Source organism: Anolis sagrei, chromosome 2, assembly GCF_037176765.1.
Source record: "Anolis sagrei isolate rAnoSag1 chromosome 2, rAnoSag1.mat, whole genome shotgun sequence".
Classification (NCBI taxonomy): Eukaryota; Metazoa; Chordata; class Lepidosauria; order Squamata; family Dactyloidae; genus Anolis; species Anolis sagrei.
The window spans coordinates 115,792,397-116,009,202 of NC_090022.1; the positions used below are offsets into that span (position 1 = coordinate 115,792,397).

At 41.9% G+C, this 216,806-nt stretch overlaps 7 protein-coding genes across 13 annotated transcripts; 3 read left to right on the forward strand and 4 right to left on the reverse strand.

Annotated features, from left to right (window-relative positions):
• Positions 1 to 427: 427 nt before the first annotated feature.
• ACSF2 (acyl-CoA synthetase family member 2) lies at positions 428 to 64,576 on the reverse strand. Of its 2 annotated transcripts, none has more exons than XM_060764767.2 (16): positions 64,251 to 64,576; positions 47,248 to 47,443; positions 45,544 to 45,672; positions 45,029 to 45,082; positions 43,811 to 43,929; positions 43,325 to 43,487; positions 42,824 to 42,919; positions 41,371 to 41,519; positions 40,281 to 40,372; positions 38,796 to 38,872; positions 5,570 to 5,677; positions 5,293 to 5,444; positions 3,305 to 3,446; positions 2,654 to 2,764; positions 2,350 to 2,418; positions 428 to 670 (listed from the first exon to the last, which is right to left on the reverse strand). In XM_060764767.2, exons 1-16 carry the CDS (start codon positions 64,352 to 64,354, stop codon positions 620 to 622), a joined length of 1,812 nt encoding a protein of 603 aa, XP_060620750.2. In that variant the 5' UTR covers positions 64,355 to 64,576; the 3' UTR covers positions 428 to 619. The 2 variants fall into 2 exon arrangements, with proteins under 2 accessions (XP_060620750.2, XP_060620751.1); XM_060764768.2 differs by lacking the exon at positions 64,251 to 64,576 and adding an exon at positions 45,858 to 45,898 and having other exon boundaries at positions 47,248 to 47,327.
• CHAD (chondroadherin) lies at positions 18,759 to 34,928 on the forward strand. The gene is made up of 4 exons (XM_060764771.2): positions 18,759 to 19,609; positions 31,026 to 31,189; positions 31,328 to 31,473; positions 32,018 to 34,928. The coding sequence occupies exons 1-3, from the start codon at positions 18,830 to 18,832 to the stop codon at positions 31,467 to 31,469; spliced, it is 1,086 nt and encodes a 361-aa protein (XP_060620754.1). The 5' UTR covers positions 18,759 to 18,829; the 3' UTR covers positions 31,470 to 31,473; positions 32,018 to 34,928.
• A 13,644-nt stretch (positions 64,577 to 78,220) lies between the features above and the next one.
• Positions 78,221 to 88,178, forward strand: LRRC59 (leucine rich repeat containing 59). 3 transcript variants are annotated; one of them, XM_060764747.2, is made up of 8 exons: positions 78,221 to 78,282; positions 79,414 to 79,579; positions 80,599 to 80,658; positions 81,470 to 81,628; positions 82,248 to 82,352; positions 83,241 to 83,313; positions 84,822 to 84,983; positions 86,660 to 88,178. In XM_060764747.2, exons 2-8 carry the CDS (start codon positions 79,475 to 79,477, stop codon positions 86,899 to 86,901), a joined length of 906 nt encoding a protein of 301 aa, XP_060620730.2. In that variant the 5' UTR covers positions 78,221 to 78,282; positions 79,414 to 79,474; the 3' UTR covers positions 86,902 to 88,178. The 3 variants fall into 3 exon arrangements, with proteins under 3 accessions (XP_060620730.2, XP_060620732.2, XP_067319878.1); XM_060764749.2 differs by lacking the exon at positions 78,221 to 78,282 and adding an exon at positions 78,322 to 78,610; XM_067463777.1 differs by lacking the exon at positions 78,221 to 78,282 and adding an exon at positions 78,960 to 79,024.
• Positions 87,581 to 100,558, reverse strand: EME1 (essential meiotic structure-specific endonuclease 1). Of its 2 annotated transcripts, none has more exons than XM_067463776.1 (9): positions 100,461 to 100,558; positions 97,320 to 98,283; positions 97,113 to 97,240; positions 95,894 to 95,983; positions 93,449 to 93,561; positions 92,318 to 92,456; positions 91,166 to 91,281; positions 90,066 to 90,255; positions 87,581 to 88,850 (listed from the first exon to the last, which is right to left on the reverse strand). In XM_067463776.1, the coding sequence occupies exons 2-9, from the start codon at positions 98,113 to 98,115 to the stop codon at positions 88,674 to 88,676; spliced, it is 1,749 nt and encodes a 582-aa protein (XP_067319877.1). In that variant the 5' UTR covers positions 98,116 to 98,283; positions 100,461 to 100,558; the 3' UTR covers positions 87,581 to 88,673. The 2 variants fall into 2 exon arrangements, with proteins under 2 accessions (XP_067319877.1, XP_060620729.2); XM_060764746.2 differs by having other exon boundaries at positions 97,320 to 98,144; positions 100,461 to 100,556.
• Positions 100,559 to 100,622: 64 nt separating this feature from the next.
• MRPL27 (mitochondrial ribosomal protein L27) lies at positions 100,623 to 107,277 on the forward strand. The gene is made up of 4 exons (XM_067463778.1): positions 100,623 to 100,735; positions 102,101 to 102,223; positions 103,947 to 104,014; positions 106,839 to 107,277. Exons 1-4 carry the CDS (start codon positions 100,672 to 100,674, stop codon positions 107,043 to 107,045), a joined length of 462 nt encoding a protein of 153 aa, XP_067319879.1. The 5' UTR covers positions 100,623 to 100,671; the 3' UTR covers positions 107,046 to 107,277.
• Positions 107,278 to 108,627: 1,350 nt separating this feature from the next.
• On the reverse strand, positions 108,628 to 144,357 carry LOC132768656 (uncharacterized). 2 transcript variants are annotated; one of them, XM_060764751.2, is made up of 5 exons: positions 143,562 to 144,357; positions 128,237 to 128,355; positions 121,958 to 122,059; positions 116,111 to 116,275; positions 108,628 to 112,119 (listed from the first exon to the last, which is right to left on the reverse strand). In XM_060764751.2, the coding sequence occupies exons 1-5, from the start codon at positions 143,647 to 143,649 to the stop codon at positions 111,973 to 111,975; spliced, it is 621 nt and encodes a 206-aa protein (XP_060620734.1). In that variant the 5' UTR covers positions 143,650 to 144,357; the 3' UTR covers positions 108,628 to 111,972. The 2 variants fall into 2 exon arrangements, with proteins under 2 accessions (XP_060620734.1, XP_060620733.1); XM_060764750.2 differs by having other exon boundaries at positions 128,237 to 128,358.
• Positions 144,358 to 151,795: 7,438 nt separating this feature from the next.
• XYLT2 (xylosyltransferase 2) lies at positions 151,796 to 204,419 on the reverse strand. Of its 2 annotated transcripts, none has more exons than XM_060764744.2 (11): positions 204,063 to 204,419; positions 173,141 to 173,612; positions 172,350 to 172,525; positions 171,510 to 171,712; positions 170,152 to 170,232; positions 168,229 to 168,445; positions 165,358 to 165,534; positions 162,296 to 162,558; positions 160,534 to 160,729; positions 157,060 to 157,393; positions 151,796 to 154,362 (listed from the first exon to the last, which is right to left on the reverse strand). In XM_060764744.2, the coding sequence occupies exons 1-11, from the start codon at positions 204,204 to 204,206 to the stop codon at positions 154,040 to 154,042; spliced, it is 2,586 nt and encodes an 861-aa protein (XP_060620727.2). In that variant the 5' UTR covers positions 204,207 to 204,419; the 3' UTR covers positions 151,796 to 154,039. The 2 variants fall into 2 exon arrangements, with proteins under 2 accessions (XP_060620727.2, XP_060620728.2); XM_060764745.2 differs by lacking the exon at positions 204,063 to 204,419 and adding an exon at positions 201,313 to 201,644.
• Positions 204,420 to 216,806: the final 12,387 nt, after the last annotated feature.

The window sequence follows — 216,806 nt, forward strand, 5'->3', positions numbered from 1 at the left end:
TCAAATATGGCAAACACTGGTCATGGATCTCCTACATCACATCTGGTTGTAGAATCATTGATATTCCCAAAAAATAAGATTATGTGGATTTGTTGCCCTATTTCAATTATTAAGAGATTAGCCAATGAAAAGCAAGTACCACCAGTGCCAGTGGCATACCATGATGAGGCTTTACTGATCCACCTTGCAATGGTCCCAAACGTGCTTTTCGCACATTCCATGAACTCCCAAATTTTAAAAAAAGATTATTTTAAGGTACACTTCAAAACCACTGCATGTAATATCATAGTTGCTCAGAATTACAAGGAAAGGAATTGGAATATTATTGCAATGAAAAATGTTCATGGTCAACCTTACTGAGAAGAAGCCACCTGGATACTCACAGAGATGTGTCACTTCCTTATTAAAAAATGTGTGAGACAGCAAGCAGAGCTTGTCACTAGTTTATTTGAACCGATCTCCCCTCCAAACCAACAGATATTATATGAAGTGCACTTGATTTGATGGATACATCTTAAGGCAGGCTAGTGGTAGCAGCAGCTTCCTGACAGCTTACAGTTCAAGTATAAAAGAAGAAAACATTCATTCCACATCCTCTTGTGCTGCCCTCCTGTTCAGTTCAAAGTTTAAGGTGTACCTCCATTTGTTCTCTCAGTTTGTATTTCTGAATCTAAGATTAGAATATAAAAGAGAAAAAATAGAGGTTAATGTTAAGCATTTGCATGCCTGTACATTGTTATGAATGTGTTAAAGAAAATGTATCTTCTCTTTGCAAGACTGCCTCTCCTTTATTAGTTAAATATTCAGCCTCAGCCCAAGGCAAGCATCTACTTGAGGCAGACAAAAAAATGGTCACATTCACAAATAAGGATTCCACACCTTCTTGCACTCTATCTGTGTGCTGGCCATGCTGGAAACACACCAGTGAAACGTGCCAGATCTGAGTGATGCTGACAGTAGCAGATGGTTTGCCTAGGAACCCAGCCATTTATATCAGGTTGTCACTAGTTACGTCCCTCCAAAAAATGCCGTGTGTTATCTTGGTCATTGCATTTTCCAGGATTTAAAATTATATTTGGTGCTTTGACCTGAGCAGGTGCTTTACTCCTGCTTTCAGCAGCTGCTAAGTGCCTGCAAATGGATATGTTCCGCTGAGTGGAGAAACAGAGTGCAAGTAGCTGGTGGTGATGGCAGCACCACCAAGCAAGAACCTGAGCCTGGCTTCATCTGCTGGGATTGCCACCACTTTCAGTCATTTGCACCTTTAATCTAAAGAAGTGGTTCTCAAAGTGTGCTCCGTGGAGCCTTTGGGACTCCATGAAGCATATTCCCTCACTCCCCTCCCTCTTACCTTCCAAGCTTTTCCTCCTCTTTCCTGCTGCTCCCCCTCCTCCCACCTTCCTCACCCTCAAAAGCCTTTTCCCCTCAGCCCCCTTGCTGTCAAAAGCCTTGTTTCCTCGCCTTCCTCACTGCCCAGATCCTTTCCCCCATGTCTTCCTTGCTTCCCAAACCCTATTTCCCTCCCACTACTCAGGGGGTGCTTTGATTGTGCCTTTTCCGTATGGCAGAAGGGCGTTGAACTGGATGACCCCTGAAGCTGCTCCTATTATTATTACAGAGACTGGGTGGCCATCTGTTAAGGGTACTTTGATTGTGCTTTCCACCTTGTGTCGCCTTCAAGCTTGAGAAAGGTGGGATAGAAATATCCTAAATGAATCGTAAATAAATATTATGTCTGTCTGTTCAGATGACACTTCTCCTTTCCACCCTTGGCACCAATAAAAGGTCCTTAGATGCAAAACTCTCCATGACCTTACTGCCCTTCTGTACTGAAATCCCAATGTTGTCTTTGATATCTGTTCTTTCAGCTTAACTACTCTTTGCTACTGAAAGGTCTTTAGGACCTTTGATGGACACTATCCTCTCTCCCATACTACTGTATGGGCCTGAACATGTCTTTTATACTGCCCATGTGATGCCATCTCCCTTCCTTCCTTCCTTCCTTCCCATCTCTCCTCAAATACCACCTTTTGCCAGTAAACATTTTGACCAATCTCTAATTACTGTGCACTACTGCAATTCTTGTTGCAAGCACGTGGAACTAAAAAGGATGTATTATTTCTCCATTTACATTTACATACTGCCTTTTCTCTGTTTTTATCCCTGTTTCAAATTTTAGACTGAAACTACTTCAGGTGCAAGGCCTGCCTGCCCTTGTTTCTTCTGGAAAGTTGCTCTCAATTTGATCCTGACATTGAACCAGTATTCTGTTGTCAAAATCACATTTTTGTCTCTCTCTCTCTCTCTAATGATAAACAAGTCAATACAAGCCTTTGTGCTGTCACTCACCTTGCCCGAGACAGTGAGTGGGAAAGCCTTCACAAACACAATGTACTTAGGGATCTTGAAATGTGCAATCTGTAACAGAAATGCCTATAGTTAGGACTGGGGCACTGTCCTACATGGCTTACTCTTAGTTCAAGGCAAGTAGCCCTCACATCTAGAATACATAGTGAAACCTGATCTCAAGTTGGAAAGGACAAATGTCGTACAGAAACTGATTCCAAAGAATCTCAGTCATGGCCAATTTTTGAGATCTCATTCCTCCATTTTTGGAAACAGCAGGGTGCAACTGTTCATTGGATGCTCTTACCTTCCCTTTGCAAAATGCCTTGACTTCTTCGGCCGTGCACTCCTCTCCAGCTTTCACTCGAATGGAAGCACAAATTTCCTCTCCCATTCGCTCATCTTTCACACCAACTACCTGTGTGAGAAAGGACAGAATGGATCTTTGGCAGGGCTGCGAAGTAGGCCTTTCCCCACCCTACAACTCAATGGCTTTTCTTGTTTCTCTGGGCACAAGATGTCTACCATTGATAAGATAGGTAAAGGTTTTCCCCTGACATTAAGTCCAGTCATGTCCGACTCTGGGGTGTGGTGCTTATCTCCATTTCTAAGCCAAAGAGCCGGCTTTGTCCATAGACAACTCCGAGGTCATGTGGCCGGCATGACTGCAAGGAGCGCCATTACCTTCCCGCCAGAGTGGTACCTATTGATCTACTCACATTTGCATGTTTTCAAACTGCTAGGTAGGCAGAAGCTGGAGCTAACAGCGGGTGCTTATGTCACTCCCCGGATTTGAACCTGCAACCTCTCAGTCAACAAGTTCAGCAGCTCAGTGCTTTAACCCACTGCACCACCAGGGGCTCCATTGATAAGATATCTTAAATCATATCATGCTAAGTGTTCATCCAAGAAGCCGAACTTGATGGCTCCCAAAATCCCACTTCACCATTCTTCTTACCTGTACCTCCTGAATCTTAGGGTGGGTGTGCAGAAACTTTTCAAGCTCTACAGGGTATATGTTCTCGCCTCCTCGGATAATCATGTCCTTGCAGCGACCTACAATCTTGCAGTAGCCGTGGTCATCAAGAACAGCAATGTCCCTGCAATGATATCACAGCCATCCCACTTCGATGCCATCAGATTTCCCACTTAGATGTTGAATATTTTCAAGTTATCATATCACAGCTAGTTCCCTGTACTTGCAAATGTGAGAAGGTCTGAGCAGAACCCTGTAAATTTGCCATGAAAAAATACTAGACTCTGCAATGTTGTAAGACATGACATGGTAACACATCACATGGGACATGCTAGAGGACAAACACTCCTTTCACATGCATCAAGCAGCCCTAATGAGCATGCCAAAAAGAAATTATGTAACAAGAAAGAAACAAGAAAAAAAACCAAATCTGCAAAAATAACACAAATTAAACCTAAGTCTTAAAATGGATCTATAAGAAATAAGATCTTCAGTTATACATTACATCCATTAAAAGTTAAGTAAACCAAAATGCTTTCATTGCCTAGCTAACTGTGATTAGGAATGTAGCAAGTCTTGTCTTTCAGGTCTTGTTACAGAAAAGACTTTGGTTAGATCCACACTGCCATATAATTCAGTTTCAAAATGCAGATTAACTACATGGAACTGGATCATATGAAGCTACAGTCATGTAATGCAGTTCAAGGCAGTTAATCTGCATTCTGAAACTGCATTAAATGGCAGTGTGGATCCATCCTGAATCTAATGAATCTCTGTCACGCTCTGCAAGATGATACTATACTTATATTGACAGGACTGAAAACTTAATTTTAGCTGACATCCAAGCCATTGCTATATTCAGGAAATGGATAACAATTTTTATAGTCTCCATAGTAATAAGAGAAAATTATCGTCAAACGAATGGGGCCAAAATGCTAGTGCCCCCCCCCCCAAGGCTTCTGAGAGATATTAAAGACTACAGGTGATAGAGCCCTGAACGCCCCACATTATGATAGCATTAAATCCTTATAAAATGATATCCACAACCTGAATGACCCAGAGGTATCCAGTGCTTCTGAAAGGGATGGCAGAACCAACAAAGACACATAACCTTTCTAGTTCTGGAATAGATCACTCACCATAGTGACCAAAGGCTGAACCCAAACTGGAAATCAATTTGTCTATATTGCTATTCTGGTGGGCAGGCATGTAGCCGGGGGGGAGGGGCTTGGGGGGCTTCAGCCCCCCCCCCTGAAATTCTCATGGTGGTTCGCGAAAAGGCCTTACTGGTGCATTATTTAAACTGTTATGTTTATTCGTATCATGATCTGATCACCATACTCAATATATCCCATATGCATGAGGGTATTGGGGTAATGATACAAAAGGTTTGCTAGGGTAGACCCTCTTTCACTCAGACTCAGCCTCCCCCGAAACTCAGCCCCCCCCCGAAACCCCCCCTGAAAAAAATTCAGCCCCTCCCGAAACGAAATCCTGGCTACGGGCCTGCTGGTGGGTATGAGTATAACTGAATCATGCAGAAGCACACCAGCAACCAGAAGGGGATCCTTGCACCCATCACCAGTTAACACTCTGGTAACAGCACTTTGTACCATGTAAAATTTCAAACACGAGTCAAAGGCAGCCCCATACAAGACTGAAATAACAATAAGCCAAACAGAATGTAATCAAGAGGTGTGTCACTATGGTGACACCAAGCATCTCAAGGTATAGCCCTATCATTCCCTATTTTTGAAGTAACTCAACTCAATCTCTCTATACACATTTTAATTTATAAAACATTTTCCTTGAATTTGTTTTCAGATAACTCTGAAGAGATTCCAATTTGTTAAAAAAAATACCCACTGAATGAATGAATGAATTGAATTTTACTTCAATTGTTCATGAACAGTCACTAGAATATTCCTAAAAACTAACCCAATGTGCTTATGGCTTATTTCCCCACTTACCCAGTCTTGTACCATTTCTCATCATCCAACACTTCATTGGTTCTTTCAGGATCTCCCCAGTATCCCAGCATAACACAGTAGCCCCGAATCTGAAGTTCTCCTGGTTTGTTGATTGGGATGATTTCCTCAGTTTCTGGATCCTCAATTTTTGCCTATAGCAAAAATGATAAGGATACTTTAAGGAGGGGGCTGACCTGGATTATGTCAATGTATGTGCGAGATGGGGAGGAGAGGGGGTAGATGCAAAAACATGCTAGCTACACATGTGACAAGTCACCTCTGTGTGAGGAATAGCACATCCAACAGTCTCTGTTTTTTTGATAATGTCGTCTTGAGGAAACCCCATAAAGGTAACAGGACTATTCTCTGTCGTTCCATAAGCAACCTGTGAAAACACAAATGGAGAATAGTTATCAAAGAAATGAAACTCAAAGGAAATTCCCAAAGTCTGAAATCAAAGTCAGTAGACAGATGTACATTGGGATAGCTACCAAATGGATGTGTGCAGTGTTTCCCCCCAGTATAGTTCATGTTACTGAGGTAAAATAAAAATACTGTATAGATAAATTTAGGCATGTTACTATAATTTGTATATTTCACCCTGCTGTCAACATTTGTAATGGTGCAGGATCAAGTTTCCTTGAATGAACTGATATGAAGGTTGGTTGTGTCATAGGAGGAAAAGCTCAAGGAACAGGGGGGGGGGGGGGGGGACTTTTGTTCTCCCTTGTCTTGCTTGTGGATAACCCCTAGACAGCTGGATTGATGCTGTGAGGAACACGATGCAGGGATAAACAGGCCTTTAGTCTGATTCACAATCTTTTTTTATATTCCTGCAAGTTATATTGGGCAACTTGTGCTCATCTAGATATTGGTCTGCTGCAATTCCAATGATTCCTCATCACTTTCTATGCTAGGTAGATATTTTTTTAGTTGTAGCCCAACATCAGGATGGTCATAGTAGCTCATCCCCCATACATGGCACAGAAGAATGATGAGGCTTGATGCAAAAGGATATGGAAGAACTGAGAGAGTTTCTGTCATCCAAAAGTCCAAAAAAGAGTTTGTTTATGGAGTGTTGGTAAAGGGCCAGCTACCCATGCACTGTGACAGGTGATGAAGAAACGCAACCTTTTGAACTTCCTTTTGCCAAACATAAAAATACCATGAAGAAATCATAGGACAGTATGCCAGTTTTCTCCATAGCTCTTACATCTAGTAATATGACTTCGACATTCATGGTTCACTAGATTTAGCTCAAGTATTTCCATTATGAGCAGACATCACAGTTGACATGCATTTTGTAAACACTAAGATAGTGCAATCTCTGTAGGTTTTGAACTTTCTGAAAATCTGCAGACACCTGCACTTCAAAATGCCATATTTAATTGGTATGGACTCTGTCTTGTATCATGAGCCTATAGGTTTGCAGACTCAAAAGAGCCTCAAAAGGTATCTCGAATTATACAACTTCGAATGCCCTGTTGCAAGCACAATTACAAATCGACTTGTGTACATTATATATTTTGCAAAGATTTCCAGAAAAGCATTACTTAAAATTAACATAGTCACTGAAAAATGTAGAGGATCAATTCAATGGACATACATTACAAGTTTAAGCTCAAAGATAGATGCATTTCCTTGGTTTCTAAAATTGTTTTTGCTTATCGTTTGCATGTTAGTGTGAAGTTTGGAGAAATCTATGGGTCTTCTTTGGTTTGAAGGAGGCCATAGAAAAGATAATCACATGACTGGTTGAAAATAATTTTCAACCACAACTATTTAACAAGTGGGTCACCTCATTCAGTGGACTGACCAAGGATCATTTTAAGTATTTCAGACTTGGGGTTTATTTTTGGGGACAAGTGTGTCTTTCTTGGTGAATTCTGAGCCTTTGGCTAAACTGGGAATAAGAAACTTCTTAGCAGGAGTGCTTGGTCCTGAATGCTGCACAAACCCTCCTCTTGCTAATATCAGCCAGTGTAAGCCTACAGTACAGAATGTCTCTAAAATAGGATGAAATAAACATGTCTGGAGTCTTTGCAAGTGGCAATTTTTTGGAGGCACTTTGATTTAGTGGGCAGAGATGCCAGAACTCTGTTTGTGCTAAGAGAAAATTCACTCCTGATGATGTTGGATGTTTGTCACATAGTAGCATTTCTCCGTGTGAAGGGACACTCTCTACCTATCAGTTTGTGGGGCAGGCCCATCAGAAAAAAAGTAGATTCACTTCAGAATTATTCTGTGATACAGTAGTGAGGCAAGTCGCTAGCTGTGAGAGGACCACTAACATTGCTATCTTATTTGAAAAAGAAATGTTCATTTTCCAAAAAGTCAGATTTTGCTTCCAAAATTCAAGGATTTCCTTCAGATTCCCGGCTTTTTAAATGCATACTCCAGGAAATACTGAAGGTATTTGCTGCATGAGGCAAAAGACAAGATGGCACACCCACCCATTCCATTCAAGCACAGCTGCGTAGACAAGCAGCAAAACAGTATTTTGAAATTGGTGATGGAAGAGCAGCCTTCACCATCCCTAAGTTCCATTGCACAGCTTCATCCTTCAGGTTCTCATAATCCCTTACTGTCCTCCAGCATCTTCCACCTGAAGCAACTGCTTCAACTTGCTAACGACTACTGGTGTTGATCCAAGAACATATATTTAAAGATGTGATGCACAAAATATATTAAGATAAAGTAAGGAGGAGGCCAAGGGGACAGGTCTCTGTGAGTACCTATGACTTATACAGAGATATACACACACCATTTAACTACCCCTAATGATGGAAAGCTACCCCTAATGATTCTAAAGCCTTTGACTGTGTGGATCATAATAAATTGTGGCAAGTTCTTGCTGGGATGGGCATACCAAGCCACCTTGTCTCTCTCCTGAGGAATCTGTACAAAGACCAAGTAGCAACAGTCAGAACTGACCACGGAACAACAGACTGGTTCAAGATTGGGAAAGGCGTACGGCAAGGCTGCATACTCTCACCCAACCTTTTTAACTTGTATGCAGAACACATCATGCGATGTGCGGGGCTGGATGAATGCAAAGCTGGGGTGAAAATTGCTGGAAGAAACATTAACAACCTCAGATATGCAGATGACACCACTCTGATGGCCGAAAGCGAGGAGGAGCTGAGGAGCCTTCTAATCAAGGTGAAAGAAGAAAGCGCAAAAGCCGGGTTGCAGCTAAACGTCAAAAAAACCAAGATTATGGCAACAAGAATGATTGACAACTGGAAAATAGAGGGAGATACCGTGGAGGCCTTGACAGACTTTGTATTTCTAGGTGCAAAGATTACTGCAGATGCAGACTGTGGCCAGGAAATCAGAAGACGCTTACTTCTTGGGAGGAGAGCAATGTCCAATCTCGATAAAATAGTGAAGAGTAGAGACATCAGACTGGCAACAAAGATCCGCCTAGTCAAAGCCATGGTATTCCCTGTAGTAACCTACGGATGTGAGAGCTGGACCTTAGGGAAGGCTGAGCGAAGGAAGATCGATGCTTTTGAGCTGTGGTGTTGGAGGAAAGTGCTGAGAGTGCCTTGGACTGCGAGAAGATCCAACCAGTCCATCCTCCAGGAAATAAAGCCCAACTGCTCACTGGAGGGAAAGATACTAGAGACAAAGTTGAAGTACTTTGGCCACATCATGAGGAGACAGGAAAGCCTAGAGAAGACAATTATGCTGGGGAAAGTGGAAGGCAAAAAGAAGAGGGGCCGACCAAGGGCAAGATGGATGGATGGCATCCTTGAAGTGACTGGACTGACCTTGAGGGAGCTGGGGGTGGTAACGGCCGACAGGGAGCTCTGGCGTAGGCTGGTCCATGAGGTCACGAAGAGTCGGAGACGACTGAACGAATGAACAACAATGATGGAAATTCGGTAGATCAATCAATGGGTCTGACTGCCTCTATACTAATAACCCAATAGTGGCAACACAGGCCTGCTTCCTGATACTGTACAATAGCATATGCCACATCATGGTATGAATTAAAGTCAGACAACAAGTATTATGGGCAAAGTGGCAATTTTGACATCTCTGTGCACAGAAAAACTTCTGTGAAGTTTAACAGTTCTTGACTCAAGAGAGAGTCTGCTTGATAGTAGACACTAATCAAAGATATAAATGAATTAACAAACTCCTTCAGATTGCTGTGGTTCTGTCTCTGTCACTCAATCAAGTATTCAGTCATCATCTATAATACAGAAAGTATATGAACTACTTCTCCCAAAGTCTATATTAGTATTGTATTCAATAACTTGTGCTCCCCTTCTTGCTATAAAACAGAAGTTAACCTTTACTACCAGACCTGTACTATGTTAGTCAGCCACAAATAACATTTATATTAAGAGTCCTCTTTAAAGTCCATTCAAAATACCAGGAAGAAAATCAAGCGATATTGGCTTAAGGGAAAAGGGTAAAACTGGCCAGAAAACAAGGGTAGTTTTTCAACTTCAAAGCAATGTCACAAACACTGGGGAATAAAATAATAAACCAAAGGAAGTACTTAGGAATGAAGGAGCCAGTTACCAATCCCTGTCCCTCTTTGCCCTGTGGGATGGATTTAATTATACTTCTAATAATATTGAGTATTTTGTCTAGACTTGAAATCAACACCAATGTTCTTTCCAAACCCTCCCTTGGCAACTTGCTCCCAGTTTCCCAGCACTTTTGTCCTCATGTGGTTGGAACTACCTGGCCCAGAACTGTGTCACTTTAAGGTGTGTGTGCAAGACCCCAGCATAAGGCCATTCTTGTCCTAAGCTGGAAAGGACTAATTTCCATTTCCGAATACAGATCTAGAGCTAGCAATACTCAACTTCTACAAAGACTAGGAGAACTCAAGTCTCCAATGACATTATGTCATCTGACCTGGAAGATGCTCCTCTTAATACCTGAAGGAGAAGACATGTTCTGGTCATCTGTGGCTGGGCTACTGAGCCAATAAGATTCCTTCATACTCTCAGACTATTCCCTGGGCTCAGCAAAGAGAGGGATAGGGAATAAAAGGCATCCGTAAGCCATGCTTTCCCTGTCTCTCCCGTAGAGATGATTTGGGATGCCTGTGTCTGCACAGGATGCAGCATAGCCTCTGGGAAATAGATAACCATTAAGACAGTAGACACTCCTAGCCAATGGTCTTTCTGGCACTGCTGTTTTTCAGATCCTCTGCAGACTACTGGTACTGTTGTGGTGCCTGGAAGAGTGTCTGCCTATTCAGTTTGGATTGCTATGTGGGGAAGACTTAAGACTCCTTCCTTTACTTAGGTTGCATGAGCAGCTGAAACACAGTGTACTCTCTCCCTTCTGGAAGCACTTCATACTTAATCAGTTAATTCCAATTTTTGTGCTCTTTTAGAAGAAAAACATATTTATTTTCTGGAGAAACTGTGACTTGTCTCCATAGCTTCACAAATAGCATATGAAGGCACTCCTCTAACCACACTGAACAACCTCAATGTTACCCAGACATGGCTACTTTGGACCAGGACCCAACAAGCTAAACTATGCTTTTACAAGGGGGTAGGGACAGGATGGGATTGAAGACATTCGTGGACCACAATATTTAAATCCTTGAGCAATGAGAAGGAGGGTGCAGATGTTTGTTCTGAGCAAAAGTATGCAAAATCTAATTGATTAATCAACAGGCTAAAACTAGAGGACAATACAAAGACATTTGTAACGAAAGCCCTAGAAATAATATATGATGTGGTTTGTCCAAACTGAATTTGCATCATCAGATTGTTTCAAGGAAAACAAACTTGATGGGTCTTTCAAGAGCAGGGACAATGGTCCTATCGTCTTATGTGCCATCATGTGGGAAATGCCAATGGATGCAATCTCGCCAGACCACAGAAGATCCGGAACTGTTTTTCCAAAGTGCTGAAAACCAACCTCTAGTTATTTTTCTGCTTCAATAGCTTGGAGCTAATCTTTTTTCCAGAATGATTAGCATTCTTGTGGTACATAAGTATTTCTCCAGCTTCACTTGTGTCTTAGAAGAAGTGCTGCTTGGCAGCCATGACAGAGAGGCATGTGGCATTAACTTGTGATTTTATCGATGCCTTCAGAAATATCTTCCCTGAGTAACTAATCCGATTCTCTGAAAGTAACAGAGAGGCCCTCATGTAGAGCCCAGAGGGACAAGAACCCCTTGCCAAATGGATAGCAAAAACTATAAGGGCAGGAGACGAAACTATGAAGCTGGGGTTACTTGAGGGTTGGTCTCTATTAATAAAGCAAAAGCAGAGCCAATAAGGGTAGAAATACCAGTTCTACCTCTCATCCTTTAATTAAGGCATGCATATAACATGTTTTGTATAACCAACACACAAATATACGTGATGGGTAGACCCCAAATGTGGGTTGTACAGCTCCTATACATCCACTATAAAGATTGTTATTGCTGTTTTCATGTAACCAATGTAGGAGCCATGTCGATCAGTATTTCTGGAAGAGCAATGACGTCAAAATAATCCATCATCTGGCCTTTCTGCTTCTGTGCAGCTCATAATTGTGTACAAGTAGCACTGCATATACGACGAATGGAAAAGGAATGAGGCCAAAGCTTTTGTCACATTGTATTGTCGAAGGTTTCATGGCCAGAATTACTGGGTTGTTGTAAGTTTTTTGGGCTATATGGTCATGTTCCAGAAGCATTCTCTCCTGATATTTTGCTTTCATCTCTGGCAGGCATCAGAGGTTGTGAGACCTCACAACCTTTGAGGATGCCTGCCATAGATGCAGGCAAAATGTTAGGAGGGAATGCTTCTGGAACATGGCTATACAGCCTGAAAAACTTACAACAACCTTTTTGTCACATTTTTACTACTATTAGTATTTCTTCTAGTATTGACAGATCAAACAGTATCTCTGCTTCTGTATGGTTGTAGATGACACAAAAGAAACTGTGACTTTCTCAAAGAAGCTGGCATTGCTGCTGATGGCAGTGTGAAAGCAGAGATACCCACTGGGGTATCTTTATTTGCTCACTGCACAAGGGCCTCTGTAGCGTAGCAGAGGGGAATCTGGCGTAGGTAAATAATTAGCCACTTGAGTCACACACTTTGTTCAGTAGCAAATGTTTGCTGAACTGTTAGTCAATTAAGAAAAGGGGATTGCAAGATAATCCTGCCTCTTTTGAGGTGTCCTACTGGCCTTCTCCCTAGGGCACCTCCCTGTTGAGGGACTGAATGGCAGCCCAGTAAACTGTGGGATCTCTTGCCCTGGAGTAGAAGAAGCATGGACACTGGAGCCATTGTCGCTTGCTGACCACATGCCACCCAGGAGACACTGGCATGAACTAGGCAAACTGTACAGACCTATGAGAATCACTGCTGGCTCTTTGCCCAGGTTTTACTTGTCCCCAGTACATGCCTGTGAAATGTAGTGTGCAAACACTAAACCCTGTCAGCACACCACAAAGACATTTAGATACAAACAGCAGAGAAGCCAAAGATCCTCTATTAGAAGCCGGATTATACTCAGATAGAGGAAATCTATTGGCTCCCAACCACTTTTATAAATCTGTCCCCTGAAGCAAATGAGAAGCTCAAACTTGTCAAAAGAAATAATTTTCCTTTTGTTAAAGTGAATGAGGACATGGAAGTGGGGTTGTGCAGGGAATACTGCCTCCAGCCCATGTGTATTAATAGATGGATGGCATATGGCTACTGGTAAACCACTGTATTGTCATGGAGTGACATTACACATAGCATAATAGATATACACATTTCTGTCTCGTTGTTGTTGTCACATGCCTTCAAGTTGCACTGAAGAATTGTAACACTATGATTCCATCATTGCTGTTCTGGCTGCATCCTACAAAATAATGAGCTTTGCAGTTTGTCAGAGGCATCATAGGAGCCTCCTGGCTGCGGATGCCAGGTAATTTAGTCACATGCTTGATCCCATAAGATTCATGCAAGCCTGTAATCAAACTGGTGTGTGTGTGTGTGTGTGTGAGTTTAACCCCCCCCCCCCCCACACACACACACACACCCCATTTTCAGGTTATAAAAAAACACCCTGGTTTACTCACAATTTTTAACTGGATAACCAAATCCCAAATCACCAAATTTGTTTTTTACCCCATATAATTATATTTAATAGTTTTCAAAATACTATTTTAAAATTCTGAAAGTAGTCAGAGAGTAATCTCTTATGCCCACCTTTTTGCTCCTCCCTCTGGGGTATAAAAGGAAGGCAGGAAAGCAGCTGTGGATCATTCCAAACGCAGCTGTCTTACTCTGTTAGCTTGAGATGCTGTTCTGAGACTAAAAGCCCTGTTAGTTGATGTTAGTGTTTCCTTTCATTCACCTGACTCCAGAAGATGGTTAAAGATCTATCAAAGCAACCGAACATTTTTTAGTTCATGGCAAAAAAAAAAGAAAAAGCTAAATATTGAAGACCAAGAAAGCAGCAAGTTGAGAGCCATTGCAGCAGCTGATATTAATGAAGACCCCAGAACATGCACACCTGGATTGCAGGTGAAAACTGAGGGATCTCCCACTGGTTCATCTAAACCAAGCCCTGCCTAAGAAACCATGGAACTGGATCAAAGACAGGAAGCTGTGTCATTATTAGACCTTGGACTTTATACAGGCAAGACTGTTTCTGATAACCAAGTGAAAACACAATTTGTGCAAAGACTTCAAAAAAAAATCGTCTGGCGCAGGCACTCTTGATTTCTGCATAAGCCTGAGCTCTAAATACCAGAATCATAGTGTGGGAGGTCTATGCAGGATCTGAACCAAAAGTAATTCCTCCTCAGTCTGGTTCTGCTAAAACAGGTCATGCCAATGGTAGGGATAAGGTAGATCCAAATAATATATTTCTAATTCTTAAAATATTATTTCAAATACTGCAAGTAATTTTTATGCAGCCCTCCTGCTAGTAGTTAAAACATTGGTTATAAGTACAACTTATAAGCCTGTAAACCCAGTGCTTTTTATACCAGAAGTCTGGAGCCCTTATTTGGCAACCATTTGTCAACCCAGAGAAAAAAAATCTCAAGACTTCCTGTTGCTTCTGCACCCTCCAGTGGCCAAAACCAAAATGCAACAAGAATGAAGATGGTGGTAACCTTAGACTGACTCATGCTGGAGTTGTGATGAATTTCATGCCAATGGAGAAAGGATGATGCTTGCACCTTGCTTATCTGAGCTTTGTAAAAGTTCACATAGCAATGTGTAGCTTGTGCATACATGATCCCACATGTGGAACTGTATAAAAATGTCACTAAATCTCATAGTATAAGTAAATGTGAGAACTGTTAGATAAACAATGATTCGGATTTTATTTATCATGTCAGGAGCAAGCCAAACAGTTGTATTGCATTTTTTAACAAACAAACAAAATACAAAGTTTGCAAGCTTGGTAGTTGATTAAATGTCCTTTGACCAGTAGCTAGCCACCTGGAGTGCCTGGAGTGACTCTCACTTGCTGAGGTGTTCCAGCGAGTGTCTCTGTAGATCTTAGAAAACTATTTCTTGATTTAAGTCGTTGACATGTTGGGATAGGATTCATCAGGTCTATATTTGATCAGGCACAAAGAGATGACAGCACAAGAACTCAGAAGAGAGAGGCCAGAAATTCAGAGTAGGCTGAGTATACATATAAGAGGTAGCAAAATGATGTATATAACTTCAAGCAGACAGAGCCCCAAAACGAATAACTCTAGTAAGAAAGAAGAAAAGAATACTCCAAGAAACTGAAAGTCTGGACAAGTAAAACAAAAAGAGGGCATGAGTGATCCTCCAAGTGTTTCTAGACTGAAACTCGCATCATCCCTTAACATTGATTGTGCTGGTTAGGCCTGACGGGAACTGCTGCTCAAGAACTTCTTGTGAGCCAGATGTCTCCTCCCACCACAACCCCACACACACACTGAAGGAAGAGAACAAGCAGCACACGTAGGGCTGAGCTGCATAGCATAGCCACTATAGGGTTGGACATCTCAGTAGTGGAACTTTCATATTCTGACAAGGGAAAAATTAAAAATATTACATAGTTCCTTTGCCAATAAAAGGACTGAAAATTTATACAACACATACACCATTTAAAAAAACCTCGCAACTCCAGTTCAAAGTCCCTTTGAAATATACCTCTGCAAAACAGAGGTTTGGTCACTGCTAGCCAGTTTGCATAACATCACACAGCGCATGCTCAGCAACACCTCCTCCCAACAATGGAAAAAACCAGGCATCTCTATGAATAATATTTCCTCTGTGTCCTAAGTCAGTCTTTGGATTTTCTCTCTTTCTTGAGACTGTCTCGCCTCCGTAAACACCTCAATCTGCTGAGCTTCGTAGCCAGCTTCAGCAGAGGAAGCCTCAATAGGCTCACAGTTTTATGTCCATAGCTCCCAGCTGTTTGTTGCCGCCAGCACCTGGCTAAAGACCAGCTCAAAATGTTCCATCTCCAGCCTCAGCCTCCTCCCTGCTCACTCTCTCCCATTAGCCTTCCACTTCAAATAATACAAAAGAGTGAGACTTGTAGTTCTTGATTTTTCTGTGCCATCATTCTTGACTTCTTCCTCTAGGGCAGTGGTTCTCAACCTGTGGGTCCCCAGGTGTTTTGGCCTACAACTCCCAGTTTATCAGCTGTTAGGACTTCTGGGAGTTGAAGGCCAAAAACATCTGGGGACCCCAGGCCGGGAACCACTGTTCTAGGGCTTCTTCTGAGGGAGGGGGATTCAACAGCTGTTCCTAGAATGCTTGATTAGGGGGTACCGTTGGTTGGGCATATTATAAACACACGGACTCCCTGATTTTTTAGTCTATAACCCAGTAAAATTCTGTTCTTTGAACTGATCTTTCAATACCAGAGATATAATGTGCTTTGGATTGTTGTAGGTTTTTCGGGCTATATGGCCATGTTCTAGAAGCATTCTCTCTTGACGTTTCGCCTGCATCTATGGCAGGCATCCTCAGAGGTTGTGAGGTCTGAGGTTGTGAGGTCAGCAGATATAAACATGGGTGATATAGTACTAAAGTGACCAACTTTCAGCCCTGACTATAAGGGAGCTTTTGTTGTGACACATTTTGCACATTTTAGCAGAAATGTTCATGGAATTGATAATATTAAACAATGAATTACTTTACATTGTATATAACACGCAGGACACAACATAGAATACAAATTTACATTTTTAAAATTCATATCATGGCTTATGTATTATATCCAATGTAAGCAGTGGGCCAGCGTACTGCACTCAACTAATAATTCCAGAAGGGAGAAAGGGCAAGGAAAGTTGGAGAGAGGCGGTGGTGGCGGTGGTGGCGGCGGTAGGGGGGCAGTAAACACACATCTATACCAGGATCAGAAGGTAAGAAGCCATGCATCCTGCTCAGGGGAGGGAGCATTTCCCAATTCCACCATCCTCACCCAGAACAAGGTACCATCCTCCCTGCTTTTCCTTCTCCCTGCCTCCTCTCTGCCCTCCTGGCTTGCAGCAGCCTTTACTCTGCTGTAATGTGTTTAAGATGGAAGGAGGAATAGTAGTTAGTAATACTACCATTATACCTCTGATTAATAGTTGCCATTCATATCTGTGCCCTGTTCACCCCACCAGCAAAATAGGTATCTTGAGTAATGATTAATTAATTTGCCTAAAGGAAATTGGAAATTATTGTTTGCATTCGATGTTTGATGTTTTGTCTTATGTCTGTTAGAACAGGCTGGGCTGTGTTTTTTATTTAATTTTAGTTGTTAAGTTATAATTCGTGTTTATATGTCGGGTTGTTTAAATTTTGTTAGTATGGATGTATTGTTGTTGTATTTGGGCATTGAATGTTTGCCTTTTATGTTTGGAATCCGCCCTGAGTCTCTTCGGGGAGATAGAGCGGAATATAAATAAAGTTGTTTATTATTATCATTATTATTATTATTATTATTATTATTATTATTAAAATCTTTGATGCTTGATTTGGTCCAAAATGCAGCCACCAGCAAATTAATGGAACAGACAAACTGGAATTTGCCATTCAAATATGAAATTTTCTGCACTAGTTACCAATTTCTTTCTGGGTTTAGTTTCTAGTGCTGATTGGGACTCATCTTCAAGGATATGAAACTGCTTACGTCCTTCTAACCCTAGAAGTCTTAAGAAACAGCTTTTCTGTGGAGACTCAAAATAATGGACCTACTCAGTGGTATTCACCTAGTCTCTTATTTCTCCTTCAAGTGGGAATTTTTAAGCAGTGCATCGATCTTTTACTCTTTTACTTCAGAACTATGGAAATGAATAGGATTATTTAGGAACCACTAAGACAAGTCTTACTGATTCCAATTGGTCTACTCTGGTTGAAACAAAACTGGATTAAGCACTGCAGTGACTTTAAACTGGACAGGACGTAAAGTTATCTATGTGTCCCCTTTGTTTATAATAAAGGACAACTCAAAATGTGTTAGGTTAACAAAGATCTCAATTATTATCATCTCACTCCAACATGTATATCATGGGTAACAATTTCTGCACATAGATATTCTAACAACATCACAATCTTCCTTGGAAGTAATCCTCTTATCTTCCAACGTCCCTCTTTTCTAGGAGCATGCTTCTTCTCCCTTGCTCTGAATAACAACAACAAAAACTTCATTCTTGTATCCTGCCTCCATCTCCTCAAAGGGACTCGGAACAGCTTACATATGGCACAAAGAGGCTAAGACAAAGCATAAAATAAACACACAGAACAATACAATAAAATAAAAACTATAGTATATAAAAACAACAATTTAAAACCCAGAATCCTCCAGGAGGGTCTTCTGATGACCAAGAAAAGACATTGAAAACATGGCAAGAGATGCAGAGGGTTGATGTTGGCTGGATATTATCCCATGTTATGTAACAGCTAAAATGAATGGAAGGCTTATCTAAAATTATTGTTATCTGATACAGTAGTACTTAAGTTTAATAACAAAATATTAGAAAGAATACACAGAGGTTGTACATCAACAAAATCCATGTAAGCCACACTGATCTGAGTGAGGGGGAGATGTGTTCTGTCTAGAGATTTTTTTAAGATATTAAAGAGATGTACAAAGATGCTCTGTGGAGATAGAATTATTATTAATGAAGCCACTATTAGATTGCATGAAGAAGAACGATTCATTTTACAACAGCTAAAGAAGTAGGGAGGCAGGAAACAATTTCATTTTCCTATGTGCACAATGTAGGACCTATGGAGAGACATGCAAGTGCTGTCCATTCATATGATGTGTTGGAGAGGAAAAGCATCTTGAAAAACATTAATGCTTCAAAGAGGGCGGGGCAAGAGAGAAGGAGGGAGGAATCATCTCTGCTTGATGCCAAGGGGTTAAAGCCACACCAGGTTCCTGAAACCCATTACTTCCAAGTCTGGCTGCTGCCTGTGGTTAGTGGGCAGGGATCTTGTTTTTAATAACATTATAAATAGAGCTGTGTTCAACTTGCTGCAGAGTCACTCTCTCTTTCACTCCACCTTCTCCCTTCCTCTCCTCCTCCTCCTCCTTCTCCTCCTTAAACACTCATCGTAGCTCTGTGGATATGAACCGGTCAGCCTTCCTATTCAAGCTGTTCTGCTTGCTGATATGCCTGCTGCCCATACTGCAGGCATGTCCCCAGAACTGTCACTGCCATGGTGGAGATCTCCATCATGTCATTTGTGACAACGTTGGGCTGAGAAAGATTCCCAAGGTAGCTGAACAGACACGGCTCCTCAATCTCCAGAGGAACAACTTCCCTGTCTTGCCAACCAATGGTTTCAGAGATTTGAGAAATCTTGTATCGCTCCACCTCCAACATTCCCACATCAAAGAGATCTCCAGTGGAGCCTTTCGGGGTCTGAAGCAATTGGTCTATCTTTATTTGTCTAATAATGACATTAATGTCATCAGGATGGGAGCCTTTGATGACCTGATAGAACTTACGTACCTCTACATAGACCATAACAAGATTGCTGACTTACCCAAGGGACTCCTCTCCCCAATGATTAATCTTTTCATCCTGCAACTAGGCAGCAACAAGCTCAGAGAGCTGAAATCAGGAGTCTTCCATGGCACCAAGGACCTTCGCTGGCTCTATCTGTCAAACAACTCAATCTCTTCTATCCAGCCAGGAGCACTGGATGATGTGGAAAACTTGGCTATATTCCACTTGGATAAGAACCAATTGACCAGCTACCCACTTTCTGCAATGAGCAAGCTGAGGGTGGTGGAGGACCTGAAGCTATCACACAACTCAATTAAAGTCATTCCAGACTTAGCCTTCCAGTCTTTTGGGCGCTACATGGAGACCCTCAGCTTGGACAACATGGGCCTAGAAAAGGTAAGAGTTCATGGAGCTCACTTTCTCCTAATCTATCTAAATACATAATCTGTAAATTCTGTCTCGATCTCCCTGAATTTCATCATTCTGGCACAAGATAGGGCAACATATATCCCCAACCCACAGCCTTTGTTGCAACCCTTCCAATAATCCCCACAGCTTCAGATATCGCTGCAAAATATTCTATGTTTCCCAGAAGAATAATACTACTGGCTGGTTATTGGGACCATGGTTTTATTGGGAATCCAGGTACACTCTCTCCATACTTATATTTGGAAATGCAACACTTGTGATTTAAATGGCAGTGGAGGTATGAAAATGTTGGGAGCAGGTGGTTTGTTGGCATCCAAGGTGGTATGGCTGTTGCATGACCAAGAAATAGTCTGTGGTTATGGAGAGAGGATCTCGTTTGAGACTCTGCTGCTAAATTACCCAGGGGGAAGGGGGAAGTTCGAAGCCCACCCAAATGAGGTTTTCTCACATGAAAGAATACTTGCCATTAATCTTAATGGCACTGTGAAAATATAATTTCACTGACAACCCGTACTTACAAGATACAGGGAACAGCCTCACTCAGAAACAACTTGTAGGAAAGGAAATACAGAAAACCTGAAAGTAAACTCATAGGAGGTGGAGGCAGATTTGATATTGGAAGACCATAACCTCTGTCAATATTCATGAAGTCTAAGGGGGAGGGAGGGGAATGCAGGAAGTATGAGACAGAAGACAATAGCATGACAGAGACAATCCATGTCTACTGGGAAGAGGCAGACCTGCACCTGATGCTGTCTGGCTGCTACGGCACAGCTGGGGAGAATCCCTGCACACTCCATGTGCAGTGGTTGAAAAAGTACTTAAGCTGATGGCACTTCCACAAAGATTCTGGCAACAATCTCCTCCTCCTCTTCCTCCTGAAGACGCTGAGCAGCAGTGGGCACAACTGATTTCAAAACAGGTTTAGGAAAGTTTAACTTCCTCACAAACAGCTACTGCAATAGGCTGAGAGAGCAAAGATATCCCTTCTCTTCAGCACCTTGCAACCATGTTCAATTAGCAGAGCAGGTGGCAGTGCCACATTATGAACAATGTGTTGAACATGCCCCTTGCAGGGTCAGAGGGGTGTTAGGAAGTAGGACATCAGGACTGGGGAAAGAGAGAAAAAAGGGCCAGGTCAAGAAGTGCTGGGGCCCTGTTAAGTTCTAGAGGCCCCACACAATTACCAAACAAAAGCAAAATATGTGTTATTTTGACAGAAGATGATTCCACTATGTAACATGATTTTGTCCCTGGGTTATAAATGTTATTTCCTAATTAGTTCTATCATAAAACATGGAAAAGGTTTTTAAAACTGCAAAAACTTTGTTTTTGTGGGACATCCTGCAGCACATTTTGATATAGTTTTGCAATGAATATCTCATAAAGTCTCAACCACTTCAACATAGTTTGTGGCAGCCACAAAACTACTTTAAAAGTAAGTACCACACAATTATACAGGAAATAAACCTTTCAAACCAGGACCAGATTTTTTTCAATTTTTGTTACATAGTATTATTTTTGGCTCTTTTTTTACTTTTTAATGGGAGGTCCTAAGTTGCTATTCAGTTGGCTTGTGTGTTAACTGTTTAGTGGGAGAGGAGAGAGAGTTCCTTGAACTCTCTCTCCCCTCCCACCAGATAGCTTTGATTCCTTATATCTTAGCACATTGTCTATAAATGCCATAAATTTTCATCTTGCTGAGAAGACCAATCCACTAATGCTAAGTAGGGAAGTGTATGCCTACAGAATGCTTGAGGACAATAGATAATCACAAAAAAAACCAAAAACTGTGAGGAGCCATTTTGGTAACTGCATCAATATAATTGGGGTAAAAATGACATAATTCCAAAGATGGGTATTTTCTGTACAATATAGTGCTGGTTTTTACCTTTAAAGCTCTAAATGGTTCAGGTACAGACTGTCTGACAAACAACACCTCCCACTATAGATCAACTTGGACACTGCGGTCATTAGAGGAGGCCCTGCTCTTGGTCTCACCCCCATCCCAAGTGAGGCTGGTGGAAATGAGAGAAAGGGTCTTCTCCATAGCTGTCGCCCACCTCTGGAACTCCCTTCCTAAGGAGTTAAAGATGGCCCCCTCCCTCCCCACCTTGAAGAAACAGCTGAAAATGTACTTTTGCTAACTGGCCTATGAGGAGTAGTAGTAGTAGACAATAATACTACCATTATACCTCTGATTAATATTAGCTACCATCCGTATCCATGCCCTGTTTGCCCCACCAGCTCAATAGACATCTTGAGCAATGATCAATCTATTTCCCTCCAAGGAACTGGGAAATTGATGCTTCTGCTCAATGTTTGATGTTTAGTCTTATGTTGGATATAACAGGTCGCATTTTTATTTAATTTTAGTTGTTAAGACATAATTCTATATGTTGGGTTGTCAATTTTCATTATTATGGGTGTATTATTGTTGTGTTCGGGCATTGAATGTTTGCCTTTTATGTTTGGAATCGGCCCTGAGGGAGATAGGGTGGAATATAAATGAAGTTGTTGTTGTTGTTATTGTTGTTGTTGTTGTTGTTGTTATATCACTGTTGAAAAATTGTGGTTCTTCCAAAGATCTGTAAAACCCAAGTTCTTGTTTTTGAAAGAAAAAAGAATCAAATATTTAATAGCACTTAAACTGTGTTTAAATGAGGCAAACTGTGTGACAAAAAAGAGTGAGAAATTTGATTTAGTATATTTTAAGTTCCAAGATCTAAAATAAGTAGTTCTTAAATAAATTTTCCACATCCACATCAGACTCCTTCCTCCTCCATCAAACTATGGAACCTTTCCTCTTGTAGGTTCCCTTTCAAGTTCTGCATCCAAACACTTCCACTGCTGCATCCCTCTCCTCACTTGAGTTACACATTTGTAATCTCAGCCCTCTGCCTTCATCTCATCATCAAATGATGTTCAAAAACTTCATTGTTCTACTCATAGTACTTATCATCCACTGAATTCAATAAAGGTGCAATGGTACTAAAATAATCATAGTGACTATATGAAATGAACAAAGTAAATGAAGTGTAAGAATATGAAAGTGTATGCTTGTGTTTTGCATGTCATGGGTCAGTGAGAGACAAAAAAAGGCAACCAGGTTGAGTTGAAAATGGAACAACCTACAAAACCTGAGAAAAGTGAAGTCCTATTCCTAAACAACAGAGTAATTGGCTGTTTTTGGAAAAACATTGGAATGACTGCGCAGGGATCTTTGCAGACAAGATGGCTAGTAGGCAGCCTGGCAAGTACACAGCAGTAGGGAGACTGAGTAAACATAAGGACTTCTTTTCTCCTCCACATCCCCATCTCAACTCTATACTTCATAAAGAAGGATTTGTTTATTGGCTATCTCTCAAGAGAAACCCTCACAGCATTTCACAAAGAAGCTCTATCCCTCTCCAAAGAGCCAGAGGGATGTTCAGGCAATGCAGCAAAATACTCTTCTTCATCTCAGCAAATGAGTCATGAACCAGGGGGGAAAGTGTCATGCATGAGGTGCTATTTGTAAACAGGAGGTGATATCATGCTAGAAGAGACCACTTCAAAGAGCAGCAGCAGGATGGAAGACTTCCAGGTGAACAAGGAGTGCAGTTTCTAGAGTGCTTTAGGACCACACCAAGGTTACCCAGGTGAATCAGCAGAGCACCTCCTACCAAACAGTAACCCTCCAAAAGATGAAAAGAAATGGAGAGTGGAAAAGAGAAGGAAATGAGCAACTTGAATCAATTTAAAGCCCAATGAGGTAGCATGTTGGCAAGCAAAATCAAATGCACACTATTTACTGAACAAATTCACCAAAGGACACAGGATACTAGGTAATTAAGTTGGTGGTGGTGATGTTTGGGAAGAGCAGTAATTTATTCCCAAGTAAAGAAATGTGAAACTTTTTAAGGACAGTAAAGAACTTTTCCCTCTTCATATTACATCATTTAGACTGCTCAGAATTATGGATAATTTTGTTTGGTCTTAAAAAAATATTGCCCGACTGTGGATTTTGGAATTATATAAGATGTTCAGCATTACTCAAATATGACTCAACCATGGTCATAAAGAAATCTTCCAGTGCAGACATATGAACAAATTCTTGAAGTAGTCATACATAAGCTGAAGAGGATATCACACAAACAAATAATGCAGGAAATGACGTGGTTCTAAATTAAAAGCCACTCAAGAACCAAGATTAAAGCAATGTTTATGAAATTATAAACATTCTTAACTGTAATGATTTCCCCTCATCCAGATATCTGGGTCATAGTCTGAACTTCACTTAGACCACAGGTGCCCGACTTTTAAAGCTAAGGGCCAGTTCACAGTCCCTCAGCCTGCTGGGGGGCCAGACTATAGTTTGAAAAGAAACATGAATGCATTCCTATGCATACTGCATATGTCTTATTTGTAGAGCAAAAAATATATGAAAGAACAACACAATATATAAAACAAGGAACATTTTTAACCAACATAAACGGAAGTGTGGCCCTGCTTTTGGATGATGAAAGAGTCAAGTTAATTAGGATTTTTATTGTTGTGTGCCTTCAAGTTGTTTCAGACAGTGGCATATATTGCCTCAGAGTCTGGTGGAGTCTCCTTTTCTGGAGGTTTTTCAGCAGAGGCAGCAGAGGCAGCACGTCCATCTGTTAGGTGGGCTTTGATTGTGGTGGGGGGAGGGCTTATAATTGCTGCCCAGATCTCCTCTTTTCTTCCCAAGGGAGGAGCCATGACAAACGGCAGCCTTCTTGGAAACTGCAGTGAGGCGAAGTGGGATGAATGCAGGGTGGAGACGGAAGGGAGGGAAGCCAGGCAGGCACTTGGCCTATGGGGACTGCTTTTCCCAGCCATGCAGCAGCAGCAGCAGCAAGTGCGTGGGGCAAGCAGACCAACTGAGGAATCTTCCTTTGTAAAGAAATAAAGGAAAAGTTGTGGGGGAAGAGAGAGAGAGGCAAGGGGCTACTGGGACGGGGTGCCTGAGGACAGAGCCATACAAGGAGAAGGCAATGCTTAATCAGGTGAACACAAGAGGCTGCCATCTCCCTTTCTCTCCTTGTGAGCAGTCCATCTTTTCAGGGGCCCTGATTCCCAAGAAGGAAGGAACAAATAAATGAACAAAGAGGGGAAGTAAGATAAGCAAAGAAGGGAGGAAGGAAGGAAGCCAAGGAGGGGAGGGAGGAAGCAAGGAAGAGAGGCCTGAAGAGAGGAGGGTGGTGGAAATTTGAACAGAGGACGCAATTGGGTCCCAGGCCAGACTTCAGATATGCCTGAGTTAGACCAATAACTGGATTACTATTTTAGAGCAGAAGCAATGGTTTTACAGCCCAGAAACAAAAGCCTATATAGGAGCTGTCCACAGCACCCCAACCACACTACATCTTTTACCATGGAGTTTATCAGAGGAGGATTTCTTGATAGACAGACTCCACAGTGAACAACAAATGCTACAGCAACAACAATCCCCACTCAGCTGTTGTACTGACTCTCTTCTGAATTCACAGTTGTCTCCACACTTTTTATTTCCCAGAATAATGACTCTATACATTTCAAAACATTATTTAATTGATAGTATTTCATGTTAACATTTGCTGTAGGCCATCAACTCTTGCTTCCTCAATGTAGCCATTTATATATGTCATTTAACCCCATTTATACACTTTCTAAAATTATGTAGGTTGAATGGGAACCATTGTGATGTGGCTTCTTCCATTTCCACTGGAGTAACTGGGCCACAACATAGCCCCTGTGTATACCAGCACTGTTGCTATCATAATAAAGAATATGCCCCCCCCCCTTATACACACGCATTTTCATTTCTTCTACTCTCTCATAGACTTAATCTCTGAACAATAAACTCAATTATCTGTTGGTTTATCCGTCCAGTATAGTATTCTAATTATTTTTACTGGTATACGTTATAATATTGGTCTACGTAATGCACTGTATTAGAAAAACTCTTCCTACTTACTACTTCATCATACTAGAGAATGAATCCATTTTAAATCCAGTTTCTGGCTCCTGCAGAATTCTGGGTTTTGTAGTTTAGTGAGGCTGTTAAAGGCTCCTCCCTAAACTACAAACCCCAGAATTCTGCAGGAGGCAGCAACTGGATTTAAAGTGGATTCATTATTTAATGTAATGAGGTCCTTAGTATCACAAAGTGCATCTATACTATAATTAACACAGTTTGACATTTCTTTAATTGCCATGGCTCAGTGCTATGGAAACATGTGAGTTGCAGTTTTACAAGGTCTTTGGCATTCTCTGCAAAAATAATAATAATAATAAAAAAATGCTGGTGTCTCACCAAAGTGCAATTGTCATAATTCTATAACATTGAGCCATGGCAATTAAAGAAATGTCAAATTATGTTAATTCTATAGTACAGATGCATCCTTACTTTCATTCTGGGGATAAAAGCTGCCACAACCTATTAGTGAAATGGTAATATGAAGTTAATCTATGAATCCTGGTATGATGAAGTACACTAATACGAATTCAGATGAGCTCTGCCCTTTTTTTCTAATACATGCAAGTTTGTTGTTTACAATCAGTGTTTCCTTTTAGTGTGCATAGCAATTAACTTTTATAATATTATAATATATATAGAACATATAAATTGAACTAATAATGAAAAATAATAAAGCAAAACCATTAAAGGATCTCACATGAATAAAGTGAAACGACTCCACTGAATCTTATAAAAATACTTGCTCGAAAATTACTATTTAATGGATGTAACAGAGCATCATAATATGCATCCAGGTAGATTTTCTTTCAGGATGAACAGTATTGGCAATTAAAAAGACATCGCAAATGTGTTAAACTTTTCATTGAACTTAGCAGATACAAATTTGAAGATGTATACAACAATAGGGAACCATTATGCCAAGATGCATATAATAAATTCACATTACATTACTTACATTTCATGCCATTTTTGACCTCGGCACATACTCAGGATACTAAGTTACACACAAGAAATATTGTGAAGATCCAATATACTGTATTCAACAAAAATCCACAGCAAGAAGGACCAGGGCTGCTTTCAACAGTTTCAATAAATCTTTGTTTCAAACAATCATACTTAATATTAACTATAGTTTGTTAGTTTAGACAAAATTAAAGAGCATGGTTAAGTGAAAATGTCAATGAATATTGTAGGATCCTCGGCTACGTCAGATACTCCTATGACAAGAACTCAGCATCAAGATGAACAATACTCAAGTGTGAATATGTACCAGAAAAAGGAAGATTAACAATAACTGTTAATGAAATGTAAAATAAAGCACACTGCCATGAAATGTCAACAACTGTATCAATGTCACAAATGGTTAGATGCTTGCCTACAAACCACATGTGAAAGAGAGCCCTGCAGACAACCCAAGCACAACCTGCTTGGATTCATTTAGTGATGGACCATAAGAGGATTGCTTACACAATGTATTTCTTTTGTCTATTCCTTATGGCCTTTCATTCAGCTATTATTTTATGCCAATATTGCTTAACAACCTAGTACTAACACAGCTATCAAGGTGCTAAGTACAGGAGACGTACAAGGGCATGTTCTGATGAGCAGCTGAATATGGGAGTACTGTGGTGGTTTTGGGATACCTTAGCACTTCACATTCCCTAAAAGGAATTATGAGAGCAGTGAAGATGGGCAAGAAACAAGTACTCTTGTAACCACACACTTTTAAGGAAGTTTGAGCTTATGGGGTTTTGCCTGTAAGAAACCCCATAACAAGGGGTTTCCAAAACAAGGGAACTGTTGCACCTCAGCAGGAGTTCACCTTGCTCACAGCACTCACCAGGAAACTACACGTGATAATAAACAGTTTATTGATAGAAACACATTTTAAAAAGGAAAACCACAATTAGCAAAAAGAAGGATAAACATCCAAAGATTAAAAAAGGAAGCAAGTCCCAAAGGCAATAATCCAAACAGATCAAAGCTGCTTCAGATAGCAGGAATCACCGGAGTCCAAACATGAGAATAAATCCAAGGAGCAAGGATTAAACCAGGAACATGACTCCCAAAAAAATCCATCCAACAAACAAGGAGCAAAACATGGGCAGGAATCCAAAGGTAACAAGGAGCAAAGGTAACAAGGAGCCTAAATCTTGGGTCTTGAACTAAGGCCTGAGCTAGGAAAGAGACAGGAGATCCTTCAGTGAATAGCAACATTGCTTAATCTAAACTCCCAGCAGAGCTCTCTCTAATTTAAGGACTGCAAGACATGAACACATTTCTTTGACCTTGAAGTGCCTGATTCAGCCTCTCTCTCTCAGAATCTTGTGCTGCAATCAGCTCCGTTTCCTCATCTACAGAATCAACAGGCTCTGAAACCCCAATTCCCTCATTGTCATCTGGCTGAACCACAAAGGAGCACTGGCAATGAAAATTGCCTGAGGAAAATTCACCAGGGGAAATGGCTGATTTAATGCTTTAATATTGATCACAGAATTGTACAGAGAACTCTACTTCTGACAGTAAACTTTTGGGGCATAAACATACTGATTTTGTAGGATCCTAGAGACCTGAGGATGAGGAGAGGAATCTGAGGATCTGGAAATGTGTCGTGCTCTTTCTACTGTGGTTGAATGCCAAGTGTAACTTTCCATTTAGAGTCCAATGGGCTCTGCCAAAGTCTACTAGCCATTGAGTCTCTGCAAATATTCTCTTCTATGAATGTAGAAGCTGGGTGCCAGAAATAAAAATAAAATCAGCTCTGAAAAGCTATTTGCTAGTTTAGACATGTAGAGATTTCTAGAAAGAAATAGGTCATAGTATACTTCTACTTTAATTTTTAAAGGAGGTTGAAATAAAACAGTTATTAATATCTCCATATTCAACAAGCAGCCTTATACTCTCCACATGTTTAAAGATATAAGTTTTATGATTATTTACCCTATTTATACCCTGTCTTTCTCTACCCCGAAGGGGACTCAAGGCAGCTTACAACAGAGGCAATTTTTCAATGTCATAAACACATTCAATTCCAAAATTAAAGATTAAAACTTGAGTTAAAATTAATACATATTAGACACCTAAAAACATTCCATTCCATAATATGGATGTGCTTTCATAGAATTTTATACTGAGCAACAGAGACATCCCTCACAAAATGCAAGATGATAGTATTCCCTTCTTGTCTTTCATCTTCTCAGAGGAAAAGGCACTTCACATTTAAACCAAAGTCTACGGAATTAAGTCATGCATATTGTATTTGCTCCTGGTTTGCTTTGTTCTTCTATAAAAATAATCAACATAGGTTAGGTTTAAACTGAAAGACTCCAATGTGTGACTCCAATACACAAATGTGCTCCCTCTTTTAATTCAAAATAACCGCATTGTCACTTCCATTTTTGGGAAAGGCCAGTGCATGCCTAAATCAGACAGGGAAAGCCTAAATATAGGTCAAAACTGACAATCAAACCCTGAAGGTTTTGAGGGAGGTTTTGGCCATTTTCAAGTAAAGACAGGAATTGGATAAAACTGGAAATAAATGTGTGACTCTATAAGTTCCTGTGGGGGGCCAATGAAGCAACACAACTACTAGTCAATTAGCAATCACCACTGCAAAACAAGGACTAAAGCCTTCTCCAAATCTTGCTTGCCCTGAAAATGTCAAAACTTCATTCATCCATTGCTTCTTTCATTGTCTCATTTTCCTTTTTACTGATCTCAGCTGTAATTTTAGGGAAAGAGAGCAATTCATACAGAATAAGGACAATGATGCTCTGTGCAAGTAGCTAGTAAGCTGTGGCCAAAACATACACGTTGCACTACACTGCTGTTTGTCACATACAGGTTGAATGTCCCTTATCTGAAATGCTTGGGGCCAGAAGTGTTTTGGATTTTCTTCAGATTTTGGAATATAGTTGGCCCTCCATATCCTTCAGATTTTGGAATATAGTTGGCCCTCCATATCCATATATTATCCATCCACAACTTGAGAAAAATTCCCCTTGAAAACTGCCTCAAGTCGCCAGAAGACTGAGAGGGGCAGTATAGAAATATACTAAATGAATAAAATAAATAAATTTCAAGAAATATAATATATATATAATATGTTTGTTTGTGGGATTAACATAACTCAAAAACCACTGGACAAATTGCCACCAAATATGGACACAAGACACCTACTAACCCAAGGAGTTGCCATCACTCAAAAAAATTGTCATTTTGGAGTTGTAGTTGCTGGGATTTATAGTTAACCTACTACAATCAAAGAGCATTCTGAACTCCACCAATGATGGAATTGAACGAATCTTGGCACACAGAACTCCAATGACAAATAGAGAATACTGGAAGGGTTTGGTGGGCATTGATCTTGAGTTTGGGAGTTGTAGTTCACCTACATCCAGAGAGCACTGTGGACTTAAACAATGATGGATCTGGACCAAACTTGGCACAAATACTCCATATGCCCAAATATGAACACAGATGGAGTTTGGGGGAAATAGACCCTGATATTTGGGAGTTGTAGTTACTGGGATTTATAGTTCACCTACAATCAAAGAGCATTCTGGACCCACCAACGACAGCATTGGGGCAAACTTACTACACAGAACCCCCATGACCAACAGAAAATACTTAAGGCCATCGAGTCCAATTCCCTTCACCAGGGAAAGAAAACGTAATCAAAGTCCTCCTGACAAAGAGGCATCCAGCCATAGATATAGATAGATATATATGATTCACACACACAAAGATATAGTATCATAGATTTGAAAGGGTCCCCTAAAGAAGGACAATTATATGTTGCATGTTCCAGAGTAGGCAAACCAGACAATCTCCACATCAACACTGACAAAGAAACAACAAGAAATACTGTTTACCCACAAGCATCAAGAAATTACATATATTAGAAACCAACACTTTCTCGTTACTTTATTTTTCAGCTCACAAGACTGGGCCACAACAACGTGTGCCAGGGAATAACTAGTTTTATATAAAGGACAGCATTCTACTGCGCAAATATACAAAATGGTGCCCACGAAAAATTCTGGAACCAAACCTCAGTAGATACCAAGGACTTGTTGATTTGAGGTGCTTCCAGACAGATACCTTTGAGAACTCTTAGTCAAAAAACATTTAACTGTTCTGTCTTTTCCTCCTTATTTACTTTGTGGTGAGATTATCATTATTATTTTTATGATCATGATTATCCACAAGAAGACTTAAAGTGACTATAAAAGGAATAGGAAAACCATGAAAGGATTATATATACCAAATGGTATCTTGCACCCTGTTAGATTCAGTTTGGGGCAGGTCAATCATGTAGAAAAGGCCTTATCTGGAAGCACACTAGAAATGTGGGGAAAGCTTGGGTTTAAAGGGCTGATATATAATAAGCGCTGTCTCATTTTTTTGCCTCAGTTTTCAGATAAAGCATTTGCTGGCACAACCACACTGAAGACTGTTCACATTGAGAATAACAAACTTTCCAGTCTTCCTGGAAGCTTTCCCTTCAACCGCCTTGAGACACTCACCTTGTCCAATAACCCATGGCACTGTTCCTGTCAGCTAGCACCTCTACGCAGGTAAGAGAGCACTTGCCCTCTTCTATCTCATGTTTGTGGGGATATGTTGATTAGTTAATGTGTCTGTGTAATACAAGGCACAAGAGTTGGCAAACAGGCTCCTGGTGACAGTGTAAATGCATTTTTTCTCTCCTTCAGGTGGCTGGAATCCACCCGCTCACGCCCTGATGCAGCCTGTGCCTCACCCTCTCAGGCTCGAGGACAGCAGATTCGAGACACAGCGGCACTCCGTGGCTGCAAACTCCCCACTAGGAGGTCTAAGAAGGGAAGTCGACATTAAACAGGCAATTTATTTTTCCCCATTTTCTGTTAGACATCACAGATTGGATTTAGTACTCCAAACTAAAACAGACCCATGGAATCAACTGCTAAATGGCAAGTCAGCCCAAGATTATCTCATTGCTTTACTCTAAATTGTAGAGTGTGAATTACCCAATGTTACTCAATGGGTGACGTTACTTGAGTGAGGATTTGAAACCTTATCTCTTAGGCGCCTTCTACATTGCCATATAAAATCCAGATAAGCTGCTTTAAATTGGATAATATGGTATTATAGACTCATATAATCCAGTTCAAAGCAGATAATGTAGATTATCTGCTTTGGCAATCTGGATTATATGGCAGTGTAGAAGGGGGCTTAGAATCCTAGTTCAACACTCAAACCAGCATACCACTCCAGCTGCGAGTCTTGCAGTTTCTCAAGTTGTTCCTGACACACACACACACACACACACACACACACACTCATGACTGCTCCTATGATTACAATTTTATCTGCTCAGAAGACTTTTCAGACAGATGTCTTTGTTTTTTGTGTTTTTTATGCAGGACCTGGGAAAGCCAGTCCAGGCGACTGGCCACTTCAACTAATCAGAAAACTACTGATTCCTTCCAAGCCTTTCATCTTAAAGCGTCTCCTTTCCATCAAGGAATATTTCATTTATCCAATCACATCTATGTTCTGCCAAGTGCGGATTGCAAGGTGGAATCCACCATTCCATTTGCCTCACCTCTGTTATTCCATGTATTATTTTAAAAGAGAAGGTTTTTTTTAATGTAAACTATGCATGACATTGCTAAAACAAGCTAATCTAGTTCCTGCTGGTAAAATACAGTCATCTCTCCTGATACCATTCAGTTTTTCACTTTGTTACCAGGATTTCCTTTCCTAAATGCTGAGAACTGACAAAGGAACATAAAACATTTATCTACAATCCTGGTCCCGCAGATCAATGACTCTTCTGTTGGAAGTATATATATGTACTCAAATTCAGTCTGCAGCCAAAAACCTATGCATTTTGAGCAGAATCTATAGGGTAAGAGATGTCATTATCTCTTGCAAGTACTGATCACAAAGTGGTATGTCCTCTTTCTATGATTATAAATCGCCAGGCAGAAAACTGCAATGGTTGTCAGTTAGCAGGAGGCAAGCAATGAGACAGTGATAGTAAACTTTTTAAAATGTGTAGCTAAAATTCAAAGTGATAAGATTGAAGGAAGAAGAAACTGCATCAAACATCCATTAAGTAATTTACAGATGCAAATTATCCTAAACCAGGAAGACCGGAGAGGGACACTGTGGATCTTTAGATGAGATTTTTCTCAGTCTGATCACCACAATGTCAGGGGTGCTTTGAATGGATTGGGGTTGGACTGGATGGCCCGCGAGGGCTCTTCCAACTCTATGATTTTATGGTTTTATATCTCAGTAAACTTGGAACTCAGTTAAAAGATGAAAATGCAGATGGAGAAAGTGCAGACTTAAAGTAATTTTATAGACTACCTACAATGCCTATGTTACCTCACTTCCACAACCCTCCCCCAAGACATCCATTCAAAATAACCAAATAACCACAACCAATAACCAATACACAAACAGAAAACATAACCCTTGAGAATGGGGGTTACTGGTGGTCCTTTGGCCGTACTTAGAAAACTTGGTTGACTTCTCACTTTTAAAGAATCGAGACAGGGTTTTTCCTCCTATTTCAAAATAGATCCCACCTGGAACTGGAAAAGATATGGATGAGTTAAGGTTCTCCCAAACAGTGAAATGGCCAGGAGTATCTCCATTCCTAGAGTCCTTAAGATGGTGGTGGTTGTGGTGGTGGAAAGCACACCAATTGTGGGTGACAGGCCTATCACATGTGGGTGGGCAGTGCTCATCCTTGGATTAAATCATGGATTCTGTAAGTATAGACATGCCCAAGGCTGCTATCTTTCTGAGCTCATTCTTAGACAGAGACCTGACAGAATCACACCTGAATGGAGGCTGTGTGATTGTGGGTCGGTGCTCTTTTGAAGCACCAGGCCTGACTAGTCTAAAAACAAATTAAAAACTAAATTAAGATTTGACCCTCTAGGGCAGAGGTTCTCAATCTGTGGGTTCCCAGATGCTTTAGCCTACAACTTCCAGAAATCCTGGCCATTTTACCAGCTGTTAGGATTTCTGGGAGTTGAAAGTCAAAACATATGGGAGCCCACAGGTTGAGAACCACTGCTCTAGGGCGCCTTCCACACAGCTGTATAAAATCCACATTGAACTGGATTATATGGCAGTGTGGATTTGGATAATCCAGTTCAAAGCAAATATTGTGGATTATCTGCCTCGATATTCTGGTTATACGGCTATGTGGAAGGATCCTAAGTGCTGTTAGATTGCAATTCCCATTTGCCCTAGCTAGCACAGCCAGAGCAGGAGTTGATGGATATTAGGCCCCACTCTCCGTATCTTTGAAGTTTAAGACTATCTGCCAAAATGGATTCCCCCTGGCAAGTAGCAGGTTTCAAGGTCTGGAATCAATTAGAATCTGAGGGTTGTGTGGAAACATTCTCCAAGTGATTGTAATCACACAAAAAGGACACTTTAAGATATTCTGATCTTTTACCAAAATGCCCAAAAATTCACAGCCTCAAAAGGTAGTTGTGTTATTTCTAGGCTGCATTGGCAAAGTCACGTGGGGTAAAATGTTTGGAGAGTCTGGCTGATGCCCCTTTTGTATTGAGAGTGCATCTTGAGCATCCTCTCAAAACATATGCAAAAATGGCAATCTGAGTTAGAATCCCAATATGTAGCCCATTACCCAAGACTGGGAAACCTATAACCTCCCAGAAGCTGATGTCCAATTAGCATTAGCCTAAGGGCCCTTCCACACAGCCATATCTTCCAGAATATCAAGGCAGAAAAATCCCACAATATCTGCTTTGAACTGGGTTATCTGAGTCTACACTGCCGTATATTCCAGTTCAAAGCAGATAATGTGGGATTTTGTTCAGCTGTGGAAGGGGCCTAAGACAGCCTGGCCAATAGTGAGAGACAAGCAGCAACCCATCAACATCTGGAGGACCAAAGGTTCCCCATCCCGGCATAGAAACTTTGAAGATCTTGGCCCTAGAAAGGAACAACGGAGATTAGAAGAAAGCAGGTAAGGCTCACTACCTGGCATCCTGGGAAATGACCCCATTACCATCTATGTGCCAGAAAATTTGGCTGTAGGCAGCAAGATGACTGTGGTTTATCATCGTGGATTTTACAATACCACAACTTCAATTTAACTGCATTTTTAATCCTAAGGTTTTATATAAATATATAATATTTATTCCTTTGTTACCAAATGTAAATGACTCCTAAGAGGATCGTTTTTCAAAATTAAAAATTCCTCTTACTCTTATGTAGAAAACAAATGGTATATTTTCTTATGTACAACTTCTGTATAAAGCTCTTGTTGCAAAGATGAAATGACCAGGTCTTCCTTTGTTCTTATCACTTTTTTCGATGAGGCAGAAATAAAAGTCTGTGTATCTGTAATTAATAGTTCAGTGAATATTGGACACTTTTCTAATCCTACTGAGTAGCCCCCAAACTTATCAAAAAACAATTTCTATTTGAAGAAGATATGTAACAATTATAGGCCACGGTTTCCAAGATCTACAGCATTTCCTATAATATTCTACTTGCACAGATATAGGTACAAAAGTGTAGTTTCACCATCCTTACATTTAGAACTGATTCAAACAGGCATGCTGGAAAGAGTATGGTCACAAAATATGGCATGATCAATAAATAAGAACACAGCCTGCCTGTTCTATTTTATGGCAAGGAATCACCTCAAGGTTGCAACCAAGAATGTCGTGATATTAGTTTATTGTATAAATTAGCATCACATAGAACTGTGAAATGTACTCAGACCTCTCAAAATACTTTCCCAAATACCATAGACAGATTGGCAGAAAAGCTCAATAGTAACCTAACATTGGGAAGCCCCCGGTGACACAGTGGGTTAAACTGCTGAGCTGCTGAACTTGCTGACTGAAAGGTCGCCAGTTTGAATCCAGGGAGTGGGGTGAGCTCCCACTGTTAGCCCCAGCTTCTGCCAACCTGCAAATGTGAGTAGATCAATAGGTACTGCTCTGGCAGGAAGGTAACACCACTCCACGCAGTCATGGTGGCCACATGACCTTGGAGGTGTTTATGGACAACGCCAGCTCTTCGGCTTAGAAATGGAGATGGGCACTAACCCTCAGAGTCGAACACAACTGGATGTAATGTCAGAGGAAAACCTTTACCTTTAACCTAACATTATTCTCTCCCTAGAGCCTCCGCTTCAGTGTCCCTGGCTCTATCAGCAAAAGATGAACTTATGTGTATGACACTGTGGTCTATAGCTAATTGGTGATCCATGGACTAGTACCAGTCCACAAGCCATCAGCTACCAGTCTCAATGAGGAGAAGTTAACACCTTTCCTTGGCATAAGGAGGGGAGGGGGACTGTTCAGTCATCTAAGAAAACTTTTCTATAGTACAGTATCCTCAGCAGCTCCAGCACCAAATCTGAGATTGCAGTGTAACAGATTTCCTGCAAAGTGAAATAAAGAACATGTTCAATATCTGCTGGTACCATTGGAGGTACCCTTTCCTTTTTTTAAAACCTTTGTGAGGAAGGGAAGTTGTTTCAGATAAGTACCAAGATTTAAATCTCTCTGCACATGCATACTGGTCCTGAACCAAACTGGGAGTGTATGCACTTACTCCAAAAACAACCCCCCAAAAAACAGAAAGTTCTGAGAGTGCTTTGGACTGCGAGAAGATCCAACCAGTCAATGTGCTCAGGTTTGTGTTTAATATATCCAGGGGCAAGGCTGGTGCATTTTAATGTGAAAGAATTCAACTATAAAAGCCAACAAACTGTTTGAATGGATATCACAACATGCAGAACCAAACATTCTTCTTGATAAGAGCCAGTTTTTCTTCATGCTTCTGGAAGGGCTAGCTCCTACATGTAAATCCCATTTTGAATGTCCAAGTAGCTGCTACACCAGAAGCCAAAAAAGGAGCCCTCGGTGGTGCAATGTGTCAAATCCTTGAACTAGTAGGACTGCTGACTGAAAGGTTGGCGGTTCAAATCCGGGGAGCGGGGTGAGCTCCCATTTGTCAGCTCCAGCTTCTCATGTGGAGACATGAGAGAAGACTCCCATACGATGGTAAAACATCCAGGCATCCCTGGGCAACACATTCTTGCAGACGGCCAATTCTCTCACACCAGAAACGACTTGCAGTTTCTTAAGTCACCCCTGAAATTGGGGGGGGGGGGACACGGGACGGGACGGGACCCAGAAACCAAACCTTTTAGGCCAAATGAAATGAAGAGGACTTTCCCCAGTAATTCTAGGAGATATTATAAAACCTTGCCTGGTGAAGCAACAAACTAACTTTATTGAGAAAAAAGGATCGCATTTTGACCTCCCACTGTGACAGAGTCAAATCTGAAGATAATGGGAGTCCTGTGTAATGAACTTATAAATCTGATATTGTTCATCAAGGTTCCTAAATCACTACTGCAAAGTCAATGTACTGGAAAAAAAATCTATGAAACTAACAAATGTGATGGAATTCAACATTTCTAGATCATGTACAGCCTCCTATAAAGAGAGCAGCCATTTCCCCATCCTTGCTACATAACCTATTTCTCCAGCCTTTTAGCATCCATTTATTCTTCTGGAGGAAGACCAAGACAATATAAAACCATTTTACAAAGTTAGCTCATGTGAGGTCATGTTTGCTTTATCTTCAAGTATATCTGTACTTTAAAAAAAAGGGAGTCAGTGGATTGGAGATTTTTAAAAAGCTGGCCTCAGACTACATTTTATTTTTAAAGTCATTATTGGGGCATATAAAAAAATTGAAAACATACTAATTTTAGTTCAGGCAAACTTTAGATACTGATGATATTTGTTTGTATCAGAAACAAAACTGAATTAATTCCTTCAACATTGTCAGCCTTAGCAAAACAAGCCTCATTTGCCTTTTTACTTCAAGTCAATCAAGTACCAAAATATGACATTGCTAACCATTCCCAACTCACCTTGCCTGCCGTTTATCTTTCCTTCAGTGATCCAAAAGTCTAACTGTTCTTAAGTTCCACCTTTGCCTTCAGATCCCAGATCAGGCATGTTAATAGTGAAATGGGGGATTAAAAAAACAAACGAGATCTCCAAATCATCATGCTATTTTTTGGGGGGAAAAGATGACCTTTGAGCTCATAACCTTTTGGAAAACCAGAATCTCCATAGCCTTTTGGAAGCGTGACCTTTTGGAGATTAATTGGCATATACACCATTTGGAATGATCACAATCCTTTTGTAACTTATGATCTTCCTGAGAAGAGCTAAAAACTTGTCTGAGTGACTCTCCTCTTTCATGGTATATATCCACTAGTATTCATGCAAGACAAAATTAGCTTTCTCAGTTGTTAGAGTGATATATCTGGTTATCTCTTTGAATTGTTGGGAACAAAGATTATGCCAATACATAAAATATATAGCAGATCTTCAGAAGTGTTATTTCAGTTGCCCCAAAACATCTACTCCTCCCATAAAATATATTTGGTTTTAAATCATGCTCTCAGGAGACAAAAATAAGGTAGTCTTCGTTAAAAATAACATAGTTGGTTTACTTACAAACTTCAGGTATTCACCATACAGGTGCATTGTTTATCAGTTGAAAGTTTAAACAGTAAGTACTCTAAGGCATTCTGTTGCAGTCTCTTCTCTGTGTTATGGCTAATGCATAACGAACACTGACTACACAATATTAAACACAACACTGACTTCTAAAATTATTATTATTATTATTAAACTTTATTTGTACCCCGCTAGCATCTCCCGAAGGACTCGATGCGGCTTACAAAGGCCAAGGCCTCAACACACAAAATAACAATACAAAACCTAAGGCAAATTAAAAACAATTAAAGCAATATAAACAACAAGCAATAAACAATATGCTAAGACACAATAAAACTGGGAGTCTCAGTATAAATAGTCCCAGATCTGATCACATGGTCTGCAGTCCCTCCCACAACCTCAAACAACATAGAGTTAAGGGGAAACTGCATACCAACACACACACACACACACAATCTAGTAAGCAATCTGAATCATATACATAACAAATAACTAGTATAGGAGGCTTGAAAAAGTTGGCTATTTCCAACAGCTATAATATGTGTGTTTGGTGTATGTATGAGAGTGTGCATGCATGCAGAGACAGGAGAACTGTTCCATGGACAACGATGGAAAATGTGTAGCCCAAAGATGGAAAGAGACTCACCACTAGCTCGTGCATATTCATTTTCTTGATCAATTTTTTCATGACTTCAGGAGGCACTGGTGAGCCTGCAATGATTCCTGAAAGATGAAGGGGGGATTTATTGGAGAATCCCATACTTTAGGGATTTCACTATTTGTTCTGAAAATCATTTGTCTTCAAATTTCTCAAAAGAATTGAGATTTTAGAACAGCTCATTGTGACAGCAAACTCAGTTGATTTCCATTATTAGAATCTGATGTTGATGACAATGGCTGTATTCATGGTGGCTGAACAAGCTTGGTTGAATGATTTATGCATTCGGAATAATATACTTTGGAAGGGATTCCATTCACTTCAAGACGGATGAGTATAGAATGCCTTGCATCTGCTGCCACCCTCTGGTAGAAGCAGGAATGAAACAAAAGAAGCACAAACTGTGGCCTGGCATGTAATTTCTCATCTTTTCAGAAAAAGGAAAATAATAACACTAGAAAGTCCTGCAGTAATAGAGCAACAAAAAAAAGGGGAAAATGTTTGATAAATACACACACACACACACACACACACACATATATACACACACAATGTATGTATGTATGTATGTATGTATATGTGTGTGTGTTTATATATATATATATATATATATATATATACACACACACACACGCATGTGTGTATGTATATATATATGTATATACACACACATTATATATATATGAGAAATATATGCATTTCTTATAGAAAGGGAAGTTATATTTGATATTTTGCTTCATCCCAATACCAGAATCAAAGTAGCCTCAAAACTAGTATGTACACTTTGTAGTTAACCCTGTTATTCTTCCCAATCCAAAGATGATTGTATTTCCAAATAATTGGCCGCAGCTAATTTTAGTAAAGGTCTTAATGATTAAAATGTTCAAAACTTGCAGTCCTTATTTCAGTTTTTTTTTTTGGGGGGGGGGGGGTTGGTTGTCATTCAGTCACAGTGTGTGAATGCAGTTCAACAGCCAAACTCTTTCTTGTTATTTTTTGTTATTGTCGAGAAAAACAAATTTGTGCTATACTCTCTTCTATACATGTTGTACAGCCATTGGCTGAGAAGCAAACTCCAAGAATTAAAAAAAAAACCCAATGTGAAATCTGGTCATGTTATGCTTCGGACCCACAAATTAACATTCACAACCAGTCTAATGGCAAAGCACAGTGAGCAGTGTGTGTTTGTATGCACTGGATCCAGTAAAGTATAGGAATCCCAAAAAAGGAGATAGATAGATAGATAGATAGATAGATAGATAGATAGATAGATAGATCGTATATGTATTGCCTCTTTGATTATGCTGTAAAACGTATTCAAATAGTTTTAAAAGCATCTGTATTAAGATTTCCATAATATGCATTTCACTGAAATCTAAAAGTTGTGGTAAAAAAGCATGAATTAGAAGGTAATTTCCCCAAAATCAGGTGATAAATCTAATGGAATCATAATTACATAATTTTTATACTCACCTCCCCGGAGACGCGAGAGGTTGTAGCTGGCAAAGTCAGGCTGTCCAAGTATGTCTATGAACATGGTTGGAGTCCCGTGAATGTGTGTGCATCTTCAGGACAAAACAGAATGGCAGCAAGTTATACGCTGCTGGTCTAAGTACATGAGTATGACAGCTGTGTTCTTTACCCATTTTGGATTATGAGTATAAGCCCTGAAGTTCAACTTTATCTTCATAGTTTCCACACAGCTGTATACAAGCCACATTGAACTGGATTATATCATAGAATCATAGAACTGTAGTTGGAAGAGACCTTATGGGCCATCCAGTCCAACCCCCTGCCAAAAAGCAGGAAAATCACATTCGAAGCACCCCGACAGATAGCCATCCAGCCTCTGCTTAAAAGCCTCCAAAGAAGGAGCCTCCACCACACTCAAGGGCAGAGAGTTCCACTGCTGAACAGCTCTCACAGTCAGGAAGTTCTTCCTAATGTTCAGGTGGAATCTTCTTTCCTGTAGTTTGAAGCCATTGTTCTGCATCCTACTCTCTAGGGCAGCAGAAAACAAGCTTGGCAGATAATTCGGTTCAGAGCAGATATCATGTATTATCTGTCTTGATATTTTGGGTTATATGACTGTGTGGAAGGGCCTTCAGTTCTTAGGAAAGAGAAAAGAGATGCTGCTATTTAAAGCTATACAATGGTTAGTCCTAGATAAATTGTTCTTGCCTCAAAAATTATAGGATTGGGAACAATTTAGAAGCTAGGACCACATGTCAGTAGGGACCCCATGAAGTAGACGTGACCCTAGACACTACTTATTTTAACAGACTATTTGGTACGAGAGGTGCATGGGGGAATAAAAGTATTTCAGCAGAACCTTTATTCAAGATTTGTAACATGAATATCTTAAAAGGCTAACCCTTGTAATCCAAACATTTTGAACCTTTTAAAAACTCTAAAGGTTATTCCAAAATCCTTTTCCAGCTCTCCTTTACCAGGAAGACAGGACTGGGGTATAAAAAAAAACATTCAGAAAAGTAGCTTCACTGTCAGAGGCTCTGCCTCTATTGATACACAGTTAAATCTTAATTTGAATCATAATTCTTACTTTTCTTGGTCCAGAGCCTTCAGTGTGGCTTTTGCATTGAAGCTTAAACTTGGGAAGACAAGAGAGACACCATGAATAGCCATCACCATGCAGCCTCCTACAGAACCCAGACAGTGGTAGAGAGGAACAGGGAGACAACAACGAGACTCCTACAGGAAAGACAAAAACATTTTATTCATTTATTGAAATAGGTATAACCCATTCTTTTATTGTGGCATCTCAGAACCACATGCAGATAAAATTATATGAACAATTAAAACCCTTTCTCGTGTCCTCAAAAATGATCTGGCCTCCACCGGTAGAACATAGAGGAGGACCTCACCAGTGGACTTCACACCTGTACTTTTCAAATAAGATGAGAGATGCCTTCAGGTATCAATATCTCAACTCACTTTCAGGCTTTAAATGACATCAACAGCACTCTGAATTCAGACTGTAAATTAATTGGCAGCCAATACAGCTCCTTTGAGATGTATGTTATGGATTATCTGTTTAGCAATCTTGCTGTTGCCACTTTTGCACTAGGGGTCCTTCCACACAGCCCTATATCCCAGAATATCAAGGCAGGAAATCCCACATTATCTGAGTGTGGACTCAGATAACCCAGTTCAAATCAGATATTGTGGGATTTTCTGCCTTGATATTCTGAGATATAGGACTGTGTGAAGGGCCCTCAGAATATCAAGGCAGAAAATCTCACACAATCTGAGTGTGGACTCAGATATCCCAGTTCAGATATCCCAGCACATATTCTGGGATTTTCTGTCTTGATATACTGGAATATAGGGCTGTGTGGAATATAGCTTCAGTGGGCCCTTCCACACAGCCATACAACCCAGAATATCAAGGCAGAAAATTCCACAATATCTGCTTTGAACTGGGTTATCTGAGTCCACACTACCAAACATTCCAGTTCAAAGCAGAAAATGTGATATTTTATTCAGCTGTGTGGAAAGGACCTGGGTTATCTCTGAAACCAACCCACACACAGAAGGTTAACAAGTTAAATAGGGCATTTCTGGATCATTCCTCACTATGACAACAAGGACCCTTCCACACAGCCCTATATCCCAGAATATCAAGGCAGAAAAATCCCACAATATCTGCTTTCAACTGGGTTATATGAGTCCACACTCAGATAATGTGGGATTTTCTGCCTTGATATTCTGGGATAAAGGGCTGCGTGGAAGGGCCCCAGAATTCTACCTCACCCTATAGGGCAGGCATGGGGAACCTTCGGCCCTCCAGGTGTGGTGGACTTCAACTCCCACAATTCCTTGAGGCCAAGGTAAGCCTTTGGGGCGAATGCCGAGCCTCAAGGAATTGTGGGAGTTGAAGTCCACCACACCTGGAGGGCCGAAGGTTCCTGACCCCTGCTATAGGGAATAAAATTTTCTCTTTACAAGCAGTTCTTCCTCTGGCCAACATTAACAAACACTTTAAAAAGACTTACCCCTTCACCGATTCGCATTCTTATAGCAATCAGGTTTGCATTGTTCACAATATTGTGGTGTGAAAGTGTGGCCCCTTTGGGGCTTCCTGTTGTTCCCTGGAAGAAGAAAAATAATTGCTTAATTCATGCTTCTTTGGAACTTTCTGCCGCTAGAAGCCTGCAGGCTAGAAATTGGGAAGATTAAATAGGCACCAAAACAGGCAGCAGTTGTCCTTGAGGAGCTCTCTTTTCCTCTCCCCAACTACTATTTCTTTTGATCCTAAAACAGCCATATAAATTGTGCCATTGCTTCAGCTATTTCTAAAACTGAATAGATTCTTCAGAAAGACAAATCTCCCAAATATTGGTGTTAAAAAAAAAAGAACTGGCAGAAAAATTAATTCACACAAATGCAGAGAAAAGGTTCAGTACAGTCAGTTTCTTCAACTGGCCAAGTATACACATTTCTTATCATTGTGAACTGCATTATACACTGAGAATGACAGCACATCTGGTACCTACTGAAGTGAACTGGATATTAATGGGCTCTTTGCAGTCCAGTGTCTTCCGGATGTCCTGCAACTGCTTCTTATGGCTGCTATCTCCAGCCTGCATCAGATCATCTATGGAGAATGTGCCAGGCAGCTTAGCATCCACACTAACTACAACAGAAAGTTCTGGAAGTCTGAAACAAAGGATAATTTAGTTAATTACAGCAGGCACATACACAGGAATTTAGTCTCTGGTACATAATCAATATCCATGTTGAGCTCCAGTTTGGCTTTCAGATTCAGGCAGATCCTTGAAATCTATGTTTGAGATTAATTAATATAAAGGTATGCTGACAAGTATCCGTAACACTTTAGTGCTAGTGATATTCTTAACACTTCTCAGTTATGGATTTTTTTTAGGTCTAATTTTCTATTCTCCTGTTCCAGAATTTTGCAAAATAGGATAACTGTGCCATAGCCTTAGAATAAGACAACAAACAGCATTGTTAGAACTCACGTCTTGCTTTTGAGTGCTCCAGGACTTGATTTTTCCAACTCAGGACAAACACTCTTCAAAATCTCATAGTAGTTTTGCGTTTTAAATTGTTTAGGAAACACCAGTGCTTTGCAGCCAACCTAGAGAGAAAAATATAACAATAAAGAAAATTAGTTGCAAGCCAACTTATGCAAACATCTCACAGAAGAAATAGGGAACTGAATTCTTTATTGATTGACCCATCTCATGATATCCTAGGTCACTTTTACTGTTCTTGGCAATGTAAGCCTAGTGTTTAAGGAAATGTTTGTGGCGGAGCAAACAAACTGGCTTATAATAAGGAGGACAGAAGGGACCTAAATACTTTAAAGCAGCAGCTCTCTACCTATGGGTTGCGACCCCTTCCGGGATCGAACAACCCTTTCACAGGGGTCGCCTAAGACCATTGGAAAACACATATTTCCGATGATCTTAGGAACTGAGACACCACTTCTCTATCCACCTCCAGGCCTCTTACAAGTCAGCATGGAGCAAACCAATGCCAAAGCAGATATTGTGGGATTTGTGTTGTTCTGTATTTTGCTGTTATGTATTTTCGGGCTTGACCTGATGTAAGCCGCCCCTAGTCCCCTTTAGGAAGATGGTGGCAGGGTATAAATAAAGATTATTATTATTATTATTATTATTATTATTATTATTATGAGCCCCCGGTGGCGCAGTGGGTTAAACCCCTGTGCCGGTAGGACTGAAGACCGACAGGTCGCAGGTTCAAATCCGGGGAGAGGTGGATGAGCTCCCTCTATCAGCTCCAGCTCCTCATGCGGGGACATGAGAGAAGCCTCCCACAAGGATGATAAAAACATCAAATCATCCAGGCGTCCCCTGGGCAACATCCTTGCAGATGGCCAATTCTCTTACACCAGGAGTCACTCCTGACATGACCAAAAAAAAAAAATATTATGATATTTTGGGTTATATAGCTGTGTAGAAGAGCACTCAGTCTATTACCACTTTGCACCATGTGAAGATCAGAGTGCTAAGAAAAAACAAGAGGGTATATATATAAAGCTCCATTTTTTCCCAAATTAATTTCACAATTTGCAAGCTAATTTTAAATCTTGTAACAGTAGTTATTCTTTTCCATGTTTTCCTATAATCCAAGAAGCTACTTGCGTAAAGATTTTTCAGAAATTGTTTGGATGCAATTAATCTGTGCTGACTATGTTAGGCCTCTCTTACCTTCTTCACTGCAAACTCCAGCTCCTGGGACTGATATGCTGGGTTCACAGATACCTGGAAATGAAAAGAAGCATTAGGGTGAACTTAGATTGGAAATTCCATACATGCAAGGTTATTTGTCTAGCTGTTTTATTTTCAAAGGTCCTTCCACACAGTCATATAACCCAGAATATCAAGGCAGATAATCCACAATATCTGTTCTGAACTGGATAATCAGAGTCCATACTGCCAGATAATCCAGTTCAATGTGGATTTTATACAGCTGTGTGGAAGGGACTACAGAAGCTACTATTATTCAGCAAAGTGGAAAAACAAATTATCTTCCCTGATCACTCTTATTTTCAGCTCAAATGCAAATACTATTGTACTAGACTTTTTACCAGATAAGTTTATGTTGTAACAAGTAGTGTTCCTTAGATATACAAAACTATTTCTATAGCATTGCACCTCTTCAGGAAGACTTGCTTTTACTTCTCACCAAACTACAAACCTGTTTATAATCAAGATAAACTTACCAGGATGATTCCCGCCTGGGCTGTGGCAAATTGCATCAGGACCCATTCATACATGTTGGGACCCCACATTCCTAGTCGATCTCCCTTTTTCAGACCAAATGCCAGAAGCCCAGCTGCTGCCTGCTTCACCTACAGTTTGCAAGAGAGAGAGTGTCAGCAAAACAGATAGGAAATGGCATTGGATATAGAATGGCTGGTCAGATGATGCTGAAGTATAATTAATTTAAACAAAAACAATTTACATGCCAAACATGCCCATGCTCCAAGTCAAGGTAGTCTAAGAATATAATGACAAACATTCACATCATATTTACATTTGCCAAGAAGGGGTGGTTCTCCCTCAGGTGGAACATTTCTATTGGGAAAGTGATACAAACAATGCATGAAATTAAAATGAATGCATTGGTGTGGTCATTCTTTAACTGATATAAAGACATGTATAAATACAGATGCCTATCTTTCACATACATATAAGAATGGGAGAAAAAAAACATATTAGGGCCTTTGTTTGTTTGCTAAGACAACTTAATTGGTGCCCCTAGTGGCACAATGGGTTAAACCCTTGTGCCAGCAGGACTGAAGACCGACAGGCCGCTGGTTTGAATCCGGGGAGAGCGCGGATGACCTTCCTCTGTCAGCTCCAGCTCTCTATTTGGGGACATGAGAGAAGCCTCCCACAAGGATAGTAAAACATCAAAACATCTGGGTGTACCCTGGGCAACATTCTTGCAGACGGCCGATTATCTCACACCAGAAGAGACTTGCAGTTTCTCAAGCTGCTCCTGACATGAAAAAAGGTGCCTGATTTAGAAAAAGGCTATGGTGCTGTGAGAATGAGGATCAAAATATGTAGGCATCTGTTTGGTGCCAGGATGTTTTCCCTTCCACAGTGAATAGGAACTCCAGAACATGGTTTGGATCTTTGTTACTGGACAGAGAAGGAAAAAAGTTTGACCTTTCCTTGGCCAGTACCATCATCATGCTTCAAACTGGAGCTGAATAAGCCTGCTTTTAGCAAAGCAGTATGTGATACATTCAAACACCTATGGAAATCTACTTAGCCTTGCTCTTTAAACAAATGTCAAATAAATAGCTGAAAATTATGCAATTGCCCTTAAAAATGTAACGTTCTTAATCTATGGCACCCTAAATAATCTTGGAGCCATATGTCTTAGCATGTAAGGCATACTTCTTTTGTAAAGAAAATCAGACTATACACAATGGGATTAACATTTGAGCAAAAAAGGATCACTTATATTTAAACAAGCTCTCACAACACTATTTTCATTGCTAAAACTCAGTTATAACAGATTGTAAAAATTATAATAAAATACTGCACCATTCTTTGAGCGTGTGCAGAATTAATTCTCGCCACAGGTAACCAGCCCTGATATATCCATAATTACAGAAAATACTTTTTGCACCATGTTTGTAATTACCAGGCAGGGGAATAACCTCTGCAGATTTCATTTCATAAATGTATCTGCATAGAAATATGTGGCCTTTTATCCTTGTATGTTTTAAAATAATATTAACTTATTTTTATTTTTAACATATCCTGTTGTTGTTATAAGCCTTCAAGTCATTCCGGCTTATGGAGACCCCCCTATCGTGGGGTTCGGTTGATACATAGTGCAATTATGGGCTGTGACAGAGTATCTACTTTATTAGGGTAGGTTGCATAACACATGAGTGATTGCCTACATCTTGTTGAAATTGAGCAAATGTCTTTCGAGTTCCTCCTGTGGAGAATATCAGGGCTTCTCGTTCAGGATACCGGTTGGTTGTATCTTCAAGGCACTGGTCCAGAGTTTTAGAGAGAAGCGGAATGTCCGATGAACCAGAGACATAGCTTTGGTTTATGGCAGGAGGAGCAGAAGGCACACCAGCTTGGAGAGCACTGCAAGAGAAGAGGCACAAATCTAAAATGATAGAACTGGCATAAGAGCAGGAATTACAAGCTATGAATTCTTTATCATAATCAAATGGAGATCAACAAAATCATCACAAATGATCACATATGACTCTCTATACATGCCGGCCACATGATTCTTTTTAATTTTTTTGAGAACACTTTCTCCAGGCAAAATGGGGCATAGCCCCACTCACCTTATGCACACAAATCTGAATATAGAAAGTGTTTTCTATAGCTATTCAGCCCACCGAACTCATTAACGTTTTCTTTATCAGCAAATAAGCCAACGCTGCCTTGGATTTAGTGGATTCAATGTATAGGAGTAGGCGGCTGTACCCAACAGAAAAAGAGAGCATAAGTTATTATAATTGCCTGCTTTCAAAATAGAGGAATTCATATGATTTTGCATTCTAGTTAGTTGCAAAGTGTTGGAACAGTGCCACTTGAATAGACTTTCTCTGCCACACAGTGCTGGTGCCTCACCAAACTGCAGCTCCCGTTATTCCATTGCATTCAACCAATGACGTTATCACACCAGAGCTTTAGAGCGGGCAGTCCCGCATTTCTGCCACCTGCAGAATTCTAGGAAATGTAATTTAGGGAACAGCCTTTTGAATGTTCAGCTAGAGAGGTCTTCACCTTCCTAATCTACATTTCTCAGAATTCTGTGGTAACATTGTCAAACTGCACTAATTCTACAGTACATATGCATCCCATGTGTTCATTCAAAATTCAAAAATGGAACAAAAGCTGCAAGCTACTTAGGTATTATTTTGTTCTGTCCAGAAAAAAAAACCATCCTGAAGAATGAGCTACCCACTGGTGGTTCAGCAGATATTTTTAGGGAGGCTTAGGTACTGGACACTGTGGCTACTACCATTTGGTTAAAATACAAGTTGGATAAGGAACATTAAGGCTTTGTTCTGGACTCTGAGTGCTCTTTGGGAAGGGGAGAGGAGGGAGCAAAGCTTTCTATTTCAGTATTCAGTACAGACAGATTTCCTTTGGCAAATGTGGCAAAAAAGGGTTCAACAGAAAAACAAGAATTCAAAGCTGCAGAGCTTGGCCTTTCCTCTTCAGTGCTACAAAACCCTTTCAAAACACTACTTCATGTTGTGATAGCACTGCCGCCAATTAAATTACAAGCAGTATTTAATGAAGTCACTTAACCATATAATAATTGGTTAAATATGACAACTGAGTGTCTAAGCTGGGTAAGAATTAAATGATTATTGCTGGCAAAATGACACTTTCCAGATAATGTGAAGAGAGTTACCACTGGAAATAGGAACTTTTATGGCTCTGGAATAGGCCCAATGATGGGTAGCTCACTCCTGTATGAGGTATACCACTACTCAAATATTGAACTATTCCCATGTTTACATACATTTTAACATTAATATGATAGAATTTGCATTTGGTTAAATAATTTTTTCTTTGTTTTATTATATAATGACAAATCTCATATACATATGTGATGCCACTGTCTTTTCTAAAAGCACATGGAATTATTTTAAAAGTAGATGAAAAGGTATGATGGTAGAAAGTGAATTGGCACTGTTCCCGACAAACCAGTAAAGAGTATGGAAAAGTTAGGGTTTTTATTACCCGTGTGACTGTAATTCCATGCAGATTCATTTATTTCTAACAAGTATGCGAACTGGCTTTGCTACCAAGATAACATTTATCTGAAGGAAATTACTTGTTTACTTTGTAAGTGTTCTCTGATATATTATGTGTACCAATTTTCTGCCTCGGTGGGGTGAGAGCCTAAAATAACAGCTAAAGGATTGCAAGGCCATTATGATTATCGTGTGCTAGAAGAAAATATTAGAAAACAAACAATAACAAAGTTTCTGAAATAATCAATTAAATCTCCTATCAACTAGAGTAGATGCATTTAATCAATCGCTGAATGGTACATCAAAATTTAAGTGAATATTGCTAATTCAATTCTGGTTGGGAGACAAAATTAGATTGAGTAAAAGAGTTTATATATTTGAAAGAATTAGCACTACTTTCTCTCCAGGCAATTTTATGTAATTATTTGAAAGGCAGAAACAAATCATACCATAATTCACCCATATTAATAACTAAATAACATTTTTCTATGGTATTGACCTCCCTGGACAAGGCCTCAGCAAAGCAGTGGGCATGTAATACAACGAAAGGGAAAACCTAGAATAACTAGTGAAGCAGGCATGGAAAGTAGCGAAAGAGTACAGAGAGTTAATTGAGCTCCCCATCTTTTTATTTTTTCAGATATACAAGTATTAATCTTAAACTAAAACTGGAGAAAATAAAGGAATAAAAAAACCAAGTATAATTAAAGAAAAACAAGTAAAAATATGTAATTAATTAATTTATCTCTCTTTCTTTTCCTCTTTATTTTATTTTTTGAGGAGCAACAAATACTTCTGGTTCTTTAGTGACTTCCCATTTGCTGGATTTCAATTAATAAAGAGTTGCCATTACTTGTAAACCCTTCCAGCCTTTTAACTTGGTATAGAGATTTTCACCATACTATATACCTGTTCTTTCTATGTTTTTATACTGAATTCCTTCATACCTTTGTCCTTCAATGCTATTCTGAGTCTAGGTGCAAGTAAAAGAAATGTACTAAATTCTTGTGGGATAGAGCTATATGCTGATCACCAACATTGATAAAACCAGAAGTTGTTTGGTTTAATTGCTTGATTGGTTATTTATTTTGTAAGGTTTTTTTGTCATTTTTTTCCTCCTCAATGTAATTGTTTGGCAGTCTGTCTACATATGGATAAATCTAACTGCCCACTTACTTATCAACATCTGGTTTAAATGACATCTATATACATTCTTAACTGCCATATCTTTGTTCATAGCTTGCATGAAAAGGGAATTATGATGGTAAAGCGTTCCAGTTTTGATCTTCTCTTTTATTACCTATGTCATTTTCTCAGGATATTTTTAATCCTGTACTTTTTCCAAATTGGTGGGTGATTTTGTTATTGTACATTTTTAAAGCTAATCTAATTTTATTTACCCTTAAGAAATCCCTGTTGGCTATTCTAGAGGTTTCTAGAGCCTCTATTCTGGTGGTTTTCATAGAAATCACATCTCAAAGTTTTAAACCTGAGACTTTGATGGGCTATTGTTGTTTGAGACTGTCGTGCACACAGCTAAAATCTTGTGTGTGTGTTGGGGAGGGGGGATAGATAAAAATATTTAACAATGTTAAAACAGATACAAAATATTTCAGGGCACAGTTGATCACTAATTAGCTGTATCCACAGTTAGTTTTTGGTGCAAACAAACACAATGATATTTCCAGAACTTGACTCTGTACAGGAAAAAAGTGTGTTTATTTTGAAAGGGAAGATTTTACCTTCAAAGTAGTTCCACTACTCTAACAATGTTAGAGATTGGTCTTAAAAACAGAACTGAGAGATAAGCCGCACCTCTTACACTGTGGGAAAGGTAAGACATAAGAAAAGACAAATGCTCCTTCTCCCAATCTTCCTGGTTGTGTAGCTGCACACATTACTCTCTTTGATTACATTACAAGCTAAGGCAGTAATGATGGCACTATGGCAGGATGTAAGTGATAAAAGAAGGAGAACAAACAGAGAAATTATAAAGAGCTAACAAGCAAATGTTTATAGCATTAGATTTTATCATTTGAAAACATCTCGGCATGTTCAAAGAACAAAGTTGCAGAAAAGATACCTTACATTCCAAGAAAGATACTCCCAGTACTATGAAACATAAAAAACACTGGATGTGTACAAGATATTGCTAGGATGATGGCTCAAATAAAAATAAAGTTTTGGAAGCCGCTAACTTGCTATCTCCTAATCATCACATGTCCTAGATAATTTATTTGAAAGTTAGCAAACTCACTCTTAAGAGCAGAAAGGCTTTTCAAAACTATCTTTTCCTACAAGCCATGTTAATTTCTTTAAGGTATAATAAGACTGGAAAATCTGTCCTTTCTTCATTAAGAGCTGCTTCTCTTATTACTTTTTCCTTCTCTTAATCTTAACTCAATTGTGCAGAGACACCTGAAATGGTTAATGTGTACATTTCAAATTGTCATCAGGTATAAGCAAGTGTTCAACAAATCTCCATGAATGTGATCTACCTGATGTTCATTTCTGATTTGGATATGACAATTCAGATGAAAAGATGCATATCCCCACCTTTAGTTTCAAAGTTAGAATTGTGAGATAAATAGGACCAAGCACTAACAACACCCAGTTTTTCGCCAACTCCTCCTGCTGCACAGCCAATGATTGCCACAAATAGGTGGGCCTTATACACAACCTAAAGCTCAGGAAAGAGAAGGATATGCATATTTTATGAAGAAGATTGCTTGATCCACAAAATGAAGGCACAGATTCTTGTTCTGGAAAGTCTACCACCTTAAACTGTACAGATGTGAAGAAGAGATCTTAAACTGTACCGATGTGGAGAATAAAATGACTTTAGCAGTAAATGCAGTGAAACTGGGGAGAGGAACTGGCAAGGATGCTAAATTCAGGTTGTAGACCTATCAAAACCAGCACCTAGAAATTAGTCTGGAAAAACACTTGTAGTACAGAAGTATTGTCACCTCCTTTCAGAGGTAGATGGCATCTTCCTATAGAAAAGCATAAAATCATTGAGTGGGGTCTCAGGTGCCAACATGTCCCAACCATTACTTAATGTAGGATATCCAGTTCAAGCATCCCAGCAGGTAGCTGCCCAGCATTTTTTTGAGGATAGCCAGAGGGGGACCTCTACATCTCCTTAGGCCATTCTTTCCATTGTTGCACTGCTCTTACTGCCAAGAAGTTACCCTTAATGGTCAAGCAAAATCTATCCTTCTGTACCTTTAGACCTGATATCAACCTTGAAATAGTTCAAAGTGTGATTATGTCATCCCTCAATCTTCTCTTCACCAAGTTGAACATATTCTTCAATATTTCTTCTAATGTTTTCTCCTTCATATTTCTTAACAATCTTATTGTTTTTCTTTGAACCTGGTCCAGCTTGTCTTTATTCTTCTTAAAACAAAGTGATGAGGTCTGATCGGCACAGAATATAGGTGACCATTATACTTTAAAAAAACTATTAATGCAACTAATATAACATTTGCCTTTTTGCTACAGCATCAAATTGCAGGCTCATGTTCAATTTGTTTTCAGCAATAGTCCCATTGTCCTTTTTGCATATACTGTAACTGCTCAGTCATGCACCCCTCTTTTTATATCTGTACATGGGGGGAGGGGGTGTCTAAAATTGACATTTGCATTTTTGTCTATGGAAATTTATTTGATTAATTTATATCTAGTTTTCTAGTTTATCATGATCCTTTTGAATTATGACTTCCAATGTGTTAGTCCCCCACTCCCAGTTTTACATCATCTGCAAACTTTTTAAAGATTCCCTCCATCCTGTCATTTAAGTCACAAGCAGGATTGTACCAAAAAAATTCTTTCCTCTTTCTTCATACCAATATATTACAGTGCCTCTCAACTTAAATCACCCTCACATATCACTGGTGTAGTGAATCTGCTCTGGGTGTTATTTCAGACTTCAAGTGAGCTATCCAAGGTGCTGAACGCTCTCCAAAACAGACCCAGCACTTTCATCAGTATTAACTTTGTATCTATTTCTGTCTCTGCTTGAACTGTAAGTTCCTTCCTTCATTCCTTCCTTTTCCAGTTCCCACTTCAGATAACAACCACAACCAATGTCTAACTACACCTAATTCAACTGACTGTTAATCTGTCGATGACCACAATTTTTCTTGCTTTACTTCCCAAACACTCAACGGACTACCATTGGCTCATCTTTGATATGCAGATGCCTTCTTACTGTCTGGATAAAACCCTGTGTGAATTCATCCCACCACCGACTGAGATACCTCTACTAATTTGAACCTGACAAAAACTAAGCTGTAATGTCTAGCAGCTCAAAACAGAGGGTACTAAAGCAATCCGCTCATGAAATTACAAAAGCATAAATTACCTATTGCAAATTTCCCCCTTCCTAACAGGACTGGATGTTGACTACCTTCACAGGTGCAGCAGGTGAGGATCCAGGAGAGAGCTTTCTTGGCTACTGGGCCAATTGAACCCTTTGCCAAATGAGGTTTGGCTGACCCTTTCTCTGCTCTCTTCTTCTTGGTAGACATTCAGTTTTTAACTGGTGGGAGTAGTACAACAAGTAGGTTTTAATGTGTTCTTAATTGTTCTAAACTATCTAATGTTTGATTATTTTTTAAATTTCAAAATGTTTTAGCTGAATTGTTTTATGGTAGGGTGTGAACCACTTTGCATCACAAAAAATCAACATGAATTTCTCAAAAACAAGTCAGTAGTGGGATGCCGCGGGATTTTGTCCCTGGCTCAATGTTATTCAATATCCTTATCAATGATTTGGATGATGGAACAGGGGCATGCTTATCAAATTTGCAGATGACATCAAACTAGAAGAATGCAATATTTGAGAAGATTGTATCAAAATGACCTTAGCAAATGAGGACATTAGGCCAGAACTGATAAAAATGAATTTCAAACAGGGAGAAATGTAAGGTACTATAGTTAGGCAGAAAAGATGGCATGCACAGATGTAGAATGGGTGACACTTGGCTCAAAGACAGACATGTGAAAGAGATCTAGGAGTCTTAGTAAACCATAACCAAACACAAGTTGACAGTGTGATGCAGCAATTAAAAAATTCAACCAGATTTTAGGCGGCATCAACAGGAGTACAAACTAGATAGAAGGAAATAATAGTACCACCCACTCTATTTTGCTTTGGTGTCAGACCTTACCTGGAATACTATGTCCAGTTCTGAGAACCACAATTCAAGAAGGATATTGACAAGTTGGAACATATCCAGATGAAAGAGGCCAAAATGATCAAAGGTTTGGAAGCAAAACTGTATGAGGGAGTTGGATGTGTTTAGTTTAGAGAACAGAGGATTAAGAAGGGACAGGGTGGCCATGTTTAAATATTTGAAAGGATATCTTATTGAGAAAGGGGACCAGCCCATTTTCTGCTGCTCTGGAGACTAGGACACAATGGAGCAAACTGCAGGAAAAGAGATTCCACCAAAACATGAGAAAGAACTTACTGATAGTAAGAGCTTGTAAACAGTGGAAAACATTGCTTTGGAGTGTAGTGGAGTCATCTTCTCTGGAGGTTTTTTAACAGACTGGATGGCCATCTGTTGGGAGTGCTTTGATTGTATGTTCCTGCATGGCAAACTGGGTTGACTTGAATGGCCATTGTGGTCTCTTTCAACTCTATGATTCTAAACTAAACTAAGTTAAGGAAATAGATGCAAATGTTTAAAGCAGAGAAATCCTGGAATTTGTATATTTGACTTAGGAAAGTCTTTTTAACCCAAAAAGCCTAATGGAAAGGATAAGTCACTGCCCTTTCCCTACTTTCCCTTCTGCCAAAGTCAGTTCAAAGTGCAATAGTAGTTTACACTGAATCAACTAAATTAATTATAGTAGGTTGCACTGAAATATCGTTGGCTTATTTAAGTAAGCCAAGGATAAACAAGGAAAGTGGGATGAGAAGAGAAAAACTAGAATTTTTTATGAGTTGAGAAAGTGGGGCAGCACTTTGAATGTGATTTTCCTGCTTCTTGGCAGGGGGCTGGACTTGATGACCCATGAGGTCTCTTCCAACTCTATGATTCTAGATCCTATGATTTTTACTTTTCTTTATAACTTATAATAAATCAGTATTTTGAAAACTATTGCTATTACAAAGCAAAATCGATTCATTAAATTGTTGTATTCCCTAAAGAGCAAATGTGTCTATACATTTTATGAACTAATGTCTGGGTTTCAATTCAGTTTCTTCAATTCAAATAAAACTTTCAAAATCCTCTCCCATAGGAAAAAATAAAAATAAAAGATTAACAGGTGCTAGGATCTAGTGCTGCCGTAACTTTAATCCTTCAGTGCCTAGAACAATGTTTTTGGCAACAGTAGTAATAAGAACAGCCAAAAGTCCCAGATTCTTTTGTAACCATGAAAAAAAGAAGCAGAATGTGGGAAAGTGTGCAAATAATCATATTATAGTGATGGTCAGTTAAAAGCCCCTTGTGCTTCTACATTCCAATCTGGGAATAGTTTATGATTGCTATCAAGATGAAAAGAACCTGCATTTCAGGAGATCAGCAATCACAAATTCCTAAAAGTTACAGGTTGTACAAGACACCCAACATCTCCTAAATGCTAGGTCTCAGCAAAGAAAACAAGGCTGATTTTTTCCTCTTTTTTGCAAGTTTCCATGGAGATGGAGCCCAAAGAAATAATTAGTAACTGGCAATGCTTAGATTTTGGCACAGTGTCCAAGTTCCTGCAGGAGTAGCTGGATTTAGAGAATCAGAACATGGATGAAATAACCCTGTTCTTTCTGATGAAATGTGTTTTTGATAATTGTACTAACTGTTTTGCTTCAACGGTTTATAAGCTATTCAGTGGCATCCATATGTATCCAAGACCTCAATTTCCGTAAGACTTTATTTAAATGTAAAGAGAGAGCTACAGTTACAAGAATTATGAAGACAAATCTTTTTAAGAAGCACTTGTGGCGCCATGGCATTTATGATCATGTGTTCCATAAAATTGTCTGCCTCTTGTCAGTCCAGTAGTGCTGAAACTGAGCTGGTCACAAAACTGAAGAGGTCTGTTCCGATTTATTTCTGGCACTTCTTTGCACAAACAAGCATCAACCCATAGTCCTATTTTTGTCATTCACGGAAGCTGAATGTCACATGGAGCATGAAAGCATCATCATAAATTCCTGGGAACTTGCCCACTGCAATTCAGACATATTTGCTTTAGCCTTAATGGACAACTGCAAATAAATGCATTCACATATACCTAGGGGATATATAGTGCAATGTTACAACTCTATAAGGCAATGCATGCCTATGGGATAGAGATGGGAGACTGCAGGTAGATTTGCTATATGTAAAGTACTAGAATTCATAAAATGGTAAACATACTGCTGCAAAAGAAGAGTGGCTTTGCTGCGACCCATCCAGTTAGTTATGTTATTAAATTTTTGTGCGCAATGTTACCATGTCAAAAGTATCAACAACCTCTAAAAGCGAGCCCTTGGTATCTACTGAGATTGGTTACATGCTCCTCCTTGATATCAAAATCTTTTCTGGATATCAAAATCTCTTTTCAGTAGATCTCAAGGTCCAAGCAGCCTTGTATAGGGAGGTATGGTCTGCCAGAACGGATGCCAGATAGGCAGCAGCTAAGCTGTTACAAGGCATTACCAGTCATAACCACCACAACTGGCTGCATAGCCCCATTTACATTGTATTCATTGAGCCATTTCACATGTCACAGCCTAGCAAAGAACCATACAAAACCTGGCCTATTAAGTATTGATAGTCCAGTGGTGCATACTGTCAATTGTGCTTCCTAGCAATTGGAGCAGCTAAACAAACCACAGAACTTTTATATTGTTTGAATTCAGGACAAAAACCTTTGGGTTTTTTCCTTTCCAGCAAGTCAGAGAAAGATGCCATTAAATGAACAATTGTTTCTTTCTTGGAGGCAGGGCAGAGCAAAATGCAGGCATTTGGATGACATGATGTGTCAACCACAGAGCACTTGTGATTAGCCACTTTTAGGCCCCTTCCACACAGCTGTATAAAATCCACATTGAACAGGATTATATGGCAGTGTGGACACAGATAATCCAGCTCAAAACCAATATTGTGGATTGTCTGCCTTGATATTCTAGGTTATGCGGTGTGTAGAAGAGGCCTTAGTGTGAGTAGGAACATCAGTATGCTGCTTGTGTTCAGTGAGCAAGGTTTCCCACATTTCCCTGGCTTGTCATGGGAAATTACCTCAGATGGCATTTTATGGAAGAAGAAAAAAAATGCATCTCCCCAGGAACAAATTACTGCTGTTTCATGGGGTCACAAAGTGCAAAGTAAGAGGATGCCAAGTAAGTAACAATTTGGAGTAAAACACGCACACCCACACAAATGGGAGTCAAGCCAAAAGCTGTGACACTGTGTAATAATGCTATAATGCTGATGTGAGATGCTACATTGACACTCTTTAATTCAACATACAGCCTTTCAGAGGTCAAACTTTAAGCTTATAGATACTTTCAATTGCTTTCAAAACACATCTTTCTTTCCAAATCACTTCCCATAAATCCTATCATACAATCCTATTCTATATGTTTACTGAGAAGGTCTACTGGGTTAAATGGGCCTCCTCCCAAATACACAGAATTTCAACCTTACAGTGCAAGTTTACTCAGAAGGGAGTCTCATTGGCTTTACAATTGTAATCTTTGTTCTTTTTTCATATTCTGCTTATTTTCTACAAGACTGCTTTCAGCTAAAGCCTTTACACTGAAGTAAGAACCATGCAATTCAGTAGATGTTCTCCAAAATATTATATTATATTATATTATTTCAAACATTTATATCCCGTCTTTCTCAACCCCACAAGGGGGGGACTCAGGGTGGCTTCCAACTGGCAGCCATTAGATGCCAACAACAACAAACAGTCACAATACAAAACAAATTAGCATTAAATAGACAATTAATGATAAATATACATTAAAATATCAGAGCACTAAAATATTAAAACATAGCCAAGCCCAAGTATACATTGGATTGCAATATAATAGACTTCGCTTTGCTAGTAGCAGGTAAAAAGGAGAACCAACATGGTGTAGTGGTTTGACTAGGATTCTGGGAAACCAGGGTTCAAATTCCTATTCAGCACAGAAACCTGTAAAATAAACTTGAGCAAGTAACACTTCTCAGTCCCTTGGAGGAAAACAATGGGAAATCTCTTCTGAAGAAATGTTGCCAGAAAAAAAAAACTATGATAGACTTATAAATTGGAGATCAACTTGAAAGCTCATAACACACACTGCCTTGGAAAGCTATCTGCTTAATTCTGTGAATTGGTCTTGTTTTAAAGTGATATTAAAATATTATGGAAATCAATGGCATCAACAAATCTGGCTAAGGAAACCACACAATAGGTTCACTTTAGAGTTGTCTTGAATCAGAAATGATTTGGGGCACATCTACACTGAGAATTTAGGTTGGATGGGCCTGTAGGGAGCTGTGTTAAGGCCAACTTAATGCAGTCTTGCCCCATATTAATTAAAGTCATAGGATAGTCTGAATTCTGGCCCAGAATTTTGATCATTCTCCAACTTTGGGCATGTCTGAACAGTGGGCACTGTTTTAGAATGGAACTGGCCGCAAATGATCTCACTGCTATCCTGTGTTTCCCAGGCTTGGGTGGCCCCGGGAACATGGGGTAAAAGTACCCATCCCTCCCATTCTCCATGTTACAGTGGTCCCCAGCTGTCTCCTGTCTGCCATCCCTGCAGTGACATTGAGTGGGACAATTGGGTGATCAGGAAAGGGAGGGGGAGAGAAGAGGAAAGTGTGATTTCTCATTCCCGTCTCTCCCTCTTTCCCCCATTATCCAGACAGACATCACTGTAGACAATGGAAGACAGGTAAGACACATGTTGCAACCGTGGCATGGAAGAGGGGAGGGGATAGTAAGGTGGTCATCCTTCTAGGTTTGCGAGGGTCCCTTTTGCCTCCACAGTAACTGGAGGGTGGGGTGCCTGTCTGACCCATCCTAGGGCTGATCCAGCATATGCCACACCAGATCAGACCAGGTTTAGTGTGTCAATGCAAATCTACCCTTGAACGTCAACCTTCTGAGTAAGAACAAAAAAAATTAAAATAGTACAGAAAAGGAAAAGACCCAATAGCTTAAAATGTTTATACAATTGGCAAACCTCATTTGTATCTTTGTGATATACAAACACTGTCACCTACTAACATATTTGGTCCATCTGGAAGAACCTCAAGTTTCTTTTTTGTGTTTCTTCTATGGCTTGAATTGTCATGTTTAGTTAACCTTTATCCAGTACTCATCTGAGTCAATGCTCAGAGCACAAGGAGTTGTGATGATATATGTGGCCTAATGGAATGGGGTGGAGGGGTGGAATCACTGGTAAGATGGCAAATTGCTAACATGGGAGGTCATGAATTTTAAAAGTTTAGCTCATGAGCATGCTATGGCCACTTCTATACTGCCCTATACTGTAGGATCTGATCCCAGGTTATCTGCTTTAAACTGGATTATATGAGTCTCCACTACCAGATCATCTGGGATAAGAAGATAATCTGGGATCTGATCCTGGAGTATAGGGGCAGTGTGGAAGTTGCCTATATCTTGTGAACATTTATGACTGAAAGCAGTCTTTAAAAGACCCCAGAAGCATTACTTTGAACAGCAGAGTTAGCTAGCTCTGATTCATTATACCAAATATATACTTTTGTCTACTCTAAAAGGCTTGAAGGAGTAAGAGTAAGATAAAGGCTCGAAAGTGAGGTGAGGAATCAGTCACACAGCATATTTCCACATGACTTTCCGAATTATCCACTGAGCAGCTCAATTCGGTCAAAAGCAGATTTCAAGTTCTAATGAAATTGCTGACCTCATAGCACAGTAAGAAGCATTTGGCTGCAGATATCTATTTTACCAGCAAATGGGCCAAGAACAATACAGAATCTTCCAAGTGGAGGCCCTCCTTACTGAAGTACAGAGTACAGTAAGACTGCATTTGGTCTTCTCAATAGTAATCTAAAGATGGCAAATGAGCTTGGAGATACAACAGCCTCTCAAAAAAACAAAATATAGGACTTGCAGAAAATTGGTTCAGGCATCAGAATGCACATTGCACACCTATGGTGAATGTTTGTTGTGTTTCATTGAAGGAGTTATTTAATTAAGAGGAAACTACAATATTCAGTTCTGATGTTTAAAAAGTAATGTTATCTTATCTCAACTTTCAGTTCTCCATTACAGTACCCTCCACTGCAAATCGGAGATCAGGAAAGCCAGGATTGTTTAGAGCAGTGGTTCTCAACCTGGGGGTCAGGACCCCTGGGGGGTTGCAAGGGGGGGGGTCAAAGGAATCACCAAAGACCACCAGAAAACAGTATTTTCTGTTGGTCATAGGGGTTTTGTGTGTGAAGTTTGGCCCAATTCTATCGTTTGTGGGATTCAGAATGCTCTTTGATTGTAGGTGAATTATAAATTCCAGCAACTAGAACTCCCAAATGTCAAGGTCTATTTTCCCCAAACTCCACCAATGTTTACATTTGGCCATATTGAGTATTCGTGCCAAGTTTGGTCCAGATCCATCCTTGAGTCCACAGTGTTCTCTGGGTGTAGGTGAACTACAACCCCAAAACTCAAGGCCAATGCCCAACAAGCACTTCCAGTAGTCTCTTTTGGCCATGGCAGTTCTGTGTGCCAAGTTTGGTTCAATTCCACCAGAAAAGAATGCTTTTCTGAACTCCACCAAATCCCAGCAACTACAACTCCCAAATGACAAAATCAACCAACCTCCCCCCCCCCCCCCCCCCCAGTATTCAAATTCCAGCGTATCAGGTATTTGTACAAAGTTTGGTCCAGTGAATGAAAATACATTCAGTATATCAGATATTTACATTACAATTCACAATCATAGCAAAATTACAGTTATGAAGTAGCAACGAAAATAATGTTATAGTTGGGGGTCACCACAACATGAGGAACTGTATAAAGGGGTCGCGGCATTAGGAAGGTTGAGAACCACTGGTTTAGAGCAGTCTCTGAGAAAAGAAGTACTAGGCACTGATTTCATTAAAAGAGTCCTGTAATTCAGATCTAAAATGTGTTCCCTTTTGCACTTAAATTGAACTTACACTATTCTATCTTTTCCTCTATTACTAAGCCAGAGATATAAAGGAACCATAAAATATGAAAGGAATAACCCACCCATATGCTTCTAAAACCAAGAAAACAGTTTTCTTCTTATTTTTCTCTTCCATCCTTCATATCTCAATACTATGTTACCTTCTACATAGTAGAATAAGGCCTGTCAGTGTCACATCTCATCCTTGAAATAGCAGCGTTTTGGACTTATACCAACCTTAACAGTTGCCAGAAAGAAGGAAAAGGGGAAGAATGGAAGGAGTGAAAGGGGGACAAAGAGAAAGGGGGAGAAGATGGAGGAGAAGAAAGAGGAAAGGGGAGGAGGCCAACTATCCTAATTGTAACGTAGGAATGAATGGATGGGATTTGTAGTCCCTTCACACATGTCCAGAGACTACTGCGAACCCCATCAGTCTTGGATTTGGACCAAACCTGGCACACAGACCCCACATGATTCACTTTACGTCCTGGTGCAGTTTGAGGGAGGATGGACTACAGACAATGAGATTTGCAGTCCCTTCACCCACATCCAGAACATGAAGGTCTCACTGGTTCACAACACTGAGATTATAAAAAGCATTAGCAGGAATGAGATTTTTTTAGTCTTTCAGTTAATTCCTGTCCTAAATAAATTAGTAGTAGTTAATACAACTACTCCTTGCTTGAAAAAGATGGTGATGGTGGTAGGGCTCTAGCCAAGTTTACGCTGTCTGCCCTCATGCTCTGTACTTTTACAGAAACCTAGCTGATTGATCATGAATGTGGAAACACTGAAGTGACATTCATTGCTGGGACCAAAAAGATGAGATAACTACTAAGATATGTCCACTGTTACAGCCAGATATTTTTAAAAAAAACATGATGTAAGGAAACTATCAAGAGAGGTCTACTGAAAAATAAGATCATTTACTTTTGAGATTATTGTTTTGTTTTACAGCCAGAGGTGTGTTTGCAAGAATTTTGGCTCTTAGTTTACACTAATCTCACAGCTACAATCCCTGGCTTTTTATGTACCAAGATTCTGGTGCTACAAAGACTTTTAGAAACTCCTAATCCAACTGACAGTATTGATTAAGGAGAAATTCTTGACTAAATTCAAGAGAGACTGGGACCTATTTATTACTTTTCTACAGCAAAGATGGGAACAATCTTCAATTACTGATTTTTTTAATATAGATTTTTCTTAAGAGCAGAAGAGAAGAAATAAAGTGAAACCCAAACAGAAAAATAAATAAGAAATTAAAATTGACAGGTAACGAGTGAGAGGTTTGTAGATTGGCTTAGAATATGTATAGATTGTACACTGCTGACAAAGCCATGTTAGTTACTTTTGTATTTAAATAAAATGTTTTTTAGTTTTGTTTTCTATGGTAGTGGTTTTTTTCTTCATTTTTCTTTATATTCCTAATTTGGTTTTGTGCTGTTGTATTTTATAAATATGCTTTTTTTTTTTGCTTGTCTGTCTGAAGATACACACATGTGTGTATGTATGTATGTATGTATGTGGAAAAATATCCAGATATTCAATGTACTGTCGAAGGCTTTCATGGCCGGAATCACTGGGTTGTTGTAGGTTTTTTCGGGCTGTATGGCCATGGTCTAGAGGCATTCTCTCCTGACGTTTTGCCTGCATCAATGGCAAGCATCCTCAGAGGTAGTGACTCAACAGACCTCACTACCTCTGCTTGCCATAGATGCAGGCGAAACCTCAGGAGAGAATGCCTCTAGACCATGGCCATACAGCCCGAAAAAACCTACAACAACCCAATATCCAGATACCTATGCCTCCCACAGATTATAGATCTGGACCAAACTTGGCACACAAACTCCCCACAACCAACAAAAAATACTGGAGGGGTTTGGGGAGAACTGACCTGGAGGATTGGAGCTGCAGTTCACCCAAAATCAAAGCATATTTTGAACACAACTGATGATGGATCTGGCACATGGGCCTAAATGTGTACCTTTATCATGTTGTTGAAGGCTTTCATGGGTGGAATCACTGGGTTGCTGTGAGTTTTCCAGGCTGTGTGGCTATGTTCCAGAAGCATTCTCTCCTGACATTTCACCCACATCCATGGCAGGCACCCTCAGATGTTGTGAGGTTTGTTGGAAACTACGCAAATGATGTTTATATATCTGTGGAAGAATGTCCAGGGTGGGACAAAGAACTCTTGTCCATTTGAAGCAAGTGTGATGTTTGCAATTGGTCACCTTTATTAGGATTGAATGGCCTTGCAGCTTCAAAGCCTGGCTGCTTCCTGCCTGGGGATCCTTTGTTGAGAGATGTTAGTTGGTCCCGAGGGGAGAGTAGATTGGACTCCCTCTGTCAGCTCCAGCTCCCTATTTGAGGACATGAGAAGCCTCCCACAAGGATGGTAAAACATCAAAACATCCAGGCATCCCCTGGGCAACGTCCTTGCAGACAGCCAATTTCTCAAGTTGCTCCTGAAAACAACAAAAAAGCTGGCCCTGTTTGTTTCTTGTCTGGAATTCCTGTCTGGAACAATCAGTGCCAGCTAACACCTTCCAACAATGGATTCCCCCCCAAACAGCAAGCAGCCAGGCTTTGAAGTTGCAAAGCCATTCAATGCTAATCAAGGTGACCAGTTGCAATACTCACACTTGCCACCAACAAAGAGTTCTTTCTCCCACCCTGGGCATTATTCCACAGAGATAGAAATCCCCCTTGCCTAGTTTCCAACAGACCTCACAACCTCTAAGGATGCTTGCCATGGATGTGGGCGAAACGTCAGGAGAGAATGCTTCTGGAACATGGCCACACAGCCCGGAAAACTCACAGCAACCAACTGTGCCTCTGTCATGTCCTTCTTTTCCTTGAGTGCCCCGGGACTTCCTCCCTGCCTGTGCCAAGTGGGGCTGCTCCTCTGGCCCATTCAAACTCCAGCGCCCTCTTTCTGGGGCGCCCTCTTGGCGTGGGCGGGAGGGGGGTCCCCCTGCCTTTTCCCTGGCCCCTTCCTTGCCCTCCCGGGCCCCTCCTTCCCTGGCCCACCCACCTGAGGCAGTGGATGCCGCGGAGGTCGGGCCGGGAGCCCAGCGCCGCCCAGACCTGCCTGGCCACTCTCTTCAGCAAGGCGCCGCCGGTGGGAGACCAAGCCATGGCTGGGCAAGGCAAGGCAAGGCAAGGCTCCGCGCAGCCTGGGGCCACTCTCTCGCCGGTCTCCAAAGGGGCGGCGCTGCCCACTGCCCGGCCCGCCTCGCCCCCACCCGCCCTGCCTCTTCAGCCCAGCCAAGGAAGCCGGAGCGGGCGGAGGAGGAGGGGGCTGGTCCCTTGCGGCTTCCTTGGGGAGGCTCTCCCGCGCCTTCCGGAGGGGCGGGAGGCCGCCCGGTGCCTGCCTCATCCTCCCTCCCGCTCCCTCCCTCTGCCTCTCGGCGCTGCCTCGTCACAAAGCCCCGGCCGAGTGGCGCTTCTGGGGGGGGGGGGGGGGGCAGCGGGGTCACGCCAGGGCGAGCAAGGCTGCTCCCCAGGAGTCCAGAGAGAGTCCAGGCAGCTCTCCCCGCTCTCCAGCCTGGCCTCCACCAGACCCTCTTCTTTCCCGGCCTGGCTGCCACGCTCTAGGTTTTGCCGGCTCTGTGGCGGGAAAGAGGGCTGGGAAGATTTTTTAGGTGTGGCTTGTTAGTGCCTGGGGGAATCTTTCAAACCCTGTGGCTTTTGGGGTGGGGGGTGGGGGGGGCTAAGGAGGCACCGTCAACGGAGTAGAGGACTGCTCCTCACACTAGAGAATGAATCCACTTGAAATCCGGTTGCTACCTCCTGCAAAATTCCGGGGTGTGTACTTTAGGGAGGAGACTTTAAGGGCTTCATTAACTACAAACACCAGAATTCTGCAGGAGGAAGAAACCGGATTTAAAGTAGATTCATTCTCTAGTGTGATGAAGGAATGTGGTTCAAACTCAGACGCCTTTTCACTGACTGCCACATCCGCTTTATGCTTGCCTTCAAGGAGCCCATTGGGATTGTATGACTGTTTTAAGGAGCCCCGGTGGCACAGTGGGTTAAGCTACTGAGCTGCTGAGTTTGTTGACCGGAAAGTCTCAGGTTCGAATCCGGAGAGCGGCATGAGCTTCCGCTGTCAGCCCCAGCTTCTGCCAAACCAGCAGTTGGTGCTTTGAATGCAATATTCCTGCTTCTTGGCAGGAGGTTGGACTGGATGGCCCATGAGGTCTCTTCCAACTCTATGATTCTATGAAAACATGAGTAGATCAATAGATACCGCTCCGTCAATAACAGTGCTAAGTTGTTGTAGGTTTTTGGGCTGTATGGCCATGTTCTAGAAAGCATTCTCTCCTGACGCTTTGCCTGCATCTATTGCAGGCATCCTCAGAGGTTATGAGGTCTGTTGGAACTAGGAAAATTGGGTTTATATATCTGTCGAAGGTCTAGGGTGGAAGAACTCTTGTCTTTTGGCGGTAAATGTGAATGTTTCAATTGGTCACCCTGATTAGCATTTGATGACCTGACAGTTTTTAGGTGTGGCTTGTTAGTGCCTGGGGGAATCTTTCGTTGAGAGGTGATTAGCTGTCCCTGATTGTTTCTTGTCTGGAGGTCCCCTGTGTTTGAGTGTTGTTTTACTGTTATAATTTTAGAGTTTTTTTTAATACTTGTAGCCTGATTTTGTTCATTTTCATGGTTTCCTCCTTTCTGTTGAAATTGTCCACATGCTTGTGGGTTTCAATGGCTTCTCTGTGTAGTCTGATGGTTCTCCATCTGCCGGCCACATGACGTTGGAGGTGTCCACGGACAACGCCAGCTCTTTGGCTTCGAAATGGAGATGAGCAGCAACCCCTACAGTCGGACACGACTGGATTTAACATTGGAAAAACCTTTACCTTTACCTATGACTGTTTTAACTATGTTGTCCTGGCCTTGAAAGCCTCACTGGTAATATAATTATTTGAGAACACAGAAATGCTGGACCCCTCTAACAACCACCACGTCGGACTACAAGGAGAAGCCATTGAAATCCATAAACATATGCACAATTTCAACAGAAAGGAGGAAATCATGGAAATGAACAAAATCTGCCTACTGCCAGTATTAAAAAATACTCTAAAATCAGGACAGTAAATAAAGAGCAACTCTCAAACTCACTTTCCTCTGAAGCTGAGAGAGTGTGATCTGCCCAAGGTCATCTGATTTAAAAGATTTATTCATCATCATATTGGCAGCAAGTATTGTTATTAAAGATAATTTATTTACAGTATTTCTATACCACTTTTCTCACCCCTAGGGTGATATAGTCTTTAGTGAAACTGCAAAGGATTTAATAAGGTGCAACTCTGACATTGTGAGAGGAGCGGCAGAAAGACTATCCAGGGAGAAGGATATGTCCAAAGGTGACAGTTTACTATGTATTTTATTATTTATTATGTGTTCATTTATAAAAACACAATAATTATAACGTTTTGTACATTTGCATAATATATACTTTAAAATCCAACAAGCATATGCTATTTACATACTTTTGGAGGAGGAATCCTCAGAAAATCACTGTGATGAATTTGTTACATTCTTTGCAGAGAAAACTGCTTGGACTCATTCCAGCTTAGACTCCACAGTGATAGAAGAGTCTAGGAAAGTAACGAACACATATATTAGTCTGGTTTGGATGGATGAGTTTCAGGTTGCAGAACATCATGATGTGGACAAGTTACTTGGAGAGTTACTTGCTACAAGTTACTTGGAGTTACAAGTTACTTGGATAGGTACAACCAGCCACTAATCTGTTAGACCTATGTCCTTTCTCTTAAAGGAGGACTGGCTTATTGGGTTGTGCATGCTGTAAACCCTTCTTTGAAAGCCAAACATATTCCAACCTCTATAACAGAAGGAATTGTAAAAACTTTGTATAAATAACTCTAATGGGACTCCTCCTTCTAATGTCTAATCTTCTAAGTAATGTCCTAAAGAAGTGCCAGTAATACAAATCAAGTTTTCTCAGATCCATTCCAATCTGGATTCAGACACAGTTATGGAATAGGAACAGCCTTTGAGGATGCTTGCCATAGATGCAGGCAAAACGTCAGGAGAAACATTGCCTCCAGAACATGGCCATATAGCCCGGAAAAACCTACAACAACCCAGCCTTTGTTGCCTTCGTAGACAAGGTGTTAGACTAGGAGAGTGAATCCTATTGGTCCTGCTGGATCTTTCAGTGACATTCAATCCCATTGGCCGTCGTATCCTTCTGGGTCATCTATCTGATATGGAATTTGAGGGAACGGTTTTGCAGTGGCTCTGGTCTATCTTGGCTGATTGTTCTCAGATGATATTGTTAGAGGACTATTGTTCAGCTTTTTGGCCAATGGCTTGTGGAGGTTCACAGGGGTTAAAACTGTTCTTATGGCTTTTCAATATCTACATGAAGTTGCTGAGAGAGGCCATCTGGAGCTCTGAGGCTGGATGTGATGAGTTTGCTGATGAAAACCATCTCTTTCTTATTTACTATTTATACAAGGTGGCAATTGCAGTACTGAACCATTACCTGGGTGCAATAAAAGGCAAGATGTAAGGGTTGCTGGTCAGTAGCAATATCAGTTTGGATTACAGCCTGTTCTGGGTGGGACCGCTCTCCATCTGAAAAATCAGGCTCCTAGGTTGGACCTACTGCTGCTTCAAGGGTGCAGTAGTGGCCAGGAACACCTCTGCCCATCTTCAGCTGGCATATCAGCTGTGCCCTTGCTTGGGGAGGGCAGATCTTAGTTCAAGCCTTGGTTACCTTTCAATTAGACTACTATAATGTACTATAAAGTCCCAAGCACATGCCACAAGAGAGGAGGAGAATGGGCACAGTCAACCAGGCCTCTGACTGACTGAGAAAGAAAGTGAGAAACACACACAGAGAAAAACCTCAACTCCCACCATGCCCCGGGAAGAGGCACAAAGCACCTTCAATGGTTGCACTGCACAAAGTGCTGCTGGGAAAGCGAGTTCCTATATGCCTCAAGTGGATGCTGGGAGGGGTCTTCAGGAAGGAATGGAGGAAGCTACAGGGAAGAAAGAAAAGGAGGAACTGCTTGCCTGATTTGAGAGGCTGCCTACACGGTGCCTCCACCTCAGATAGAGTGCCTCTCAGCTCCATTAGCCCCCATTATCCATATTGGCTAAGGCTTCGGCTGCTTCTCGCGAAGCCCATTTTCGGGGATTCAGCAGCCAGAACACCCAGATTCCCCAAATACGGTACACCAAACGATATCGTGCACACCCCTAATCTGTAACTGCCTAAAGAGTTTGTGAAAGGAAAGAACAAACCTCCTCAGTTATTAAGAAATGGTTAGTGAGGACTTAGGAGAACTTTCTCTGTGACCTCTTCCAGATTGTTGGCCCACTCTATGCTCTCTTTCTGATGACAAAATTAAAATGATATATTATGTTCTGTGTATAAGATTTTTTTTATTTAGGCAGCCTTTTGAATTTTAATTGTGTAGCTGTATAAACTTATACTTTATTGAAACCATGTTCTAATATTTAAAGTGTATTACTGTCTTTTTTTAAAAAAAATTATTTTTATTGAGCTTTGTGTTTCAATACAGTCCAGGTGCTAGAAAGATTGGGGGGGGGGGGCGGGGGCGGGGGGAAGGTAAGAGGGGAAGTGAGAGGGAAGGATTACTGTCTTTAGGCCTGTTTTAATAATAGTGATATTTAATTCCTTTTAAACTTTTGATAATTAATACCTTGGTGGCATCTTTTTAAAATAGTGAAAGCTGTCTTGAATCTCATTTTGGGAAGAAAGTGAGATATTAATTAATTAATTAATTAATTAAAATAAAGGTGGATTAGACTTGAAGAAGCAGGCATGAAAATTAGAAATTGGAAAAGTAGTACCCGTAACTTAAGATACGAAGATGGCATGATAGTACAAATAGAAAAGAGCAACAAATTGAACATTTAATGCAGAAAGTCAAATAAGGAAGTATAAAGGTAGGTTTAAAAATCAACATTAAGAAAACAAAAATAATGGCCACAGATGATTTCCATAACTTTAAAGTAGATGGTGAATATATTGAAATAGTTTAGAATTTCATATAACTTGGCTCAGTTATTAATAAGAATGGGAACTGCATTCAAGAAATCGGAATAAGGCTAGAATTTAGAAGTGCAGCTATGGAGGGACTATACAGGATTCTGAAGTGAATATATATATATATATATATATATATATATATATACATATGGTTCAATTATATGGTTGTCCACACTACTGCATTTCCAATTCTGTGTGTGGTATGAAAGCTGGGCAGCAAAGAAAACTGTCTTTTGAAATGTGATGTTAGGGAAGAGTTCTATATATACTGTGGATTGCCAGAAAAGGCAGATAAACGAATCTACAACACACCAAGCACAAACTCTCCCTAGAGGCCAAAACAGCTACACTGAGATTATTGTACTTTGGCCATATCATGAGACGGTATAACTCACTAGAAAAGTCAATAATGCTTGGTAAAGTTGGAAGCAATGGGAGAAGAAGGGGAAGACTGGACTGGAGATCAAGAGACTCAAGGGAGCAAGACCCTGAAAGTGCAATATCTGAGCAGGCCATTTGAGGGATTGGGTGACTGAGAGGCCTCTCATTCATAGTATAACCACAAGTCAAAGTTGATTTGATGGCAGTCAACAACAAAAAGTATCTTGTATTTCTTTTATTATATACAATTTGATGGGTTTTTTATTTTAGTAACTTTATGTCCTGCTTTACACACTACGTGGTCTAAAGTATATTTGGCCTACAAGTCACATACAGCATCAGAAGCACTTCAGAACCTCCAGCTCCTCTCAACCTTTTCACTCCAAGTCTGAAAACAAACAACGCTGAAAAAATAACCCAAAACCTGGTAAAAAATAAAACTGGAAATGACATGACATCACTTCCCAGCCCAACAGGGCAGGAGTAGGTGAGATTGGGTTGAAAAATCTTCTGCATCTCCAAGGCATTTTAAAAGAAGAAATATATCTAAATAGACAACCAATTCTAGCTTTTGGAAACCCAGCAGAGACAAAAAATGGAAACATACAATTTTACTCAATGACTTGTATGATTCCTACCTCTGCTTTAACACCTTTATCCATGCCTTCAAGTCACCTGTTGACTTACAGTTGACCCCATCACGTTTATAGGTTTTCTTAGGCAAGCAATACTCAGAAGTGGTTTTGCCAGTTTTGAAATTGCTGTGTGCCTTCAAGTAATTACTGCCATATGGTGACCTAAGATGAACCCGTCATGGGGTTTTCTTGACAGACGTTGTTCAGAGGCAGTTTGTCCTTGCCTCCTTGTAAGGCTGAAAGAGTGTGACTTGCTCAAAGTTACCCAGTGGGTTTCCATTGGATCCCTAATAAAAATAATTCCCAAATATTTTGCAATCATGAACCAATTTAATATTTTAATAAATCTTTTCTAAACTTTGATAATGTGCTTTTTGATGATGTGTCATCTGGTGAGTGGGCCCCCTGGTGGCACAGTGTATTAAACCACTGAGCTGCTGAACTTACTGACCAAAAGGTTGGTGGTTCAAATCCAGGGAGCAGGGTGAGCTCCCACCATTTGCCCTAGCTTCCGCCAACCTGTTGTTGTTGTTGTTGTTCATTCGTTCAGTCGTCTCCAACTCTTCGTGACCTCATGGACCAGTCCACGCCAGAGCTCCCTGTCGGCTGTCACCACCCCCAGCTCCTTCAAGGTCAGTCCAGTCACTTCAAGGATGCCATCCATCCATCTTGCCCTTGGTCGGCCCCTCTTCCTTTTGCCTTCCACTTTCCCCAGCATAATTGTCTTCTCTAGGCTTTGCTGTCTCCTCATGATGTGGCCAAAGTACTTCAACTTTGTCTCTAGTATCTTTCCCTCCAGTGAGCAGCCGGGCTTTATTTCCTGGAGGATGGACTGGTTGGATCTTCTCGCAGTCCAAGGCACTCTCAGAACTTTCCTCCAACACCACAGCTCAAAAGCATCGATCTTCCTTCGCTCAGCCTTCCCTAAGGTCCAGCTCTCACATCCGTAGGTTACTACAGGGAATACCATGGCTTTGACTAGGCGGATCTTTGTTGCCAGTCTGATGTCTCTACTCTTTACTATTTTATTGAGACTGGACATTGCTCTCCTCCCAAGAAGTAAGCGTCTTCTGATTTCCTGGCCGCAGTCTGCATCTGCAGTAATCTTTGCACCTAGAAATACAAAGTCTGTCACGGCCTCCACATTTTCTCCCTCTATTTCCAGTTGTCAATCATTCTTGTTGCCATAATCTTGGTTTTTTTGAAGTTTAGCTGCAACCCAGCTTTTGCGCTTTCTTCTTTCACCTTGATTAGAAGGCTCCTCAGCTCCTCCTCGCTTTCGGCCACCAGAGTGGTGTCATCTGCATATCTGAGGTTGTTAATGTTTCTTCCAGCAGTTTTCACCCCAGCTTTGCATTCATCAAGCCCCGCACATCGCATGATGTGTTCTGCACACAAGTTAAAAAGGTTGGGTGAGAGGATGCAGCCTTGCCGTACGCCTTTCCCAATCCTGAACCAGTCTGTTGTTCCGTGGTCAGTTCTGACTGTTGCTACTTGGTCCTTGTACAGATTCCTCAGGAGAGAGACAAGGTGGCTTGGGATGCCCATCCCACCAAGAACTTGCCACAATTTATTATGATCTACACAATCAAAGGCTTTAGAATAGTCAATGAAGCAGAAATAGATGTTTTTCTGAAACTTCCTGCCTTTCTCCATTATCCAGCGGATATTGGCAATCTGGTCTCTCGTTCCTCTGCCTTTTCTAAACCCAGCTTGAACATCTGGCAACTCTCGTTCCATGTATTGCTGGAGTCTGCCAACCTAGCAGTTCAAAAACATGTGAATGTGAGTAGATCAATAGGAACTTCTGCAGGAAGGTAATAGCACTTCAAGCAGTCATGCGGGACACATGACCTAGGAGGTGTCTATGGACAACACCGGCTCTTTGGCTTAGTAATTGAGATGAGCACCATCCCCCAGAATCAGACTTGACTAGACTTAATGTCAGGGAAAACCTTTACCTTTTAATCTGGTGAGTAGGACAATAAAAATGTTAAAATCTTGATGTGTGTACACGTATTTACATCCCCATATTGGTTTTTAAAAAATCAATGCAATCTGAAGATCAGGATTTTATGGAGTGGACAGTTTTCTAGTCATGAACCTTTGAATGGGAGAATGGACACCCAGTAACAATTCTTTTTAAAATGCCCTACTACTTGACCTCAGTTGCCCAGATCTGAATTGTTACATTACTCAGAATTTCCTTTATTACTTAAACTAAAAGAGGATCCGGGACTAAAAGACTTGCTCAGTTATGTTAAGTGGAAATTCACAGTGGTGGCAATCTATATAAATAAAAATATAATGTTCGTTTGTGGGATTAACAGAACTGAAAAACCACTGGACTAATTGCTGCCAAATTTGGCCACAAGACACCTACTAACCCAAGGAATGACCATCACTCAATTTTTTTTTTTGTCATTTGAGAGTTGTAGTTGCTGGGATTTATAGTTAACCTACAATCAAAGGGCATTCTGAACTTTACCAATGATGGAATCAATCAAGTGTAGCACACAGGACTCCCATGACCAACAGAAAAAAACTAGAAGGGTTTGGTGAGCATTGACTTTGAGTTTGGGAGTTGTAGTTCACCTACATCCAGAGAGCACTGTGGACTCAAACAATGATGGATCTGGACCAAACTTGGAACAAATATTCCATATGCCCAAATATGAACACAGATGGAGTTTGGGGGAAATAGACCTTGATATTTGGGAGTTGTAGTTACTGGGATTTATAGGTCACCTACAATCAAAGAGCATTCTGAACCCACCAACGACAGCATTGGGGCAAACTTCCACACAGAACCCCATGAGCAAAAGAAAATACTTAAGGCCATCCAGTCCAGCTCCCTTCGCCAGGGCAAGACAATGTAATCAAAGCCCTCCTGACAAAGAGCCATCCAGCCACAGATATAGATTAGATATATATGATTCACACACACATTGAGATATAGTATCATAGATTTGAAAGGGACCCCTAAAAAAGGACAATTATATCCTAGCATGTTCCAGAGTAGGCAAACCAGACAATTTCCACGTCAACACTGACAAAGAAACAGCAAGAAATATTGTTTACCCACAAACATCAAGAAATTACATATATTAAAAACCAACACTTGCTCATTACTTTATTTTCCAGATCACCAGACTGGGCCACAGCAATGCGTGGCAGGGGATGGCTAGTTTAAAAATAATTTGGCAAGATACATGCTAATCACGCAGACATCATGCTTCTGAGGTCCAATTTTCAGCCACAGTTTGCTCACTTTGCCCTGCATTGTTATATAGAGGCAATTGTCACTTTTACAACTAGAACTTTTATGCATTTATATTCTGAGAGGTGTCACAGGGGAACTCCTAGGGGACTCCTAAGGTTAAACTCCTCAGGCTATACATTGGGGTCTTCAGGGGCTGCAAAACAAGCCCCAACAGGCTGTGAGCAGGCCATAAACACAGCTTTCTTCACCCCTGTGATTGTAAATCTGAATCTCATTTGATGTCTGATAATCTCCACCCTTGTGATTACCAAACTGAATTTGGCTTCATGTCTGATATATTGACGTCATATAGGTTAAGTGTCACCCTAACATTTCAGCAGCTATCTTTTTACAACAGCTCCACTGACTACTGGTGTGGTTATAGGCACAATTCAAAATACGCATCAAGATCTAAAATGTGTATTGCCATTTTGTAATAGCAAAATATCTCCAGAGACCCTATAATTGAGCCAAGCTTCTGTTATAATCTCTTATCACAAACTACTTTAGCCCCATAACTCAACTAAAATGTATAGTACAGCAGCCTAATGAATTAATCTGAAATGCAGCCCACAGTACTGCTTCTTACAAGGTGGGTCCCAACCTTAAATGGGGTCCCCTTTGCTCAGTGTTGGGGTCACGAAAATTTGGCAACTGTACTTAGGCAATCCCTCATAGTCCGAGGATGATGGTCCTCCAAGGTTGGTGTCCTAGCGGTGGGTCCGTAGGTGACTGTGGAGCCCTATTCTTGACCTGCATCTTCTCCCACAGTGAGGGCATCGGATTCCAGGTGGAAGGCGGTCCCGGTCGGGGTTGGCTTGACGAGCCTTCCTCTTGGCATGTTTCTCTCTTTCATCCTCCATTCATGCCTCTTCAAATTATACAGCACTGCTGGTCACAGCTGATCTCCAACTGGAGTACTCAAGGGCCAGGGTTTCCCAATTCTTAGTGCCTATGCCAGAGCCCATCTTTAAATCTCTTTTCCTGCCCTCCAACATTCCGTTTTCCGTTCTTAATTTCAGAGTAGAGCAACTGCTTTGGGAAACGGTGGTCGGGCATCTGGACAACGTGGCCAGTCCAGCGGAGTTGATAGCAGAGGACCATTGCTTCAATGCTGATGGTCTTTGCTTCTTCCAGCATGCTGACATTTGTCCGCTTGTCTTCCCAAGAGATTTGCAGGATTTTCCAGGGGCAGCGCTGATGGAATCGTTCCAGGAGTTGCATGTGACGTCTGTAGACAGTCCACGTTTCACAGGCATATAGCAGGGTTGGGAGGACAATAGCTTTATAAGCAAGCACCTTGGTATCCCTCAAACACTCTCTGCTTCATTCGGAAAAATGCTGCACTTGCAGAGCTCAGACGGTGTTGTATTTCGGTGTCAATGTTGACTTTTGTGGAGAGGTGGCTGCCAAGCTTGCGGAAATGGTCAACATTTTCTAATGTTACACCATTAAGCTGTATTTCTGGCATTGCAGAGGGATTGCCTGGTGACTGCTGGAAGAGCACTTTGGTTTTCTCAATGTTTAATGACAGGCCAAGCTTCTTGTATGCTTCTGCGAAGGTGTTTAGAGTGGCTTGTAGATTTTCTTCTGAATGCGCACAGATGATGTTGTCATCAGCATACTGGAGTTCTATAATAGATGTCATTGTAACCTTGATTTTGGCTTTCAGTCTGCTGAATCTTGCCATCTGTCTGATAGATGATTTCCACTCTTGTGGTAAGCTTCCCATCAACAAGGTGAAGTATCATAGCGATGAAGATGGAAAATAAAGTTGGGACAATAACACATCCCTGTTTGACACCTGATTCCATCTTAAATGGGTCACTTTGGGAGCCATGGCTGTCCGAGACTGTTGCCATCATGTCGTCATGGAGGAGCCGCAGGATGTTCACAAATTTGTTAGGACACCCGATTTTTTGGAGGATGGTCCAACAGTAAAAGGTTTCTGAATGTCACCTAGTGGCGGTTTTAGACATTTACAGAAATCTACAGCACAGTGTTTACAGTGGACTTTGCAGGTGAGTCTTGAGTTTCATGAAAAGGGGAAATTGGCTTGTTAAGCAAGCTTTGCAAATCCCAATTTATAATGAAATACTTTATTTTACACCTATTCCTTACATAGCTGAGATCATGTAAAAATTGTATTGGGCCGAAAGGGGTTGTGTAGCTGGATCTACACTGCTGTATAACCCAGTTTCTGAATCCTGATTATCTGATCGGAACTGGATTATAGGAGTCTACACTATCAAATAATCCAGTTCAAAGATGATAATCTGGATTCAGTAACTGGGGGTCCTTCCACACGGAATATCAAGGCAGAAAACCCCACATTGTCTGAGTGTGGACTCAGATAATGTAGCTCAAAGCAGATATTGTGGGATTTTCTGCCTTGATATTCTGGGATATAGGGCTGTGTGGAAGGGCCCTGGTTATATGGCAGTGTTGATGGGGTCTCAGTGGACAAAGTTTAAGATGCTCTATCTTAGGGCCCTTCCACACCGCTGTATAAAATCCCCCATTATCTGCTTTGAACTGGAATATATGGCATTGTGGACTCAGATAACCCAATTCAAAGCAGATACCTCATATTGTGGGATTTTCTGCCTTGATATTCTGGGTTATATGGCTGTGTGGACTCCGATAACCCAGTTCAAAGCAGATACTGTGGATTATCTGCCTTGATATTCTGGGTTTTATGGCTGTGTGGATGGGCCCCTGGGCTATCTGTTGTGGAGAAACTAGCAACTGTGAGGAGAAAAGCCATTTCGCCCCCCAGAGGCCAGCACCATGTTTTTGTCCATTGGCTATAATTATTTATTTATTTCCTGGAAACTCTCCATGGACCAGTATAGATGACACATAGGGCCCTTCCACACAGCCATCTAACTCAGAATATCAAGGTGTGTAATCCACAATATCTGCGTTGAACTGGATTATGTGAGCCCACGCTGGGTGATAGTATGATAGCTGGGTCTGGAAGCTCCGAGCTTAATGGAGAAGAGAGGTTGGAGTGAGAGCGGGGAGAGTGAAGGAAGGATAGAAAGGAGGAGACACTTAGGGTAAGGGTTAGGGCAAGGTTTGGGTTAGGGTTATGGTTAGGGTAAGGGTTAGGGGTTATGGTTAGGGTACAGTTTAGGGTTAGGGTAAGGTTTAGGGTTTGGGTTATGGTTATGGTTAGGGGTTTAGGGTTTAGGTTTGGGTTAGGGTAAGGGTTAGGGGTTATGGTTAGGGTATGGTTTAGGGTTAGGGTAAAGTTTAGGGTTTGGATTATGGTTAGGGGTTTAGGTTTGGGTTAGGGTTAGGGTAAGGGTTAGGGTTATGGTTAGGGTTATGGTTAGGGGTTTAGGGTTTAGGTTTGGGTTAGGGTAAGGGCTAGGGGTTATGGTTAGGGTACGGTTTAGGGTTAGGGTAAGGTTTAGGGTTTGGGTTATGGTTAGGGGTTTAGAGTTTAGGTTTGGGTTAGGGTAAGGGTTAGGGGTTATGGTTAGGGTACGGTTTAGGGTTAGGGTAAGGTTTAGGGTTTGGGTTATGGTTATGGTTAGGAGTTTAGGTTTGGGTTAGGGTTGGGGTAAGGGTTAGGGGTTAGGGTACGGTTTAGGGTTAGGGTTATGGTTAGGGGTTTAGGGTTTAGGTTTGGGTTAGGGTAAGGGTTATGGTTAGGGTACGGTTTAGGGTTAGGATAAGGTTTAGGGTTTGGGTTATGGTTAGGGTTATGATTAGGGTTATGGTTAGGGGTTTGGGTTAGGGTAAGGGGTTAGGGTTAGGGTATGGTTCGCTTGGGTTAGCGTAAGAGTTAGGGTTAGAGTAATGTTTAGGGTTTGGCTTATGATTAGGATTAGGGTTTGGTTTAGGGTTAAGGTAAGGGTTAAGGTTAAGGTAAGGTTTAGTGTTTGGGTTTTGGTTATGGTTAGGGTAAGGGTTACGGTTGGGGTATGGTTTAGGTTAAGGGTTAGGGTTATGGTTAGGGTAAGGGTTAGGGGTTATGGTTAGGGTATAGTTTAGGGTTAGGGTAAGGTTTAGGGTTTGGGTTAGCGTAAGTGTTAGAGTTTAGGTTAGAGTAAGGTTTAGGATTTGGGTTATGGTTAGGTTATGGTTTAGGGTTTGGATTTGGGTTATGGTTAGGGTAAGGGGTTACGGTTTGAGTATGGTTTAGGTTAAGGGTTAGGGTTATGGCTAGGGTAAGGGTTAGGGGTTACAGTTAGGGTATGGTTTAGGGTTAGGGTAAGGTTTAGGGTTTGGGTTATATGATTAGGGATTACGGTTAGAGTATGGGTTAGGGTTAAAGTAAGGATAAGGGCAAGGTTTAGGGTTTAGGGTTTGGGTTAGGGTTAGGCTTCCGGTTCAGGGTAAGGGTAAGGGTTTCACCATGAAAGAACTCTTCCATCCCTTCTCTGTTCTCTGTCTCCGGCCTGGCTTACATGAGCGAAGTCTCTCTTGCGCAAACTGCGCTCCCAAAGGAGCGATGCGGCCTCTCCGTAACGTTCGGTGCCTCCGGACCCAGCCCTCCTGCTCCCACCCCGCACTGACAGACCATCCAGCTCAATGTGGATTTTATACAGCTGTGTGGAAGGAGCTTGAGCTATTCGCAACTCCAGGGGGCGCTGCGGGATTCCTTCCTCGATTTCTGGGAGGCGCTCTCTCCTTCCCTCTCTCTTGTTCCCCTCGGAGCGGAGGAAGGGGAGGAAGAGGCGGAAGTGGCTGGCATTGGCAGGGCGCGAGGGAGGTGAGTGTGTGTGTGAGAGAGAGAGCGAGCGGCGAGCTTCTACACCAGGCATGAGCAAACTTAGGCCCTCCAGGTGTTTTGGACTTCAACTCCCACAGTTCCCCTTTTCCTCGGGGAAAAGGAAGAGGCCTGAGGCTGTTAGGAACTGTGGGAGTTGAAGTCCAAAACACCTGGAGGGAGGGCCCAAGTGTAGACTCAGCCTCGAGGGCAAAGTTAACTGACGTGGCGCTGCAGTGACAGCAAGAAATGTCCCAGCTGGCCTTGTGGGTGTCAGGCTCCTGCAAAGGGGCAGGAGTTGGCTTGGGGGACCCGCGCCACCTGCCCAGAGGTGAGAGTCTCCTAGTGACTCCTGGAGGCCGCAGCTTCCCCTCCTTGGCAGGGAAAGGCTTGTGGATTTCTCAGTTGGCGACCCCTCCGCCCCCTTGGTGCCTTTCCAGCTTCCCAGATGCCCAAGTTCGAGTGGCCGAGAATTTGAAAAGTCCAGGACAGGCCAATGTCGGCAGGAGCTTTTGGGCTGATTTTTCGGGGCTGCATTGGCTCCCAATGGCGTTTCTGAGTACACCCGCTGCTCCTTCCCCCCATTGCTTGTCTCCCCTTCGTGGTGGGAAAGGATGCCGCTGTGCTTGAGGACGGTGGCCACAAAGGAGGAAGCCACCTACTCACCAAGGGCATTCCTACAGATCCTACAGCTAGATCAGAATTTCAAAAACAGAAGACCCACCTCTTTTGGCAGGCCTACCTAGTAATTATTAGCTTGTTAATTTTAACCTGCATTTTAACTAGTATGTGTTGTCGAAGGCTTTTATGGCCAGAATCACCTGGTTGCTGTGAATTTTTTGGGTTGTTCCAGGCCATGTTCCAGAGGCATTCTCTCCTGATGTTTGCCCACATCTGTGGCAGGTATCCTCAGGGGTTGTGAGGTCTGTTGGAAACGTGGCAAGTGAGGTTTATATATACTGTTAGGGGACCCAAATATTGAGCTAAAGGGACTCAATTTGGGGTCGTGACCCACAGTTTAAGAAGCATTGCTCTAGACTCATCCTGGACATTGTGGCTCTTTGGAAGTAAATCCTACTGCGTTTAGTGGTGCTTGCTTTCTCATAAGTGTTCATTCATCATTTTTCTCCATAGGAACTCAAGCATATTCATTCACCAAGCTAGTTGGAAGACTGGTTTTGGTTTATTAAAGACCATGTCCAGATCCGGAGGAAAAGGGGTGAACCTAAAGGACAAACTAGAGGGCAATGAATTGGACCTCAGTTTGTGTGACCTGAATGAAGTGCCAGTTAAAGAGCTGGTTAGTATATGTTTTCATTTTGGCTATCAAATACTACAAACAATGTAAAAGCCATATGATTGTATTTGCTTGTGAACTATGTATGATATGTAGCAGGAAGTCAGTTGGCCCTTCCTCATGAGAGGCTTGAACCAGTTTTTGAAATATACATTGATTACATTCTGAAGGTATAAATCTAGAAATTTTAGCCAAAATATTGACCCCAGAAGCCTAAGTCAACTTACACATGGGTCCCTGTAAGTACTGTGCCTTAATGCTTATAAAATAAAAACTATCCACAGAGTGGCAGGAGACAAGAGTTTAGTCTGTTCATGGAGAACCTAAAAGAAGTATTCAACCCTCTCTGCTCTTTTAACCTTGGCACCACTTTTTGCCTTTTGAATCCTTGGGAAATGGTGGCAGCAGTGGGCAGTGGCATCTGGCTCCCTGTGATGGTACTGCCGCTTTCTTCTCTCTGTGGAATGGCTATCAAGTTATTCACAGCTCATACAAAATGCATAATTTTCATCCTCAAACTTGCACTCAACATGAGGTCAACTTGTACATTGGAATATATGATAAATTGTCTCTGTTTTGAGAAAGGTACAATTCTGAAGAATACAGTAGGTCCTCAACTTTTACAGACGTTAGGAGCTCAGAATCATGTGAAAGTAGGAAACTATTTTACCTGAAATTATTTTACCTGAAATAATACCTCTTGAGATCTTTCTGCATGACTCTATGATTAGCTTCCATCAGAAGTTTATTTTACACTCCTAGACATTCCTAGAGAGAACTTATCAAATAAATCTGTGGTCAGATCCACAACAGTTAAGCCTACAAATCTGGAAGGATGACTGTAATATATAGATTTTAGGAAATGAATTATTTTCACTGAAATGAATGATATACGATTGATATCACTGGTTTGCAATCTGAATTACATGTAGTAAGGGATAAGCCCCAGAGGACACAAGGTAACTAATGTTTAAGTAGGCATATATAGGATTGCACTGTTAATTTTGTTTGTTTCTTTGCAGGCAGCACTTCCAAAGGCAACTATTTTGGATTTGTCTTGTAACAATCTTACATCATTACCTGTAAGTTGCAACTTTTTTGCTTTGTAGCGATGACTCATGTAGATGTGATCATAGGTGCAGTAACTGTAATAATGATGGTAGAGATAATTCCCTGGGCAGTGATTGCTGGTGTTTACCATGTCAGTAGGATGGAGATTTCACTCCATGTTTTAGTCTGAACCTTCAAATAGAAGACGTTGAGCCGGTTTTAGGGACAAGAATCAGCACTACGGATTGCTAATGTAAAGTTCAGAATAAAACTTTGGAGTAGATGCACTGCCTTACTCAAATGCCACAGTCCTTAAAAGACCAGCATCAAATACTGACTCATAATTAGAGACAGAAATGCACCTGATATTTCAGAGAAGAAAGATATGCCATAATGACAGATACTTTCAAACTGGATTAATAAATATATCAGTGAATGGTAGCTTTAGGTTCTAAGTCTTCCACTATTGATATGTAAGGAAAAAATCATTTAGGGAACACAGATTCTCTCAAGGAACCATAGGATTAATGTGATTATTATAGCTATGACTTTTCTCTTACTATATGTTTTTAGATCTGTTTCTCTATTTACAGGTTTACTATGAGTTGACGTATGTTCATAATTTCTCAAATTCCTTCAGAAAGGCTATGTGCATCATCTTACTATTATCTTACTAGTGCTTAGTTCTTCAACAGCACCATGCTCTTTGTACTTATCTGAAAAGCATCTCTTACTGATTTTAGTAGGGTTTACTTTCAGGTAGGCATGTATAGAGTTCAAAGCTGCTTGCATCAACTTTTGTTAAGATAATGGGTTGGACTTTTTGTTTTGTTCTTTTTTTAGTCTGATTTCTGCAGTTTGACCCATCTAGTGAAACTGGATTTAAGTAAAAATCAGCTTCAGCAACTGCCTTCAGACTTTGGTCGCTTGGTCAACTTGCAACATCTGGATCTGCTGAACAATCGATTAGTAACTTTGCCAGTCAGTTTTGCCCAACTCAAGGTAATCCTTTCCATGTCTAATTCTTAACTGAAGTAAGACCATGGGTTTGGAGCAGAATATTTTCTTTTAGTAAAATTTATTTCTCAACTGCAAGGGAGCTAAAATTGAAAAAAAATTGCCTTTCTTCCACTAACAGAAAAGATACTGTGCAGAAAATTGATTCCTCAACTGTACTTATTTCCCTACATTTTCTATGATTCCGAATGACCCCCTCTCCCTTTGTATGCCACAGAAATATGGCCTGCAGCTCAAGAATTTTCCCACCTGTTTTAAATGCTACTTCCTTTATAAAATCCCATTAGCTGTACCTACTAAAAGTACAGCTAACTTACCATTTTGCCCTTGTGTTGAAGTCTCCCAAATAGTAATATGGATGTTGACATTTTAAAAGTGCGTGGCTGAAACGACTAAATTACAAAAGCAGTAGTTTGTTATGAACTGCAGGCATTGTTTTGGAAATATGAGTACATCTCCAGTGTAGCTCTATGTAATGCTCATGTGTACTCAGCATCATGGGCCTTCTAGGAATTCTAATGTCAAGTCAAATGCTTCCAAGTAGGGAAACTGAAAATCCTTGGAGCTGACTTGAGCTAATTTTGTCTGTATTTTCCTTCTTCAGAATCTGAAGTGGCTGGATCTGAAAGACAACCCCTTAGATCCTATGCTAGCAAAGGTTGCTGGAGATTGCTTGGATGAAAAACAGTGTAAGCAAGCTGCCATCAGAGTAAGGGATCTTTCTATTTGTCTTGTTGGCTCCCTTTCCTTTTGTTGTGCTGATTAATTAGAAGCTGTTGATATTTTTTCTTCTGGATTTTTAGACATGTAAAAGCTCAGTATAAACTACAATCTTTCACAACATGAATTGAATTCCATTTTACTATAAATACTATTTTATATGGCTTAAATGTGATTTGCTCCAGCTCTGTGGATATTTCCTATTAAGAACAGACATCTTTATGAAGACTGTAGAACTGTGGCTTTGTTTTAATCTTGTTTATCGGCTACATTAAAATGATTAGAGTTCTACATTAATGCAGTGGGCCCTGTACTCAATCAGTTGCGTTGGGCAGATGCACGTCAATAAGCATTAGGCATTTCATCTAGCACTCTTTTTTAAAAGACCAAACTTGTTTACAGTATATTCAAGAACAAATGTGGAGCTGTGTGAAGGATGTCATCTTTTTGAGAAGCTGTGCTGACAATTTTTTGTCCTATTTTAATTGAAAATAAATTCTTACTCCAGACAAATTGCCTTTAGAGCTAGGGTTTCCTTCTCACTCTGTATGTAATGTGACTTTGCTGCCTTTTTCATTCATAGCATTATTCACCCTGCAGGCACTGCTGTTGTTGTTTTCTGCTTGTGGTATAATGTGCTGTAGATTGAGTAGGTCGTCCCAGGTAGGAATGGTGGTCCCTCCCTGGTGGGAAAGAGGGCCTGGATTGGATACTTGGATTGCCTTAATTCTGCAAATGCAGTCAGAAAACACGTTCTTTCTGGATGAAGACTGGACAAAGAAACTGTATTGTAAAACCGACTTTCCTTAGTTTGTCTTGGATGCCTATTGAAAACATTAGCAAAAACTAATGTCATGCAATTGCCTTAAATCTCAAGGTACTGCAGCATATGAGAGCCATTCAGTCCGAATTAGATCGCGAGAGGCAACAGAAGCTGCAGGCAGAGCGAGGTAGGTGTGGTAGTTCACTCCTTTTTGATGTACATGACTACACTTGCTCTTTGTTTACAGAGTTTATGAATTAATTGTTGTCTCCGATTGTTAATAAGTAAAAATGGATGAGAGAGGCTAGAGCAGGCATGGGCAAATTTTGGCACTCTAGGTGTTTTTGGAGTTCAGTTTGTTCATTTTTTTCAGTTAGTTCACACACACTCCATCCATCTGCCACTGGCTTGGCCTGTATGTAAAAATTTATATAACATATAAACATTTCTGGGGACTCCATGAGAAGCTTTTACTTTATAAAGGGCGCCGCAACTGAAAACGTTTGAGAACCCCTGGTTTAAAGGGTTGGGTTGTTATTTTTGGGTGGTGTCAATCAATAATGGGCTAAGTGCATGAAGTCCTCAGACCAGATTCAACTGTATTCACTTGAAAATGTACTTCCCCCTGAAAAGAGATGTGATGGCATCCCACCCCATTTCAGGCAGCCTGAATATTCAAATTAGTGAAAGCAGTGGAGGGCAGTTGTCTGTTATCATTTTAAAATGTGTTACCAAAAATGTGCCCAATGTTAGTGTTTTATGCGAATTGAGCATTATTAAACCATCTTGAATACCCCAGAAGTGAAGGATAACAATAATTAAAATCACTCACATTTTCTATAACTAAAATTCTACATTGACACACAGAGAGATATGTGATATATTTCTGTTCTTGAGGGCAATTCAGGTGGTTTCCTCTAAGTGAGATCATAAGCCACAGTCTTCGCTATTTTATTCCCCTCACACTCTCACTGGATTTGTTGTGCTATGAGTTTGAATCATTTCATTTTGTAATTGCTGGGGGAGTAGCTTATTCTTGACTGCTCTTATTATCACATGAATCAGTACTTTGAAACTCAGTTGTGTTCCTACTCAGTCTTGTATAAAGGGTGCAACTGAATTGGGACATTGTACAATATGTGATCCCTGTCCTTCAAGAATCTCTTAGCATCACGATGAGGCAATGCCTTATTAGATTAAGGACGAGGCCATGCAATATGGCCTGATTTCCACATTTTTTTTCCCCAAGTGATTGCTTAATCCCAACACTTTCTCAATTCATCTGACACCTGCCAAGGCTTGAAAGTTGGTTTTCCTAGAATTTGAGGCTGCCTGCCTTGTCATTCAGGCACAAACTTCTGAAATTACTCCTTAAACAAAATGCTAGTTTATAATCCCATTCAGTTATATGATCATACGTAATATGCAAATAACTTAAAACTCATTTTGTCATAGAATCTATGTTTTTAAGTAAGTAAAATAAACCTGATTGCATACGAGGACAGTCCTAACAAAAGTAGACATTTGGAATGAATGCTTTAGTAATCAAATATGGCAAGGAGCCATTGCCATAGCAGTGGTACAAATGTATTATTTCAGTTCAGTTCAGCCGACAAATGAGTGTCATATCTCAATCTGACACACGTGAAGGCTTTTAAAAGTGAATGGATGCTTTCTCTTTGTGCTGAAACTCAGAGCTGGAGAAGAAACGTGAAGCAGATCGGCGAGCAAGAGAAGCCCAAGAGAGGGAACTTCGTAAGCGGGAGAAAGCTGAAGAAAAAGAACGCAGAAGAAGGGAATATGATGCCCTGAGACTTGCAAAACAGGAAATGACAAAACAACCAAAGAAAGAAACGGGTAAGAATTAAAACTGCCCAAGTGACTGTGTGTGAATGCATGCAAATATGTATGTGAGGGAGAAAGGGACAATGCCAGTGCAAACAATGTTCTCCACAGTTTTCATTCCCTTATTGTGAGGGAGGAGGGGGTCATTACTAAAAGACTGTAGTAGGGATATCCCTTTTCTTAACACATATCACTAGCATAGAATTTGCTGGATGTTTAGTGAAATAAAATATGGTTTTTGAACAAGTGTAAGAACAGAATCAGTTAACATTCCATGCTTGTATCCAGATATTATATATACACACACACTTCCTGGTAAATCATAAGTGGGAATATTTTGACCTACAGCTTGCTCTGAGTCAAAAAATGTCCACCTACACATTAAAGGTAGTGGCTTATGGTATACTTCTTTTATTTTTGTTCATTTTTGAAGCCTTTAGACTCTGAAAAAGAAACATTCAAAATAACAATGGATGCAACAAAATGTCTCTTCATTCTCCTCCCAACATTTCCAGGACAGGAGACATTGGTGTATACTAGTATAGTGGAGCCTCTATTTAAGAACACCCCCAACTTAAGAGCATTTTGAATTAAGCGCCTGCACCAGAGAGAGCACTAGCACGAGAGTACAGGGCTTTAAGGATTCAAGGGAGCAGCCCCCATGTTTTGTGCCTTGTGTCTCCATGTTTCATGCTCTTGTCCGCTTCGGGAGGTTGCTGTTTTGCTCTTGTCCACGTTCAGGAACTTTGGGTTAATTGATTTAGTGTAGTTTTTATTCCTGGTACGTTTGGCTTCATGAAGAGGGACCGGGAGAGAGAAAGAGAGGGAGGGAGGCTGAAATGATTGTGAGGAAAATGATGCTTCTGCCTCTTCGCTTTGTGCTTCCTTGCCACAACATTGTGTTCCTCCCTTTTTAAAGTTGATCTTTCTTCTTTTTTTTTTAGTGTTTGACGTGAAAGAGCAGGTTTTGCCTTTCTGTTACATTGGCCAACATACATTTTGTTGCCTCAAATGTGCTTCCTTGCCACAATTTTGTGCTTCTACCATTTTAAAGTTGATATTTCTTTTTTATTGTTATATGTGAATGTGCATTTATACACTATTTGTTATTTATAAAGTACATTTTTAAAATTTAAAAACATGTAGCAAAAAATTGTTGTGGTTTTTGTGGGGCCAGAACAGATTAATAGCATTTCAATGGGAAGATTAATTTTTGAGATAAGAGTGTTTTGAATTAAGAGCTTGGTTAGAGAATGAAATAAACTCTTTAAGTTAAGGTATCACTGTACAGTGCCCTCGCATACCTCTCATCCTGGAAATGGAGAGTAAGAAAAATTGCCCATTAAATCAAGGAAATCAGTCAAGTTATCTAATAGGCACATTCTGCCATTCTTTTAAAGATTTTGTTTTTAATAGCATCTTTATGAGGGATTTTGTTACCTAAACCAATTCCATTTGGTTTTACAAATTAAGCCTGTTCATATATGGGAAGGGGAATCCAAATCACATGAACACCATGTTATGATTTTAATAACTCTATCATTGATTCTGCTTAAATGGAGGAGATTCCCCGCAGTAGGCTTTTACAGAACTTTTTATAGGAAAAACTGGGCTGCTGAGCATTGTGTTATTAGAACTGTGAGTCTAATCCCTTTAATCTCATTCTTGTCTGCCCTTAATTCCAACAGAGCCCTCATCTTCCCGTCCATCACGGCAGCCCCAACACAAACGCTCCTGGTCCAGAGTCTTATTGAAGATACTGCTGCTCCTGCTCTTAGGTGCCTTGAGTACATTGGCTGTTTGCAGGTTTACGGAGCTGCGGCGCCAACCTGTCTGTATTAGCGTCAACATGCTCTATGAAGATACACTGACCCTTTTACGAAGTCGTGAAACGCTTCAGAACGTCCTGCAGCCAAACTCACAGCAATAACACTGTTTCAGCTTTAGAGGACTATTCCTTTGACAGTGTCTCCTGCTGGTTTTACATCAGAACAGCTAGGATTCCTATGGAATTGAGCTCTGATGAAAATTGCTGACAGATCATTCAGCTTTGGTGGCCTACATAGAACTGAGCAGAATTGCTGCCAGTATCTTTTCCTCCTTCACTGTTCTGTTCCTAAGGCAAATGTCTAATTTTCCTCCTCCATAGCAGAGTGTCTGCAAGTCTGCAAAATGCAGGTTTTGGGTCTCTAGAGCAGGCCCCATATTCTTAACAGCTTAGCTGTGACTATTGGGATCTATTTTGTCATCTTAAGAAGTCTTTATATTTAGTTTTGTTTTAATGTTATTGCTACAGGAAATCCATATTGATTTGGGGAATTAATTCTATGCTATGATGGCTAAATTACTCAGTGGAGAATGAAGCTAATAACATGCTGGCTAATGTTTCATATCTAATGCTCAGCAGCTTTATGTTTGGTCTGTGGATGGAAACATGTATTTTATATACTGTAGCTACTAACGAAACAACCCTATTGCGGAAGTGCACAACTCTGTATAACATTCACATCTGTCAAAATGTGATCTTTCTGTACACTTGCCTCATTGTATCTTTGCTGTACCAACCAGGAAGTGTGCTGGAAAGGGCTTGTGAAATTTGCACCACAAAATTTAGGACTAAATGCATTGTTTTATTAATGTCATTAAAAAAAAGTAAAATATATTTTTACATTTTGTATGCTTACAAACAATCCGGATACAGTTCTGTCCCTGCGCCAAAGTGCTTTTTCTTGGGAATTGTCACATCAAAGAGAGTAAATCATTATATATTTTAAAAAACTACTGGCTTTGGGTTTTTGTCTGGCTTTACATGAGATTAAGCAGGCAGTTTTCCTTTCCCCTCATACCAAGACGCAACTGTGATAACTGCTATTCTTGTTTTATTGACCACAAATGTATATCCTGCATATGTTCTTCTAACAGAATACTGGAGTGACTTAGCACTGAAGCTTTTGTTTACCATGCAAACCTAATCACGAAGTATGTTTTATGTAATTACATTTACTCAGGTTTAGGTACCGTAAGGCACGAGAAGGAGGGATTGTGCAAAAAATGCTCATTGGGAGAAGGGTCTTAATTTCTAATCTTGGTAAAATAAATTGTCTTGTCCCTTCCCACAACTTTCTGGCACTATTTGATGGTGGAGAAGTCCTGTTATAAGCTGTAATTCTGAATATCTTTCCTCCAGTAAATAGTATTTATAAAATACTTGTGACTTGAATTATTTTCACACCTCTCAATTATATTTTATTCTTGTGCATTGAAGGTGGCTTTATATTCTTAAGCACAAAAGAGTACACCGCTTAAAGATTTATGAGCTTTGAGAGGAAAGAATACTCTGCTTCCATGTTGACACATTCAGATTTATGTTGATAAGAGAATTCTTCATATATTTAAGCATATATGACTATAGTAAGCCGCAGGTAGATAGATTGGTAATCAGTGTATACTGTTATTTATGTTCCGAAATTGGAGATAATTTTCATTTTAAAATGCTTCCCAGAACATCTTTAAAGGATGGACACAATTGTTAAATAATTCTTGGCCAAAGAGAAACATTTTTGAATGTGCAGAAAGGAATCTGGTAGGGATGAATAATTGTCCTTTGTAAGGCTCTCTAAACCATAATGCATTTTTCAGAAGCATTTCCCATAATTTATGTAGTTTCATTTTTTAAAAAAATATAGCTTGACCAATTTCAGATCATCCAGTAACATCCAGGGAAAGGTCAGGATTATGGGAAGTCATTTGCAGGTAAATCCGCTTTGAAAGGTCTGGTCCCACTCGCCTTGTCGTGGCTGTCACACCATCACCCCGGCGGACAGGTGTCTCCCGCAGAAGGTTGTATCGCTCTTGTTCAGAAGAGCACTGCTGATAGGCCTAAGGTTTATATACCAAAAAGTAGGCATGCTCAACAAGCACAATCAGCCAATATACTTAATTACAGTTAAAATAACATATTTCCCATATAAATCCTCCCCTCAGCCCCTGGCTGTTTTGAATCACAATTCTTTTAAATGATCTTCAGCCTACAAATAGCCTACATAACATTTCACCATATCCATCCAGGTACAGAGCTTCTGTGCTCAAGTTTACAAACCAACCACAGATCTATTCCTTAACATTTTGCAATCTACACATTAAAGACTAAGTATAGATGGCTGAGAAGGAAATCAAAACTAATTTTAACAGCTAGCTGAGAAACAATGTTTTTTCTCCCAGCTCCGTTATACTCCCCTTGCAAATTGTCAGGGAATGGACCACAATATGTGTATACCAGGTTGCTGTGAGTTTTCCGAGCTGTATGGCCATGTTCCAGAAACATTCTCTCCTGATGTTTTGCCTGCATCTATGGCAGGCATCCTCACAGGTTGTGACGTCAGTTGGAAACTACAACAGTGTGGTTTATATATCTGGAATGTCCAAGGTGGGAGAAAGAACTCTTGTCTGTTTGAGGCAAGTGTGAATGTTGCAATTGGCCACCTTGATTAGCATTTAATTGCATTTGTAGTTTCAGGGGCTGGCTGGTTCCTGCCTGGGGGAATACTTTTTTGGGAAGTGATTAGCTGTTCCTGATTGTTTCTTGTCTGGGATTCCCCTGTTTTTGAGTGTTGTTCTATATTTAACATTTTGATTTTAGAGTTTTTTTAATGCCATTGAAAGATACATTATATAGCACGAACAGATGATGCTGTTATTGTGCCTTCAAGTAATTTTGGACTTAGACCACCCTAACATTTCTATAAAAAAGGCCCAGGCCACAGTTCTGTGCATACTTACCAGGGTGTAAGCTAACATTAAACACAGTGGGACTGATTTCTGAGTAAATACAGACTGGACTAAAATATACAAGCAACTTCCAATAGCACATGGAGTTTGTCCTCCAGGACAGCAGGGATTTGGGTTATTAAGTAAACAATCTATAATAATAAAACTTAGATTTGTGATCTTGAACTGATTCACTCTCTATATTTGGTGGGGCTTTTATGTAAATTGAAATCTTTCCCCAAGAACCCAGTAATGTTGGGTTTCTTTATGTCTGTAGACAGTTCTTAACCCAGAAAACAGCATAGTTATAATGGAAAACTATTTTACCTTCATCAGCAGCATTGGAGAGGGATACTGGGCCACAATAGCACTTGCCACTTCTAAACTGACCCGGCTGAACTGCTGAATCTGCTTCCTCCAAACTTGGAGCAGACCCTTCCCAGAGCGGTCTACTTTGGTCCCTGAAATCCAATCCCCCTCTAGGCAAAAGGAGAAGCTGGTTTTGTCGCGTTCTCTTCTGCAAAAAATCCAAAGGAGAAATACAACACGATGAAGGGAGAAATGTACTACACTTAACACTTTGGTGTGACTACAAATAGAAGAAAATAAAAAGGAGGGGTTTACACAGGATATGAATATGGGCTAAGCAAATGCATTATTAATATAAGCTGACCATATTTCCAAAACACACACTTATCTTGAAGACGACATCATAAGTAGCTAAAGCAACCAGGTCTTTTGGTCTCTTAGAAACCTCCCTAGGAATACTGATCAGGCCTAACTTCAAAGATTAGTATTCCTATTTCATTTGGATATAATGGCATTGGTTGAACTGGAAAGTCTCCTGGCTGTTATTGTGTGCATTCGAGTCATTTCCAAAATAAAACAACTGCAAGATGAACCAATCACAGAGTTCTCTTGGCAAGATTTGTTCAGGGGAGATTTACCATTGCCTTGCTCTGAGGCTGAAAGAATGTGATTTGTCCAAGATCTCCCAGTGAGTAGCCATAAGTGTGGATTTTGACCCTGGTCTCCCAGAATCCTACTCTAACATGCAAATAACTTTTTTTCGTGTCATGAGCAACTTGAGAAACTGCAAGTCGCTTTTGGTGTCTGCAAGGACATTGCTTAGGGGACGCTTTGATATGTTACTATCCTGTGAGGGATTTCTTTCACGTTCCCGCATGAGAAGCTGGAGCTGACAGATGGGAGCTCACCCAGCTCCCCGGATTCGAACCGCTGACCTTTCAGCCAGCAGTCCTGCCGATAAAAGGGTTTGACCAACTGCACTACCGGGGGCTCCTCACATGTGTCACTGCACCATACTCACTCTTAGGATGATATCACCAGCAAAATGGCCAAAATGCAGCCCCTGAGAAGTTCACGAGAAGTGCTGCTAGAAAGCTACCGACAATTTGCTCACTCACTTGAATGGTGCTTCAGCCACAGCCTTGGTAAACATACTGGCAAAATCAGCAAACTCCTTCCAGCTCTCAAGCATCTGAACCTGGACACCTGTGTGAAGTTGCAGATCCACCAAGGCCTGTAAAGCCAAAGACAGATTATGAGTGATGAGGTTCACCTTTGAAACAAGAGACACCATTGCTACTCAAAGCACCACAGACTACTTTGCTGCAGGTGTACTGCTTTTGTTATGCCCCTTGTTTAAGACACAATATCAAAAGTGCAAAAATGAGCAACCCAACACCTCTACATTGAATCTTAATCCGTCATAGGTTTGTGTAGTCCTAACACTTCTTGAATACTCCTGCATACAAAATCTTAATAATCACTCCTGTAAACATCCTGTAAACCTACAGTACAAATTTTAAGCATTACAAGCTTCAACTGTTCAAATTATAACTCCAGTTAAGATGCAAATGTATTGCCCGACAATAATTCTTTAACAGACAATTTGGTCCCAAAGGTAGAAGTAGCATGAAACGCATAGAGATAGGTTGCTACTCTACAAAAAAGAAGAGCAGTTCAGCGTGTTTCGGGAAACATTTTATCAAAACTAACAATATATACAACCAGTTCAGGTAACCTTAAATACGTTTTAAAAAAATAACATTTTTGAAATTTCTAGAAAGAACCCAAAGGCTTCTTTCAAATACATGCAAGGATGATTTTTTCCCTACCAATGTTTCCAATATTTTTCCTACCAATGTTTGTTTGTTGCAGGCAGACACACATGGCTACAGCAGGACCAACTAGGATAAAATCCCTTCTTTCCCAGCTCAAATTTCACTGTATTATTTTCTGCAGGCCTGCTGCTGCAACCCAATATTAAAAGTCTGTGTTTCTTCAGCCCTCCTTTGCCATTCTCTCATTGTCAGTGTAATTAAAATCTTCCAGCTGGGCAGAGGATGGGGATGAAAGGTTGGGCTGGATGGGCATAAAGACTCTGCAAAAGGAAACTTCATTTTCTGCCCATCATGGCTTTCACCTTTGCTACAGCTACAGTGAAGACTGAGGCCCAGCAGCTGGTGATACTTTATCTAAAATGTTAACAATGACTGAGACACTAATCAAACAGAGGAACCACCATGACCACCCAAAACGACTTTCAAACTCACTTCTTCTACATCGACTCTGGATAAATCAAGCGTGGAGTTTGCTTTCCCTCTCCAGTTCCTTTGTTTGCTCAGCTCCTGTGTTTCACTGCCATTCTGCACTGCTTGTCTCACTTTCTTTGGACCCTTGAGTTTGTGAGAACTTAGAAGACAAAGAACTGATTAATAATAATAATAATAATAATAATAATCTTGATTTATACCCCGCCGCAATCTCCCCAACGGGAACTCGGGGCGGCTTACATGAGGCCAAGGCTAATCAACAAATTACAGCTAAATAAAACCAAAAACACATAAACAAGCAACATCATAATTACATAAAACATATGAATACATTAACAATATAAGATTACAATGAACACAGTCACAGTAACAATGGGCGGCTACATGTGCAAGAAAATGGTTAAAAAACTGATTAAAAACATGGCTGAGATAAAAGAAGAAGCAGGTTATTTGCAGAGGGGGGCTCATTAAAATGAGGATTGTGGAATCAAGCTTTCCCATTTGGGGGGGGGGGGGCGTGTACTCCAATGACAAAAACGTTGAGGCTGAGCAATAGTATGAGGTTGTATACCTATTCACCAAAGGCTCAGTGGAAGAGCCAGGTTTTAAGGTTCTTTTTAAGGGTTTCTAGGGTAAGGGCTTTCCTAATCTCTCCAGGTAATGTCCTCTGCATGCCCAGCAGGCGGGCAATGGGATGTGCGGTTACAATGGCTGAATATAAAGTTATAATACAGCCTACAGCAGGTTCTAATTACAGTAGGCTCTCTGTATTCTCAAGTTCTCTATCCATGGATTCAACCATCCACAGCTTGAAAGTATTGAAACAGCAACCCTTTATTTTGTTATTTTATATAAGGGACACAATTTTGCTATACTAGTGTATATAATCTAAAGGTTTTGATATCCACAAGAGGTCCTAGAACCAAACCCCAGCTCATACCAAAGGCCCACTGCAGCTACCACACAGATGTCCATGCTATACAAAAACAGCTTACAGATTTGAGTCTTTCCAATGCTTTTTCCACCTTTGTATAAGCAATTGTTTATAAGTAAAACTGGAAGCAAACTCCTTAATAGCTCTCAGTGAAAATACTTTAGGACAATTTCAGTAGTGAAAAGTAAAATTCCAACCTGAAGTATTTTTCTAGTTCTACTACAGCCAATGCCAGAGTCTTCCCAGGGGTTTTCTGTATGATATTAGCTACAAAGGTCTGCAGAGTCTGAGTGGGTCCTTCCATGCAGACCTGGAGAGGGGGGGGGGGGGGAGACAAACGCCAGGAAATAAACACTATGTATCCAGTGAGGCCAAAGCAAAACTATAGCAGGGGTCCCCAAACTAAGGCCCGCGGGCCGGACGCGGCCCCCCGAGGGCATTTATCCGGCCCGCGGGGTGTGGAGAAGGTTGAGAGGCAGGGTGCGAAGTGGCGTCAAAGCCACTTGGCCCCCCCCCCCCCCCGTCTCAGGCTTCGCTTCTCCTGCCTCCGGGAAAAAGCCTGGCCTTATCCCAAAGGCTGGAGAACAGGGGAGGCTGGGGGCGAAGCGGCGGGCTGCACCTGGAAGGAGGCTGGCTGATGGGGGCCGGGCCAGGCATTTAAGGGCCCCGCTGTTGCGGCTGCTGCTGGTGCAGCCGCCGCATGCCGCAAGGACTTCTCTTTCTCTCTCGCCATGCTCGCGCTGCTCTTCCTCCTGCTGCTGCTGCTCCCCATGGCCTCGACGGCTGCTTGCCCGCTTCTTGTGCTGCTGCCGCCCGGGGCTCTGCTTGCAAGGCGTTGTCCTTGTGCGTAGAGGCCAAGGGCTGTCGCACACGCCGGGGGAGCCCTGAGGCGTCTACACTCTGGGATGCGCCCCGGATTGCGCTGCGTGCTGCGGTGGGGAGAGAGGACTCTGCTCCACGCCCTGCTCCGCAGACGGGGCCTCTGCTTAGAAGGAGCAGCAGCCAGGAGGAGCACCAGCAGCAAGACCCCCCCCCCCCACACGCAGATAGAGAATGGGGTCTTGCTGGTGGTGCTCCTCCTGGTTGCTGCTCCTTCTAAGCAGCGGCCCCATCTGCGGAGCAGGGCGTGGAGCAGAGTCCTCTCTCCCCACCGCAGCACGCAGCGCAATCCGGGGCGCATCCCAGAGTGTAGACACCGCAGGGCTCCCCTGGCGCGCGCGCCAGCCCTGCACAGCCCTTGGCCTCCACACACGAGGACAACGCCTTACAACCAGAGCCCCGGGCAGCAGCAAGAAGCAGGCAAGCAGCCGTCGAGGCCACGGGGAGGGGGAGCAGCAGAAAGAAGAGCATCGCGAGCATGGTGAGGGAGAAAGAGAAGTCCTTGCGGCGCCCACATGGGGGTTCTGTGTGGGAGGTTTGGCTCAATTCTATCATTGGTGGGGTTCAGGATTCTCTGATTGTAGGTGAACTATAAATCCCAGCAACTACAATTCCCAAATGTCAAGAATCTATTTTCCCCAAACTTCACCAGTGTTCACATTTGGGTATATTGAGTATTTGTGCCAAGTTTGATCCAGATCCATCATTGTTTGAGTCCACAATGATCTCTGGATGTAGGTGAACTACAAATCCCAAACCAAAGGACACTGCCCACCAAACCCTTCTAGTATTTTCAGTTGGTCATGGGAGTTTTGTGTGCCAAGTTTTGTTCAATTCCATCGCTGGTGGGGTTCAGAATACTCTTTGTTTGTAGGTGAACTATAAATCCCAGCAACTACAACTCCCAAATGACAAAATCAATTTTTTGAGTGAAGAACATACATTGGATTGTTAGGTGTCTTGTGTCCAAAATTGGTGTCAATTCATCCAGTGGTTTTTGAGTTCTGTTATCCCACAAACGAACATTACATTTTTATTTATATAGAAGTGTGGGTTTGGGGGGGGGGGGGTTGTGGGTTTTTTGCACTGCAAATAAGATATGTGTGGTGTGCATAGGAATTCATTCATGTTTTTTTCAAATTATAATGCGGCCCTCCAACAGTTTGAGAGACTATGACCCGGCCCTCTGTTCAAAAAGTTTGGGGACCCCTGCTCTATAGTCTCTGACTATACAGCTCCAATGATCTTTTATCAATTATCTTTGTGCCATGTGTTTTGGTATATGTAGTTTGTAAGGATGTGTTCTGATATATGTATTTGTTGTATGTATTTTATATTGATGTGTTTTCATTGTGTTTTACCCTGCCTCGAACCATAAGGAGAGGCAGGTAATAAATTATTATTATCATCATCATTTTACATGTAGAGCTGAAGTTTCAGGTTTATTTATACATCACCTTCTCAGAATTAAACAACACATTCACAATATGTCGATCTTTCCACAATACAACAGGGTTTGGAGTCATGCTGCTTTCCAGAAATTGTTGGCCTGTAATTCCCAGTAGTCCAGTCTGCATAGTCGATGTTGAGCAATGCTGGGAGATATAGTCCAAGATCTCTGGAGGACTGTACAATTTCCTTTCTGCTATACACTCACAACAGCTTCTGCTATACACTCACACAGAGAATGAACTGACCATGGGGCTTTACACTAAATACATAGCCCTCTTGCAAGTGCTCGATATTAGCATTCATGACGTTACCTGCTTATAGTTATGAGTCATAGTCAGAAACTCTTCCAGTGGCATCAGGACTAGAAGGTTGGGTTCTTCTGTCAGACTCTCTTCTTCAGCCTTTGGATACAGGAATGTGATTGCAAGACAGCAGGAAGAAGAAAAGAAATAATGATTATGGTAAAAAAAGATGAGGGATGTGTCCACTGCAATGAGCTCTCAGGCCATACATAAGGAAAAGAACATGATGTCTATCTATCAGGACAAGTCTATCTATCAGGACAAGTCCACTCTTTGATACTAACTTGCCCCTAACTACAAAGCTTGTCTATTTCTCTCTCTCCAGGAGATGAAACAGAAGTGTTTAAACCAGTGCCTACAGGGTGTTACACATCTGTCTCCTATTGATGTGATAATTTCATTTGGGACACAAAATGTCAGTAATGGGAACCATGCTAAATGAAGTCTGTGGTCAGTTATCAGCTAAGTAAGTTGTGTAGTTAGTTCCTACAGATGGAATCCTTTGCCACAGCAGTGGGGAATGGATGGGTCTCCAGAAGCTGTTGGACTGCAACTCCCATCAATCCTAGACAGCACAGTAATTTGTAACAGATCATTAAAGCTGTAGTTTGGTAACACTTGGGAGGCCACACATTTCCTATTTTTGATAGTTGGAAAATAGTTTACAAATCTGATAAGAGATCTCAGTCTTCTTCAAAGGCAAAACTATATATTGTCGAAGGCTTTCATGGCCGGAATCACTGGGTTGTTGTAGGTTTTTTCAGGCTATATGGCCATGTTCTAGAGGCATTCTCTCCTGATGTTTTGCCTGCATCTATGGCAAGCATCCTCAGAGGTATTGAAGCAAGCAGAGGTAGTATGGCAAGCATCCTCACTACCTCTGAGGATGCTTGCCATAGATGCAGGTGAAACATCAGGAGATAATGCCTCTAGAACATGGCTATATAGCCTGAAAAAACCTACTACAACCCAAAACTATATACTTCGTGAGATTCTAGTGAATGGGATTGAAAGGCAGATAAGAGGAGCCTGCAGGATGCAGTTTTATGCATGCATGCAATAAAGACCCAAAGAGAGAGGTAGGTAGGGGAGAGGGGAGGTAGGGGAGAGGAATCTGGTATATGCTATTTAGAACAACAGAACAAGCTCACTAGTAGCCTGCCACTCTACTATCAGTGCTGGAAACAGAGAGCGAGAAGAAAGTTTTCCAGGAAATGTGCTCCCATACCTGAGCCAGCCTGGTCTTTCTTCTCCAGGTGAGACTGCAGGGAATGCTTTGGCTCTCAATCATGCAGGTGCACTCCATGGCCTGTAGAGTGGTCAGCACCTGCCCGCCCCCTTCAACCTGCAACAGACCTAAGACAGGGAGAACAGTCAAGGGATGGGAGGGTGGGATTTAACTCCTACCAATGCCGTGAGTGAAAGAGGACCATACCTGGATCTACAACAACTTGAATGTGCTTCAGGCACTGTTCTGGTCTCTGGGCTTTCCAGAGGTCGGCCAAGGCCTTCTTCTTCTCCCGCTCCTGCTCCTGCAGTGCCTTCCGAGCTGCTCGCTCCTTTCTCTTCTGCAAAGCAGCCTGGTGGGCTTGGTCAAGTGCCTCCTGGCTACAAATTGTATTGGCCTGACAGGAGGAGGGTTGCAGGCTTATTTCTGTCACCTCATGGCCAACGTTTTGCATCGACGAGCCAGAACTACAACCTGGAAGCTGGAACAAAGGCTGTTTCTTAGGTTCTCGTAAAGCTGGTTCTGGATCGCTGTCTGATACCTCCCAAGTACCAGCAGCTCTCTTCTGGGTTTCTGGCCTCCTTGGAAGTGGCTTCTCCCCTTCCTCATTGCTGGGACACAGCCTGTTGCCTCCAGCTGAGTCTCCGGTGCTCCGTTCTAGGATCCTAGTAAATGAACCTCCCACTGTAGATAGTTTAGTGGCCAACAGCTTCCTCTTGAGCCTTTCAGCCAAGGGGATGATCTCCACCTCCTCTTCGCTCTCGCTGCTGATCTCTGCCATTACGTCCTGATGAGTGGCAGCCAAGGTGAGCTCTTGGGGACCACAGGGCCTTTTCAATGTGGGAGGAAGATCAGGTGAATCCTCAGAGTCTGAGCTAGAGAGTACAACCACCTCCTCATCGGCAGGAGGCTGGTTGGCAGTTTTGATGGTAGACGGCTGTTGGCTTAGGAATGGGAAAGATGGCAGTTCTTCACTGTCACTGTCACCCAGCTCCAGGAACATTGTGCTCACTCCCTATTCATCATGAGAGGCTACAGGAAAGGGGGCACATCAAAGGAAAGGAATCACAATGGTGTAATTCAATTATGTGGAAACTTTTCCACTCTCATTCCTGTTGTGGGCTACTTTCTCTTTTAGGGCAACTTTTCAGACCTTGGAATTTTACAGGACCTGCATGAAAACGAAGACAATCATGATGCAAAGAGTGCTTTGGGTTCTGAAAAATGTTTTCATTGCCACGCTGTGTTTCCCGGGCTCGGACAGCTTGGAGACTATGGGATGGCATTTGCTGTCCCCTCTGTGTCATGGTCTCTGGCCAGGATATAGGTCCTAGTGGTCAGCTGCCACCTGCAGTGATGTCAGCCAGGGCAACTGGGGAGGTGAAAGGGGAGAGGAGCAGTGGCTAGGGAGTGGGTGCCTGTGTGACCCATCCTGGGGCCGATTCAGCAAATGCCATGCTAGATTGAAACAGTTTGGAGTAAATCTGCCCTTGGCTCTGGAGGTAAAGGTAAAAGTTAAGTTTTCCACTGACATTAAGTCTAGTCATGTCTGATTCTGGCGGGTGGTGCTCACCTCCATTTCTAAGCTGAAGAGCCGGTGTTGTCCGCACCGACTGCATGGAGTGTCCTTACTTTCCTGTCGGAGTGGTACCTATTTATCTACTGTACTCACATTTGCATGTTTTCAAACTGCTAGGTTGGCAGAAGCTGGGGCTAACAGTGGGAGCTCACCTGCTCCCCAGATTCAAACTGCTGACCTTTTGATCAGCAAGTTCAGCAGCTCAGCGGTTAAACCCACTGCACCAACAGAGGGCTCTGGAGATCAGGTTTTAAATCATCCCTGCGCTATGGGAACCCACTTAATGACCTTGAGTTAGTTACACTCCTTCAACAGTCTCAGAAGGCGGCAAATCTTGCCAAGAAAACCCTGATGAGAGTCTCCATAATTCATAAATGACTCAAACAGCAGCCACAACAATACCCATATACCATAGATTTTCAGTTAACTCAAACAACCGGAACTCTCAAGCTACTGGCAAAAACTCAAAAAATAATATTAAAAAAAGAAAATAAAACCCATTTTATCAGAAATGTTACACCACGTTAGGTTTATTTGTCTTAATTTGCTTTTGATTATGGTAGTCCAATACTGATATTGTGTTAATAGAGTTAATGCTGTGGTATAGTATGGGGTATGTATTAGTTAGGTCTATTTTTCATTGTAGCTCTCAAGCAACCAGAAACGACACTTATCCAGCATCCACCAATCCCCATGGGTATGTGTATGTGTGTGTATACAGACCAGGCATGGGCAAACTTCAGCCCTCCAGGCGTTTTGGGACTTTAATTCCCACAATTCCTAACAGTCTACCAGCTATTAGGGATTGTGGGAGTTGGCAGTCCAAAACACCCAGAGGGCCCAAGATTGCCCATGCCTGGTATCAACTCTCAATGAAGTGGCATCCATGGTTGGTAGAGGCTGGCTAAATGTCATTTCTGGTTGTTTGATATCTATATTATCTGTTTGTATATATGCTATGCATATACATATATACACACATGTCTGTATGCATATCAGAAATGGGCAAACTCTGGCCCTCCAGGTGTTTTGGGATTTTAACTCCTACAATTCCTAACAGCCAGTAGACGGTTAGGAATTGTGGGAGTTAAAGTCCCAAAACACCTGGTGGGCTGAAGTTTGCCCATGCTTGATATCAACTCTCAATGAAGTGGCATCCATGGTTGGTAGATGCTGGCTAAGTGTCATTTCTGGTTGTTTCATATCTATATATCTGTTTGTATATATGCTTATATATATGCATATATGCTCACATATGCATGTGTGCATATCAGGCATGGGCAAATTTCTGGTAGGCTGTTAGGAATTGTGGGAGTTGTAGTCCAAAACACCTGAAGGGCCGAAGTTTGCCCATGCCTGGTGTATATATATATATCCCTTTGTGTGTATGTATGTGACTATATATACATGTATACACACACAAGAGTTTGCATGTGCGTTTGTTTAAATGCATGCGAATATACAAACACACAAGAATTTGGAGTTTGCACTAGCCTTGGCCTGGCTTTGTAATTGCTCTGAATAGGCAGGATTATTTTTAATATACATCTGATAATTTTATGCTTATGTTGTTTTGTTAATTTTATGTTATGCTGTTTACTTTGTATGTTTCGGGGGGAGATAGAGCAATATATAAATAAAGTTTTATAATATTATTATATAATTGTGTGTCTTATGAGTGCACGCGTGTATATATGTATATATATCTATCCATACTTCATATACATCCATGCAAACACACACATCAAAGGAAAAGAAGCCCAACTCACTCATCAGAGGCAGCAGGCTCTCCCCTTGCCTTGGTGCTTGCAGCAGCAGGAGACGTTTCCCGCCCCTCCGCGAGCCCTGATTGGTTCAAATCCACCGACCACGAGCACGCCCACAAACCCAGCGGATCCGGAAGCGCGTCAGACGGGGAAGAGGCGGCCTTTCCGAGGAGGAGGAGGAGGAGGAAGAGGAGGAGGAGAAGGGCAAGGCGGGATGGCGCTGCAGCTGCTGGGCCGGCTGTCCTTCTTGCCCTCGGGCCCAGCCTCCGGTGGGCAGTGTGAGTCAGGCAGGGGGGAAGGAACTCAACTGTTCTCAGCTTTCATTTTATTTTCCAACTAGCCATCCCCTGCCACGCGTTGCTGTGGCCCAGTCTGGTGATCTGGAAAATAAAGTAATGAGAAAGTGTTGGTTTCTAATATGTGTAATTCCTTTATGCTTGTGGGTAAACAGTATTTCTTGTTGTTTCTTTGCCAGTGTTGATGTGGAGCGTGTCTGGTTTGCCTTCTCTGGAATATGCAACATATCATAGTCCTTCTTTAAGGGTCTCTTTCAAATCTATGATACTATACCTGTGTGTGAGAGAGAGAATCATATCTATCTATCTATCTATCTATCTATCTATATTTATGACTGGATGGCTCTTTGCCAGGAGGGCTCTGATTACATTTTCTTGCCCTGGTGAAGAGAGTTGGACTGGATGGCCTTGAGTATTTTCTGTTGGTCATGGGGGTTCTGTGTGGGAAGTTTGCTCCATCTCTGTTGTTTGTGGGTTTCAGAATGCTCTTTAATTGTAGTGAACTATAAATCCCAGTAACTACAAATCCCAAATGCCATGGTCTATTTCCTCCAAACTCCATCTGTGTTCATATTTGGGCATATGGAATATTCGTGCCAAGTTTGGTCCAGATCCATCATTGTTTGAGTCCACAGTGCTCTCTGGATGTAGGTGAACTACAACTCCCAAACTCAAAGTCAATGCTCACCAAACCCTTCCAGTGTGTTCTGTTGGTCATGGAAGTCCTGTATGCCATGTTTGGTTCAATTCCATCATTGGTGGAGTTCAGAATGCTCTTTGATTGTAGGTGAACTATAAATCCCAGCAACTACAACTCCCAAATGTCAAGGTCTATTCCCCTTAAACTCCATCTGTGTTCATATTTGGGCACATAGAATATTCGTGCCAAGTTTGGTCCAGATCCATCATTGTTTGAGTCCACAGTGCTCTCTGGATGTGGGTGAACTACAATTCCCAAACTCAAGGAAATGTCCACCAAACCTTTCCAGTTTTTTCTATTGGTCATGGGAGCCCTGTGTGCTAAGTTTGGCCCAATTCCATCATTGGTGGAGTTCAGAATGCTCTTTGATTGTAGGTAAAATATAAATCCCAGCAACAACAATTCCCAAATGACAAAATCATTATTATTTTTTTTACTTGAGGACATACATTGGGTTGTTAGGTGTCTTGTGTTCAAATATGGTGTCAATTCCCCCAGTGGTTTTTGAGTTCTGATGGTATCACAAATGAACATTACATTTTTATTTATATAGATGTTTACTATTAATGGGGTTTCTTCTTCATTATACATAGTTGTCAGTTGGGGACAGTTTCATGACTCTCTCTCTCTCTCTCTTTCTGACACAGTATGGGCCGTTTCCCCCCTGACTGCAGTGGCAGTGAGGTTTGCATCCAAAAAGAGTGGAAGCAGCTCCAAAAACCGTGGTGGGAAAAGTCCTGGGAAACGCTACGGCTTCAAAAAAATGGATGGTAAGTCACTGGCTCCATTATCCAAGTACTTCCCAGGATTTGGAGAACTGCATTCGCCCACTGCAGGGATTCTGGTTACACTGCATAGGCTGGTTCATTAAAGCCTGGGTTTGTATTCATCTTACTTCTCTTTGGGGCATAATTTAGGATATACCAGGGTTGGGCGAAAAGTAATGCCTCCACCTTCGTTACTTGGGTTTGGATGGGAATATTTTAATAAATCAAACACAGAAATAATCCTTAGAATGTACTCTTTAACTTCCACTATTCACTTTTTGACATAATCACCAGACAGTTGGATATATATCTGCCAACAATGAACAAAGTGCCTGAAGAAGTGAAGGCTGAGAGGAGATATGATAGCCATGTATAAATATGTGAGGAAGCCACAGGGAGGAGGGAGCAAGCTTGTTTTCCGCTTCCCTGGAGACTAGGACGCAGAACAATGGCTTCAAACTACAAGAAAGGAGATTCCATCTGAACATTAGGAAGAATTTCCTGACTGTGAGAGCCGTTCAGCAGTGGAACTCTCTGCCGCAGAGTGTGGTGGAGGTTCCTTCTTTGGAGGCTTTTAAACAGAGGCTGGATGGCCATCTGTCAGGGGTGCTTTGAATGCAATATTCCTGCTTCTTTGCAGGGGATTGGACTGGAGGGCCCACGAGGTCTCTTCCAACTCTATGATTCTATGATTCTAAGTTTTCTGAAGCTGTCAAAGAAGAAGTCAGCACTCTGTTTCTGCAACCAGCATCTCACAGTTTTCTCAACATCTTCATCAGAAGCATAATGATGACCACGCAGATCTTCTTTCATTATTGGGAACAGATGGAAATCAGACGGTGCTAAATCTGGACTGTATGGAGGATGTTGTATGGTGGTGAGGTCCAGTCTCTGAAGTTTCAAGTTTGTGTGCTTTCATTTCGAGGAATTGTTGGAGGCTACAGACAATGCCGTTCCTGTTGTCTGTTTTTGGTCAAAAGATATTTAGCTGCCTGCACACCTTCTATTTTATCAGCTTTATAATAATTTATGCAATCTTTTGATATGAAATAAATTTCAGGCGTCAGCATCTTGGGTACCCATCTTCCAATACCCAGGCAAAGCAATAATGTGACCCACACGTTCTTGTGAAATTCCGATTGTGCTTGAAATTTCTCTCTGAGTGATACAACCTTTGTCCTGAATCAGTCTATCAACCTTTTGCTTGTGAAACTCAGTGGTTGCTGTCACAGGGCGTCCAACTCTTTGTCACTTAAACTTTCTTGCCCAATGACGCACAGTACTCACATCAACAACTGTCACCATAAACAGCTTCTTTGATGAATCTCCTTTGGGGTGAAACCTTCTGCTGTCAAGAATTCAATGACTGCGCATTGCTTAAGTCGCATTGACCGACCATTTGCACAGGGTTCCATACTTCGCACTTTTAACAACACAGCCATTCAATACTAAGGCTTCCCGCCACAATGGAACTGTAGAGGAGTCGACTGAGCAAGCCAGCACCTGCTGCATACCAGTATTGCCATCTGTTGAGGAGTTATGAAGGTGAGGGCATTACTTTTCATTCAACCCTCATGTGAACAAGACAGAGCCTAGATCAACAACTAAGTTAGGTCTGGGCAAACCTCGGCTCTCCAGGTGTTTTGGACTTCAACTCCCACAATTCCTAACAGCTGGTAGGTTGATTGGTTTCTGATGTTCCTTACTTTGTGCTCCTTATTTGCAGGACAGTTTGTTCATGCGGGCAACATACTAGCAACACAGCGAGTGATTCGTTGGCACCCAGGGGCTCATGTAAGTTTTTTCCCCTCTCCACTATGAAGATGTTTCCCAACAATCCACACTTAATCCTGTACTGTCTCCGTTATCAAAGCTTTTGTTGTCCCTCATCTGTAAATTAGCAGTGTTGCATTACCAAGGTTCTCTTAGGTGCCGGGTTCCAATTAACCTCCTTATTGTTTATTCTCTTATCCAGGGGTCCTCAAACTAAGGCCTGGGGGCTGGATACGGCCCTCCAAGGTCATTTACCCGGCCCTCGCTCAGGGTCAACCTAAGTCTGAAACGACTTGAAAGCACACAACAACAACAATCCTATCTCATCAGCCAAAAGCAGGCCCACACTTCCCATTGAAATACTAATAAGCTTATATTTATTATAATTGTTCTTCATTTTAATTATTGTATTGTTTTAAAGTGGGTTTTTTTGCATTACAAATAAGATAATTATTTATTTATTTACTTTGCTTCTATACCGCTGTTCTCAGCCCGAAGGCGACTCACAGCGGTTCACAAGACACAGGATACAGCAGAATTCAAACACCAATATAAAACAGTTAATAACCTAATTTAATACACAATTAATACACAATTACTATGATGACCATTCACTAGCGTCTCGTCACTAAAAACAAGATATGTGCACTGTGCATAGCAATTCATTCATTTTTTTTTTCAAATTATAATCTGACCCTCCAACAGTTTGAGGGACTGTGACCTGGCCCTCTGTTTAAAATGTTTGAGGACCCCTGCTCTTATCTTTCAAGATTCTTTCTCTTGCCCCAGGGGAAGGGTAACCTCCCTTTGCCTTGCCCTAAGGTTGGTTGGGAACTAGTTATATTAACCAACAAAAGAATTGAAACTGGTTTCCTAGGAGCCTTTTGTTAGTATGAAAAGGATTGCACCACAGATTAAATGAAATCTGAGCTTGGACACATCGGCCTGAATAGGAGTGGGAAATACTGGGAACAGTATAGTTTCAGATCTTGGCCTGGATAGGAACCTGATAATAGTTGCTTTTAAGCAGGTCAGCAAGAGAATGATTGTATTTCATAGACTAAAGGACAAATTCCTGATGTGAGGTGATTCAGGGAGAAAGGGATGTTCTGTTTGCTGTTATTCCACAGCACAACTTGCAAGTATTTTTACAATTAAAGAAAAGAAAGAAAGAAAGAAAATAAGTGTGTCTATATTGGACCCGATGTATCCAACCTTCTTGACTTCTTCCAAAATAGATGAGGCTCAAATGAATTCAGTTCACCAAAGATGTGATCATAGAATCACAGAGTTGGAAGAGACCTCATTGGAAGAGTCCAATCCCATTCTGCCTAGAAGCAGGAAAATTGCATTCAAAGGACTCCCGACAGATGGCCATCCAGCCATTGTTTAAAAGCCTCCAAAGAAGGAGCCTCCACCACACTCTGGGGCAGAGAGTTTCACTGCTGAACAGCTCTCAGAGTCAGGAAGTTCTTCCTAATGTTCAGGTGGAATCTCCTTTCCTGTAGTTTGAAGCCATTTTTCCATGTCGTAGTCTCCAGGGCAGCAGAAAACAAGCTTTCTCTCTCCTCCCTGTGACTTCCTCTCACGGATTTATATATGGCCCTCATCATGGACACATTTCGGCTTGTCAACATCTTCCTTAAATTGCAGTGCCCAGAACTGGACACAGTGTGATTCCAGGTGTCCTCTGACCAAGGCGGAATAGAATGGTTAAATCAGTTAATGTATAGATGTTTTGGAAAAGGGATTAGATTTGGCCATCCACATACAATGTGCATTGCAGTAAGAATGTCCTCAGGTCGCCCAAACATAACCTTGAAGCCAACCACTTGGACCTGTGCAAAATAATGGCTGGGGATAAAATCAAGCAGAAGGTGAATGAGGGTAGTGCTTGAATCCATCCTGTGAATCACACACTTGGATGACCTACATATGCAAATACTGTACAGTCAATGAAAAATTATGGGCCCAGGAGTCCAACAGCCTAGATTGAGAAGGGGAAGTGAGAGTCTTGTTTTTACAGCTGTCGGGCTGTGGAATCCAGAAACCTTTGCTGCAGATCATAAACAATGTTTTCTTCCTGCCCCTGTGCAGTGCAATTGAAGAGAGATGTCTGTCTTCAATACTACACAAGGGCAGGAGAAGGTGAGAGATTCCCTGACAAGAAAAGAACAAGGAAGTGGACAGGGAACACTAGTATTTAGTAACACTTTCATAGTAACTTGGCCTCCTGTGATGATGAAGGGCTGCCAATGGCTGCATTTAATTCCAGGCACCTCATGGATATGAAGCCAGGTACAATCTAAGGCAGTGGCACACAACCTGTGGCTCTCCATTCAATGCCGTTTTTTGGTTGGGACAAAGAACAGAAAGGAGATGTACATATATTATGTTGTGTTGACATCCAGTTGAACATCCAGTTTGTCAGCACCTCGGAGTTGCCAGCCACAGGGGGTGCTGTCACTCCATCCTCTATGACAAAGATCCATCAGAACTTACTTCTGCTTTTAGGTCACCTGCATTCTTTGATTTTTTTTCCTTTATGGAGTCATAAAATACCTCCCCAGCATTAGCGGTACCTAATTTCTGTAATTACAGCTGTAAGCTATTTTCGAACTGCTTAGGTAAACAGTGAGCAGGGCCAACAGTCAGATGCTTACGCAGACCCGGGACTTCAAACTTGCAAACTTTTGGTTGGTAGATCTTATAATTGCTGGTGATTTACCAGCTGTGCCAAAGCCCTGGCCAAGGTGCTGATATTAGTCATTTGGACATGATCCATGTAAGCAGCCCTAGATGTTAAGTTACCTCCTTTGTAACAACTTCCCCTTTTCACCATCAGGTGGGGATGGGCTGCAACAAGTGGCTGTATGCACTTGAAGATGGGATTGTGCGATACACCAAGGAAGTCTATGTGCCACGCCCCCGTCACGAGGAAAGCAAAGACGTCATCTGCCAGTTGCCCAGAGGAGCAGTGCTTTATAAAACGTTCATCAATGTAGTCCCCACGGTTGAGGTGGGGAGCTTTAAGTTGGTCAACATGCTGTAAGATTGCCCAGAAGATACCAGCCAAGAACTTGCTCAGGGAGATCTGACCCCCAGCAACCATCAGTTCTGTCCTTCCGAGTGACTTGCTTCAGTTACTTACTGTTCCCTGAGCCATGGCTGAGGAAGACTGGGCATCTTTACCATACTGTCAAGAGCAATTTCTGTATTGTAAAGGATGTATATTTATATATCTGACTAACCCAATGAAATAAATGTTGTTTTCTAAAATACAAGGGCAATGCTACCATAATTAATTGGCAGGTTATGGTTTGAAGCTTTCTCTATCGATATATTTGCAGAATAGGTACTGGAGGTTACTGCCATAATGTGAACCATGGAAGGGATAGGTTTAGGGCAGAGCTTGGCAAAGTAACCTTTTTGAACAACAGCTGCCAGAATCCTTCAGCCAGCATGGTCACTGCTTTGGAGTTTCACCTTTAAAAGGGACTTATCAGAACCATTGTGCTTCTCAGCAACAGTTTTCAACTGCAGCCTGCATCTCTGCAGGCATCCAAAATGACTTTTGATCTCCATACAGATAGGTCTGGGTGGGGAGTGCACGAGTCCTTTGCATATCTCAGTGTATAGGAGCCACAGTCTCACAATGGGTTAAACCCATGTGCTGGCTGAACTGCTGACCTGAAGGTTGGCAGTCCAAATCCGCAAGACAGGTGAGTTCCCTTCTGGCAGCCCCAGCTTCCCATGCAGGGACATGTCACAGGATGGTAACATATCCGAACGTCCCCTGGGCAGTGTCTCTGTAGATGGCTGATTCTCTCACACCAGAAGCGACTGGCAGTATGTTCTCAATGGGCTAAGTAAACTTAACAGTAGGTGCAGGAGAAGCCTTAGCAGAAAGCCCTCCATCAATTTATTGTCTCACCAGAAACTTTGTGGGTATATATCACAATGGCATACAAAGTGGAAGACAACTATCTAGCACTTTTCAGTAAAAGTGGACATTTTTTTGCATTTCGGGGTCTCTGGAACTGGCATGGGCAACTTTCACAATCCCTTACTGTTACATAGCATAAATAAAAATGCAGTTCTCCAATACCTGGAGGATAATGCATTCTTTACCTCTATTCCTGAGCGTGGCTGGAGTTTACTGTACTTTAACAGAAACTCAAATGAAACTCAAATGAAATAAACCACACAGGATGACCTAAATAGCTTGTTTCAACTGTAATCTTGCTATGGCTTTCACATGTTCACACATGATATGAGAGCTCTTGTCAAACTCTGGCTATTTGTTATCTCAGTTCTATTATTCTGAACTTTAAATGATGGCCAGTCTTCTAAACAGTACAGAAATTCAATACTTCCGGGTATAATGCTGCCCTCTAGTGTTTGCTAGTGTTATTGCATTTTGATAGCATTCCAAGGCACCAGATTCCAATTGATCTTAGAAATTAAGCCGGATCAGCCCTGGACAGTAACTGAATGGGAGAATGCCAACAAGGGTCAGATGGTGTAGGCTATACTTCACAGCAAAGAACTGGAAAAACTACAGGGTATTTCAAAATGATGGACCCGATTTCAAAGCAGTGTATTTCACTGGCAACATTGTACAAATACACAAAAAGGTACAAACATTTTAATGAATTATAAAGTTATCACATTTTAGCCCAAAACAAATCTGAACAATGACCCCGCAAATGGAGAATATCTCATTGGGCCTTAGGCCTTGCGAATGATGACAGGCCAAGAGCTGGCTGTGTCTTGGGAGAGGCATTTGGTGGGAACCCTTTGAAATTCAGTCTGTTCCCAACCTTCTCAAGTGCTAACAGTTTCATTCATGGATGGTTCATGGTTGCAGAAATATAACAACTTCTAATTGAGTCCATCTTTTTGAAATATTCAGCATTTCTGAGTATTTATTGCCTGTGAGGTTCATGGGGTTGCTGTAACATGTGTCAAACTGAAGGCCTGCAGGCTGAATGCATCCTGCCATCTCATTTTATGTGGCCCTCCAGATGCTGGACTACAACCCCTATATTCCTCATTATTAGATATTGATTAGTCCTGATAGGAGTTGTAATGCAAAGACATCTGGAAAGCTGCAGTGTGTTCTGTTTAGTCAGAACTGAATTTAGGTATAAGGCTTGTGGATATGATGTCTGTCATTGTCCTTTAACCCTTCCCCAGCCTCAGAGCCTTAAATGCATTTGGGTTGCAATTCCCATTAGCCCTGGTCTGAATGGCAGATAATGAAAAATGATGGGAGTTGCCCTACAATAACATCTCAGCACCCAAACAGTGTACAAACTAAAGAGCACCAATCACTATGTAAAAATGATGTTTGGCTTTCTATCCTCCATCCATGGATTCAGTGGCCCATTGAAGGCAACCATAAGGCTGATGTGGCCCTCAATGAAAATGCATTTGACACCCCTGCTGTAAGTCAACAGGTGACTTGAAGGCATAAACACATAGACCACTGAGAATACCCACCAAAGATCAATTTTTCTGATGATAATCAGGACATGTAAGAGTGAGTTCGTACACAATAAAACATTCAAAAACGCAGGAAGATTGATTTTCATGCAGTTTTTGATAAAGAGCTATGGCTAAACCCAACTATTGCATTGAGAATACTAAATTGTTCCAGCCAATGGTAATTTTTTCTTTATGGCAGAGGTGCGTACCTCAGTTTTTGTATCACAACTCTGACAATCCCTTACAATTGGTCATGCAGGATTGAGGTGATGGGAGTTGTAGGCAAACACAGACTGACTCTCAGCCATATAACAAATTAGAGACAAGCCTCAGGCATATGCACTCTGACTACAGCTATTCCTTAATCTCTGTTATTTACAGCAAAGCAGTTGGTTGCTATTGCTGTAAAACCATGGTTAAAACTTGTCCTTCAGAGCAGGAGCTGAAGCTGCAATATTTTGCTCATCAAAAGAAAGCCATTCTTTTACAGTGGCATCACATAGTTCAGGAGAGGGAAGGGAGCCTTAGAATCATAATTGGAAGAGACCTCATGGGCCATCTAGTCCAAACCCGTTCTGCCAAAAAGCCGGAAAATTGCATTCAAGGCACCGCCAACAGATGGCCATTCAGCTTCTGCTTAAAAGCCTCCAAATAAGGAGCCTCCACCACACTCTGGGGCAGAGAGTTCCACTGCTGAACAGCTCTCACAGTCAGGAAGTTCTTCCTAATGTTCAGGTGGAATCTCCTTTCTTGTAGTTTGAAGCCATTGTTCCGCGTCCTGGTCTCCAGAGCAGCAGAAAACAAGCTTGCTCCCTCCTCTATGATTTACCCTCACATACTAATACAAGCCCAAATCATGTCTCCTCTCAGCCTTCTCTTCTGCAGGCTAAACATGCCCAGCTCTTTAAGCCGCTCCTGATAGGGCTTGTTCTCCAGATCCTAGATCATTTTAGTCACCCTCTTTTGGACACATTCCAGCTTGTCAACATCTCCCTTCAATTGCAGTGTCCAGAATTGGATAGATACAGTATTCCAGGTGTGGTCTTATCAAGGCAGAATAGAGGGGTAGCATGACTTCCCTGGATCTAGACACTAGACTCCTATTGATACAGGCCAAAATTCCATTGGCTTTTAAAGCCACTGCATGAAATTGTTGGCTCATGTTTAACTTGTTGTCCACGAGGACTCCAAGATCTTTTTCACACATACTCTCGAGCCAGGCGTCCCCCAATCTGTATCTTTGTAGCTCATCTGCTGAGATAACGTCCCCATACTGCCTTCCCTTCTCTTTAACCTCTGTAATGCGACGCCTCCACTAGTCACAAAAGGGTGGAGCCCAGATGCAACTTCATGGATCTGTTCCTGAGCTTTACCAAATCCACAGAAAGGCATAAACAAATCCAATACAAAAAATGTTTTGGTAACTTAACAATGGCAGTTATTTCCTGATCAGATTACTCTATGTTTTAAATGATGGCATTAGGAACATTTCCAAAGCTTATTCGCCAAACAAAAATAAAAACCCAAATAATAAAAATCAGATTCAAGCCGAATAAGATTGTCCTAGCTCCAAGTGACAAACAATCAAGGAGAGTAATGAACAATAGGAATGAAGAAAAATAGCTCTTGACACCTTACTCCCCTCCGGGGGGAAATTCCAAGTCTCTGCACACCACCCTTTTTCTGATATGGCTTGGCCCTAAACTTCAGATAGTGTGGATTCTTGAGATCAGAGAAGGTTGCTGCAGAAGCTCCAGATTCTGTCCTCTGTTGATCCATTCATCTTGTTTGGCCTCACAAAACCGCCCAGCAGTTGAAAGAAGATGAAAAAGAAGAATCCCACCCTAATGTCTCCAATACCTCATTCTGTCACTTTGATTCTGTCACCCATTCCTGCCGTGTTGATTGCTGTCAAGAAGACCAACAATTCAGTAGAACATTCTCTCTGTAAGGGTTAATACTCTGAAAGTCTGGGAAATGCTCTCACACACACAAACAGAAGAACTCTTTGGCCAGAAAGTTTGAGTTTCTCTCAAGTAACAAGATGGAGCATCTCATTAGCTTTTTTCAATGTTTGACCCAGGTACCCAAAGGCAATTCCTGCAATGGTTCCATATGTCTTATAAGTTCCTATGGCAAAAATATTCCCCTGAGTTCAATGATTCCAGCCCTCTTTGCTGCACTATGGGATTCAGTGTATCTCTAGACCTTCCTGGCACAGATTCCTCCAGTCTTGGATACTATCAAAAGTAAAAATAATAAAGAAATTTTTCCCAGGTCATGGTTTCAACTGTCCAGTTGTCCTCAGGTTCATGTCCAAACAGAACAGGAGAGCCTCAAGTGTTAGTTCTTGGTGATGGGGAAACAGTAAAAGGGAAATGTGGCAGCTGTAGAGGGAGTTTGGACGAGAGGGAAAAAAGGAGTGGCAGGTGGCACTATAAAATTGTGTCCCAAATTGCCACATCTGTTGAGGGGAACCAATGTCACACCTATACTGATGTGTTTCTTTGCATTGTGTATGTGGGTGAAGCTTGAAGCATGTCCGGCAAGCTGTGTCCAGCTGACAGCTCTGAACCCACGTCTGTTCCTGATAAGGCTGAAGGATACTGCAGGGCCTGCTCATAGGGAGGTGGTAACTGTAAGAAAAAGAAGAAAGAGCCCATTATGCCTCCAAATACAGCACAGAAACTTCCACTCTGCCTTGCCTTATCTAAATATTAGCTTTAGCATCAAATCAGTACCATGCTACTTTATCCTACTAGCCTTCACCAGATGTCAACTTGGTTACATTGGGATCAGGAGGTCTATGGACTCAAGGTTGAATGTGTGTACAGAGTCTTACACAAATGTGTTGCCCAACACCTCCAAGTTACACGGGCCCAGAATCTGTGATCATTGGTCAATGCACATGAGCCTGCTGGAAGTGCAAAACACCAAGAGGACTAGACTTTGGAAATCCCTGTTGCATACTTTTTCATTCCTCTTCAATTTAATTTTTAATTATTTTATTGCATAGGAATTTTGTGGAATTTTGCTACTTTGTTCTGGGTTTTTTGGTTTTACCATTTTTAATGACATTTTATTATACAATGTCTCTCACACACAATCAGAACAGTGTACTTTTTTATACATCAAATAAGCAGTATATTGGGAAAGCCTAGTAGTCTAGTCAACAACAGAACATGCTACTGATGAACATCTGTACTGCTGTTGAACTACCATCAGACAATTTCCCTGAACTAAGATGCCTGATTGCCCAGGAGAAAAATATTTCTGGTATGTTATTCGCAGTGGTATTAAAGAAGGAAGCTTTGACAGTTGTCACACAGAGATGAGAAGTATATGTGCCAAGAACCCTATCTTTTACACCACCATTAACAAGAGGGAGTCCTGTTCTCTTGTCACCTGGTTGCCTTACTACTGAGATGGAATCCAACATGCCATTGACAATGTTCACCTGTACAGCTAAAAGTTATAGACCTGGAAAGAATGTGAACTAAGATTATAGAATGCGTGAGTAAAATATCCTCCACACTGGGACTACAAATCACATCAGCACCAGCCAAGTACAAGAAAAGATGGTAGCTATAGCCCAACACCTGAAGTACAACGATCCTGCATTCCTGTTCCCTGGACTAAAGGTAACTGCAGGACAGAAGTAAATTCAATAGGCAGTTGTAGACAAGAGAACATTTACAAACAAGGAATCAACATTAGCTGCAGGCCTTGTCTGTTTTGTTGTTCATTAGGTTTATAGCAGAGTAGCGTTTGGACAAGGAGCATAGATATGTTCTTTCCCTCTTCATCCCCTCAAGTGCAGGCTTTGGGGGGATAACCACTTCCAGAATCCCCAGCTAGTATGATCACTGAAAACTCCTTCGAAGTATAGTGTGTTGTTATTTGCCATCACGTAAACTTCGACTTATGATTGAGATACTTTCATGAGATCTGGTCATCAACAGCACCACTTAGGTCTTGTAAGCTCAGGGCTGTGGTTCCCTGGGTAGAATCAATCCATCTATAAATATCTCATTACATTACTTTCCCTGCTGCCTTCTGTTTTATCAAGCATCATTGTTTTTTCCAGTGAAGTTGCAGATGCCATTCTGTACACACACACACACACACATAATTTCTAAGGTCTGCCACCCAAAGCTGTTGCCATCTGTGTCTGTCCCTCTCTCTGCTCCGGGCTATGCAATGATATTCAATCCACCATGGACCAATTCCTATCTGATGAAAGAGCCTATTGTGCTGTACCCTGTTCTACCTGAGGGTCTTAGAGGTTGTCTTTCCTGGCAAATGACGAGATCACAATCATTCTTATATGACTGCCAGCCCATCAGGCTTCTCTCAGAGCCAGAGCCCAAGACAAATAAATCCCAGAATTGGGCAGACAATATGCTTGGTAGGGTGGGATGAAGGCTGTATGAGGAGGAGTTAGGACTATCTGCTGAAGAGCAGAAGCATGAGGGCAGAGTGCAAACACCTGAAGCTAGAAACTCCCAAGTTAAAACATTATTTTCAACACGTACTCCTGGCTTATCTACTTTGGGTTTCCCCTTATCTAAACCAGGGGCTATTCTTAGGATCAGCTATCTGCAGAAAGCACTCTAAGCACATAACATAAATTGTAAGTGGTGCTAAGGGTGCTGATTGCTGTGGTTATTCATTCATATACAAGGTGTAAGGCTCAAGGTCATTGGAAAAACCAGGAGCAGAACTTGAATCTGTCAAAACTCTCCACCTCTGCGTAGGCTGGATCTACGCTGCCCTATATCCTAAGATCTGATCCCAGATTATCTGCTTATCCCAGATTATCTGGTTATGTAGACTCACATAACCCAATTCAAAGCAGATACTGGGATCAAATCCTGGGATATAGGACAGTGTAGAATTTATTTATTTATTTACGACATTTATATGCTGCCCTTCTCACCCTGAAGGGGGCTCAGAGCAGTTTACAAGAAATATATACATACAATATATTATATCATTAGCATAGTACAATATCAGTATTAAATATTACCATATTGTACTATACCATTATATTGTAATATTATTAGTAATATTATATGTAATATAAATATATAATTATAATATCATATTATTAGTAGTAGTATATTGTATTACACTATAATATAAATATTATATGTATATACAGGGTGAGGCAGCATAACTTCCTTTTTTAAAATGCGCGCCATTCAGTTGGTTGAAGACATTGTGGAGCGCTAGTGGTCTCGTTTGAGAGGCGGGAGTATAAAGTTTTGTCCTGACACAGTTCAGTCGCCATCATGCGTTGGAACAGTGAGGAGAATGCTTTTGCCTTTGAGGCCTACTTTTCGAGCGGATCTGGAGTGGCCGGCCCACTCTCCAGATTTGGCCCCTTGTGATTTTTTTCTATGGGGTTTTTTGAAATCCCGTGTATATGTGAACCATCCAAGGACCCTACAAGATTTGAAGACCAACATCCAGGAAGAACTTGCTAACATAACGCCTGGTATGCTGGCAAGAGTCATGACAAATGCCAGAAATCGGTTTACTCAGTGTATGGAGAATGGGGGATGTCACATACCTAATTTGATATTCAAAACTACATAAAACAAAACTTTAGGTATGCGCCTACATTATAATTTTTTTTTAAAAAATTCTGATTCATACAATGGGTTTTATTAAGTTTTGAAAAAGGAAGTTATGCTGCCTCACCCTATACAATATATTATATTACATTATATTATATTATTAGAATAGCACAGGAGACATGGTGGAACTGTCCCCTGGCCCCCTCTCTCTTCACTCTGGCCCAGAGCGGCAGAGCCTTAGTGTCCCAAACAGATTTACAGGTAACTGAATGGGAGTAAGTCTCCACTTGGTAAAAGCAGGCAATGCTGGACTCATGGATTGAATTAACAGAAGGCAGCTTCATCTGTTCAAAGTGAGTCAGTGTGGCTTGCTTTCGGCAAAGCATGCTTTGGCTTGGAGCCTTAGTGTTTCGGAGACCTGGCAACAAATAAGAGCAGAACAGGGAAGGGGAAGACTGAAATCCCTATAGTTATCCATATACAGTTACCTTGTATTAATCCTGGCAAGATGAAGGACTTCCAAGGAAACAAAGATTTGAAATGTCCTGATGCCTCATGTGCAAATAAAAGAGATCTGAGAGCAGTGACAGAAAAAACCTTCCTGTGCAACAAAGGAGCCCAATTCTATGGCAATTAATTCTACATGATCAGCTGATGTAGAGTTAGATTTGGCACACACTAGGCACAGCAAGGTGTGTATGTAAAACATTGACACAGGCAAGCATTTGTCTTATGGCTGCCCTCTTGTCTGTTTGGTCTTCTCCCAGAAGACAGAAATGCTGCTTCTTAAAAGATACAGGATGAATCATTAACTTGAAGGATTGTAAACAAGTGACTTAGAATTGGAGTCTCTTGGAACACTGTGTTCCTTCCTCCAAGATAGAAAAAGCCACTGAAAAGATACAACAGAGTCCTGTGATTTCACAGTAGAGTATTAAAACAAGCTCAGCAGATAAAGCCCCAACAGGAGAGCTGTACCCCTTGATAATGGCAGGATGAATTTCCTCATAACCACTCACAAAGAGGCTTTCTGTAGGTTTTTTACCTCTTGGGAGACTTCAGCCCACAAGCCAAACCTTTCGGCAATCATGTGGTGAATCTCCCGTTGCCGATCCTTCTTTCGCACACTCTCATAGCTTGGTAGACGCGGTTGCTCCCATGGAGGAAGCTGGTAGCTGCTGGGGGGTCCGACACAGAACAGCTCGTCACTCTAGAAATGTAAGGAAATTAATCAGAAATCATCACTTTGCTTAGCTGACTGAACTTTTAAGGAGCCATATGATTTGCTGGCATTAAGAACAGCCTCTACAGCACGGGTTCCCAATCTTTTTTTGACCAGGGACCACTCTCCGACATGCGTACCAAAAGGGCTACAAATCAGTTTTTGGTCAAATTTAGATTTGGTTATTTGTGGTGCTGATTCAGAAAATTGCATTGCATAGATCACATCAGCTTAAGTTTCTGATATAGAACATATGCCATCCAGTAGTTGCCATATTTAATAATCTAGAGCTGATGTGGTAGTAGTAATCTTTTGTGAGTAGTCAGCTTCTCCACTCCTGACATTGCTGTTGCCTTGGCACTATAAGAGAGTTTCGTTCCTACTAGAGTAGACCAATTAAATGGATCTACTCTAGTGAGGAAACTGCAACAGAATCAAGAAGGAAATCTCCAGATTTTAGCCCCTCACTAAGCATAAATTAGTTGTTTGGTTTAAGACAAAATTGTTGTTGTTATTGTTCATTTGTTCAGTAATTTCCGAGCTCCCTGTCGGCTGTCACTACCCCCAGCTCCTTCAAGGTCAATCCAGTCACTTCAAGGATGCCATCCATCCATCTTGCCCTTGGTCGGCCCCTCTTCCTTTTTAACACAAAATATTTAGAATACTTGTCACTTCTATGCAGCATCAGTGGTTGCTGGAAACAGTTTCCTGGGTACATTGCATAGGGCCCCAGTGGCAGAAAGCAATGGCTTTATCTGAACATATTTTTTGGTTTTAACACAAAATACTTAGAACCAAAAAAGATGTTCAGATAAAGCCATTGCTTTCTGCCACTGGGGCCCTATGCAATGTACCCAGGAAACTGTTTCCAGCAACCACTGATGCTGCATAGAGGTGACAAGTTTCATTTTGGAAGGTTAACCCTTCAATGGAGACTATTTTTTTCTTCCACTGAAATTTTCATTGGGGTCAGGAAAAACAAGAAGCATTGATTTGAATTGTCAACACAAGCTTAATCCTAAAACATCAGGATTTTCATTAGAATCACATAATGCTCCACCACTCAGATAATGTTATTTTTTAAAATTATAGTACCGAAGAGTTAAAGCACTTGCATTTGAACAGTATAACTTGAGTTCAGGGTGATGTTATTCCACTACCCTCTTCTTTTCAGGTCCTGAGCAAATAAGCCAAAACCAGTTCACAAAATCAGCCAAAGGTTCTAGGTGAGCCATCAAGATCGCCTAGAGTGGTCTGACAGTTCCACTGCAAAAGACTGCAATACAGTCAACACAAAGACTAGCCTTTCAGGCTCATCCACAGCTTACACAAGGAATGCTGAGATTTCCTCTGAGCAAGGCCTCAAGGCGCATGCATCATACTGGGCCTTCTTAAGTTTTATGCAAACCCAAACTAGACTGACCAGCAAACACACATGTTGAGAGCTAGTCTATGAGATCATTGACAAGCACCCCTATTTGTCTCATCTGTGTGCAATAAACATATTTGCCTGACTCATGCTCTTCACTTTAGGAATATGACATTTTAACTGTCTACCTGTGAAAAGATTGTGTACAAAGTGGCTTTTAAAAAAAAGCTCACTTCTTTCACAGGGCACGCTATTTTGAATATTGTACAGTATGAGTGTCAAAATGCATTATTTGCATAAGCCCACAGGAACAGGCTGCAAAATGCGACATCTGTGATGCCTCCTCCTCTCCCCATGATAATGAGGATAACAGAGATGCTTTGTTGAGGAGATACATTCAGGCAATACAGTTCAGGAAAAGATACACCCCACTGTTCAGTGGAGATCGGCTGCCAAGTCTTGTGGTTCAGCTGCATGTGTAGATGGGTTGTCAACTGAAACCACTAATAATTAGCCAATAATTAGCAGCAGTAAAACCTATAATTAGCAACAATAAAAATAAATGATCAAGCAGGAGTATAAACATTATCCTGATGTTTGCTGCAATGTTAGCAAATTAAGGCGCAAGTTCTGTGACTCGAATGAGAACCTTAATTCCATTGTTTATACCTCCTGCAACTCTAAACGAAGGGACAATACACCCTTTTCGTACTGAAGAAGGCACCATCCATAAGGCAGCACCACTTCCTTACTCCAGTGACTAGATTGCTGTGGGAGCATAAAGCTGTTGCTGATGCTTGAGCCAGCTTTTACAATTATTCTAGTATAGAAAGTGGGCATCTTGTGCCTCTCTGGAAGTTGTTGGCTGCAATTCATCTCAAGTCCAGCCAGAATAGTGAACGGTGAAGGATGATAGATGTTGGGAATGAGAAAACATTTGGAGAACCATATACTGCCCACTTTTGTATTATACAATGGGTCCAGTGCCTTTTAAAAAGAAAATCTCTTCTTATGGCACAGATAGCAAAGCAAGCCTATGCGCAGTTCCCAGGGGTTCCAATATGGCCACTATCCCCATTTACACATACCCCATTTCAAAACTAGTAAACCATTTTGGAAGTCTCTATCTAATCTGCTCTGTTTTTTTTACTGCACTGAAGATACCAGAGTGACCATTTCCAGTTGTGGGCTTTGCAGATTCAAGGTAAGCCATTATGCTTGTCACACATTCTCTGTTTAACGTCCCTCCAGAACAGGTTGTACCATGAAGCAAAAGCACAGCAGATGTGAGGTGCCATAAAAGGGCACCAAATTGTTAGTGATTTAAGTTGCAATTATTGTGTTTTGACTGCCAGAGAAACTAACAGATGCCTGCAGAATATTCTGTCCCTTGTGTCAAAGTAATTTCAGTTTAATTATGATGTGCTTTGACGGAGGTGAGTATGGGGTGGAAACATCATTTGCTGTTCCATCTCAAGCAGCACAGCATCTGAGACCAAGCCAACTGACTCCACAGACATGTGGAGAGAGTAAAAAAGCAAGGTCCTATGCAGGAGGATGTGATGATGATGTTGCTGTTATTGCTATAGTCCCACTTTCCCTCCAAATTGGGGCTTCTGGCAGCTCACAATTTGAAAGAACAATGTAATTAAAGCACATAAAAGGTTAGCATTAAATAGAATTATGCCATTTAAAACTGTTCACTCCTAAGTAAAAAGAATAAAATGCAATTTGAAGGATAAAAGGCTTTTAAAAATATTTCAATTAAAGCAATTCAACAGCCCCTAGCCCCTTCTTTGAAAACGTTATGTCTTAAAAGCCTGTCTACACCTGCTAATGGAAAGACAACAAAGAGAGGGACAGTCTGACCTTCAAGGGAAGGAAATTCCAGAGTGATGGGGGCAGCCACTGAGAAGGCCCTCTTTTGCATCTCCACAAACGGTACTTGTGATGCTGGTGGGACTGAGACAGGGACCTCTCCTGTGGATTTCAGGACTCAGGCAGATTTATACAAGGAGATGCTGTCTGCCAAATAATCTGCACCTCAGTCATGTGGTGCTTTATAGGTTATAACTAGCACTTTACATTCTGTCAAGAAACAAACGGGCAGGCAGAGGAGCTGTTGCAACAGGAGTGTAAGTATGGTCTCGGTAATTTGCCTTGGTGAACAATCTGGCTGTAGCTTTTTGGACCAGCTGGAGTTTCTGAACTCTCTTCAAAGGCAGCCACAAGTAGAGCAGGTTATAGTGCTGCAGACACAATGCAACGAAGGCATTCACTACAATGGCCAGATTGGATATTATAAGAAACAGGCACAGTTGGCGCACAGATTTAAATGTGCAGAACTACGTCTGGTGACTGTAAAAACCTAAGCCTCCAGGTTCAAAGCAGAGTCCAGGAGTAAACCCAAACTGTGGACTTATGTCTTCATGTGTTAGATGTTAACTTCATCTAACACAGGCTCAATCCTTCTTCCCTAATTGCCTTCTGATGTACCAAGAGCACTTCTGTCATGCCTGGATCACCATTCAGTTTGTTTACTCTCATCCCGTCTACTACTAATGGCAAACACTGGCTTTGGATTAGAACAGCCTTCTTGGATTGAGGTGGAAAAGAGTCATAGTTAGGTGCCAAATGTATATTGATGGCACCACTCTCCAAATCTCTGGATAATCCCTTCTAGTGACTTTATATATCTACATCCATAGTAGCAAGAAGGAGAAAATAAATCCCCAGGTCTCATCCCAGTAAAGTTGCCCAGAAGGAAACCATGTTCAATGGTACCAAAAGCTAGTGAGAGGTCCTGCACAACTAACAAGGCCATATTAATTCTGTCCAGTTCCCTGCTTAGGTCATCCACCAACATGACCAAAGCGGTCTTTGTTTTGTAACTAGGCCTGAAACTAGACAGAAATGGTTCTAGATAATCCATTTCATCCAGAAACAGAGTTGAAAAGCCACTACACACTCCAATCCTTTGGCAAAAACCGACGGGTTAGACACTGACTGATAATTATCCATTATAGAGGATTTAGGGTAATCTTTTCAACAAAGACTTCACAGCTGCCTCCTTTAGGCAAGCAGAGCTCTGTCTTATTGTAAGAGGCACTGACCCATTCTTTCATCCACTTAAGTAGTTCCTCTCTGGTCTGTTGTACGTTTTTTAGGCTGTATGGCCATGTTCCAGAAGCATTCTCTCCTGATATTTCACCTGCATCTATGGCAGGCATAAATGCAGGTGAAATGTCAGGAGACTGTTTCTGGAACATGGCCATACAGCCCGAAAAACTTACAACATCCCAGTGGATTCTGGCCATGAAAGCCTTCGACAATACCCCTCTGGTCTGTTTGATAAGCCAGGAAGGGCAAGAGAGCCAGCACATGTATAGTGGTTATCATCATTCCAATGACATCCACTCACATCCTCAGGCTGTACAAAGCTTTGTCTTATTGTAAAGTACCCAATAACACTGGACAAACCAAGACAGCATCCATTAAAATTATCATATTTACTCAAATCTAACCTCACTTTTTTGGCTAAATTACTTTCCCAAAATTAGGGTGCACATAAGATTTGCATAATATGGCAATCTTAGTGCTGAGCCAAAGCAAAAGGGGAAGCTACTTCAGGAGCACCCGGAGCTCCTATTTGAGAGACATCTTCTTTAATTTAATGATCATGGCTCAATGCTATTCAATGCTGGGATTTGTAGTTTGGTGAGGTATCAGCATTCTTTGGCAGTCCCATGATCCCAAACTACAGCATTGTGCAAGGATAGTTAAAGTGGATTCATTCTACAATATAGATGCACCCCAAGGTTTTATTTTCAATTGCTGAAAGCTTTGGCATTGTAGCACATTTGTTTTTAAAGAAGGAATTATAAGCATACAACCACTATAATGTGCACCTTTTTTGGCCAAATTACAAAGAGTGCACTTTTTTGCTGCTGTACATTACATTCGCCAGCAAATACTTTTTTTGGTTTTAGGGTTTTGAAAATTGAGGTGTACATTAGATTCAATTAGACTTCAGTAAATACGGGCAATTGCAGGGAGCTGTCCAGTGGTCTGCATTTTGTCCTTGAGGACCAGTCATCTAACCACTCTAAACCACTCTGTTTGACAGCTCCTTGCAAATTCAGGCTCTCATATAGGCTCTAAGCTTTGCTCAGTCAGACTTTTTCTCTATCTCGTTTAGTCCACCCCCTTCCAACTCTCTTCTTTTGTAGCTTACACCAGCCTCCCAAACCAAGCTCATTTGGCAGACTAGGTGCTCCACTTGACAAATGGTCTGTCCTCACCTGCATGCCAGGATTTTCGGCAGTGTTTGCCTCCAGGTGTTGTGCTCCAGACTGGGAGCCCACCAGTCGTTGGCTGCTACTGAAATATGGAGGGGGACAGTCCTACAGAATATTAAATAGAAAGAGAGCTTATATTAATGGATATAGCTACCTCACACTCATACTCTAAATATTACTTTCTTTTCCCTCTTTTCTTCCTTCCTACCATGCTTTTAAAAATCAATAAAATATTAAAACAGAAATACAAAAAGAGGGAGGGAGAACAAAAGAAAAATACACAAATAGAGGCTTCCTCTTGGGACATTCAATTTAGGTGTGACAAGCTGGCAGTAGAGAACAAAGGTGACAAGGTAATTATGAGAAACATTGATTCTACTATATCCTTAGGCATTTATACATATGGCATGCATATATATAAGACCAGAAACCTGAGAATTTCATTAAACTGGGTAGGATTATTTAAGGTCTTCTCTGAGATGAAATCAACTGGAAGTAACCAGAAGCTTTTTTAAAATTTCCCAAAATGAAACAAAACATCCCTTCTTCACACACCCTTCCCACATACATTTTATTCCATCCCCCAAAACAAAACAAACATAAGAACTGAAACTAAGTTTGGGCTGTTGCTAACTAAATGAAACCTTTATGGGTTCTTATTTATTATTTAAATTTATTTAAACCTTTTATATCCCGATCTTCTCAACCTCTGTAGAGGGACTCAGACCGGCTTATGATACAGCATTAACTTAAAAGTCCTCTCTTGAAAGAGACACTTAGGGGGCATCTTCACCAGTCAGCGCAGGCCAGTGCAAATCTATCCTCAAAGCAGACCAGTCTTTGTGTGCCAAATCTGAGGATACTGTCCAGATGGCTAGGGGCTGCATCCACTCAGCTAGATCATCACTTCCTTTGTGTTGTTGCTGCCAGTCTTCCTAAGAGACTATGAAGCTCTGCCCAAACCTCTGGCCAATATGGGCAACTCTGCTGATCTCATGGGCAAGAAAAGAGGGGGGTGGCCGCATACGTACATTTGCACAGTGAGTCAGGCCAAATCAAAACCACCTCAAACCCAAAATATTGTCTGGAGATTCCAGACAATATTTTGATTCCAGAGCATCCCTCAACTTTGCCAAAAAAAAAAAAGGGGGGGGGGGAATCAGAATATAGTGACAAAACTTGCAGTATTCACTGGAAGTCATTGAGTGTCATTGGGACAGCCAGTGGTTCATTTATGATGAATACAGGGTTTAGTGTAGACAAGCCCTTAGACCTGCTTTTCTTCCATGTGACAGACATTTTTCTGAATCATTTGCTGAAGGCACTATTTTCTGGAGCACTTCACTTTCAACTAAGCTTCGCTTTTTATGGCTGGGTCCACCTTGAGTTAAACATTGTATGACACAAACAATATCCAGGATTAAGCTCTTGAAAAAAAAAAAGACCCGCTGTGTCTGGGCAACTAGGAAAGAGCTTTCTCCTTTACCCTGTCTCTCCGACACCTGGCAACATTTTTAGATTGCAAGAAGCTATTTTCTGGTTTCCTTCCAATTATCATTTGTGAGAACGCCTTCCCTGACTCATACTAGAGTAGTTTCCACTCTCTTAGAGTAGGTCTGGGTGGAGAGATGTCAAAACTGTGAAATCTAACAGATTTTAAGGACTCCAAGAGCTAGGTAAAGGCAGGTAGAAAAGAACAGCTCATGGGATGAGGGCATGCAGGCATATTTTAAAATCAAAACAAAAGCATGCAGTACTATAAAAACTAATGGGTTTTATTTAGCAGACACTTTCATGAATTGTATCTCAAGCACTCAAGTTCAAGTGGGCTAGAGACTGCAAAAGCTTCAGTCAAATAGCATTTGTGTTCTTAGTGGCCATAACTCTTCACTGTTTTTGTCAAGCCCAGATTAACCCCATCTTATTTATTTATTTACTGAGTTGTTACTAAAGAGCTGGGAATCTCAAATCCGTATGGACTGACTGCAGTCACCCAGAGGTTTGCCAGCAGATTGTGAGCTGCAAATAAAAGAGGCATCCAAAATGAAAAACTCCCTCGTGAGGAAATAGTCCAGTGTTTGGGATCCTTTCACTGAGAAAAACACTGTGTATGGAAATAATTGCCTTATTATGCAGAGTTAGGAATGGAGAGAAAACGTCTGGGCCAAAACTGACAAAATGAACTTCTGGGTTGCTGTGAGTTTTCCAGGCTGTATAGCCATGCACCAGAAGCATTCTCTCCTGACATTTCACCTGCAGCTATGGCAGGCATCGACTTCAAAGGGCACTACAATTTGACAGAAAAATGAAATGAAGAAACGTAGGAATGGTAAACACCTGTCTTGCGAACAATACAGCTAGAGAGTTAGAGATGAGCAAAAGATTTAGAGGTCTAAGCAGACCACAGATCCAGACGATGACAAGATGAAATCATTGTATTTAAATTCACATTAGAAAAAACTGCCATTATTTAAATTTTTTTCCAAAGTCTGGATAGAAAAGAGTAGAGATTTTAACATTTCAGATTGGGAAGGAATAACTGAGTGATGTTGTCATCATCTCTAGCTATGGCCTGATATCCCATGAATTATACTAGCCCTTTTGACACGATGAACAAAATCTGGCTACCAGTATTAAAAAACTCTAAAATTACAACAGCGAAACAACAGAGAGGAAACAACCTGGGACATCTAATCACCTCAACAAAAGATTGCCCCAGGCACTGCCAGGACATCAAATGCTAATCAAGGTGGTCAGTTGAAACATTCACACCTAGCTCCAGCAGACAAGAGGCCTTTGTCCCACCCCGGTCATTCCATAGATATATAAACCTTTTTTCCTAGTTCCAACAGACCTCTCAACCTCTGAGGATGCTTGCCATAGATGCAGGCAAAACATCAGGAGAGAATGCCTCTAGAACATGGCCATATAGCCCGAAAAAACCTACAACAACCCAGTGATTCCGGCCATTAAAGCCTTCGACAATACATTAGACATTCAGTGTCTTCCAACAAATCCCTTTATGAACAAAAATAATGAGATCTCAGAACAGCTCTGAAATCTGAATCTGAAATTTGAAAAGTGGAAGCACAAACATGTGTGGAGCAGATGTTGCCTCTTTCTTTATGCCTGCTAGCCATGATTCACCTGACCATGAGCCTGGTCCACACTGAGGACAGGTGTGCTATGCAGCTATCTATCATGTAGCCTCTTCAATATAATTCACACACCAGGGGATGGCAATATCTTGAGGTCCGAAGCCTTCACAAGACTACCCCCCCACCCCCGCCAAGCCTGCTTACAAAAATGGTGCATAGGAAGGGTGTGATGGGACATGTTATTCTGCTTTTGGGAAGCCCAACCTGTTTCAACCCTGTAGGCCCATTTTTTCAAAACCTGAAATAACACTGAGTCACTTCCAATTTTAAATCCATCCACCCACCCCACAGGCCTAAAATAGTTTTCAACCAAAAGAAATTCAAGCATGGGGGAAACTGGGAAAGGGACATTATTTCATACGGGGCCCTCAGAGGAAAGGTGTGCCCACCCCTGCCATGTACTGATGTCTTCAATGCGTGTTCATATTCAAGGCATACTCACAACAATTTGCCTGCTTGCACAAGACTTTCTGTGTGGCAACCACAATAGACCAAGGCCTCCGTATGCCCAGTGAAGTAGCACAAAAGCCAACTCACACAAGATAGTTCAAAAGAAAGGTTGGGGAATATATGGTTTACAAGTCTCAGCTGTACTACTTTCTGCAGTTGTAATTAAAGAGTGGACAATATCTGCATCAGAGATTTGGTACCAGGAGTACCAGAGTAGCTGTAGAAGGTGCAAATATGAAATCAAGAGGCACATTTCCGTCATGGCAATGGATCTAACAGCTGGCTCAATCATATGCAAGATCCTCTTGTGATCACTCTGAGCCCTTCCACACAGCCCTATATCCCAGAATACCAAGGCAGAAAATCCCACAATATATGCTTTGAATTGGGTTATTTGAGTCCACACTCAGATAATGTAGGATTTTCTGCCTTGATATTTTGGGATATAGGGTTGTGTGGAAGAGCCCCATATCATTTGGCTTCATGGTGATCTCAACTGCACAGTTGGAGATGAGGTTTCAAAGCCAGATGCAGCACAGTAAGCACTTGAGAGTCCTTTAGGGCTAAGTCTATGGCAGCATCCCTATAAATTCAAATACTATACTAAAAATAAGCCTAAGGTACTGCAAAAGATAAAAGGGCTCCATTATGAAAAGCTTTCAAGGTGAGGCAGCACTGCAGCTGAGCAAATGCATTTACTCCAGCCGAGATATCTACCAATCAAACCCTAAGTCATCTTAACATATCTATAAACTGCAAATTTATAAATAGTACAGAACCATCAAGGAGGACTGGGCTCATTCGGATTGGATTTTGTGGGTTTCTTTTTGCTAAAAACAGTTTAACAAAATAGAGGTTGTTATATTAAGGTTATTGTTCATATCCTTTACAAAAAATATGCAAACATTCTTTAATCACAGAATCACATTTTTTTCCTCAGGCCAGGAATGATGCAGATGCCAGTTACTTCAAGGTGATGTTAGGAAATAACCCCATAGCCAAGGAAGGGAACCATTGGTATCATGAGCCAAAACTGACCTACTGAAGCTGTCAATCAGAACCACAGAGATTACCCACCAGAACTCCTTAGGATGAGAGAAGGGTGGAGCAAGACAGACTTTGCTCCCATCTCAACATCCTACATGAGCAGCACGAAGAGCAAAAGAAGTCAGATAGTGTTTAGAAAGCTGGCTGAGCCCATATTTTGAGATAGGACTGAACAGCAATTTTGAGCTGTGTAAGATAGAATTACAGAGCCCTCAGTGGAGCAGTGGGTTAAACCACCGAGATGCTGAACTCACTGATTGAAAAGTTGGCAGTTCAAATCTGGGGAGTGGGGTGAGCTCTCGCTATTAGCCCCAGCTTCTGCCAACCTAGCAGTTCGAAAACATGCAAATGTGAGTAGATCAATAGATACCACTCTGGCGGGAAGGTAATGTCACTCCATGCAGTCATGCCGGCTACATGACCTTGGAGGTGTCTACGGACAACGCCGGCTCTTTGGCTTAGAAATGGAGATGAGCACCAACCCCCAGAATCGGACCCGACTGGACTTAATGTCAGGGGAAAACCTTTACATTTACCTAATATAGAATGAGGAAGGAATTTATACTTTTAATCATTGTATAGAAGACAGGATTCCATCAGGTGTTGCTTGTCATGCGCCCAGGTACTGAGGAACACCTGCTGAAATTCCATCTTCTGCCTAACCACAAAAGGTACCAGAATCCTCTCCAGTTTTGACTCTGGCAACCCCTTTAATGAACAACAGATTAGTCTGGATTTGCGTCTGTTTATGTATAAATTCAGAAGGAAGTAGCTCCCTGACACAGGAAGCCCAGAATAAACAAAAACCTTCTATACAGCCTCCTGATTATCCTATCGAAGCATAGATCAGCACAATGTCTTACCCATGGAAAAAAGTGTAGTTTGTGTGCGGGTGTGTAGGAGGGGAGGACGAGAAGAAGGGGGAAATGTTCTCTCTTGGCTGTCCCCAGTTGTGAGCGCTAGAAAGTATAATTCCGGTTGCTGGGATACCAGCAAGCAAGAGTGGCATTGTCTGTATTTACCCGTGCCTTACAGTAACATGCCCCACTGTGTTCCATCCCTTCAGGAAAAAAGAGGGAGGCCTGGCTCTGAAAGAGCGTGCCAGGGCAGGAAGGAGGGCACCATTCTCTGTGGCACGCAGGGAGTTTTGGTGACATGAGTCACTCCAAGTGTGTTATACACTATCCTGCTTTTGCATTTGAATTATTCTCACATAGAAACACACATAGCTGATAGTTACATTCCACGCTCAAAGGCTGCCAAATGGGGACAGGCTCAAGTGAAAGGGCTTTGTTGGTAGACAAGAGCAGGAAGTAAGCAAGGACCTTAGGAGCCCCTTGGTGCCCAGTACTGAAACGCAGCAGGAGAGCACTGCAAATAGACCTGGAGCTTTTCGGCAATGAAAAGGATAAAAAAGGGGTGGGGAATGAAGCTGTTTCACACACAGTGTGAGACCAGTGCTGCGCAGAGCTAATCTAAGAAAAGGACCGAGCAGGGTGCCCAATGCTTCCCTTCAATCCAAAAGAAAATGGGCTCTTTATTCAGGACTAAGGGTAGGTGGGTGGATTATGAAACGTGGCTAGGCAGGACTGTTGGAAAAGCTGGAAACGGCAGATGGGATACTCACGTATTGACTGGGGCTCTGGAAGAAACGGCAAGAGCAGAGAAACTGGCAGCACATAGGGTCTCGGTGGTACAAAAGCAGCAGCAGCACCAAAATGGCTATGATGAACACAGAGGAAGAAACTGCTATCAGAGAAAAGAAAAGGGAAATAAAATTGAGGGAGGTGCACAGTCTTAGACTATCCACAACTAGAGGAGAGGTATCTCACAGCAGCTTCCTCCTACCAGATGCCTTCAAGACATGTTAGATAACTCCCATTATCTCCAGTATGCTAGCCGAGGATGATGATAGTTTTGGCCAGTACATCTGGAGGGCCCCAACTAAATCCAACAGGCCATATCTGTATTGTTGTGCATTGTAATTGCATTTATTCCAACCCAACATAGGGCCAGTAGAAATGAGTATCACAGAAATGGGTCCCTAAAGCAGGACTCAAATGGTTCCACTGAGAGCCGACAAAAGTTACGGAAATCACAATCATCCTGGTCATAATAATTGTCCTGGCTTTTCTTCCCCAATGAAAGTTCAAACTCTTGGCAGAAAGACTGGTTGTTTTGTAAAATTCCAAAAATAAAAAGGGTTACAATGGAAATACACAATCCTGATATAGCACATTTATTCCGTCTTTGTGGTATAGATCTGTAGCATTTCTACATCATTGGAAATACAAAGTCAGACCATGAATTATTTCATTGGCCCAAGATGATAAACAGATATTTGCCTGCCTATCTATGGTAAGGAAGCTTGTCTCCATTTGATTACACAAAGATTACACTTGAGTGGAAATGGTTTTGTTAATATGCCAAGAGTGATTAATGCAAATACATGTGAGCTATTAGATATACCTATGGACTTGTAGCCTCATTTATAAAGCTGTATTGGGCCAATTTATGTTGCTAGATGAGTGACAATAGCAAGAGCTTTATGTAATAGCTGAATGAGCTAAATATTACTTATAAAAATAGATAGAAATAGTGGCAAGCTTACACAGCCAAACTTCTGCATAGTTACACATATGCAACCATATAAGGCCCCTTCTACACTGCCATATAAAATCCAGATTATATGCTTTGAACTGGATTACATGGCAGTGTAGACTCATCTAATCCAATTCAAAGCAGATAATGTGGATTATCCGATTTGGTAATCTGGATTATATGGCAGTGTAGACAGGTCCTAAATTACACAAAACATTACCATGCAGAGTGAGAAGACAGCTCAGTTTTCTAAGGCTGGACATTATCTACAGAATTTTGTCTTCACCCAGTTATCACAGCAGACATGCCGGGGGAATTCACCTTTTAGGCCAAAATAGACAGCCTTAGGATCATCTACAGTATGCAGACTAATTCATGAAGCTTGGAGGCAGCTTCAAAGTACAATCGTGCATGCTGTGAAAGTGTGCTGCAATGCACTTTAAGCTACAGTATGTAAATTTAGATAAGCAAAGTCGGGGGATACTGTAATAGAACCCGTAACGTACACCAGCACGTTCTACTATAAATTACATCACACAATGAAACTGGCTCCGCAGAATGTGAATTGCTGTGCAGACACCCAAAGTGCTCCACTAATATGTACACGTGCATTCCCGAAGGTATTTCTCTGTGGATGACCAGCTGCAGATACTGCACGTTCTGAAACCAGTTCAAGGCCAGTCTCTGTGATGTGTGTTATCACCATACAGGTATTGAACTGGTTTCAGGATTACAAATTTAATTACCCACATACCGAAACCACTTTCTTCTATGCCTGTTTGAAAATGAACAAAAGTGGTCAATATAGATGTCCACTTAGAAATTTCCACACTAAAGAATTATAGCAGTTTGACACCACTTATAATCCTGAGACTTGTAGTTTATTATGGCACCAAAGCTGAGAGGTAAAGTATCTCACAAAACTACAAATCCCAGAATGGAGTATCAAACTGCTATAATTCTGAAGTGTGTATACAGCCTTAAGATTGCAAACTTCTTGCGGATGAAAACTTTCCAAATCTCTTTGTTAAATACCAAGGCTATTATGGCTAATACCTAGATCTATATATATATATAAATGCTCTGTTCGTTTTGAGTGACATCATACCTCAAAATCCGCTGGATGAATTGCTGCCAAATTTGGCCACAAGACAACTACTAACTCAAGGAGTAACCATCATTCAAAAAATTTGATTTTGTCATTTGGGAGTTGTAGTTGCTAGGATTTATAGTTCACCTACAATCAGGAAGCATTCTGAATTCCACCAGCGATGGAATTGAACCAAACACGGCACACAGAACTCCCATGACCAACAGAAAACACTAGAAGGGTTTGGTGGGCACTGACCTTGAGTTTTGGAGTTATAGTTCTCCTACATCCAGAGAGCACTTTGAACTTAAACAATGATGAATCTGGACCAAACTTAGCACGAATACTCCATATGCCCAAATATGAACACAGATGGAATTTGGAGGAAATAGACCTTGACATTTGACAGCTGTAGTTGCAGGGTTATAGGTCACATACAATCAAAGAGGATTCTGAACCCCACCAATGATAAAATTGAGCCAAACTACACAAACTACCCTCATGACCTACATAAAATACTGTGTTTTCTGGTGGTCTTTGGCAACTTTTTCATGTGACAACCCCCCCAAAGGGGTCCTGACTTCCAGGTTGAGAAATGGCCCAGTCCAACTCTCTTCACCAGGGCAAGAAATTATAATCAAAGCCCTTCTGACAAAGAGTCATCCAGCCATAGATATAGATATATATGATTTACGCACACATCTATATGACAGATATAGTAACATAAATTTGAAAGTGACCCCTAAAGAAGGACAATTATATGTTGTATGTTCCAGAGTAGGCAAACCAGACAATCTCTACATCAACACTGTGAAACAACAAGAAATACTGTTTACCCACAAGCATAAAGAAATTACATATATTAGAAACCAACACTTTCTCATTACTTTATTTTCCAGATCACCAGACTGGGCCACAGCAACGTGTGGCAGGGGGCGGCTAGTAAATATATAGATATCACGAACCTTTCAAGCAAGCATGAGATATTATCCTATATTTCCAAGACAGCAGAAGTAGTGTTTGAAAGCAAAGACCAAAATAAACAAGCAAGCAAGGTGTCAACTGAACAAAACTTTAATTGTTTACTTGTCTTGGATTATAGTGTGATACATTTCTATCTAGTTCTTCAGTAGTAAACTTTTATAAGAAATGTTCTTTCAAAGCATTACAGATAGTTCCAAGTAATGTGCTGTTCTAAAAGAAAGGGTGTGATGCCATTTTATTAGCATTTTGTATCCTTCTGTTCCAAATCATTGTCTGTTTCTTGATAGAGGGGGCCGAAATACAAGGGGGAAAATGGAGAAGACTTGAAGGGAAAGACACAAGAGACCAATGCCTGTGAATCTTGACATTTTCTAGTCTTCCTTGGAAACATCAAGAGGTAGACAAAATGAAGAGGGAATCTTAGAATATGTGGTTCAGAAAAAAATAAAGATATTGTCTAGGACTGCCCTAAGATACTGTGTTTCCTGAGCTAAATAACAATATGGCTCTTACATCTGTTCTGCAAGCAAAGGCCTACAGATATTCACATCAGCAATGAGTACATTAAAAATGCTTCACAGGACAGATTATTTTAATGCGTGTCTCTCTGTGTGAGAGAGACTCTATAGTACACAAGAAACTTGCCTCCAACACTGGGGAGGAACACTGTGATGCCCATAATACATGTCCCCTATACTTTTGGCATTTATATCTCTGCCTAATGGAAGAGACAGCATTTGGGGTTTCCACACACAAAACATTTTCTCACCCAGAGCAATACTACAAGGAAGATAGTGGAAATAATATATAACCATCATGATTATTACCCATTAACAACTGCATCCACTGATAAATCTTAAGCACCTTCTGCATACTGCATAGCTTTTCTTCAATGCATCTTGCTCTCTCCTTGCCTACCCTGAAAGATTTGCAGCAACCTGTTGCACATCACACAATAATGTGTACCTGCAGCCATTGCCAATTTCTATAATCTTTTCTTAGTCAGCAGCACAAGTCTCTTAGGTTCTTTAGCTGGACCATTTTATGTGCTTGTGTGTCATCTAGTCGCCTATCAATAGATGGTGACTCCATTAATTTCATTGAGTTTTCTAAGACAAGGAATATCCACAAAAAGATGTAAACATGTTGATAGCATCGACCACTGTAAACCCATTAATGAACTCGATTGGTAAGTCAATCCTTATATAAATGTCATCAAGTCAATAGGTTTGAACTAACTGGCCCTAACAATGAAAAGTCTGATTTTGATTTTGAAGAATACATGCATTCCTCTGATATTGTGCTCATGCACCACATTTTCCAACAAGTTTGAACAATGTTATGTGAAGCAGAAAAACTCTGAATCTGCAAATAAGTTATATGGGCTATTGGCATATCAACTTACAAAAGAAAAGAAAGTGATACTTAAAACTACAAGTAGGAGATGCAGTTAACAAATAATGTAAGCATTCAGAAAGAATTCCACTGGAGTTCTTCTTTTATACAAATAACAATTATTCTCAGAGAAAATGAATGATTATTTGAGTAAACAGAATTTGCCCTTTGATTGACAAAATAGCAGAGGCAGTGTATGAATGCTAGTACGACAATGCAAGATATGTGCAAAATCATGAACAAGTTTAGTTCAGGAAAGAGTCTGGGTCCAAATGGTTTGTCAGCTCTTTATTATAAATCTTTTCAAAAGAAACTTAAACTCTTTTAGTTCCTCTTAAACTTAAGGGCGGGGGAATATGGAGGAATATGGAGGGGAAGAGTCAGCTACAAGACAACAAGAGAAATGTATTAGATATAGTGGCATACCTAGTAAGACATTGTAAGAGTGTAAGAGATAGTGAAATTAAAACAATTTGGTCACTTGGTGGGATTTAAGATTAATAAGCAAAAGACTGATGCTGACTAAAAATATGACTAAGGAGGATCAAACTGAGTTGATGAATAGAACAATTTTTAAAATAGAGGTGAAATCTGGAAGTGCTAATACGATAAAGATTAATTGTATGTTATTTCAAATAATTATGTTAAGACTTGGAATGAGATCAAGAAAAAACATGAATAGATGGGAGAGATTAATTTTGTAAATGTTGGGGAGAATTTCTGCAATAAAAAAGAATGTTTGTCCTAGGATAGTGTTGTAGTAGAGCCTGTGAGAAACGATGCGAACAGTAGTTTGGACACTAGAAGGGGAAAACGGGTTACTTGGGAGCAGAAATCTGATGAGGAGCAACAAAGGAAGAGGATTCGGGATATACTTAATGCTCCCACAGATGAGGAATCATTCTTGGGTTTCTCTGGGGACGATGGGTCAACAAGTGAGGAGGAAGAAGGAAACATTATGGATTGGTCTAAGGGAAGGAAAAGGACTACTCGGGAGCAGGAGTCTGATGAGGAGCAACAAAGGAAGAGGATCCGGGATATACTTAATGCACCCACAGATGAGGAGTCATTCTTGGGTTTCTCTGGGGGTGATGGGTTAGAGAGTGATGAAGATGGAGATGATGCATTGGACTGGACTAAGGTAAAAGAGGTACAAGCTGTATGTGCGGAGCCAACGTCCAGTGATACATTTGTGGGGTTCTCTGGTAACGAGGATTGGCAATCGGGGAATACGGCTGAGTCTTGGGGGGACCTAAGTCTTGACAGAAGATGGAGAAGTTGGAGGGATGGGAGCAGGAGTTCACGTGTGGAATCAAGAACAGCTGTGAGCGATAATGACGGGCAGAGGTCAGCTCATCTTCTGATGATGATGTGTAAGATAAAAGTAGGCTCTGAAATGGGGAATCTTGGCAAAAGGCAAAGTGTTGGTTCGTGCATTGGGTTCGCTGCCTGTTTCGTGTTGGTATTGGGTCCTGGATCTACAGGTGACTGCTTCCATTCGTGTGTGTTTTCGACTCGGCTTGCATTCCCGTGAGTGCCGATTTCACCCTTCCTTGACCGGTTTGACTATGACACTGACTACGTGGACTTTGGAACTTCGCTACTTTGAATTCGGCTTGCTTCAACCTCGGACTTCGTTTGACTATGCTTTCTTCCCTGTGACCCTTGTGTTTGTTAACTGTGTACTTGCTATGTTATTTTGGGGGACTTTTGGAGCACTTTGTTTTAATCCGGTTCTTTTCTCCGGATAATCCGGATTATTGCTTCAGTTATCTCTTTTGAACCAGGACTGGTTTCTGCTTTAGAGTTTGGCCAGAGACACTGAGTTAAGTGTCTCTGAGCCCTTTTTCTTTGCTTAATAAACGTTACTTTGGAACTAATTGTGAGTCTGGCCCTTTAAGGTATCTGTGTCCCGACAGATATTGTTGGTATTCTAAACAATACGAATTTTGACAACAGATGTACTATTTTTTAAATGGCAGAGAAACATATCTAAGTTTGTATGTTAAGGGAAAATCAAAAGGTAAAATTAAGCTATTGCAAGATGCAAAGCCAAGAATGCCGTGTAGGAGGCTCTGGGTCCATCCTGACAGGGCCCATAACACAAGAGCTTGTGCGGTTTTACTGGAGGTGACCAAACAATGTCTCCAGTAAAACTGAATTAATTTGAGACAAAGAACGAAAAAATCCTGCTTTGTCCCAAATTAATTTGATATTCCATTAGACCCGGGTCTAATGGAGTATGGGCCCTGTGGGGACTGACCCCTCGGTAGTTCTGGGATACAATGCAAACATATTCATCTTGGCATTCTTCCAAATTGAGTCCTTTTTTACCCTCTTTCTTCCTGCTGCTTTTAGGGACAGGAAACGACATTAGTAAAAATCCAATAATGACCTGGTTCATCTGTCACTAAGGAATTAATAGCATGCCTTTTCTCTGCGACTTTAGATGGCATATAGGCTCTCACATGATTCAACAGTTCTCCAAAATCCATCCTTCTCCATTAACCTCAGCACTTCCCAGATATTATGGGAAACCATTCTACCTTGGCCATCTCCCTGAAACACTCTTTGTGCAGATAATATTTTATATGCTGATTAAGTGAGTTCCCACTGATAGCCTCATGCAGCCCCATCCCAAGGGCAGAATGGCTTTTGCTATGTTGTTCTGTATCCATTGGCAGGAGTCCTGAGAGGGTTCAGTAAAATGGCTCAATTCTTAGGCAAAATTCTTCCACCTAAATGTAATAACAACAACAACATTATTTGTTACCCACTTCCCCTCACATCTTTTAAAAATCCCTGCCATACTTTCCATCCCACATTCCTGGAGCATAATCTATGGATTGGATCTGTATTCTTCTCTGTGTAGTACTTAGCAAGAGGCAAGCATTTAGCAAAGAATTCAATGACGCTGATAAAATTCTAGTAACTAGCCAAATTCACTGACAATGCTGCCAAGGGAATTGTGGCAGAACACATAAGCTACTTCTTCCAGCTTTGAGCCCGTAATGCCAAGTGTCTACTTCAAAAGCAGTCCTACCGGCTTTAATCAGATTGGGATAAATTGATTTCAGATTATAACCATAATATGTTTTGTATTTACAGACACCAGTGATACATATGGACTTTTGTTTCCTTTCTTTCTTTCTTTTAAACAATATGTGGATGGGTGAATTTTTAAATAATTCCAGATGGGAAGAGGGGAACTGTAAATCTCTCCCACACACTTTATACCATTCTTGATCCAGGTGAGGGGCACATGCATTGAACTGCAGTTAAAAATATGTTTCTTTTACCATTCCTTCTCTTAGCTCACAAAAAATGTAGAGGGGATATTAAATTGCGAAAGCTCATTATAAAGATTCAAACATTAATAGCTCCAGACCTCAGACTAATAATTTATGTAAGATCTGACTAAATGCCTTTACTCCAGGGAAATTTCTATGAACATCATTTTTTGTGCCAGTTCAAAAGCTTGAATCTGATTTGTAAATTTATGGACCCTTTTCCAAAAAGCTTTCCATCTTCAAAATGGAATAATATCAATAACATCATTAGGTTTATTGAGTATCTCAATCAAGTGCACAGAAGACTCATTTATGGACTTTTGCATCTCATGTGGATGGAACAATCTAATCAGCAGGTGGAAAATTGCCCTCACTCTACCAAATGGAGCCAGCTGAACTTAGCAGAAGGAGTTTGAACTCGAAGGAGTTGTTTGTTTGCTATTTATTTAAATCTATAATAGGAATCATGTAGCATGCAAGATGTTGTTGGACTTCAAACCTTGTAGCTGTAGTCAGAGTAGCCCATGATGAGACAAGCCGGGAGCTGCAAACTGAGCAACATCTGGAAGACCACAATTCCCATCTTTGATTTATAAATCAATATTTCTGGTGTTCATTTGGAAATTATTGGATGCATCTACACCGTAGAATTAATGCAGCTTGACACCACCTTAACTGTCATGGCTCAATACTATGGAATCCTAAGAGCTGTAGTTTGGTGAGGCACCAGCAATCTATGGCAGAGAATGAAGATCTTGTGAAAACATGACTCCTGTGATTCAATATCATTGATCCATTACAGCTAAAGTGGTGTTAAACTACATTTATTCTACAGTGTAGACAAATCCTTTGTTTATCAGTACACGTAAACAAAATGGCTGAGGAGGTAATTAAGAACTCCAAATTAAATTAACAAAATAATTTCATTAATAAATTCGAATAAATAAGTACCGAGCTTCATGGGATTGTGGATTGGCCCTCAACCAATAACAAATATTTCCATAGTGTAAAAGCAAAATGATCAATTAATGTAGATGCACATGGTAAAAGGAGTTCAGGGTTTGAATGGCCTGCAAGGTAAATGTCCACCAGCAAAGAAACACTATGTAATTCTGCAGTGGTGAAACCTCAACTTGGAGCAAGTCTACAATGGACGGTAAATCCATGGTCAGTGTAGATCACAGATGTACTGTCCAAATGCACTTTGGCAGTGGGTTGGCATCCACAGAGTCTTGGGCCAAGATAGCATCAGCCTGTTGGACCATCACCTCACCTTCCGTGTCACTGTTGCTGCTCCCTGCCAGTTACTGAATTCCTTGCACAGGTGCTATGTTATGACATCAGCAGGGGCGCCTAGTCAGCCAAGAAGGATGCGCGACAGGAAAGAATGATCGCAGTGTCCCAATTCAGCTATACAAATTGCCTTGAAGCCACAGGATGCTCTGGAGTTTCAAGCAAACTCCAAGGCACTATGTCTCAAGTGGGGCAAAGCCAGTTTAGCCCCGATTAACTTGCACTACTCATTAGAAATACAGGAGTGGCATGAGGGCAGCCAGAAATCATCACCAGCTGTCAGGATTTCTTGGAGTTGGAGGCCAAAACACCTGGGGACCCACAGGTTGAGAACCACTGCTGTAAAAGGACCCATCTGCAATGACCACTTAATCCAGTTTCAAACTGGAAGAAAGTGGTTTTGCTGAGCACTTAGGAAATCCTGGAACCGGTTTGAGGCCTAAGTGGTGATTAGAGAAACCACAGAACACTGATGCACATTAAGGGAGCTTTTGTGGATGTTTGCTGTCTGGCCCCCACAGTTGGAAGCTAGCTTTGAATTGCATTAAACAGTCAGTGTAGACAGGGCCTTAGGGCCCTTCCACACAGCCAAATATCCCAGAATATCAAGGCAGAAAACTCCACAATATTTGTTTTGAACTGGGTTATCTGAGTCCACACTGCCATATATTCCAGTTCAAAGCGGAAAATGTGGAATTTTATTCAGCCAGAATATCAAGGCAGAAAATCCCACATTATCTGTTTTGAAGTGGGTTATCCAAGTCCACACTCAGATAATGCAGGATTTTCTGCCTTGATATTCTGGGATATAAGGCTGTGTGGAAGGACCCCCAGATAACCAAGTACAGTATTTTCTTGGCAAGATTTGTTCAGAAGAGGTTTGTCATGGCCAGTGAGTTCTTGAGTTAGTAGGACTGAACAAGGATTCAATCCCTGGTCTCCCAGAGTCACAGTCCAACACCCAAAAACACTACACTATGTGAGATACTGATGTTGAAAAAAGGTTATCACCAAACTCTGTAGCATATCCAGAAGAGGGCAACAAAGATGGCAACTTTCCCAGAGAAAAGTTGAAGAAGTCAGTTATCTGTACCTGAGAGACAAGTATAGCGATGATTGTCATCATCATAAATGATGGCGCATGGGAATTGCAGCCCAGTAACCCTTGGACTTCAACCTTAGAAATGGATAGGAAGAACTTCTAAATGGATGAACTATCCATGGAAATGGAGGGCTCTCCTTGACCAGAAGTTTTAAAGTGAAAGCGGAGGGGCCTTTTGTTGGTGGTGCTGTACTACTAGACTTGTTCTCTTGGCATGAAATGTTGAGATCCTTCCATCTGTTTAATACAGAAAAGGCTAGTTTGTCTTCATTTCCATTTTAGGTGTATCCCAACAGCATCTTAAGGACACTTGCTGAGAACATAGGAAAGCATTTCCTTCAGAATTACAGCCAGACTGTGGACTTCTCTACCTTGGGAAATTAGTCTTATAACACACTATTTTCTGCCATTTGAGAACATATTCTGTTCCTCTTGATATTTTTAGATTTGACAGATTAATTTTACCTACTATTTTATCTGAAGGCTTTTCTCTCTCTTTGTCTGATTCTGTCTTATTTAGCCCTGCTCTTGAATGAAGCTGTGATTATTTTTGATTGTGTGTGTTGGCCACCTCAAATAAATTGACTTACAGAAACACTCTCGCACATGTATTTTCTGCTGGAAGCAAACATGAGATATCACCTGGTTTACGGTCAGATGTGACTGGCTTTCAGCTATCACAAAATACTGCCATGGTTACACTATGCAACCAAAAGCTAGTTTAAGAGAATATGCCCCAATCCTTTTTTTATCTCACTGTCACATTCTGGGAGCAAAACAGAAACAACAATAACGTGAAGGGCAGTGGGTACTGACAGTAGCCAATCATGACGTCCCAGAATTAATTCCAGATAGTATGTTCAATTCTATCCAGAATACAGCTTGCAAATATGTATGTGAGAGAGTTTTGGAAGCTTCTCACCCACATGTAATTCGATATTTTATACTTTATAGAACCAAGACACTGATGATAGACCAAACATGGTTTTCAGTTTCACAGAACTCTTCTTCCACATAGAAACTGTTCTGTGGTCCAGGAAAGCTTATATTTTCTCATACTAACCTAACAGGTTACAGCCTGTGTTGGATGGGGTCGCACTCCCCCTGAAGACGCAGGTTTGCAGCTTGGGTGTGACCCTGGACTCATCGCTGAGCCTGGAACTCCAGGTTTCGGCGGTGACCAGGGGAGCATTTGCACAGTTAAAACTTGTGCGCCAGCTGCGCCCGTACCTTGGGAAGTCTGACTTGGCCATGGTAGTCCACGCTCTGGTTACATCCTGCCTAGATTACTGCAACGCTCTCTACGTGGGGTTGCCTTTGAAGACAGCTCAGAAGCTTCAACTAGTCCAACGATCGGCAGCCATGATTCTAACAGGAGCGGGACGCAGGGAGCATACAACCCCCTTGTTGCGCCAACTCCACTGGCTACCGATTTGCTACCGGGCTCAATTCAAAGTGCTGGCGTTGACCTTTAAAGCCCTAAACGGTTCCGGCCCAAGCTACCTATCCGACCGCATCTCGGCCTATGAACCCACCAGGACTTTGAGATCTTCCGGGGAGGCCCTGTTCTCAGTCCCGCCTGCTTCTCAAGAACGTCTGGCAGGGACGAGAGACAGGGCCTTCTCGGTGGTGGCTCCCCGGCTGTGGAATGCCCTTCCCACGGACATCAGATTGGCACCATCTCTGATGGTTTTCCGCAAAAGAGTAAAGACCTGGTTATTTGCGCAGTTGTTTGAATGATTGGTGCAAAGACTGGTAATGACATAGGAATGGAACAATGGACGACAAACCTGGATCATGTTTTTAGTGATGAGATGCTTGGGAATGGTAACTATAGTAATTATGTATTAATTGTGTATTAGATTAGGTTATTAACTGTTTTATATTGATGTTGAATTTTGCTGTGTTTTGTGCCTTGTGAACCGCTGTGAGTCGCCTTCGGGCTGAGAACAGCGGTATAGAAGTAAATAAATAAATAAATAAATAATATTAAATAAAGAAATAAATAACCATTCTGCTTACAATTCAATCAAGTGAAAATTTTATTCCTTAAAGAGTTTACAGCAGTGTTTCTCAACCTGGGGGTCGGGACCCCTGGGGAGTTGCAAGGGAGGTTTCAGAGGGGTAGCAAAAGGCCATCACAAAACACATATTTCTGATGGTCTTAGAAACCTAAATCCCTCCAGTGTTTTCTGTTGGTCATGGGGGTTCTGTGTGGGAAGTTTGGCCCAATTCTACCGTTGGTGGGATTCATGGGGCTCTTTGATTATAGGTGAACTATAAATCCCAGCAACTACAACTCCCAAATGTCAAGGTCCGTTTTCCCCCAAACTCCACCAGTGTCCAAATTTGGGCATATTGAGTATTCGGACCGAGTTTGGTCCCGATCCATCATTGTTTGGATTCCACAGTGCTCTCTGGATGTAGTTGATCTACAACTCAAAAACTCAAGGTCAACGCCCACTGAACCTTTCCAGTATTTTCTCATGAGAGTTCTGTGTAACAAGTTTGGTTCTATTCCATCATTAGTGGAGTTCAGAATGCTCTTTGATTGTAAGTGAACTATAAATCCCAGCAACTACAACTCCCAAATGACGAAATTAATACCCCCCCCCCCCCCAACAGTATTCAAATTTGGGCATATCAGGTATTTGGTCCAGTGAATGAAAATACATCCTACATATCCAATATTTACATTACAATTCACAACAGTAGCAAAATTACAGTTTTGAAATAGCAACAAAAATAATTTCATCGTTGGGGGTCACCACAACATGAGGAACTGTATTAAGAGGTCACTGCACTAGGTCTCCTGACATTTTTCCCATAGCTATGGAAGGCATCCTCAGAGGTTGTGAAATCTGTTGGAAACTAGGCAAGTAGAGTTTATATATCTGTGGAATGTCCAGGGTGGGAGAAAGAACTCTTGTCTTCTTGAGGCAAGTGTGAATGTTGCAACTGGTCACCTTGATTAGCACTGAATGGCCTTACAGCTTCAAAGCCTGGCTGCTTCCTGCCTAGGGGAATCCTTTATTGGGAGGTGTTAGCTGGCACTGATTTATTCTTGTCTGGAATTCCCCTGCTTTTTGGGTGTTGCTCTTTCTTTACTGTCCTGATTTTAGAGTTTTTAACACTGGTAGCCAGACTTTGTTCCTTTTCATGGTTTCCTCCTTTCTGCTGAAATTGTCCACATGCTTGTGGATTTCAATGGCGTCTCTGTGCAGTCTGACATGGTGGTTGTTAGAGTGGTCCAGCATTTCTGTGTTCTCAAATACTATGCTGTGTCCAGATTGGTTCATCAGATGCTTTGCAATAGCTGACCTCTCAGGTTGAGTCAGTCTGCAGTGCCTTTCACATTCCTTGATTCATATTTGGGCATTGCTGTGCTTTGTGATCTCTATGTAGACTTGTCCACAGCTGCATGACATACGGTAGACTCCTGCAGAGGTGAGAGGATCCCCTTTGTCCTTTGCTGAACATAGCATTTGTTGGATTTTCCTTGTGGATCTGTAGAATGTTTGTAGGTTGTGGATTTTCTTAGTGAATCTGTAGCGCCCACAGACTTCAATATCAGTGGGGATCCTGGAGCCAAACCCCAACAATACCAAGTGCCAACTATATAAGCCAATATACACTTTTCTTGAACAGCCCAGAGGCAAAAATGTCATTGTGCACATCCTCAGAAAAATATCTTATGGAAAAGCAACTCAGCACAGAGGTCATAGGTTTATCCCAGTCTCTAAGCTACTGGCCACCAATCTAACAAATTTCCAGAAAAGGAATGAATGGTAGCTAATGATTGTAGCTGACCCCCTCCCTGCTTTCCTTTTGCTGGCAGGCAAATATATTTTAATTCAAGCAAGCTTTTTTTGCATAAGCAGGGGAGACGTTTATTGGGTACGTGTTGCAGATCTTTTCATTTATGTATGTTATTAATTCCTTTCCTAATGGATATGATACATTTTCAAATTACTTTAATTCATGCATGGGCAAACCTGGGCCCTCCCTCCAGGTGTTTTGGACTTCAACTCTCATAATTCCTAACAGCCTCAGGCACCTTCCTTTTCCTCTTCAGCTGCTTAAGTGGAAAGGGCCTGAGGCTGTTAGGGATTGTGGGAGCTGAAGTCCAAAATATTTAGAGGGCCCAAGTTTGCCTATGCCTGTTCTATAGTGTGCCCCCCCCCCCAAACTGAGGGAAGCAGATGGGGCATCCTCATAGACATCTACATTAGGCCTGGGCAAATTTCGACCCACCCTCCAGGTGTTTTGGACTTCAACTCCCACATTCCTAACAGCCTCAGGCCCTTTTTTTCCCCCTTTCCTTTTCGCTTTCCCACTTAAGTGGCTGGAGGAGGAAAAGGAAAAGGTCTGATGCTGTTAGGAATTGAAGTCCAAAACACCTGGAGGACCCACGTTTGCCTCTACATGTTTTAATTACATGTTAAATATGTTCAATTTAGTGCTACTGGAAACAATGTGGGGTCCCATTCTGGCACACCAAAGGGAGGGGACTCCTGCCACTTCATAGAATCAAAGAGTTGGAAGAGACCTCATGGGCCATCCAGTCCAGCCCCCTTCTGTCATGCAGGAACACAGAATCAAAGCACCACAGACAGATGGTCATTCGCTTCTGCTAAAAAATTACCAATGAAAGAGACTCCGTAGGACTTAGAATCATAGAGTTGGAAGAGACCTCATGGGCCATCTGTTCAACCCCCTGCCAAGAAGCAGGAAAATTACATTCAAAGCACCCCCGGCAGATGGCCATCCAAGCAGTAGTATATTCCACTGCCAAACAGCTCTTAGCACCAGGAAGCTTTTTCTAATGTTTAGGTGGAATCCTTGTGCAGGCAGGACTGAAGACCGTCAGGTCGTAGGTTCAAATCCGGGGAGTGTGGATGAGCTCCCTCTGTCAGCTCCAGCTCCTCATGCGGGGACGAGAGAGAAGCCTTCCACAAGGATGATAAAACACCAAGACATCTGGGCCTCCCCTGGGCAACGTCCTTGCAGACGGCCAATTCTCTCCCACCAGAAGCAACTTGCAGTTTCTCAAGTCGCCCCTGACACGGGAAAAAATTCCTTTCCCCTGCAATTTGGATTCTAGGAATCTTTTAAAGTGGAGGCAGGGCGCAGTCTCCCCCAATCAACCCCTTTCTCCCCCGAGGTAGGAAACAGAGGAAGCAATGCAGGTACTCACTGGTCGCGATGATGATGGCCACCACATTACTGTCCATGGGCACACTGGTGGTGGGCGTGTGTGTCTGGGCCTCGCCGGACTGGGTCATCTCCAAGGCGGTGCTGGTGCCCGGATGGCCTTGCAGGTGGGACCCGTCCTCTTTCAGCGCCTGCCCCACAAGCCCAGGCAGTCCACTCGGGGTGAGCCTTGCTCCTCTCCTGCTTTGCTTGGACTGATCTCGGGAGAGGATGTCCACCTCCGGAGTGGCAGCGTGCTCCTTCCTTCCCAGTCACCTCCCGCCCGCCCTCAGCCTATGCTGCCTATTGTGCTTCGCTCTCTCACTCATGCCTGCTGCATTTCGCGCATTTTCCGATACGGATCTCTTGGGAGAGTTCTTCTCTTGGGACGAGATGGGGTGTGGGTGGTTTGGCTCACCTGCAGGATCCGGCCAGGGCTACTTTCTGCTCTCTTCTCCCCAAAGCACCGCGCCAGGAGAGCTTGGCTTGGCTCTTTCGGGAGTCTTGGTCGGTTCTGCTCGGGTTGCACCGCTTCGGATCCAAGCCAGGCAGTTCCCTCTGGCGAGAGATGCTTTCATGTTAAGCCTCCCAAGGCAGACCAGTTCTGCCCGGTCTCCCCAACTTGCAAACGCCCGCCAGAGTGGGAGCCAAGCGCAACAACGTTCACTCCTCTCCAAGCCGGGCTCCGCTCAAGCGGGACAACAATCACCTCCTCCTCCTGCTGCTGCTGCTGCTCCCTCCTTGCCTTTGACTCCCGCGCCAGCCTCACGCGGAGCTCTTTGCACAATCTCTCGCCTTCCTGTGCCTCTCGCCGAGGTTTCGCTTCTGATAGGTTGCCGATTCAACGCTCTCGACGCCGATTGGCTGAAAGTGAGAAGCGCCGCATTCCCGGGATTGGAACGTTGTGTCGGCGGTCGCCGTGGAAACTGGGCACGTGCGGCGTGCTAGGAAGCAGCAGCAGCAGCAACAGCAAGGCGCAGGCGGAGGAATGCTCTTCTTTGCTCCTTCCAAGGTAGCATGGATGCATCGGCACCAGGCATGGGCAAACTTCGTCCCTCCAGGTGTTTTGGACTCCCACTCCCGCAATTGTTAAGAATTGTGGGAGTTGAAGTCCAAAACAGCTGGAGGACCAAACTTTGCCCATGCCTGATCTACACTGGAATGGCTACAAAGTGGAATCCACGACATGCGAGTGTGGAGAGGAGCAAACCACAGACCACCTACTGCAATGCAACCTGAGCCCTGCCACATGCACAATGGAGGACCTTCTTGCAGCAACACCAGAAGCACTCCAAGTGGCCAGATACTGGTCAAAGGACATTTAATAGAATACCAAGTCTGCAAACTTTGTGTTTCGTTTGTTTGTTTGTTTGTTTTAATGCAGTACAACTATTTTGGTTCGCTCCTGATACGATAAATAAAAAATAACTGGAAAGGATGCAGTTTGATACCACTTTAACTGCTCTGGCCCAATGCTATGGAATTTTGGGAACTGTAGTTTAGTGAGGCAGCTAGACTCTTTAGCAGAGAAGGTTAGAGATCTTGTAAGAGGACATGTCCCAGAATTTCCTAGTTCAATTATATATTAAAATACTAGCCATCCCCTGCCACATGCTGTGGCCCATTCTGTGTATATGTGTTTGTGTGTGTATACATGTGCGTATTTGCGTATATATGTGGTTTTGTGTATATATGTGTGTATTTGCGTATATATGTGGTTTTGCATGTGCGCTGTAATGTATTTTTTTTGCTTTTTATTTATTTATTATTTATTTACGACATTTATATGCCACCCTTCTCACCCCGAAGGGGACTCAGAGTGGCTTACAATACATACAATATATTATATTATTAGCACAGTACAATATCAGCATTATCTATTACTATATTGTACCATAACATTATATTGTAATATTATTAGTAATATTACCTGTAATATAAAATATATAATTATATCATATTATTATATTGTATTAAAGCCCTAAACGGTTCCGGCCCCACTTACCTCTCCGAACGCATCTCCACCTATGAACCGACTAGGACATTAAGATCATCCGGGGAGGCCCTGCTCTCGGTCCCGCCTGCGTCACAAGCGCGTCTGGCGGGGACGAGGGACAGGGCCTTCTCGGTGGTGGCCCCTCGGCTATGGAATGCCCTCTCTGTAGACATCAGACAGGCCCCTTCGTTGCTGACGTTCCGGAGGAAGGTCAAGACGTGGCTTTATGAACAAGCTTTCGGCTAAACAGTGCAACTGAACACAGGAAGACGGTATAATTGAACATAGGAAACGGTATAAGGACTATGAGAACGGATTCCGATTTTATTGAGACGTTGATATGTTAACTGATTGTTGTTTGTTGTATATGATGTGTTTTAACCACTTGCTATTGTTATGATAATGTGTATTGTGTAAACCGCATTGAGTCGCCGAGTTAGGCTGAAAAATGCAGTATAGAAATAAAGCAAATAAATAAATAAATATTACAATATTATAAATATTATATGTATATACAATATATTACATTACATTACATTATTAGCATAGCACAGGAGACAAGGTGGAACTGTCTTCTGGCCCCCTCTCTCTTCCCTTTTTAAGCCTCTTCTGCTGTGTTTTTCCGTGATGGTCACTCATTGGCCTGGTAGGTGTATTGTGTCCAAATTTGGTGTCAATTCATCCAGTGGTTTTTGAGTTATGTTAATCCCACAAACAAACATTACATTTTTATTTGTATAGATTTAGACAGATTGAAACAAAACCTACATACAAACATGAGGGAAACAGCAGCAGCAACAAAAGATTAAAAGTACTTTTCCTAGAATAAAAAACAACTACGAACAATCTGAATTATTTAATCACAGGTCTCTACATTCTGTGTTGGTGGTTACATTCTCTCAGTTTTCTACACCCATTTAGTGAAAAGGTACATCCTTTCTCACATGATAATACACTTCTAGTCCAAACAAACAGTCCATCTTTGCTGGACAAACACAATAAATGGGGCCCAGTCTTTCTTAAAGTTGGAGAATTATCCTCCATCAACATTGTAAGTTTATCAATTTTGGCAAATTCACTTATTTTCACAAGATCGTCATAGAATCATAGAGTTGGAAGAGACCTTGTGGGCCATCCCGTCCAACCCCCTGCCAAGAAGCAGGGAAATTGCATTCAAAGCACCCCTGACAGATGGCCATCCAGTCTCTGTTTAAAAGCCTCCAAAGGAGGAGCCTCCACCACACTCTGGGACAGAGAGTTCCACTGCTGAACAGCTCTTACAGTCACAAAGTTCTTCCTAATGTTCAGATAGAATCTCCTTTCCTGTAGTTTGAAGCCATTGTTCTGTGTCCTGGTCTCCAGAGTAGCAGAACACAAGCTTGCTCCCTCCTCCCTATGACTTTCCCTCACATATTTATACATGGCCATCATGTCTCCTTCTTCTTGGAAAGGAATCATAGAATCTTTCCATCTTTGAGCATAGGTAATTCTTCCTGCCGTTATCATAGCAATAACCTTCCCCGTTTTCTTTCAAGTCGTTCATCTAACATCTCAAGCAGTTCAGGGTTCATTTCAAATTTGACTTTTAACAATTTCTTCTAAAATCGCATGTATTTGTGCCCTGTGTTTCTGGGCCTTTTTATATGACCGCTACTTATGTTAAAAATGGCCCATCTTCTTTTATTGCCAACAATCACTAGAGATATATTTTTTAATGCATCTTAGCAATCCTTTCTGGATTCCGTAGTTAAAGTGGTGCCAAACTGCATTCATTCTAGTGTAGGTGCATCCTAAGTGAACAAAGTGGTAGACAACAAAAAATTACCTCATGAAACTGAATGTATACACACAAACACATTAGCAGTGCCCGGATTATTTGAAAAAGGCAGCGTTTGTTTTTGAATTATAGCTGTCTGCGGAGATGGGAGGCTGTTTGTGTAATTAGACACCTCTGCCGCATACACACATACAGATGTTCACTTTTATTATGCATGTGTGTGTTTATATAACATTTGAGATGATTACCCCAAAGTCAATTTAAATATAAGGATTACAGTCCAAAATTCAAAGGAAAATTGTGTCAAAGTTCTTCTCCAATGGTCTTCCCAAAATGTGTCTTGAATCAGTGTGCTGAGATGTTGCACAAGCTTTACTAAAAAGCTGTACTTGCAATATAGGAAGGAGCTGAATACATTTTAAACGGTTGTAATGGTGATGAACTTAGAAACTACAAAATCAGACCTTTATCAAGTCTTCCAAATATGTCTTTTAACAATAGAAATGTGTCAAGAACAAAGTGATGAAGAACTGCAACCATAATGCATAATAAGAGATTAATTAAGCTTCAGGAAGAGTTGTAGCTGAACTGTGATGATGGGGTGAATCATTTGTCTTTACGCTTGAGATCCAGCCACCGGAGCACAGCGTGAGATCACCTCCGCAATAATGCCTGATACAATCACGATAAAGGCACTCTGAATCTGTTTTCTCCTTCTTCAGGCCATGTTTGTCCCTTGTTCTTCCTACTTGCCTGGAAACAGGCCTTTGTCCTGCTGAATCAAAGAGGGCGAGGCTGACCTCCAACAGGGAGGCTTAGATTCTGTTTTCCACTCAGAATTGTCTGTGGAGGTGTAGTCAGGTCTGACACGGTAGATAATGCAGCCCACAGGATTGTTTTATTAAGTAAGCTCAAGGCCATAAATGCAACTCCACTCTTCCTCACTTTATCTTAACAACTACCTTGTGAGGCGGGCCAGGCTGAGAAACTGGGTTTCTTGTCTCCATTTTGGCGAGAACATCACATATACATTTGGTTGGATGCAGGAGAGGACTTTCTTGGCACTTGCTCCAAGACTATGATTCCTAAACAGTCTAGACTGGGACTTTCCTATCCTATGCTTTCTAGGCAGCTGAAGACCTTTCTGTTTGGGCAGGTCTTTGAGTGCTGACTGGTGGAGAGTAGGAGAGCCTGACATATGGTGTGTTGTTGATCATCACTTGATCTCGCTCCCTTGGAATGGCTCAGGGTGCTCTTTCAAGTGTTTGCTCTGAGCGGGAGCTGAGAGGAAGTTATCTTTGCTGGCTGGACTTAATTTGGTCAGGCACTCAATGTTTTCAGAATAACCAGAACATTGGCTGCACATTTCTCCAGCTCTGTTCATGTTCTGTACAGAAAAATAAGATTCTTTCCAAGATTTTTTTCTAGCCCTGGCTGGGGAATATGTGGGCTTGGTGGTGGTGTTCAGCTGCCACTCCAGTCATCCTTTCTCATGGGCTATGCTGGCTATGGCTTATGGGATTTGAGTTGCCAAAATCTGGAAGGTCACACATTCCCCTGCTATAAAACGCTTCCCTGTGACATAAAGCAGGACAGCTATTGCCATGCTTTACAGTCTTCAGATGGAATGCTTGTCTTAGGACCATGAAAATCACATCATCTGCAAAAGGATGATTTAAAGACAGAATTAAAATGTAGTTAATGATACCAAGGCCCCTTCTACACGGTCCTTATATCTCAGGATCTGATCCCAGGTTATCTGCTTTGAACCGGATTATATGTCTCCACTGCCAGATATTCTGGTACAAGCAAATCTGGGATCAGATCCTGGAGTATAGAGGAGGCCATAGACAGATCATCTTTCTTTAAAAGACAGATCATCTTTCTTTAAAAACCCTATCCTAGTTTACCCTACCTTTTTCATGCCCAGCATTTTAAATTTTAAATTATTACATTTGGCCGCTGCCATAGGTTTTTAAATGCTGTATGTTATTGTTATTGTTTATTGCTTATTGTGTATTTTTTGTTTTTGAGTTTTATTTTAACTGTTTTATATTGATTATTGTTATCGCTTTTGTTTATTGATGTGCTGTGGGCTTGGCCTCATGTAAGCTACACCGAATCCCTTGGGGAGATTGTAGCGGGGTACAAATAAAGTATTATTATTATTATTATTACCATCACCATCACCATCATCAAAGAGGGAAGAGAAATTCTGGTTTTGTAAAGGATGTATGCCTGCCTATGAAGACTTTCAGAACCATTGAATAGAATTACGTTGCAGAACGTGGGAAGTTACCTTTAACAAGCAATTTGTTATAATGGCAGCCAAACGCATTTACTCCCCCCAGAGTAGTTCATGAGCATCATATATTATTTTTGAAAAATAACTATTTAACTTTTCTATTTCATGGAAAGTAACAAAAAGGGTTCACAATAGAGCACAAAGCACTGCTCAGGCAACAACGGAAACAGATGACATTCTTCTTCTATTAAAACTAAATCCTGTGATTATGAAAATCAGTTTAAAAAATGCTGTTACTGAAGAAAGGGCTTAAAACTGCCAATACAGCGCAACTAGAATATTCCAATATTTTTCTTCCTCCCTCTCTGGCTTATTTACCAATAGGTGAAATGAGTCTCCCTGGTGCTTTTACAAAATCTATTTGCTGAATGGTTTGGAAAAGTGCCTTATTTACTCAATCAGCTCTCATTAGGCTCATTAAAAGACGGTTATAATATCCGACTGTAGGCAGCCTCACTTCACACCCTGGAGTGCAGCAGCTCACCGGTTGGTAATAAAGGGGATATGGCAAGGTTAATCACGCCTGACGGTGCTACACCAATTCTTATGCCGCTAAGCACTCCGCAATGATGAATTCATTCAGCTCCTTTGCACTGGAGGGATAATGGGCTCATTCAGTGCCCAGAAACACTCTGGATTGTAAAGATTCTTCAAATTAGTGGGACGGCTTATGAATAGGGCCTCTTATTGCTTTGCCATTCTCCTACATGCATTCCCCCATCATCTTCCCCTTCACCTGCTACACACATTAATGCTGGGGTCGAATGTATGTTGAGCCCCAAATAGATCTTCATGTTTCATGGCACTGAGTAGCATACTAAGTTAGCCCCATTCCAAAAGCTCAAAAAAAGTAACAGTATTCGAAACAGAAGCTGTGATCTGTCCCATCTGATACTTGAGAAAGCAAACAAAATTCTCCTAGCTTTTCATATTTCTCATAAGCAGAAGAACTAGAAACTGTTGAAAAGTGGAACGCAGAACACTATAGAGTGCTAATGGGACATAGTGGAGAATTCATCTCACATATTTTAATGTTAGCGATCCTGTTTCTGTGCTAACAAGCTTCAACACAAGGATCACATTTAGAAGCCTAATGAATTCTCCACAAAAGGCTCCCACTTTTTTGAAGCTAAAAAACCTAGATTTTTTACATACAGAACTTTGAACTTTTAGTTGCCCTTGAACCTGTTCAATATGCACAGGGGAGGCAAACAGAGATGACGTGATTTACTGTGGAATTCAGGTACTTATAGCAGTGGGTAAGAATTTGAAAACAAGTGGCAATCAGAATCCATAAAGGAAAAGAGTTCTATACGTATTGTGTCATCCCAATTCAATGGACATATTGGTAATTGGATTTTGGACTACTATCAAAAATGAATAGTAAAGGTAAAGGTTTCCCCTGACATTAAGTTTAGTCGTGTCCAACTAAGCCAAAGAGCCGGTGTTGTCCATAGACACCTCCAGGTCATGTGGCCAGCCTGACTGCATGGAGCGCTGTTACCTTCCCGCAGAAGTGGTACCTATTGATCTACTCATATTTGCAACCTAGTATTTTTGAACTGCTAGGTTGGCAGAAGCTGGGTCTAACAGCAGGAGCTCACCCCGTTCCCTGGATTCGAACCACCAACCTTTCTGTCAGCAAGTTCAGCAGCTCAGCAGTTTAACCTGCTCCACCACCAGGGGGCCCTGGTGAGTGAATGAATAGTAGTAAAAATGAATGTTTATTTCATTTTCTGATCTCAGAAATAGAGAATTATTGAAATGCTTACCTGCACATTTAGAGTGAGTGTGTGGGAGGTTCCAGCTGAGAGAGAGTGAATGATATGGGCACAGGCTGCTGTGAGGAGGAAAAATGGGACCTTAAAGCATGTACTTGATCATTTCCTCTCTGTTTCAGACTGGTGTGGAATGAGTGAGTGGAAGCAACCAGTGGCTGTCAGGCTTCCCTTCACCCCTCCAGGTATTCTGGGATAGTGAGGTTTTCTGGAAGCAGATTCAAGACCACCGGGCTATTCCTTCCCCTGTCCTGTCACACAATGCCAGCAAGCGGTTTTTCGAAAGAACACAATACCACACAAAGAACCAACCTGGGGGCTGTTCAGCACATTGAAAGAAAAGGTAGCTAGCTGGCTGTAAGAAATCACACTCGGCACACTGTAGAGATATAGATATATTTGTGTTGCATATTTAAGACAACTTTACATAATGCTTCTGACACAAAAGCTTTCGGCACTCATTCTTTGGAATAGGTTTCCATTTGAGCTCTGCCTGGCTCTCCCCCTTGGCTCAGAAGGCAGGACACAGGAAATGAGTCCCTTTTGCCAGGCTGAGATGCACCCCGAGGCCCACTCCAACAACAGGAAATAGAGTGGCTGGGGCGAGGGACTGGTCCCAATCAGCTGTGCAATGGGTTTGGCAACCCGCATCTTAGTTTGTTTAGCACCAGCACAGCTCCTATAAATCAGAGAACTTTTAACACTGGAGATCCCATGTGATCTGCACTTCTAATCCAAGAGGAAGGAAAACCAATAGCCAATCAAGGCAGGGAAGGCCATTCTCTGGAAAGGCTCAGACACAACCCTGAGACCAGAACATTCTTAAAATCCTGCTGAGATTGTTTCAGAACTCTGACCCTCAGGGTGCATTTCAAATTGGGGGGAAGGGAGGAGAAAACGCTTCTAAAATGCTTTCAGAAGCAGCCATAACCTCTCCCTGCTTCATCCCAAATCATCTGAATTAGGAGTTGAGAATATGTGCCTCCCTGGTCTATAACCCTTGGGTTCTGTCCTTAATCTTGATATGGCACACAATAAATATAAAATATATTCCAAAGGAGAGCATTTTGTCTTCATGTCTTTGTTTTGTAACAACAATTAGGAAAGAAGACACAGAAGCCCAGACATGGTTGTCCCCAGTTCAACTGGGAGTGGTTCACTTAGCATAGTGGGATGCACCTGAAGGATCAGAGCAGGCGAGAAAGATGATTGGACAGTAGACAACATTCATTACAGGTAAGTTCTCTCAAAATGGATGGAAATACCATTTTTGGCCAGGACGCATACAATCACAGAGGGATAGATTCTCCAAAAAACGAAATGTATGTGTGTGTGTACACACATACATGGGTAGAATCACAAATGATGCCCACTTAACTTGTTTGGCAGAGTTCAATATGAAATTGGGGGATGCAACCATCAGGGGAAGGGGTGACACAGGTCAGATTAGATCAGCATGGCAACAGATGCAAACAAACAATGGATGACCAGCAATCCAACAACATATTTTAACCTCAGATTCCACATTATCTGGCTTGAGGATTTCTGGATGGGGCAGACAGGAGCATTCACTTAACTCTGCAAGACACTACTAATGCATGAATATGCCAGGCTGCAGGATGAAAAGGAGAAGGATATACACACACACAAGACTGAGAGTGATGTTTATGATAAGTATGCTGGGGTCATTAGCAGGTTTGTAGGTTTGGCACAATTGGCAGCTCCATTAAAAAGGATCCTTGGCACAGTTGCCAGGGGCCCAAGTGGCAGGAATAGCTCCAATTTGAAACGAGAGGGAGAGAGATAGAGAATCTTTCATAAATGTCAGCAGCAAGATCCAAACACCCAGCACCATGTGGAGGGAACCCAGCTATCCCCCCAGTTCCCACCACTAACAGAATCAAGTAGGACCGGGTCATCTTACAGTGGCAAAGAAAAATTAGAAATACTGAGATGAAAGGTGGGGGAGAGGATAGCAGGGTGACTGTGGACTCTATTGCACTCTGTTTTCATTATCCATTTCATATACATACAGACACATAAAAAATAAGGACAAAAAGGATGGCGTGGGAGGATGGGAAACGTGCCTGCCAAGCCAACACTTGCTGCACAAAAGAACCAGATGCAGTCAGCAGCAGCCTGGTTTCCCGTATTCTCCTTGCAACCCCACCCTGCCATTTCCCAGAATCCTCTGCCAGCAACCACATGGGAACAAAGAGTCCTGGTTTTGCAGAACATTGTCCACAGACGAGAAGGGCTTGCTTGCTGGCTGAAGTGTGTTCGAGCCAGGAAGCTGTCAGCCAACTGGCTAGACCAGAGAGTTTCCAAAGCTTGGATTCATAAATACACAAGCTCCCCACATCCATATCTTCTCTCTCTTCAATCCTGAGATTGGTGGATGGGATCTCTGCACCATCGAGTCTCCAATGGGCAAGTTTGCTTTCTGCTTCATTAAAGATCCCTTTCTTGGGTTCACCCACATGAGACTGGCACCCTTTCATAGTATGATGTCTGAGCCAAGAGGTCGCCCTGTGGAGAGGAAAGGGCAGAATTGCCCACCCCACACCCGTTGGGAGTGGGGAGCAATGCTTTCTCAATCCGAACAGTGTGCTGCTGGCTGCCCCTGCTACCTCAGCCGCCCATCAGGCTTGATGGCCCCCAGTTCTGATTTGGGGTCTGGGGACAGTGAACTCCAGGAAGTTTTGCTACAGAGTTCCAGGGTGGAGCAGCTGGATGGACTTGCCACACAGAGGCTGGCCACTGACCAGAAGTTGCTAATACTGCTGTCCGTCCAGTTTTCCAGAGCATGGCCAACCAGCTGCATGTGATGATGGGAGGCTCTCCCAGTTTCGTCCAGACGAGGTAAGCTCAAGATCCCAGCAAGACCCTGGAAATTCTGCTCCATATACTCATTGTGGGGAGGGCCAGCATGCAGCCACTTGCCGTCATCTGAGTCAGAAAACAGAAAGGAGAGGAGGTGAGCAGGGTCAAACGGGCTGTGAGAATTCATAACAAAAGTCTGTCTGTGTGTATGTGTAATTAAAAAACAACAACAACAACATTAACCTTATGGTGAGTTATTTCTCCCAACCAGCACAGACAAATGGCTATACTGGCTATGGGATTCAGAAGTGTTTGGCCAAGAATGTCATTTCCTCTAAGCTTTGCTCTAGTTTTGCTCTGCTCCCGATCTACACCCTGTGAAATTTATTGTTTTCTACACTAGAAGATTTAGCAATGGTATCCAACTTGGAAAGTTTTTAAAAAGATTTGATATCTTAATAGAGGACAAGGATTTCAGTGGCTACCAGTCATGATGGCTATAAACTCCTTTCAGTACAACAGGCACCATATCTTACTATATCAATCTTTCAGCCACACCAATAGGAGGAAATATCTTATGAGCTTCCCAAAGGTATCTGGACGGTCACTGATGGAGAAGACTGCCTGATTAGATAATCACTGATCTGATCCAGCTGGAGCTCTTTGTATCTTCCTATTTGCTTTTAAATGGACATTGTTAACCATCTTTGCATATGTTAACAATGTATATGGGGTATTTTGAATGAGACTATATGCAATGTTCCTGCATCTTGGCAGGGTGTTGGACTGGATGTCCCACTAGGTCTCTTCCAACTCTATGATTCGATGTGTGTTGACTTATGCAACCCCCTGAATTTATAGGGTTCTCTTAGGCAAGGAATACTCAAAAGTGGCTTTGCCAATTTTTCCCCTGAAATATAGCCTACAGCACCTTGCATTTATTGATGGTCTCCCATCAAAGTACTAACCAAATACTGACTCTACCTAGCCTCTAGAGTTAGCCATCTACAACACTTTTAAGCAACCCAAAAGAGCAGACAAGCAGAATAATAACAAACAAACCGTGGCTTCATCTGCTTCCATTCTCTCCCCATTTGTCTCTATCAAACTGTCTCTTTTCCTGTCACCCTCCTATTGCCCTGACAGAGAGAGAAGCAGTGTACAGCAGCAGAGAAGCTGTAAATTCTGCCTACAGGAGAACAAAAAATGGGACTTGGAAAAGTTATTTTCTCAACACAATCTGTGAGATGTAGCATTCTTTTTTTTTTAAAGCCATTTTCCTCTGCTCTGGGGAGAATTTTGATCTTTGCAATGGCAGGTGCAACAGTAAAATAGGTAAGTTTGCTCCCATCCCATAAGTCTACCGTCACTGATGTTCTCATGTAGTCAGAGAGGTGGAAAAAGTGTTAGTCTTTTCTTAGTGTGGCCAGGGAATGCAGAAGCAATGTGCCTTCCCATTTCTGCTCACTACCCTGATGCAAGGCAGGGCTAGTCCATCTCCAACTGGGCAGAATCAGTGTTGGTGGGGTTGAATCTTTGCACGTGTATCTTCATATCAATGAAGACTTTGACAACGGCATCAGCACTGCAGCTGCACACAACTTAACTGCTACATTTCTGATGCAAGAATGCTATTTTGGAAGGAGGGAAGAAATATAAATATGCAAACAGTCAAGTCTCATTCTCCCCCCCCCCCCCCCCCCCCCGCACAGGCTGAAAATTAAGCATCATAGAGTTGAAGAGTCATAGAGACAAAGCACCTCTTCCTACTTTTCTTCATTCGAAATTGCACTGCAAGGATTTCAAGTGAGCTTTCACAAATTGTCCTATTCACACCTGTTTCAATCACAAAGTTCCCTATAACTGCAGAACCAATTTCTAGTTTCATTTATTTGAATCTAGGGGGAAATGATCTCTCTAGGAATTTGACATAGACTTACATCTTTGTAAGTCTATGGCATGCTCCCCCCAGAAATAACCACAGAATTGTGTTGGAGGATCTAGCAAATTCCTAGTGAGCAGACCCAGGGGGAGAGTCAACATCCAGGTTAGTAATATGCATTATGTTTACTCTAACCATTGATCTGAATTAAAATGCTTTTCTAAAAATAAATGTGTACTTCTTTATGTTCTATGTTACCTTAATCTGTGATGATGGTCTACCATTCGCTGCAAAGTAGTTAGGTGTGGCCCTTACTGGGACTTTGTAGGACAGAAGCGCAGGCTACACGTTATCTTGTAAGAAACTCTGTCAAAAACAGTGAGACTTCCTAGTCAATATGCTTAGGATTGTACTGTAAACTCCCCAGTCAGGTTTGTGTTTGTATAGTGCAAATCCACATATCATGGGGCTTTGGCGTATCAGACCACAACCAGACAATATAAGCAAACAACACTAATCTTATGGGCACAGCCAGATTCCAGGAAGGGGGCATCGTGTCAGAACTCATTCCTTGAGGGACTACTCACACAATACACACTTTTTTCAGGTATTCTTTGCTGAAGATTTTTTGAACTGTGTCACTACAAATGCAGTATATGGTAAGACCACTGTACGTTTACAAATATGGTAAGAGTCAGGCTTGGCTAAGGATTCCTGTTAAATTCACTTTCTGTAAAAAAAGAAAATGGGGCTGATTTCTGTGACCTTCCAGAAGTAATTTGGACTGCAGCTCCTATTGTTACAAGATTTTTTTCTGGCTGGGGCTTGCTATCCAACACATGGAGAGTTAAATGTCACCCACACCTGTGCCTCAGATTACATTTTATGACAACCAATGCCACTGATGAACAGCAATTCTATCTCCAGCTGAGCTCTCTCACCTTTCCTGAGAGGCTGTTTGTGGTTGAAAGTTTGTGGGACTACCAGGAATTGGCTTTCCCCTAGGGGCTCCCAGAACTGAAGGAGGCGGATGGTCCACACGCCTGGACGGAGAGGCCGGTTGAGGGGTGGTTTGTACTGTGTGAACTCTGCCTCTGCATCCACCGTGATGTCGTAAGATGTGGCAATGACGTAAGCAGGGTCAATCCAAACCACAGTGGCTGTGAGGTTGGGCCCCCGCGCCCACTTCTGCATTGCCACGGGTTCATCGAAAGGTCCAATCAATCCACCAAAGTTGCGGAAGATCCTCTCCTTGGGGTCCCACTCAGTTCCTACCTGCAGAAAGAGCAGGGAAAAGGGAGACATTCAAAATGGGAATGAACAACATTACCACAGAGTGGAAAAAACAGTATGTGCATAATTTCTGTCATGCTATAGATTGCGAACAGGTAAGAAAAAACACATTTAGAACCTATTCTGATGAGTATAAGCTTGGGACAGCCACAATTCTAAACAGAATTTGCTGTGCATAAATAAACAAAAATATTAAAATAAGCCACATTTCATTCTGAACAAATCAGGACAACCACTAAGTATACTTAAGTATCAACACTGGAAACTTCTACATCACCTCAGGATATTAGATTTCTAGTTCCTGGACAGTCTCTTTGCATACTTAGTCATCATCATCAGTGATCACTTATGTCTGAGTATGATTGTCTTCCAAGCATAATGTCTTGGCGGTGGATCCTGTATGTTCTTCCGCAGTGAGGATATTGATTTCCAAGTGGAAGGTGGTCCTGGTCAGGATTAGTTTTATGTGCCTTCCTCTTGACACATTTTCCCCTATTGCTCTCCATTCGTGCCTCTTTGAATTCCACAGCACTATTGGTCACAGCTGACCTCCAATTAGAGAGCTCAAGGGCCAGGGCTTCCCAGTTCTTGGTGTCTGTGCCACAGTTTTTAAGGTTAGCTTTAAGCCAACCTTAAAATTTATGCAAGATGTTTTTAATGCTTTGTCTTTATGTTTAAATATTGTTTATGACTTATGTTTAATGATTTTAATGATTTTAATTTATAGTTATATGTTAGTGTTTAGTTATTATGATTTTTCCCCTTTCTACATGTATGTTGGCATTGAATTTTTGCCATTAATATGTTGTAAACTACCTTAAGTTCCCCCAAGGGTGAGAAAGGAAGTATATAAATATAGTAAATAAAATAAAATAACTAAATCTTTAAATCTCTTTTCCTGACCACCAACATTCCATTTTCCGTTTCTGAGTTGGGAGTACAGTGACTGCTTTGGAAGATGGTGATCGAGCATTCAGGCAACATGGCCAGCCCAGCAAAGTTGAATGCAATATTCCTGCTTCTTGGCAGGGGGTTGGACTGGATGGCCCATGAGGTCTCTTCCAACTCTTTGATTCTATGATTCTATGAAAGTTGATGACGGAAGATCATAGGTTCAATGCTGGTGGTCTTTGCTTCTTACAGTACACTGACATTTGTCCGTCTGTCTACCCAAGAGATTTGCAAGATTTTTCGGAGGCAACACTGATGGAATCATGCCAGAAGTTGAATGTGATGTCTGTAAAAGGTCGACATTTTGCAGGCGTATAACAGGGTTGGGAGAACAATAGCTTTATAAACAAGTATCTTGGTATCCCTACAAATGTCCCAATCCTCAAACACTCTCTGTTTCATTAGAAAAATGCTGCACTCGCAGAGCTCAGGTGGTGTTGTATTTCAGTGTCAATGTTGACTTTTGTGGAAAGGTGTCAAGGAAGAATAAATGGTTAACATTTTCTAACATTACACAATTAAGCTGCATTTCTGGCATTGCAGAGGGATTAGCTGGTGCCTACTTAAAGAGCACTTTGGTTTTCTCAATATTCAGTGAGAGGCTAAGCTTTTCGTATGCTTCTGCAAAGATGTTTAGAGTGGCTTGTAGGTCTTCTTCTGAATGAGCACAGACTACATTATCATCAGCATATTGGAGTTCTATAACAGATGTTGTGATTTTGTTTTTGGATTTCAGTCTGCTGAGGTTAAATAGCTTGCCAGTTGTCCGACAGATGATTTCCACTTCGGTGAGAAGCTTCCCATCAATAAGGTGCAGTATCATAGTGATGAAGATGGAGAATAAAGTTGGTGTTGCACTCTATATCAGGAAAAGCCCTCTAACTTTAAACACCACACAGTTGAGTAGAAATGCAATCCATTTATTGAAGATAATAAAAAAGAAGTAAAGTGAAATGCACTTTAAAGGAATAGGTAAATCCAATTTGGTAGGAAGATAAGCCGGAATAAAATAGTCCAGGGAATTAGTCCATCAAAGTCCATGAAAAACCAAGGCAGAAACTTATATAAGTTTCCAAGAAACCAGGAAACATGAATCCAAGGCCAATGAATACGAAATCATAGAATCCAAGAATCAAAACCATGAAACAAAGGCACTTTAAACATGAATCTTTTCCAAGCAAAGCTTCCAAGAAACAGGAACGAGATTTTGACTTGATTCCAAACAATGCTTCATCTGACTACAGATCCTGTACTTGGGACTTTTATCTCCTCGTTAAGCTATGTCCCAAGTGCTCAGAAATTGGTTTTGCTTTAGCTCTGAATCTCTTATCTTTCTTTCTCTGAGCCTGGCAGAACACCGAAGCCACTGCTCTGCTCTTCTTTTTCGACTAATCACCTCCCGTCTATCTATTTGCTCATTAATTTCTGCAGCTGGACCAGGTGCTGAGCTGTGCTCAAGCTCCAAATCATGGGAATTCTCTGGTAGCAATTCAGGGAGCACACCATCATCCCCACACCCTTCAGGGACATTCTCATGAGAAACTACACTTTAAACAGGGATCTCCTGGTCATTCTCTGCATCAATATCATTGACCAGACCATTACCTGCTTGAAACTCATTGTCATCACTCCCCACATCTAAAGCACCCTGGTCCTTAAATCACAGGCTGAGCTCCAACAGTTGGGGCAATAACACATCCCTGTTTGACACCTGATTCTACCTTACTTAGTCACCTATGAAGCACTCATTTCATTGAGATTATCTGTAGGCAGAGCCAATGTGCAGACCAATCCATTTGACACTATGATTTTCAACATGTCAACATTTGACTGGGACAGATGTGGTCATTCCATCCCATCTGGCTACAGCAGGTTTGGGAAAAATATATGGCTGCTAGTTTGGGATGGGGAGGAATACCTCATTGTGATTACCAAACTTGTAAGAAAAGACTTCTCCTAGAAAAAGAGCAAGGCAGTTAAAGTGGCACCAAACTGCTGTGAAGCGTATACTTTGAGGAAATTGAATTTTGTATCTTAATAGATGGTTCCTTCTTTCAGACAGTTTGTGCTGATAAAACTGAGAAGGCATAAGGGAAGCATAGAGCTGTATAGTATTTGAGAAGGATTAAAGAGTGATCCTGCCAGCAGGAGGCAGGAAACAGGAATCCTACCTCAAGATGTTGCAAACGGTTTGTTTGCCTGGTGCGCCCTGCCAGCTTGAGAGTCCCCCGGGGCATCATCCATATTTCTAGAGATTCTGCCTGCTGGGTTACCGAGTTCTGTACTTCCTGATTCACCAAGTAACCTTGGAAATGGTCATCATAGAAATAGAGGTGCACACTTGATGGGAAGCCCTGTGGCTCAAATCTAGAAAAAACAATACAAGAAAATAATAATAGTTGTCTGACATTTCCAAGTGCTCCAAGTACTTCATATGCATAAACAAGTTGCAATGCTTACAATAATCCTGTTCTTAAAAATCAGTATGATTCCCCATATTAGACATTTTTGCAGGTGATGGTGAGGAGAATGAAGCTGAGAAAAAGTGCCTTGTCTAAGATCACCAACAAGTTCATGGAAGACATAAGATTTGAACTAAGAATTTCTTCATCATTTGCAGGACTCAGAAATAGGTCCCACTGAATTTGATGAGGCTCATTCTCAGGTCACTGGATTTAAAATTACAACACCAGTCTCTTATCCAGTATGTTATAGCACCTTCTAGAACAGTGGTTCTCAACCTGTGGGTCCCCAGAAATTTTGGCCTTCGATTCCCAGAAATCCTAACAGCTGGTAAACTGGCTGGGATTTCTGGGAGCTGTGGGCCAAAACACCTGGGGACCCAGCAGGTTGAGAACCACTGTTCTAGAAGAATCGTTGCTGATTCACAGTCGAGTCAGGAATTCCAGGCTTGTATCTAGACTGCCATATAATCCAGTTTCTGAATCCAGATTATCTGATTTGAACTGGATTATACACAGCCATATAATTCAGTTCAAAGCAGATAATCTGGATTCAGAAACTAAATTATATGGCAGTGTGGATAGGGCCACAGGCTCTCCTATGCCTCTTACCATTAAAACCCTCTTGGATGGAACTCACTGATTTTACAATCCCTGCCCCTCTTTTCTTGTGCTACCTTAAACTGGTCAGGCTATCACTCAATCTAATCAAGACCCATTTTTGCCAATTAATGGTAGTGGTCAATGCAATTTTGCCAACTGTGCTGTAGTGCTTTAAATTAAATGAATGACTAAATACTTACACACACGGCCTATGTTTTTATATTTATAATTCTCCACTGATCTTAGGCCATTGCACATGGCTCTCCTCCATCTCCCTTTATATTCATAGAAACATTGTGAAGCATGCCAGTTGGAAGAGGTCATACAGCAAAGTTAATGGCTCAGTTGAAGATAGATCCCCCAAGTCCCAGTTCATCCTCCAAACCAGGGGTGGGAATAACCCCCCTCCCAGATGATGGATTACACTTCCTTGCACACCAAGGCAACAAGGTCAAAAGTGAGAGATAATTGGAGTTCCAGTCTGAAAACATCTTTTAAGATGATGTTTTAACTGGTTTACATGTTTTTAATTGTTGGCTTATGTTGTATTTGAATAAGATGCTCTGTTCACTCCCTTAATTCACAGGGAGAGGCAGGTAAGAAATAATATTATCAATATTATAATCATCTGAAACCCCACATGATTCCAACCCTTGGCTAAGCATCACATTGGCTCTCTGATACAACCCATCTCCAAGAGTACAGGGTCACAGTCTTCCCTGGCAATTAGGAAGCTGTAAGAAGTAGAAAACTGGAACATGAACAGTCAATGTCAAGCTATCTAATCAGTGATTGGTCTATCAATCCACCAACAAAACCATATTTTATTCCACTTCAGAAAGTGAATGCATCATTTGATGACAAGTACCTGCAGAATTTCTCCTCTTTCTGTGTTGGCGTAGACATCGCTTTCTGTAGGCCCAGCCTGGAGAAGGATGTGTACACAGTGAGGGTGACGTCGCTGAGCCCACTCAGCCCATCCACGCGGTCATAGACACTTTCCCAATAGGCCTTGAGGGCTGGCGTATTAGGTGGGTAGTTACCGTAGAGGTGAGAGTCCAAGATCTCTAGCACTTCCTGATTGATGGTCGATTCAAACTTCCTGGCAAAGAACGTGGGTCTGGAGAGTTGCTGAAAAGATACAGACATTTGATGGGGTGGTGGTGGAAGGAGGTGTGTTACAGCAAAAGCTTGAAACAGTTACACTTAAGACTACAATTCCATGAACCTGCTGGCCATGCTATCAAAGTAACTAAATCAAACTCTGCTGTAAACACAATTTGAGATAGGAAAGCTAATAGAAAAAGACTTGGAAACTAAGGAAACCCAAGTAAATAAATCTCATAACCTCAGTCCCAAAATGTCTTTTTGGCTATACAGTTGGGTTTGATGTAGTAAAATGGTCTTCTTTATATAATGAAAAAATCAAGGTTTGATTTATGAAATTTTAAAAGAATTATTTTAAAGCCATGGGTAGTTGAATCTGTGGATACAGAGTGCCAACTGTATACTAAAGCATATATAACTGACTGTGGGGCATGCCTCATCTTCTACTACAATCTATGTTTGTGAATCCATAGTAAGTGTCTAAGGCAGGCACGGGAACTACACAGCCCCATAGATGTTGTTAGACTTCAACTCCCAACATTTCTTGCCATTGGATGAGGTGGCCACTTACTAAATAAGAAGAGGCAACTCTAGAAAGAGAAATGGGAAATCTATTCTCATCAAACAACTGTCGATTGCTCAAACTGAAGACTGAGTCTGGATTTAGGGAAGTCATGCTAGCCTTCTATTCTGCCTTGGTCAGACCACACCTGGAATATTGTGTCCAATTCTGGGCACCACAATTGAAGAGAGATATTGACAAGCTGGAATGTGTCCAGAGGAGGGCGACTAAAATGATCAAGGGTTTGGAGAACAAGCCCTATGAGGAGCGGCTTAAAGAGCTGGGCATGCTTAGGCTGCAAAAGAGAAGACTGAGAGAAGACAGGATAGTCATGTATAAATATGTGAGGGGAAGTCATAGGGAGGAGGGAGCAAGCTTGTTTTCTGCTGCCCTGGAGACTAGGATGTGAAGCAATGGCTTCAAACTACAGGAAAGTAGATTCCACCTGAACATTAGGAAGAACTTCCTAACTGTGAGAGCTGTTCAGCAGTGGAACTCTCTACCCCCAAGTGTGGTTATCTGTCAGGGATGCTTTGAACGCGGTTGTCCTGCTTCTTGGCAGGGGGTTGGACTGGATGGCCCATGAGGTCTCTTCCAACTCTATGATTCTATGATTCTATAATTCTATGATTCTATGATTTGAACAGACAGAATTGAGTTAGGGGAGTGATGACCTGAAAGATATATATTTTTAAATCATTGTTAACCACAAAATTAAAAATACAACCAAATGCTATATTTGCTCTTACATTCCTAATAGTAAAGAAATCCCTGTAAAAAAGCTTCAGAAGCTGCATCTAAAAAACAGTTTCAGCCAAATAATCTAACTCTGAAACCTTAGTTACCACAATGACTGACAGTTTGGTTTGGTTTGTAGATTCTTTCATTCAGTCTCTGCTGAGCTCTGAATGGACCAATCTGTAAGACAGTGCTCTTAATAAGTGCCTTTTGGAAAAACTGAGAAGCTGTATCATTTTTAAGTAGGATCAACAGAGATTTCGTATGTCTCTGAAGTCTGATGCTGCTGAAGGCAACTTCCACAATCCATCCTCATAGCTCCTGAGCTCACAAGTTCATCTATCTCCATTGCAGGAGCATGCTGTCTTTTCCCTTAAATCCCTGCATTGGTTTCCTCTCCAGCTTTGTATAAACAAGAAGGCTCAAGTCCTAATCGCTATGGCTCTGAGCCACCTCTTATCTTTCCCAGCAGTTTCTTCCCTTTATCAGTTCTCTAGACCCTTATCTCCCTTCCTCACTCGTATGCCTTCTGTAATGCTGTGCTCTGCCCTTCAAAGTTGCCTTCTCTGAAGTTGTTCCTTCAATTTTCTCTTTTATTTATTTTCACCAAATCACCACTTCTCCATCTTACCTGCTCTTCTGCTGCCATTTGACCAATGATTGACCACACATTTAATCCTTCCTGTTTATTTACTTAATATGTATCCTGCTTTCTTCTAATATTGGATGCAAGACGGCTTACAATATAAAGTTGAAAAATAGTGTAATTTTGAAAAACACAATATACTCATTACACAATATACCGTTCTGCCCAACCAGTTAAAGGTTGATGGCCTATTTAAACAAAAAAGGTCTTCATCTGCTGGTTGAAAGACAGTGGGCAAGGGGGCCAACCAAGCTTTCTTTGGGAGGGAGTTCTACAGCCACCAAGAAAGCAGCAGCCACCAAGAAAGCTTTTTCTCATATCCTTGCCAGATAAGGCTGTGAGGATGGATCAAGAGAAAGCACTTGAAAGCCTTTAAAACTCAAACAGGCTTATATTGGGATAAACATTTTTTCAGATACGCGGGACCTAAGCCTTTGGCTTTTTTGGCTATGGCTGACAGGACACAGACAACAAAAATTCTGAGGATCACTCAGAATTTCTATGCACTTAAAACTCTTTTCTCCATTCATTGACCTTTCCATGCCTTGTTTCCTGACCCAAATCTTATCATCAAAAAGTTGGGTTTTTTTGAGGGGGGGGGGGGAGATGTGCCACTTATTGTTGGACCTCAGTTCCCATCAACCTTGTGCATCGTAGCCACTGGTGCGGAAACACAAGAGTTGTAATTCCATGAGCTCTGGAGGACCACCAACTGCTCATTCCTGCTCACAGTATCCTGGATTCGAGAGCCACTGTAAAACTCACAATGGGAGAAGTTGATCTATTCCAAATTATGCAGAAGAGGAAAAGAATGATAGATCTGATTACAAGGGCCAGGAATAAAGCAAGACCATATTTAGAGGACAGTGGTAAGTACCTGCAGTCGCAGGAAGTCTTGTGGTTTGAAGTCATTCGGTGAGCAGCCACACCAGTCTACAATGTGCTTGTACTGGCATTTGCAGCCCAGCTTGCGGTTCCAGTTAGTCACACGAAGGTTGTTGTCTACCAAGGTCTCACAGGCATGGCTGTTCTCCAGAACAGTGTGGAAAAAGGACTGTATATGCACACACAGAGAGAACATACAAAACCAGTGAGCAAAGAAGCAAAACACTATAAAGAACAATTCTCAACATTCAAAGTGTGCTGTGCTCTAGATGGAGCCACTCTTTCAAGGGCAAGTTTGTGAGAGCTGTGTGGTCTACCAAGACTGCTATACTCTGAAACAAGACAAACCTACCCTGCCAAGGAGAAATCTCAAACTTGGGTGATTGGAAGACTTTATTTAAAATAAGCTACATCTGTTTGTTGAAAGTGTGGCATTCTCTCTGCAGATTTTGCCTTTATCTTGTCACTGAATTTCCCTTGCAGGGACTTAGAAGCTGGCAGAGAACATGCATCAAAGTCATGGGTAATGGCATAAGTAGAGGTTAGTATTGGGGTGGACCAGTTAGGGTTTCCTGGGCATTTTGCACCCATTGTCAGGACTGTAGGGGAAGTCTCTGAAAACTATAGAATGGTGGAATTCTGTTTGGGTTTCAACAACTGCAGAATTTGCAATATGCTGTGAGATGTTTGCTCTTAAAACAACTACATGTGCAAAGCCAGCCCATTCTTTGCTTCTCTTGAGATTTTCTTACTATCTGCACTGTTGACCGAAGAACTATAAAGGTCAGTATTTATCCAGTGGTTCTCAACCTGTGCGTTCCCAGGTGTTTTGGCCTGCAACTCCCAGAAATCCTGGTGAGTTTATCAGCTTTTAGTATTTTAACCCAGACCTTGCCTTCTAAAATTTGGTTACTGCAACACATCATGTTGTTTTTAAAGTACTGTATTACTTTGGAAAGGCCTTTGAGGAACACCCCCCCCCCCCCACCAATGTATAGATATGTTGAGTGAGTCTCTTTAAATGGTCTTTTTAACTTATGACGATGTTTTAATGTTTAACTGTGTTTTTATTATTGTTGTTGGCATCTAATGGTAGCCGGTTGTAAGCTGCCCTGAGTCCCCCTTCGAGGGTGAGAAGAATGGTATATAAATGTCTGAAATAATAAGAAATAAACCACTGCACTACATGCTATATTCTGGGCAGTGGCAGGTAAGCTAAGAAAAAAATCAGCCCAACTACTGAATGCCTTCGGCAAACCTCCCCCTCTAAAATACAACCCCTTTAAAATTAAACTGTACCATTGAATTCCATATTATGTAGACTGAACTGAATACTTCAAACTAGATCAGGGAAAACGGGTGGTCATTGACTCTATTTCCCACCATTGCAATGTTGGGGGATTATGGGAGAAGTAGTTAATCAATATCTAGAAGGCCTCAACTCCTGGTATTACCACTTCACAACATTGTCCTGGACACAAGAGGGCTGCTGTGAATATGAATGGAAAACATTGCTATTCAATCTGAGTCAGAGAGATGAAGTGGGAATCATTAAAAACATTAGCACAGGAGTTTAAGGTTTCTGGAAAATCTGTCTCATGAGGTCTCTTTCCCTTCTGCACTAAATCATGATATAAACATTTGCTTCATACATTTCCTTTCAGAAACTGAAATGCAATAATCCACAAATGAAACACTGAAGCAAAAATGAAAGAAGATTATATAAATTATATGGGCACTTTCCCACATCCTGGAAATATCTACACTTTAGACTTTTCTCCGTTTGAAAAAGCTACTTTTTTCCCTTTCACATAATTGAAAGAAAGCCAACTTCCATTGATGATGGGAGGTGTAACTTTTCTTTGTGTCCCCACAATAACCCTTATGACCTTATAATTGATTTAATAAGATACAGCAAGTTAAAAATGAGAGGAATTGCAAAACAAGGACCTGCTCATATGACAGTCTCACAATAAGTCAACCCAGTGACCTGAATAGACCAAGTATAAGAAAACAGATTAGAAATGTACTTGGGAAGAGGACCGTACCTGTTGCAACTTCAGAAACGGAGATATTCCAGAGCACAAAATAACTACCCTTGGAAGCCACAGAGTTAATAACTGACTAGGTAACAGGGTAAAGTCAGTATAGTAGATAGTCATATTCTTTGTGTTCTGTTATTGCCTTCCTACACATTTATAATGAAATTAAAACTAATAAGTATCTTTGGGAAGTAGCAACCCATTTATTTTTGATTATATGTAATTTAAGAGGGCAGACCTATGACCACAAATGCATACCATTGAAACTAAAATGGGAAAGAGAGAGGAAGGAGGGAAAACATATGCACTTAGTTGTATGTGTTGCACATTTGTAGGTCTGGTTAAGTTATGGCAACTAAGAAAGCGAGAAATAATGTTATGAGAGCTTTGTCTGGTTTGTGCCTCAGAGAATGTCAATTAATTCTGTTGCTGTTATGTATGGTCAGGTCAGATGACTCTATCCTAAGGTTTTCTTTGCAAGACTTATACATCGAAATTTTGCTACTGTCTTCCTCTGAAATTGGGAGAGTGACATGTCTAAGATCACAAAACGGTTTCCATAACTAAGTTGAGATTCAACCATGGTCTCCCCAAGTCTAGTCCAACACTCAAATTATTAAACCACACTGGCTCTTGTGCCAATAGTTTGCATAGGTGCCATTTGGCACAGAGAAGATAAATAATCAAGTGTCAAGGTTACTGCCTTTATTAGGAAGACAGCCTATGCAACCTAGGAGCCTTTCATCCCAACCCCGGCACAACCAAGGCTAGTATTAGGGATACCCTCAAGTCCTTCTACTTTAAGCAGCTGGCCAACTCACCTCTGCTGGGAGAAGTGTGTATGTGTAGAACTGCCGCAACTGGGAGACTAGCCGGTCGCTGGTGTAGACCACGTACTCCACAAAGCTGCGAGTGAGGGCAAACCAATCTGAGCCACCATCCACCACGATGCCCTCTGGGATCTGCCTCTCCCCCAGTCGCCACATGTGAGAGTCACATTCATGGAAGAGCCGGTCTAGGCCTTGCTTCTTGATGAACCTGTGCAGTGAGAAATGGTTTGGATTCACTAAAAAGCAACACTGAGATTTCTGCCCCATAATGTTGAACACTTAGCAAGCACTGACATCATACTTGCAAAGTGGCTTTAGCTAATATTGCTCTCTCCAATGAAGTGCCTGCATATGTCCTTTCCTGAGGGCATTAAGAATTTCCTTCCGGAGATGTAACCACTGCAGCAAAAGTATGATATGCTCAGAAATGGAAAAATAAAGCAATACCAATGACTGAGGTAATATTTTTGAAAGATTGGGAACTAGTAAATATTATACAAATTCAAATATTATACAAATTCAAAGTGCAGGTTATCACCTATAAAGCCCTTTAGGATTCGGGTCCAGCCTATTTGCGTGACCGCGTCTCCCCCTACGAAATCATTTGGTCCTTAAGGTCCACTGTGGAGGCTCTCCTCACGGTCCCACCACCCTCACAAGCACAGCTGGTGGGGATGAGGAAAAGGGCCTTCTTGGAGGTGCCCCCCCCCCCACTCTGGAATGCCCTCCCAGACAGGTTTCCTCCCTAGCCACCTTCAGGAAAGAATTGAAAACATGGACATGGAAGCAGGCATTCAGAAACAACTAATTTATAACTTATCATGATGGTGGTTTTATATCTGTACAAATACTATCTGGCTGAACTGTACAAATACTAACTGAATTGCACTGGTGTACAATTATATTTTAAATTCAGAAAAAATGTCAACTTGTATTTTTACTACAATATTATTATTCTTGTTTTTTTATATTGCCATTTATGTGTTAGGCTTTACTTTCACTTTGATTTTATACTGTGATCTATTTTTTGTAAGCTGTCTCGAGTTCTATTTGGAGAGGGGGTGGGATATAAATAAAATTTATTATTATTACTACTACTACTATTATGCTTATAGATTTTAGTAATTAGAAGATTAAGTCAAGCAATAGACATATATAAATGGTAAATATAATCAGAGAGGTTGCTGGTTATAGTTATGTATAATCATCATAAGGAAAGTTGGAAGTCAAAATAGTTTTTTCTTTTTCCTTCAGTAGCAGATGTGTTATTTGTACTTTTGAAATATTACGCATACTGTCTTGTGATTAAATATCTAGATTGACAATAATAATAACTATTTATTAAAATAAAGAAATATTGTCTTGAATGCAAGAATGCATATATTTGGTTACATTAACTACTATTCATATATGCCACCCAAAAGCTACAGTTCACTGGACAGCTAACAATAAATGTTTTAAAATATATAATGGAAGAGTTGAACAGAAATTATTTCAGTAAACAGCAGCAGCAGAGAATTAAAAACTATGGGGAAGCTAACAAGAACAGGATTAGTTCTCAAGTTGTAACTCTAGAAACATCACTCCTTTCAATCAAGAGCTAAATTTAATTTGCCATTCTCAGATAGACTACTGCACATTTTGAATTAAGTGGTGAACTGAGTAATGATTTACCATTCAGAAACTGATTTTACTAGTAGTTAGGCCACTGATATTCATGTGCAAAAGATTGGGAGAACAGGTGCCAAAAGCACAACAGCAAAGGCACCAGGAAAGTCTCTCTGCAGAGGACAGTTCAGAACTATGGTGATGCATCAAGCAAGCATCTCACTACAATTTATTATTGGTCACAGTTTATTTATTAACCTGTTTCCAGGTTAATAAATAAATCTCTCAAGCCTCTGTGGGAATTACCTGGCATTATCTCGGCCATGAGACTTGAGGAAGTTCTTGTCTCGGTATTTTGATAGGAAAGTCACCAGCTCCTCATTGGTCCTGCAGGGGGCAGCAAAGGGAAAGAGAGGTGAGACAGCAAAGCTTTTCAAAGGGGCCAATTAAGGTACAAGGGGAATGGAGGAGAATGCTGGCAGCAGTCCCATGCATGCACATTTTGCTGAAGAACTGAAAAGAGCCTTAACACATTTCAACCACGGATTGGAAAACTATCTTTTTCTACACCAACCCCCAGGCTTCCTCAGCTGAGGACTGCAAACCCAAGAAGCAACTTTTCCAATCTCAGCATACAATTGCATCTCCATTGCACCCTGACCACATTCATTGATACCCTGGATAATACTGTGGTTCCTACGTTAACAGCTTTTTTTCTCTTTTAAAGCAAGCAGTTGGCCTGAACAAGCCTTACAAGCCTTGGTTTCCAACACCTAGATAACAAGAGAAAGTGTTCTTGATCAGAAACCCAAAGCAGTCAGTATCTTCATCTTTAACACAAACTGTTCTTACTTATTATTTTTTTCCAAAATACTGGTTTTAAGTGCAGTCTGGGTCTCCTTAAGGCAGGGGTCCTTAAACTTTTTAAACAGAGGGCCAGATCACAGCCCCTCAAACTGTTAGAGGGCCGGATTATAATTTGAAAATAACATGAATGAATTCCTATGCACACTGCACATATCTTATTTGCAGTGCAAAAACACTTAAAACAATACAACAATTAAAACTATGAACAAATTTAACAAATATAAACTTATTAGTATTTCAATGGGAAATGTGGGCCTGCTTCTGTCTGATGAGATAGGATTGTTGTTGCTGTTGTGTGCTTTCAAGTCGTTTCAGACTTAGGTTCACCCTGAGCGAGGGCTGGTTAAATGATCTTGGAGGGCTGTATCCGGCCCTCAGGCCTTAGTTTGAGGAACCCTGCCCTAAGGTTTCCTTTGATACTGAACATTGCCACACATTACCACTATGAGATAAGCTTTATTGGTGGTAACTGAAATTACAGAAGGGATACAGCACAGCATTCCTATATCTCTCATGGCCAATGGTAGAACTGGGCTCATAAATAACTAAATAACTTGTATACTTCTGTTTAAGATTACCTCATGTGTACAATCAAATAGCAGGTTATATGGAGAATATGCATGTTGAGGTGCAATTCTCCAGGTAAGGCCAATGATTGACTCTCAGGGGTATGGAAACAAACAAAATCAAAGAGCACAAGCATGATCCGTTTCCCCCCAGAAGAGTACTAGACCTATGCAAGCAAGTTATCTGCAGAAGAAACTTCATTCCCCCCATTTCCCCTTTCCATAGCTCACCTGGTAGGGTAGTCTGTGGCACTGAGGTTGATGTAGTAGTCCCAAGTCCAGTCTGTCATCTCCAGCAGGTCCTTCATACTGTGCAGGTACATCTTCAGCAAGCTGGCTCCACCCCAGATGGTGACCATTCGCCAAGGTGTGACCCGGATGTTGGGATAGTGCTGGGCCATCTCCACCACTTCACGGTGCAGGTAGGTAGAACGCTGCAGAGAAAGAGAGAACAGAGAGGAAACAACTGAGGATCAAATTCAAATCCTATAGGAGTTGTCTCAAGGAGGATAAATGTTTAATTCAAACTTTCTAGAGCAGCTTAAGGGATAATTATGGAAAGGTTTTAAACCCTGGCGTTTAGATCAGATTTATAACAGAAACTCCAAAACACAGCAGCTTTCATTTGAAAGAATTCTAGCTCTCACAATTTAAAAAACCTAACAATAATAATATCGTCTTCTCTTATCTCTTCTCCCTCAGCTTCTAATATATTGGCACTTTATGCTATTCAATACAATAAAACCCTTAAAATTTATCCAGAAGGACATGCAGAATCAATAAAGCAGTTTGTTGTGTCTTACCCTTGTGACAATGACTATTCTTTTATTCCACCTCTTGCATTCCCACACTTTTCTCATTTTGGGTTCAACCAATACTTCCCACCCACCCACTGTGCAGCCATAGGGAGCTGTGTGGTTGTGGTTAGAGTGTGAAGGGATGGGAGTGTTATTTTGCAATGTGTGCTGGGGAAAGCATTTAATTTCGCTGTACAGTGTACAATGACAATAAAATTATTCTATTCTATTCAGTAGCAGGCAATCTAAGTGCACACAGCCTGCTATGTCTTACCTTGTCAACGTGGATGTAGAAGAAATGTTGCTGGTGGTACACGGCCTTGATGAGGCGCTTCAGTTGGCGGATGGCTCGCCCATGGACCACCAGCATGAAGGCGATCCGGACTGGCTGGCTGACAGAGGCCTGGAGCATCCTGCTGTCATCCCACTGGATCACTGGGCTAACTTTCCCTGTAGGGTTCAAGAAGGATCACATAAGTGAGGATCAATGTTAGAAATGAGTGAGAAGGAAGAAAAGAATGCAGTCAGTGCAGTAGATCCTGAGACCAAAATCACCTTTAGGTCAAAAGGCAAGCTCTATTTCTTTCCTGATCCAATATGTAGGGTTGAAGAATAACTAAAAGTAGTAGTTTTATATTGCTGGGCAGCCAAACAATAGCTGCCAAAGTGTCTCTGGGGCATTAGAAATCAATACACTATCTAATAAGGGGTAAACAAAACCCAGCTTTCAAAAACACACCTTTGTAAATATGATCCATCCTGAGAAATGACAGAAGCAATTCATGTTTTCAATAGACCCAACACCATTTAATGTTTTAAAATACAATTTTTCAAAAAAGCACAAAGCACAAATGTTTGGCCAGGTGAAGCTTTGCTTTAGTTGTTGGTTGCGTACGTTCCACTTTGCTGAGCTATGAGATTTTAGAGAATCTCTGGTCAGGCAACTGAGCCTCAGATGCACTACTGTTGCACCCCTCCAAGCTACAGATGGATGTTGAAGAATAAATGAAATGGGTAAATTCAAAGTCACATGAAGGTCAGCAAACAAGTAAATCCAGTACTGACCTGAGAGCTGGCACTGCCGAGGCACAGAACGTGGCATCAGCTTCCCAGCTTGGTGCAGACACACCACGTTGGCAATCTCCTGTTGACACTGCTTCGAGCTGGCCCTCGTTAAGGCGGACAAGGCATCCTTGCCCATGATCTCACACTTGGGAGTGAAGTTGTTTTCAGTGGGCTGAGGTGCTCCTTCAACGCTGCCGGTGTCTCCTTGCTGGAAAACTGCCATCTGAGCATCCCCTCTGAGATCACTCAGGTTCCTTTGGCTGGAGGAGTCCAAGTAGACGGGCAACCTGTGCCCAGGCTTGTGCTTCACTGTGACTGCCCGCACTACCTTGGCGACCAGGACCCCAGGACTGTCTGGGCGATTCTTCCATCGGCCATGCTTCCGGTTCAAGCCACCCCTTCGGCCTGCAGAGCTGTCCGAATCTTTGGAGCTTTCGCTGTTTTCAAGTAGCTGGGCCTTCTTTTGCCGGGCCTTCTCATTTTTAGTCAGACATTCAAAAGACAGAGAGAATAAGAGCAGTGGCATGATTAATTTAAGGGTTCATCACCAAGGTATTTTGCAATACATTTTAAAACGCTAGCACCCATCATTTGTTTCTAAAGAATAGGAGCATTTAAAATGCCTAAAGTAGCAATGTACCCAACATATGCGGTGTATACTGTTCATTATAGACAATTGATTCCACTTGCAAATAAAAGGGGGGGAAAGAACCTGACTTTGGCGTGCCTTTCATGACAATGTTTATGGGACTAGCAAAATATGTTCTTGGGTGGCAAAGATATCCAAAGTTCAAAATCAAAACTAATGAGATAGCAAGAAATGAAGGCCCATCAGTAGGAATTAGAAAATGCCTAAGGCAGGAAGTATACATTTTAATAGAAACTGAAAGCACATGAATGTAAGCGGTTTGACTTAGTGCAAAAGGCTGAAGAGTTCCAAAGGTTAGGTGCAATCACACAGAGGCCCTGTAAATAGAGGTTGCTTACCTGTAACCGTATTTCTTCGAGTGTCCATCTGCGAAATTCACACCTATGGGTTTTCCTTTGCGCATGCGCAGAAATCCGGAACATTCTAAAGTTTAATGAAATTAAAAATGATTATTTGTGAGGCTCCGCCCCCCTCCCCGCCCCCTCGGTATATATGCCGCTGCATGCGGCTGAGGAGTAGTTCCCCAGCGCTAATCGCAGCTAGGTCTACAGGCATGACAGAGGGGAGGAAGGGCGGGTTGTGTGAATTTCGCAGATGGACACTCGAAGAAATACGGTTACAGGTAAGCAACCTCTATTTATTCTTCGTGTCCTCTGCGAAATCCACACCTATGGGTGAATAGCAAGCTACTGACCTGGAGGTGGGTCATGCCACGCAGGAAAAAAGGACAGCTCTGCCAAAAGCAGCGTCTTTCTTCGCCTGAATGTCCAACTTGTAGTGGGAGGCAAACGTGGATGGTGTAGACCACGTAGCTGCCCTGCAGATTTGATCCAGAGGGACTCCTCGAAGAAAGGCTTGAGATGTGGACACCGAGCGAGTCGAGTGCGCCACGATGTGAGAAGGAGGTTCCTTCTTTGCCAATTGGTAGGCTAGCCGGATCGTTGAAACAATCCAGGAGGCCAGTGCCTGTGAGGATACAGGATGGCCCAACATGTCTTTTCTGTATTTCAAAAATAGCTTAGGAGACTTCCTATAGGAGGAGGTCCTATGCAGGTAAAAGGAAAGAGCCCTCTTAACATCAAGGGAATGTAACGCTACCTCCAACGGGGAGGATGGGTTGGGGAAAAAGGCCGGCAGGATAATATCCTGTGACATATGAAAATAAGAAACAACTTTGGGTAAAAACGTGACGTCAGTCCGAAGGACTACCTTGTCCTCATGGAACCTGATATAAGGAGGGTCGGAGCGGAGGGCCGTCAATTCACTCGACCGTCTGGCCGACGTGATGGCCACAAGGAATGCTGTCTTCCAAGACAAATGGGAAATGTCACTAGAGGCCATAGGTTCAAAGGGAGGTTTTGATAACTGGGATAACACTAGCTCTAGGCTCCATTGAGGGGAAGGGAGGGAAGTAGGAGGGTGGACATTTTTGTAGCCCTTGAGAAACAATTGAATCAGGTGGTCTTGAAAAAGGGACGGCAAGCCGGATTTTTTACGATAGGAAGAGATTGCTGCTATGTAGCATTTGACTGAGGAAAGGGAGAAGTTTTTGTTGGAAAGGTGCATTAGGAAGTCTAGTACCACAGGAATTGGTGCTGATAAGGGAGTGAATCCCACTGCTTGTGTAAACTTCCCAAATGATGACCATTTATAATGATATGACTTCTTAGTGGTTGGTTTATGGGCGGCCAATAGCATTCGTGATACTTCCTCAGAGAGGTTCATTGTGGCCTGATCCTCCACGCCGTGAGGGAGAGGGAGTGGAGATCTGGATGGAGGACTAGTCCATTCTCCACTGAGAGAAGGTCTGGGGTCGGGTCGAGGCGGAGGAATTCTTTGTTGGAGATCTGGAGCAGGGGAGCAAACCAGTGTTGGCGTGGCCACCAGGGGGTGACCAGGATGCAGTCTGTGTTGTCCTGAATTATTTTGGCTATGACGGGGGATAGGAGAGGAAGTGGTGGGAAGAGGTAGAGTAGGCCTGGGGACCACTGGAACAGGAAGGCGTCCCCGAGACAACCTGGGGATGCGTGAGGGTGAAGCCTTGCGCAGTAGAGAGGGCAATGAGTGTTCACGGGGGATGCGAACAGGTCTATCCTGGGGATGCCCCACTTGCGGGTGAGAGTCTTGAAGTGTGTGTGATGTAGTTGCCACTCGTGATTGTTCTTTGAGGATCTGCTTAGAGAGTCCGCTAGTGTGTTGTCCTGGCCTGGTAGGTGGATAGCAGTGAGAAGGACATTCCTCCGAATGCACCATTCCCAAATCCGTGTTGATATGGCTAATAGTGTCTGAGAGCGGGTTCCCCCTTGCTTGTTGATATAATATTTGACAGCGGTGTTGTCTGTTACAATTTGGACTTTGCGGTTCGAGATGATGCGGACAAAGGCTCTGAGGGCCTTTTCTACTGCCATCATCTCGAGCGCGTTGATGTGGAATTGGCGGTCTTGGGGAGACCAATGGCCGCTCACTTTGAACCCTTTGAGGTGTGCTCCCCAACCTGAGTTGGAGGCATCGGTCGTGAGGGACATGGAGGGATGGGGTTGGATGAAGGACATCCCTGATTGAACATTGTACTGCTTTGTCCACCATGAGAGGGAGTGAAGGACGGGGTGTGGCGGATATAGAATGCGAGATTGAGGTTCCCGGAGGGGGTCGAAGGACTTGATGAACCAGCTTTGTAGCGGCCTCATCTTTAGACGGGCGAACGGGGTCACATTTGTGGTAGATGACATGTGGCCAAGGATAGATTGGATAGCCCAAGCCGAAGATCGTCGGGAGTGCTGGAGGGTTCGGATTGCTTGCTGAAGTTTGAGGAAGCGGTCCTCTGGGAGGAAGGCTTTCTGGAGAGTGGAGTCTATCACAGCTCCTATGAACTGGATTCGTTGTGTCGGGGTGAGATGGGATTTTTCCTGGTTTACAACCAGACCCAGGTCCTGCAAAAGAGACAAGGTGTAATGAATATCGTTGTGTAGTTGTGTTCTCGAAATAGAACAAAATAACCAGTCATCCAGGTACTGAAAAACTGTGATGCCTTGTTGGCGGAGATGTGCAGCTATGACAGACATGCATTTTGTGAACACTCTGGGTGCCGTGGACAAGCCGAATGCGAGAGAATTGAAGGAGAAGTGGTTGTCTTGCACCGCAAAGGTCAGGAACCTGCGGTGGGCCTCCCTAATTGAGATGTGGAAGTAGGCGTCTCGGAGGTCTACTGTCGCCAACCACGATTGCGGTGGAATGAAAGGGAGTATGTTAGGAAGTGTAACCATGCGAAATTTGCGGGGTGTAATGAAAGTGTTGAGTCTGCGTAAATCCAGGATGGGGCGTAGACCCCCATCTCTTTTGTCTATCAGGAAATATCGAGAGAAAAAGCAGCTGCTGGCATTCTGTGAAGGGCTAGGAGATATGGCGCCCTTTTGAAGGAGAGAGTGTACTTCCTCCCAGATCTCCTGGGAGGGTTGAGTGAGGAGGATCCTACCCACAGGTGGGTAAGAGTCGAATTCTATTGCGTATCCCCTTTCGACTATGTCCAGGACCCAGGCATCTGTAGTGATAGACTGCCATGCTGGAAGAAAGGGTTGTAGCCTGTTTAGGTATGTAAGTGGTTGTGTATGTATGGAGGGATGAGTGGTAACGGTTACTGGTGTGCTAAAAATGACGTTTGTTGTTGTTGGCAGGCCTGGTACCACGGTACTGACCTCTGAAGGGGAGCTGTGGCCGTCTTGGAGCTGTAGACTGGGCGTAGGATCTTTGACGTCCCCTGTAGAAGGAGGTATTGTAGGGTCTGTTGTAGTAGTGGGGGCGGTAGTAATATGAGCCCCACCGTTGCCGTTGGTGAGAATATGGTTGTTGGTCATATTTGAAGACCGTTTGTTTCATCTTATGAGAATGCTCAAGTTGTGAATCAGTTTCAGGATTGAAGAGTCCTGCCTCATCCATAGGAAGGTTTTCAATAAGGGTGCGTTGTGATTGGGAGAGGATTGCAGCCCTTAGCCAGGCGTGGCGACGAAGGGCCACTGAGCCTGCAATGAGTTTCCCTGAAGTGTCAGCTGTGTTCCTTGCAAGGTCTTTTTGCAAAGATGATAAAAGGAGGGCTTCTTGTTTAAGAGCCAGAGCCAGTGGTTGGTTGGCTGGAGGTAATAACTCTAAATAAGGGGATATCTTGTTCCACAAATGGGTTTGGTACACACTCATGTATACTCCATAGTGAGCCATGCGTGCAAACAGGCATGCTGAGGAGTAAGATTTTTTGGCCATAGAGTCAAGTTTTCTTCCCTCTTTGTCAGAGGGGGAAGTCTGGTTTGTTTGTACAGGTTTTGGCTGAGCATCCGTTACAATGGAATTTGCTTTAGGCATTTTAGAAAGCCATGAAGCTGAGGACAGATCAATACGATATAAATTGTCTGCTCTTTTGGGAGTTGCCGGGACCATAGTCGGGGCAACTCCAGTATTTTTCAAGATTTTTAGTAAATAAGGTAAAGTGGGCAACACAGTGGAAGTTGGTTGTTGTTGTTCAGTAGAGGTGAAGCATGGGTCTGCCACAGTATCTGTGGGTTCAGGTGTGGCAAGATTCAAAGCTCTAGAGAGTCTTATGAAGAGGGCAGAAAATTTTTTAAACTCTTCGAAATTTTTAGGGGAAGGGTCAGAGTCTGGGATAGGATCATGGAGAAGCGGGGTGTCATCAGTGGATTCAAGCTCCACTGCTTCAGAGTCATGGTGAACTAGAGTGAGGGGGTCTTGAAAGGGTTGGGGAGGGTCCGGTTCCGTTTGATCTTCTGGAGGATGAGAGAGTGTAGCTGTTGGGGGTGCATGTGGAGGCTGTGGATAACTGAACTGTGGTGGATAATGGGCACTGTAGTCCTTGGGATGGTTAGGGGGGGGTGGATAGTAGAAGGGATATATTGGATAGGGAGGGGGAGGAGGGTAGAGATGGTAAGGGTAGTCCTGGGGACCATAAGGATGGTATTGTTGGGGAGGGTGAGATCTAGCCCTCTTGGGAGGGTGGGGGTTAGGAGAGGGCTGAGGGGAAGGAGAAGGAGAACGCTGGCGGCGGCGTGGGGCTTGCGCCGCGGAGGCTTGTTGTCCTGGAGGAGGAGTTTCCCTCGGAACCGGGGAATCTGGTGGGCTGAGGGAAGGAGGGGGTGAGGCTTGGGAGGGAGGGAGGGGCGGAGGAGAAAGCTCCGCTGTGGGCTGGGCTTGCAACTCGAGCTGAGGAGCCAGGAGCTCCAGGGGGGGAAGATAAGAAGGATCGTCCATGTGGAGCATGGCTGGGAGGGGCTCCTGGAGCTGGAGGACGGAACCGGGGAGATGAGGCATCGGTTCCAGCATAGGAGGACTCAAGGGCTGTTCGCCAGTGAGTTGCCGTCCCTTTTTCTGTTTGGTAGATTTTTCTTTCGATTTTGCAGCCCTTGAGGCTTGCTTAGAGGGCTTGGATTTCTTTCTAGGCGGCTCCGCGGGGGAAGCGCTTGCCTGGCCCAAGTCCCGCCTGTCCCCAACGCGTGGGGAGGAAGGCTGGGGGGGCTCTTGAACTGGGGAGGAATGGGAGGGGGTGGGAAGAGCCTGGGGAGCCAAGGCACGCTCGTAAAGCAGAGCCTTCAATCGGGCGTCTCTGCCCTTGCGGGCTCTAGTGGTAAAACTCAAACATATCTCGCAAGTCTGGAGATTGTGAGCCTCCCCCAAACAAAGTAAGCATTTAGAATGCTTATCGGCCTCAGGGAGGGTAGCTCCGCAGGCCGAGCAATTTTTGAAATAGGGAGAAGACATCTAGCCTGATTAGAGAGTCGTCAGCCAGTCCGGGTCAGGAATGGAGAAGGTGGAAGCCAGAAAAAACAGTCCAAAGGTCGATATAGCCAGTAGATAGAGAGAGAACGTTCCGAGATGCTGCCGGATTAGCGCGGAAAAAGGAACTACTCCTCAGCCGCATGCAGCGGCATATATACCGAGGGGGCGGGGAGGGGGGCGGAGCCTCACAAATAATCATTTTTAATTTCATTAAACTTTAGAATGTTCCGGATTTCTGCGCATGCGCAAAGGAAAACCCATAGGTGTGGATTTCGCAGAGGACACGAAGAATAACTGCATTATCTAAAAGTGAAAGTATGCACGTGGATGACCTTGTATGTTTGTGGCCCATTTTTGTATTGCCTCCCACTTCCTGAGACCCTCAGCAATGATGGATCTGAACCAAACTTGGCAGACAGACCTCCGTGACCCCCCCCCCCCCCCGATCAACAGAACATGATGGAAGAGTTTGGGGGACTGACCCAGCATGCTGTGAGTGGAAGTTCACCCCACATCCAGAGAGTGCTCTGAATTCCACCAATGACAGATCTGGACCAAACTTGATGCAAAGAACCCCCATGACCAACAGAACATACTGGAGGGGGTTTTGAGGGGGGGGTGTAACCCAGCATTTGTAGCTCACCTCGCAGCTAGAGGGCACTCTGAACCCCACCGATAATGGATCTGGACCAAACTTGGGACACAAAACCCCAATGAGAAACAGATCATACTGGAGGAGTTTGGAGGGAATGACCCAGCATGGTGGGAGTTGTAGTTCACCTTGCATCCAGAGAACACTGTGACTCCTACTGTCAATGGACCTTGACCAAACATGGCACACATACCCAACATGGCTAACTTTAAGTACTGGTGAAGTTTGAGGGGGATTAACCTGGCATGATGTGATTTGTAGTCTATCTACATCCTTATGCATTTTCTTCATGAGACTATCTGTAAAATCCCACAACAATTACTTTTCAAATAAATAGTGTTACAAATTACCAAATGCCTTACCCGGCCATCGTCAGGTACCTACTTGTTAATAATTGACCCTACAGTCATAGTATGATCAGTTCTTATCATCTCATATCAATTATTGTTCTGGCCACAGGTGATGAGAAACGCAGTCCAACATTTGATGGGCTGCACGTTGTCTAGCCCTGTTGTACATTACTATGGCTGCTCCGAAATAATGCAACTTTTCGACCTTCATTTCTTGCTGTCATCACTGTATTATTACCCCTATTGTACAGTTATTTGGGTTCAAATGTTATCTCCCCCCCCCCTTTTTTTAAAAAAAATATGGCACCAATTAAAATCAGTTTAAAGGTAAGTCATTTCTTAAAAACAAGATTAGTTCTCATTCATACTCCTTCAGGTTTTCAGGCAGGCAAAGAAAACTCGTGAATAAATCTTGCCAAGAAAACCCTATAATAGGTTCCTCTTAGGGTTGCCATAAATGGAAAATGGCTTTCAGGTACACAACAACAAAGTGTAGTCATGAACTGGAGAGTGTCCACAATAAAATAACACTCTTCTTCCAGTAGTACGCATGTTCAAAATGTTTTAAAGATGATTTCTTCTTTTTCGATATTGCTAAATCTGATGAAGAAGATGAAATAGCACTGAACTTTTCAGCTGAGGGTTCCAATCCCCCTTTTCTAGGATACACCTCTATTTTCCATCCCACTACTTTTCCTTTGCTGAGAATATTCATTCCTTTGCTATTGTCTGCTTTGTTGTGTCATTTCTGACTTATTACAACCCTTAATTAAACTGATACCAGAGGGATTTTTTAAGATGAGGGAGTAAGACTTGCTAAAGATCACTCAGTGAGTCCTCATGGCCAAGCAAGGATTCAAACAATTGTCCAGATTCACAGTCCAACACTCAAACCACATGCCATTAGTTTTCATTTTCTCAGCTTTGTTCTCCTTACTTTTGTAAACCTGAAGGTCTCCAAGATCAGCGTTTCTCAACCTGGGGTCATGGCCCTTGGGAGGGGGGTTCACGAGGGGGTTTCAGAGGGGTCGTCAAAGACCATCAGAAAACATGTATTTCTGATGGTCTTAGGAACCCCTTTGGCAGAGAAGGTTGAAGATCTCTCCGCCTGTCCTTCTCTTCCTTTTTGGAAACAGATGGTGAATCCTCCCACCAAAAGACCTCCTCCACTGTGATTGGCTGGCCTCTCAGCCAAGTGGAGGGCTGTTTCTAAGACTCCAAGCAGGGAGTGCTCGGTGCATGGCAGCGTGGTGCGCATGTGCGAGTGAGGGACAGTGAGTCCTTTCAAGGCATGGGGGTTCTGTGTAGGAAGTTTGGCCCAATTCTATCATTAGTGGGGTTCAGCATGCTCTTTGATTGTAGGCCAACTATAAATATCAGCAACTACAATTCCCAAATGTCAAGGTCTATTTTCCCGAAACTCCACCAGTGTTCACATTTGGGCATATTAAGTATTTGTGCTAAGTTTGCTCCAGGTCCATCACTGTTTGAGTCCACAGTGCTCTCTGGATATAGGTGAACTACAAATCCAAAGCTCATGATAAATGCCCACCAAACCCTTCCAGTATTTTCAGTTGGTCGCGGGAGTTCTGTGTGCCAAGTTTGGTTCAATTCCATCGTTGGTGGAGTTCAGAATGCTCTTTGATTGTAGGTGAACTATAAATCCCAACAACTACAACTCCCAAATGACAAAATCAATCCCCCCAACCCCACCAGTATCCAAATTTGGGCATATCGGGTATTTGTGCCAAATTTGGTCCATTGAATGAAAATGCATCCTGCATATCAGATATTTACATTATGACTCATAACGGTAACAAAATTACAGTTATGAAGTAGCAACAAAATTAATGTTATGGCTGAGGGTCACCACAACATGAGGAACTATATTAAGGGGTCACGGCATTAGGAAGGTTGAGAAACTATGTCCTAGAGGCATGCTGATACCTACATCTCTCACGTTGGTGTCCTCATTTTGGCAAGAATCCTTATTTGGATTGCTAATTAGTACCCATTTTAGGTAACAAGCAGAAAATTAATCCTCTCTACAGTGCTCCCTATATTTTAAAATGTTTTTAAAACATCTTTTAACTGTGTGAAAATACAAATGTGTCGTGACTTATGCAAAGACAAAGACAAAGACTCACCATGGTGAAAACACTTCCTACAATCCATTTTTTCATGGGACTGTATACAGACTTTCTTTTCCAGAACTAGAGGAGCTGAAATTTGCTTTCATCAGTGAAACCGGCTGGATTTGATGCAGCTTGCAGGCTGACCTATGGTCAAGCGCACTTCATTCTGCTTTGTGAAGTGTGCTTGATAAATAAGTTTTCACTGCTTTACCAGAAAGCTTCTGCTTTACTGCATTATGTTTGTACACTACTAAATTGAACTAGGGATGACTTTCATAATGAAACTACTCCACTTCTCCAATCCTCATTCTGCTGCCCATGTTTGCTCACAGGAACAGGCTTGTCTAAGTACATTTTATAGACAGCAAAGCTGTTTGACTGGTTTAAGAATACCTGGGGGAGATTCCAATGTGGCACGTTTAGTACTAAAACATATCAGTGCCAGAAATGAGCTCACCTAAAGACTAATTTTTCTTTTCTTATAGTTTGGTCAACTATTTATTTTATTCATATATCTTCTCTCCTTCAATTAACTAAATGCTGAGAGGACTCCATCAGAAAAACTTTATGGAAAATACCCTGTATGTAAGATCTGTTACATCCACCATCTACAAGTGGAATTTTTCCTTCTTCGCCCAGTACTACCAAATCAGTAAGTCAGAGTTGGAAAAGGTTGTCCTTGCAGATCTTATAGGGCTGCAACTCTCATCAGCATTAGTGAGCATAGACAACCATGAAATCATGAAACTTGTAGTCCAACATCATCTGGAGGGACAAGCCTTTCCAAATTTGCAAGGAATGTAGTTTAAATGAGCTTCTAAACTTGTGGTTACATCATTCTCTAGTTCTTACCCTTGTAATAGGGCTTATTTTATTGGTACAATGTCAAGTTAGAAGTTATGATCAAAACAAGAATTTTAAAAAATCAAAGTAAAATCTTTCCATTTTGGTCTCTCTCTCTCTCTCTCTCTCTCTCTCACACACACACACACACACACACACGGCCCTGATGGCCATTTGATCACACACACATGACCCTGATGGCTAGTCCTATATATTTATTATTATTTTATTTACAGTATTTATATTATGCCCTTCTCACCCCGAAGGGGACTCAGGGCAGATCACAATGCACACATACAAAGCAAACATTCAATGCCATTTTAGACATACAAGACAGACAAACAGACAGAGGTATTTTGGCATTTCCAACTTCGACGCCTGGAGGTTATGCTCAATTCCAGCCACAGGGGGTGCTGTTGCTCCATCCGCTGTGATGATGAGCCCTTTTTGATGAATTTCCCTCCTTGTTTTTTGATCACAGGCATTTTATGTTGTCGTAAAATACCTCCCCACTAAAGTGGTGCCTAATTTTTCTACTCACAGTTTAGCTGTTTTCAAACTGCTTAGGTGGTCAGTAAGCTTAGGCTAAAGGTCAGGTACTCAATCTGACTTGGGCTTCAAACTTGCCACCTTCTGGTTGGGAGTGATCTATTGCTGCTGGTGAATAACCAGCTGTTGTACAGCCCAGACCTATATGCACATTTTCTTGTTGCATTCCTTCAAGTTGTTTTTGACTTATGATAACTCTATGGCAAACCTATCACTGGATTTTCTTGAAAAGATTTGTTCAGAGGGGTGTTCCATTGACTTCCTCTGAGCCGAGAGTATGACTTGTCCAATATCATGTGGTATGTTTTAATGGAATTTAAGCCCATTTCCAGAATCGTAGTCCAATAACAAAACCACTATAGCATTCTGGCTGTCGTAAGCACATCACTAAGTTAAAAATTAGCACAAAGTGACAACTGGTGGACAACTGATAGACACCTTACCTCACCATCCACCAGAAAAAGCCTCCATTTTTGCTAGAATCACTTGCAGATGACAAACGGTCAATGGAAAAGTCAGGTGTGGTCTTCTACAGACAGTACAGTAATTGCTAAAGTTATGGGGGGCATAGGAAAGAGGATCATTCTGGTATAATACTATATACATCTGGAAGACATTATAGTGTGAATGCAGGAACAAGTGGAAGAAGGCTGACATCCCTTCCAAGACATTGTCTATATCCTGGATAAATTTAGAGTGCTATCACAGCAAGGGTGGACCACTTTTGAATCTGTGGCTTGGGTTTCAAAAAGTATCCCCCCACCCCCAGTTTCCCTCAGAGTCTTTTTCCATCCCAATAACTGCATTAAGCCTGGTTGAAGCTATATAGCTTTTAATAAGCAATCATCCAAGCAGAAGGAAAGAAGTAAAGGAGACAGCACTATTTTTGGAGGCAAGACAAAGTCTGACTGCAGAAATTAAGGAGATTTCCAGAGAATGTGGAAAGAAGGGTGGGGGTATTCTCCTCACATGAGCATGCTGTCCAGTGATGCAAGTCAGACATCCTCAGCCACTGTCTATTCACACTTATAGGGCAAATGCTACATCACGAAGAAAAAAGATTCTCTACCATTTAGGCTTTCAATCTCATGAGCAAACCAAATTCATGAAAATTCAGCAACTTTTTCAATTCTACTTTCTTTCACAAACCCTTCCCATCCCTGTTCCAAACTGTTCAATATACCATCATTCATGCTGTGTTCATGGGACTGAAAGAGCTTGGAGACCAAAAACCTTTTTCCAGCACAATGCAAGGAAACCTTGTTCTTATCTCTGATAAGAATTCTGAGTAAGCATGCATAAACTGACCTTTGAGTCATATATATATTGTTGGGCAAAGTGTCAAAATATGTAAGAATTACATGGGGTCCCACCACTTCGGCCCTATCCACTGCTGGAATATAGCTCCCAAGCTGGAATTCAGTCTGTGGGTGGAAAAAGGGGGGGGGGGCAGTTTTGACAATGTAAGTGGACAGCACTGGGGGCTTTAACTGAAGATGTTAGGAACCCACAGAACAATCTCAGAATGGTGAGAGGGTTATCCGTTCCCAAACTGTCAGGCTTAGTGTAACACCAGTTCTCCCACAACCAGTTAACTGCCAAATAGGTGAACAGTCCTAGGCTTTCACCTATGCTTTCATCTAACTGCAATTGACTGCAATACAGTTTGTGTTTTACACTCTTCCAGTTTCAATTCATGATAGCCAGCATGGTATAATGGTATGGGTATTGGATAAGGACTTTGGAGACCAGGATTCGATTCTCCAATCAGTCATGGAAACCAGCTGGGTGACCTTCGGCAACATGGATTCCTAGTCCTAGAAAAAAACCCTGATAAATTCATCTTAGGGTCACTATAAATTGGAATTAGCTTGTGGGCACACAACAACAACAAATCTTCAGTTCATACTACTACATGTCCAATGAAGTAAAAGGGTTGCTTGGATACATTTTGGTTTCATCCACAGTTTCTCTGCCTTCACCTCAGCTCAGTTTTCACATAGGCATTTTTCTCCTTCTTCGTCATAGCAGTGTGGACACATTGTGTTTTAATTGAAAATGTTTCCATGTATGTGTAAAGATAACAGTTTAATTGAAAATGGGTGATGGTAGTAATGTCCATGACAAATAGCACTCATGTGTAGAAATCAGAGCACATTACTCTAAAGTGTCAAGTCGTTTAAAACCAAATATGATTTCTACAGGAATTTGCTTACGCTTGAGATATCCCCTCCCTGTTCTGCCTTGATGCAAACACTTGCAAAATAAGGATGCTAATCTGTAATAAACCCTCAGGCCAGCCTGTTCACATGAACACAGCCTCAGTCGCCATGTCATTCTGGATGTGCATCATCAGTGTGACTAGGGAATGAATATAATTATTCAGAAAACCTCAGTTACAATTATACTGTTGAGCTGGTTAGGACATCCAACAAGGCTCACGGAGCCTATCGCTGCATCCCAAGTTGATTCCTAGGGGATAGCTGGGTGATCACCCACTTCTTCATTTTGGCTTCCCACTAGATTGATCCCCACTTTTAAAAAAGGACACTGCTGAGATGTATGCCATTAGGCACAGAACTGGCCAGTTTGGGACACTGCTTTAGTTCAGTTCCTATAGCCTCAGTAAACACATCGTCTAACCTCAGAGGACAGTCTTTTGGGGAATCAAATGCCTACTCTTGCCTTATTCTCTATTCTCATCTAGCAGGGAAGAAAGTCACAGGAAATGAGTATTATGCTGAGAAATAGCAGGGTTGCTTGCTTGATTGATCACCACTGTTTCAGGCCAAACAGCTTAGGGCAAATTCTGAGGTTCACTGACCCCAGAATCGGCATTCCCAACAGAGGATAGAGTTTGCAAAACTGGGAAAGAAGCCAACCAGCTAAAGGTGAACCTGCTGCATAAGCTGGCATTCAGAGCTATTAAAAATGCCCACCTAGGGCCAGCCCAGGGCCACACCATTTGCACTACCTAACCTTTCCAATTTTTACACATGCCCTGACAGTCAGAAATCAGCCCGATTTACCCAACTACTTCTGTCTAAAATCAAGAGCTTTGTTTTGAAGAAAAAGTAAAATACAAGTGAGGATCAAAAACTTCCCTGGGTTTCCACTTATGGCAGGCATGCTAGAGAGAGACCAGAACAAGCAGAGATAACAGCTCATTAGTCACCGAGCTGAGCCATCTGTTTGGGGACTTATAAACCTGTTTTCTCCCACTCAGGAGGTGAGAGCTGAGGAAGGAGATGGGCAAACAAGGGAAGTTCTGTTCCATGTTCAAATTCATGCATCCCCAATAGGATCATCCAGGCACCAGCAGGAGGAAGGAAATGCTTCCCTTACGCTGGAAAGGAAAGAGTTTGGCTGGGAGAGCAAGACACATACGGCAAGAGCCTGCAGTCTGGAAGAAATTGTCCTCTGTATCTCATCCGTCCCCTCCATATACTCCTTCCTTCTCTCAGAAGCAAAGGTATTTTGTTTACTCTGAGATTTAAACTCCCTGCAGCATCTGTGCATGTGCCTCCCTTTCTTTTCTGCACATCCCACCTCCCCTCGTGCTCCCAAGCCTGCTGCATCATCCTTCCAAATGAAGATGCCCTTCAGGACAAATATGTTCTCCCTGGCACTCAACCTGGATTGAGCAAATGACAAGACAAAGAAGGAGAGGCACGCTGTCAAAAACAACCCAACAAACAAACACCCCTGTCTGCTGACCCTACTCATAATGTGCAAGGCTTCATCATTCAGGGCAAGCTCCTAAACGTTGGCTGCAAAGCATGATGGCAGAGAGATCCTTTTATCCTGGAAGGAGCTCTTCATTTGAATCGTGACAGGGAACAGTGCATCCATCCTGTCCCAGAGCTTTCTTCAACTGCCAGCTATTAGACTCAGTGCTTTCTCATTGATGCACTGGGTCAATACATAATCTTCCTGCTCAAACATGGAGCAAGAAGAACAAATTTCTTCCCAATTTCTACTTTTTATTAGACCTTATGGGTTGTTCTGGTCATTGAGACAGAGCTTGCATATTCTTCTCATGACCACTTTAACTGCACTCTGGGCCATCTACAAGAGAGTGAAAGGAATTAGATTTAGAGGTAAAACATTCACTGAGGAAGAACTCATTACTATACCTCTACTGTCCATATGCAATGTAAGATATGCTCTGCCATCTTGGCTTGACCACATCTCATAGCCAACATGTTGACAGTTTATTTGCCTTCTTGACGATTACATTTAATCTGGGCTCATTCAGGACCTAAGTCAGTCAACCAAACAAAGGTATCTTTGAAAGCAGCAGATCTCCAAAGTGGAAAAACTTGACAAGTTCCTTCAGATGGAATTAGAATTTCCTTGGCAGTATAGCTACTGCATGTGCTATCTGGGAATTCTAGGAGTTGTAGTCCCCCAAAATATTTTCCTGCAGAAGTGGAGGTCTTTGCAGGCTTCCCAGAACTGTGGTTGAGATTTGATTTGAGGGAGGGTTGGGTAGTTTACAGCTGCTCCTGGGCCAGTTTCCTGCCCTGGGGCCTTTTGGGAGCCAGAAACAAAGAGTTTCTGATTTAAAAAGATATATTTTTAAAATGTTGAACAGTAAAGAAAGAGGCCTTTACCTGAATAAAAGGTGAATGGCTTCTCTTGGAAGCTTCCAGGAAAGATTATTCACCTGTTTTATAACCAAAAGGTCAGTCCAAGGAGTCTAGAAGGAATTGCCTTACACATGCAGAGCACATACTCTTAAGACAAAACTGCGGTACAGGCTCTATGATGCCAAGATCAAGTTTCTCATTCTTTTGCTGTAATTTCCTGTAATGCCCAGATCAATCTTGGGCACTGAGGAAACCATAACCACATCAGTATACAGCAATTATTTATCTGCAGTTTCAGTTGACTCAACTTTTAAGAACAATAGTAACCTAGAATGTTAACTGAAAATCCTTCGGTAGGCTTTGCCACAGCTGAGTAATATCTCCTATTTGTGTCCCAGAAGCAAGAACGTGGGAGAAAGACCCTCTCCAATTTCAGTATCATGTAAGGAGTGGTTGCTTACCTGTAACCATGTTTCTTCAAGTGGGCATCCGTGAAATTTGCACATATGGTACTCTTTCTGTGCCTCGTGGCCTTCCTGTATCCACTAAGCAGTTTTCTTCTTGGATTGTAATGGCAATTAAACTTGGCCATGAGTTGGAACATCAATACAGTACTTGCCTAAGCACATCACAGGCCATTCTACCAGAACAGTGGTGACCTCATCAGCATTCATGGGGGGTGTTCCACTGTAGGACGTCTGCCAAGCAGCCATCTGGTCTACTCCATTGATGTTCATCACCCACTACAAGGTTGACCCTACTTCCAGGAAAAATGCAGCCTTTGGTAGAGCAGTCCTGTTTTCCTTGGTGGCATGACACCCGCCTACCTTGGTAAGGAACTTTGCTGATCTACCATATGTATGATTTTCATGGTGACCATGCTGAAGAAGGAATGAAACACCTGTATCCGTGTTTCTTCGAGTGGTCATCCATAAAATTCACAAAGCCCTGCCCATCCTCCCCACTACGTCATGCCTCAGTTTTTTGGCTGCCACCTGGCGGCTAAGGAACTGAGGCTACAGTCTCTCCTACGGCCTATATGCCTCCTGGAAGGGTGGGCGGGGATATAGCCATTAAAGCTTTTCAGATGACTCCAAGCAGCTGAGCGGGCACAGAAAGAGTACCATATGTGCGATTTTCACAGTGACCACACTGAAGAAATGCAAGTTCACAGTTAACAAAGAAATAAATCCCAATCTGGGAAAGAATTGTTCGACTGATGGCACTGTGTGTGCCTTCATCCAACAGGCAAGGAAAATAGCAGTTACTTCCAGAAACCATTACTGATCAGTGAAACAGAGGGAAAAGGAGAGGAAAAGGTAAAGCTGCCTTCCATGACTAACTCAGCATGCTTAAAAAACCATCAATATGAAAGTTTGGTCCCCAAAATGGAACTCATAGAAAAGTTATCCCTAGAGTCATTTTGCAAAAAGCCTTCAAATGGTGTCTAGAAGGTTCAAAATATTTTATTTACTTTTGTAAGGCTATTTTGACTAGTTGTTTAATTTCTCAAGTGAGTGTTGTTAGTTTTCAACAAAAGGTTTGCTGAAACATGTTGAAATGCAGTTCTTAATGTGTTTTAGAAACATACCCCCGTTCTTCGCTTGTTGTTTCATCCTCTTTTAGCAAAATGTCAGTTAAAGAAATCATGCCCAGGAATGCCCTGACTTCAGTAACTGTGATAATACCTGTATAAACCAGCAGAGTTATCCTGGACCTCACAGTTTTGCAACCAATTCCATGATTGTTGTTGTGATCTTAACCTGATCTATCTGCAAAAGGTGATAAATCCCATATCAACCAACGCTGAATCTATGCTGCAATATAAATGGAGTTAGAACAGCATTATGTTGTCATTGTAGACTCATATAATGTAGATTGAACTGCATTACGTGGCAGTGTAGATCCAGCACAAGAGAAGAGCAAAATGAAGGTTGTATGCATGTTTTTTGGGATAACCTTGGAAAAGGCACAACTGGTGATATTACTGATTTTACTAAAGCACAGTGAGCCAGAATGATTCAGGTAATGAATTGGATGGTCTTATATCAACTTGATCACTTTGGTCCAGGGGTAGGCACCCTGGTTCATTCAGGATGTCTTGGACTATAGCCCGCAGATGCCTCAGACAATCCAATCAATCATCAGCCTTCTAGGGCTCTTTCACTCTATAAAATTATAACACTATGATTCAATTTTAATTGCCATGGATGTCTTCTATGGGTTCCTGGGATTTGTAGGCTGATTAGAGGCATCAGAGAAGCATTCTGACAAAAGAAAAAACACTCTCCGAGGATCCCATTGCATGTTGCCATGGCAGTTAAAGTGGGACCATAACATTCTAACTCTGTAAAGGGACCTTTAGCTTACCAAAAACATTTTTTCACCTGGGTCTACATGTTCAGATCCCAGGGTGGTCTCTACTGATGCACCACCCTTCCAAAGAACAAAAAGCTACAGGCTGTTCCTATATCTGGAACGGTCAATGCCAATATTCTCAGGGAGTTAGAAAAACATACCAATGATAGTAAGATTATAAAACTGTGGAAGACAGCAACACAATGTAATAGATACACATCAATAGAGTTGTGTGTCAAACAAGAACACATTGTATTTGTTACCTGCCTCTCGTCACAATTTGAGACAGGCTACAACATAGTTAAAATACATAGATAAAACAAAGGACCATAAAAATGCCTACCGTAAATACTTGAGTATAAGCCGACCCAAATATAAGCCGAGGCACCTAATTTTACCACAAAAAACTGTAAATGAGGATAGGAAAAGCAGCAGCTACTGGTAAATTTGAAAAATAAAAATAAAAATGGATACCAATGAAATTACATTAACTGAGGCATCAGTAGGTAAATGTTTTTGAGTATTTATATAAAACTGTAATTTAAGATTAAAACTGTCCAACTCTGATTACCAACCTGAATATAAGCTGACCAGGACCCCAACTCAAGTATAAGCCGAGTGGGGCTATTTCAGCCCTAAAAAAGGGCTGAAAAACTTTGCTTATACTCAAGTATATACAATATATTAAAAACACAGAACAAAATTTAAAACACCAATACTAATATAATGTAAATTTAAAATGCATAGTTTAAAATTGACTGGCTAGAATTGTTGGAAGAGATAAATTTTTAATTGTATTTAAAATTTTAATAACATAAAATACCTAACTGCTCTGTTCACAGGGAACTGAAAAATCATGCATGGATTTTTACAAAACCAGTGACAATATTTAAAAGAAATGCTCAGAAACCCTCTGGAATAGTGTTGCAAGTGATTAATTCACTAACATTAAGGATTCTTGTTGCTCTGCCACTTCCAGTCAAGTGAACTATAAGGCATTTTGATTTCTCTACACGAATGAACATTTCTTTGCATGTTCATGCCTGTTGCCTTAAAAGCCTGGTTAAATTGGCAGACAGGTTTCTCCCATTAATTTTGTGAGAGAGGTACAATCTATTTGAATATAACCGAAGACACAGAGTAATAAATACGTGTTATCTTTTACCTAGGTGATAGCTAACACTGGGACAGAAGTATAACTCTTATGGACCATGTGATCTTGGGATCCTTTTCAGAACTGCTTAGAATCATAGAGTCGGAAGAGACCTCATGGGTCATCCAATCAAACCCCCTGCCAAGAAACAAGAAAATCACATTCAAAGCACCCCCGACACATGGCCATCCAGCCTCTGTTTAAAAGACTCCAAAGAAGGAGCCTCCACCACACTCCAGGGAAGAGTGCCACTGTTGAACAGCTCTAAGAGTCAGGAAGTTCATCCTAATGTTCAGGTGGAATCTCCTTTCCTGTAACTTGAAGTCATTGGTCCATGTCCAGGGTAGCAGAAAACAAGCTTGCTCCTTCTTTCCTATGACTTCCCCTCACATATTTATACATGGCCATCATGTCTCCTCTCAGCCTTCTCTTGTGAAGGCTAAGTACTTACTTATTCTAAGTAAACACCATGCACTTTTTCTAGCTACAGTCCAAAACTCGTGCTAAATCATAAGAAAACAATTACAAAATGGCCTATTCCATTATTCTCTTAGAGCTGCTAAAACAGCAAAAATAGATGGAGAACTATAAACTATATTGTCAAAGGCTTTCGTGTTCTAGAACATGGCCATATAGCCCAAAAAACCTACAACAACCCAACTGTGGATTACGTTCAAATAACTACAGTGGGCCCTTAGTATCTGCTGGGGTTTTATTCAAGCTATGGATGGTTGAATTTGTGGATGCCGAATCTACAAATGCAGAAAGCTGACTGTATCCTCAGCTTTGCCAGAAGATAAATTAAAGCACACATAAGTGTGTACTAAGTGCATACATTGATTTTTTTTTGTTAGTTACATCCTGCTTGTCCTTCAAGTAGCTCAAGGAAGTTTCCATAGTTTACCTCCTCACCTTTATCTTGTCAACAATCCTGCAAAGTCAGGTTGAAAAAGTGTGGCTGGCCTAAAATCCACTCAGGGAGATTTATGGCCGAGCTGGATTTGAACCTGGCTCTTTAATCCAGTGCTTCCTAATCTAACACTCAGGAGTACTTCTCATGCTCTCTGTTACACTTTTTTTTTTACCCAGTATGACAGGAACTGGACCCATATTTGTTCCATATTGCTATTGCATTCCCATCGTTTCCTGCAAACTCACCACAGAGCAACAGCCGATGGCTTGCGGAACTATCACTGTGAATACACCTGCTCTTTCTAATGTCTTTATTTCTGTTACAAAGTGTAAACCCTTACAGCATTGTGAATTTGTTAAGGGGGGGGGGGGAGACACATGCTACCCAGAAGAGGAACAAATTGTTAAACACTGAGTATGGGCAAAGAAGAAAAGAGTTGCATTCCCAGCCAAGGGTCAGCACAACCCTGTCAAGATCTGGAACAGGTCCCTTGAGATCAGCTGTGGGGATATGGAAACTAGTGCACAGGAAACAATAACAGAGGTCCTCACTGCTGGAATTGACGCTGGGCACAGCAAAAGCAGGAAGTTCAAGCTGTTTGCTAATCACAGAAATCAGTTGTAGTCTGTTCCCTGCAGCAATGGGAGGGAGTTCTCCAAGGCTTGAACAAGCACACACCATCCTAACTCAATATGCTAGTTGCCAGCTGAACTTGGACAAGTAACTTTGCCATTGTCTAGCCCTAGTGTGCCCTCCACTTTTGTGGGGGCCAAGAGCACCTGATCCCCTGCAAAAGTGAGGAAACTGTGAATAAAAGTGTTACTTTTAACAGAACAAAAACCTCTCTAGGCTTCTCTACGAAGATCGTACAGATTTCTAAAGAGACTGTAGTAATCAAATCCACAAATAAGCAATCTACAAAAATTAAACCTGCAAATGAGAAAGGCCAGTTGTAGTGGTATCCTCCCCTTTGACCACGACAAATGTTCACATATCAAATTTCTGACATTAGCAGTCACTGCCAACTTTTTTTCAGATATCTTTCTCCACATCCATTGGCACAAGGATAGAAACACCAGGTTTACAGGTCTCAGGTCATGGTCTGAAAACAAATATTACATGGCCTACTTATTGTCAGAACCTAGATAGAAAACCATATGAGGAAACGATAGTAACTTGACTTGATCCCAAGTAGAGATGTAAAGGCTCTTGCTCAGTGTTTCTCAATCTGTGGATCCCCAGGTGTTTTGGCCTACAACTCCCAGATATTCCAGCCAGTTTACCAGCTGTTAGGACTTCTGGGAGTTGAAGCCCAAAACATCTGGGGACTCACAGGTTGAGAACCACTGCGAGTCTAGCTAATGATACTGAGGTTGAAATCAGAACTGGGTTGTAGAGGGTTTTTTTTTGGGCTGTATGGCCATGCTCTAGAAGCATTCTCTCCAGACGTTTCGCCTGCAGGCGAAACGTCAGGAAAGAATGCCTCTAGAACAGTGGTTCTCAACCTGGGGTCCCCAGATGTTTTTGGCCTACAACTCCCAGAAATCCCAGCCAGTTTACCAGCTGTTAGGATTTCTGGGAGTTGAAGGCCAAAACCATCTGGGGACCCCAGGTTGAGAACCACTGCTCCAGAACATGGCCATACAGTCTGAAAAAACCTACAACAACCCAGTGATTCCAGCCATGAAAGCCTTCGACAACACATTGCAATCAGAACCTTTGCACACAAAACATAGCCAATGAACTACAACTGTAGCCAATGAGCTAAAATCCCACTCTCTTTCTGATTCTCAGTTCTAATAATGTTCAGGAGCATAAATAAGGAAACATCCAATATGACTAACAGAGCAAAGAATGAAACAAATAAAAACATTTTCCTTCTTCCTTGTCACTGTGATGAAGCAATGGCTTCCCTACCATCACGGTCAAATACCTCCAATGACTAAACAAATTAATGTTCCATTTACTTTTATAGTATTAATGTTACCATTTACTTTTATAGTATCAACACCCTTCAGAACTGCAGTTCTTCTGTAGACTGTAGAAGAAGCTAAATATCGTCCTCTGATTTTACATGCAGGAAGAAGGCTAGAGCTCAAAGGGGACACTTGTAGGCTAGCCCTGCTATGAAGTGAAATGAGATGGCCATCTTTGGTAGCCATTTGGGTGGACATGAAAAGGAAGCAAGGGAGGAGGACACGTATTTGTGGAGTCTGCTGCTTCAGGTACTAAATTATTATTTTATTTCAGTACCTACCTACTCCCTTTATACAGTAATATTAATTTTTAATAATAACTCAGAGCAATTAGAAACTTAAAATATCTCACCTGGAAAAACCTGGGAGAAGAGGTGGGTCTTTAATAGAATGCTGCCAGATACCACGGAGCTGGTGTGGTGGGGTGATTTGAACATTGGGCTACCAACCAGGTTCAAATTCGTACTCCACCATGAAACCCACTGGGTGACCATGGACCAATCATTCTCTAGCAAGCCCACTCTGAACAATTCTTGCCAAGAAAACCCATAAGTTTGTCCAAGGGTCTCAATAAGTTAAACAACTTCAAGATATACAAGAACAGCCCCCACACACCACAACCAACACCTCCCAGATATCAGAGGTGAGGTGTGGATTCCAAAATGAAGAAGAAGGCCTGCTTCCAGGTTGCCCTCACAAGAGGTCTATCAAGGAAAGTGATCTGTCAGATAGCCCAGTTTCCAAGTTTGTCAGGGATTTACATAATTTGACTATCTGTGGTTATGCTCTGCTCAGCTATGTGTGTGTGGGAGGAGATTTGTTGCTTTGCTTCAGGATAGCAAAATGTACTGGGTCATTCCTAAACGTGTGAACTGGGGAATATGATGAGAGATTAGCAACAACCCAAAATTGTGTAACTGATATAGAGGCTATGAGATAAATTTCAAATAATGTCTCGGCAGTTCTGCTGCCAACTGAATTGAAATGGGATTTCTTTCTTAGTTTTATAATATTTTCTGTGTCTCAGTATGCAAGAAGATGTAATATAGATATGAAGCTTTAATTTCCTTTTGAGAGGTAGTTCAGATATAAATAAGATTAATATTAAACATTCATGGAGGTGTGTCTTATTCTCCTCAGTTGGAAGACGGCAGGGATATTTTGGTGGAGACAAACAATACAATCTGAATAAGTTTCAAGTACCTGAGATCAATGCTGCTGGACTGTAACCATGTTCACTTAGAGATGTCACAGGGATTTCAACAGGACTTAACTTTCAAGTGAGTGTCTTTTGGAGTTTATGTGGTTCTTCTTTCTGCTGGAGACTTGTGTGCACGGGATTACCTTTTTGGGAATTATTATTCATCTTAGGTTTTCCGAAACTGACCTCTTCCCAGATATGTTGGTCTACAACCCACATAATCCCAGAAACAATTACGGCCGCCAATGTAGTCCAAAATATTCAGTTTGCAACATGTCGGCAAAGACTAATTTGTACTAGAGAATGCTTACATGAAGCACACACGTACAATTTATACCCCAAGGGAGGTAGAACCTACATGTACAGGCAAGTTATGCAATCCTGTAAATAAATGTCTGTCTCTATGTGTAGTTTTGCTATATGCTTGACAAGTCAGGAGTGGGGGGGGGGGGGGAAGCAAAGAGAACAGGCCACCTCTTTCCAACTGGCAAACCTATATCCTTTCATTTCAACATGACTATGCTGAGATCAAGACTCTTATTTCTTTTACGGACACTTCAAAGGTTTGCTCTAGAAAGCTCGTTTTCTTGCCACAGCATCTTCTCTGTCATAAGAAGGCAACCGTTCTTTCTTAGAGTTTGTATTGATTCTTTAGTTGGAAGCTCTTGGGCCTCCTCCCTCCTCCTCCTCCTCCCTTCCCGCAACAATCTCTCTATACTTAGCAACAACCTATCATCTTGCAAGACGTTTTCTCTGAAAAACAGACACTCAGGAAGTTAGGAAGTCAGGCAAAAGGAAGCCGATACTGAGAGGAAGCTTTCTACAAAACAGATCCAAAACAGCTGCTTCAAGCTACGAAGTGTCTACAGTAAACTTAGAAAATACTTCTAGAAGGACACACATACCTGCTGAATGCAACAACCAAACAGTGCTTCTACATATCACAAAAAGAACTCCACATGGAGAAGTCCTCTGTGCAAACCTGTAACAAATGAGGGGGGAAACTCCAGAATACTCTGCTTGAAGTTGGTGGTGGCCCTTTCTGGGAATGAGGAAACACGCAAAAAGCAAATGAAGTTGCACAGCATCTTTAAAAGATATGGCAGAAGTTTCCACTACTTCCCTGATGGAATGTCATAGAAAAGGGGCCTAAACCTCTAAAGCAGTGGTTCTCAACCTCTGGGTCCCCAGATGTTTTGGCCTTCAACTCACAGAAATCCCAACATCTGGTAAACTGGCTGAGATTTCTGAGACTTGTAGGCCAAGTTGTAGGACACCTGGGGAGCCACAGGTTGAGAACCACTGCTATAAAGAGAAAGTCGTAGAAAAGCTCCATCATGCCAATTTTTTGAACATTTAAAGTTGTCTCAAAAGCCACCAAGTAGGACAAAAGTCTTTCATTTTTAGAACTCAACAGAATATTTTCATGGCCTTGTAGTTTTAGTTTACCTTATCTGATTTCTGGTTTCTACCTGCAAGCAACATTATTCTTTTTAAACTATTGCATCTACAAATCCTAGCAGTAGATATTCTTGGAGAAGAGTCCTGTTGTTTATGTCTTGACAGTATGGCTTGTCCAGCTGTGCTACATCAAAAAGACATAGATGATAACATGAAAAGCTGTTGCATACAACCATCCCTGAACTGTGGATGGGATTATATTCTCACATATATATTTTTGGAAAATTGCTGTGTTGTATTCTGAAAAATCCCACACAGATCCCAGGGCCAGAACTTCCATTAGGCAAGGTGAAGATGCCACTTTAGGCAACAGATTGTTTAACAGATTGTTTAACTTTATTGTGATTATCATTATATATTAATTGGCAGGAAGGACGGAAGTACACTTAGAATATTCTGTCTCATGTAGCAAAATAACTGAAAAGTTCCTTGGGGGATTTTGCACAGGATGGGGAAGGAAGGAAGAGCCATTTGCTGTTCCGCCTCAAAAAGCAAAACGTCTTAGACCAGCTCCACATAACCAGGAGATCAGCCAGCCAGCCAAGTATAGTCTATTTATGGACAAGGGTGGAAAGTTTCAGAAGATGTTTCATTTCTATTTTTAAGGGAATGTATTCTTAAGACATGCATAACATCTGATTTTCCAAACCAAAGAGAACAAAGGGAACTCTTGGTACTTATTAGTGCATAACACACACTATGTTAGACACATGCTGATGATTCCAGTGGTGGATCCAAACCTTGTTCATGTAAACCAGACAATTCTTCTGTTACAGTAAGGCTTACATAAAAATAGTCATTCTAGCTCAAGATATAAATCCGATGTTCTGTGTCAGAAAGCCCTGGTAGTGCGGTTTTGAAAAACCTCTCAAAGATGATTGCTAGGGAAAACGTGCAATTCTAACTGTGTAGCTCAAAATCAGTATCATACAGGCTAAATTACTTGAGAAATTAATTCAAACGTTATAGGACGGTGCTCCAAGGCTGCATCATAAACATTCAGTGAACACATGACACTTTCATTTTCTGTTTTAAAATCAAACTTATTCCAGATTTATATTATTATTATTATTATTATTATTATTATTTATCTTTAATTATATCCCACCTTTCTCCCCATGGGGACTCAAGGCGACTAACATCTATCCACAATAACCAGTTTAAAAAGAGCAATACAAAAGTGTTGTTGAAGGCTTTCATGGCCAGAATAACTGGATTGCTGTGAGCTTTCTGGGCTGCATGGCCATATTCCAGAAGCATCTTCTACTGATGTTTCACCCACATTTATGACAGACATTCTCAGAGGTTGAGAGGTCTGTAGGAAACTAGGCAAGTGAGGTCTGTGGAATGTCTAGGGTGGAAGAAAGAACTCTTGTCTGCTCAAGGCAGGTGTGAATGCTGCAGTTGGCCACCTTGATTAGCATTATTAACTCTTATTTACTCTAAAAATCATGTCAGACTGCACAGAGAAGCCACTGAAACCCACAAGCATGTGGACAATTTTACAGAAAGGAAGAAACCATGAAAATGAGCAAAATCTGGCTACCAGTATTTAAAAACTCTAAAATCAAGGCAGCAAATAAAGAGCAAGACTCAAAAAGCAGGGGAATTCCAGACAAGAATCAATTAGAGCCAGCTAACACCTCCCAACAAAGGTTCCCCATAGCAGCAACCAATAAGGCTTTGAAGCTGCAAGGCCATTAAATGCTAATCAAGGTGGCCAATTGCAACATTCACACCTGCCTCAAGCAGACAAGAGTTCTCTCTTTCACCCTGGACATTCCACAGATATATAAACTTCACTTGCCTTGTTTGCAACAGGCCCCTCGACCTCTGAGGATGCCTGCCAGAGATGTGGGTGAAATGTCAGGAGGGAATGCTTCTGGAACATGGCCATACAGCCCGGAAAACTCACAGCAACCCAGTAATAGGTAAAGGTAAGGGTTTTCCCCTGACATTACATCCAGTCATGTCCGACTCTGGGGGTTGGTGCTCATCTCCATTTCTAAGTTGAAAAGCCAGAGTTGTCTGTAGACACCTCCAAGGTCATGTGGCCAGGATGACTTCATGGAGCATTGTTACCTTCCTGCCAGAGCAGTACCTATTGATCTACTCACATTTGCATGTTTTCAAACTGCTAGGATGGCAGAAGCTGGGGCTAACAGTGGAAGCTCATGCCGCTTGCTGGATTTGAATCTGGATTTGAAACTTTCGGTCAGCAAGTTCAGCAGCTCAGTGTTTTAACCCACTGCGCCACCGAGGGCAGCTTTACAAAAGCTAAAAAAAATATTAAATAATAAGTGTGGTAAAAACACAGCAAGTACATTAAAATGGCCTTTAAAACTCATATCCCCCCAATCCCACCCACCCTTTTCAAAACCTTCCCTTCCCCTTCCCCAAAAGCTTGTTGGCAGAGGAAGGTCTTGATCTGCTTTATATACATGTGAACTATTTGTTCAGGGTCAAGACAGCACAGGGTAGCAGAAGGAGTTCACTCTATACTTCAGTTTTCTTACCAGTAACAAAACGCTACGTCCTAAAACATTCAACATTTGATTGGTGGTTAATTTAAATTTAAAATTGTATGTCCGAAGACTGGTTTAGTATTTGCTGGTGTAGGCTTCCTTCTCCCTTGCCTCACATTCAGTTCCCTTTCTCAAATGAATCCAAATTGGATTTACATTGTGAACGATACACCATGTACCCTGATCACAATCTGGACTGCATTTGAGAAGACAGAGGGGATGTATATTACTAACAAACTGATCAAGGGGGAATCCAAAACAATGCATATTCTAAAGCATTGTGTGGGGTAGGAAAAGGTCATACAAGCTGGCCATTCAACTACAAAATGGCAACACAGATCACAGCAGATCAGTCTAAGTTGGGCTGCCACACATGGTAGGATCAGGTCTAATGGTTTGATGTTACAGAACGGTATATTAATATCAGACGAAACTTCTTCACAGTAAGAGTGGTCCAGCAATACAACCAATTGCCTTGTCTAGATAACTTCCAAAAGAGACTGGGAAGCTACCTGCTGAGGATGCCTTGAGCTGAAGATCATGCCTTGAGTAGAAGGTTGGACTCAATGAGACTCCTTATTATGCTATGATTCTATGTTATCTCCTACACCAGTGGTTCCTGACTTCTGACCATCCAGTTGTTTTGAGCTTCAACTCCCAGAAGCCCCAAACAGCATGGTCAATGGCCAAGGAATCAGGTAGCTGAAATCCAAAACATCAGATGGAACATGTGGCTCTCCAAGAATCTTTGCTGTTGTGTGTATTTATACAATCTCTTTTTCCAGTCTGGGACCCCAAGTAGCTTATCTATATCAAAAAAAATGTAATGTTCGTTTGTGGGATTATCATAACTCAAAAACCACTGGACAAATTGACACCAAATTTGGACACAATACACCTATCAGGCCAACAAGTGACCATCACTCATAAAACAACTGAAAAACACAGCGGAAGGGACTTAAAAAGGCCAAAAAAGCACTACAGCGCATGCACAAAAATGACTCCCCCGGCAAACAAAACATACAATAGCAAATTCATACTTTCTTCCAGACTACAGATTCCAGCATCCTCTAAATCAGGTCCTTTAGGAGAGGAGGATGATGTAAATGCACTGCTTCCAAGCTGCAAGCTTTCTTCTCCTTGGATCTCTTCGAGAGCATCCCAATCCCTGTGTATTTCCAATTTCCTATTCCTGGACTGAAACTCCCAGATTAGATAGATTTAGATAGGTAGATAGATAGAATGATCAGGGGGACTGCTGTGAGCTGCAGTCCAGGAATAGGTAGAGAAGGAAGAAAGGGGTGAAGGAGGAAAGGAAAGAAAAGGGGAGGGGAGGAAGGAAAGAGGATGAGAAGGAAGGAAGGAGAGAAGGAAAGAAAAAAAGGGAATGAAGGAGAGGAAGAATTGAGAGAAAGAGGAAGGGAAGATTGGCCACAGCAACAAGTGGTAGTTACCGCTAGTAAACAATAAAAGAGATATAGCTTAGAAGTCTTGTTCAAATGCAGCTCCCTTGGCCCTCTAAGGGTGAAGGTTGGCTCAATTGTGATCCAAGACGAATTGCCCTATCTTCATGTATAAAAGAGAGTGCTAATTTTTAGTCTCACCTGTTCAGTATTCAGCTTTAAGGTATGGCTTGAGGCTCATCACTGTTCCAAAGGTCAATATCATCCACGTATTATGCCGAGGCAAAACATCTCATACTTGCTATCCATAACTAAGCTGCCTGCCTACAGAATGTCATCCCTTTGGATTTAGGGATTTTTAATAATCAGGATCTGCTATCATCCAAACTGAAAATCTGAACAGTTGTTACTATGCCATAACAAAAACAATGAAGTCCACATGCTGGAGCCTGTACAGCAGTGGTTCTCAACCAGTGGGTCCCTATATGTTTTGGCCAACAACTCCTAGAAATGACAGCCAGTTTACCAGCTGTGATGATTTCTGGGAGTTGAAGGCCAAAACATCTGGGAACCCACATGTTGAGAACCACTGCTCTACAGTCAGTGAGTTCACTTCATGATACCATCTGTGTATAGGGCAATGTACACATGTAACTTACTAGTCTGGGTTTTTTTCACTCCTAATAATACTTATTCCTGGTGAAATCAGCTTTATGCAGTTTACCAATTAATTCAGTTCTACAAAACCTGGTGCACTCCCACCAATAACAGCATTGTGCTCAATGTTGGCTGGAGATAGTGAGAACTGTAGTCCAACATGTTTGGAGGACTTCAGTTTAAAGAACTGTGTATTTTAACACTTCCTGCCTTTTCTTGGATCTTGGCCTAATGCCATCTCACATCCCACCCTCCATTTCACAGATATCAGGTAGGGATGACTGCTCGGCAAAATGCACATTTTCTCCCCTTGCCCCACACAACAGAAAATCGCTGGTTCAAACACTTGTAGTTCTGCTCAGCAGAATCTGGGTCCCGTTACAAAACAAATGTGAGCATATACATATCTTCAAACTACTCCGCATATACGAATCAACTACTCCATACTTTCCATGTCCAATTATTTAACTTGCTATGCCAAATATTCCAAATGGGCATGGAAAATGGTGTATTTACTTAATTAAAAAAGTCCTGAATAGCCTAGAGCAGGCATGGACAGCCCTCTACATGTTTTGGACTTCAACTCCTACAATTCCTGACAGCCTCAGGCCCTTCCCACTTAAGCAGCTTAGGGGGGAAAGGATGGGGCCTGAGGCTGTTAGGAATGGTGGGAGTTGAAGTCCAAAACACCTGGAGGGCCCAGGTTTGCCCATGCCTGGCCTAGAGGCACCAGGTCCTCTCTGACCTGGGAAGCTAAGCAAGGCCAATGCTGGTTAGCACTTGAATGGGAGGCTGCCAACAAATGCCAGGTGCTGCAGGCTATATTTCAGGGGAAAGGATTCTCCAAGGATTCCTTGCTTAAGTAAACCCTACAAAATTAAAGGCATTGACAGGTGACTTGAAAGCATACATGCACACACACACACACTTCACAGCAAAGACATCCCAACAATATCCTGTCCCCATAACAAACAATATGAGAATGGATTGTTGTGAGTTTCTTGGGTTGTGTGGCCATGTTCCAGAAGCATTCTCTCCTGATGTTTCACCTGAATCTATGGCAGGTATCCTCAGAGGTAGTGAGACCTCACACCTTCTGAGAATGCCTGCCATAGATGTGGGTGAAACATTAGGAGAGAATGCTTCTGGAACATGGCCACACAGCCCGGAAAACTCACAACAACCCAGTGATTCTGGCCATGAAAGCTTTCGGCAATATGGCAATGTTTCCAGACACATTTGTTCCAAGCATCAACTTGGAGTCCTGATAACATTGTTTCCAGATTCCGTGGCGTGCACAGCCAGGACCTCAGAACCGCATGCCCAGAGCAGGGCTGAGTGAAGCCTCCATCCAGGGCATCCTCTCTCACATTTTAATTCAAAGGCTGCCAAGATCGAGATGTCTGGGACGCCCTGCCACGGGAGGCGGCTTCCTCGCTGCCCCAACGACCCGTCCCGCCTTGAACGCAGCTTGGTCCCTCGCCATGCAACCCTGGCTGACAGTTGCATCCTGGGGGTCCCAGCAGCACGCCTTGGCAGGGAAGGCTGAAGTGCACCTCCCAGGATTCCACAGCACTGAGCCCGAGCAAGGGAAAGGAAGCGCCTTCCCTCCACAACAGAGGCAGCCTGGGGGCCCGAGGAGGGGCCAAGGCCCGCTCAGCCCCCTCGCCCCCAGCAGCAAGCAATCCCTGCCCCCTCCCTCCCTCCCTGCCTGCCCGGCCCCGGCTCACCTCGCCCTGGTCCTCCTCCTCCTCTAGGCTGCTGAAGCTCCACACCACCAGGGCCTGTATGAGCAGGATGGCCAGCGCCGTGGCGATCGCCAGCTTATACCGGCGGACTAGCTTCTGCACCCGGACGCTGGCCACCATCTTCATGCCAAGAGAGACGAGGGAGAGAGAGAGGGAGGGACAGGGAGCAACAGAGAGGGAGCAAAGGGGAGGCGGAGGGGGTAGGAAGAGCAAGAGAGAGAGAGAGAGAGCGGAAAGGAGGGAAGGACGGACAGACAGTCAGAGAGAGAGAGAAAGCGAAGGAGGCAAGCTAAGCGAGCAGCCTGCAGCCTGCGGGAGCGAGCACGCAGGGCGCGGAAAGGGCGCGAGGACGCGCGCGCCGCCCAGGAGGAAGCGGAGGAGGGAGGGAGGGACGGAGGGAGGCAGGGGGGATACATTGGGGAAGAGGCGCACCGAGGCAAGGGATCCGGATCCAGCAGATTGAGTGGCGGGCGAGGGATTGGAGGAATCACGTGGCTGGCCCAAGAGCTCTCGGGCTGCAACAAGCCCCTTCTCCCCGGCATTGTCCCCGCCAGGAGGGGATGAGGGGAGTTGCAGTCTCCCGCCCGGGCTGCGGTTCAAAGCGCCGGGATCCCCTTGCCTAGAGGTTTGGGGGACACCCCCGCAGCACCCCCTCCCCCCTTTCATCCCTCTGTCTGGGGCATTGTTCCTGGAGGCAGGGCAGACTCTGTAGAAGGAATGCAGCTCCACACGATTATTTGGACTTCCCTTGGCTCAAGGCTCTTTCAGCCTGGGAGTTATAGTTTTAGAGCAGGCATCCTCCAACTGCGGCCCTCCAGCTGTTTGGGCCTTCCGCTCCCAGAATTCCTGACAACTGAACAAGCTCGTTAGGTCTTCTGGGACTTGGAGGTCCAAACAGTGTTTGGGGATGCCTGTTTTAGAGGGTCTTTTGCCTTCTCTTCCACATTGGTAGCCCTTCGCCAGACTACAGCCCCCACAATGCCCTAGCAGATCCAAGTGGGGTCAAGCTGCAGTCATTCTCCAGCAGGCATGGGCAAACTTGGACTCTCCAGTGGTTTTGGACTCCAACTCCCACAATTCCTAACATCCTCAGCCCCATTCCTTTTCCCGGTTGAGGACTATTTGGACTGTTCTGGTTCAAGGCTGTTTCATCCTGGGCGTTGTAGTTTAGGAGGGTCCTTCGCCTTCTCTTCCAGATTGGTAGCCCATCACCAGCTCCAGCTCCCCATGCAGGGACATGAGGGAAACCTCCCACAAGGATGGTAAAATATCAAAACATCTGGGCATCCCCTGGGCAACGTCCTTGCAGACGGCCAATTCTCTCACACCAGAAGTGACTTGCAGTTTCTCAAGTCGCTCCTGACGTTAAAAAAAAACTGACTAGAGTTCCCAGCATGCTGTAGCACTTCCAAGTCATGTCAAGTTGCAATCATTCTACATCAGGTATGGGAAAACTTTGGCCCTCCAGGTATTTTGGACTCCCAGCTCCCACAATGCCTAACAACCTCAGGCACTTTCCTTTTCCTCAGCTGAGGGGGAAAAGTAAAGGGCCCAAGACTGTTAGGAATTGTGGGAGTTGAAGTCAACACCTGGAAGTCAACACCTGGAGGGCCCAAGTTTGCCCAGGCCTGTTCTACAATGTCTCCCCGGAGTCCATCTTCTGTTGCCAAGAACAGATGAAACCGCCTCCCTGGGGTGCCAGCACTTAACCAGGGAGGAAATGTAAAGTGCTGTCTAGAATTGCGGTTTATTCCCCAGCTGTCGGGAATGCCAGCTCCTTGGCCAGGCAGTCTTCCTCAGTCTAGTCAGTGGGAGGCAAAAGGATCTCTCCCATATTAAGAAGTCACCACAGTACAATCAGTCCTTTATACGTTCAACCTTCCACAGATTCAACCAAAAAACAATACATCACAATAATACAGAAGGCAAACATTGATTTCCCTTTTCATATAATGGACAACATTTTATTGCACCATTGTATATAACAAGACTTGACCATCCATGGATTTTGATGTCCTTAAGGAGTATGCCAAGGGGTCACTGTATGCCAGTACACTGCTCTGAAGCCCAATGGTGGGTGAATGGCTGGGCCCAAGTATCTGTGAGACACAATGTATGTGCCCAACCTCTTCCAGAAATGTAAACATTTATTTTAAAGCACTGGGGGAATTGGATTGGCGTGAGCAGCAGCAAAAAAAAAGCTGGACTGGAAGAAAAAAATATATACTGAACTAAGAAGTATCTCTGGTTCTATCTAGTAAGTATAGCTAATTGTGCAGAATGCTGGGAGTTTCAGTCCAAGTGTGTTTATTTAGATCAGTGGTTCCCAACTTATGGTCTATGGGCCACCAGTGGGCCACAAGAACTAAAGTATGGTCCACAACCATCCCATTAGTACATCATTGCAACGAGAGCAACTGGTCTCATAAAACCCTCTTATAGTGCTGAGACTTATTAAATGTGGTTTTCTGTGGGCGAGCAGATGGCGACTACCAGATGACATATGTTCTGTATCAAAAACTAGAACTGGTGTGGTCTATCCAATGCAATTTTCTGAATCAGTATCTCAAATAACCTAACCAAATCTAAACTTGACCAAAACCTGTTTCATAACCCTTTTGGTACTAATATTGCAGAGTGGTCCCTGGACAAGTGGTCCCTGGTTTAAAAAAAAAGCTTGGGAACCACTGATTTTGATGGTCATTTTATTTCATTCCTAAATGCTAGGCATCACATTTTTCGAATCCCTGAAATTATGAAATAGGCCCAACTAACTGTCCATTCAGGCTTTAACAGAAGAACGAATGCTTCAAACTCCCTGAGGCTCATTTTGACTTCACTCTTCCAGAGAATGGATACAGCAAACATGATCTTGTTCCTCCATGAATCTTCCTTGTATGAGCAAGTACATTCAGGATCCTTAATCCCATGTGCAATTCTCTCCACCCCACTTCAAATCTTGAAAAAGCTGCTGTGGATTTTCCTAAATGTTCAGTTAAATAGCCCAAACAGAAGTCAATTTTAAAAGAATCAATAAGGGAAACTTATTTTGAGCAGTAAGCAAAGTTTTTCATCAACATGCCCCCCTAATCTGGAGTATAACAGCTAAACACTGGGGAACTTTGATCATGACACAAGCCTATCTCTCAAAGCAATGTTCGTCTGCTTGTTGGTGAGACTAATCAATTTTATTTTGTTTGCAAGTAGAAAGAGAAAAGAACCAGACTAAAACTCTTGCTTTGGCTAGTCAAGATAATCAAAGAACCATTTCATTGTATTTGCAGCAAGACAGGCACAGTATAAAAGATATAGATGGCACAATTTTAATGATCAAGTACTATTGAACTAGTAGATCCCTGTGTGTGCACACACAAAAACCATGGAAACCAAGGAATTGAGGAAGGCCATTGCAAAAAGGAGCAACTATGTAGTATAATGGTGGAAGATTAAAGGCTGATGGTCAGAAAAATAAAGAACTAAATGTAGATATTCCTGTTGAGATGTGACGTTCATGGAATGCAGTGGTTCCCAACATGTGGTCTATAGACCACCGGTGGTCCACAAGAACTAAAATATGGTCTGCGGCCTCACCATTACTACACCATTGCAATGAGAGTGACTAGTCTTGCCCTTGGTCAGCCCCTCTTCCTTTTGCTTCCCATTTTCCCCATCATCACTGTCTTCAAGCTTTCCTGTCTTCTCATTATGTGGCCAAAGCATTTCATCTTTGCCTCCAATATCCTTCCCTCCAGTGAGCAGTCAAGCATTATTTCCTGGAGTATGGTACTGGTTGGATCTTCTTGCAATCCAGGCACTCTCGGAATTTTCATCTGAGAGATACTAATCCTTAAATTTCAACAGACTGCCCATTACTTTACATATTTTTAATTAATTTTTATCGTGTTCATTGGTGCTTTTTTGTGATTTTGGCTTTAATTTTTTGTTCCATCATTAGCTACTTTGTGTGGATTTATATTGACTGTAGAAGGCAAAACATACATGTTTTTGATAAAGCAAATAACAAGCAACAGAATGCTACTGTGAAGAAATAAGATGCAACTCTAGTTACTTTTTGTTTTTCAAAGATGTTGCTTGTTGCCTGCTTGGGTGACAAAATAGCTGCATCTGCAGGCATTCTTTCTTGTTGTTAACTTTTTTCAAGTCCACTTTAACTTATTGTGGTGGTTTCTCTCTTCTACACAATCATTAAAGGTATGGGAGCCCTCCCAAATTTACACTGTGGCTACATTAGTCTTTTACCACAAGAATTCAGCCTTGCTGTTGCAGAATTTTTCCATGCTCGTCCTCTCTTTGATCTCGGGCCTCCTTGGGCAAGAATAGTTATAATTGGAAACCTGTTTTGACCTCCTAAGGAGGGGTCTCAAAGGATTTGTTAATTGTATCTAACATTGGCCGAGCTGGATTCCTTAGTGACTTCTGAGCTACTGTGGCAGAACGTCTGAAAGAAATTAGTTTGCCGGCTACAAGTCCCTATAGAAATAAGAATCAACATTGGTTGCAGAACAAACCCCAGAAGCCATAATTTGTTACCAGTAGTACAGCAATCAGTGCAGGACCTCACTTAGATCATAGAATTGGAAGAGACCACAAAAGCCATCCAGTCCAAACTCATTCTGCCGTTCAGGAAAAGCACAATCAAAGCACCCCCAATAGATGGCCATCCAGCCTCTGTTTAAAAACCTCTAAGGAAGGAGCTTCCACCCCACTCCGAGTCTTGAGTTCCATCACTGAACAGCTCTTACAGTCAGGAAGAGCTTCCTAGTGTTCAGGTGGCATCTCCTTTCCTGTAATTTGAACCCATTGCTCTGAATCCTAAAGTCTCCAGGCCAGCAGAAAACAAGCCTCTGCTCCCTCTTCCTTGGCTTTATAGTACCATTTCAGCTAGGCAGTGAATAACACAGCAGGAAAATTAAGAAAACATGTATTGATCACTGACTGGAGAGAAAGAGGGTGGATGAGCAGGATCCATAGGGAAAGCATGCCCCTATTCAGCAACTAAATCAGTTGTCAGAGTTCAAAAATGCAATTGAAGACCTATCTCTTCTGGCAGACATACAGAGTCAATTTAAATTTGTGAATTTTAACTTACATTTCTATAGTGTTGTCTTGTGTTATATGTATTTTTACAGAGTTGTGTTTTATCATTCTATTTTAACCCTGTTGTACCCCATCTTGAGCTGCAATGAGAGCCAGGTAATACATTTATCTTGTTGTTCTTATTATTAGGAAAAAGTTTTTGGAAGAAAGCTAGCTCATGAAAATCAAAGAATACATATAAGTTAATGCATCTTTTGTCTGCTAGTACTTGTAGGTTTTGAGTGGACCACTTGATGTCCTCCTTTGTGCACAATTTTCTTATAAGTCCTTGTTTTCTCACTTCCCAATCGGTGTCTGTTTTTGGCTAGTGAAACAGGCAAAAGTTGGGCAACCCACAAAAAGATTTCAGCTGTGTTGAGCAGAAACAATTGTAGTAGTTTTCCTCTCTCAAGGGCAGTTTTTTCCCCCTTACAAATTATAGGCCAGCTCACAAAGCAAGTTACACAAAAACATTTCGCTCTGAAGTGCTGCTGCGGCGGCTGTTGTTGGATTTGAATTCTGATTTCCCAGAGTCCTAGTCCAGCACTTAACTACTCAATTGGCTGTTAGCTCAAGAGATAGTTTAAATCAATACATTGTTGTTGGGATTTTAATTCCAGTAGGGATTGCAGCCAGAGTCATAGATAACCCAAAATTCCAAAGATGTTTGCAGGTGACCTCATAGTCCTTGCTCATCAAAAAGTCCTGTGAGATTTGGCTTCATGCTACACAGTTTGGGAACTTATAGTTGGACTAAACTATATCTGTCTGCAAGCATGGGTTCAGATAATGAAACAACTAATTCCTATATTTAAAATATTGTCATGCCCAAAGAAAGCTAGATGTCACACAGAAGATTAAGCTAAAATGTTTTCTCTGTGATGCCCAGGGTGTTTTCACACTAGCCCTCTTTTCTGCAAATAATAATAATAATAATAATAATAATAATAGAGAAAACTGAAAATAGAAAATAGAAGAGAAAATAGAGAAAACTGGCAAAAGAAGGCTCTCCATGGGCAGTTCCTGGGGAAACTTGAGAGCCAAATTGACAAAGAAAAAACATGGAAGTCCACAAATTGAACTTTGAATAAGGAGATGGAGGGCCTGATTCTGGCAGCCCAAACCAAGCCATTGGAACAAAAGCCATCAAAGCCAGAATTGAAAAGTTGGTGACAGATCCCAAATGTAGACTCTACAAGGAAAAAGATGAAACAATAGATCACATCATCAGCTGCTGCAAGAAGATTGCGCAGACCAGGCCCATAGGCAGGATTTTGATTCGGGGGTGTGGGGGCTGAGTTTGGATTTTTTTGTGGGGGGGCTGAATCTGAGTGAGAGGGGATCTACCCTGGAAACCTTTTGTATCATTATCCCAATACCCCCCTGCATATGGGATATATTGAGCATGGTGATCAGATCATGATACGAATAAACATAACAGTTTAAATAATGTACCAGTATGCCTTCTCACAGACCACCCTGAGAATTTGGGAGGGGGGGGGCTGAAGCTCCTCAAGCCCCCCCCCCCCCCCCCCCCGGCTACATGCCTGGCACAGACAGACTACAAGCACAGGCATAACACCGTTGCTTAGATGATTCATTGGAACTTGTGCCACAAATACCATCTGCCTGAGACAAAGAACTGGTGGGATCACAAGACTCCTGACCTCACGATCGTGTTAAAAAACAAAGTATGGATCATCGATGTTGCAATCCCAGGTGACAGCAGGATTGAAGAGAAACAACTGGAAAAGCTGACACAATATGAGGGTTTAAAGATTGAACTGCCAAGATTCTGGCACAAGCTAGTCAAGGTGGTTCCAGTGGTGATCGGCACACTGCGTGCAGTGCCTAAAGACCTTGGCCTGCACTTGAACACAATCGGTGCTGACAAAATTGCCATCTATCAGTTGCAGAAGACGATCTTACTGGGATCTGCATGCATTATGCACCGATACATCACACAGTCCTAGACACTTGGGAAGTGTCAGTCTTGTGATCTGATACAACAGCCAGCAGAGTGACCTTGTCTGCTGTGGACTCATCTTGTTGTGTTTATAATAGTAGTAGTAGTAATAATAATAATAATAATAATAATAATGTTGAGTTTATACCTTCACTATGCTGTGTGTATCTGTATCTGTGTGCCTTCAAATCTCCTGTCAATTCACGACAACAACAAAAAAATCATGGGGTTTTCTTATGCAAGGAATATTCAGAGCTGATTTGCAATTGTCCTCCTCCGAGATATAACCTACAACACCTCAGATTCTTTGGTGGCCCCTTTCCAAATGCTGAAGTGGGCTGACCTTGCTACAGAGACGAATGCTGTCTTCAGTTTGATCCTGTGAGTGCTATTATCATTTTATGATACAGCTTTCTTGCACCGTTGTGGATGGCTGCCTTGTATTTTCCCCACAGTTCTTCATGCTTCTCATTCTCATCTGACTGTTTCCAGGAAGCTGTTTCCAGGAACCTTTTCCCATTCTGCATTTTCAGTTGTAATTGCACTAGAGCCACATTATTTTAATGGGCCCCCAGGATAGAGTATAATGATGAAAAGCAACAATAAACTACATTCTATGGATAATGTAAACTCATATAATGCAGTTTAACTATGAGTCTACACTCTCCATATAATGCAGTTTCAAACTGCATTATATGTCAGTGGAGATGGGGCCTGGTCAGTGAACAGGAACAGCAGGACAAAGTGTAGCAACACTCCTCATCTAATGTGTCCAGTAGAAGACATCCAGAAGCATTCTGACCTATGATGCTGGAGGTGATACACACATACTCTCCAACTATCTTGATTTGGTGGGGACAGTTTTGATTAATCCTCTGTCATTTCCTTTTTTCTGCTACTTTTAAACTGTTCCAGTTTCTCTACACTCCTCTCACTTTCTCCTTTGTCCCCTGCTTGCTAAATAGCTGCAAAATGAGGTCAATGTGCAAAAGGTATTTTGTACCCAAGTAGAAGAGGAGAAGATGGAAACGTATCCTTCCCAGTAGACTTGGGTGAAAGCAACTTACTGCAACCTCTCTTAGTTGTGTGTCTTTTCTCTTTAATAATGTTGCAATAGCAGATACACTCTGATGTAGCATGACTACACATATCAGAGTTATTATCATCTGTGAAATATTGGAATCATCCTGTCTAGTAGCCAGTGAAGGATTGGACAGGACATTTGTCTGAAATCAGCACCTTATCCGGAACTATACCTGTTAAAGCAAACAATAGATACAGGGAAGGTTCCATCAATATTCAAGTTGGGGAGCTGATTACAAATGACACATTTGTGAATTGAGAAGTCAAAAATTAATGAATTACACATTACGAATTAATGAACTGTGAATTATGAATTAAGTAAATTATTCAAAGTCAGTCACAGTTCACTGAGGTTTTCAGAGGACATGATGTGGAGCCTTCCAAGCAGCTCTCTAAGGAAATGAAGGCCCAGATCTGATAGACAGATCTGAAATGCTCTGGTAGTGTTTTTATGGTAACTCAGGCTATTATCAGAGACTGGCTATTGTTTTGGTTCTCTTTGCTGAAATTGTTATTCCTTGACCAAGATTTAGAAAGCACAAGTTAACACATAAGAGTTATGGTATTTAGGGGTTGTTTAAAAGTTGAGATAGTTATACCACCTAAGTCTAGTAGTACAGGATTCCAGGCCCTGAAATCTTGTGGCCAGAATCTGAGATCCTGGTATAACTGACATAGCCAGCATGTTGTGGTGGTTTGTAGTGGTTTGAATACTGTTCCTGGCAGAAAAAAAAAATGAAACACAAAGATACAGATTGGGGATGTCTGGCTCTACAGCAGTACACGTGAAAAAGATCTTGGAGTCCTCATGGACAACAAGTCGAACATGCAGCGGCTAAAAAAGCCAATGGGATTTTGGCCTGCATAAAAAGGAGTCTAGTGTCTAGATCAGGGGTCCTCAAACTAAGACCCGAGGGCCAGATGGGGCCCTCCAAGGTCATTTACCCGGCCCTTGCTCAGGGTCAACCTAAGTCTCAAAAGACTTGAAAGCACACAACAACAACTATCTTTTCTCATCAACCAAAAGCAGGGCCACACTTCCCACTGAAATACTAATAAGTTTATATTTGTTAAAATTATTCTTCACTTTAATTATTGTATTGTTTTAAAGTTGTTGGTTTTTTTTGCACTACAAATGATATGTGCAGTGTGCATAGGAATTCATTCGTACTTTTTTCAAATTATAATCCAGCCCTTCACCAGGGACTGTGACCTGGCCCTCTGTTTAAAAAGTTTGAGGACCCCTGGTCTAGATCAATTCTGAGCACCGCAATTGAAGGGAGATGTTGGCAAGCTGGAAGGTGTCCAGAGGAGGGCAGCTAAAATGATCAAGGGTCTGGAGAACAAGCCCTATGAGCTTAAAGAGCTCATAGGGTGGGGTTGAAAATTGCGGGGGGGGGGGGGGGTTGAAACCTGCCTCCTAGCTCACACTGAAGCAAAGAGCACAGCAGAGGGCAGAGCAGCCTTCGATAGCCTACAGCTCCGCCCCTGTCAAGCACCTCTACCAAGTCTGGCTTCCTTAATGAGAGCATTCAACCCCCCCCCCCCCCCCAACTTGGTTGCTTCGCTGCATCGGCTATTGCTGCAAGTAATGACAGTGCGAATAAATTGTCAATATTTGCTTGAGATAGTGCTTGCAGTTCTAGAGGGAATCTTAATTTTTTGCGCCTCATGGGGATTTGGTTAACCAGTTAAAATTCATGAGTAAACCAGGTTTTTTTTTAACCTGAAAAATTTCAGGGGGGTTTGAACACCTAACCCCCTCCCCCTCAGCTACAGGCTTGAGAGCTGGTCATGTTTAGCCTGCAGAAGAGAAGGCTGGGGAGACATGATGACCATGTATAATTATGTGAGGGGAAGTCATAGGGAGGAGGGAGCAAGCTTGTTTTCTGCTACCCTGGAGACTAGGATGCAAAACAATGGCTTCAAACTACAGGAAAGGAGATTCGACCTGAACATTAGGAAGAACTTCCTGACTGTGAGAGCCGTTCAGCAGTGGAACTCTCTAACCCCAAGTGTGGTGAAGGCTCCTTCTTTGGGAGCTTTTAAACAGAGGCTGGATGGCTATCTGTCAGGGTACTTTGAATGCTATTTTCCTGCTTCTGGGCAGGGGGTTGGAATGGATGGCCTGCGAGGTCTCTTCCAACTCTATGAGTCTATGATTCTTTCTCCCATACAATTTCCAGCTCTCTTAAAACACTTATTCCTGTCTCTACCTTAAGTGCTTTATATAAGGATGACTCAGTAGTTGCAAATGGTTGTGTGTGTACATTTCATGCCTCAAGCTTCACAGTTCAATAGCCTCCCAGCAACCCTCATTTTGTCAAACATCAACTTCCTCTTTGTTTTTCTTTTTAAAACATCACACACGCTCATAAACAACATGTCTGAATACCAAACACATTGTCACAAAATAACTGACCCTCTGATTCTGATGTGCCCAATATTACTATTCAGACCTTGGACTACAGGCCAAGAGCACTAGCCAGGGGATTTTGGAAGTTAAGGTATAAAAAGAGGCCTTTATTAAGCACTGTTACCAGTCAGAAACCAATGGGCACTGTCTCATGGGCAAATAATGACTACAGATACTTTGCAGGTTGCCACAAAGATCTGCAGCCTTCCACCAATAGCTCAGTAAGCTCTCAAATATCCTCTCTGGCAGATGAAGCTGGAGATCTTCCTGCTTGCTCTCCATAGTATATCTAGTATACATTTCTCCCCCTTTCCAACTTTAACCCTGGATTGAGGTCAGATCATCTGGAAATATTCTCTCTGCAATAATATCTGCTTTGTACTGGGTTATCTGAGTCTGCACTGTCATATATTCCAGTTCAAAGCAGATATTGTGGGATTCTTTGCCTTGATATTCTGGGTTATATGACTGTATGGAAGGGCTCCCAGCTTTATTAGTAGCAGCTCCTTCTGCTTTAGCCATCCACTTTGACTAGTATGATGTTTCAGGTTTGAAGTGGACTTTCTACTTTGTAGAATTAATGCAGTTCGACATCATGTTAATGGTCATGGCTCATTGCTACAGAATCTTAGGCATTGCAGTTTTGCAAGATCTTTTAGCCTTCTCTGCCAAAGAGGATTGGTACCTCATCAATCTACAACTCCTAGAATTCTATAGCACTGAGCCATAACAACTAAAATGGCGCCAAACTGCATTAATTTTACAGGGTAGATGTACCTTGTCTCATCTTCTATGTTCCACCATTAAAGACCCATCTCTTTGACTGAACCTTCCTAAACTGAATGTGCCACTTTGGTTAAGAATTGTGCTTTCAGAATTAGATTTAAAATATTGTCATTTATCTTTTTTCTTAAATATGTTTTTATGTGTCCTTAAAAATTCTTTGAGATACAGGAAGTTATTAAATAAGAACAGCAACAGTGACTACACACGTCCACTCAGTCTTTGCCCTATCTATGCAGGACCATTATGCAGAGTAAGTCAGTTGTCTCATGCAAAAGACACTGGGCATGACAGGCTCAAAGACGCAGCTTTTATGTGCTGTGGGTGGAATATCTGGTCCCAATTCCTGTCCTGTAATGAGATTCAGCTGTCAGTCAGGTCTACTTCTACATTAAGAATGGAGGTGCCACTGCCTGTGGGCTATTATTTTGTCTTTTGGAGTAATATGCCTTGGGCCAGCCCTGTTATCCATGAGTAGTAAAGATGAAGGATTTCTTTAAGTGTATTTTAACTCAAGTACAGGCAGTCCCCAAGTTATGAACAAGATAGGTTTATTCTTAATTGAATTTGTATGTAAGTTGGAACAGGTCCATTTTTAAAGTGTAACTCTAGCTGAATATATACCCCGTTTCCCTGAAATAAGACATCTCCTGAAAATAAGACCTAGTAGAGCAATGTTTCTCAACTTGGGGGTTGGGACCCCTAAGGGGGTTGCCAGGGGGTGCCAGAGGGGTCACCAAAGACCATCAGAAAACATAGTATTTTCTGGATTGTTGTAGGGTTTTTTGGGCTATATGGCCATGTTCTAGAGGCATTTTCTCCTGACGTTTCGCCTGCATCTATGGAAAGCATCCTCAGAGGTAGTGAGGTAGTATCTTCTGTTGGTAGTATTTTCTGTTGGTCATGGGGGTTCTGTGTGGGAAATTTAGCCCAGTTCTATCATTGGTGGGGGTCAGAATGCTTTTTGATTGTAGGTGAACTATAAATCCCAGCAACTACAACTCCCAAATGTCAAATTCTATTTCCCCCAAACTCCACCAGTGTTCAAATTTGGGCACATTGAGTATTCATGCCAAGTTTGGTCCAGATCCATCATTGTTTGAGTCCACAGTGCTCTCTGAATGTAAGTGAACTACAACTCCTAAACTCAAGATCAATGTCGACCAAACCCTTCCAGTTTTTTCTGTTGGTAATGGGAGTTCCGTGTGCCAAGTTTGGTTCAGTTCCATCATTGGTGGAGTTTAGAATGATCTTTGATTGTAGGTGAACTAAAAATCCCAGCAACTACAACTCCCAAGGGACAAAATCAACCCCCTCCCCAACCTCACCAGTATTCAAATTTGGGTGTATCAGGTATTTGTGCCAAATTTGGTGCAGTGAA

Excerpts from the sequence above, each read along its gene's own strand:
- CHAD (XM_060764771.2), top strand. The coding sequence starts at position 18,830 with ATGAACCGGTCAGCCTTCCTATTCAAGCTGTTCTGCTTGCTGATATGC. Across the intron at positions 19,610-31,025 it reads ACAACATGGGCCTAGAAAAG|TTTTCAGATAAAGCATTTGC; the intron begins GTAAGAGTTCAT and ends TTTTTGCCTCAG. Across the intron at positions 31,190-31,327 it reads CAGCTAGCACCTCTACGCAG|GTGGCTGGAATCCACCCGCT; the intron begins GTAAGAGAGCAC and ends TCTCTCCTTCAG.
- ACSF2 (XM_060764767.2), bottom strand. The coding sequence starts at position 64,354 with ATGGCTTGGTCTCCCACCGGCGGCGCCTTGCTGAAGAGAGTGGCCAGG. Across the intron at positions 45,083-45,543 it reads CCCAGGCGGGAATCATCCTG|GTATCTGTGAACCCAGCATA; the intron begins GTAAGTTTATCT and ends TTTCATTTCCAG. Across the intron at positions 3,447-5,292 it reads GAGAAATGGTACAAGACTGG|GGACATTGCTGTTCTTGATG; the intron begins GTAAGTGGGGAA and ends ATATCATTGCAG.
- LRRC59 (XM_060764747.2), top strand. The coding sequence starts at position 79,475 with ATGTCCAGATCCGGAGGAAAAGGGGTGAACCTAAAGGACAAACTAGAG. Across the intron at positions 79,580-80,598 it reads AAGTGCCAGTTAAAGAGCTG|GCAGCACTTCCAAAGGCAAC; the intron begins GTTAGTATATGT and ends GTTTCTTTGCAG. Across the intron at positions 83,314-84,821 it reads GAAGCTGCAGGCAGAGCGAG|AGCTGGAGAAGAAACGTGAA; the intron begins GTAGGTGTGGTA and ends GCTGAAACTCAG.
- EME1 (XM_067463776.1), bottom strand. The coding sequence starts at position 98,115 with ATGTTCCTGGAGCTGGGTGACAGTGACAGTGAAGAACTGCCATCTTTC. Across the intron at positions 95,984-97,112 it reads GAAAGACCAGGCTGGCTCAG|GCTGAAGAAGAGAGTCTGAC; the intron begins GTATGGGAGCAC and ends CTGTATCCAAAG. Across the intron at positions 93,562-95,893 it reads TGACTCATAACTATAAGCAG|GTCTGCATGGAAGGACCCAC; the intron begins GTAACGTCATGA and ends CCCCCTCTCCAG.
- MRPL27 (XM_067463778.1), top strand. The coding sequence starts at position 100,672 with ATGGCGCTGCAGCTGCTGGGCCGGCTGTCCTTCTTGCCCTCGGGCCCA. Across the intron at positions 100,736-102,100 it reads CCCAGCCTCCGGTGGGCAGT|TATGGGCCGTTTCCCCCCTG; the intron begins GTGAGTCAGGCA and ends TTTCTGACACAG. Across the intron at positions 102,224-103,946 it reads CGGCTTCAAAAAAATGGATG|GACAGTTTGTTCATGCGGGC; the intron begins GTAAGTCACTGG and ends CCTTATTTGCAG.
- LOC132768656 (XM_060764750.2), bottom strand. The coding sequence starts at position 143,649 with ATGACCCAGTCCGGCGAGGCCCAGACACACACGCCCACCACCAGTGTG. Across the intron at positions 116,276-121,957 it reads CCGAAAATCCTGGCATGCAG|AGTGACGAGCTGTTCTGTGT; the intron begins GTGAGGACAGAC and ends TTACATTTCTAG. Across the intron at positions 112,120-116,110 it reads GGGCTGAAGTCTCCCAAGAG|TTACCACCTCCCTATGAGCA; the intron begins GTAAAAAACCTA and ends TTTTTCTTACAG.
- XYLT2 (XM_060764744.2), bottom strand. The coding sequence starts at position 204,206 with ATGAAGATGGTGGCCAGCGTCCGGGTGCAGAAGCTAGTCCGCCGGTAT. Across the intron at positions 171,713-172,349 it reads TCTACATCCACGTTGACAAG|CGTTCTACCTACCTGCACCG; the intron begins GTAAGACATAGC and ends CTTTCTCTGCAG. Across the intron at positions 157,394-160,533 it reads ACCGTTTGCAACATCTTGAG|GTAGGAACTGAGTGGGACCC; the intron begins GTAGGATTCCTG and ends CTCTTTCTGCAG.